At 47.5% G+C, this 226,771-nt stretch overlaps 3 protein-coding genes and 2 non-coding genes across 42 annotated transcripts; 2 read left to right on the top strand and 3 right to left on the bottom strand.

Annotated features, from left to right (window-relative positions):
- The first annotated feature begins 30,289 nt into the window (after positions 1-30,289).
- NDRG4 (NDRG family member 4) lies at positions 30,290-117,767 on the top strand. 12 transcript variants are annotated; one of them, XM_043526149.1, is made up of 18 exons: positions 30,290-30,585; positions 50,018-50,109; positions 55,625-55,669; positions 82,132-82,212; positions 87,888-87,993; positions 95,690-95,810; positions 96,453-96,515; positions 98,016-98,076; positions 99,193-99,279; positions 100,514-100,570; positions 101,473-101,576; positions 105,683-105,739; positions 105,831-105,882; positions 106,898-106,945; positions 108,335-108,370; positions 108,913-108,964; positions 110,816-110,854; positions 113,190-117,767. In XM_043526149.1, the coding sequence occupies exons 2-18, from the start codon at positions 50,041-50,043 to the stop codon at positions 113,342-113,344; spliced, it is 1,233 nt and encodes a 410-aa protein (XP_043382084.1). In that variant the 5' UTR covers positions 30,290-30,585; positions 50,018-50,040; the 3' UTR covers positions 113,345-117,767. The 12 variants fall into 12 exon arrangements, with proteins under 12 accessions (XP_043382084.1, XP_043382085.1, XP_037733783.2 ...); XM_043526147.1 differs by lacking the exon at positions 30,290-30,585 and adding an exon at positions 31,374-31,527; XM_043526150.1 differs by lacking the exons at positions 30,290-30,585; positions 82,132-82,212 and adding an exon at positions 31,154-31,527.
- A 1,944-nt stretch (positions 117,768-119,711) lies between these two features.
- SETD6 (SET domain containing 6, protein lysine methyltransferase) lies at positions 119,712-137,518 on the top strand. Of its 2 annotated transcripts, none has more exons than XM_037877838.2 (9): positions 119,712-119,896; positions 124,061-124,159; positions 124,676-124,820; positions 125,322-125,463; positions 125,925-126,119; positions 126,416-126,539; positions 127,993-128,173; positions 128,589-128,731; positions 130,194-130,720. In XM_037877838.2, the coding sequence occupies exons 1-9, from the start codon at positions 119,870-119,872 to the stop codon at positions 130,503-130,505; spliced, it is 1,368 nt and encodes a 455-aa protein (XP_037733766.1). In that variant the 5' UTR covers positions 119,712-119,869; the 3' UTR covers positions 130,506-130,720. The 2 variants fall into 2 exon arrangements, with proteins under 2 accessions (XP_037733766.1, XP_037733765.1); XM_037877837.2 differs by having other exon boundaries at positions 119,744-119,896; positions 124,058-124,159; positions 130,194-137,518.
- On the bottom strand, positions 133,397-225,839 carry CNOT1 (CCR4-NOT transcription complex subunit 1). 26 transcript variants are annotated; one of them, XM_037877832.2, is made up of 49 exons: positions 225,332-225,839; positions 214,183-214,453; positions 206,377-206,484; positions 205,472-205,570; positions 204,120-204,188; positions 203,957-204,011; positions 203,350-203,553; positions 201,563-201,731; positions 199,838-199,964; positions 199,350-199,460; positions 198,593-198,763; positions 197,851-197,978; positions 196,776-197,016; positions 195,013-195,132; positions 193,976-194,098; positions 193,589-193,740; positions 186,043-186,193; positions 184,466-184,667; positions 183,596-183,739; positions 182,269-182,393; positions 179,769-180,055; positions 178,055-178,133; positions 176,118-176,351; positions 175,442-175,582; positions 173,853-174,032; positions 169,925-170,041; positions 169,399-169,509; positions 168,313-168,390; positions 167,814-167,991; positions 166,600-166,730; positions 161,285-161,581; positions 152,518-152,658; positions 152,331-152,435; positions 151,177-151,296; positions 150,376-150,567; positions 149,133-149,275; positions 148,381-148,489; positions 148,118-148,287; positions 146,862-147,093; positions 143,014-143,262; positions 142,313-142,476; positions 141,930-142,047; positions 141,295-141,396; positions 140,693-140,866; positions 138,131-138,280; positions 136,864-137,044; positions 135,502-135,634; positions 135,134-135,268; positions 133,397-134,436 (listed from the first exon to the last, which is right to left on the bottom strand). In XM_037877832.2, the coding sequence occupies exons 2-49, from the start codon at positions 214,282-214,284 to the stop codon at positions 134,358-134,360; spliced, it is 7,131 nt and encodes a 2,376-aa protein (XP_037733760.1). In that variant the 5' UTR covers positions 214,285-214,453; positions 225,332-225,839; the 3' UTR covers positions 133,397-134,357. The 26 variants fall into 26 exon arrangements, with proteins under 26 accessions (XP_037733760.1, XP_037733759.1, XP_037733755.1 ...); XM_037877831.2 differs by having other exon boundaries at positions 183,596-183,742; positions 225,332-225,521; XM_037877827.2 differs by having other exon boundaries at positions 146,841-147,093; positions 183,596-183,742; positions 225,332-225,519.
- On the bottom strand, positions 171,330-171,468 carry LOC114021431. Its single transcript, XR_003565989.1, has one exon. It is a non-coding gene; the product is annotated as a small nucleolar RNA SNORA46 (small nucleolar RNA).
- Positions 185,568-185,703, bottom strand: LOC114021432. Its single transcript, XR_003565990.1, has one exon. It is a non-coding gene; the product is annotated as a small nucleolar RNA SNORA50 (small nucleolar RNA).
- Positions 225,840-226,771: the final 932 nt, after the last annotated feature.

The following is a 226,771-nucleotide window of genomic DNA, read 5'->3' as shown; positions in this document are numbered from 1 at the left end:
AACTTGGTGTTTACCCTCCGTGTTCTGCATCCCTTGGGAAGTGACTGAGAACCGGCTTCCAGCCCCACACACGAGTGATGTGTGGTCTGGACTGAAATACCAGTTTGTGACCATTAATCTTTCTCTGAAGAGTGACTCTGTGAAAATGACATTGTGAGGTTCCTTGTTCATTGGACCGATAATTTCCATCTCAAATGTTTGCCATTTACTAAGACAAAGATACGATTTTTCTAACGGCCAGGTCTGCAAGTTCACCTTGGGATCTGAGACTCAAGCTTGGTTCTTTCCTTCTTGAGCATCATCAGCTGCAATATTATTTGCCCTGAATAATCTTTGTCCTCATTTAGACCTTTATAACGCCAGTGGTTTTAAGCTATGCCCTGTGGGACCTCTCTGGAGTCACACTGCTTTCACTAGTTTTAGTGTAAACGTAACTTAGTAATCAGTTCTAGCGATAATACCCAGGAGCTATGGCATGGTCTAATTTGTAGGGTACTGGTTGGGAGTCAGATGACTTGAGTACTTGTCTTAGCTCTGTCCCTGAGCTGCTGTGTGACCTTAGACAAATCACCTCTCCTCTTCCCCTCCAACTTTTTGTCTACTTCGAGTCTCACCTGTGTGTGTCTAGCACCTAATACAACAGGGCTGCAAGGCGCTGTGGAGCAGCCACCACTGAAAGAACAGGGTCCTGCTCCCAGAGTTGTGTAGAAGTTACAAGCAGTTCCATTTTCTGAAGTCAGAGCAGATGCAACCCTGGATACAGGCGGAGGAGGAGGTCTCTTTGAGTCCCACGATGCCATTTTGCCATTGACCCTTTCCAGTGTTGGCCCACACTTCAGGGCAGACGCTTGGGTCCCTGAGAGAGGCCGGGCTGCAGAAATTCTGCTCAGGGAGCTTTGGTTAGACAGTATGCAGCAGAGATGTTCAATCATACCCCGTCTGCTCCCTTGCTTGAATGCATGCTGTGTATTGTCAGCAGCAGCAAGGACGACTCCTTCCACCATCCCCTTGCCTGCCACTTCTCTCCCTGGCCCAGGAGAGCCAGTAATTCCTTTTTTAAAACCGTGGGTGCAGATGCTGGAGAACTGTCTGTTTGTGGCGGGCGCTGGATGCAACGCAGTCACACGGCCAGGTACCGTGACATGAGCTGGATTGCTGTGGTGCTCGGGTACAGGGCAACAGCATCTCTCTCTTGGCTGAATGTGCGTGATCTATTTTCCTCCACTGCCTACAGCACTGCAGGGAGGCTCAGAACTTCCGCAGATACTCTCGTGCGGGGATCTCCAAGCACTTTGCAAACAGTCAGGCACTGAGTCTCGCATCACCCCTCTGAGTTGTTATCAGCATTTTACAAATGTGGAAGCTGCGGGCCACAGAGGTGAAGTGACTTACCCAGGGTCACGCAGTGAGTTAGTGCCGGAGCTGGGAATGAATCCCAGGGCTCCTGATTCTCACATGCCACATTTTGACTGCTTCGCTATACTGTGTGCTCTAGAAATTCGCCTAAGGCAGGCGCTGAGCACCACATGCTCAGAAAATGAGGAGGACAGCTCAAAGGGGAATGCAAGCCAGTCCATGCTGGTTCTGAAAGCCCTGGTAGGAGCCTGTGAATAAGGTCATGGAAGATAGATGAACGGTTTACAGAGCAGGGAGAGGCAAAATGCACAAATTGATGAGACTGTTCCTCAAACCCGCTCTTACAAAGGAGTACAGCCAGCCCCAGCGTGTCAGCTATTAATAATGCAGAGGCACTCACAGAGGAAGGTACTTGGCCTGTAGAATCCATGCGTCCTAGGTGGAGCCACACAGCACCATTCCAAGGAGAGAAGCGAGGCCTTGTCTGCACAGATTTGCCCTGATTTCCACAACCAGTGACAAGCAGCCAGTGCAAACCTCTGGAGTAAACAGGCAAAGGCACTATCAGCCCCAGGGAGCGGAGCGCCTCCTCACTTGAAATCACGGCTTATAGTGGCGTAGCCTGTCTGCACGAGGGATTTGCACGAGTGCAGCTACACTGGAGCAAAGCCCTAGTGCAAGGCCTGAGTTTCATTCTCCCACCGAAACCACCTCTGTCCCCACCAAAGATACTCGGTTCTCCTTTGTGGTTCTATGGCCCACTTAGTGGCAGATTCCAGGGGCCTGATTCTCCTCGGCCCTGTATTACTTGTATTGCGGAAGCCCCTTGGGGCCCCCGATCAGGGCCCCATTGTGCTAGGCGCTGTACAAACACCCACCCAGCAAAAAAACGGCCCCTGAACTGAAGAGCTTCCGATCCAAGTACAACAGCCGGGACAACAGGTGGGCACAACAGACGCACGGCGGGAGCACAACTCCTGTAGCCACCTGGGCAAAGGGAGTGCAAAGTGCGGCCAGATCCAAATTCTCCGCTCGCAGCAGTACCAGCGTTTTACATTCCCTGTGGCCAGGTGCAAATGACGACGCCAGGCTACAGAGAGCTGGGCCCAAGGTGCCCTGCACAGAGGGTGAAATGCGATCATCCAAGGCATTACGTTGCTGCACAGAAGAATGCTGCCTGGCACACACGCGTGCCTGCCCTGACGGCCCTGGGTTGATACGCGGCTGCATTTACAAGAAGCAAAGCTTGTTTGTCGGGCGACGGGATCGATCGCTGATGCTGCAAGTCTGGTACTGACCTTGTAGTAGACACAGGCAGCCTGATCCTCCCCTCACTTACACCAGTTTAAATTTTCCCTTGACTTTCACTGGGCTACTCCTGATTTACACCGGAGTGAGGAGAAACCAGATTCTGCAGCATTTCTGTTGCCAGAGTTTCTTCGCCAGGAGTACGGTGTCTTCAACGCAGCCCGAGAAAGTCACCAGCGCTGGTAACTTAGGGCCTGTCTATGCTGCAGCTGGGAACAAGCCTCCCAGCCCGGGTAGGCTTGCGCGAGTGGGGCTTGAGCTCCTGTGCTAAAAATAGCCGTGTGGACCCTGGCGGAGAGTCAAGCCACCCGAGCTCAACCCCAGTGGGTCAGGTCGGCTTGAGAGTCCAAGCTGCCACTCCAGCCGCAACGTCCACACTGCTATTCTTAGCCCGCTAGCTCAAGCCCCCCTAGCACAAGCTGTCTGGGAAGCCTGTTCCCAGCTGCACTGTAGCTATACCTTAGTCCAGGGAGAATCGACATCTAAAAGTTTGGTTCCTTATGAGACACACACTAGAATGGCAGGAACTCACCAGTCCGCCTCTGTGCTATTTGGTCAGGTAGCTCCCTTCGTGGGTTTGGATCAATTACAGACGTCAGGAAGGCAGGTTGCTTCCCTTAGAGTGATGCCAGGAGCACAGATCCTGCTCTGCGCACTCAGAGGTCCTCTCCTGTGTGATCACTAGAGTTTGCTTAACACCGTAGCAGGCATGCCAGCTCTCAGGGAATTTATCGTGAGAGATGCGATTCCGAAGTAAAATTACGCTTTACTCATGATCATAGAAGCATAGGACTGGAAGGGACCTCGAGAGGTCATCTAGTCCAGTCCCCTGCACTCAAGGCAGGACTAAGTATTATCTAGACCATCCCTGACAGGTGTTTGTCTAACCTGTTCTTAAAAACCTCCAATCATGGAGATTCCACAACCTCCCTAGGCAATTTATTCCAGTGTCTAACCACCCTGACAGTTAGGAAGTTTTTCCTAATGTCCAACCTAAACCGGCCTTGCTGCAATTTAAGCCCATTGCTTCTTGTCCTATCCTCAGAGGTTAAGAAGAACAAATTTTCTCCCTCCTCCTTATAACAACCATTTATGTACCTGAAACTGTTATCATGTCCCCTCTCAGTCTTCTCTTCTCCAGACTAAACAAACCCAGTTTTTTCAATCTTCCCTCATAGGTCACGTTTTCTAGACCTTTTTTCATTTTTGTTGTTCTTCTCTGGATTTTCTCCAATTTGTCCACATCTTTCCTGAAAGGTGGCGTCCAGAACTGGACACAATACTCCAGTTGAGGCCTAATCAGCACGGAGTAGAGCAGAAGAATTATTTCTCGCGTCTTGCTTACAACACTCCTGCTAATACATCCCAGAATGATGTCTGATTTTTTTTTGCAACAGCGTTACACTGTTGACTCATATTTAACTTGTGATCCGCTATGACCCCCAGATGCCTTTCCGCAATACTCCTTCCTAGGCAGTCATCTCCCACTTTGTATGTGTGCAACTGATTGTTCCTTCCTAAGTGGAGTACTTTGCATTTGTCCTTATTGAATTTCATCCTATTTACTTCAGATCATTTCTCCAGTTTGTCCAGATCATTTTGAATTACAATCCTACCCTCCAAAGCACTTGCAACCCCTCCTGGCTTGGTATCGGCCGCAAACTTTATAAGTGTACTCTCTATGCCATTATCTGAATCACTGATGAAGATATTGAACGGAGCCAGACACAGAACTGATCCCTGCGGGACTCCACTCGTTATGCCCTTCCAGCATGACTGTGAACCACTGATAACTACTCTCTGGGAACGGTTTTCCAACCAGTTATGCACCCACCTTGTAGTAGTTCCATCTAGGTTGCATTTCCCTTGATCTCGCCATAGAACTCTCAAATGTCAGGCTTTCTGAGGAGGATAGGGGCTGATGGGGTAGGGGGGCTGTATTGATGGTGGGCTCTGAGCAGTGGGGTGAATGCTGGGAGGGTGAACTGAGAGTGGTGGGGGTTGCTAGGGTAGGGGGGCTGGACTGATGGGATGCTGATGATGTGGGTTGTGGACTGAACTGAGGAAGAGCTGAACTGGATGGGGTCAGAACTGAGGGGGGACAGGATTAATTGTGGGGGTCAGAGCTCCTGCAGCAGGAGCAAAAATTACCTTATCCAGTACATGTGGGAGAGTGGGCAACACTAATTGTCACAGATACACATCCTGGGGATGGCCAGGAGAGTTTAAAAATCAAGAAACTGACCTAAAAAACCACAATATGAACTTTTTTTAAAAATTGTCATGATTTGTGGGGCAATCTCATAATTTTGGGGGATCCAACTCATGCTTTTTGATCTCCTGAAGTTGGGAATACTGTGTACCCAAACCAAACAGTCATGAAAACATGACCTAGGGCCAGAAAAACCCACATCAGTTCCCACTACCAATCCTGGTAGTGGGAACTGTCTTAGAAATAAGGAAACTGATAATATTCATAATAAAAACCAATAAGCCTGTGAATAGTAAAAACATTTTATACGTCTATAGCCTCTGTTCCCTGAGGATTGCAAAGCAATTTACAAACATTGAACGAACCCCATAACCCACTGTGAAACAGGAAAATAACACTGACCTTTTCTTAAAGATGGAGAAGAGGCCCTGGAGGTTTTTCGCCTTCCTCTGCAGCATGGGGCACGGGTCACTTGCTGGAGGATTCTCTGCTCCTTGAAGTCTTTAAACCACGATTTGAGGACTTCAATAGCTCAGACATAGGTGAGGTTTTTCGCAGGAGTGGGTGGGTGAGATTCTGTGCCCTGTGTTGTGCAGGAGGTCGGATTAGATGATCATAATGGTCCCTTCTGACCTTAGTATCTATGAATCTATGAAACTGACACAGAGGATAAGATCAGTGTTTTCAAAGGTGGGCACAGTAATTCATGTTTAAGCCTTATTTTCATGGATGATGAGCGCCCACAACTCCCACTATCCCCAGCGGGTGTTCTGGATGTCAGCATCTCGGGGGGGGGGAAAATAATCAGGACTCTTAATGAGGTCCCCAACTTTGAAAATGTTGGTTTGAGTGACTGGCCCGTCATCCCACAGCAAATCGGTGGCAGAGCTTAGAATAGGATCAAGGTCTCGCAGTTCCCAGGCCCTCACTCTGACCACTAGGCAATACTGCCTCCCTTTAAAACCCAACCAACCAACCAGCGACATAGCTAGTACCACCCCAGCAACAACGTTAACCGCATTAATGCAACTGCTCGCCTCTCTTTCATTGTGTCTGCACAAACTAAATCTGATGGCCCAGGTGCATTGTGCGTGAGAGGGGCAGAGGGGTCAAGACACCTCACAAAATGATCTCCTTCCCCAAGGGAGAAGAGCTGTTCTTTGGAGTTGCAGGAAGGATTCATTCATATTTTCAAGCTCTGACACTACTACACGGGTTTCCAAGTACAGCAAGTTACCTTTATTGATCTCATTTTCATCTGCGCTGCTGCAGGATGCAAGAATCCACCTGTCTAATTGCTTCACTTACAGGATTGAAACGGAGGAAAGGGAACAATGTGTTTTTTTTCCTTTTTGCGTTACCCTAGCACCTGGGAGCCCTTGTCCTGGATCAGGACCCACTGAAATATACAACTGTTGTCAGCAAACTGCATTAAGGTAGGTTGGTTATTTGGCTGTGTGATGTTACAGTCATTTAGTGGCTTTACAATCCCATCCGTTGTGCAGGAAGAGAATGGGTTGTTTACTTCAATTTTAAATGGCCTTTTGTTTACTGGCATGCAATATCATTTGGTGGAATTCACTGTGGGCAGGCATCATTGTATCAAAGACAGATCAAATCAAGGTGAGGCAGAGGATTGGAGAGGTGTGAACTCGGTGGCTCTCCCGTGAGAAGGAGCTCTGAAAGGTTCTCCCTGGGGAGTCCATGCAGCACCAGAGGGAGGTGACTGAGCGAAGGAGCTCTCAGAGAGGTGCTGAGACTCGGTTCTGAGTATTGTACTGCATGGCACACGCCCCCTGCTTGTTATCTCTATTGGTGGTGGTCTTGGGTCTAACCCACTAGAGTCAGGAGCGTGTGACTTGTAAACAACCCTCGAGCAGCTACAATGCCCTTTTAAAGTGTGGCTGAAAGTGACTTTGGCACCATGAGACTCTGTTTATTGTATCTCGGGTTTCCCAGAGAACAGCTGCTCAGCTTTCAAGGGAAAAGGTGGCTCTTTCCTGTCTGCACAGAGCTGGGAGGGATCATTTCCAGCTCAGGGAGACATACCGGTGCTAGCTAGTGTGCTAAAAATAGCAGCATAGCCATGGCAGTGCAAGCGGCAGGAGGGTTTAGCTGCCCCGAGAACAATCCTGTCCGAGACCCTAGGTGCGTACTTGGGGCGGCTAGCCCATCGCACTGCTTGTGCTGCCATGGCAACACTGCTTCACTCTAGCCTGAGTGCAGCTAGTGCCCATACGTCTCTGTAGCAAAGCGGGACTCACCCCCGCGGCGCCTCCTGCTGGTCATCTGGGAATTAGCTCTTTTCCAGCAGACGGCGCGCCCTCTGCAGGCCTACTGCTGGCACCATGTCCCTCCTGGACCCTGGTGCCCCTTTCCTCAGGGTTCTGCCCCAGCAGTACCCCCACCCTCTGAGTCTTCCCTCCCAGGGGAACCCCCAACCCTCTACACCCACCTTGCCTCAATGCCCCAGTCACCATCTAGCCCCCTTTCACTGGGGCAGTCTGCAATGGCCACTCATCATTGGCCAGGGGTTAGGACCAGCTGCCTCTGCCTATTCCCGGGCTGTATTTCTGCAGCCCCAGTACCTCTGTAGGCCTTCACCAAGGCCTGCAGCCTGGGGGTTTACCAGGCTGGAGCTCCCCAGCTCCCTTTGTCCTTCCCCAGCACTGCTCCGCTTCAGGTACCTCACTCCCAGGCAGCCAGGCCCTTCCCCCTCCAGCGCTAGAGTGAGACTCCTTCAGCTCCTGGCCCCCAGCCCTCTTATCAGGGCCAGCTGGTCAGCTCCTCACTCAGGTGCTTTCACTCCTTTTCCCAGCTGCAGCCCTCTCCCTGGCTGCTTTTAACACCCTGCCTGCAGCTGCCCCATGACAGTCTCCTTGACACCTCCCAGCTCGAATGTAGACATACCCTAACAGCCAGCCCCGCAAACTCCTCCCGGGTGCGAAGGTCACTCAGGGTTCTTCTGGGCTCCTACACCAATACCAGTAAAGATTTGGCAGCTGGAGCTTGGCTGACCTGATTCTGATGGTGCATGATCCAGAATAGCCAGCACCGTCATCCAAAGCCCTGGTGGCACTGCCGTACTAACAGGGGAGATCGTCTTATTTAGGTAGTGAAATAAGTGGATATGACTCTGAAGGGAACAGATCTATTGCGTCAGGACGTGGGAGCCAGGGAGGTTTTCAGGGAGGAATAGCATTTTAAGGGCCTGGGTTCTGCTCAGTTACATCAGTGCAAATCGTAGAACCATAGAATATCAGGGTTGGAAGGGACCTCAGGAGGTCATCTAGTCCAACCCCCTGCTCAAAGCAGGGCCAATCCCCAATTTTTGCCCCAGATCCCTAAATGGCCCCCTCAAGGATTGAACTCACAACCCTGGGTTTAGCAGGCCAATGCTCAAACCACTGAGCTATCCTTCCCCCAGGAGTGACTCCACTGAGTTACACTAGTGTAACATCAATGTGAGATCAGAGTTGGGCTTAAAGGAATGAAGTATTGTAGTTTGATGTCTCAGAGGGGCCAGATTCTTCATACCAAACCAAATGCACAAATACAGAGTGGGGGATAAGTGGCTTGGCAGCAGCGCTGCTGAGAAGGATCTGGGAGTTGCGGTGGATCACAACCTCAACACGAGTCAGCGAGGTGATGCTGCTGCAAAAAATAAAAGCAAATGCAAGTTTAGTTTGCATTAACAGAGGCATAGCATGCAAATCACGGGAGGTGATAGTACGGCTCTACTCAGCGCTGTTAGGCCTTAGCTGGAGTACTGTGTCCAATTTTGGAAAGGACCCAGAGGCGAGCGACAAAGATGACCAAAGGGATGGAATGCAAGTCATATGAGCAACGGCTGAAGGCACTGGGTATGTTTAGTTTGGAAAAGAGACGCTGAAGGTGGGGGACATGATAGCGGTCTTCGAATACTTGAAAGGCTGCCATAAAAAAGAAGGAGAAAAGTTGTTTGCTCTTGCCACAGAGAGCAGGACAAGAGGCAATGGGTTCAAACTACAGCACGGCAGATTTAGATTAAATCTCAGGAAAAGCTTCCTAACTGGAAGAACAGTAGGACACAAGAAATCCTGCATCTTGGCAGGGGGTCAGACTAGATGCCCCTTGCGGTCCCTTCTAACCCTGTGATTCTATGATTCCGGCTGAGCTAATCCCACTAAATAACAGAATTTCTTCATGAGAAATTCCACCGAACTGTACAATGAGCAAACTGCTCGTTCCTGGACGGGTGACTATCCTGGGGCACGGCTGCCCGTACTGCCAGCTGCCCGAGTGGCACAGCTAACACTCCCTGGCTCAGTTTCTTTCCCCAGGGTGGGTCTCCTCTGCTCGCCACATACCAGGCTGTGCTGGAGATGAGGCTTAGCACTCTGGCCAAGTCACAAACAACACTTAACCGCTTCCAGGGTAGCGAAAGTCCAAACTACAGAGTCCCAACAACCTCAAAAGTTCTTCTCCCTTTCAGGGGCATCTCTTCTAGGGTTGCCAGTTTTGGTTGGACACACTCCTGGAGGTTTCATCACGTGATCTAGTCTTTCATTAAAGATAATACTATAACAGGGTTCAAAAAAGAACTAGCTAAGTTCATGGAGGACAGGTCCATCAATGGCTGTTAGCCAGGATAGGCAGGGATGGTGTCCCTCACCTCTGTTTGCTAGAGGCGGAGAGTGGGTGGCAGGAGATGGATCACTTGGCGATTACCTGTTCTGTTCTTTCCCTCTGAGGCATCTGGTGTTGGCCGCTGTCGGAAGACAGGATACTGGGCTAGATGGACCTTTGGTCTGACCCAGTAGGGCCGTTCTTATTAATCTTTAATTCCTGGAGGATTGGCAACCCTAATTTCTTCAGCCCTGAGGGCCATGTTCCCAGAGTCTTTTGGACTCTGGTATAGAGCACTGGGCCCCCAGGCTGGTTCCCCTGGAGTACCTGGCCTCCTGCAGACCCTGGCTCAGGGCCTTCCATTAGAGCCTGCCTTCCTGCCTGCTCCCTATGGTTTCACTCTGAGGGCTCTCATCTAACATTTTTTACAAGACCCAGGTGTTGATTCAGCTATCGCCTGGCACCCTCAGGCTGCTGGGAAGCTAATTAATTATGGCACAGGTGTGGCTGGCCCCATCTCCCCTTAAAGGGGCCAGTCACCTTGTGACAGTGACACATCTATGCTGAAGCATCGAAGTGAGATCCAAGAAATACACTTACGGGTGGCAAGGAGCTGCAGGAGCTGACGGCACAGGTGTTAATGAAATGCAGTATTATTAGTTGACGTACAGTAGTGTCTTGAGGCTCTAACCTTGTGCCAGACACTGTACAAAGACCTAGTGAGAGACAGTCCCTACCCCCGACAGCTGTCAATCTAAACAGGCAGACAGGGTGGGGCAGAGACTTGCTCAAGCACAGACAGAGGGTTAGTGACTGTGTCAAAGTGGGAATTTTCTCAATGTTTTGTATGAATACAGTGTGTGCCTCAGTTTCCCCTATGTGTTGCACTAGTATCTAGGTGGTGGGACAAGGATGTGTGGTCATTGCGGAGACCCCTAGAGGGGCGGGTGTGACTGCCGTCTAGTTCTCTGGGCACACACAATGCCCGGACACTCTGATCCTGGTAACTGCTGGCCGGGGCCCACCCTCTGCAAGAAGCCAGCTGGAAGAGTTGGAGAACAAAGAGAGAGGTGGAGGCCAGGTGACTGGTTTGCCTGGAAAACAGCACAAAGGACGGAGAAAGGGCAGCTGGGCATTACTGAGGGTGAGCTGTGGGAAACTGGACAGTCTACTGGTTTGTGGCTCGGGGGGAGAACCCAGGGCCCTGGATTCCCCCCTCCCCACCCCCAAGATGGACTCTGATGAATCTTCCTGCTTTCTGTGCTAGCTAAGAACTGTTCTACGCTGTGTCCCAGTCAACCAGTAAACCCTTCTGTCTCACAACGCTGGCTGAGAATCACTGCTGACTATGAAGTTTGGGTGCAGGGCCTCTTCAGGGGGCATGTAAGGCTTCCCCAGGTGTCCTATTCAGGTGGACTCACTGCGGGGAGCTCACGACGTGAAACAGGGGTGCTGAACACCCCGAGGTCAGGCCCAGGAGCTGTTGAAGCCAGGGAGGCTTGCCCTAGTGAGCGTGTGCCCTGAGGGATGTCACACTGCAAGAGGGGCTTGTCTGAAGTTCATTCAGAGTGGCTCCAGAATACCGAGTCTGTGCACCCATGACCGACACAAAGCCAGGAGCAAAACCTGGGTCTCCTGACTCTGAGTGCAGTGCTCTATTCACTAGACCACACTGCCTCCCAAGTGCACATCCTGGTATGTGCATGATCTGAAACACTCCATAGAAGGGACAAACAGCGAGGGCCCTTTTCCAAGGGACCTCTCAAAGGCCAGTGAAGTAACTGCTCCTGGAGGGGAGCTAGCAGATGGGCCAGCTCCAGTGGATGCTGGGTAAACTGAGATCCTTCTGTGTTGCAGAGCAAGAGGAAAGTGCGTGCCCAGGCCCACTGGAAGAAGCTGGTGCTTAGTCCTGAGAACTGAATTCTGTGTGGCCCAGGCTGGTCACATTGAGCCAAAAGGTTTCCCTGGTGGGAGGACAGAGAAACAGACACTGTGCAGAGAGGTCGAGGGCCCGAGAGAAGGGCGCAGGCTTGGCTCAAGGGTATCCCAGCTGGGGTTCTGCAAGGAGATTTGCTATCTGCCTCTTCAAGGGAGATAGCAGCTGGAGGGCTCTGCTGCTCTGAAAAGGGGGCTGCGGGGGTTGGGAACCTAGTGAGAACACAGAAGAAAAAGAGATTCAGGCCAAAAATGTCAAGCTGGGGAATCTAACGTTAGGCACCTAAATCCATATCTGAGCACGACTGTAAATAAAAATGGCTTGGTGTGGAGAGGTGTGATTTCCCACTGAAATCAACAGGGCCTGGAGGTGCTCAGACTAGCAGGCTGCTTCTCTTTCCTGCAAGGGAGGCTCGAGCTTTTAGACCCGGAAGATCACTGGTTCAGTCCCCAAAGATGCCCAACCCCGGGTGTCATTCCACTCAGATATGGATTTAGGTGCCCAAGTGTAAACATATTGTCCTCGGATGTTAACTGTGGACTTAGTGCTGGAAAAGTTGGCATGCCCCAGAGCCAGGGCTGGCTCCACCTTGGAGCAAGGCAGATGTTTGTGTGGAAGCTTCGCAGCAAGAGACTGTCTGCTGGGCCCAGGTGCCGTGCGAGAGCAGGGCGTTTGCAGTGGTGGAGGGATTGTATGACGAGTGCCTGCTTCTGACGGGCAGAATCCAGGAAATGGACTGTGTCAAAGACAAAAGGGAGGAGGGCAGGACCCAGCGTAGATATTTCATTCCACCCGTTTATTATTTCAGCTTGTGCACGGTGCTGCTCTATCATCTAACTGCCCCCACGAGCAGTTCAGTGTCTCAGAACAGATCCCCAGCTAACGTTTTCCCCTGCCCATGTGACTGGAGACCCCTCCCCACTCAGCTCAGCCGCTCCAAACTGGCCTGGATAAATGAACCTTGGGCTTCGTCCTGACAGTGCGGTTTTGTTCCGAAAGGTGACTTGGGCCAAGATTTTCAAAAACAGGAGCCTGAAGTTGGGCTGCCAAATCCTGATGGAGGCTCCTAAATCAATGGGCTGATTTGCAAAAGTGCCAAGCACCCAGCAGCTCCCATGGAAGCCAAGGGGAGTGAAGAGCGGTATAGATTGAACCCGATGATAAATGACAGTGCCGAGCTAGATTGCTGTGGGCTGGGAGCTGGGGGAGGCTCTCGTTAGAGGGCTGGAGAAGTTCTGTAATGGCGGCACTGTTAAGGGTTAGCCCGTTGTCCTGTGTCGTTAGCCTGCATTGTGCTAGCCTGGTTGATCAGGCAGTCCCTGTGGTTCTCGAGGGCCTCTGTCCAGCCTCTTTCGGGACCTGTGAGACACAGTACTTGGAAATCTCCACCCCTGTTCCCAGCGGACAAATATCCACAGCCTAAAACCCGAGTGGCATGTTAGTGCATCAGCGAGAGCCAGGACGTAATCGTTACGAACAATGGATCCATCCCCAGAGAAAGAGGGATTGATTGGCTATGGGTCAGGGAGAAGGGCAGCAGCTGCAGGGCTGGAAGGGATGCAGGGCACCCTGTGCTGTTTCTGAACTGCCAATGAGCAGGCAGCCTTGCCTTTCAGTGCCAGCTTTTCTGACAGCTCTTAGTAAAAGCATGTAGGCTCAGTTCGATACCTGCTGTGTCCTCTACAGGGGCTGCCTGCCCTTGTGAGGACGTGGACTCGGTGGTCTGACAGCTGTTTCTCTCACTACTGTGATCCTAGGGACAGAGCCAAGCGATGGCCCACCACCCCAAGCTTCATTCTGAAGATCCTCCCTTTGCCTTTTCCATGCACCATCTTTCTGATGGGCACTCCGGTCAGCCTTCCCTAAAGTTGACACTGATACATCTCCAGGAATCAGCCAGGACGAGTCACTCACAAAGCAGCCAGAGGTCTATTTCCCTGTCTTCTGCCTCTGACCCCTTTCCTGAATCTGAGCATGCCCCTTCCCCAGCTCTGGCATCCCTGAGAATGAGACCCAGGTCTCAGAACTGCTGACAGGTTACCGGCAGATCCTTACGCACCACGCTGTGGGAGTCTAGTTTTTGTGATGGTACATTCTTGTTGCTAAAGGTGTGGATCCTAGCGACAGATGCTCTGGATCCATCATTGCCTAGTGGCTTAAACAGAACGGGCATGTTAGGGTCTTTCAACACTAGAAGATGTACAACCCAGGCAGATGGGAGCTTGAATAAGGAGATGATAAGCCTGTCAGATCCATGGAAAGAAACATGGGTAATTAGTGGCTTTATCAGAATGGGTGGTCATAGAATCATAGAATACCAGGGAAGGGACCTCATCTTGGCTGTTGGGAAACATACTATATCCTGGGCAGAGAGAGTTATTAGTGTCATGCAGGGGTGTATTGATGTTTATTGACCTAGTTATAGTCTAGAGAGAACTGATGGCAGAGCACAGTTTGCTGGATTCACTTGGTAATAGAAGGGAACTCCAATCAAGCCCCACAAGCTGGGGGCTTCAGCTGAAATCTCCCCTGATTGTCATAGATTCCAAGGCCAGAAGGGACCAGTCTGATCTCCTGTATGACACAAGCCATGGAGCTTCCCCAAAACAACTCCTAGAGCAGATCTAGAAAAACAGCCCATCTCGAGTTGTCACCCTGGGTGCTCCGCACCTCTGAGACGCAGGGTCTCAAGTGGATCTGAGCACCCCATTTCAGAGGCGAACACATCATTGTGCTCTGTGTTATCCCGCGGGTCTGCAGCAGGCACGTCACACTGGAACAGGTTGTTCGTGACATACTGTGGCCCGAGCTGTAATTGGGGCCAGAAATGAGCCCAGTACCTGGGGAAGGAGGCTGGCTCCTTCTCAGAGTGGGACCTTGGTGTGAAAGGCAATGGACCGCCCCACACCCACTCCTGTTCTGGTAGCAGAGCTTCTGACAAGCAGCTGGATTGACATGCTCTGTGGTTGAGAACCACGTTCCCCGGGACTGTAGGAGTTGGATTCCAAACCCTGCCCTTTGATTTCCCAAACCGGGCTCTGGTTGTCATGGATTTTTTGAACATGTGGAAACTTTTAGAAAAATGATTCTTTCCACGCCGACCCCCATAAAAGCCACAGCTCAGCGACTTGGAGCAGGTGCATTGTGCTGCTCCCTGGAGGTAAAGTAAGGAAGTGGGCGTCATCCTCCCTCTTGATAAGTGGCTGCTTTATTAAAAATGCTTATTAACACTCCCTCTGATAACATGCCGATTCCTTGGCGCTTAATAGAGGAGACCTTGTTATCCCTGGCCTCTCTGTGCCATATCAACTTGTTAAACACATTTGCACACAAACAATCGCCCCCTTAACAGCCCCTCTCCGTTCCTTTGACAGGTATTCGTTTAAAGTCCAGCTCTGCTCTAAAAAGTGCGTCTGTCAGTACTGTCACCACGGGGCTTCATGTCTGTCACCTCTCACTGACTCCAGGTCAGAGGTGCTCAGTTTGCAAGGAAAACTGGTTTGGGGGAACTGCTGGCCCGGCAAATTCGTGCTTGGATCCAGATGTCGAGTGGGGATCTTGCTTCTCACCATGTCACTAAGGGGCTGCTGCTGAGAGCTGTTGACACCGCTGCAAACCTGATGGGGTTACATGGATTTGGACCTTAGCACACTGTATTGTTGAGGTTCATGAGATGGAGGTGAAATCCTGGCCCTATTGAAGTCAATGGGAGTTTTGCTGTTGATTTCAATGGAGCCAGGATTTTCCCCTTTAGCTTGTTTTCTTGTACCTGTGTTGGCTCTTCCCTGGCTAATGAGTAAAAAGTAGTCAAAAGATAGGATTCTGAATACGCAATAAGGGGTCAGATCTGTTGAGTTAGAAGACATCATTTTTAGAGTCACTTACCAGAGTGGGAACACACTTGTTCCATTATATGATGCAATATGTTTGGTTAGGTCCATAGGAAAACGTGGTTATCTCATTAGGTATGAGGTTGGTCTCCAAGGCTGTTGTATCTCACAGAACTGTAAAGACAATTGTCTCTTGTGCGTCTCCTTTAGAGAAACTCTAAATTCCTGGTTTGGGGCTCGATCTGGCTTTCATCCAAAGGGGCCTCTTTACTGTGGCATACGTAGCTAGGGAAATGTAGGGACGATGATTCTGCTTTTCCCTGCACTGCACCTTCAATGTAAAGGCCTGCTTTCCCCACTGTCTGGCACCTTGGGGAACCAACTGGACCTGTACAGAGTGGATGTCAAATGCGATCAGAATGGTAGTGTCTTACATGCACTTTCCACAGACGTAAGGGCTTGGAGTCAATGGAAAGACTGTGACTGATGTCTGTGGGCTTTGGATCAGGCTCTATGGGACAGATTCAGTTAGTGCCTAGGGTCAGTGATAGGAGATGGTGACGGGGTGTCCCCACCCAAGCCAGGAAAGGGTTAACAGGCTGCTGGGGGTGCAGTGCGCCCTGCCTTGTGACACCAGAAACAGGTGTCAGGCACCAAAAGAGGAGCTAAAAAGGAAGAGCCCAGCTCAGAAGCTGCCTGGCTGCCGGGAGGTGGGCGGGGGGGTGCAGACTTTGAGCTCTCGGTGGCGGGGACAAGGCTGGAGCCAGGAGCTAAGGAAGGCTGCTCCTTAGGAAAAGGAAGGGTTTGTTTCTTTGTGATGATTGTGAACTCCGGGTGCCATGGGAAGGGTGGAACTGTCATGTGACATAGCCGGAGGGCTGAGCCACCTCCACCCGGAAGGTGTTAGGGGCTGGGCAGAGCCGCAGGGACAGGAAACTGGATGAAGAGCCGGGCAGAAGGGAGAATGATGTGGCCACAGGGCCATTCCCGTTGAAGTCAGTGGAAACTTTGCCATTGACTTGGAGAGCAGCGGGGTCGCCGACTGGTGCCGCTGAAGTGGGTTCACATATAACTAACTAATGCTCAGCCCCCCACCCCCTAAAAATCAGGGCTGACGATATATATATATACATATATAACTAACTAAATAACTCAAATCGCTGGGCAAATTATCCTCACCCTTAAAAAAAAGTCACCTTTGGGCTGAGACCAAAACTGGAACGTGTCATAACTGGCCAATTCTGAGCAGTTGAAATAAGGGGAGCTAGAATGGAAACTGGTGCACCTCAGAGGAATAAGTGCGCCCTGAGATCTCTATAGATCTGTAAGAACCTGTACATGTCAGCCCAGCTCTTTGAAGCCAACTGAAGTCACTGGAGCCAGCGGAGCTGTGTTTAATTACACCATTGAGGATCAGGCCTGAGAGTGACACTTGCTACAGTATTTTGTGTCTGGCTAGCAAAAGAATCCAGATAGAAATGCTGAGTGGCACAGGGAGACCAGATGCAGCCTCGTGGGTGCAACCCCATTGAACCCAGTGGAGTTACCAGACGCAGCTGTCCTATGGGAATTTCTATGGTCGGGTTCAAAAAAAATCCTTCATATTTGCACAAGATCAAGTGTGGGGAGGGGGGAGCTTGTGTTTACAAGGAGACCAGACGTCCCTTTGAATCATGACTTTAATTGACTTGAAACACGAATAACAAAATAAATGTGCACTACATGGACTGGGGGCTTCATGAAAAGAAAATCTGGAACTGGACCCAGCCCTATTCAAGATACTTAAAGAAGAATCTCTCCTGCAAGGACTCTGGTTTGGGAGGCACTGGCTGCCAGGGTGGAAAATTACTGGCAGCCCTGTGCTGACAGAGCGGAGGAAATGGCATGGGGAAGCTGGCGTCCTTCCAGCCATAGCACATGTTACACACTGAGGCTGAGGGAGAGGAGCAGCCGCGACTCTGTGCTACAAGGAAGCAGGCTGCGCTGGCCTTCAGAGACAAGGCTGTGGGCCTGATCCTGGGTGATGCTAAGCACCCCCTCCACCCATTGATCTCAATGAGGGTAGAGGATGTTGAACTCCTTGCAGGATCGGGCCTTATATATGCCCCGCATCATAGCGTGCTGGAAAGAGAAATTCCACCTTCCCCCCCGCCCATCCTGTTATACGCACCTGCTTCATTTGGAATCCTGGAGCTGATTTGCCTTCTCTGGGGGGTTTACAGCCAAAGCCAAGGGAAACAAAGTCCTCCAGGAGTGTCAGTCTGACAACCCCAGCGGGCCACGGGCTGAGGTTCTTGCTCAGCTTGGTCTTGACTCAGGGAAAACTCCTGTTGGGCCAGAGGACAAAATCTTCACTCCATTTTTATTTGCGAAGACAAAAGTGGCCCCATGCCCTTCCCCCAGTGTACCCCCCAACTGACTTCAATGCGGGATTTGCCTGAGCAAGCCATGGCTTCAGGACTTGGGCCTTAGTCTATTTCACAGACAGAGTACGTGCACATTTTAAGCCGATGTGGAAGTCTTTGTAGCCACCGGGACTTAAACCAAGTGCTTAACGTGCATTGCTGAATAGGGATGAACTGCTGAGTCAGGGCCCAGAGGAGATGGTTCTGGGGTCCAACTGAGTCAAAGTGTATGGGCAATAGACGATCTCGTGGAAACATGGGAACCATTACTAAGTTACAGCACGAGGAATGGTGCAAATTAAAGTGCAGGGTTTTAGCAGAGAAGGTAATTAACCATTGGAACAACTTACCCAGGGATATGGTGGATTCTCCATCGCTGGAAATCTTGAAATCAAAATTGGATGGTGGTTTTTATTTCTTTTTTCCTGACCGATATGCTCAACCACAGCTCTTGGGTTTGAAGCAGGAATTCATTCAGGGAAGTCTATGGGCTGTGTTATGAAGAGGTCAGGCTAGATGACCACAATGGGAATTTCTGGCCTTTAAGGGTACGTCTACGCTGCAAAACCAGACCCATGACAGCAACCCTCAGAGCCCGTGTCAACTAACTTGGACCTTGTGGGGCTGGAGCTGCAGGGCTAAAAACTGCAGTGTGGATGTTCAGGCTTGGGCTGCAGCCCGGGCTCTGAAACCCGGTGAGTGGCGAGGGTCTCCGAGCCTGGACTCCAGCCCAAGCCTGAACGTCTTCACTGCTATTTCATAGCCCCACAGCCACAGCCCAAGTCAGCTGAACTGGGGTTTGAGACATGCTGCTGTGGGTTTGGTTGGGGTTTTTTTTTTGCAGTGTAGACGTACCCAAAGTTGACACAAATGGTCTCTATCGAGGCAGCTGGGCAAGATTTTCAGAAGGGATAGAGATTTTGGGGTGCCTCCTCCTTTCGGGTGTCTGGCTTGAGATGCCTTAAAAGGCCCTGAGGCCTGCTGGACACACAGGTTTTGTCCTGGCATAATTATTTCAGTTAGGGGCTAGGGTTTTTTTTCCTGCTATACCAGTACAATCCATACTCTACCTGCAGTTCTACCGGTATAAAAGTGCCTCAGACCCATAGAGCTTATTCTCCATCCCCACAGGGACAGCTTCGCCAATACTGATCTCCTTTGCAAAGTGCTTTGAGATCTACTGAAGAAAAGAGCTGTATCAGGGCTGCCTATGTAATTGCAGCCACAGTAGTCCAGGTGTACCGCTTTAAATAGATCATTATAGAGAAAGGGATACAACTTTCTAGGGAGACCAGCCCTGATTTTTAGGGGGTGGGGGGCTGAGCATTTTTTGAAAATCCACCCCCTTTAAGGTGTCTTGGGTTGGGAACCCGAGACACAAGGCTTCCAAAATTGCTAATCCCTTCAATCGGAACCAAAACAGACCATCAGACGTTCAAGGCAGGGATGCAGAGGCCAGCTAGTCACTGAACCAAACTGATGATCAGATTTATGTCTTCTCCAATGTGCTTTATAGCAGGAAGGAACGTACCTCAGTGTGACATATGTTTCTGAAGCACTGCAACAGAGACAGATTAGCTTCACTGAAAACCAGCTGCACCTTATGTAGAATGACCTTCACACGGAATTGGTGGATTGTCATCAGGGTCGGCTCCGGGCACCAGCTCTCCAAGCAGGTGCTTGGGGCGGCATTCAGAATGGGGCAGCAATCCGTGTCCCGCGGCGGCAATTCGGCGGCTTTTGGGTGGCAGCTCCGCCGCTCTTCCGGGTCCGGCGGCAATTCGCGCGGCAACTGCTTGGGGCGGCAAAATTGGCAGAGCCGCCCCTGATTGTCATCCGTCTCTATGCACCCCTTTTCCTCTTTTACAGACACCCCCTGATTGCTCTGTATCTATGTTGATATCTATTTATATACCATAGACCAATATGTGGGAGTGATGTACTATTTGCAGGGCTCTCATAGGCTGATATATTGGAAACGCTTCTGTCTGTAGATACAAATGAATGCAAGAGAATGGATGTCAGATCTGTTCTCACATGGACGTTTTTCAGAACTGCAAGCTGTTCTGCATCTTCCCATGGCCAACAATAACCCTTGTAGCTGTATAGCCTGAATCCAGCTTCATGCTTCAGGACATAAACTGAGCAGAGCAGAGGGCAGGAAGGAATTCCCCTACCCCAGCATTTAATCTTCCACTCCTGGCAAAGATGACTGAGAAGAAGGTTGCGATGAGACGAGTCTGAGTACCTGACTGCTTTTAACCGCCTTGAGCTTGGCCAATCTGCGTACAGAGCCGGGCACTGGTTGCATTAGTAGATGATCGACTCCTAGAGTTGGATGGAGATCAGATATCCAGGCAGGTGTTAATTAAGCTGGGCAGGAAATGGGGTTCCCGTCCTGTGAACATTTTTTAAGATTTCAAAACTTTTCCCTCTTCTGAACTGGGACAATAACGGAGACCTGCCAACATTGTTTTTGTGGAAAATGAGAGCGAGGGGGCAATTGGCTCTTCTGGGGTCTCTTTCTCTCTTTCCAGCTGCTGTCTCCCTTCGATACTCATGACCATGAGGGGTTGCTGACTCACTTGCCAACGGAAGCAGGAGTAGACTGGGCTTCTCTGCAGTAGCTTCATTTTTCAAAATGGGAAAGATCCCTGTGAGCATGGTTTGGAGCAATTGCTTTTCAGGCCCTAGAGCTCTCTATACCCCTGTTCCCCTTTCACTGCGTACATGGGACTGTTAGGGAAGATTCCCACTGAGTCTAACAGGCACTGCGTCAATGCCTTAGTGAGGAGGCACGTGCTTCAGTGTTTTCAGTGTGCTGATAACATTCGACTCTGTCCTGCTGTCCCACCCAGCCCAGCAGATTGAAAGCATTGCTAGGTGATTGGTAATGACTGGAGCATGGAGGAAAACTAACTGGCAGAAATTCAATCCAGGTATGCTGAGCGGAGGGTGGGGAAGCAACTGGACGATGTCGTGAGAACTGTATCTGTCCCTTTAATTGTGAGTGCGTTGTGTGCGCACGAGCACCATTTGTTTTGAGAGTTTGCAGCCTGGAGTAGTTGTCTCTCTGCCTGCTGTTGTACAATCCTGTGGCAGCTGCCGGATGGTCTGTGTCTGGACTGGAGATTGCCATTACTGCAAGATGGGCGTCTTGCTGCGATAGTCCATGTCTATGTCACTGCAACAGACACGATGCTTTGGAAATGGAAAATTCAGGCTATTCTACTGAGATGTGACGGACACGTTGGAAACATGGAATGTTCAGACTATTGTACTGATGTTATACTGTTGTATGTACCATTGTGGACTGGCTAGCGATTGTATTCCTGGCTCAGTGATGAGCCAATGAATGCTTCCTGAGGGAACTAAAGTCCCCGGGGGATAATTATTTCAGGTCCCCAATCCTGGAGCCATGCACGTATCAAGTCTGTGGAAAGTATGCCTCCAGCCTAGACTGGTTTGACCTGGTTCAAGAGACCGGGAAGACAAAAGACTTGAAACTCTGTAAAGTATCAGCCCTGGCCAGAGGGGAGCGTCACTCACACTCGATCCAAGAACTGACATGAGACTGGGACCAAGAGAGACAGGCCCTGTGAGAGGGCATGAATTACTTTGTTCCTACCAGGGTCTCCACAGGGAAGATGGAGATGGCCCGGTAAGCTAGCCGTAGCAGCTCTTTGTTGTTCTTGAGACAGCTTTTCTCTGAAATGCTTTTGTTCTGAATAAATTGTCACCTGTCCTTTGCTTTAGGACTGCTGGCTGGTCATAGATTCTCCCTGTCATTGCCCCTGAGAGAAAAGAACTGCCGATGCTGAAAGGAATCAGACCTGCTGAGATAATCCCAGTGAATCGCAGGAGCCTGCAGCCTAAGGCCCAGGAGCAGACTGCGGGATCCTGTCCTGAGAAAGGTGATGGCTGGAGGCCCGAGATCAAAGTCCTTAAAGAAGTTATATAGGAGTTAGGCGCAGTTGCCTCAGGACTGTGACTGTCCCCTCAAGATCAAATCCCTGCAATGTACTACTCCACATGGGGCTACGCCTTGAAACAACTTGGAATCTGAAGCTCTCTGATTGAGCCTTGCACGTAGCTGTCAGCACGACACCAGTGCCCTGGGGTCTTCCCCGGCTGCCTATGTGGAACACAGGCATTGCCAGGCTGGGTCAGACCAATGGTTCTGTCTCTAGCGGTGACCAGACCCAGTGTCAGAGAAGAAGCTGCAAGAAACCTGGCAGTTATGGAATAACCTGCCCACAGGGAAAGTTAGTAACTCTGGCTATTCTTGTTCTTCATAGAAAAGGACGTGCCCCCTTTGGGAGGTCCCGTGCTAGTGCTGATGGCTGTTGGTAGGCCACCAGTGATCAAGTAGCTTCTTGAGCCCCCTCTCTCCCCTCCCTTCGTTGCTCATGCATGACTACAATCTAGCTCCAGCTTGATATGGAGTTTCCTGTTCACAGGCAGCTGAGAGCACTATTCATTAGCCTAGCTGTCTTTGCAAACACTCTCAAGATGGATGAACAGAGATGGATGCTGTTGATAATTGCCCACTACCGGGCAGCTTGGAATGTTTCATCTGCCTCACTGGATACCACCCACAGCAGATTTGAAAATGCCTGTTCAGGGCTTTGAGTTACTGCAGAGAATTCTGCCCCAGGTATCTGCCTGTGAGTCTTGCCCATGTCTGTGTCTTGCTCAGGGTCTAACTGATGGCTATATTTGGGGTCAGGAAGGAATTTTCCACTGGATCAGATTGGCAGAGACCCTGGGGTTATTTCGCCTTCCTCTGCAGCATGGAGCACGGGTCACTTACAGGTTTAAGTTAGTGTAAATGGTGGATTCTTTGTAACTTAATGTCGGTGAATCATGATGTGAGGACGTCAGTAACTCAGCGAGGGATTAGGGGTCTATTACAGGAGTGGGTGAGATTCTGTGACCTGCGACGTGCAGGAGGTCAGACTTGATCATCACGATGGTCCTTTCTGACCTTAAAGCCTATGAGAACTGCTCTGTGTCCCCTTCCGGGCTAGCAATCACTGTCCCAGAGTAACGCACTATGTCCTCTCCCTGGGTTTAAGGTAATTTTTTCCATCTCGCTGCGGGATGGTCCATTCCTTTTGAAAGAGCTCCCTGGTTTTCTACCTCAGAGGCAGACTCCGCTGGAAGAACTCTGCCCGGGGCACCGAGGGTACCGGTCAATCACCTTTGCACCTGTCTTGGTTTCTCTGGCAACCACCTTGCAACAGTCACAGAAGCAGAGGGCAGAGAGGAAGGAAAGTGAATGTCAGGAAGGAGGCCTCTCACCTTGAGAGAGAGTCTGACAGTTAAGAAACAGCATAGTAATGAAAATACTGAGGAGAAGACTGCGTGGAGTGTAAACTAGGCATAGAGGAGGTGGTGGGGGATAGCACTGGTTAGGGGAGAGAGCAGGCTGGATACCACTGTAGATTCTGGGGAGCAAGCCTCCAAACTGGGCCCCTAAATGCATTGGACTTGGGGGGTGGGTTGACCCTGGCATTGCAGAGGGGACAGTGGCCTAATGACAAAAGCCAATCAACACCTATTAGCTAGGGATTGATGGTCTTTGTTTTGCTTTTCTTACATTTTCTTTCCTTTCTTTTTCTCCAATAAAGGAGAAACTAAATGTAAACGTTGATGCCTGTCAGGGTCGAGGAATTAAGTACTCCGCAGTCAGGAGGTTCTAACTTCTCTGTCTGATTCTCTGTCCTGATCAGACCCCAACTCCCCGGTACCCCTGCCCTCGGAGCACAGATAGGCAACTTGTGCAACAGCGGCCACTTGGAGGGAAGCAGGATGGTCCTTTGGTTAAGGCTCCAAGACCTACAGCTCATTCCTCCTTCTAATCGGCAACCATGGACTCAGCCTCTCTGTGCCTCAGTTTACAAAATGGGGCTAATAAAACTTAGCTTGCAGGAATGTTGGGAAAATTAACTGAGCTTCATAAAGTGCTTTGAGATCCTTTGACATAAGTGCAAACTATTACAGCTGACAGTAATGTTAGTTCTAAGGATACATGTACACAGGATATAACATGCAGGCCTAGTGTAAATGATTGCAACTCCCTGGGCTTCAACTAAACCTCACCAGCTTACACCAGGTCTGGATTTGGTCCATGAACTCTCTGGTATGCAGCTAACTCACTCTTTGCACATCCCCGGACACAGTAGCGTCTGCCCAATACAGAGCTATTACAAAAGTAATTCATGGGACACACACAGACGGCTGCTGCTTTCACGTCAATGAAAGAACAATCCAGTACTCCCTGTTGTAGCTGTGTGTGGGTGTTGGCATTCGGAGTGCCCTGGAAAATGAAACGGGCATGTCTATGGAGGTGGTGAATGATACATGTTGAAGGCCTGGTGAATGATGTAACCCTGGTTTATATCATTGTAAAACAAACTACGGCAGTATTCTGCAACCAGGGGCCTAGTTCCCCATCACTATGGCTTAAGCTAGCATCTCTGCAGCTGCGTGGGCCATTGCTGTCGTGTTTGTTCGCAGGGGTGTGGTGGGGAGAATTAGTGATGTGCATTTGGGAATGAGGGGGTTAATGATGCTGCCTTTTATTTCTGTCATGTGGGTCCTTGTGTCTAATATATTCAACCTATTGCCTGGCAAAGGTTTAAAGATGGCTTTGGCAGATGACACTGCAATTACGGCAGAAGCCCAGACTTCCCTGAACTGCTGAGTCAATGGAGTGTGCTCGGTCTTATGACCGAGCCCTGACTCACCTGGCTGCCTTCCCTTCCTCCTCCAGCTCCGGCTTACAGTGCAAGGTGGGAGAACAACCAGACCGACCGGTGACGGACAATTTCCTGCTGACAATGGAACCAAACTGGATCTGATCTGTGTGTGACTTTGCAGGGTTCATCTGGAACCGGGCTGGCCCCGCTGCGAGGATCTCAGTGGAATGGGAGGCCGTAGGTTTTGCTCATCGACCGGGGAGGCGATGAGCATTGTTTTGGAGCATCTCTGCAGGTGTCACTTTCTTAGTGTGGCTGAGCTGACATCCCTCCATCTAAAGTGTGTGTGAATCAAGTGGGACCCCACTGATGTCTTGTTCCCTGCACCTGACTTCCGTGACGCCTCCAGACTGGTCAACCCCATTACGGTGTTTTGGAGAAGAATTAAGGAGCAGTTGGGAGATTAAGTATTGGAAAAGGCTGGAACGCAGCTTTTGGGCATCCTGCCAATGTTCTGGCAGGAGAAACATCTCTTGATTGATTGTTTCTGCAAAGAAACCTCTAGCACAGATAAAATTACAAGACCCACCAGTTGTCATGCTTCAAGACACAAAGCTGGTCGCCAGCTGGGATCAAGGAGAAATTTCACCCTGTTCTACTGTGCAAAAAGCAGGCACAACTATGTTCTTTTAGGGGTTTTTCCCTTCCTCCAAAGCATTTGCGTTCAACCCCATGGGCAAGAGGATATCAGACTGGCTGGCTCATTGGGGGGTTATGATATAGCCAAGCCAGTGGGTCTAATTCTGATCTCACCTACAGCAAAGACGGGCTGTCTACACAGCAACTGAGAGATGTGATTCCCAGCTCAGGTAGATCTACACATGCTAGCTCTGTTTGACCTAGTGCACCAAAACCATCAGTGTGGCCATGGTGACATGGGTGGCAGCTCGGGCTCTCTGCCCAAGTACAATCCCACCTGGCCCTGGGGGTACATACTCAGGGGGTGGGGTTGGGGTGGGAATCAGGCCCTGCAGGAAGTCCCTGAATGCCAAAGGCTGGATATTTTCTAGGCAACCCTCTTTTTGTTTTTGTTTCCCTGGGCCAAGCTCTGGTCCCATTAAAGTCGATCAAAATCCCCATTGACTTCAGTGGGAACAGGATTTAATCAATGTTTTGGCCTGTGGGTGTCTTTGCTCCAGATTCTGCTCTCAGCTCCACCAGGGTAAATCCAGATTTACCCTGCTGTAAATGAGATCAGAATAGGGCCCCTGGTGCCTATGCCCACTGAGGTCCAGGTCAAATCAGAGAAGGTTCCAAGGAGCCCAACAGGTTTAATTCTGACCCTAAGAGGCCACCATCTCCTCAGTGCCTTGCAGTCAAGCTCATCCTTTAGCCTGGAGCCCTGGTGAGTGCTGTCGTGGAACATGTGAATGTTGCTCCCAAGATTGGCTCAAGACACCCACCCCATTTTCACATCCACAACACCGCTCTACTTTGTTTCCACAGCCTCATTTAAGTCCTTGCTCTTAAGGTGCGCTCAGTCTGGTCTTAAAATTGCCATTTATTTCAGCTTCCTGGATACTAGAGTTGCTTAGTGTACAGTGGCTTAGCCCATGGCACAAAACGGTTACTGCTTCTAGGGATCAGTCACTAGACGCCAGCCCTTCAAAGTGTGTAGAACCCAAGCCCCTGTGGGTATAAATACTAGAACTTAAAACCTTTGCCAGGGACTCTGGGACTCAAGCTTTCTGGAACTCAAAACTTCTTGAGATGGGGTCAAACTTCTAAAACTCGAGCCATCAGTAGCAGGCATTAATTTCTGGTGGGTGGGCCTTCTGGGAGGTCCTAATCCTGTAATGAAAAGCTTCTGGGTGGTCTTAACTTCTAGAACCCAAACTTCCTAGGAGCTGACTTGGACAAATCAAGCCAAGGCTTTTTGATGGGAGCTGAAGCATTGTCTTTTGGAACTCAAACTTCTTGGGCATCTAGAAACCAATCCTGCAAGACTAGGAACAGGCTTCATCTGTCTCCTCGAGCCTAGGTCTTCTTGGCATCCACGTTTTAGAACCTTGGCCTTCCTGATCTTCCTTCTAGAGCCCAACCAATATTCAACCCTCTTAGCTTTGGTTGGCTGAACTAAAAGCACAACAAAAAGCAATGTGGAAAATGCTATGTTGACCTGAATTGAAAAGCAATGTGGAAAAATCCATACTGCAGAACCCCATCTTCTCTCTCTTCAAACACACAACTTCCATGCACAACACATTTGTCCTACCAACAGATGTATTCTTTTCACAAGCTCTGTTTCTAAGTATCTGTCAAACTGTGTTGTTCTGCGTTCTCTGGCTTACTGTACAGAAAGCCTGTGCTTTTGGAGGTCTAATTAATATCGCAATTTATTTCTGGCACACAGGCTGTTCTTCTTAATGGGTATCCATCTAAAATCCTTTATTCCATTATTCAATAAAGCTCGACTTGGTGCAGAGATGATGGCCAGATGCTGATCTTATTTACAGTGGTATAAGCCCCTGGAAGTCAGTTGAGTTAGTCCAGGTTTACGCTAGTGTAAATGAGACTGAAATCTGGTCCATTTTATTCCCATAGCAGAAATACACATAAACCTTTGAGTTCTGTATTTTCTCTCCTTGCTCATCTTTCCCCCGTGACTTAGGGAAGCACCATGAAATTCAGACCCATAATTTTTCCAGCCATGGTGAGATGACTGACCATAGAGTGCAGACTTTAAAGCCATGTGATTGCTGGTGACCTGTCTGGTAGTAAATTGTGGGGATTAAATGCACTCTGTGTTTTCATGTTCTCTCAGGAGTTCTCACTGGTAAGTGAAGATTAATGCTATACCTGATACTTAGCTATTAGATGTTCTGTTCATATGGCAGAAAGGCTGAATTAAAATTAAAAAGGCCTGCCAGGTGACACACAAAGTATGATAATAGATGAGTGATGATGCACCGACGATGAAATTAAATGTTTATATCAATAGTTTGTGTCTCATCAGCCACTTATTTCACTAGGGTGGTGAGAATAATGGGAGTTATCAGAAGTTATGAACCCTCCTTGAATGAATATACTCAGCAGCCTACAGGTTTCCCCATTGTAGGGATGTGTGTTTGTCATTTTAAGACATTGCACAATACATTGGTATTAGAGCGACCTTGTTGGTCAGCTAAAGAGAGAACAGGGTGAAGCTTGTGGCTTCCATCTCCATACATCTCTATCAACCTTTGTCCTGAAAGATCTTTGAGTCCTGGGATTTTTATGACAAGAAGCCAGATTCTAATGCCCAGGTAAATTCAGGGTAACTCTAGTGGAGTCAATGCAGTTCCTGCAGAGTTACACAAGTGTGAGTGAGATCAGAATCTGGGGCAAGGAAAGTGAACTAGTTCATTAGTAATTTTCTGAACCATCAGCTCACTACAACCAAATGACCTGAGGTCACGTGGCAACTCCTAAATATATGGAAATACATTTTAAGCAAAAACCTGTTAAGATTGAGACTTTAATGTCACAGTTGCAAGCAAGAATTTAGCAAGGGAATCCCCCGCATCGTTTGCAGTAAAGTCTGGATCTCTTTCTCTAAATTATGCTATAGCTCCAACAGAAGTTATTGGCTTCATGCAGAAATTACTGAGTGAGGTTCTCTGGCCTGTGTCGTGCAGGAGGTCAGACTAGATCAGCGTTTCCCAAGCTGTGCTCCGTGGAACACTGGTGTTCCACACGATGTGAACAGGTGTTCCGTGAAAGAATCTAGAATTTAATTTTGACTCTTGCACTTGATTTTTGCACTACTTTGTTCCGTAGCGCTTCCCAGTTAGAAATTGTTAGTTCACGTTATTTTAAATTTGTGTTTTTGCTTTGTTTTATACAATAAAATATATTTGAGCCTAAATAACGCAATTTTTTATTTGAAAACCAAACCACTGCAAAATAATATTATGAGTGTTCTGTAATAGGCTAAAAAGTGTTCCGTGGCCAAAAACGTTTGGGAAACGCTGGACTAGATGATCATAAAGGTCCCTTCTGGTCTTAATATTGATACATTCGTGATCATTCAAAAGTTAAGGGCTCCATAACACCTGTATCTTGGCGTCATTATGCCTTTGTTACTCTGCGAGTGGTTAAATGGATTCCTTCAGCGGTAATGTGAACCTTGAGCTCCCATTGGCTCCAGCGTGAGCAGGAGATATTGATACCACACAGAGAGCCTTCATAGAGCTTTGTGGTATGCTCGAGTTGCAGATCCCCTGCACAGCATCCCTAAATCCTGCCTCCATGTGCGGCGTAACTGTACCAATCTAGGTCACTCCACACTCAGAGGGCAGCATTTGCCCTTTACAATCTCAGCCTAAACACGGCACTTAACATACCGCTAGCTTTTGGCCTAGAACTTCTTTCTTGCTCAAAGGAAGTGAACGCAACTGACCTTAGGTCAAAACCGTGACTTACATAGGCTGGGAAATAAATGAGATGCTTAAAAATCATTTATAAATCAGTGTCAGTTGGTGGCTTTGGCAACTAGTGTGTAATGTGGAAAGCGGAAACGTTTTCATCCCTGCTGCAAATTCCTGTTGAAAATGTTCAGCTGGTTCCAGTGCGTGCTGGGTTTTGGAGTGGAATATGGGGTTTACTGGGCTGCTCATGGGCTACCGTCAGGACAGAACATAGATCCCCCTGCTCCAAAAGCACAAGGCCCTGCCACTGAGGCTAAGAAACAAAACTCGTTTGGCTGCATTCACTATAGGGCTACGATAGGGGCTGGTGCAGGAACGGGCAGCAAGGTGCACCTACTAGCCACTCTCCCCTAGTTAAAGTCAAGGCTCAGGCTTTGCAGTTCACATGCCCTGGCAAGCACCTCAGCAGGTTCAGCTCCAGCACATGTGGTCTGAGCAGAGGGGCTGCACCCTAGCCCTGGGCTCACCATCATCTTTAGGGGGGGTAACAGATGTGAGAATCATAGAATATCAGGGTTTGACGAGACCTCAGGAGGTCATCTAGTCCAACCCCCTGCTCAAAGCAGGACCAATCCCCAACTAAATCACCCCAGCCAGGGCTTTGTCAAGCCGGGCCTTAAAAACCTCTAAGGAAGGAGATTCCACCACCTCCCTAGGGAACCTATTCCAGTGCTTCACCACCCTCCTAGCGAAACTGTTTTTCTTAATATCCAACCTACACCTCCCCCACTGCAACTTGAGACCACTGCTCCTCGTTCTGTCATCTGCTATCACTGAGAACAGTCTAGATTCATCCTCCTTGGAACCCCCTTTCAGGTAGTTGAAAGCAGCTATCAAATCCGGCCTGATTCTTCTCTTCCGTAGACTAAACAATCCCAGTTCCCTCAGCCTCTCCTCATAAGCCACGTGCCCCAGCCCCCTAATCATTTTTGTTGCCCTCTGCTGGACTCTTTCCAATTTTTCCACATCCTTTCTGTAGCGTGGGGCCCAAAACTGGACGCAGTACTCCAGATGAGGCCTCCCCAGTGCAGAACAGAGGGGAATAATCACGTCCCTCCATCTGCTGCCAACGCTCCTACTACTACAGCCCAATATGCTGTTAGCCTTCTCGGCAACAAGGGCACACGGCTGAGCCGTATCCAGCTTCTCCTCCACTGTAACCCCCAGGTCCCTTTCTGCAGGCGCTGGTGCGGGTCTAGACGCCGCCAGGCTTCTCCCCTCCACGCCCCCGGCCCCCCCTGCCTCGCGGGGAGGGGGGCCCCCTGCAGTGCCAGCCCCAGCCGGGGGCCAGGCAGCCGGAGCCGGGGCGGGCGCCGGGCTGAGCGCTCCCACCCACGCAGCGCTGCGCGCGGGGCTGCCCGGTGCGCCCGCTCCCTGCGCCGCCGCTGCGCGCGACGCGCCTCCAGCCCTCCCCGACGCAGCGGTGCCGCTCCCCTTTAAAGCGGGGGAGCCCAGCCGCTCCCTCCCCCTGGCTGCAAACCCAGCGCCGCCGGCAGCCGCATCCTCCCGCCGCCGCAGCCAGACGAGCCCCCGCACGTGGGTGGATTTACACCCCGCGCCGGCCGGCTGCACCCCCGCGCGCCCCGGGACCGAGCCTGGGGGCGACGCGGTGCGGCGGCGGCTGCTCCTGGGGGGTGGGGCGGGGGGGCTCGCGACCCGCCCGCGCGTGGGGACTTTACCGCCGGGGGAGCGGGAGGCTGCAAAGATAGAGGCGCAGAGGGCAGCCGGAGACCCCCGCCCTGCATCGCACTGATCTGGTGAGTCTTGGGGGCACGGCCCCCCCCTTCCCCGTGTCTCTCCCCTCCCCTGAGCCCATTCCCCACCTCCTGGAAGTCACCCCCCCCCCACCCGTGGCGCCCACCCCCACGAGAATGCCCCCCTCCCCCAGTAAAGCCTTTCTGCCCAGATCGGACCCAGGGAGGTGGAAACGCAAGCGGGGGGGGGGGGGGGTCGGTTCTTGGCTCTTCTGCACCTGGTTGGTCCAGGCACGAGCTTCCCAGCGGCGGCCCTAAAAACGGGGCCCTGTTTGTATAGCGCTCAAAGGTAAAATCGGGCTGCATTTCACCACCCCGGTAGCCTGGCCTTTGAGGGTGGGTGTCCCTCTTTGGAGCTGGGAAGCAGCCCTGCTTTCCCGGGGCCCCTTGTTGCTGCATGCGTGCCGGCAGACCCCCCCCCCCCGGCTTTGCAGACATGACAACTGTTGTGTAGGGAGGGAAAGCTTTGCTCTTTTGTTCGAGAAGTGGGGGGGGGGGGGGGGGCCGGCTGGGGTTTTGTCTCCGAGCCCGCAGCCTGGGTTGGCGGTCCATCTGTGCCTGGAAAACCCCAGCCGTGCGGTGCCAGGCTATCGGCTTTTTTAGTGCCTGGCATTTTTGCAGCGTAAGTGAGGGGTGGGGTTTTTTTGTCTTTTTTTGTGAAATGGGTGAAGCTCCTACCTATCTGCATTGAACAGCCAGTCTCTCGCCTTCTCTCACACACACACACACACATATGCTCCATGTTGCACTTCCCACTCCATCCAGGCGCCCTGTCTCATTCCTGATCCAAGCTGCTTTGGGCTCAGAGGACTCTGATCATCCCTCGCTAGTGGATTTTCCTTACTGATTGTCTCCAAGAGCTCCCCCCCCCCTTGCCATTTTCACCTGTTGGGAGAATACGAATCACAATGAAGGTTCTGGGACATAAGATAGAATTATTAACAGGTAAATGCTGTTTTTTTTTTTTTTTTCCACACCATTCCAAAGGCACGGTTCCGTCTGCTGGGCTGATGGCCAAGTTACTTTCCAAGCTAAAGTCGAATGGGTTTTCCTACTTCTAGCCCAAGCAAAGATTCTTAAATTGATATAGCTACTTTCAGCGGCACTGCAGTGGCATAATGACTTGGGGCAAAATCCTGCGCGTCGGGGGAAATCCCCAGGCGCAGACCTCATCAGAGACTGGCTTGAGCCCTTGGTCAGGTGTCTGTCTAGAGGAGAGGGTGGGGATGTGGCTTTATGCAAGAAAATAGTGGTGGAGAGTTCTTATTTATTGACTCCTGAACAGGAGGCGGTGAGATGGGTTGGCTGGCTGCAGGAGTCCAGGTTGATTCAGAGCCTGGGTATCTTTCACTTTTGGGGGCAGTTTTTCTCCTTCCCTGATCCTTCTCTCTCCTTAGCTAGTTAATGTTTGTGCAGTGCTTGGAAACGTGAAGTGCCATGTAAGTCTAGTTTGCTTTTCCTCAGTGACCAGCAAATTCCCTGCAGCCAGCAGTTTTTTCTGGGGTATTGCCCTCCATCCTGCTCGGTAATCTGCCTGTTCCTGTGGGGGTGGGTTAAGGAATGGAGAAGGGGGCCATTTCTCCGTGCAAGAGGCCGCAGTTGTGCCCTATGTGACGCATGATGCTTTCTGCCTCCTCCTCCACAGGACCAGTGATTGATCCCAAACCCTGGTATGTGCGGGTGGGTCAGCACCCCCGTACTGCGTCAGGGTTCCTCAGACAGGATGGGCATTGGAGAGTCCTGACTTCCCCTGCTGCCTAATGGCACCACTGCCTGCCCACCCACGGTACCTGGGGATCTCGCTTGGCTTTTTCCCTGTGTTGCTTCTGGTTGCCAACAGCCCGTGCATCTGCCAGGATGCTGTGACTGGGCAATTCAGGGTGTACTATGGCAGCGGGTCCCTCTGATGGGGGCACTGTGTGTTTGGGGCCCCCAACCTATGATAGGGCTGTGAGGTGGCAAAGAAAAGGGCCTATACTTGGCCGCAAATATGTCTGGGGCTCTGAGTTAGCTGCAGCTCCTCACCATGTTTGAGGGGCAGGATTCACAACCCCAGGGAGTTCACAACCCCGAAGAACAACTCTAACTCTTGGTTTTACTGCAGTACTCTGCAGTAATGGCCCCCAACAGGAGAATATGGAGATATTCTGGTAGGATCTTTTTGCTGTAATAATAATCCCTAGCTCTTCTATAGCATTTTTAATCAGTAGATCACAAAGTAGGACAGTGTCATTTCTGCACTTTACAGATAGTGAAACTGAGGCACAAAGTGGGAACATGACTTGTCTAGGTCAATAGAATCCAGCACTCCTGCATCTCAGACCCGAAGAGATCCTTGATCTCCTCCAGAGGCTAATCCCCTGCACCCCAGCAAGGGCTGGAGCTGGGGGAGGAGGCAGCCCAGTCTGTAACGAGGGAAGCCATGACCAACTGGTGCGGGACCCAGACAGGATATCTGGAAGCTGACCTGGGGTGCATAATCTGCTGGTTTTTATGAGCACCCACCTTGTTGGAGTGTCACCAAGCGAGTAAGGAGATGTGGCTGAAGCCAGGGTCCCTCTTATCGCAGGCTGGAGGAGCTGCTGCAGGGAAAGTGCTGGAATAGGCATGGGTACTGTCTGTTTTCTTTCTTGCCTCAAACCCTCCTGCGCTGTCTGGCTGCTTTTTTTTTTTTTGGCTTTCCCGCTCTGAGCTCTGGGGATTGGGGGTGGAGAATAGGTTACAGTCAGCCATAGCTGCAGCCCATGTAGACAATCAGTAAATAAAGGGTCCCTCTTCACGGTCAAGGCTGCTGTGCTTGGGGATCTCATTAGCTCACAATAGCACCTAACCAGCTGCGTGATGTATGTATAAACCGGTTTAGTCTTTGGGGACCAGAGTGTTTTACAGTATCAGGAAAGATCAGGGCTGTAATAGAAATCTGTAACATGGTTCCATCTACACAGATGAGACTGAACCAGACCTCAGCCTTCCACATGTCAGAGTGGATGTGAAAGTGCGCACATACCCTCGTGTCTGGGCCCGTGCCCCGCATGGAACGTGCTGCTCTCTTGTTGACCAGTAGGGGGCGAGCTTCCCTTGGCATGGGACTCTCCCGCTGCTGGCGTCTAAGGCATTGTGAAAGCAGCGAGAATGTTGGCACGAGTTGGGTGGCCTTCCGGCCTGGGCTTCTTGGGGTAGGGACTGGAGGGATGCTGGAGAATGATGCTGATTCTCTTGCCCTGTGATCTGTCCAAACTGGGGTGCCGTGTGTGTGGGGCCACTGATCTTTCCTAAAGTGGGGAGGGGAGGGGAGGGGAGCATACCCTATTGGGGAAAAATGTGCTCTGCAAGGGGCCAAGATGAATTGTATGAGGATGCTTTCCCTTGGTATTGACATTGAACCAGTGGTGCCCTCCCCTCCCCTCCCCTCCCCTCCTCAGGGACTCCAGGTTAGACTGTGACGCTCTGATGTAAGCTTTCTCCCCCCATCCCCAACTGGCAATGGATGGAGGCGAAACTCCCTTGCCTCCTATTTCGCTGCGGCCTTGTTCTACACGCTCGTGATTCAGGGTCTCCTCCTGAATGCTTCCCTTGCCTCCCTCCTCCTCCGATTGCTCCAACTCTCCTTCGCTCCTTCATCTGGCACTGGGCCAGGCCTGGCTCCTCCGGGAGGTGGTTTCGTTACTCCCCGTTGATCAAGGATTGCTGTATTAGCCCAAAGGCTCCGTGATGGGACTCCTAAGGAGTGGGGGCCGGCACCAAGCAGGTGTGTTGATAGATTAGCCGCCGTGCCGGCTGGCAGTGCCTGCGTGTGTGGCAGGCGGAACCGCTGGAGAGCCAACAAGTCGTTCAGTTTGCTCAAAGATCCCCAGTGCAGCGTTGTAATTCATGAGCGTAACGGCGGGCACTGTGTGATCTGTATGCGCTGCCCTTACAGGGACACTGCTCTTTATAGCCTCCCCTGCTCTTTCCCTCTCCCGTTCTTAGAACCCTTCCCGAAGCTTCATAATAAACATTCTCTCCCTGACGTACAGTTTATTCCTTCTCCAGGAGGTTTGGCTGTGGTTCGCCAGTGCAGTGAAAGCCCAACGTGGTTGCCTTTTGTTTGCTTCTTTGCCTGTACTCTGGGATCTGCAGGAGAGGGTCTCTGGGAGCAAAGGCAGGATTTGCTCCTTTATTCTGATAGCTCCTTGGGGCCAGGGCTGGCCCTCACTTTGTACAGTGCCTGGCACAATGGGGCCTGATCATGGCTGCAGCCTCTAGGTGCTGTGATAATGCAAAGAGCAGCCCGTCCATTCATCAGCACTCCCTGCCTGACACATGTAGAGGGAGATTCGAGGAGGCTTTTCTTTCTGCGGTGTGGGATTAGGGGGAGAGCTAGCCCCTGGAAGCAGACTCTCCGGCTGTGTTACATGGAGTTAAATTGAGCCCTGGCACAAGTGGGTGTTTCTCCTCTATGCTTCAGTGCAGGTTCTCTTTGTTGTGGTAAGAGAGAGCCAGTCATTGCAGAATCTGAGGCCTGAAGTACAGCAAAATAAGAGGCATAAGCGACAAGCCCACATGGGTTCTGCTTGGGCTCCCCTGGGGTTCAGTCACTTGGCTTTTGCTTTAAGTCTCCTCCCCAGTTAGTGTGGTGAGGCTATTGCACTCTGGTGGGATATGCCCGTGGCTCTGAACGTGGCCAGGGGAGAGCACAGTGTGATACTCTCCATGGGAGTGTTCCACCACCTCCAACCTCGCACAGAAAATCCCCAGTCTCCCTCTCCCAAATAGTCCTACCGAAACTGTTCCTTGTTTGTGTCTTGGGCCAGTGATGCTGGATTGGAGGGTTGTGGATGGAAAGATGACAACACATGTGGGGCCCCCATATACAGAGGCAGGTCTGCTGTGCCAGGGGATCTCATTAGAACACAGGAGTGCCCTGACCAGGTTATAACACGGTTTGGTCCTAACGCACTACGATTAGCATGCAGGCCTTGAGTCGGAGCCCGGGTGTGATGTTCTTCCCATGACCAGGCCTGCTCAGGAGGTGGGCAGCTGAATGTTGGGCAAGGTGGAATTTGGGTGGCCTTGGCTGTTAGCCCTATGTAGAGGCTGTTACAGTCGGTAAGTCTGAGTGATGCATGGTGGGTTACAGTTGCCAGGCCTCGGAGGACAGGGAATGGTCTCCTGGCAAGTTGGAAAGACATTTTTCCTGGTCTGTCTCGACCTGGTTATCCAAGAGCAAGGATAAGTCTAATACTGCCATGCAGCTTTGCAGTAGGATGGCAATCAAGGAGTAGAGGGGAAGGTCGCTGGCTCCTCAAACCGTTTCCCTTTCCAGCGCCCCTCTGGGCAGAGCTCCAGGCAGCTGTTTTCATCCTGGTGTCCATCTGTGGCCGGCACTGACATTGTGCGAGAGCACAGAGCGGGGCAGTTTGCTGAGATAGACGTACAAGGCAGGGTGGCATCAGCACACCCGTGGCAGAGGAGCCTGCGGTGCCTGCTGATTTCCCATAGGAGTCTGTTGAACAGAAGAGGGGGCAGGCTTAGCTTCTGCAGGATTTCACTGAGGAGGAGGAGCATCACTGCGGAGATCTGCTGGGGAGATGCGATGACCTAGGCTAGCACCAGGCTGCCCATCCTGCCTGGTCACGAGGGCAGGTCAGTAGCGCTGTGTGATCTGGTGTGTTAGGAAGAGCACAGGAGTCTGATCACATATGCTGCTCAAACAGCTTCTGTGCTGGGACCAGGTCTGAATCCTGAGTTGAGGGGCTGAAGACAGAGATTGGCAGGGACTCTGTTCTTGGTGGAATGGTGTTGCCAAGGAATGGGGTAGAGAGATGCATCTCCTTATGTCCGTGCTGAGTGTCGTCCAAACCATTTCAACTACTCCATTTCTTCTGAGAATCCAAACTGCTGGCAGAATGTACTCCTCAGCCCCAGTACACTGAGCCACCCCAGAGTTTCTCCTCCGCTTAATCTCCTGGCAGGACTGAGTGTTCCCCCAGCTGCTGTGTGGCTGGCTGAGTGCCTGGAGTAATGCCAGAAACACAGGAAGCTGCTTTGCTTTAGGAGTTGGGAACGTTACCTGCCATTGCTGGGAACCCCAGAGCCCTGCACAGGGGGAATGGACCTTCCGATTGTTTGTTTGCAACTTCAGTATAAAGCTGTTTTATTTCTGGTCTGGGATCTTAAGCTAAAAGGGACAATGCTTTTCCATTCTCCTTCAAGTCCTTTTGCCTGCCTCAAACTTCCAAAAAGCCTGAAAATTGAGAGTCAAGATAAAATTGACTGTGTGGCTCTGTCCTTCACTCGCACTATGTCCTAGTGTATGTACTGCATGTTACACTCAGTCATCACAGTTCTCAGACCCTGCGATACCTCGGCTTGGCCGTGAGATTGCAGCACAAGGCTAGGCACTGAAGGGCAGTCCCCTCCGTGAATACAATGCGTCAGCACTGGGATGCCGGGTTGACTGCCCACTAGTCACTAGGGAAGGGGCCAGTCAGCAAGTTTTCAGGCAGGTAGATTGTTGGCTTGTGCATATTCTAGTGCCCCCAGCATGCTGTGTGTGGGGAATGTCACAGCTAATGCTGAGCCCATCTCCTCTTAAAGCCCTGCCTGCTCTATCAGAATACCTATCTAACTGCTGCTCTGAAACATGGTCGTGCATTAAAACAGGGCTTCTCATTGTCAAACGAAGGAACCATGTCCTGGATTCCGTCTCTGCTAGGGGAGCTCTGCCAGGCCGTCCTGTTGACACCGTGAGTGTCCTTTGACACTGTTTAAATCATGTTTTTATTCTGAGAACTAACTGCTTAAATTGTGCTACCGCCCTGCTCTGTCCAAGCCAGTAATGTGGGTTAAGCAGATGGGTCCCCAAAGGTGTCTGTCAATCCGAGATAAAACCATCTCAGGGGAGAACTGGATGATCCCCCAGCAAGAAGGCTGTCGCAGCAGAATCTTACTCCTAGTGTGGCTGTCAGCCGGGGGAGAACATGGGCCACTACTTTCTATTCACACAGGCAGGAAGGAACCATATCAGAACATGATTGGCCCACAGCCATGGTTCACAGCTGGGTTTAAACACTGGGGCAGGGCTGTATCCCACCAAAGATGGGATCTTTGAGGCCATTTCGGGGTTCAGTGGTAGGTGAAGCCTAAGTGGAGCCCGCGCCAGGGGCATCCCATTGAGTGTCGAATGTGTGGACTTTGCAGACCTGCGAAAAAGCTACCGGAGGTGCTACCCTCCATTCTTACCCTGGGGTCTGGGCCATTCACATGCTGCAGTGATGCTGTTTGATCTTCCATGTGCAGATCCCCCTTCAGCTCTGAACATCTTTGCATCTGTGGCTTGCAGTCTCACCTGTAACATCCCCTTGATCAGTGCGGTTTTCGGTGGCCTTATTATTTAGTATGGTAGAATCCTCTTGGCTGGCACGGATCCTGACGGAAGGGGGAAAAGCACCTGTTAAGCGATACCCCTGGCCCTCAGAGGTTCACAGGGACGAGTTGCACTGGCGAGATTTGTTTGAATGGCATAGCTTGCTGTGGGGAAAAAAAAAAAAAAGGCATGAAAAAGCTAGAGAAAACCATGTGAAGGCAAGAGGAGTTATTTAGCAGCCGTAACAGAGCAGGGAAGCAGCGTGATGAGAACTGAGGAAGGTGGAGTGGGAAACCCGTGCTAGCAAACCGTGATTTGCTCCTGTTAGCTATATAAACTGGCTGCATGCACCACCTTCCGTGCCAATTAAACAGGCAAGGAACACCAATAGTCCATTGTTCAGAGCCACTGAAAGATACTGTACTGAATCTCTGCCCCCAGCCGCTCTCCCAGTCGGGCAGGGAGAGAACTAGTTAAGTGGCTGCCATTTGAATGAAGCATGTTGCCTTGGTGTGTACGCCACAGTGATTGATGCAGGGCTCGGACTTCAGAAACACCTTGCAATGAGTCAGCTCTACCTCCAGTACACAGCCATACCAGTCACAGTTTTCTCTAGATCTCAGAGATTTACAAAGGAATAGTTACACTGGCCCTCCTGTTTTACAGATGGGGAAACTGAGGCATGGAATGGCCAAGTTATTTGCCCAAGGCAACATAGCTAATCCATGGCAGAGCCAGGAATAGAATCCAGGCCTTCTGATTCCCAGTCAGGTGCCCTATGCTGTAGGCAAGCTGCAAACCTTACAAGCCTTTTGGGCCAGCAGGTTTTTGTGACTGCACTGTCTGTGTGGGTTCAAGGAGTGGTTGGATGTGTATTGGTATGGGGAGAAACCTGAAGAACCCTATCTGGCCCGTGCTGTGTACAGAGAGCTGCGGGAGGGCGCCTGGAGAGCTATGGATGGGGAGCTGGTCTAGCGACCACATAAAAACAAGAATGGCCCTAGTGGGTCAGACTAGTCGTCCCTCTAGCCCAGTATCCTGTCTTCTGACAGTGACCAATGTGAGATGCTTCAAAGGGAATGAACGGGAGAGTTACCAAGTGATTCATCCCCTATTGCCCAGATGCCACATCTCGCAGCTTAGCAACACTCAGCATGGGGTTGCATCTCTGACCATCTTGGCCAATAGCCAAAGATGGACCTATCCTCCAGGAACTTATCTAATTCTTTTTTGAACCCGGTTGTACTTTTGGCCTTCACAACATCCCCTGACAATAAGTTCCACAGGCTGACTGTGCGTTGCGTGAAGTCCTTCCTTTTATTTGTTTTAAACCTGCTGCCTGTTAATTTCATTGAGTGACCCCTGGTTCTTGTGTTTATGTGAATGGTAAATAATGCTTGTTTCTCCACACCATTCATGATTTTTATAGAGCTCTATCATATCCACCCTTGCTTGTCTTTTTTCAAGACTAAACAGTCCCGGTATTTTTAATCTCTCCTCATAAGGAAGCTGTTCCATCCCTGTAATGATTTTAAAATATATCTTTTGAGATGGGGCACCAGAACTGCACATCATCATTGTCGTCAATCCATTGGCGTTTGAGGATGATTGCCATAAAATGAGAGCCAGTATGCAAGGTGTAGGCATACCATGGATTTATAAAGCTGCATTATGATATTTACTGTCTTATTATCTATTGCATTCCTAATGGTTCCCAACATACTGTTCGCTTTTTGGACTGCCGCTGCACATTGAACAAATGTTTTCAGAGAACTATCCACTATGACTCCAAGATCTTTCTGGAGTGGCAACAGGTCATTTAGACCCCATCATTTTATATGTACAGTTGAGATTGTTTTCCAATGTGCACTATTTTGAATTTATCAACATTGAGTTTCATCTGCCATTTTGTTGCCCAGTCCCCCAGTTTTGTGAGATCCCTTTGTAACTCTTCACAGTCTGCTTTGGACTTAACGATCTTGAGTAAATTTGTATCGTCTGTAAACTTTGCCACCTCCCTGTTTACGCCTTTTTCCAGGTTATTTATGAAGATGTTGAACAGCACTTGTCCCAGTACAGCTCCCTGGGGGAGACCACTATTTTCTTCTCTGTTCTGAAAACTGACCATTTAGTCCTATCTTTTTGTTTCCTGTCTTTTAACCAGTTTCTGATCCATGAGACGACCTTCCCTCTTATCCCATAATTGCTTACTTTGCTTAAGAGCCTTTGGTGAGGGACCTTGTCAAAGGCTTTCTGAAAGTCTGAGTACACTATATCCACTGGTTCGCCTTTGTCCACGTTTATTGGCCCCCATCAAAGAATTGTAATAGATTAGGGAGGCATGATTTTCCTTTACAAAACCCACGTTAACGCTTCTCCCAACAAATCATGTTCATCTAGGTGTCTGATAATTCTGTTCTTTTCTATAGTTTCACTCAATTTGCCTGGTACTGAAGTTAGGCTTACCAGCCTGTAACTGCCAGGATCGCGTCTGGAGCCTTTTAAAAAAAATTGGTGTTACACTAGCTATCCTCCAGTCATCTGATACAGAAGCTGATTTAAGTGATGGGTTACATACCACATTTAGTAGTTCTGCAATTTCATATTTGAGTTCCTTCAGAACTCTTAGGTGAATACCTTCTGGTCCTGGTGATTTATTACTGTTTAATTTATCCGTTTGTTCCAAAACCACTTCTGACACCTCATTCTCAGACAGTTCTTCAGATTAGCCACCTAAATAGAATGGCCAGGTGTGGGAATCTCCCTCACTTCCTCTGCAGTGAAGACTCATGCAAAGAATTCATTTAGCTTCTTCACAATGGCCTTGTCTTCCCTGAGTGCTCCTTTTAGCACCTTGATCCTCCAGTGGCCCCACTGATTGTTTGGCAGACTTCCTGCTTCTGATGTAGTTAAATTTTTTTTTTGCTATGCACTGCTAGAGAGGACCAGACCCAGCAAGCAGCTGACCCAGTCTGGAGCCTGGGCTGGGCTGTTCCACAGTGCATGTGCTCCGCTGTTTGCACGGAGACTTAGGTGAGCTCTCGCAAATAGGGAGGCTGCTGTGTTATGGAATGAGGCTGTATGTGTTGGGGCTCGTTCACTTGTTGTGGACTTGGGACCTTGGCAGGGCGAGAATATGGCTTTCACAAGCCTTAATGTACTGGAGCTGGGACTCCTGGGCTTGGTTCCTAGATCTGCCACTGACTTGCTGCATGAACCTGGGCAAGCCGTTTTGCTGGTGTGTGCCTCAGTTTCCCCAGCTGTGAAATGGGGATGATCATTCCTTACTTCCCGGGGGTGCTGGCTGGCTGTATTCACAATGTCCTGAGATGCTATGAGATCCTCCCCTGTGGAAGGGCAAACTATTATATAATAAAAATAACATTTAAGGGACAAATTCCTGCACCCAAGCTTGGGTAACTGCGGGAAAATCCCCAGTAAGATATAAATGGATGCAGCTGGGTAACACTAACAATAGTACCCCCCCCCATCTATCTATGTAGCCTGGCCCCATGGCCCTAGCTCACCCTCACCCCTGTGAGGCATTATCCCCATTGTACAGGTAGGGAAGTAAGGCCTAGAGAGGCTAAGGGACTTGCTGAAGATCACACAGGAAGTCTGTGGCAGAAAATTCCCATCTCCCAAGTCTCAGGCTGGGGCCTTAACCACTGGACCATCCTTCCTCTCCAAGTGCCTGGAGACTGGAGGTTTGCTCATTAACTGGGTGTTAACTGCTTGCCCAGCCAGCCTGACCTTTCCCTGCTGCTGTATGATCGATCAGCTGCCTCTGTGATGTCCTTAAGGTTGCCGACCTGAACTGGGGCTGGATGAAAATTCCCCCCGCTGTGTTAAAGGTGCCAGGTTTCTTCCATATTGAGCGGTCGGTGGGGGGGGGGGGACTTTTTTTTAACCCTTCCATGGATGTGGTGCTGTCATCGCTGCTCTTGTGAGCCGTGGTCTGCTCCCTGTGCTGAATGCTCAGGTGTGTCGGGGGTTAAAGCCATGCTTGTGCCCCGTGATGGTGATGGGGGATAGTGATCAGAGAGAGGTCTGCCCCACCACTCTTTGGGTTAACCCGCCATCTGCGTGTTGCGTGCCGCCTGAACGCTCCATCACCTGGGATAATTTCTTCGGCTAGAATAGAAACCCCCCTGGGTCTGTGCTGGGCGTGGGTGGGTCTTCAGGGGGGGCTCAGCCCAGAAATCTCCCTGACAGAGGGCTGCAAGTGCTGCCTGGGAAATGCAGCCCCCGATCTTGTCGGCAGGGCTGAGTTCACTGGGCCTGCGGCTCCATTTGTGGCGCAGTTTGCTCATCACGCTGTACAGCATTCACTCCTTCTTGCTTTACTGAGGCATTAACCACCTCGTTACTGGGGTCGCCCTTATGGAAAAGGTCTGCAGAACTGAACAGAGAAGTCTCTCTCCTGGACAGCCCATGGAATTCTGTAGCAGGAGGCTCATTCCCTGTCAAACTCCATAGGTTGATAGAGTATCTCCTAGAGAACCCTGTTAATGTCGTCTTCTCCATGAAATTCCCCAGGACGTTTCTGTAAAGGGTGACCATTGCAGTCCTGCCCAAAGCCTCCCATGAGCTGGGGACTTTCTGCTCTGACTTGCCAGTGCTGGAACTAGAGCTTATCTGAAACATTAGGATTTTTCTGTGGAAAATTTCAGCAATTTTTGTTGACCGTTTCCATGGAAAATTTAGAGTTTTCAATGCAAAATCCAAACTCCAAATATTCTGAAATGCCACCATGGTGCCTCAGGGGAGTTGTAGTTTGGGTGCTTCTGCCTTCAGCCTCTCCTATATGCCAGGCTCCCTGGTCAGACTACCCTCTTGGTGAGGGGAAGCGGTGCAGTTGCATGGCTGCAATGCATCATGGGAGAAGAAGTCCAGTTGGGAATCCCAGTCTCTCGAGAAGAATGGGAGAAACAAAGCACTTATACTGCAACTCCCATGAGGCACCACAACAACATTTCACCCTCAAAGTATTTTTGGGTTGGGCATTCACTTTAACAAAAAAAAAAGGAGAGAGCAGACATTTCCAGCCAAAAACGTTTTCTGGTTGAAAACCCAATTTTGCATTAATTCCCCCCCCCCCCCGCCCCCGGCAGTTCTGACAGAAAATGTTTGACCAGCCTTAGCCAGAAGCTCTATTTACAAGAGCATTTGGAGCAGATGAACACTCCCTTGCCACTCTCGTTTTCTCCCGCCTCAGCTCCTTCCTATTTCAGTCCATCCCTCCACATGCCGCTGTCTCCACTGCACCCTTTTTATAGCCTTCTCCTCTGGGGAGCTGAGTGGCAAGGGGTTGCGCCAAGATAGGAACAGAGGAACAGAGACGACCTGTGCATACCGATAGTGGGGGGGGCAGAGTGAGGGCAACTGGCTTCAGCAGTGTTACTGAGCATGCTCAGTCCGTGTGAGCATGCGCCGTACAAGCCAAGCCGCAAATCTGGGGGTGGGCACATGACCCCGCATGCCCCCCCCGCATCACTCAAGGAGCAGGGCAGGGAGAGTTACCAGGCAGCGCCCTCTGCTATGCGTGGTGCGCAATGGCTGTGTGTGAAGCCCCGCGTCAGAACAGCTGGGGAGAGATTTGGCATCTAAAAATACATCCCGTCTGCATTGGGTCATCCAGTTTCCATGGATACAGCTGAGCCACGGGCTGTGTGGTCAGGGGCTTGGATGGAACAGGAACGATCTGTCCCCGGTGCAGTCCAGGTGCACTAACGAAGCCAGGTGCTTTTCCCTATCAATGAACACCCAGGAAACCAGCTGGCACTGGCTAGCAATGTGTGACTCTCCAGTATCACCGCTAGCCTCCTGCACGGACCCAGGAGGGGATGGTGTGGGAATCAGTAGAGACCTACCAGACCTACCTTGGCTGGGAGCCCTGGGTTGTCAAAAGAAATCTAAATAGAAAAGATTTCCATTGGGAGGAGGAAATGAGGCCTAAGCCTGAGGTATCAGTCAACCACTTCATTGCTGCCTAGTGCACCAGATCCATGGGGCAAAATATGCTTCTGGGATGTGTGGGTCTTGAGGGCTCTGCACCTGACTCTCATCTCATGCCTGGGTGAATAATGAATCCATGGAGTTGCACCCATTTTGCAGCATTGAATCCCCATAGGTTACAATGGTGGTTACAGGTGATTGATGCTGGCATCAGTGAGATCAGAATTGACTCTAAGCCAGGGGGTGTCTAAGGTGTGTCTCACCTTGGGATGCAAGTACCATCCCCCTGCTTCCTCTGCAACCTTACTCTGGGCAACGGTCTTGGCAAGCACAATTTCCTGGGCCCTTCTTTCCCTGCGGGTGCATAACGTGGGCCTAAGTGTTGTTCTCCTTGAATCTCTGATTCCGTCAGGCACAAGCGAATACGCCTGTGACAAACACCTGTTGTGCCAGGCACCTGGACGAGTCCTGCGAAAGAGGCCCGCGCCACTTTGCTACTTCAGAGCCATTCTGATCATACCAAGCTTGTCAGGGTCCCTGGGCTCTGGCTCTCTTGACTGGTGCTTCCTTCCTCTCTCTCCGCTCAACGCATCCCCACAACTAACCTGGGGAAACTTCCCCAGTCACGCTTTTGGCAGGTTGGCCCTGTACTTCTCCACTGGCCGAGGCTTCTAGCCCTTCTGTCCTGTTGGATTCTAGGCTGGCTTCAGAATGGGGGAAATCCAGGACCCACTGAAGTCGGTGGTGGAACTGCCACTGTCTTCAGTGGGGCTAGTACTTCTCCCCTGAGATCAGCCTCTACTTGATAGGGGGATATTGAAATTCTGTTGTACTCCAGGTGAGCAAGTTTGGCCCTCGGTTGCTCCTCTGGAGCACCCATGACCTCAGTGAGGTTTCATGGATGTAGCAGGGCAAAATTTGGCCCTTGGTCTTACAGTTTGTCCCCCTTTGGTCCCTCAATTCAAAAGACTTGACTGTCCCCCTCACTTACACCAGTTCTGCACTGATGTGACTCCAGGGTCGCTACTCCTGACGTACAGCCGGGAATGGGAGAGGTGAATCAGGCTTCCTCTTACCCTCAGATGGCTGCCTCAGAACAGGAAGAAGGAACGTAGAGATTCTCCCTTCACTTAATTCTATTTCAGAGATGCCGAGAGTTGGGATTTCGTCTTTAGTTCTGCTCAGACTTGAGCCTCGGTCCTATCATTTTTAAGACAACCAGGATAATGAAATTACTCTACCATGAGAAGCCTGGTACGGGCTTAAAGACCGGCAAATAGCACAAGACACGTTTTCTTCAGAGGAAACACCAGGAGTTTGCTGTGGTGGTATTCACGGCCTGCGTGATTTTGCCCTCCCCCCCCCCCCCCGGCCCCCCAACGCTCCTGGTGCCTGATACTTTCATTTTTTGATTTTCATGTTGTGCAACTGAATGCTCCAGGTGAATGTGTTCCTCCCTTAGGTCTTGCCTGGTATGCCTAAAAGAAAAGGAGTGCTTGTGGCACCTTAGAGACTAACCAATTTATTTGAGCATAAGCTTTCGTGAGCTACAGCTCACTTCGTCGGATGCATAAAAGTGGAAAATGCAGTGAGGATGTTTTTATACACACAGATCATGAAAAAATGGGTGTTTATCACTTCAAAAGATTTTCTCTCCCCCCCCCCCCCACGCTCCTGCTGGTAATAGCTTATCTAAAGTGATCACTCTCCTTACAATGTGTATGATGATCAAGGTGGGCCATTTTGTAAGGAGAGTGATCACTTTAGATAAGCTATTACCAGCAGGAGCGTGGGGGGGGGCGGGGGAGAGAAAACCTTTTGAAGTGATAAACACCCATTTTTTCATGATCTGTGTGTATAAAAACATCCTCACTGCATTTTGGCCCATGGGCCATGACTCCTCTGCTGTCATATCCATGGGCCTCTCTTGAGCAGAAGTTCCCCAGTCCTGCCCAGTAGTGTGGCCTGTGGGTATGCACAGCTGTCTCTTAGGGGCAGGATAAGACTCGGTAGCCCTGCTGAAGTCTCCAAACCCTCTTAGGGCTTGTCTACATGGGAACGGCGTCCTCTTTGATGCTAAGAAGGTGGGACTACTGGTAGAACTCCCCATGTGGATGCTTATTCCAATCAAAAAGCAGCTTTGTTTTGGATTAGCTCAACCCCTTCCAACACAGAGTAAATTAAACTGCCTAATGCCACTGCTGTGCTGGAAAAAGAGTGTCCGTGTGGGTAGTCACACAAGCATAACTATAGTGGTTTAGTTATACCAGTGTAACTGGGAACACTTTCCTGGTAGACAAGCCCTTATTTAAGACCCCCTACCCTGCACTCCCAGGGCAGTGGCTCTCGTTGCTCCATTGCAGAGCCTGGACCCTGGGACAGGGCAAGACTTACCCGACTGCAAGCTGCTCGGAGCGGGAGTGCCCCCCCGTGCTGAGCTAAGGAGCCCAGTGCAGAAATGCAATGGGAGGGTAATGAGCAAATGCCTTGTAATGGGCAAACTAGGGCATCCTCACGCTGCTGCCCTGCCCTCTAACCCAGCATTGTCTGCACGGGAGTTAATTAATCTCAGCTGCCTGACACCTCTCTAGGGAAGTGAGAGGGAGGATGGTTTGGCTCAGGCTATATATAGAGGGCGGAGAGTACAAACGTGAGGGTGCGGAGGGGCTGTGATGTCTCCTAGGTAGGCGTGCGTGTGTTTCAAGCCTGAGGCTTAGCTCAGCAGATGGGGTAGAAGAAGTTCAGATCCATGGGTATTACTCCAGGCTCTAGCTGTTGTGTGGCTGGAGGGGCTCTGTTCTCTCTTGGGGGGGGCCCACACCAAGCACTGCTCTCCGTATTCTTTGCAGTATTCAGGTGTGGGCGCACCCCTTGAGGGCAGGCTTTTGTTCCAGTCCCCCGTCGTATCACTTTGTGTGTAGCCTCCTTGTGCTGCGGCAAGCCTGACGCATGTCCCAAGTCAAGCGGGGCTGGCCCTTAGCTGGGGGTGGTGCTGCTGGGACGGTGCCACGTTTCACTGTAGGTTGGCCACGTGTGGTCACAATCCTGTGGCTCTTTCTACAGAGGCAGGAGAGTTTGCCTGAAATTCCAGCGTGGACTCTCCATGCTGAATCCCCTGCTGCTCGGTCAGTTTGATGCAGCCTCCTTCAAGTCTGTTGTAAACTCTTGTGCAGTGGAATATAGCACCCCAGAGGTGGCTGGGGAGGGTGAAACGATTGGTGTATAAACTGCTTTGTGCAGCTGAGATTAAATTTATCGGCAGCATCTCCCTGCTGTGTCTCCCTCCCCTCCAGGGTTTACACGGGAGGCTTGTTTCCCCCCTCTTCCAAGATCTTTTGCACAGTTGAACTCTCTGTTTAAACCCGTCCAGCTTAGATTGGAAGCTCTCTGGGGGCAGGGATGTTATTTTGGGTCTGTGATTGTACAGCCCCTAGCATGCCGGGGGCCGGGGCTGTGTCTAGGACTCCTAAGTGCCGTGGCAATACAAATAATAAATGATAATTAGGGCCCTACCAAATTCACGGCCATGAAAAACACGTCACAGACCGTGAAATATGGTCTTCCCCCGTGAAATCTGGTCTTTTGTTTGTTTTTACCCTATACTATACAGATATCACGGGGGAGACCAGCATTTCTCAAATTGGGGGTCCTGACCCAAAAGGGATTAGCAGGGGGGTCACAAGGTTATTTTAGGGGGGTCGCGGTATTGCCACCCTTACTTCTGCGCTGCCTTCAGAGCTGGGCGACCGGAGAGTGGCGGCTGCTGACTGAGGGCCCAGCTTTGCAGTCAGCAGCACAGAAGTAAAGACCAAGCCATCCTTCCTTGTCCACTGCTGCTGACCGTGGGCTCTGCCTTCCGAGCTGGGCTCCCGGCTAGCAGCCACCGCTCTCCAGCTGCCCAGCCCTGAAGGCAGCACTGTCACCAGCAGCAGCGCAGAAGTAAGGGTACCCCCTACAATAACCTTGCGACCCCCCCCAACGCCTTTTTGGTTCGGGACCCCTACAATTACAACACTATGATTTCAGATTTAAATAGCTGAAATCATGACATTTACGATTTTTAAAATCCCATGCCCGTGAAATTGACCAGCATGGATGGTGAATTTGGCAGGGCCCTAACGATCATGCTCTTGCAGATTACTCAGCAATGGGTCTGAAGGTAACTGCTGCTTTCTGCCCACAGGATGGAGTTAAGCACAGACCTGTGCAAAGAAAGTGAAACTCTTGTCTTATTGCCAAGCAGGAGCTTGGGCCCGGTTTCCTAAGGTCCCAAACGGTTGGAGCCAGCTCAGCGCTGACTTGCATGGGTTCCATATGTAGCTGTTAAGAGTCAACAGTTCCCCATACCTCCGATTGCAAACCTGGCTGTTCCAGCTGAGCTTTTCCCTCGCCTCTGAACCTCAAACAAGCTGGGGCTTTGTACATGCACTTGGGTGCACTGATGGGTTAATCTGGTGCAAACTCCGGCATGGACACTTGGTTAAGAGCAGCTGCTTTCAGTTTAGTTTAGGTCTATTCCTAATCAGCAGGAGCTTAAACCGAATCAGCCAGGTTTCTGTGGATTTAAGCGCGTCCGCACCGCTTTTTGCATCAGTTCAACTGACTTCACTTTCAGTTGCACCTTTCGTTGAAACTGGTGCAGCTTTGCATGTGGACACAGGGCAGAAGGAAGGATTTTTGTGACAGCCCAGTCTGATATGCCTGAGGGTTATGCAGCTGTAACAGTCTACCCTGCAGTTCCATAGGTAATCTCGATTTATTCCAGGGGCTTGGACGTCTCAAACTCCTGGCTATTAAGGGGCGACAGCTCCAAAGCCTGCAGAACTGACGGCCCTGATTCTAGATCAAGCTGTCCGGGGTACTCACCTGACCCCTGCGCACCCCTCACAAGTGTTAAGGCATTTCTCCTCACAGCACCCCCGGTGGGCAGGGCAGACCTGTTATCCTCGGGGTGCAAAGCAGGAGCGGAGGCACAGAAAGACCGAGGCCGAAAATGTCTTTAGGCGCCGTTCTGCTCAGTGTTGCAAGGCCTAAGACCCAGCTCCACAAAGGTCGTTAGGCTCCTAACTTCAATGGAAATAGGAACCTAAATACCTTTGCAGAGCTTGGCCTGAGTGACAGAGGATCCTGGGCCCCTTTCAGTGAGATTTAGCTTTACAATGCTGAAGTGACGTAGGAGCCTGAGTGGTGCACTGCCTAAATACTTTTAAAAATCAGGGCCTAAGTGACTCAGCCAAGGTCACCCAGGATGTCAGTGGCAGAGCACAGATTTGAACCCAGCTCTCCCAAGTCCCAGGGTGCTCCCTGCCCTCGATGACCACTTGGAAGATCCAGCCAGATGCTGCCCACAAATTTGTCAGTGCTTGTGGGCTTCAGCCCAAAGGGTCCCCCCGGGCCAGCCAGCTCCGCGGGGTGCGCTAGGATGAGGGCACTGAGGTTAAACCCCAGGGCCCCTGGAGCGGTGAGGGACATGCCCCTCTTTCGGGTAACGGGCTCGTGGCTGAAGCAAGGAGCTGGGGTGCGATTCCTCCGGAGAGTCTTGTCACCCAGCGACACGCAGGAGCCTCCCTCCCCACGTGGGAGGGTCTCACAGGCTGCAACCCAGGGTGCCCTCTCCTGGCAGAGCAGTTGGGTGAAGGCATCATGCACATGTGCCTGCGCCCCTGAAGGTGAGGGGGCATCAAGCGGCACTAAGCCTGTGAAACCCTCCCTCTCACCTTGGTGGGGAAGTTCCCCTCCCGCTGCCCGAACGTGTATAGCGTGGGCAGCAGTCGTGCCAGCTTTACCCACCCCACCAATGCGCCCCCCTCTAGGCACGACTAGGGTCAGACTCCACGGCCCAGTCAATCCCTGGCCCCTCTGCTATGGCTGTCCATACAGGGGACCAGCTACTGCCTGCTGAGATAGCCACCATGTGCTGGGCACATCAGCCCCATCCTGATGCCACTCCAGATGGACCTTATTGGAGAGCTGATCCTTGGGGCTCGCACAGCAGAGATCTGGCTGCTCCCCTCTGCAGCTGGCCCTCGCCAGCTCCAGCCCAGAACTCAGGCTGAAGGTCTGTGGGCAGTGCTAGGAGGCTGACTGCCAGGCAGCTGACCTGTGTGCTGGGTTTTTTTCCCCTTGCAGGGCTGCTGCTGCAGGAAGTGACCATGGCAGGGCTGCACGAGCTGCGATTCACCGAGGAGAAGCCACTGCTGCGAGGCCAGGATACCGAGCTCGTGAGTTGCCTTCCTGCCCCACCGTCCCCCCGTACATCCCACCTGTCAGCCTCCTTCATTCCCAACACGGAGGTGCCTGTGCCGAGCGAGGAGGTGTTGATTGTATGGAAAGGCTTCCTGCCTTGCTTTGCCCTAGCCTCTGTTTGATCTGTTCACCCAGCAGCACAGGGTATCTGTAATGTACTGGCTTTGTGTGTGAGTGATGTTGCCCCCTAGTGGCTCAGCCGACAGGGTGGATAAGGGATCTACTACTGCCACCAGCTAGGGGAGCTCTCCTTTAGCTCAAACGCAAGGGATCTAGCCCTGGCTCTGTGTGTGTGTGTGTGTGTGTGTGTGTGTGTGTTATTGTTATCCTCCTCACACACCTTGTCCTATAACCATAAATTTACCAGTGCATTCTGGGATATGCATCTGTCCCAAAGATCCGTTTCTCGGAGCATGGGCTTTTGGATAACTTCCACATAGAGATGCAGCTAGGAGGACTAGCTGACCTGAAACGAGTTGCAGTGTTTGCCCACGCTGAAGGGAAGCCATTATAGGCTGGACTAGTTCAACTCGATTTGAGCTGAGGGCATAGCTGGCTTTGTGAGCCGTGAGGGTGACATCATGTGGCCCAACTGAAGAATGACAGTTTGCACCCTGCAAGGTTCTGAGCATCTGGTAGCCGCTGGGCCCCTGTGGAGAAGGTGGCCAAGAATCAAGTGCTTGTCTGTTCCTAGTGTCTCCACTGCTCCCCTCGGCACAGCCCGGAGTGCAGGCTGGCTGCAGTGATGGGCAGCGCCCAGCTGGGCAGTAGGTTCTGAAGCAGATGGGAGGGTGGACAATGCAAAGGCAGGAGATGAGGGTGATCGGGCTTCCCCCACCACTTCCTGTTCCTCAGAGGCTCCTTTCATGGCAGCCTGTGTTCCATCTGGAGTCTTGCTCCTAGCTCAGCTGCAGGGGGTTCTCTGACCGAATGATGCAAGATCACCCACCTGCCCCTGCCAGGCCTGGGAGGACGGGACGACTCACAGGGACTCCCCCCACCCCGCAATCAGACCTTAGTAGGTATCTGTCTCTGGCAAAGCTCCCATTCGATGCCTGTCGTGAGAGAGCAGAGTGGGAGGGAGGCGCTGTCTGGAAAACAAGTGGGAAGGAGTTGGTGAACGTCAACAAGCTGACTTCTTCCTACAGGCTAGAAAGTGTGGGAGACCCAGCCAGCCCAAAGAGCACGCCCCCAGCACAATCTCTGAGACCTGGAGGAAGGGGAGAACGCACGGTCATCTTCCTGAGGCCTGTTGGGTGGGTGGGGTGCAAGAGACAGGTCTGGTGGAGCTGAGTTGATGGGGGGAGGAAGGGGTTGGAACGACTCTCACTAGCTGGGTTTGGGTGGGCTTGTTCCTCCCCATCCCACTATCTCCTGTGGCCTTCTAATGTCCCTTCCCTAATCCCCTATGCGGATGAGAGCTCCAGCATGCCCTTCTCCCTGTCTTAATGCTGACCTTGAAGGGCCCAGCTTGGTCTGCCGCTTTCCTGGGTTCCCCCAAGCCATGCTCCTGGAGGACCGTGCTATCTGGATGCCGGGAGGTGTGGAGGGCTGGCTGGTAACCTGGGTGAGTTCAAGGAGCAGGCAGCTTGCCAGGCCCAGCCAAGAAATCTGCGTTCTGAGTTTAACAGGGAGGAGGGGAGTAGTGATGGGAGGGAAAAGACCTGGGCAGGAGGCAGCTGCAAGGAGCGAGCAGACTGCAGCTTACGCTGAGATGGTGCATCCATTGTTGCACCATCCTACCTTGCTGCCCCAGCTATGTCAATGCACCTCCAGCCTGGCCTGTGGCACTCCCTGCTACTGCAGACACATCAGACACTGTCCAGCCTGCTGAACTGTGGGTTGGCTCTCTCAGGTCGAAAGGCGATCCCCAGCAGTGAGGGCATTGGCCCCCTCTCGCTGAGCCAGTCTCCAGCATCCTACCTGATCTCAGGAGTTGAAGGCTGCTTTGCAAAGCCAGCGTGTGAGCACGGACCTGCCCAGCTGGGTGTGTCACCACCCGCGTGTCTGTGCTCATCTCGCTGGCCTCGTCAATCCGAGACCGGGAGCCAGAGGACTGGGTGTGTGGTGGGCAGGGCCGCCCATCCTCAAACCTGCAAACATTAATTCGCTCTGGAGCTGCATTGGGACATTCCTCTGGGCTCTGCAGTGGTGCCCAGGCATGGGGTGTGGCCGGGTCAGGGATAACAAAGGGCTCCTAGCGAAGCAGATGTGGCTTTGAACCAGAGACTGCATCTCTGGACGTGCCCGTGAAGCTGTGTCCTCCAGCATTGTTCCTTTGGGGACTGTCTTAGTGTCCCAGAATCCGGTCTGATGCCAGGACTCTAGAATCTGAAGAGGTTTGACTTGGCCCCTTCCACCTTTTGGAGGTGGATATTTGCTCGGTGGGGATGCTGCAGAGGAGGTCACATCCTGCTTCCTGTGGGTGGGCATTGGAAATCTCATAAGTGAAGGGGTTTTCCCACGTGTCCATGGTCAAAATCTTCCACTCCTAGTGCTGTTGTGGTGGTGGCTGCCCCCCACCCCAGAGCTGGCTGCATTTCAGGGCCTCAGTGTTTGGCTTGTAAAGTGCTCTGGGACCGTTTGCAACTCAGGACCATCCCTTCAGCCTGAGGTTTGGATCTGGAATCTGATCTGATCCCAAACTCCCGCAAAGTCTGGACATTTGAGCCGCATTCTCCTCTGCCTTTCCCCTTATGGAATTGTTTACACCTGTGCAATGCGGGGCTCGGCTGCTGCCATTCTGAGTGGTGCTAATTGCACTGGTAAAAACCAGTTGCACAAGGGGGAAGACAGTGTTCTGGTCCAGCCCGTTACAGACAGGCCTGAGTGACACAAGACAGATCTGACACAAGTGACACAAGTCAGAACTCCCGCCAGGGGTTGGGGGAGTTAGACCAGGCTCAGAACAGCAGATCCATCTCCAGCTGGATGGTGCTACAGCAGAGATGCATCCCACTACGTTTTCCAGTGTGGGTGCCTATAGTCAGGCACTAGAGCTGCTTGGAGAATGGGATTTCTGTCCTGCAGGAAATTCCGACATCTTGAAAGTTTGTTGCATTTCGAATCGGGACAGAGTTGAAATGTTCTCAGAACCAGAAATTCCAAAATATTTAAATTCAGAAACACTGAACCGACCTTGTCAAAATGTTTAATTTTGATAATATCAAAACATTCTTCTATAAAATGAAATAAAATTACAGTAAAAGTCTCAAGGGAACAAAGCCAGAAAGTCCAAACAAGTTGCCTGGAACGGTTTCTGTTGAAATCGACGCATTCCTGCAAAACGTTTCGATTTCAGCAAAATAGCATTTTTCTGCTACACTGTTGCCTCGTGTGCTTTTCACCCTGCTGTATTAAACCCCCAAATAATTATCCGGTGAGGGCCCCCTTCCCCGGATTTCTAAGCTAACAGGAGTTGTGTGCTCAGCACTTCTGAAAACTGGGCACCTAACTTTAGGCCAATACGTTCCAACCTTGGTGTCTGGGTGTCCGCTTCTATAGAGCCAAGGGTTGGGCGCTGGGGGTGGTAGCGTTCCTCTACCAAAAATGTGACTCTTCCTTGTCTTCCACCCCCACCAGTGCTCTCTCTGCCCCCCGCCCCCCGGATCCTGTCTCTGTCTGATCACTCGGAGGAACGGTAAAGCTCGGACTATGTCACTGATGCCAAGAGGCCGAAACTGCTAGGAGACTGAGCACGTTAAGAGCTTTATTGATCCACTTGAATGACTGGCTGGGGGCTGAGGGAGGCAGCAAGGGGTTGGGGGAAGGTGAGGCCTGGCTCAGTCAGCTGCAGATGCCAGGTTGCTGGAGCTCGGCAGGTGGCCAGTGAAGACAGAGGCACTCTTCCAACCCAGCCAGGGATGGCTCCATCACTTCATCCTGGCACGGAGGGGAGGGGAAGAACACGCATTCCTTGGTGGTGATAGGGGAGGGCGCAGTGGTCAGCAATTGCAGGCTGGAGCCCTGGAACTGTGCCGGGAAGATAATCTCTGCAGAGATCAGAGCAGGAAGCCTGTGCCCAGCTATCTGGTATGTCTGGGTCTCAGGTCACTCCAGCCTTTGGGTCTCTGCAAATGCAGCCTGAAGTCTGGATGCGGGGGAGCGGCACATTCATGCTGAGTTGTTCCATCCTGGGCTCCCTAATACTGAGATTTCAAGGCTCCAGGAGTCCAAATATTGCCTCCTCCCCCACCCCCCGATCCCTGGCTGTGGTGCTGGGGACGGGATGGACGGGAGCTACAAGCACTTGCATGGGTGTGGGGGACTCGTGCCGTGTCCAGGGACAGATGCTCTGAGGGCTAGTGACTTCTGCCAGGCTCAAGCCTCTAGCGGCTGCTGCCTCCCATCTCATCATGCCTCCTCCCAAGTTGGTGCCACCAGCTGATGGACAAAGCTGTGACCCGCCTCCCAGCTGCTGGAGGTACTGAGGGATCGGAGTCAACTGCTGACACCGAGCAGAGCTCTGCTTCGTTTTCCGTGGGGAGACTCTCCCTTCACCTAACCAAGCATGCAACAGGAGGCTTCCCCAGCAACTCAAAAAGCCAGGAACCACCTGAGACGCCGGTGGGAGGAATCTCGCTCCGGCCTGTCCTCCTCCTTGTGCTCCTGAGTGTTCCCTGACTGAGCCCTCTGATCCGTGCGTCAGTACCGAATGCCATCGCGTCGTGAGGACACGCGGTCCTATGCCCGAGACGCAGCCCAGGTGGCATCTCTAATGCCCATGTGCGGATGCTGATCCAGGGCACATGCCTGCACCCAGACAAGGGCTCGCCCAGGCGCTGATGTGGGATGCTGCTGTAACCCCGGCACGTCCCCCTCTGGGCCTGATCCACCGGCAATAGGAGTGTTACAACCCCAGCTCTCTAGTGCAGATTATGCTTTTAGCTCTGAAGGTCCCCAGTTCGGTCCCCAGTGTGTTGGCCAAGCTGGTGGCCGCTGGACACGTACCGAGGAGGGGGGCTCACAAACCCTGGCGGACACAGCTGCCAGGGCTTCAATTCCGTAATCCCCCTCTGACAGCATTCCTAGAGCTGGTTGTGGCAGAGATCGCACCCTGAGGCCTGCGTCAGCGGCAGGGGATGAGCCGCACAGCACGGGGATGAGCCGCACAGCACAGGGCTTTGCCGTCTTAACGCTTCTCGGGTCAGTTGTCCACTGGGACTGGCAGCTCCCTGCCTCCCTGATCTCGACGGCCTTCGGGCCGGCAGTCTCAACTGGCCTCTTTTTGCTGCGGTCCCCGAGATCCTTCCCAGCTCTGAGTGGCGTGAATTCCTCCCTGGGGTATTCGTGATCACCGGCTGTAGCCTTCTCCAGGGTCCAGAGGAGGAGGCTGTGCGGAGGCTCATCAGAGCTCTCAGCGGGTGACTGGAGGGCGGGTGGTGGCGGCGAGGGCATAGGGGTGAGGCGATAGCCAGGTGTCTGTGTTACTGCTCCGCAGTCGGGCCTATATGAGCTCTGATGGTTCTTTCTGGTCTGTTTCCCCTCCAGGAGCATTCGGATACGTTCCTTTCCGCGGTGGACACGGACTGGAAGGTAAGGCCCCTCCTCTGACTGTCCTTCCCCTCTGCCTATTCTCTGGGACCTGGGTGGGATGGCCATGTTCTCCCGATTGGCCCCGCGGTTCCAGTGCTGTCCAGCAACGGGCTCCCCTGCTCCCTGACCAGTGCTACCGGGCTCTGCTCAGCTGGGAATGCTGCAGAACAGCTGCCGTTCGGTCCTCCCTTCCTGGTGCGCTTGGGTTCTGTGGCTAGTCACCCACTCCACATGCCTGAACTTCAGGGGCGAGGGGGACAAAATGGCTTGTGGGCACATCCCTGAGTGTGGGTGGCTGATGTGGGGGATTCGGCCTGGTTCCCAGCCTGAGGCTCTGTGTCTCTCATACACTAATACGAATACTCTCAATGCTAACGGTCTCTGTGCACCTAAAATCAATGGGACCGAAGCCATGATCTTCGGAGTGGCAGATAGTTAGCACGTTACAGTATTCCGCCGCAAGTGTGTGTGTTCGCATCGCTGTCTTCTGATGGAGGGAATTGGAACTGCTACACTGTGTGACATTGGCCCTATATTGCTAACCTTTAATGGAGATCCTCCATTAGCTCAAGTGGTGGAGACTGAGCAGGTTTAACCCCACTGTCACAGTGACATTGCAAGTGGCGGTGGCATGTGGTATAGTGACAGCCATAACGTTGTGACTGGCTTTGGATTTGTTAAAATAGTTCAGCTTTGAAATCGCCCATCTTGATCTATTCTAGTCACGACACCCACCATGGAAGTGCAGCCACCTCTGTGGTGTATCCTGGTTAATGGCACCACTACAGCTGGGGGCTGGAAGTGTAAAGAGAATACGCTATAGGAGAACAGAATATCCAGACCTGCAATAAAATTCCCCGCCCCAATGCAATTAAGTGCATGGGGCCAAATTCAGCTGCGGTGTAAGAGCATAACTGCTGCTGTCAGCGTTGCCCCTGATGGTCACGCTGCTGTGGAGAGTGGCATCTGTGGGGTTTATGGGCCCTGTAGGGGACACGTTGGCAGATCTCCCCTGTCTCCTGTTCTCTTTCATGAGGCAGCATGGGAGGCTGGATCTTATTAAATATCATTTTCCATTTATACCAAAACAAATCAAGGAAATCTCTCCTCATGCCTACGCCTGCCCGGTGCCCTGGCTTCCCCTGGCACGTATGCTCCTCGGGGTGGCTGTGCTGCCGGGAGAGGTGGAATCAGCAGGCTGGCCTTCAGGGAAACCGACTCCTCCCAGGAGTAGGGATGGAATAGGAGCGCAGGCTGTGGCGCTCACAGCTACTCCAGTCTCTGCCTCCTCCAGCAGGAGGCGCTGTGGGGAATGGTGTGGTAGGGTGGGCTGCGGTGCTCACAGCTACTCCAGTCTCTGCCTTCTCCAGCAGGAGGCGCTGGGGGGAATGGTGTGGTAGGGTGGGCTGCGGTGCTCACAGCTACTCCAGTCTCTGCCTCCTCCAGCAGGAGGCGCTGTGGGGAATGGTGTGGTAGGGTGGGCTGCGGTGCTCACAGCTACTCCAGTCTCTGCCTTCTCCAGCAGGAGGCGCTGGGGGGAATGGTGTGGTAGGGTGGGCTGCGGTGCTCACAGCTACTCCAGTCTCTGCCTTCTCCAGCAGGAGGCGCTGTGGGGAATTACACAGCAGTGCTGGGTCTGGTGGGGGGTCATTACTGCAGTCCCTCGCTTCTACCAGAAGGGGGCAATATGGGGAATGGCATAGCTGCGAGCTCTAGGGTTGCCAACTTTTCTGCTGGCACAAAACCGAACACCCTAGCCCCACCTCTTCCACGAAGCCCCCCCTTCCTCCTCCCCCACCCCCAGCTCACTTCATTCCCCCTCCCTCGGTGGCTCACTGTCCCCCCACCCTCACCGTCACTGGGCTGGGGCAGAGGGTTGGGGTGCGGGAGAGGGTGAGGGCTCTAAATGACGGTGTGGGCTCCGGGGTGGGGCCAGAAATGAGGGGTTCAGAGTGAGGGAGGGGGCTCCGGGCTGGGGCAGGGGGTTGGGGTGTGGGAGGGATAAGGGCTCTGGGCTAGGGGTGCTGGCTCTGGGATGGGGCCAGGGATGAGGGGTTCAGAATGTGGGAGGGGACTCTGGGCTGGGGCAGGGGGTTGAGGTGCAGGGGGGTGAGGGCTCTGGATTTGGTGGGCTCAGGGCTGGGGGTTGGGGTGCAGGAGGGGGTACAGGCTCTGGACTGGGGGTGCAGGCTCTGAGATGCAGGAGAGGGCTCCGGGTTTGGGTGGGGCTCAGGGCTGGGGGTTGAGGTGCTGGGGGAGTGGGCTCTGGGGTGCAGGAGGGGGCTCTGGGTTTGGGGGTATCAGGGCTGGGGGAGGAGGTTGGGGCTTGGGGTTGGGGTGCAGGCCTACCTCAGGTGTCTCCCAGTCAGCGGCACAGCAGGGGAGCTACGGCAGGCTACTTGCCTGTCCTGGGGCACCGCACTGCACCCCGGAAGCGGCCAGCAGGTCTGGCTCCTAGGTGTGGGGGAGGCAGGGGGCTCCATGGCATGCGCTGCTCTCACCCATAGGCACCGCCCCCCCCCCCGCTCCCATTGGCCAGGAACCGTCCAATGGGAGTGCGGAGCCAGTGCTCAGGGCGAGGGCAGGGCACGGCGCGGAGGCTCCTGCCTTCCCCACCGCCTAGGAGCTGGATCTGCTGGCTGCTTCCTGGGCACAGCGCGGGGCCCAAGGACAGTTTGGGACTAGCCTGCCTTAGCTCCGCAGCACCGCCGACCGGACGTCTAAGGGCCCAGTCCGCTGTGCTGACCGGAGCCCCCGGGTGTTCCTGGTCACCCTCGTAAGCTCCCTTTTCCTAGTCTCTGGAGCACTGGCTGGTGCGGTGCCAGCCTTGGCCTGAAGCGTGAGCCACACACGCAAACGCTTGGGGGTCTCTGCCTTTCGGAGGCCACAGAGTCTCAACAGCTCACAGGTTGGCCCAGTCTCCCTTCCTCAGTGGAGCCGAGAGGGGCGCTACGAGCTGGCAGCCCTGAGGGGAGCTCCCAGTGTGTTCCAGCAGGAGGCGCTGCAGGGGATGGAGTAGTAGCCCTGGCCGTGGGGGGGGGTGGGGGGGGTTGCTGTTTGCTTCACGCACACACAGCCCCCCATCTCTCAGGACTTGCTGTGGGGCGCTCCTAGGGACTCTCACCAGGAGTCGCTGTGGGGCAGGTGTTGATCTGCTAAACAGGAGTGGGGGGAGGCTCTCAAAACTAGCAACTTCCTCCAATAAAAACCAAGCCGACTTTCAGAAATAGCTGCCGTTTCCACGGTGACAGTTGCCTGGGCAACTCCACCCTGGGTTTTGTGCCAAGCCTGCAAATCTCCCTCTTCCTCTGAGGGCTTTGGGCCCTAGAAACGTGCGGCTTTGCTTGCGCTCAGAGATCCAGGTACCCCCTGCTTGTGTGGCAGAGAGATTTCAGCGCATCTCTTACCGAGACCACGAGGAACAAGCCCATTTCCTCCAGCCCTGTCTCAGCAGGGTGCTGCGTGGAGAGCTGTTATCCAGTTGTGTTAGGCTGTCTGGGTCCTGCTGAGTCTGGCTTTCTGAAGAGCAGCTCTCCCAGCTAACAACATCCACGCAGCTGAACAGAACTGGAGCATGCAAAGGAATGACTGGAGAGTGGCGTATGTGTGAATCTCATTGTAATACATACGCTAACAACTCTGTGGCCTCTGTAGGACTTGTCACTCTGTTGCCCAAGTTGCTTCTATGCTCTGCTGTGCCTCGGTTTCCCCATATGTAAAATGGGGATAATGCTATTGACCTCTTTCTAAAAGTACTTTGAGATCTACTGATTAGACTGGCTGTGTAGAAGAGCAATATGTTATCAATAGAATTACTTGGAACTACACGCTGCCGGTGCTCAGGGAACTCGGATCTCTCGGAAGGAGAAAGAGACAGTATCAGGGCTATGACACGCACATCAGATTCTGGCAGCAGCGTGTCTCGCTCCTCCTCCTGTCCCAATCCCAGTTCATTACAATACTTTCTACCTCTGTCACCGGACAATGCCAAAGCATGGTGCAAATGTAGTAATGAATTACTTCTCACATTCCCCCGCCCCGCCCCGTGCTGCTTGATTAGCCCAAGGTCACACAGCACATGGGTGCCGGAGCTAGGGATAGAACCCAGGACTGCTGATCCCCACTCTAAACCATGTTTGTTTATAGCGGGGTCCAGGCCCATGGATTGTGACTGTCAATTTCCACCCTCCCAGCAAGACACTGAAGACACTACCATGATGATTGCAGTGTGCAGAGGCACCAAGTTAACAGGCATAGAGTGGGCTTGGGGAAGCATTTGGTGCTGATGGGCTGTGGGTCCTGGGTTCAAACCCTGCTGCAGGGGGCAACCATTTTAAAATGTGTTTTACTATATAAAGGGGAAGAACAGGCCTGTGGTTGATGCACAGAATTCTTGGCATCCATTCCCAGCTCTGTCACTGCCTCACTGGGTGACCTTGGCCAACTCGCCTCAGTTTCCCCACTTGTAAGATGGGAATGATTCTTGCGTACCCCACAGGGATGTTCTGAGGCTGGTAAAGAGATCAGAGCTTCTCAATACAAGGGCAAGGGGCTAACTGGGTTATTTGATGCTGCAGAGTTTAAAGTCCTGAGACATCATGTTTTTGGCATTCCACAAAGGCTAAATGTGAATGTAGCCTGGTGCTGGTAGAGTGAGTGTGTGTGTGTGTGTGTGTGTGTGTGTGCATGCGCACACACACACACTTATTGAGCATGCATATAACAGGATCTCTGCTCTGCACTGCACTATGTTGTTAGAACTTAAGGCCAAATTTTGCTCTCACTGGTCTTACACCTGTGAAATTGTGACTTCAGGGGTGACTGTCACCTGTGTCTGTCAGATCTGAATCTGACTCCTGGGGCCTAACCCTGCTTGCACTGAAGTCAGCAGGAGTGGGATTGGCCTTGCTAGGTGATGCTAGCTAAGCAGGATGTGATTTTAACTTGATTTCTAAACCAGCTTTGTTTCTACTCCTCAAAGGCTCCTGTCCTCTGTATGGACTCAGCCCAGGGCATGGTTTAAAATTAAGCCCCTCTGGTCCTCTAGAAGCAAAAAACCCTGCCACTGTTCTGACCTAGGGAACTGGGTGCTTCTTGGCCCCCCCCACGCCCTTCACGTGCACACAGTTAGGAAAAGTAGCTGCTGGAGTTGTCTTTCCAAATCCAGTTCCCATGAATCCATCACAGCAATGCCAGTCGCTGATCCTAGAGCAGAGCTTCTCAATGAGCTGTCCGTGGACCGGTGCCGGTCCCTGAGATCTGACACAGTTTAAGAAGGCAGCAAGCCAGTCCCTGGTATCAAGAAGGCTGAGGAAACACTGTCCTAGAGGACTGTAGTCAGGCCTGTTGTCCCAGCTCTCAGTGAAGCTAGTGACACAGCTTCTATTCGCTTTAACAGAGACTGGGCTGGCTCCAGTGTTTTCAGGCTTAAACCCTGTTAAACCTTGATTTCAACCCTGTGAGCCATTCTTTCCGTTTGGTCCAACCCGAAGCGTTTGTCCACATGGGGAGATTGACCCAAATAGCTCTTCTGAAATACCTCCCTGTATAGACACTCTTATAAACACTTCGGAAGTAGATTAAGCTGACCCACGCATTTCGGGAATAAGAGTGTCCGTATGTGGTGTGACCCTGAATGCCTACAGCACTTTCAGTTCAGAGCCTTGCTTATTCCAGACTAATGTAGCCTCGCCCCAAATTTAGCATCCTCTTGGAAAGCTGCTTTTCCCCCTTGTCTGGCCCAAGTTGCTGCACAGCTTTCTACCCTTATGCATAGACCTAGAACGGGCCGGGCCAGCCAGCCCACAGCATAAAGCAACAGGGTGCAGCAGGCATCCAACAGCAGCTAGCTTAGAGTCTCCCCACCTGTTTGTTCTTTTTAGCAGCAAATCTAAAGCTGAAACCCACTGGAAAACCGCAGAAGTGACTTTTCCTGTCGCCATCCCTGTCCCTCAAATTAGCGCTTGCGTTTTCGTCACCTGCTCTTTATAACCCTCTTCACATGCGCCAAACCCTCCCCGCACTCAGGTGACCGCCCCTTCTCCATAGCCTTGGGCAGCACACCCTGCTGCTTACAATACCCGACAGCTGGGTGGTGAACTGTCTCTGAGTAGGGCACTGGCTGCTGCAACATTGACGATGAGTTGGGAAGCATTGCGGGGGGGACTGATGTTGCTCTGCGTGCTCATTTGCTGTCCACGCTTGTAACACCCCTTTAGAATCGGGCTGCAGGTGTAACCCGCTGGTGGGTGCGTGTCAGGTCCCCCCTTGCGCCTGGTTCACAGGGGGCATGAGTCTGCTACAGCCCACCTAAGGAGAGCTGGCTCTGGAGTTCACACTGTGGCAGTTCATGCTTTAAGCTCTGGAGGTCCCCGGTTCAGTCCTTGGTATGGTGGCCAGTATGGTGGCCATCACACAAGTGCCTTGAGGCAGAGAATGGGTCTGTCTCTTTGTGCTGTATAGTGCTTTCCTCATCTTGGATGCTGTGAACAATTACTAATGGCATGTAACCAGCAGGGGGCACTCAGACACTCTGATCCTGGGGCTTGTGTGGGATGGAGTGGGGACACTGGGGGAGGAAAGTGGACTAGGGTGATGGGTTGAGTCCAGATGAGCATCCTCAGAGGCGTAATCAGCAAGACCATTACTCAGCAATGCTGTCCTCCCATCTTGGGCTCATTGTTAAGGTCCCTTCCATGCCGGCAAGCCTCTCTGGGCCTGATTAGCCTCTCACTTACACTGGTGTAAATCAGGAGCAAGTCTACTAAGTCACTAGTTTCACCAGGGTTAGAGGAGAATCTGCCCCCATCTCCCTTTGCCCTCGAGCAGGGAGCTGTAGTCCAGATTCCCTGAGTGCAAGCCTGGCTGTCCGGAGAATCGGGCTCTGCAGGGGATGAGATACGGTGCATTAATCAGCTGCATCACAGCATCCTCACAAGAGTGAATGAATAACAAGGCCATGACCTCAGAGGCTTTCAGGGACAGCCGCTCCCTGTGCCCCAGGAATGGAGGGAACAAGTTCTTCCCCAGTAGTGGCATGGCCCTACGTGCGGGAGTATCCCCTCCCACAGAGTGGGTGAGTCAGTCTGGCACCAGCTGCCATTGCACTGAAATCCGAGCTCCAGTGTGAGGTTCCTCGGCTGGTGAGCTGCTGCTCCTGGCAGGAGGGTTATTCGCTAACACAGCTGGGTGTTCTGCTCTCTCTGAGGATTAGCACAAATGGGAAGGAGTGGCTGTGTCACTCTGGATAGCTGTGAAATTGACAGTGATTGCCCTGCCTGTGATCGCTGGGTGCAATGCAGCAGCCGCCTGCTGCAATTAGCACTCTCCTGTCCTGTGATCTGGCTAATATATTGGACTCTAGATCAGTCCGTCAGCAGCTGTCCTTCTGTCCTCACGTGTACGGTGGTGGTTAAAGAGGAAGAGTTTCACATGCTCAGGAATCAGCCTGACATGACCAAATGAGTCCCAATTCTGAGCCCATTCTCCTGCCCTCCAGAAGTGGCCGGACCAGGTGTTGGCCATAACTTAGCACAAAGGCAGTGACCAGCTAGAATTCATGAGCAAGAGTTGTTGCAGCCTGAGACAGGGAACTGGTGGGACCTTCTTGTGACAAGGTATAGTAGTCTGAGCACCTCTTCAGCACCAGATTAAGCTCCAGGGATTTGACTTGTGCATGCTCACAGAGAAACTGGTTGTAGTACTTTCTATTCTGGCAGTAACTGGGGAGGATATTACACAGCAAATGCTAAAACTAAACTTTTTCACATCTGCGTGACTGGATAACTTGCGCCCAAGAGTTTTAAAAGATTTGACCGAGGAGCTTTCTGTGACATTGATATTTAGCAGTGTTTGGAGTGCAGGGGGTATCCCAGAGGACTGAAAAAAACAAACAAAAAAAAACCCCTAGGTTTGTTCCAATATATGAAAAAGGCAATTGGTATAACCTAGTTATCTATATGTTGGTTAGCTTGACTTCGATCCCTAGGAAAATCATGGGAACGCTGATATGGGATGCAATCAGTAAAGAATTAAAAGATGGCAGCATAATTAATATCAGTCAACATGGTCATATGGGAAATAGATCTTATCAAACAAACTTAGTATGTTTTGATGAGAATACAGGTTTGGTTGACAGATAACTGTGATATATGCTTCGACTTCTGTAAGGCATTTGACTTAGCACCACATGACATTCTGAATAAAAAATTAGCAGTATACAAAATCAGTGCAGCTCATGTTAAATGGATTAAAACCTGGCTACCTGATAGAACTGAGAGTAATGGTAAATGGAGAATCCTCATCCGATGGGGACATTGCTAATGGCATCCCACAGGGTTCTGTTCCTTGCCCAGTGCTGTTCAATATCTTGATCCATGATATATAGGCAAACATAAAATCATTGCTGGTAAAGTTTGCTGTTGTAACTGCTGGCAAGATGCTGTTCATAGCTCTTGGAGAAAAAGCAAAGCACAGGGCCTCTCCTTTAGACAGACTGGCAGTCTGGGAATATCAGCAGTGTTAAGGCTGCACAGCTCCCTGCCTTAAACCCCCAGTCAGGAGGGAAGGAGACCAGGGTCTCCACCCAGGAGAGGTGATGGCTGGGAGCCAGAAACCTTAAATGGGTGCCCTCAAGGGACTACAGAGGGGGAATACAGGTGCTGTTACCCTGAAACTGTGATATCCTCAGTCAGCTAGTCTGCCTAAAGGCCAGCCCGCCTAAAGGCCAGCCCCTGTGCTTTGCTTTCTCTCTCCACAGGCAGTGAACTGCCAGCAATTACAGTTACCACCCAGCTCCTTCTAAGCAAGCACATTTATTCTTAAGGTAAAAACATTACAGAGAAAACCTATAGGAACATATATTTATATAAGTATGCTTAAAGCTCACTGGGGGCCACTCTTATGGGACCCTCGTCAACCAAAGTCTTTCCAACCCTTCCGCCAGGGTTGGGGGGCCCCCTTTGGGCAGAAGGTCTGTCCATTTGCTGGATCAGCATTGCCGAGTCTCAGGCCCTGTCTCAGTACATGCTCATCCTTTTATGCCCAAAAGCCCTTTCTTTGTCTCCTCATCTCTGGAAAACCAGCTTGAACCAGTCTCTGCAAACCCCTTCAGGGAGCGGTACCTCTCTAGGGTTGTTCAGTCTCAATGATTCACCTTCATCACTGTTTTTAGTGCCAGGAGGAGCGGTCATAACCCCCTTTTCCCATGGAGTAGAACATAATCATACATAACCCATTCATAGAGCTAATGCAATATGGACCCCGAATAGATTGCTTGCAGTTGCAAAAGCTGTTGCAGGTCCCACTTATAAGAGGAGGGGCTGTATTTTGGAAAGTGGTGACTCCGAATAGGACTTGGGAGTCAGGGTTGATCACCAGCTGAACGTGGACCCACAGCATAATGCGGTGGCTAAAAGAGCAGATCCAATCTTTGGATATATAAGTAGGGGAATATCAAGTAGAAAGATAAAGGGGAATTGCCACTGTATTTGGCATTAGTGAGACGGTCACTGGAATAAAGTATCCAGGTCTGGGGGCCACACTTTGAAAGCGATACTGACCGATCGGGAAAGAGTTCAGAAGAGTTCCAATAACAATTTGGAAAACTAGCCTTACACTGAGAGACTTAAACTAAATTCACGGAGCTTCTTTTAACAAAGAGAAGGGTAGGAGGTGATTAGATCAGTCTGCAAGTACCTTCATGTGGAGAAGATTTCTGACAGCAGAGGGGTCTTTTAATCTAGCAGTAAAAGACGGAACAAGATCCAACGGTTGGGAGCTGAAGCTAGACAAATTCAGACCAGAAACAAGGTGCAAATTTTTACTAGTGAGAGTAATCTTCTTCTTAGTGTATGCACAACATGCCTCAGGTGGTACGTGACCAGGATTCCTCACCGAATTGAGTCCGCTGGTTGGATCATTAGCTTCCATGGCCCAGGCCGGGTACTGACTGGGAATGCAACGTGAATGCTGATCCATGCCCCCCAGTGAGGGTAATTAACCATTGGAACACTACCCAGGGATATGGTGGATTCTCAACCACTTGAATCCTTTAAATCAAGACCGGATCTCTTCCTAAAAGACCTGCTCTAGCTCAGACAGAAGATCCGGGTATAATGCAGGGATTTCTGGGGGAGACCTTCTGACTTTTGTGTCGTAGAATCCTAGAAACGTAAGCTGAAAGGGACCTCACTATCTAATCTGTCTGCCCATGCGCTAAGGCAGGCCAAGGAAATCTAGACCATCTCTGGCAAGCATTTGTCAAACTTGTTCTTAAAAGCCACCAATAACTGGGATTCCACAATCTCTCCAGGTAACCGGTTCATAGAATCGTAGAATATCAGGGTTGGAAGGGACCTCAGGAGGTCCTCTAGTCCAACCCCCTGCTCAAAGCAGGACCAACCAACTAAATCATCCCAGCCAGGGCTTTGTCAAGCCGGGCCTTAAAAACCTCTAAGGAAGGAGATTCCACCACCTCCCTAGGTAACGCATTCCAATATTTCACCACCCTCCTAGTGAAAAAGTTTTTCCTAATATCCAACCTAAATCTCCCCCACTGCAACTCGAGACCATTACTCCTTGTTCTGTCATCTGCTACCACTGAGAACAGTCTAGAGCCATCCTCTTTGGAACCCCCTTTAGGTAGTTGAAAGCAGCTATCAAATCCCCCCTCATTCTTCTCTTCTGAAGACTAAACATCCCCAGTTCCCTCAGCCTCTCCTCATAAGTCATGTGTTCCAGTCCCCTAATCATTTTTGTTGCCCTCTGCTGGACTCTTTCCAATTTTTCCACATCCTTCTTGTAGTGTGGGGCCCAAAACTGGACACCAGATGAGGCCTCACCAATGTTGAATAGAGGGGAACGATCACGTCCCTCGATCTGCTGGCAATGCCCCTACTTATACATCCCAAAATGCCATTGGCCTTCTTGGCAACAAGGGCACACTGTTGACTCATATCCAGCTTCTCGTCCACTGTAACCCCTAGGTCCTTTTCTGCAGAACTGCTGCCTAGCTATTTGGTCCCTAGTCTGTAGTGGTTCATGGGATTCTTCCGTCCTAAGTGCAGGACTCTGCACTTGTCCTTGTTGAACCTCATCAGATTTCTTTTGGCCCAATCCTCCAATTTGTCTAGGGCCCTCTGTATCCTATCCCTACCCTCCAGTGTATCTACCTCTCCTCCCAGTTTAGTGTCATCTGCAAACTTGGTGAGGGTGCAATCCACACCATCTTCCAGATCATTTATGAAGATATTGAACAAAACCGGCCCCAGGACCGACCCTTGGGGCACTCTACTTGATACCGGCTGCCAACTGGACATGGAACCATTGATCACTACCCGTTGAGCCCGACAATCTAGCCAGCTTTCTATCCACGTTATAGTCCATTCATCCAGCCCATACTTCTTTAACTTGCTGGCAAGAATAATGTGGGAGACAGTGTCAAAAGCTTTGCTAAAGTCAAGGAACAACACGTCCACTGCTTTCCCTTCGTCCACAGAACCAGTTATCTCACTATAGAAGGCAATTAGATTGCTTGCAGGATGGATCTAGTGGATGGACATGACTTGCCCTTGGTTAATCCATGCTGACTGTTCCTGATCACTTTCCTCTCCTCTAAGTGCTTCAGAATTGATTCCTTGAGGACCTGCTCCATGATTTTTCCAGGTTCCGGCACTTAACTGTCGTTACAGTTTAAAAAGTTTTTCCTGGTATTTAACCTGAATCTCCCTTGTTGCAGACTAAACCTCTTGTCTTTTCCTCAGTGCAGATGGAGAACAAGTTATCACTGTCCTCTTTATAACAGCCTTGTACATATTTGAAGACAGATATCAAGTCCCCTCTCGCTTCTCTTCTCTGGACTAAACGTGCCCAGTTCTTTCAATCTTTCCTTGTGGGTCATGTTTTCCAAACCTCTTATTTTTGTTGCTCTCCCCTGGACTCTCTCTAGTTTTTCACATCTTTCTTAAAGCGTGGTGCTGAAAACTGGACACACTACTCCAGCTGAGACCTCGCCAGTGCTGGGTAGAGTGGAACATATCTTCTGTGTCTTACGTACATCACTCCTGTTAATACACCCCAGACAGATATTAGCCTTTTACGCTGCTGCATCACATTGTTGACTTGTATTCAATTTGTGATCCATTATAACCTCTGGGTGCTTTTCATCAGTACTGCTGCCTAGCCAGTTACACCATTTTGTAGTTGAGCATTTGATTTTTCCTTCCCAAGTGTAGTACTTTGCAATTCTCTTTACTGAAATTCTTCTTGCCAATTCTCCCAATTTATCAAGATTGTTCTGAATTCTAATCCTGTCTTCCAAAGTGGTAGCAACCCCTCCCAGTTTGGTGTCATCTGCAAATTTTATAAGCATTATCTCCACTCTATTATCCAAGCCATTAATTAAAAATATTGACTAATACCGGTCCCAAGACAGATTCCTATGGGATCCTGTAGTGGGGTGGGCTGTCTGGTCAGCAGGCCTAGTGGTCAGGGCCTGCTGCTCTAGTCTTTCAGTTCAATGTGTCGGGCATCCCCTGGACAGGGTTCAGCTGGATCAGCTTTCTTGTCGGTAGCTCTCTAGTCCTGCCATCCCAGGGCTAGGCGTAGAGGAATCTGGGATGAGTAGGGGGACCTAGGTCTTTACTAGGTCAGGGCTCTGAAGATGTGACAGCACAGGCTGGCCTACGCTTGGCCCACCTCCTGTTCACCTTCCCCTGGGCCTCTTCCTGTCCCACCCGATGTCTCCGTTTCAGGCATGGCTGCTGTTTAATTGTAGTTCTTTGCTCCAAACCCCCAGGATCTCAGTGCTGATGCAGGGACCCTCTGGTGCCCTGCAAGTGGTTCTCCATGTCTCTGGGGCGGCCTCCAAGGAGGGGGAAAAGACTCAGTTAGGCCTCCTCAGGACAAGCTCCTGCTGCTCCTGAAAGTGGTTTCTCTCCTCCCCACTCCGGCCTGGGCTGCTGGAGCTCTCAGTAAGCTGGGCAGTGCCAGCGGGGCAGAGCTTTCCTGGCCCAGTGCTGCTCCAGCCTCAGCAAGGGGTCGTAAACCCCATCCCAGAGCCCACTAGATCCATCCTGCCAGTTTGACAGTGACTCTGGGAGTATGGTAAAGTTGTGCACCCACCTCCTAGTAATTTCATCTCCATCCCATTTCCCTCGCTTGTTTATGAGCCGCTCCTGCGAGGCTGTGCCAAAAGGCTTCTTCTGAACTCCCTCTGTATCACCTCTAGTGCTTCTCCCCCATCCATTGGGCTGGGTACCCCGTCAGAGAAGGAAACTAGGCTGGCTTGGAATGGTTTGTTCTTGACAAATCCATGCTGGCTGTTCCTTAGCACCTCATTGTTCTCCACGTTTGACCAAACTGATTGGTTAATACTTTGTTCCAGTCTCTTTCTGGGTATTGAAGTTGGGCTGCCTGCTCTATAATTCCTGGGGTCCCCCTCTCCCCACCTTTTGAAGATAGGTGCTGTTTGTCTTTCTGCAGCCCTCCTGGCCCTCCCCCATCCTCCAGGAGTTCTCAGAGATGATTGATGATGATTCAGAAGTTGCTTCAGCTAGTCTCTTAAGTACTCTAGTGTCAATTTCATCAGGCCCTGCCGACTTGAATAGATCAAACTTAGATAAGTATTCTTTAACCTGTTCTTTCCCTATTCTGGCCTGAGATCCTTCTCCCTGGTTAATATTCATTGTGTTAAAATGATCTTTTTAGTGGAGAGGGAAGGAAAGAAGGCCTTAAACACTTGTTATGCAGTAGGTAAGACTAGATGATCACAATGGTACTTTCTGGTCTGAACCTCTTTGAATTTGTAATTAAAGCCGAGTTGAGTTTTGCAGCCTCTGTGTTAGCGTGGATGCTACACTGGGTCCTCTCCAACCTTCCAGTGCTGGCTCTTTGAAGACAGAATCCATTTTCTGAGCATTTGCATGCAAATCTGTTGATTGTTTGAGTTCCCATTAATTTAAATGAGCCTTCTAAGAAATAAAATATGTAGTAAACCATGGGCAGTACCTAGGAGCCACAAGATGTGCAGGTTAGAGATTCTTTGGGGGTATCTGCTGTCCCCTGAACAGCTGCAGCCAATAAAAGAATGGTTAATTAAAAAAACCAAAACCCCTCACCCCTTTGGCCTTCCTAGTTGTCATTAGGTTACAGCCAACAGCCACTCGTGGCCTCTTCGAGCCGGCAGAGATAGAACTCAGGCTCTCCTGCTCTAAAAGCATAGGCCTTTACCGCTTCAGCTAAAGGTGAATCGCCAGTGAGTGTTAGTAGTACGGGGGCTCTGGCACAAGTACTGCCATTCCGATACCATCCAGGAGAGGGCAGCGGCACCGAAACACTTGCCTGTTTGCTACCAACTGCTTAATCCTGATTCTGTTCTGGCATGGGAGATCCATATATTTTTAGCCAAGGAGACTGGGCTGTTAGCTCATCTGTGTCTCCTGGGGTTGTGCTCGGAGGCCAGGAGTCAGATTTTGGGCACTAGCGCTTGGAGGTTGGTGGTGTGAATTCCAGCACTGGTGCTGTGGGGTGTGGATCCTTCTGCACTGAGAGGCCAGCTCCAGGAGTGCACCCACCTCAGGGTCCTACAGCCCGGGCTCCAGCCTGAGCCTGGAAGGTCACACAGCAATGAAACGGCCTGAGCCATTTGTTGCCCTCAGAGCGTGGAGTGTCACTACCTAGACAGATCTGAAGGTCTAGTCTGTTTTACAAGTTTTATTAAAGTTACAGTTTAAAGTTATGATGATAGAATTTGGATATGCATGGGTCAAGACCAGTGCACAAGTTACTCACATCCTCCTGGATCGCGTCAGGGTCTGATGGGTCTCTCATGGTTTGATCATCAGTAAAGGGATGGTTCCTGCTGGAGTTTCCCATAGGGAGCTCAATTTGTCCCACTCTGGGCACCCTCTTTTTATAATGCGATTCTGACTATACCTCATTCGCGTGTATGCACATATTGCACCCCGCGGTGATGGCAAGTGCTAGAAAAATATGATTACCGAGTATCTGGTAAGCAAAACATTGCTTTTACTGTTGATTTTTTGCAGTATCACCCACTGGGACCTCTTTTCCCATCATCTTGTGGCATAGGATCATTCTTTGGTCACTTACGTATGCCAAGCCTTCTCTTAAGCCTATGGCAGGGGCGGGCAAACTTTTTGGCCTGAGGGCCACATCGGGTTTCGGAAATTGTATGGAGGGCCAGTTGGGGAGGCGGTGCCCCCTTGCTTCTCGCCCCCTGACACCCCCCTCCCCCCCAGGACTCCTGCCCTATCCAACCCCCTCTGTTCCCTGATGGCCCCCTGCAGGACCCCTGCCCCATCCACCACCACCCCTGCTCCCTGTCCCCTCACCGCCCCCGGAATCCCTGCCCCTGACTGCCCCCCACCACCCAATCCAACCCCCCCTCCTTCCTGACTGCCCGCCCCAGATCCCTGCCTCCATTCAACCCCCCCTGTTCCCCACCCTCTGACTGCCCCAACCCCATCCACACCCCACCCCCTGACCACCACCCCAAACTCCCCTGCCCTCTATCCAACCCCCCCTGCTCCCTGCCCCCTTACTGCGCAGCACAGAGCACCGGTGGCTGGCGGTGCTACAGCCGCGCCGCCCAGAGCATTGCGCCTGTGTAGTGTAGTAAATTGCTCTCCCTAATGGCTACCAGTAGCACATTCCTACGCGGAGCAGCTTAATACACTACACCCGCAACATGGCATGCTGAGGCTGTGAGGGAGGGGGAACAGTGGGGGAGGGGCCGAGGGCGAGCCTTCCGGGCCAAGTGCTCAGGGGGCCGGGCAGGATGGTCCCGCGGGCCGTAATTTGCCCACCTCTGGCCTATGGCCTGGTATGGCTAACATAAAATCTTACAGGCCTTGCGTTCAGCCCTACTTACTTAGATACCTAATGCATACTTAATCCTTCTGACTGCTGATCAGTCTCATACTTCTATAATCCAACAATTTAACACTAATTAGCATACAGTGATTATATATGATGTGATGTTGCACTCCATATGCTTTATAAAACTGTTTATAAGTATGAGTATGATGTAACTGGAATATGCTTTATGCAAAAAGTCTCTTGTAAGGTATCATTACAAATCTTATAATCTATTGAGTGTGTTCATTCTATTTGTATGAATGTATCATTCTTGTATCTAAGACTAGGAATAGGAAGTATACCTCTGAGGTCCTATTGTAACTATGCAAATTGTGGGCCATTAGTGATGATAATGATAAAGATAGAATCTTGATGGCTCCCATTGACTAGGACAATTGGTTGTAAATGGGTTATTTACCTGCAAGCCTTCCTGTATACGTGCGGACCAGCCCTGGAAGAATGGAGGGGGGGTCTCACAGGACATGTAAACATGTCACCTGATACTGGAATCCGTCTTATACCTGGTGCTTTTCCATTTCGGAGGAGGGGTGGGAACCCAGAGAGACAAAAGATTCTTGCTTTGTGCCAAAAATATAAAGGAGGGATGGAACAGGACAAAGGGGGTCCCAGTCATGAGAAAGCCCCTGCTTTTCACCTACGATGCCTGCTGGAACTGACAAGGGCTGTATCGGGGAAAGGATTGGGCCCAGACTAGGAAGGAGTCTAGTCTGTGAAAGAAGTGTGTTGGAACATCTCTGAGGGTGAGATTTACCTGTAATCAGTTTCTTAATGTATTAGGCTTAGACTTGGGTGTTTTGTTTTATTTTGTTTGGGAACTTACTTTGTTCTGTCTGTTAATACTTTGAACCACTTAAATCCTACTTTTTATACTTAATAAAATCACTTTTGTTTATTAGTAAACCCAGAGTAAGTGATTAATACTTGGGGGAGCAAACAGCTGTGCATATCTCTCTATCAGTGTTATAGAGGGCGGACAATTCATGAGTTTACCCTGTATAAGTTTTAAAGAGAGTAAAATGGATTTATTTGGGGTTTGGATCCCATTGGGAACTGAGTGTCTGGGTGCTGCAGGAAGGTAGCCTGCTGAGCAATTTTTGGTCAAAGTCTGCAGCTTTGGGGGCGTGGATCAGACCTGGTCTGTGTTTGCAGGTGGCTAGCATGTCTGGCTCAACAAGGCGGGGTTCTGGAGTCCCAAGCTGGCAGGGAAAATGGGCTCAGAGGTAAATTCAGCAGGTCAGGTGACAGTCCCAAGGGGGTCTCTGTGACCGAACCCATCACATATGACCTGACATGTTGGTCATTTATGGTGTGATGTTATGATTAACTAATAACCTAAAATCATTGGCTACAGCTGTAACGAGGTGGTGTTGTGATGAGGGGTGATGGCAGTCAGCAGTGGAAGGTTGGGTCCTTGCTCCTGTTGGGTCCAGTAGCAGTCGCAGACAGGGATTTTTGCTCTGTCAGAAATGATTTGCATGTCCCTGGCACGGTGCGTCACTCAGCAAAAATAAGCCATTTGACCCGGGGCGGAGCGCCTCCATACATCCACCAGCTCCCCTTATCCTGTGGCAGTGCCCAGCGCCCCAGCCAGTTTAGATCGACAGTGGGGTTGTGGCCCGGGTTATACATCAGTAGCTGGCCAGCTGGACTGCACCTCTCTCCAGGCCCCACCGCGCACTAGGGCACTATTGGTGGACTCTGGGGACTTTGCACTGAGCCCCCGAGAGCGCTCTCCAGGGTTTGGAATGTCAGTACAGTGGCTGAACAGGGGGTTGGCATTCCAGAGCATGGCTTGTGGGCCCTGACATCTTGAGAGCTGGGTGTGTCAGCAGGCCTGTATTTGGGCTGATGGCTAGCCTAGCAGGGGCAGTTGCAGGTCAGGATGGAGGAGCATTGGCAGGGCTGTGGGAGCCTGGTCTGGAACAGCGTGTGGTGCTGCAGCTCAAGGCTGAGGTGTGTTAGCAGAGCTGTGCTTGCTTCTGTCCCTGAAAGACTGGTTGGTCTTCCCCTGAAAGCAGGTCAGTGTTTGTGGGGGCCCCTCTGCAGTGCACAGCAACGTGGGGATCATTTTCAGAGGACTGACACAGTTCCTCTTCCCCGAACTGGCACAACAGGGTCCTCTCTAACACATAGGCCCCAAAACATCAGCAAGGGAGATGCTGCTCCTCGTGTGTGTGTGTGTGTGTGTGTGTGTGACTGCAGGGCTGGGAGGGCCAGGCGTCTGCCTAGGGCAGCAAGAATCCTCACCCAGGCCCTGCAGCTCTGTCAGCGGGAGGAGAATGTGCGATGGATTTTTATATGTAGAAGTTAGTCCAATAAAAGAGGTTCCCTCACCCACCTGGTGTCTCCAATGGATTTTTAGGCAGGAAAGGCTAGGGATATTGATTTTCCTCCTGCCCCCCCATGACTTTCCCAAGGAAATCCAGACTCCTTAATTATGTAACCCACTCTGATGCATCCCCTAATTCCATAGCATCCTGAATATTATTTATCAGGGTTTTCTTCACTCCATCAGTCTCCTTCTTCCATACTTCAGCTAGGAAGTGAAGGGGGAAGGCCAGGAGCTGAGCTGGGATCAGCACCACGGAGATGCTCAAAGCTGCCAGCTTGCAGTTTTCTCCTGGCTGAGTTACCTGGCACTGACCTCGCTAAGGTCACCCGCTTGCCAGTGCGTTGCAGAGGAGAGGAGGAGGTGGAGGAAAGGAGGGGAGCTGCTAGCGCAGCTCACTAGCCTTGTGCCACTGGAGACCAGGGATAAAATCTCACTTGCGGCACATGTGCAAAGAGTTTGGAGATCTCGGGCTAATTCCCAGTGGGAGTCTCAGAGCCAGCACCCCCTTCAGGGAGCTCTCCAGACTGGAGTGCAGTGGGCTGTCGAAAATGAAAATGACAGATCCCAAGGAGTTCATTGACAACCCTTCCTCCCACTGTGACAGTCTGTAGCTTTACGTTCACCACTTATACAAAACTATGATCAATCTTGTACAAAGTATGTTTTGTGAGGTATCACTTGAAAACTTATAATTGGCTGATCATTATTGTCCTGGTACAATATGTGTGGCAAATTTGTATGCAAAGTTATAAAGTTCTATTGTATGATTTTACTGAGACATGCTCCAACTTTAGAAAAGCAGGCATTGACCAGTTCCTCAGAGAGAAAAGGCAAACTGGCACCTCAGCCAGGTGTCAATGCAATTGAATGGACTATCACCTGGTTAAGTGGCCATCCTTTGGCAGGAAGAAGGGGGTGGGAGTGAGAAATTTACGTTTTTGGTAATGGAACAGCTGGGGGTTCCCATGTAAACAGACTGGCTGTCGCCTCAACCCGAGCTAGAGATGATTCTCAAAGAGAAGGAAAAGATATACAAATGAGGAACAGAGGCCCCAATCACCTCTCTTCCCTCATCTCTATTCATGGCATCAACAATGGTTGAAAGACAAAAGAAGCATAATTGAACTGGGGAAGAGGTCCTGTCTAAAAGACGCGGCCAGACTCCTGTGAGCATGTGGTGAGGAAAAACTTTTTGCTTCACGTTCAGGTAGCTTGTTAAGTTAGGTAGTAGTTTGCATTGACCTTTTATTTCTTTGCAACCAATTCTGACTTTTATGCCAGCCTCATTACTTGTAATCACTTAAAATGTGTCTCTCTGTAGTTAATCAACTTGTGTTGTTTTATCTGAACCCAGTGTGTGTTTGGATTGAAGTGTGTGGGGAAAACGCCATTTGAGATACCAGGGTCTGTGCATATCACCTTCTGTTAACAAAATGGGGGACTTTCTGTGAGCTTGTATTGTCCAAAGGAAAGAGCTGGGCAATACAAGATGCACACTCCTGGGGACAAGTCTGGGACTGAGAATTTGCTGGTGTCTCTGTAATATAATTCAGGAGTGGCTGGCTAGAAGCACTCGTGTAATTCAGCTAGGAGTGATTTTGCACACTGGCAGCTGTGTGTGAACAGACCTGGAGTGGTTGTTCTCACCGCGAAGCAGTGTGAAAGGCTCCCCGGGTTGGAGAACCAACGGGACACAGCTGTTCAGCAGTACAGATTGTATGCCGGGTAACGCCGCATCCACCCACTGTGGTGTTGAGTCATGGGCTTGCCCTCTGACTCCCTGGCCAAAGCAGCCCCCTTGTTGGGCTAAGCAATCCTAGCCCTGCAGTCAAGAGGGGAAGCCCAGCAGAGAATGAACTGGGCAAGGAACAGGGTCTGATGCTGACAGAGATGCTGAGCTGAGCACTGAGGGATGAGGAGCGGAGGTGCCAGTGAGCCATCCAGGTATGCAAAGGCCCCTTCTTAAGGATCCTAGATTTTGTGGCCTCTTTTCCAGGTTGATCCTTTCACTGGTTCCTTCTTTTGGTGATCTACCCCCCCTGCCACCCCCACTCCTGCGAAGTACTTGAATCCACTGGATTTTAACAGCTCCGCCCTCCTGATGTTTCAGCAGGTTGAACCAGTCCCTCTAGAGCAGTGGTCCTTAAGCAGGGGTACGCAGAGGTCTTCCAGGGGGCACATTAACTCATCTAGACATTTGCCTAGTTTTACAACACTAGCAAAGTCAGTGCAAACTAAAATTTCTTATAATGAATTGTTTATACTGCTCTCTATACGCACACTGAAATGTAAGTACAATAGTTATATTCCAGTTGATTTATTTTGTAATTTATAGGGTAACAATGAGAGAGTCAGCCATCTTTCAGTATTAGTGGGCTGTGACCCTTTTGTATTTCTATGTCTGATTTTGTAAGCAAGTAGTTTTTAAGTGAGATGAAACTTGGGGGTACTCAAGACAAATCCGACTGCAGCAAGAGGTACAGTCTGGAAAGGTTGAGAGCCACTGCTCTCAGAACAGGTGGTACTCTGCACTATGACAGCAAACAGAGGGAGGCCTATTAAAAATGCACCGTGTGCTAGAGAAGCAGTGTACCTGTGTCCCTACCTGTGTGGGTTTGTGTGTGAGCACGTTTTTCATGTCTCTGTGGGCATGTGTCTGTTTGCATGTAGGCGTGCTCATGCCCTTGTGGATCTGCATCTCTCTGGGCGTTCTGATGCATGCATGCATGTTAATATACTTCCTGTTATGCGGGTCTGTGTGCGTGCATGCATGCTTGTGCATGTTTCCATCTCTGTGTTTGTGTGTGCATGCACGTCAGCACATGTCCTTTTGTGTGTGTGTGTGTGTGTGTGTCTCTCTCTCTCTCTCTCTCTGCAAGGAAGATGGAGGGCGTAGTGATGATCTGCAGTGGTTTGTTTTTTCTTAAACGGGTATTTTGAGCCAATTGGAGCATGCATAATTTTATCAGCAGCCAATTGCTAAGCTCCTGGGCTCCATTTCAACAACTGCCTGCAATAAAAAAGAAGGAACAATTCCTAAGCCAGAGCTGGTGGAGGGAGAATGGGGCAATGGGAGGGGCTAATAAAGGGGATGGAGCTGGTTTATAAATCAAAGCCGAGAGGTTGACTTCATACCCAGGCTGTCAGCTCTCCGCACTCAGGACAGGGAATCAGGAGGTGGGCCACTGGCACCAGTGCTACCTTCTCTCCCCTGAGGAATCTGCACCGGACGAGCTCCTCACGATGCCAGAGTGCTGGGACGGGGTAGGTACAGCCCCCACCTCTCCCCAGTGTCAGGTAGGGCTTTCCCAGGCAACAACACCCACGATCCACACAGGATCTTTGCACCAGCCAGGGCTGCCTTTCACAAGTCAGCGCAGGCACCACGGCAAAGAAATCTCACCCTGCTTTCTGTGTGCATTTCCCCATTTCCCCCCGCTCCCGAATCGCAAGCAGGGGTGCCCAGTCCCCAGCATTATCCTTGAGGCTTTGTCCCCACTAGGCTCGGGAGCTGCAGAGAACCACCTTGGTCCTTGCAGCCCTGAGGGAAGGAAAATGAATTCAGGAGCTTTCTCGGGCAAGAGAGATGAGGTGTAGGGAAGCATGCCTGGAGTCCCAGGGCGATCCCTGCATGTGTCCTTCCCAGCTGTGATGCCTGTGTCCTGAGAGGTCTGCGGGCTGGCTGGGGGGCAATGGGGGGGCATTGCATGGCTTGTTGCATGTATCAGCAGCCATCAAAGCCGAGCACATTCTGCAGTCTGCAGGGACTGCAGTAGCAAATGACAACAACAGGCACTGCTGGAGGGGGGTGAGCACTGCAGCGGGTGTAGTGGATAACCTTGTGCAGGCTGTAACATCGAGGCGAGATGCGCAGGGCTGGGCTTGACGAGCCCCGCCGCAGTGTGATGGATCGTCCCCGTGAGCAGCAAACGTACGTGGCGACCCATGATGACACCCAGGGTCCGTGCTGTTTGCCCAGCACACCTAGTGCCTGGATGGTGCTCCCTATATCGCCCACCCAGGCTCGGTCTCCTCCCTTTGCTGCGCCCCCCTCCCCAGTGCAACAGCATCTGAGCGCCTAAGTTGGGCTAATTTGTGATGAGCTAGGGTCTCACCCCCCCTGCCCCCCTTCCATGTAGGGAAACAGGGTGCAAAGGGGCCCTTCTGCTCAGCCCAGGGGGAAGCAGGGGGACCTAGGGCTTTGGGTTCAGGGATGCAGCGGTGTTGCTAGGCAGGGTGGAGCGTGTGGGAAGCTGCAGGAGGACGCTGGGGAAGGGGCAGGGAAGTTCTGGGCTATTGACCCTGCGCTGGAAGGAGCCGGGCCGGGGTAGAAAGGTGTGGTGCTGGGGCACCGCGTGGCTGGAGAGGAAGGTGCAGCAGCAGCTTTGGGTAGCTTCCTATTTGCGATCCATAAGGTGGGGGATAAGTGCTACTAGCACAGCATACGTGCTAGCTGTTAGTCACTAGCCAGGGATAGCAGGGCATGGGTGGGCTGGTAGGTAGGTCTCAGAGCTGGGTGTCAGGACACCTGGGTTCTAGTCCTTGCTCTGCCCTGTTCTGTGACCTTGGACAAGTCGCGTCTCTGTTTTGTGCCTCAGTTTCCCTGTCTGTAAAAGGGGGCTCATGATCCTCCTGTGAGAACGGTGGCTGAGAAGTGGAATATAATTGCCAAGCGGAAGTAGGGAGGGTCATGGGGATGATATGTACTTGCTTCCCCGAGGGGTCATGAGGCCTCGTTAGAGAGCTCGGGACAAATTACGCTTGGACAGAAACAAGCGGGTGGTCAGGATGGGGTGTGCAGGGGGGACTCATGACCTGGAGGCTCAGCACCATCCTCTGGCCCCATTGAGACCTTGAGCAGCTGGCTGGAACTCATCAGCCTCCTTTGGAGGATGGGCCAACCTTGGAGCAGGGAGGGTGATTCCTGAGCATCAGTCTCTGTGGCTGATGGCTGGGATTCCCCTTTTCCTCCCTTCCCGAGTCATGGTCTGTCTGTCTGTATCGGAGACACACATGGCTGTGCGTGTCATGCCGAATTCCCTTCTGCCTCTGCCCCTTTGGGAAGAGACACATTCTGCCTTGGCGCGGGGAGGGAAAGACCGCTGTGATCCTTGCCCCAGAGCCAGGAGGAGCAGGCAAAGCCCAAGGTGCCCGGCTGGGAAGGGGGATGTACTGGCTGAGACAGAGAGCACAGCAGTTTAGTTAAGGTGACAGCAGAGAGCTTTCCTAGCCAGACAGACACTGGGTCCAGGTCAACCGTGAGTTATCCTTGTGCAGCATCAGTGAGTTTGCATGGACGCCAGGGAGGACAGGATCGGGTCCCTTGCATTAAAGCAAAAGCCACACCTGGCCAGCCTCCCCAGGGGGTGTATTTCTATTAAAGCCAGCAAAGTGACACCAGCCAGGAGTCTAGATTAGGAGCCAAAGGGCCTTTAACTCACTGGGAGGGGACTCTTCAGAAATGCACAGCTCTAAAAAATGGACAAAAGCAAGACGCAGTCTCTAACCTGAGTCCGTCCTTGGGAACACTGGCAGGGGATGACATCACTGAGAGCCGGTCAGAGAGCTGAAACTGCATCCTGCATCCCAAAGCCACCTGTTTGCTTTTTTCCTTTGTTGCAACTGGAATTTTGTCAGGAATAGCTGAAGAGGCAGTGTTGGTTTGGGGTTAAAGCAGAGACCTGGGAGTCAGGACTTCTGGATTCTGTTTCCATTCCTGCCACTGAACTGTTGGGACACCTTGGACAAATCACTTAACTGCTGTGTACCTCAGTTTCCCTAGAGAGAATGATTCTTTCTTACCTAACAGGAGCGGGGGAAGCCGTGAAGTGTAGCTATTAGAGCATCTAAAGTCCTTGGAGATCCTTGCCAAAAGGCTCGGAAGAAAAGCACAGGGTCACTGTGAAGTGTGTTGGAGAAATGCAGACTCTCCAGCTAAAGCTATGCACAAAGCTGAGAGGTCAAGCAGAGAGCACACTAGCAATCCAGGCCAGGGGACATGTAAGCTGCATGTGCAAAACACCTGGCATGCTTGAGCAAGGAGGGGATTGGCTTGCAGATGTGTCTGCGTGCATGGCCCTGGCTTGCGCGTACAGATCAGGTGTTTTGCAGGTGGGAGTGCACTTTTGCACACGTGCTCTCAAAACAGTGTAAGGTACCGGGGCCAAGAAGGGGATGCGGGAGGGGTGTTCTCAATGTCCCAAACAAAGTTTGGTGGCACCTTGAGGTCCAAGTCTGACAGGGCCCCATTGTTCTGGGTGCCGTACATGTACTCCAGCTGCTCCTCTTCATCCTCCTCCTAGCTAAGTTCTGGGTCAGAGGAGCAGTTCTGGGTAAGGGGTCCATGCCGTCTCCCAATCCCCATTCACTAACACTGAGCAAAGCCCAGAAGCTCATCTCCAGAGAGGCATTCTGACCCGTAAGTCATGCACAGCGGCACTGGTGTGTGACGCTACACACCCACTGGGGTGCTGAGACTCCCATGTGGCAAGCCAAGGGTGATGCTTAGTCCTGATGCCAAAGCATCCTGCCCTCTCCTGTTCCCACTAAGCTCTGGTGACAAAATTTCGATTAACATTCCCGTCTCCTAGTTTTTATGTATTTAACTGATTGGAATTAAAGCAAACCCTTCCATAAGCTGCATGTGATTTGTCTATGGCTCTGCTCGTGAGGGGCTGGACAGGCACCCTGGGGACAGCATCAGGCCTGCAGGTTTCTGTTGGGGGGGATTTTTGCAAGCACGCTACTATAAGCATACTGCTGCTGCTTTAAACCAGTGGGCCTGGGTCTTGGGGCATCGTTTTCCATCCTTGCACATATGACCCACCCTGTTGCAGCTGCTGTTTTGGAAACCCTCATTTCTCATAAGCTTTTAAGACCCTGGGCCTGGTGGAGCTTTTCTTCCCTTTCACATAACCATGGGAACTTGGCCACTTTGGGCAGAGTGAATCCAAAATGGCAGCCATGAGGGGGAGGGAAGGTATGGAGGGGAGACATCCAGCAAGCCCTGACCCGTGTGCTTTTAAAGGAATGGCAATGATGTGATGTATATTAGATCACTGATTTGGGAGATACTTTTATCCCTTGTGAGGCAAAATATACATATTTGGGGGACATACCCAAGGGCAAAGAAATACCATGGGCCCAATTTTCATCTGGTCTGGTGCCTAGTTTTCGAAATACTGAGCACCCACCACTCCTGTCAAAGTCAACGGGTGCTGCAGTATTATGGCAGTGCCAGAAGTCTAAGTCAGGACTGAGGCCTCATGGTGCTAGGTGCTGTACAAACACACAGTCCCCCGCTCTGTTGACAAAGAAAAGGAGCAAAACCCCTTCACCACAGAGCTTCGTGACAGAGGGGCAGACAGACCTGTAGCACTGGGCATGGGGTGGAAGCAAGGATCAGAGAAAGAGAGGTTGTGGAATGATTAGTTGAACCTCCTCCCCTTGTACCCAATGCCCCTCACCCCGGCTGAGCGACTCGACCAATCCCAGGAAGCCAACAGAAGCTGACTCATGCCTGATTCTTGTAAACTGTTCCTCTCTGAGCCACAAAGGGCAGGTCCGAGCAGCATGGCCATGCTTGAGGTAGCAATGAAAGGCCAGCTCCATCAAGAAGGGTCCCCAGGTCCATCCCAGAGCCCAGGCCTGTGTTCCCTGGAATGTGGCCAATTATTAGCACATGGCCAGGTGCACTGTGCATGGTGATACACACATTGCTGGGATCACGGGCAGGTGCCCAGAGGTGGACTCCAGCTGGGGATGTAACACCCTGGGCTATGGCGTCCGATATGCCCTTCCCCCTCACTGCCGGCAGTGAGAATGTACGGGGGGCTAACTAAGAATGGAAGGGGGAGCCCTGAAGTCTGGGGACTTCTGGTCGATCTGTCTGTCTTAGGGGTTTATACTGCTGCCCATCGGCACGGTGCTGTAAAATCAACAGCAGCAGCGAAGTCCCGAGTGCACTTTAGATTGCAGATCAACCCACTGGAACTGGAAAGTCCAGATCCAGATTTGGGCTGAGATTTCGAACCCCCCGACCCTGGGTGTGGTGTGGGTGTTGGCTTGGGTCCCCTCTTTAATCCTATTATATGTGAGTGCTCGGTGCTATGGGGCGTTCCTGCCCCAAGGTGTTTACCAGTCTGATGCAGACACCGGAGCTGTGCAAGGGGATGGGTTCTTAGCAATGGGGTGAATGTTCTGACTTAACACCATTTTCCCCTACAAAAAGGAGAGACTTCATGGAGAAGATCCGGTTCCCCGGGAAGATGGGTCTGACGGTAGCAGAATAGCTCTGATACAGCGGATGGAGGTTTGGCCGGAGATGTCCTTGCTTTCTGCTGGGTGGACAAAGCTCCATGATGCACCCTCACTCACCGCTCGGCTTGTGGGCATCTATGATGCGCTTTATTGGGGACTAAACTAAAGAAGCAAACACCGTAGATCAAAATCCTGGGGCGGGTTGCCTCCCTCCTGTTTGTTCCAGCGCATTGCAGGGCTCTGAGCTCCCGCTCCCTTTTGGTGCATGCTGCAGTACTGCCAAGCCGCCATTAATCCCTGCCCCAAATCAATACTCCGCCAGGGGTGGGAGTCAAGAAAGCAAACCCATCAGAGCAGGCAGCTGGAACATGGCTCATAACAGGGCAAGTGGGAGCTGGCAAGCAGAGCCGATTGGGTCTGTGCCCTGGATCTGACTGAGCTGGGAACTGGAATGAATGCTGAGCAGGGAGGTCAGGCAGCTTAGGGGCTGGAGAAGGAGAACAGAGCGGCTTTCCCCTCGCTGCTGTGGTCCTGGGATGGACAAGGGCCAGCTTTGTTCGAAGGGGGCAGGATTCAGCCATTTCAGCAGCCGTACAGCGGAGCTGGGAGACAGAGCAGCAGATGGTGCAGGATGAAAAGCTCAGGGTGTCGTCTGGCTTGTAAACCATTCAAGTGACTCTTTGTCTGACAAGGGCTCCCCTTCCTCCCCCTCCACAGCAAGACAGATTAGGGTCAAGGGCTCTTTCTGAGGGAGAACCTGGAATTAGAGCGTCTCCAGCTCCTGCTGATTGCGATTGAGCGGGGCCAGGGCTCACTGCGTCTTTTAGCATCGTGCCTTATTGGGATTTAGCTTCCCGTTTTAACCCCACAGTCCTTGTTGTGCTATTCCAATCCCCTCATCCCACCCACCCACATCCATGCTGGGAATGATTCTTTCTTTCTAGCAGGCTTCATTGTCTCCAGTAAGAATGATTTTCTCTAACACTAAAGTTCTTGCTGATTCTGGCTGCAGATCCTGTTTGCTAATTGCCCTAGTTTTCGTTAAAAGGGAACACTGATGTCCTGAGCCCGGCACCCTGCTCTGGAATCTGGCAACTTTCCAGTCCTCCCCCCAGGCGCTCTGGGAAAACCCCTGTCATGGCCAGTTTGCAGCCCCGGCACATGCTGTCTTGAGGTTGTTTCCAGCCATGTGCCTGTGACCCCAAAACCCAGAGAGGCTTGGCACGGCTGCCCTGAATCTGTCCTCCTGCCAATGCTGCCGCCTCTCTGGTTATAGCACTGGGTACCGATGGGGGGATCGGGAGCTGGAGGAAGGTGCTGAAAGACCTGCCTGTTCCAGCCAATAACAACAGAGGCTGTCTGCGATTGGCTGCTTACATTATCCTCCTCCTCCAATAGGCAGGAATGGAGTGTTCTGATTGGCTGGCAAGGAGATCACGGTGCGGGTGTGATTGGCAATTTTCAAGGGCAAGGGAAGTGGCAGCCCTGACAAGCTTAATTCCAGCCCAGAGGGACCACCTCTAGGCAGGAGCATAAGCCAACCTGTACCAAATGGGGAGAAGTGTTCCCTGGGGGCAGGTGGGCCCGTAACTGCCTGCTGTGGGGATGCTTGTGCCTTCCTCAGGAGCAGCTGGCTGTGGCCACTGCTGGAGATGCGGGGGCTGGAGTGGGTGGAGCTGAGCAGGGCTGTGGCCCGGTCTGGCAATCTGCATGTGAAAGGGCATTTCAGACGCCATAGCCCATTCTGTTGAGGGAGGCAGCGTCCCAGGCGTCATGGGGGTCTGTGAGGTGGACACCTAACCTGAGATTCTCCAACTCATTCCACAGCAAACGCCTGCGTGATCGTGATGGCTGACTTAGGCCTGGTTTGAACCAGTGACCTAGGGATGAAGGGCCCCGTAATTGCCCTCTCTCTCTCTCTCTCTCTCTCCTAACCCTGTGCTCATCATCACTATAGTATCTGAGCAGCTCATCTCCTGGTGTTGGTTCCTCTCTTCGGAGGCCTCCATGTCTGCCATGACCCTAGGATCCTCCTCACCCTGCATCGTGACCTCCCACTGGAATTAGGGAACTCTCAACCTCTGGCGTGAGATGTGTGGGAGCAGGAAAGGGGGCTGGCCCAGCCCCTGGTCAGCACCGTGGGACTCCCTCGTGGTGGAAAATGAGAATGATCACGAACCATAGCATCTTCCTAGTGCAACGGCCCAGCCTTCCCTCGGGAACAGAAACATCCTATCCATGGGGCAGGAAAGGCGTGACTGTGACATTACCCAGGGTTGGGAGGCACCTCACCACCACCTGCCCTGAGCACAAGGAAATCGTGTCTGTGCCTGCTCTGGGTCAGCTCCCTGACACCTGGCAGCACAAGTGCTGCTTTGCAGGCCTCTCTGTCTCTGTGCAGGTGGCAAAAGGCGCACATCAACCCCTGCGTCATTTGCGTGTTCCCTGTATAGTCCAGCCCCTTATCCACTGGACACTCACAGACTTACCAGGCCTGCTCTTCCCAAAGGAACACATCTCAGGGCCAGCACTTCGTGGAACCCTACAGCACTGAGATGTAGCGAAAACAAGAATAAATTTATCGTCAAAGCACAGAGATTCAAGTGAGAGTGAGTAAGAACGTTGGGAACAAGTGGTTACGTACAGAACAAAATCATAACACATTTTCTAGAGCTTAAACTTAACTAACCTGTTCTCCCCCGTCTGTTTATCGACCCAATGTTCTCTTCAGCATTCTCAACCATGCCTGGTTGAGACTCCTCTTTCATGAAGTAAAACCCGCTGCCCGTTTACTTGCTAGGCGAAGGAGGACAGAGTGTCGTCTTTGTTCCCCAGATACACTAGAGCAAACCTTGGATCTTTACCTCAGGGAAAGCCCTCTCCCCCAGCCCCACTCCCTACTCCCTGCAGGGTTTACTTTTAATTTTCTCTCTTTGAAATTCTTACAATCCTTACGGGCAGTTCAGACAGGTGAGAGGAGACCCGTTGTGAAACATACAATACTTAATTTATATGTCAGGAGCCAGCTAGATAAATATTTCTTATCTGAAAGAGAGCCTACCTTTCACTTTTACTGGTGACCGGTCCCCAGATACACTCTAAGAACACAATTTTCAGTATACATACATAACTCCTCTCACAGCCTCTGTATGTACGTTTCACGACAATGTTGGTGACCAGTGTGACATCGGCTTTCATTTGAGATTTCACTTGACGCTCTTTGGTGAACTATAATGTACATACCCGACCCAAGAGATCCCAAACTGTGACCCAACCTCTCTGCACCCCCTTTGTGCTGCTTGCCAGTTGGCATTAAGAGGTTCCTGGGTCACATCAGACCCTTTGGGGTCTTTAACTTGTAAGGCACTTGGATATCATGCTAATGAGTCAGCTATAATTGCCTGGACAGTTATCCCATTATTGTCAGTAAAAACCACGCCGAGTTCAGTCCCTGTGATCTTCCCAGATCTCTTGTATCTGCTGTCAAGCTAGTGAACTGGTGCGAAATTTGCTTGTCTGCAATTTGGTGTGTGTCTCAGCATTGCTGTGATGAACCTCCCTTCGCCAGATTCTCCGCTGATGTAAATTGACATCGCTCCTTTGAAGTCAATGGATCTATGGTGATTTCCACTGTCTGAGGATTTGGGCCCTGTTTCTCTGCAACTGTTGAGCTGCTAATTCAAGAAGCTTAATGGGGCAGGACATTATTTCCCTGTGTACCCACTTCGGATCTTCCTATTTCATTAGGGCTTCTGGTAAATGCTAGAACTGCAGCATAGAGATCGACATTGGTGTCCCAAGGCTGCCTTGTCATGCCTTTAACTCTCTGATGGTTTAGGAAGGAGGGGGAAATTTGTTAGGTGATTAATTTTTATGAAGCTGCCGCTACTCTCTGGAGTGTCAAGAAATCTGTGCCAATAAGAGCCTAATGAAGTTGACATTTACAGGAAGGATTGTGCATTTTATTGGTGCCAGGAGCTGTCACTGACTCTCTGTATGACCGTGGGCAAGTCACTGTCTCTTGTTGAGCCTCAGTTTCCCCATCTATAAAGAGATCCTGATGATTGCCTCATTGAGGTGTTGTAAAGCTTAATTCACAAATGGGGGAAAGGCACCCTGTGCAGAGGGGGTTTAAGTAGGGATTTAGTGGGATTTAAATGGTTCAGGTGGTTTTGTGCCAGCCTTCACCATGGGGTGAACATCACCCTAATGTTTCTCAAGAGCTTTGACATCCTTGGATGGAATAGACCCTAGAAGGGCAAAAGATTATTTTTGGGTAGCCTCTTTCATACATATTATGGGCCTGCTGCTATTTAAGTCAATGACCGGTCCCTGTATCCTGATGGCTTCATATAGTTAAATAATAGAGGAGTGGGTGAAATGCAGTGATTTGTGTGGAATTGCCGTGTGCATGTGTGTGTGTAATTAAAGGTGGAAAATTCAAATCTGATGAAAGGAAATCCTTTTTCACGCAACACACAATCAGCATGTGGAACTCACTGCCACTGGATGTCATTGAGGCCGAGAATTTAGCAAGATTCCAAAAAGGGATTGAACAGTTGTTTAGATAACTAGAATAGCCAGAGTTATCAGAGTTAATGATGATACACATGTTGGAAGGGATTAAACCTTGTTCTTCAGAGCTTCATTCAATTATTAGAGACCAATGTGGGGGGCAGATAATCCCACATCTCTTGGTTCTTGCGCCTTCCTCTGAAGTATCGGGTTCTGTCCGCGGTCAGAGACAGAACACTAGGCTAGATACCTTCAGGTCTGCTCCAGTCTGGCAATTCATAGGCTCCTAATCTTTGGGGCATACTTCAAGACCTTCCTGGGGCCGGAAGACAGCAGGACAGCCCTGTCTAATCTGCTCTAGATCCACATCTGGCCCTTTAAAAATGCAAAATGGCAAGACAAATCTGGGTTGCTGTAATCCAGTCTCCTGCCAGTCCCTGCCAGTGGGGGATATCTGGCATGGTTTTGGATACTTTTGTCTGTCCCGTTGCTCACCCCGGTTGGGTATTTGTGCATGTAAATGACCATGTGTGTTTCTAGTTGGTGATTTGGGTGTGAGTCATGTATGCAGATGAGGTTGTGGATTTGGGATGCGGCTGTTAAAAACCCATCGCCCCTTTTCTATCTTTGGGAAGGATATGGGGGATATTTGTGTCGATCGGATCCAATGCCATGAAAATGGTTGCTGTGTTTATGGGCATTTATGGGAGTCAGTTTGGGGAACGTCTGTAGGAGGGAAGAGTCGACAGGAGCATGCATCTGCATGTGAGGGTACACCTGTTTTGAGCTGTAGCTTACCAAAGCTTATGCTTAAATAAATTGGTTAGTTTCTAAGGTGCCACAAGTCCTCCTGTTCTGTTTGGCAGAGTGGACACTAGAAGTGTGTAAAGGCATGGGTGTGTCAGTGCGTGAGAGTGAACGTGTGTGCTGCATGCGTGAACAGGCTTGTGTGCATGGCAGCGTACTCACGTGTGATGATGTCAGTGACAGGGGTGCATCTGTTGCAGGCAGAGTGTGTCTCTAGTGATTGCTGTCACTGGTTACTTTCATCCCAGCACGATGCATGGCCAGGCTTGCATGGCTCTGCGAGTGAGAGAGCTGGTGAGGGCAGAAGTTGCCTGGTAGAACTTTGTTATTGGTCTCCTTTTTCTTTAATAGGGTGACCCCAGGGAGGGGCGACATGTAACCCTGTCTTTTCTCTCTCTCTTCCAGGAGCATGATATCGAGACCCCATACGGGCTGCTGCATGTTGTCATTCGAGGGTCCCCAAAGGGAAATCGCCCGGCCATCCTGACCTACCATGATGTTGGACTCAACCGTAAGTGCAACCCTTCCATCCTGGCCACAAGCTGCTAACTGTGTAGGGGAGGAGGGGGCGTGATCCCATTGTCAGTCTGGTCAGTGTTATGCCCGAGGAGTCCAATGTTTCATGGCTGCAGTCATCAACTGGCTGCCTTTGGGGTTTGGCATCAGGAATAACTAGCAGAGGTTGCCAATGCAACCTGCTGAGAGTGAGCAAACTGCTGCAGCTCCGAGGGTACTGATGGCTGGTATGTAATGTTCTCACCTTTGGGTTTCAGATCCCATTTCTAGGCAGGCTCAGGATATCTGTGGAACTCACTGCTGCAGCATGTGATTGAAGCTGAATAAGATTTACCAGAGATTTAAGAAGCTGCAATGGGGCCTAGTAGCATGGGTTCTTAGATGCTGGGGTAAAATTACAAGAGGTATTACTCTTTGTGTGCATGGTGCAAACTGATCACCAGCAGGGGGCAGGAAGTTCTCCCTCTCCCCTCCATGGCTGTGTATGACGCACGGCTAGTTATGCTGCTTGAAGGTTTTTCACCTTCCTCTAAGGAACCCATGTTGGCCACTGAAGGAGGATGCGGGACAAGATGGAGCCTTGGTCTGCCCCAGTATTAGAATGTCTGTGCCTCTGTCTCCTGACACTGCAGAGGTGCCGGGGGTCACTGTGCTGCTGGAGACGGGCATGTCTACCTCGTGAATTACACCTTCTCCCAACCCTCCAGGATGATGCCAGGGAGCCCTGAGCTGCTGGGTGGTTGAACTGAGCCACCTCGGCTGTAAGGCGCCAAGTAGGGGCTGAACACCTGTGACCTCGTTAATGTCCTCTCTGATGCCTCAAACTGGCAGGGCCGTGACATCCTAGGCAGCTGCATTTGCGCTCCATCCTGAGCTAAGCGCACTCAGGGGTCTGAGTGCGGGCGTGGTGGAGAGAGCTGGTAGGAGGTCGGTTTTCTGAGCACACCCCCAGCGGAGAGCAGCGAGGTTCTTTGGAAGCGGAAAGTGAGGGGGATTAGAAGCAAGCCCGGAGGCAGGCTGCCACCCACAAAAGAAGGGCAGAAGAAAGTAATCCTAGTCCAGGAGACACTGGAGATTATAGCTGAGGGGCTCCTTGCCCGTTGCTGCCGGAGTTGGGGTTGATGGCTGTGTGGATCTGAGACAGCCACTGCTCCCTGATCTCAGAGCAAACCCAGATGAACTGGAGCCAGGGGCTTTATTAGCCAGCGATGATGGGTGATGGCTCAGAGCAGCAGTCACCACGGGTGGCCCAATTGGCTTCCAACTTAAGTCCTCCAGAAATTCTGCACCTGGGGTGAAATCCTAGCATCAGGGAAGTCAAGGGGAGTTTTGTCATTGACTTCACTGGGCCCAGGATTTCACCTCTGCAATCGAGGGGCAGTCTATACTCTTGGCTGCAGAGGCAGGGAGTGCTGTCTAGTGGTGACAGCAGGGGTCTGAGGATCAGGACAGATGGGTTCTGTGACTGACACTGGGACAGAACAGTGTGTTGTGGTTAGAGGATGGGGACTGGGAGTCAGGACTTCTGGGTCAGTTCTGCCACTGACTCTGTGCACGGGGAAAGGCCCATTTAACTCTCTGAGTTTTCCCACCTGAAGTTAAGATTATTGTTCCCATTTTTGTCTCACAAGGGTGTTGTTATTTTTACTTCAATGTTTGAGAGGAAATTATTTGCACTTTCATTCTAGATCATTTTAGGACCCCAAAATTTCTTTTATTTGAAATGGTCTCCCCCCGCCCCCTTCAAAATTGAAGTTTCTCACATTTCCAAATTTCACATATTTGGATGAGAAAAACTGATTTTAGAGGCAGTGACACTGTGACTTTTGAAAAACCTTTAACTATTTGCCTTAAAACGGAATCAACAATTTGAGAGTGAAAATTCTTTTTATTTATTTGTAGCAAAACCCCACCTTTCCCAGGTGCTTTGTGAAATTTGAGATAGTTTTGTAAAATCTGTTTTTTTTACACAAGTCTACTTTTGAGGATTTCAGATTTTGTTGCAAATATTTTGTACAGCCCTCAACCCTGGCCCTGCCTGCCGTGCAAGGGTGAATTCCATTGAATAACACTGAGTTCCTGTTCAAAAAACTGAACAGAGGAATTTTTAAGGGCCAAGACAGTAGCTGTGACTCCAAGTGAATGTTAGTAAAGCACATTGGATGAAAGGGAAAGCATGTATTTTAGTTATTTTCTATCTATCTAGGTGTTTATATGGCCCTCAGCCCTGTAATAGCTGAGCACCTCTCAATCCTGAATGGATTTTATCCTCACAAAACTCCTGTGAGGTAGGGAAGGGCTTTTATCCGCAATTTGCAGAGCAGGGACCGAGTCACAGTGATATTGCCTAGGGGCTAAAGCACTGGAATGGGAGTTGGGAGACCTGGGTTGTGTTCCCAATTCTGCCACTGGCCGGCTGGGTGACTTTAAGCAAGTCACTTTTCCCTGTGTGTGCCTCACTTTCCCCATCTGTGAAATGGACATAATGAGACTGACCTCCTTTGTAAAATGCTTTGAGATCTATAGATGAAAAGTGCCATATCAGAGCAAGCTATGATGATGAAGTGATTTGCTTAAGGTGATACAAAGGGTACGTTTACACTGCAAAAATAACCCACGGCAGTGAGTCTGAGCCCAGATCAACTGACTCGCACTCACGCTACAGGGCTAAAAATAGCAACATAGACATTCCCACTGGGGCTGGAGCCTGGGCTCTGAGACCCACCTCTTTCGTTCAGCACCCGAGCGGGAACGTCCACACTGCTATTTTTAGCTCCATAGTGTGAGTCTCAGGACCCGAGTTAGGTGATCTGGGTTGTGAGACTTGCTGCCACGGGGAGCTCTGCAGCGTAGACGTAGCCAAAGAGTTTGGCTGCGACATGATCTTTTGAGTCCCAATCCAGTCCCCTACCCACCAACCTGTCCTTCCTATCCCATGACCTTCGCCTGGTGAATTGATTACTTTTGATTACACCAAGATGGAATTGTCTCCAGTACACAGTTCTTGATGCAGAATTGTATTAACGCAATTCCCCATACTGGAGTGTGTGTGAAATCCAGGTTCCATTGACTACAATGGGGCCAGCATCATGACTGTAGGGCTACCAAGCTGTATCCACTGACACTGTGAATGGCTGTAGTGTGATTGGCAGCTGTGATTAACCAATCAGATTACACAGATTTGCATAAGCACCATCCAGTGTTTTCTCAAACTGTGAATATACAAATCTCTTTACTCTGATTGGCTAACATCATCCCAGCACGCAGGATGGCTCCTGTAACTACTTCCAAGCTGGCGACAGGGATTTTCTCCTCCCACACTGACGTCCATGGGAGCTTTGCCAGTGAGGTCAGAGGCTGCAGGATTAGCCCCTCATGCCTGTCCCTTAGCTTCGCTGCAGTCCCTACAGCCTTCCACAGCTCTTGTCCCTACAACAGCGGCTGTTTTTTACCTTCTGAGAGAATCCAAGCCCCTCCCATCCAATTCCATTGTGAAACAAAGTAGCAACAGCAAAGGGTTGCATCCATTCTGGGGAGGGTCAGCCTTGCTGAGTATAATAATGACTCAGCAATAATCCTAGCTGGGTAGGGAGCCCTGAGGATTTCAAAGTAGGGTTGGGTGATTAATAGATTTTCAGTTCTCTGGCACTTTCGAAAAACGAGAAGGGGGGGAGATTTTGTTGTGGGTTGAACCGAAAACAAACTTTTTTGAAATGCTTGCCGAATCAGAAAGTTGAAAGCCTTTTGTTCGGGAGCAGAGAGTTTCGATTTTGTCCAAACAAAATGTTTTGCTCATTTCAGTATTGACCCGTTTCAAACATTTTTGACTGCTTTATTTAATTAAAGGGAATCTTGGACTGAAAAATCAAAACGTTCTGTTTTTAAAAAAAGTTGAAACTAACCTTTTTGGTTTTTCCACACTTTGGTTTCAGTGAAAAAAAAACCCCCATTCAGCAAATCCAACATGAGTTTGTGAAACATTTCTGTGCCACCGAATCTGCATTTTTTTGCAGAAAAAAAGTTTTGGTTGAAAAATCTTGCCCAGTTCTACTTCAGAATTAACCCAGGATAGAATTATCACCTCCTAGACAGTGGAGACCCTCCAAAGTTGCTGTCAAAATAAAATAGTACATAGTGATTGCAACAGGCCGAGTACAGAGGAGCCCAAATCCCAAGATGGCAGATGATATTTTATGTAGGATTATAAAATCCAAAGTCTCTGAGCACATTCACATTGGATTATGTGAGACCCTTGTATATTTAAAAATCACCATCTGGCTTCTTCAAAATATATTCAACTAAGAATGGGGTAGAAATGGTCGTTTAAACCACAGTATGCAGCCGTTGAGTAATCACATGGCGTTTTCCTTACCTTATAATAAATCCATTGTTCATCCTAAATAAAAATTCCCCTGAGAAAGCCCTGCTTTGACAAAGGGAATTTCACACTGCAGTTATTTGGAAGCTAGTGAATATTGATATTAAACTCCTCCATGCCCCCTTCTATCTCTGGACTTGCTGGTGGCTGGAGTGTGGTGAATGTTGCCTTCCGTGACGGGATGTGCCAGCTAGGTTGAAATGGTTCTGATTCTGCTACCAGTTATATGGGTGTAAATCTGTAGTACTTTTCCAATACTAATACAGTCCCAAAGCTTGCAGAAAGCAATGCCTGCCTCCAGCCAGCAACAGGGAGGAGACCTTCTTCCAAGCAGGCTGCGGATTCCAAGCTAATGGAGGCTGCAGCCGTGGAAAAGCAAACAGGAGCAGTACGATGAGCCACTGATTTAGGGACTGTACTGAAGCCTCAGAAGGAGGGGTGGGGTGAGAGGAGCGGTGGGGGGAGTTCTGGTACACCTGGCTTATTTTTTTGCCCAGTATAACAGCGCAGAGCCAGCAAACATTGTTTGATGTGACCCTGAGACACGAGGAACAAGGCTGTGCCGAATCAGCCTGCTAGTGCTTAAAAACGTTTGCTTCTCCCCAGGCATAAGCAGTAGGGGATTCTAGGGCAGAGAATCGAGATCGAGATCAGCCCTGCTTCTGGGAAAGAACAGGGGCTGCTTTCATACCCAGGGAGGCTTTTGGTGAATGCCCCATCCAGAGGGGATGCCACCGGGAAGGTCCCAAAGCCCCCATCACTTAGGAACTCTTCCCCCTCACTCACAGTGCCCCGGAGAGCCCAGCCTTGGCTTGGCTTGGCTTGTGGGGCCCATGCGTGCATCACACTGTCTTTTCCTTCTCCTCTCCGCCCACTCCATTCTTGTGAGCAGCCTGGCACCGAAGCGTACAAGAACCCTCAGAAAGCGATCCCCTGCCCGGGGCGTCCGTACCAGCACAGCAGATGGGCAGGGCGAAAGGACAGTGGGGCGCAGGCAGCCAGCCAATGCTGCTGGGTTGCCTGCGGGGAGCTGGACGGTTGGTCAGCTCTGAATTCCAGTGCCGGCAACAGGCGCTGGGTTGGGGAGCAGAGTCCTCTCCTGATCCACAGCAAGGGATGCTTTCCCCCCTGCCCTGACCCTCTGGGGAGAATGAGGGAGCGTCTCCATGACGCATTTGGTTCTTGGCCAGGCTGCTGAGTCTGCTGCTGCAATGGCGATCCCAGTATGCACAGCTGTGCCCTTGGAGCTGGCCTTGGGTTCGCGGCAGCCTGGGTCACGTTCAAACCGCTGGCCTAGAGCTGAATGCCCTGGTGTTCGCTGCCCGTCCACTCTGCCCCAGCTGCTTGGAGGAGCCCGGAGGTTTGTTCTTTCCCCCTGGGATCCCGATGCGAATGTTTTCAGGGGCATTGGTGGGTTGTGTTCAGTTCTGTGGCCCAGCAAGGCCTCGCTGAGCAGTTGTGGGCATGGCAAGCTCTGGTTTGAATTGGACTTCCTTCTCAGACAGGCGACGGCTGGAAGCAAAGGGGGGGACCTTGTATCGCTCACCATGGAGCTGAGAGGGGAGCATTGATGGGATCCAAAGGGAGCCCTGCCCAGAGAAGGGCGTCCTCTCCTGTCCCCCATGCTCAGCTGTGACAAGGAGCCCAAGGCTCCTTGGGGGGGAGTTCCTAAGTGATGGGGGCTTTGGGACCTTCCCGGTGGCATCCCCTCTGGATGGGGCATTCACCGAAGGCCTGCCAGGGTATGAAAGCAGCCCCTGCTCTTTCCCAGAAGCTGGCTGTGGCTGTGCGAAGGGAGGACTGGATGGGAGCAGAATGGATGTCACCTGATTGCAGGCTGGAGGCAAGCTGCTGCTGCAGGAAGGTCACCTTGGAAGCGCTGCAGAGGGGGGAGGGGAAAAGCATGCAGGCTGGCCTGCCAGAGAGAGGGGGGATGGTAACCATCTTAACCAGCCCCCGTGAGCTGGGCATTCCCAGGCCAGGTAAGTGAGGCATACAACAGTTAGGGGATGAGAGTTTTGAAAGAGCCCAGGGGGATTAGGAGCACAAGTGCAGCCCAATAGCATTTTGGTGGGACATGTGTGCCTAAGTCACTTAGATGCTTTGGAAAATCCCACGCCACGGGCCCAGTTTCAAAATGTGCGTGCCTATAGTTAGACACCCAAACGACTAGACAGACCCCACGAAGAGTGGTTTGATTCTCAGTGCCATGCAGCTCTGCAGATGCTCTGAAAATCAGGCCATTGCTGTGGGTGCCTCCGTATGGATGTAGGTGCCTGAACATGTTGGCCTTTCTGACTTGCCCAAGTCCACACGAGAAGTCAGTGGCAGAGCCTTGAGTAGAAACCTGGAATCCTGACTCTCAGACCTGTGTGCTAACCACTAGACCACATTGTCTCCCCTAGCGATGGGTGAGTAAAGCAGGGAAAGCCCATCAGAAAGGATTGGTGTTTGTGACCAAGAAACACGAGATCTTGAGAAGAGGACAGGCCTGCTTCTGATCTCGTTTACCCCAGGGTGAATCAGGAGTAACGCTCTCGATGTCAGCAGCATGAGTGTGGGGCAGGTGTGAAAGGCGAGTCAGGCCTATCCAGGAGTCAGATACCTGGGGTACCACATCTGCTCTGCACCCCAGAGCCAGGCTAGATATTGAGAACAGCAGCTGATGGCCAGGATTTGTCTCTCAGCGTTTGTCTCTCCATGCATTTGTTTTCTTTAGCCTTCATCTTGATTAAATGTCAGCTTGGCAGAATTCCATTTGTATGTTTTTACCATTGCAATGGATCGTGTCGATGTTTATTCTTAACCATTTTAAAACATTTTTCATGATTTACATTGTCACCGTTGCAGGAAATTACGGAGGGATTGGACCATGGGGAGGGGAGGGGGGGGTCAGACATAGGGTGACCAGATGTCCCAATTTTAGAGGGACAGTCCCGATTTTTGGGTCTTTTCCTTATATAGACTCCTATTACCCCCCACCCCCGTCCCAATTTTTTCACATTTGCAGTCTGGTCACCCTAGTCAGACAATTAATTACCGTAACACGTCAAAATATACCAAGTGTAAATATCCTGTTCTCAGGCAGCGTTCTTCTTACTTGGCCAGTCTGTAAATTTCTGTCAGGATCGACGGAAATATTTTCATTGGTTTGAATATTTTCATTGGTTTGCGTGTGTGCGGTGAAATTGACGGTTTACCAGCATTTACTGCTAAAAATCTAATCATTCCATGCCTAATTAAATGGTTGCTGACCTTTTGCCTCTGGTCTTTTTTTCCCTTTGTCTCCCTTCCTTCCCCCGACCTTGTACAGACAAGCTGTGCTTCAACACATTCTTCAACTTCGAGGACATGCAGGAGATCACCAAGCACTTTGTGGTGTGTCACGTGGATGCACCAGGGCAGCAGGCCGGAGCGTCGCAGTTCCCACAGGGGTAGGTGCCCAAGCCTTCCCAGCCTGTCTGGGATGCTGTTCATAGAGGAGCCCAGCTCTTCATGTTCAGGGTCTCTGTCTGATTTCCTGGCTCCTTTCCCTGGTTCAGAAGGTGGGTTCTCCTGCCGGGAACACCCGGCCTGTACCAGCTGCTAGGAGGCGCTGCAGAGCAACTTGGGACTTGGCCTCCCTCATCCTGGGCCCCGCAGAGCATCCCATTTCTGAAGGGGAGTCAGGTTCCTCACCCCCTAGAAGGGTCAAGATCATGGGGACCTCCTCCTCCCGAGCACATCAGCACGGCTCCTAGCGTAGCAATAGGGAGGGCGGCTGGAAGGGGCACCAATGGGGTACCTGGGCATGGCCCACACCCTGTGAGGGGAAATAGGAAGGGGATGGTTGTGTCTGTCCCAGAGGGGGCAAGCAAAGGGCTGTGCCCTGCTCTGGAAGGAGAGGCCAGGCAGTGGGGAGTGGGAGGGGAAGAGCTGTCTCTCCCTGGAGGGAATGCGTGTACGTAGGTGCCCAGAGCCTCTCCCAGCCCTGGCCTGGGTTCTCCTGGCCCCAAGGCCTGGGCTCCCCCTGTATGAGCACTTTGGGGCCTTGCCCCAGCCCTCCTTTTCTCACTGTGTGTCCATCCTGCCCCCAGGTACCAGTTTCCATCCATGGACCAGTTGGCTGCCATGCTCCCTAGCGTGGTGCAGCATTTCGGGTAAGTGTTGGGGGCCTGTGACCTAGTGCCGTGGGGCCAGCAGGGAGGGGTGGGATGTCAAGAAAAATGCCAAGGGCAGGCAGGGGGCGTAGGGAGGCAGAAACCATGATGTGGCGTTTGGGATGCACAAGCGATGCAGGGTTGGGCCTGGCTGAAAAACAGGGATTGAAGCACCCATGCCTGCAATGCAGCACTGACAGTGCCGAGACTGACCTACGAACACCAGGTAACTCGGGCTTCCAGGCCTCACAGCTTGTTCCCTGCTCTCCTGCCTCATCCACTTGGCTGGCGCTGGAAACAGTCAGCTCTTCGGCCGTGGCCCGGCGACCCCCAGTGAGACAGGTCAGTCCCCTCCACGCCGTGGGAGAGCCGCGTGGTGCGCTACAGACTCCGCTTGCCACGGAGTCACTGCTCAAACCAGGGTCACAGGAGACTCTCGCCCTTTGTCCCCTGCTCGTGGTTTGTGCCGTCACCTTTGCGGCACGGAATAAGGGAAGCTGCTTTCTCCGTTTCAGGAGCCTAGAAATGCACCCCAGGGCCTGTCCCGTCTGGCCCAGGGGTCTGAATCCAGCCCAGGTCAGTAGTAAGCAGCTGATCGGTGCCCTGTGGTGAACAAGTTGGGAGGTCTCCAGTCCTCACGAAAGCCACCCTGACGTCTGGCTCTAGCTGGCTTCCTTCAGGGCCCCACTCATCAGGGAATACGCCAAGGGGACTGAACTCCCGTCTCACCGGCAGCTCAGGGGCACGTGTGTGAGGGGGTTAGCACGGCAGTTGGCCAGGTTCCGTGGGTAGCAGCCTTCTAGCGCCGAGGTGCGGTGCCAGCCCCCAGGCCGGATTTCGCGGCTCAGGACGACAGCCTGGTGACAGCCACAGGATGCTCATATTCCCTACCAGTCTGGCCTTGATTTATCAGATGCTGCCCCTAAAGTGGGAGAGGGAAGACGGGGGCAGGTTTACTCACAGAAGAGGAGGAATGTAGTGTACAGCTGTTTCTGGCGGCTTCTAAACCACAGAACATGGAGAGCGCTCTCAGAGGGCTCCCCGACCTATTTAAAGGGATGCTACCCAATTCCTATAGGCTACAAGGAACTCTGTTTGACCAGGGCTTAAGAGCCAGGAAAGGAGCCCAGGATGTCGGGGGAGGGAGAGCTCAGTGGTTTGAGCATTGGCCTGCTAAACCCAGGGTTGTGAGTTCAATCCTTGAGGGGGCCATTTAGGGATTTAGGGCAAACAGTGGGGATTGGTCCTGCTTTGAGCAGGGGGTTGGACTAGATGGCCTCCTGAGGTCCCTCCCAACCCTGAGATTCTATGATTTTATGTGGAGACCCAGCCAGGGCCCTGTGGGAAGATCTCCCAGGTACCGCCTCCTCTTGCCTTGGCCCCGTTTCCCTCTCTCTGTGCTGCTCCCTGTGCCCTGCCTAGAGGCTCCTTAAAAAGCCAGACTGGCCTAGCAAGGGCTATTGGGAGCTGCACAGGGACACTTCTGTCTCTGTTTCTCAGGTTCAAGTATGTGATCGGAATCGGCGTGGGAGCAGGAGCCTATGTCCTGGCCAAGTTTGCTGTAAGTGAGCCCTGGCTGGGAGCGTTCTGCAGAGTGACGCAGGATCCCATAGAGCAGGGCAGGTGTGACCCACTTCCAAGGGAGGTCATGGGGCAGAGGGAGAGCTGATCTCTCAGGCAGCAAGTCAGGCTGCTCCGTTTGCACCAGCGGGAGCTTTCTCAGGGCGTGGGGCTCATTCCTGGATGGAAGGAGTTGCAGTAATCAAGCCTGAAAGGAGGTCATCAATGTGTGGATCACTGTGGCCATGGCTGTTTCTGATAGGCTGGAATACAACTTCCTGGCCAATCAAAGCAGGTGTATTTTGCCACTGTGGCTATTTGGGTATCCAATAGCATTGAGGAGCCCCCAACAATGTCAGCCCATAGCCTTGGGGTACCAGATTATCTGAGAGAGGAGACAAGTGCTTCAAAGTGCGTCCCACATCTGACCAGCCAGAGCTTGGCTTAGCCAGCTGGCCTTCATCCTGCTGGTGGCTTTGGCTGAGCGTTGAGAGAGCTAGGAGATGGTGCTGTTCACGTTTGATGTTCGGGAGCCATAGTCCTGGGCGTATCCTGTAGGCTCTTGTGAGTCACATGGACGAGAGGCTTGGACCATCTGGGGCTGCGTCCTGGAGCTGCCTGTGACAGCCCTCTGGGTTCAGGCCGACAGAAAGGGCCTCTGCCGTTTCAGGGCAGTTCCTTCTATCCCTGCAGTTCCTTGGTGTAAAGAATGCAGGGAGGTGCAGCAGGGTGAACGTGGATGCCCTCCCCTTGTCTGGCGGTAGGGGACAGTTATCCACCAGAGCCATCTCTGGACCATGCCCTGCTCCCAAGCCTGGCTGGGAGGGATCCTGGCAGCCTTGTTGTAGGTTCTCCGTGGGCAGAGGTGCAGAGCAGTGGTGTGCAAAGCCTTTACCTCGTTGGCACTGGTTGGCCTGTTTCGTGTCGGAAGGTGGTGGGAGGGTCCATCCAAGGACATGGTCTCCTACCCATCCCTTGCCCCTGGAGAAGTGCGTCACTGTCAGTAAAGGATCTCCACCTATGGTGAATCCACACATCTGCTAACTGCCCCCCCAGCATAGGCCTCTCCTATCGCACCAGTGCCGTGAGCAATAGCCCTGTGTCTGCTTGCCTGCAGCTGATCTTCCCAGATCTGGTGGAAGGGCTCGTCCTGATGAACATCGACCCCAACGGCAAAGGCTGGATTGACTGGGCAGCCACCAAGGTGAGCAGCGTCCACCTCTCAGACTCCAGCTGGGATGAAATCACTTGGAGCGGGCGTAGGCACTGGCAGGGTCTCCTCGGGCACAGGAGAGCCGGGGCTCGGCTGTAATGAATATAAAGGGAATTCATTAATGAGGCCGCTGAACACAGACAGACCCTGTGGTTCTGTCTGACTCCCCAGCTTGAAGGCTAACCACAGCCCGTGTTGCCTGGTCTCACCACACCGTGTCTTCCTCAGGCATGGCCTTGACTGAGGCCTCTGTGCTCAGGAGAGGAGGGAGCAGGGAAGGAATAACGTGGATTGTTGAGTTTAAAATAGTCTCCTGTGGCCAAATCCTGCCTGAAAATCCACCCATGGAGCTGCCCCAGGAGTGTGCAGGGGCTGTGCCTGCTTCCCCTAGGCAGTGCCCCCCTGGGGGGAGAGTGCGGCGGAGCCCAGCCAGCCCCGACTAGGGGCAGGGAGGGAGCGCCACCCAGTCCCGCTCTGGCCCCAGCTCCACTCCGGCCCCGCCCCCAGCCCCAGCTGCAGGTCCGGCCTTGGCCTCAGACACCAGCTGGCCCAGGCCCACTCCCAGCCATAGCTCCCAGCCCCGCTTCTGGCTGCAGCCCCTGGCTCCCGGCCCCAGTCGCAGGCCTGCTCCCGGATGCGGCCGCTGGCTCCCAGCCCTGACTGCGGCCCTGCTCCTGGCCAATGCCCTAGCTGCAGCACTGACCCCACTCCCAACCATAGCCCCTAGCCCTGACTATGGCCCCGCTTCTGGCTGTGGCCCCCGACCATGGCTCCTGGGAGGGCATGGACCAGGTAAGGGGGGGGCATAGACCAAAAAGTTTGGGGATCACTGCCCTAGGGGTTAAAGAAGTCAGTATCCCCAAGAAGATCAGCCCTCGGGGTACATGGTCCTGGGTAGTCCAGGGTGCAGAAGCTCCAGGCATGGGTGATCACCTCACAGCAGATACCATCATCTGGCTCTTCCCTGACCCAGCTCTGGTCTACAGCAGGCTCCCCAGAGACAGGGGATGGTCTCCGACTCCTCTTCTTTTCTTTCTGCTCGGATTGGTCCGAGCCGGAGCAGCTGTTGCTCTTCCCTGCTGGCTCAACAGGTTCTGGGCTCTGGCTCCAGTGACGCCTGCCTGTCTCCAGTTAACATCGCGAGGAGGGATCCCATGGCGAAGGTGCAGGGGTGGGAGTGCCTGGCGCCAGTCAGCGTAACACTTCTGGTGTTCTCTGTCCACAGCTCTCTGGCCTGACCAGCTCTTTGCCTGACACCGTGTTATCTCACCTGTTCAGCCAGGTAAGGGGGAGAGCGCTGGACATGTTCACAGCTGCCCCGCTCAGATCAGACTCTGGTGGAGAAAGGGCCAGTGTACAATCCAGACAGAGAGTCAGCCAGCTACCGGCTGGACTGGATCAGCAACTGGGGCTGCTCTGCTGTCTCCTGGCCATGCTGCCGTATGGGGGAAGAACAGGCCAAGAGATGCCTCCCTCTCTGGTCCTGTCTGTAGCTGGGGTATGCCATGGGGAAGGAGAGCTGGCTTGAGATGCAGGCCCCCGAAGAGAGCGCAGTTGTGAGTGCTTTGCCCGCCTGTGCCCAGGATGTATAGGAGGGGCCCATCGACAACTGGATTTGTAGGGCACAACGTGGGGTGTCTCCCCCAGGATGCAGTGCTGGAGGGCCCCACAGCCCACAGTGATGCGTGCTCTGCTCCCCTGGCCAGCACCCCTCTCCCAGACTGCAGCCTCTTCAGCACAAACTAGTTAGCGGGATGGGTCAGAGCCAATCCCTGGGAGCCAGCCCCAACTCTTGGAAAACTGAAGCCAGATCTGACTCCCAGTGTCTCAAGTGGCGTCACCTTTAGAGCGGGCTGAACCCCTGCCCTGGACCCAGGCACTGTGCGATGTTCAGACTCCAGATCCCAGGTCTGCAGCTTCAGTCCCTCTCCTGGCGGCAGCCAGAGGCCAATCTCGGGAGTTCGTTACGAGCACACCCCTCCCTCAAATACAGCCCTGCAGGGTGTGAATGCTCTGCGGGCTGAGTGGCAGGGTGATCCTGGGGGAAACTGGGTCTTTTTCCTCCGTTGCACTCAGATCAGTCCCCATGCCCCGCTAGCCTGTCCCTCCATACAACACAAGCCGAGCCCTTCCTCCCTGCCGCGGGCCAGCTGATCTCTCGTTTCTCTCGCCCCTCCTGCACAGGAAGAGCTGGTGAGCAACACGGAGCTGGTGCAGAGCTATCGACAGCAGATTGGGAGTGTGGTGAACCAATACAACTTGCAGCTGTTCTGGAACATGTACAACAGGTAACTGCCCCCCTCACCTCTCCGCAGTGGCACACGTCTCCACCTGGGGCAGACTGTACCCCCCGGGAGGGGTTATCTCCGGGGTCATGGGCTGAAGAGCACAAGGGAGCCGGCACCTTTGGCCAGATGCAGATCCTCTGTGGTGCGGTGGAATCTCTTCCAGCTGGCTGGGGGGTCTGTGCAGCCGCCGTTGGCCTTTCGCATGCAGACCCAGCAGAGGGTGGGTGCCTTACGGGGTGACCCTCTTGTGCCTCGTAGCTAATGGCCGTTGTTAGCTGGGGCATGGGTGGGGCAGGGTGGCACGGCACCGGTGGGAATGGGAGGGAGATCTCTGCTCCATCTGCCCGGGTGGCAGCTTTTGGAGATGGCAGGCAGTGGAGCTGAGGATGCCCCTGGTGCCACCAAGAGCCCAAGACCATCAGATGCAGATCATTAGTTGAGGAGCAGGAGACCCCATGCGGGTAGCCATAGAGCCCTGCTGCTTCCGGGCCCCCTGGGGACGAGGTGCAGGAGGCCACGCTCTGAGAGCTGGGGTGGTACGTGTCGTGTTGCCCCCAGTCAGGCTCCAAATCAGGATTCGCACCCAGCACCCTCACAGACACAGGCCTTTGGTGAACGACAGCCAGGGGCATGGGAAATAGCCCCCAGCATGTCTGGCCTTTCTAGCTTGGCCACCACCCAGGGGACCGTGGCTGGAGTGGGGCTGCTTGCCTGTGAGAGGCAGGTCCTGAGCTGGGCACCCCCGTTGCTTAGGGGCTGTTGGGGTGGGAATCAAATTGCAGCTGGGTCAAGCACCACCGAAAATCCAGCTTTGACGGGAACAAATGGCGAACGTGGTGCCTGAGGCCCTGCGGGGAGGCTGTCACTGCACTTGTGTGCTTTGGGCAGTGGGGCACACAGACTGGCCGCGATCCCAGCAGGGGAGTAGTGGGGCATGTGATCCAGCCCTGCTCTGGGCAGGTGGGGTGGCAGGGGTATGGACTAGCCCCAGTCTGGGAAGGGGAGCAATGGGGCACATGGATAGGTCACACTCTGGCAGGGGAGTGGTGCCGTGTGCTGGCTGGCCCCACTCTGGGCAGTGGGACATAGGGGTAGGGTGCAAACAGGGGTGATGGGTTATGGCTGGAATCTACGATAGCCCATCTAACCAGGAAGAAGAGATGGGTGAGGCTTTTTTTAAACAACTAACAAAATCGTCCAAAGCCCAGGACTTGGTGGTGATGGGGGACTTCAACTCCCGAGACATCTGTTGGGAAAATAACCCAGCAGGGCACAGATTATCCAACATGTTCTAGGAATGCACCGGAGACCATTTTTTATTTCAGAAGGTGGAGACAGCCACCGGGGGAGAGGCTGATCTAGATTTGATTTTGACAAGTAGGGAGGAACCGGTTAAGAATGGGAAAGTGGAAAGCAACTTGGGTGAAAATGATGGTGAAATGGTAGAGTGCATGATTCTATGGAAAGGTAGGAGGGAAAACAGCCCAATAAAGACAATGGATTTCAAGAAGGCAGACTTCAGCAAACTCAGGGAGTAAGATGGTAAGAGCCATGGGAAGCAAGTCGAAAGGGAAAATCAGTTATTGGCAGTTTTTTAAAGAGACATTATTAAGGGCACAAGAGGAAACTATCCCCCTGCGTAGAAAAGACGGGAACTCTGGCCAGAGACCACCCTGGCCTAACCAGACCTTCAGTGAGCTGAAACTCAAAAAAGAGTCCTACAAAAAATGGAAACTATGTCAAATTACGAAGGATGAATACAAACAAACAACAACGAGCATGTAGAGACATAATTAGAAAGGCCAAGGCACAAAACAAGATTAAGCTAGCTGGAGACCTAAAAGGTAACAAGAAAACATTCTACAAATACGTTAGAAGCAAGAGGAAGACCAAGGACAGGGTAGGCCCATTACTCAATGAGGAGGGGAGAGGAACAATAACAGAAAATGTGGAAATAATGAAAGTGCTAAATGCCTTTTTTGTTTGTTTTCACCAAAAAGGGTAGTAGCGATTGGATGTCTAACATAGTTAGCGCCAGTGAAAGTGAAGTAGAATCTGAGGCTAAAATAGGCAAAGAACAAGCTAAAAGTTACTTAGACAAGTTAGATGTCTTCAAGTCACCAGGGCCTGATGAAATACATCCCAGAATACTCCAGAAGCTGACTGAGGCGATAACTGAGCCATCAGTGATGATCTCCAAAAACTCACGGAAGACGGGAGAGATTCCAGCAGACTGGAAAAGGGCAAATATAGTGCCCACCTATAAAAAGGGGGAATAAGGACAACGCGAGGAATTACAGACCAGTCAGCTTAACTTCTGCACCCGGAAAGATAATGGGAAAAATAATCAAGCAATCAATTTGCAAACACCTAGAGGGTGATAAGTTACAGTCAGCATGGATTTCTCAAGAACAAATCATGTCAAACCAACGTAAATGCTGTTTTTGACAGGGTAACAAGCCTTGTGGATGGGGGGGGGACGCGGTAAATGTGGTATATCTTGACTTTAATAAGGCGTTTGATACTGTCTTGCATGACCTTCTCATAAACAAACTAGGGAAATACAACCCAGATGCAGCTACTATAAGGTGAATGCAGAACTGGTTGGAAAACCCTTCCCAGAGCGTAGTTATCAGTGGTTCACAGTCAAGTTGGAAGGGCATAACAAGTGGGGTCCCACAGGGATCAGTTCTGGGTCTGGTTCTGTTCAATATCTTCATCAATGATTTAGATAATGGCATTGAGAGAACACTTAAAAAGTTTGCGGCCGATACCAAGATGGGAGGTTGCAAGTGCTTTGCAGGATAGGATTAAAATTCAGAACGATCTGGAGAAACTGGAGAAATGGTCTGAAGTAAACAGGATGAAATTCAATAAGGACAAATGCAAAGTCCTCCACTTAGGAAGGAACAATCAGTTGCACACATTCAAAATGGGAGATGACTGCCTAGGAAGGAGTATTGTGGAAAGGGATCTGGGGGTCATAGTGGATCACAAGCTAAATATGAATCAACAGTGTAACGCTGTTGCAAAAAAAGCGAACATCATTCTGGGATGTATTAGCAGGAGTGTTGTAAGCAAGACATGAGGAGTAATTCTTCCGCTCTACTCCACGCTGATTAGGCCTCAACTAGAGTATTGTGTCCAGTTCTGGGCGCCACATTTCAGGAAGGATGTGGACAAATTGGAGAAAGTCCAGAGAAGAGCAACAAAAATGATGAAAGGTCTAGAAAACATGACCTATGAGGGAAGGTTGAAAGAATTGGGTTTGTTTAGTCTGGAGAAGAGAAGACTGAGAGGGGACATAACAGTTTTCAAGTACATAAAAGGCTGTTACAAGGAGGAGGGGAAAAAAAATTCTTGTTAACCTCTGAGGATAGGACAGGAAGCAATGGGCTTAAATTGCAGCAAGGGAAGTTTAGGTTGGACATTAGGAAAAACTTCCTAACTGTCAGAGTGGTTAAGCACTGGAATAAATTGCCTAGGGAGGCTGTGGAATCTCCATCATTGGAGTTTTTAAGAACAGGTTAGACAAACACCTGTCAGGGATGGTCTAGTTATTATGTCGTCCTGCCTTGAGTGCAGGGGACTTGACTAGATGCCCTGCTGAGGTCCCTTCCAGGCCCACACTTCTGTGATTCTGTGCTCTGGGCTGGGGAATGGTGGGGTGTGCGATCCAGCCCTGCTTTGGGCAGGGGGGTGGGCCAAACCGGTCAGGCCCATTCTGGGCAGCGGGTGTCAGGCAAGTGGGTTGGCCCTCCTGCAGGCCTGGGGCCACGTGTGGTACGCATGGTTGCAAGGGTAAGAGGAAGACAGCCAAGTGCCTCGTTAACCCCTCTGACACTGGGTTCGGGGAACTCAGTGCTCGTGCCAAGACTTTGCCGTTGTGATATGTGCTGGGGTTCGGAGACCATCACTCCACATTTCCATGGGTTGGGCTGGGTCCTGCTGCCCTCTTGCACCTCCATCCATGACCCTCCCCTGTCTGGATGGAGAGGAGCTTTCAGGCCGGAGAAGCTGCCGGCGTGCTTTGTCTATGGGTATTCTGGGAGGTCTGCCATTTTGCTCTGGGGCACTAACCTCTGGCCCCGCTCTCTCCCCCTCAGCCGCAGAGACCTGGACATTAACCGGCCTGGGACTGTCCCCAATGCCAAAACGCTTCGGTAAGTCGCACACTGGTCCCAGTGGGGCTGAATTGCAACCGGGTGTTAAAGACCAAGCCCCTGACCACTCTCCTCCTCTTGGTGTTTCCAGCTGCCCAGTCATGCTGGTGGTGGGGGACAACGCTCCTGCTGAAGATGGGGTGGTGAGTAAAGGGTTAAACCCCATGCTGCCTGCTTCTCCCCCTAGCAGGAGCGGGCATTCCTAGGGCACTGTCGTGTCCTGCCCAGACCCTCGGCATCCTGTGCCACTTTCAGGCTGTTCCAATACACCAGCCTTCATGCTAGGGGGATTTAAACCGGCTCCCCAGACTAAGGCAGGAATCCAGATTCTCTCTCCCTGCTGCACCCCCACTCTTTTCTCCATTGAGCGGTTTCTCCTGTCGTCACTCCCTGAGAGTCGGTTTCTTCACGAGCGGGTTGAAAAACAAAATTTGTTGACATTTTGATTTTCTTTTTCCTTTGCTGTATGTCCCTTTCTTCTCCCTCTCTCTCAGCATGTCTCTCTTTCTCTTCTCCCCGCTCTCCCGGGTTTTTGCGGAACAAATTCCCGTTTTCCACTGGGTTTCTCTCCCAGCACCCCTGCATGCCCCCATCCCTGCCACTTTCCCTTCTCTGCCCCCTGCTCTCTCCCCATTCCGGGCAGACACAGTAAGTCAGTCCTTCCCTACGGACACTGGGGGGGCCACTGCCCCACCCTGCAGGGCACTTTTTCTCTCCAAGTCCCAGCCTCTGCCTGCATCCCAGATTCACCCCAAGCTGAGCCCCACCTGGCATGGCGCGGATAGTGCATGCTGCAGCCACGGGGCCAAATGAGGAATCCCTCAGCTACTTTCTGGTTCTCTGTGTCTTGCTTTCTTGACCCATAAAGGAGAATTAGCTCTGGGCGCATGGAGAGGGAGGCCTGTCTGGGACAGAGTCAGAGGGTGGGGCACCCTTCAATTCATAGATCCCAAGGCAGAGACCTTCCCCAACCTAATTCCCAGAGCAGAGCCTTTAGAAAACCAGCCAATCTTGATTTAAAGTTGCCAGTGCTGGAGACTCCACCACGACCCCTGGTAAATTGTTCCAGTGGTTAAAAACGCATGCCGTGGAGGTGTGGCAGGCGTCCCCGGCACGCTGCTCTCTGACCATCCTAAACCTCTCTCTTCTCCTTGACAGGTGGAGTGTAACTCCAAGCTGGATCCAGTCAGCACCACATTCTTGAAGGTAAGCTGGATCCGCCAGCCACCTCCCACTGCGTGGGGGGCTGGCCGCCAGTCAGGGCTGAGAGTGGTGCAGACGTCTCCCTCAGAGTTCTGCCAGTGCCTCTTGGCCCCCCTGCTATTCCTTTCCCGAATCCCCCCCCTGGCTCTGCCAATGCCCCTTAATCCTGCCCTGGAGTCCTCCCGCTACACCAGCCCTGGCGCCCTCCAGCTCTGCCAATGCCCCTTAATCCTGCCCTGGAGTCCTCCCGCTACACCAGCCCTGGCGCCCCCCAGCTCTGCCAATGCCCCTTAATCCTGCCCTGGAGTCCTCCCGCTACACCAGCCCTGGCGCCCTCCAGCTCTGCCAATGCCCCTTAATCCTGCCCTGGAGTCCTCCCGCTACACCAGCGCTGGCGCCCCCCAGCTCTGCCAATGCCCCTTAATCCTGCCCTGGAGTCCTCCCGCTACACCAGCCCTGGCGCCCCCCAGCTCTGCCAATGCCCCTTAATCCTGCCCTGCAGTCCCCCTGCTACACCAGCCCTGGCCCCCCCGGCTCTGCTAATGCCCCTTAATCCTGCCCTGGAGTCCTCCCGCTACACCAGCCCTGGTGCCCCCCAGCTCTGCCAATGCCCCTTAATCCTGCCCTGGGGTCCTCCCGCTACACCAGCCCTGGCGCCCCCCAGCTCTGCCAATGCCCCTTAATCCTGCCCTGGGGTCCTCCCGCTACACCAGCCCTGGCGCCCCCCAGCTCTGCCAATGCCCCTTAATCCTGCCCTGCAGTCCCCCTGCTACACCAGCCCTGGCCCCCCCGGCTCTGCTAATGCCCCTTAATCCTGCTCTGCAGTCCCCCTGCTACACCAGCCCTGGCCCCCCACCAGCTCTGTTCAAACCCCTGAGTCCTGCCCTGCAGTCCCCCTGCTACACCAGCCCTGGCCCCCCCCATCTCTGCCAACACCCCTGGATCCTGCATTGCAGCTCCGCGCTCCTCCCACCCCCCACCGTTATGCCAAACCTCTCCTGCACGCTCCTCCCCGAACAGCTCTGCTAGCTTAGACTCGGGTAGTAGGAATTGCTAGCTGTCCCTCCATGGGCAGGGCTGGCCTCTCCCAGGAGTGACCTGCAATAAATGGCCCCGCGGCCTGTCCCCCGCCCGCAGGTGACCAGGGCATTCTAGCAGGGAAAGGGCTCTTTGGGCACCCCCACCACTCCTGAGCGCCCATGTCCACCTTGCTGGCTTCCCCCTGCGCAGCCAGCTGGGCTGAGGTGCTGGCAGGTTGGAAGAGGGTCCCTGCAGACTGCCCCAGCAGCCACCGAAATGTCCATGCAGCAGGTGGGCTGGAATCTGAGCCAGGGCGCAGGTAGAGTTGTCCCCAGGGCCCTCCACTAACAGAGTTCTGTTTTTCCCCTCCAGATGGCCGACTCTGGGGGGCTCCCACAAGTCACACAGGTGAGTCCTCCAGCCCCCCACCCTGGCTCTTTCTCCTCCCTTCCCCCACCCCGGTCCTCAGCTCCACGCCACCCTGGCTCTGTGCGGCTCCTGCAGCAGCAGGCAGAGGTGTGTCTGCGTGTGGCTGGAGGGGGCGGTGGGATCCCTGCCCCAGGGGCTCAGTGAGCTGCCCCCGCCGCTCTGCCCAGGCCCTGCGGAGGCCCCCACTCTGCTCTGCGCCCATGGGGGCTTGGGGTGGCCCCTGGGCCTGTCTAATAGTGGGGGAGGGGCATGTGCAGAGTCCACCTGGCTGCTTTGCTACAGTCCGGCCAGCCCCGGGGGCGGGGGCATCACTGCTGCCCAGGAGAGGGGGAAATCCACCCCCCAGCCTCCTCATGGCCTGGGAAGGGGCTGCCGGGGATGGGGTCTCTTGGCCTCTTGGGTTTGGTGCGGGAGGGCTGCAGTCTGTGTCCCAGCAGCCCCTCCCGGCTGAGCGAGCCAGCAGCAGCCAGCATCTCCTCCCGCCCTTTCAGCCTTGTTTTTCTTCTCTTCCCCTCCAACAGCCTGGAAAACTGACCGAAGCCTTTAAGTACTTCCTGCAAGGGATGGGTTACAGTAAGTGCAGGTGCCAGGTGTGTGTGGGTGTGAGTGTGGATATGGCTGGGGGGACAGGTGTGCGTAGGGTGGTGGGAATGTGCCCTATACATGCGGGCGGGGGTGTAAATGTTTGTGCATGCAGGTGTGTAGGTAGGCGTGTATCCATGCCGGTGCGTGAAGTTGTCTTTCTCACTGCACTGTGTGTGTGTAAGGGCACAGGTTGGGTGGATGGGCACATGCCTACAGGGGCATGGTGGGGGGGGTACCCATTTCTGCGGCTGTGTGTGTGTCACTCATCCTGGCACGGTGCAGTGCCCGGAGCCCCCGGCGTGCCAGCACTCTGCCCCACGGCACAGTGTGTGTGTAAGGGCACAGGTTGGGTGGATGGGCACATGCCTACAGGGGCATGGTGGGGGGGTACCCATCTCTGCGACTCAGCCTGGCACGGTGCAGTGCCCGGAGCCCCCGGCGTACCAGCGCTCTGCCCCCATGGCACTGTGCCGACAGCACGGTTGTTCGATTAAGTTGCCCCCTGCCCTGCCTGTGTAGAGTCACTGCCCATGGTGTGAGCATGTGCCCTGGGCCAGAAGCCCCTGCCAGGCTCCTGGGCCCAGGGAACCCAGGAGGGGGAGAACTGGGTTGGTTTTCGGCACTCAGGAGGTGCGTGTGAAAACCACAGATCAGTGAGACAACCTGGCTGCCTCCCCACGGGCTCTCTGGGCTCCATGCTCAGTCCCTGCTCTTTGCAGATTAATTAGTGTGGCTCTGCTCTGCAGGGACAGAGGCGGCAGGTTGCCCCTTGGAGGGAGGCAGGCAGAGAGCCCTTAAAAAGCCAGTCCCAGCCCAAGGTGCCTGGTCTCCCTGGGTGCTGAGCACCCACTGACTGGTGGGAGCTGCGGGCACCTCAGCATCAGGCCCCACAGCAAAGGCCATCAGAACTTCCTTGCAAAGCAGTGCGCATAGTGTGGGAATGCGGTGAGGGGGCCTGCCCAGCCCCCCCCTCGCCATCACCACTGCTGCCACCTTCGAGCAGGACAAAGGGCCCTGTACGCAGGGGAAGGGCAGGACCCGGCCTGGCACTGGGAGGTGTCAGAGCCAGCTGTGATTCCACAGTGGGGGAATGGAGGGGGATGGGACTGAGCTGAGATTCCCCTGCCCCCTCTGCTCTCTCAGGCCTTGGCTGCTCTGGGGTCTCCAGGGGGTGGCCAGGAACCAGCATCGCTTCATTAGACCCGTGCGGTCCCTTTGATGGTTCTGTGAGACGGGCAGAGAGGTGGGGGCGAGCGTTGTCCGGTCAGATTGCGACTTGCCTTGCCTTGTACAGGTCACTGGGCTAGCCCCCAGGAGAGAGTCAGTGTGTGAGTATAGATAGGGGATGTAGTTGGGGGAGTGTATAGACGGGGGATAGGTGTGTTTGTGGGGAGGTATAGACAGGGTGTGTGTGTGTCTGTGTAGACTGTGGGGAGGGGTAGAGATGGGGTGTGGGGGGGGTGGAGACGGAGGTGTGGGTGTGTAGATGGGGTGTGTGGAGATTCTGTGTGTGTGTGTGAGGATAGAGACAGGGCGTGTGTGTGTGTGTAGACTCTGGGTGGGTGGGTGTGTAGAGACAGGGTCTGTGTGTGTAGACGGGGTGTGTGTGTAGATGGGGGGTGTGGGGGGAGGGCGTATAGATGGGGTGTGTGTGTGTGTGTGTGTGTGTGTAATCCTTCCTGCCATCTGTCTGTCTCCCTCCCACTCTCTCCGTTTTGTGGTTGCCATCCCAGTTGTTTGGTTTTTGGGGCAGATTGAATGCTGACGCTCTCTTTCTCTCCCAACGTCTCTTGTCTCCCCGCCCCCTCCCACCCCCCTTGCTCTCTGTCTCTCCCTTAGTTGCATACTTGAAGGATCGGAGGCTGAGTGGAGGAGCAGGTACCCCCGTCACTGCTGCTCACCCTCCTCCCCATCCGCTGCATGCGCCCCCGTCCCCCAACTCCATATGCATTGCTGCAGGGGGGGGGGCGGGCTGTGTTCCAGTGCCCACCCCCAGCCCCCAGGAGAGGAGCGGTGGCAGAAAGAGGCTTCCCAGAGTGAAAAAGTCTCCGGCAAGCTGTGAAAGAGGCCAAGTCAGGGATAGGGACGGGACTAGGCTTTGGGTGCAGGAGAGGCGGGGGAATAGCTGCTTGGGGCAGGCAGGGTGGGGAGCACCCTCCCTGCTTGGAATCCGACCCATTGGGATCTCTACCCGCAGCTGGGCATCGGCATCCTCCACTCCTGCTGCTGGCCGCCAGTGAGGGGCTGGCGCTGCGGTGGAACCTTGTGCCGCTGGGTGCTCTGTTCGCCAGGGCTAGCGGCCAGCTGTGGATTGTGCTTGTGCGTGTTGGTGGTGAGGATGGGAGCGTGGCTGGGACAGCTCAGGGCTGCTACACGTTTCCCCTGCTGGGTACCAGCTGCTCTGCTCTGCGGCCCCCACCTAGGTTGGAGAAGCAGCCTTGCTCTAGGGGTCCCAGGGCTGCTGCCCCTCACTTCCGAGAGCCCCTTGCTTGCCTACCCGACCCCCGCCCTGAGCTGCTTGGAAAGGCTGGAGAGGTGTTAGTGGGGAGGGGAGGGGATGATTCCTGTGGCCTGGGACCATTCCTGTGCCACTTCTCCATCCCCTCCCAGGGAGGCAGGAGAAGGCTGCTTAACCTGGGACCCCAAACCAGGGAGGAGACCCCTTGGCTGCTCTAAAGGCTGGGACTGGAGCAGCAAATCACCGAACCGTAACTAGTTCTCAGATGATCTCCTCCCCCGGCTCTGCTGCACTGAATTGGGTCTTTTGCCTCCTGGCTCCTCTGGGGCCCAGGATGCCAGCTCAGCTGCTGCAGGGGGTCCTGGAGAACATGCCTCCTATTTCAGGGAAGATTTAGGGATGTCCTGTCCTGGTAAAGTGCATTCAGAGCCCACCGGATGGTGCGCTGGGGACTGCGGAAACACCGCCATGAGAATAATTAGCTGCTCTTCTTGGCCGCACATGTAGGGTCTTTCCAAACCTGATGCAGATGGGAATCCCAGGGCAGCATCACGGCATAAGAGTGCCGGTCAGATGTTGGGGGAGCGGTGGGCTTACAGCTTCCCCCGTGGGGTTGTGACTGAAATCCAGCAGTGGGCTAGTGCAAGAGAGCCCAAGAGAGACCAGCCTGCTTTTGTGGCCCCCAGGTGTAGACAAACAGCACAAGTGGGCGAATGTGGCTTCCATCCCACTTTGGCTCTTACTGCCACATCCATTGGGAATAAGCCGCATTCACAAAATGTAGCTGGACTAGTTCATTGCTGCGGGGGGTGTCTCCTTCCTGACCTCTGCTCTGGGGGGAGTTCTAGTAGCAGTGGTGTGTCCCAGTCTCACAGGGTGGGGACGGGCAGGATCCCATTTCCCATGTCCATTTAGCACAGAACGGTCTCCCCTATTATACCCTCTCCGTAGGGAGCAGCTCCAAGGCAGTGTTCCCTTCCCCCAGTGCCAGGCAGAACCCCCAGGGTCCCCATTGTGGATAATACGCCCTATAGGGCAAAATTGCCCCGCACAGTGATTGAAAAGCTGTGTGGAACAGTGCAGGAGGCTGAGACCCCATTGCTTTAGCCCATGTATTTCAGGCACAAGACATGTCACCACCCCTTGTGCGTTGCACTAGGAGGGGTATGTTTCACAGATCATCGTGAGTGCACGGTGGCATGCCGGCATTCTTGTGCGTGGGGATTTTCACGGCCATATCGGATGCTCTGTGTGCACAGAGCAGCTAGCATACCAGTTGGGTGTTAAGGCCCAGATCCTCAAAGTCTTTAGAACACCTGAAGGGGCAAAATATCACACGTTAAAACCTCCGCCTGCAAACTCCCACCAGGACTTGTTGGAGGCTGGGGAGCAGCCCTTCCAATAGTCTGTTCCCACACAGCCAAGAGTGCACCGCTCCAAAGATATCTGGGCTTAGCAGCAGGAGTCTCCCCACCTCCCACTCCATCCCAGTGACAGATGGATTAATGGACCCCTGCTGCCCTCCATCGTAGGCCGGTAGCAGCTCATCTCTTGTAACACTGCATGCTTCAAGCTTGAGCAGTTGGAAGCTGGCATCTCAGTATGCAGAGGCTGAGAGAATGGCGCTTCACTCGACGGGCTGGAGAGCCCGTGACTTCACCAGTGTTGGCTTTGCTTGTGTGTCGTGTCTGCCTGAGTCCTCGTTGCAGGCCCCGGGTGCAATCCCTAACCCCATCTTTTTCTCCCTCCTCCCAGTGCCCTCAGCCAGCATGACCCGCCTGGCCCGCTCCCGCACTGCCTCCCTCACCAGCGCCAGCTCGGTGGACGGCAGCCGCCCTCGGGCCTGCACCCACTCGGAAAGCAGCGAGGCCATGGGGCAGATCAACCACACCATGGAGGTTTCGTGCTGAGGTTTCTGGTCCCTCCGCCGTCTCCTCCTCTTCCTCCTCCGCTGGAGACATTTAGCATCGTTCTGCATCGAGTCACCATCCAAACGGCCATCCTGTGCGGCTTCCAACCGTTACCGTGTTGGGGTTTCATTTTCTTTCTCGTTGGGGTTTTTTTTCCTTTTTAATATTACATAAAAAAGGGGAGCGGGGAAACACCATTGTAAGCCCGACGGTTCAATCCACCTCTAGCTATAGCTGCAACTTTGAATTAGTGACGTTATCCTGTTGTCAGTCGAGCCGTAACAAGTCTCTCCACTGGTCAGGTCCGCAGGTTTCTGCCGTGCAGTTGGTTCGGAGAGTCTCCTGAGACAAGCCCTTGGCAGAGGCAATGGGTGTTGGCTCCGCCCAGCCACTTCGGTAGCTTGTTAGCCAAAGGCTTGGTTTCCTCAGGTCACCCGTGGGAAGTGTCAGCGAATTGGCCAACGGCGGGAAAACTCAAGCAAGCACGTAATGTCCACAGTCACCGAAGGGTTCACCACAATTCTTTCACGTGAGGTGGGGTGTTCATAACAATCTGGGTTTGTTGGTTTAAATAAACTGCTAAGAGTTAAATGTTGCATGGCCCCCCCCTTCCAGTGATCGCCACTGTCCTTTTTTCTCCGATTGACCTGCCCCTGGGGGAACTGAACCTAGGACCCCAAGAGCTAAAAGCATGAGTCCCTACCACTTGAGCTAAAAAGACCACCCCAGTTAGCCACAGTACACTCCTACCCTGCTATAAATGGTTCGGCCACTAGAGGGGGACAAAGACCCACACAGCGTTTACACGGGTTAAACACTCCATGGTTTTGAGTGTCATTGGGTAGCAGCACCCAGGGTCGGGTCCATGCATCCTTGGGATAATGTGGGAGATGGGGAGGAAGAAACAAAAAAGGGCTTGAGAAATCCTGGTTTTCAAACGTTGCTGCCCACTGGGATTTAATCCCGGTCATGCTGAACTCTAAGCATTTGCCTAGCCAGGGACAGAGCAATCCGAAAGGTAGCTTCTCTGCAGAATGGCTCCCTGGGACCTTCCTTCCTAGCCCTCTGGCCTGTCCATCCAAAACAGGAAGTAGAATTGTTTTAAGGCAGGAAGTGACGTGTCATGAGGACTGGGCATTAGCCCCTCCCCTGCAAGACAACACCACCCAAATGCCACAGGGGTGAGAGCTGTAAAACCATATAATAAAAATAACCATGCCCCAAGAAATACCTACACTAAATGAGACCTAGTGATCTCTGCCCTTTCTGGCAGATAAAGCGCGCAAGTCACAGGATCTTAAATTTGCCCCAGACGCATTTAGAAACAATAGTCGCGCATGAGCCAGTGCTATAAACTAAGCTCCCAGGTGCTCCATGGCAGTACGGAGCCCTGGGGTTCCTGTGCGTGTGTTTGTGATTCGTGCACACACGCATCCGCTTGACAATTATTTTTTGCAAGAAGGACAATCAACGACAGTAACCAAAACCAGACTAAACTCCTCCGCGGTCTCTGCGCCTCCCCCTCCCTCCCACACCGATCCAAGATTCACAAGGGAAAAGCTCCGTCCTGGCTCATGGCAGTGCTGCCAGGGGCAGGATGTTGGGGCTAGAGGACGGAGGAAATTTATGCAGCGGCAGGTGGTGGCAATGTCCGTGACAGGGCTGCTGGCTGTGCAGGTGTCTTTCTCCCTCCCTTAATGTGAGGCCTGTTTCTGCTCTCCAGAAAGGCTGTTAGAAGCAAATGCTCCAGGAACCTATAAGGAGGGTCCAAAGGCCCACGGGGCAGCTGCTATTGTTCTGTTGCTGTTTTGTGCTCTGTTGGTGGACGACTGTAGTATTTACAGGCCACGTGCTGGGGATAGCCTGCCCAAGGGACAAAAGCAGTGCTTAATTTGTGCCAGAGCTCGCCAGGGCTGATCCCCAGCACCTCCAGGCTTGGCAGTTCAGAGCCCCGGCACTTCTGGGCTTGCCGCGTCCGAAATGAAAGTAAAAACATTGCTTGAGCACCGGTACCTCTTTCATCACAAATTAAGCACTGGACAAAAGCATCTTCCAGGTTGTTTGTACAGCACCTACCACAACTGGGCTAAGTTCTAGCGAATGGGTGATGCATCTTTGCGTGATTGGGACGTGACTTCATTGGGTATTGTGTGCGTACCACAAGCAGGCGGCATGGACTCCAGAAATGTCTCTCTCCCTCCGACTGTGTGTCCAGTACTAGCTGAATTAAGTCCATAATTTGTCCCAGTCCATTCTGTTTACTGTTAGTCTATGTGAATTGGGCTTTGAACTTTGCATCCTATGCCCACTGCTAGGCAGGTGTGAGGCCTTGTTTCTTGGCTCGTGCCAGTGTTGCTGTGGTTGGCACAGTGGAATCAGGGCAAGTGGGTACCACCTTTCACGGGGATATTTTAGTCTGTGCCAGTCAGAGTTTTGCTCCCCAGATTCTGGTGGGAATCCCATTGGAAACCCCCAGAGCCAACACCTCTCCCCCCACGCCCCATTCTCATTGTGTCAGACACATTTGTCACTTGGCGTGCCGTGCTGAGCGTCTGTCTAGGGCTTGGTTCTTCCTCAGTGTTGTGGCTCGATCCATTCTGAGTTGGTGAGGTTCCTACGTGTCTGTGATCCGTCCTGAGGATCTGGGGCTGAGTGTGGTTTGGGTCTGGTGTTTCGGGCACAGGATGAGAATTTGTATTGTAACAAATCCATGTCTCTGTGCTGCATGGCTGCTCAGAATGTCCTGGTGACAGCGGGGAACTGAACACAGATCCTCTTGTTCCAAAAGCCCAGCCCTACTCACTTGAGCTAAAGGAGAGTCTCTGTGAGCTGTTAGCAGTACAGGGCCCATGACATGCAGCTGAGCATTTCTGATTCCATCTGGTAAATGGTTTGTTAGCCAGTTTGTTCCAGGGTTTACTAGTTGGTGTGTTGGGAGTGGAAATTTCCCTAGTCTCACCTTGGTTGTCAGCGCCTTGTATGCAGAGAGTGAGGAGTGCTTGGGAGGGCGTCTGGGGTAAGGGGAGCTATGTTATCATGTACTTTGTATGTAAGGGCTTCCTAAACTTCATGTTAGCCCCGCAGGGTCACCTGGCTCTGGGGCTCTGCCCCCAAAACCCCATCACAGCATCAGCTGGAGACAGCCAGCATGCAATTCCTCTGCATGGTTATAGAAATGTTCCTTTTTCACCAATCCTGGGGGGCAGGGAGAGAAACAAGAGCTGACCTTACACGTTCCCGGGATTAGACACCATCTCCTTCCACCATGTCCCAGGCAAAAGTGAGTCGCCAAGGGAGGCCACAAACCAGTGGGCCCAGGCGTGAGCCACGCCCACATGGGAGTGCCATATTTTCTCTGTTAGGATGAGAACCCTCCCCTTCCTGTTGTATTGCCCTTGGGCCAGGGGAGGGGGGAAATGGACCATAAGATGAAGTCAAAGGGACTAGCGAAGTCCATGAGGAACACAACCAGTGGCATTCTGTGCCATTTCAGCCGGTGAATGCCAGCTCACTGCACTGGGGGGCTGCAGAGCCAGTTAATAAGGTACTGAGCATTCACCATCTCAGATGCTGGGTCTCCAGTCCCTTTGATCCACCCAACTTCCATTCTGGTCCTTTGTGACCACACAGCCCCTACAGGGCTCCTCAGCTGCCTGGCTTGCCACTCTAGGTGCTGGAGGGAACAGATCCAAAGTTGATCATACTAGCAACAAGAAGAAATTCTATTAGAGATATAAAGAGAGACAGCATTAAACATCCCGTGGTGTTCCAGACACACTATCTCTATGCTACCGAGGAGAGTGTGCGTCTCTGACCTCTGCTTGCCGTACAGATAAATACAGAACACACGCGCCACACACACGCATACTGCCTTTAAATGGTATGACATCACCACAAGCATTCTAGAAACTCTCTGTTGTGTATTAGTTTGTCCCAGACTCTGTTTTTCCGTGTGCTTCCTTCTGAACATTAAATGTGAATGTTTGAAAGCTAGTAGGAATTCTTTTTACTGTAGATACTGCTGCAATTTTTCTTGTTTTTTTTAGTGTGTCCTTTCAGATAATATATATATAAATACCTATACATAATATATATATTGGATTTTTTCCCCCTATTTCTTTCGTTCTTGTAGCAACTGGTAACAAATGTGTGGTTTTAACATTTAAGGTGTTCTGGCTGTAATTTTGTTCTGGGTTTGTTTTTGAGTTTTTTCTTTTTTCCTGGTTAAGGTGGAATTTAATGAATTTCAGACTTCCATATGAGGTGAATCCTCATATTTGTGTGCATTCAGATGGTCGATGCTCAGAAAGTTGCATCGATGCCATGGTATTTACAGACGACTACAAAAATGTAAAATGGAACAAAAAATGGTTGATGTAGAAAGGATTACTGTGTCGAAAATTAATAAAGACATTAAGAAGAACCTAGCAGACTCTCCTACTTTTGTATCTATCAATATTATGTATATCTTTGTGTGTGTGTGTGTGTGGGGGGGTACTAATCTTCCCCCAGGGACCAAAATGCGGTGGGGGAGAGGTGATTACTGGAGGGCAGGTAAACAACTCTGGTGAAGTATCTAGACTGGTCAGACTGGATTCAAGAGGCCCAAGAGACAAAGAAAGAAAGAGCTTGTGGCACTTCTCTAACATATGGCTTAATCCTGGTTCCATGGAAATCAATGGCACTGAATTCTCAGCAGCAGAATCCGGCCCTTCACAAGCATGTTGGGTTGGGAAGCGAAAGGGGGGAAAACGCATCCTGTTCCCTGTGTATCTCCCAAACCAAACTGGCAATGAGTTTGGCTAGGAGCCTTTCAGAGCAAACAGCAAACCTTGTTCTCTTCTGTCTGCCCTAGGGGGATCCCTTCAGAGCGCTTTGGGGAGTGGTCTAATCATCAACTTTCCTCTAAAAGGGCTTGATCAGAATAAGGCTTGTATTTTAGCAACTTGTATGCTATAAAAGCGGGGGGTGTGGGGCGCGTGTTGTAAGGGATTGAATGGGATTGGGAACCTTGATCTCAGTAGCCTTATTGTACTGTACCCTTTTGTGATGGGGTTTGTGGATCTTCCAGCTCCCGCGTCAGATTGAAAGGCCAGGGCAGAGACCGGTAGGACAGTTCTTAGGTATGTATATTCCTTATGGATGGCCCAGGAGCTACTTCCTCCTACTGTCACTAGAAGACTGAGTTCGTGTCTGACTTTCGGCCTTCTGTAGTAGGTCCTCCACCTGACACCTCCCAAGGAATGTCAGGCGGTAGAGGAAGGATGGGCCAGTGGTTAGGGTGCCACACTGGGATTTTGCAGTTCTCTCCGCCACAGGCTTCCTCAAAACCCCTGCTCAGCTCCCATCTAACCCTGCAGGTGCCTACATTTCTGCCAGTGGGCATGCGCAAAGCCACCTAACTCCTGCCTCTGCTGAATTGCTCTTGTAGGATTCACAAACTAGGCATTCCCCTGCCTATTTCACCTGCAGGCCCGACCCTGTAGGCATTCTCAGAGGCTCCCTTTAAAGCCATTAATGACACCAACATCCCAACCCGCTTCCTTTGGCTAAATGTTTGGCTAAATGTAGCTGAGCTACAAATCAGTGTGTCTGACAACGCTTCCTAAAAGGAAAAACCAAGGTTTACAGTGTCAGTGTTGAAGTGACTACAGTGTGGGGCCACCACCCCAGGAAGGCCGTGGGGTGCTCTCATAACCACCCCCTCTGAGAACTGATTTAGCTCACTTCACCAGTGGGAATGGCACCTTCTTACTGCAAAGAGCAGCAGCAAAGGGTTTGAATTTTAATTCAGCTGGAAACTTCTGAAACCAGAACACTGAGGCCAAGTGTTTCTAATGGGACCAGTGGCTGGACTGCCTTGATTTCTGGGTGTTCAACTTGCCACTCGAGTCAGGCCCTGCTGAGCCACCTGCCCTCTGGAAAACAGGCTCCTTTGGGGCATCTCTTGCCCCCCCTCCCCCCAATCACTGGTCCCTTTTGAAAATCCGACCTGGTATGTTTATAACCCCCCCCCCCCCCAGCTGCATTCCCCAAAGCACTGTGTGCCCTTTGTTTTAGGGGTGCCTCCCAGGGGAGCCCTACACGCCAAGGGCCCACGGGCTGCGCGCGGACCCCACAGGCCCCAGCACTGGAAGGGTTTGTCGCCCCAGAATGACCCCGCTCCCCAGGGCTGCACTTTATTGGGGGGGAAGTGGTGAGCCTGGCCCCATTCCCCCAGTCACCCCTCCTGGCCCCTGCCCCCAGCCCTCGCCAGACTGCAGCCAGCTCCCTGCTGGGTCACGGGGCAGCCCCGCCCCTAGTCCCCAGGGAGCCCCGCCCCCTAGCCCCCAGGGAGCCCCTGGGGCTGGGAGGGGGGGGGAAGAACCTGCCGCGGCAGGCCCCTCTCGGCCCCCGTAAGCGGAGGGGGCGTGGCCGGCCCCAGCCCGGAAGGCGGCCCCGGGTGCTGGGGAACCACGTGGAAGCGGCGGCCGCCGCCTGTTTTCTGCGCTGCGGACGCGGCTCTGTCCCACCCCGAGGCCGGGCATGGCGACGGCGGCGAAGAGGCCCAAGGTAGCGGGGGGGGGCGGACGCGCCTCTGGGGGCTCCGGCCCCTGCCCCCCACCCTGGGCGGCTCCAGCCTCGGGGGGGCCGGAGGGAGGGAGGGAGGGAGCGAGCTCCGTGGGGCGGGACCGGGCCCCCGAGATGCCGGGGGCTCTCGCTGAAGGAAAAGCTCCCTCCCGAGATGCTCCTCCCTGGCCGGCCCCAGAGCCGGGGCCACTTGCCTGAGCGAGGAGCGTTTGCACCGGGCCGGGGGGGGGGCGCGGAAGAAGCGGATCTCCCAGGCTCGGCTGGGCAGGGCCGAGGAGGGAGCGGCGGGCTCGGCTGCAGCCAGTAACTACTGGGGCGGGGTGGAGAAGCCTGTGGGCTGGTGTGATCCGGGCTGGGGAAATAAACCCCCCCGCCCCGGGTGGCCGAATCCAGCTCTGCCAGAAACATTGTTCTGCCTTCGTTAGGGGCCGTGTCTCCTAATCTTTATATTAAGAAAAGGAGGACTTGTGGCACCTTACAGCTGCAGCTCCCGAAAGCTTATGCTCAAATAAATTTTAGTCTCTAAGGTGCCACAAGTCCTCCTTTTCTTTCTGCGAATACAGACTAACACGGCTGCTACTCTGAAACCAATCTTTGCATTGACACTTCCGAGCCTAACAGCCCGTCACTGTTGACAAGTGAAAGCCGAGAGTCGGCCCCTTGGGCTGTATTGACTCCCTTGAAATCTACTTAAATTAAACATTTCTTAAAGCGGGTTAAAGTCTGAATGTAAGGTCTGAGATGGGTGATGGGCAGGGAGGTGGCAAAGTTTGCAGATGCTCCTACGTTACTCAAGATCGTACAGTGCAAAGCAGACCGGGAAGAGTTACAAAGGGATCTCCCAGACCTGGGTGACTGGGCAAGGAAGTGGCAGGTGGAATTCAGTGTTGATAAACGCAAAGTAGCGCACACTGGGAAGTATAATCCCAACTATGCATATAAAATGATAGGGCCTAAAATAAATGAGCTGTTACCGCTCAAGAAAAAGAGATTGGAGGAGTCATGGAGAATCCTCTAAAAACATCTCACTGTGCAACATTAGGGACCGCTAGGAAAGGGATAGATAAGAAGACAGAAAATATCATAATGCCATCATAGAAATCCATGGTACACACAGCTCTTGAATATTGTGCACAGTTCTGGTTGCCCCATCTCAAAAAAGATAGATTAGAATTGGAAAAGGTACAGAGAAGGGCAACAACTGATAAGTATGGAACAGTGTGAGGAGAGATTATAAAGACTGGGGCTGTTCAGTGTGGAAAAGAGAGAACTCGGGGGGGATATGATGGATGTCTATAAAATCATGACTGGTGTGGAGAAAGGGAATAGGGAAGTGTTATTTACCCCTTCACATAACACAAGCACTAGGGGTCACTCAATGAAATTAACAGGCAGCAGGTTTAAAACAATCAAAAGGAAATATTTCTTCACACAGCGCTCAGTCAGCCTGTGCAACTTGTTGGCAAGGGATGCTGTGGAGGCCAAAAGTATAACTGGGTTCAAAAAAGAATTAGATAAGTTCACGGAGGACAGGTCCAGCAATGGCTATTGGCCAAGATGATCAGGGACACAACCCCGTGTTCTGGGTGTATCTAAACCTCTGTTTGCCAGAAGCTGGGAATGAGCGATGGGATGGATCACTTGATCGTTACCTGTTTTGTTCATTCCCTCTGGGGCACCTGGCACTGGCCACTGTCAGAAGACGGGATACTGGGCTAACTGGACCATTGGACTGACCCCGTGTGGCCGGTCTTATGAAGATTAAAATCCTGAAAATGAAATCAGACCAACCTTCTCACCTTGCTCACGTTAGCAATAAATATGTAGGAATAATGAGTCAGAAAAACACCGAACAAAGCAACTTGACTCTAGAGGGAGTGAATACAGGTTTTAGGTGGAATCTTTTCATTGGAGCTAGTCAAATGGTTTTAAATAATTTTCAGTAGCAAAGTAGCTCCCTTTAATTAGCAGCTTAGTCACAAACCAGCCCTGATTTCTGCAAAGCTGTTTGCCGAATAGTCTGGTTATGGAATTTTTACCTATGGGTTGTTTCCAGACTGCCCGCTTTGACCCTTGGCTGTTTTGTGTTGTATGAATGGCCATGCAGTCTTGTTTCTGCTGCCTCATTGGGTAAGTGACACTTTGAGCTAGGGCTTGTCTACACTACTGCTTACGGTGATGTAACTTATGTTGCTCGGGAATGTGAAAAAACCCCATGCCAAGCAACGCAAGTTACATTGACTTAAGCCAGAGGTGGGCAAACTACGGGCCACATTCGGCCCGCAGGACCCTCCTGCCCGGCCCCTGAGCTTTTGGCCCGGGAGGCTTGCCCCCGGCCCCTCCCCCGCAGCCTCAGCTCACAGCGCTGCCAGCGCAATGCTCGGGGCGGGGGGCTGGGAGCTCCTGGGGCAGGACAGCTGCAGCGCCCGGCCTGACCCGGTGCTCTGTGCTGCACGGTGCGTGGCTGGCTCCAGCCGGGCAGTGCAGGCTGCCTGTCCTGGTGCCGGGAGCAAGGGGGGTTGGATAGAGGGCAGGGGAGTTCGGGGTGGTGGTCAGGAGGTGGGGGTGTGGGTAGGGGGCGGGGCGGTCAGAGGGCAGGGGACAGGGGGGTTGAATGGAGGCAGGGGTCCCAGGGGCAGTCAGGAAGGAGGGGAGTTTGGATGGGGCGGTGGGGAGCAGTCAGGGGCAGGGGTTCCGGGGGGTGGTCAGGGGGAAGGGATAGGGATCCTGGGGGGGGCAGTCAGGGAACAGGGGGGGTTGGATGGGGCAGGAGTCCCGGGGGGGGTCGTCGGGGTGAGAAGCAGGGAGGGTCGGATAGGGGGGCGGGGGCCGGGTCACGCCTGGCTGTTTGGGGAGGCACAGCCTCCCCTAACCGGGCCTCCATATGATTTCGGAAACTCGATGTGGCCCTCAGGCCAAAAAGTTTGCCTGCCCCGACTTAAGCAGTAGTGTAGGCAGGCCCTTTGTAACACTCTTCTAGAATGAACTTTTGGACCGGAATGATCACCCTGCAATTTGAAACGTTTGGGATTAGCGAAGGATTAGACACCTGCACGGGCTAGTCGAGTGATTGTGAGTGACAATAATGGCCCCACAAATCCTTGCAAATGGAGCTGTGTGTTCTGACCAAGGGGGGGAAGAAATCCCAGATCGTTGTGTTTTGCCTGCTACTTGTCTAACGTTTTCAGTAACAATCCAGTTTCAAACGCTAACTTTCAATGATATTTTGATTTTTGGCATTTCCCTCGAACGTAAGCTTGGTCTGACCAGGCAAACAGTTCAACCAACAGTAAATGGGAGGGAGATGGGTTTTATTCCCATTGGGGCACAGACTCACCAGTGGCGTGGGGAGCGGCCATGCTCGCACTGAAGGGGGTAACGGTACCTGTTACAGTCTGGAAGACTGCTGGGCCCTGTTGAATCGAAGAGCAATAGCAAATAATCTGTCTGTGCCACAGAACGGAAGCCCTACCCGAAGAAGTGACTTAATCTCTTGTAAATGTTTGAGATCTTTTAGCTTCCAGTTCAAATCTTCTGGTCACAGCCGAGAACAGTCGTCTTCTGTCATTCTTCCTTTCTTCCCTGCAGCCAGGGCCTGTGTTGGGAGAGACAAGCGTGACTAGCCTGTCTTCTGATGATGATCTCGCATATATAAATATCCCCCTTTCATCCCAAAGCACTTCACTCACTGCAGGAATGCAGCCATCTCTGCCCAGAAACACAACAGATGTGTAACAGTGCACAGCAGCCCTTAAAGACAGGAAGTGAAGGAACCAGGGTATCCAATTGAAGCTATAGGGATAGCTAGTAGTAATACTCTCTGTCCGTAGACTTCAAAGCAGTTTACAAAGATGGATAGGCACCCGTATCACCCTGTTTGAGATGGAGAAACTGAGGCCCAGGTGAAATGAAATGATTTGCTCAATGCCAGACTGATCCTGGCTTTGCTGGAAATAATACCCAGGTCTCCTAACGTCTGATCTGTTGTTCCGTTCGCTGGACCCTAGGGCTTCCCTCTGTGGTGTAATTTACCCAACCTGGAACTTAGTGAGGCCTCCAGGGTTACCCTCCGTCCTCTGCCATAAGATCTCTCTAGTGCCTGAGCTGTCCTTGTTCTCTAAGCTTGACCCCTATTTCTGTTAGCAGGTAGCTGCAGGGGGCAGCCTTACCAAGGATGGCAGTGCTGACGCCCTTTCTGGCTTCCTGGATTGGTGTGAGAAGGTCGGGTTGGAGCTCAGCCCAAAGGTAGGAGGATCCGGATGATGGAAGCTCGGTATCGAGTGACCCTCATCTGGGTGTGAGTCCCAGTGTTCAAAGGTCTCAGGCTGAGTGTGGCATATGGGTATCTGCAACCCATCGGGCTGATAGGGCAAGGCTGGCTTTCCAAGGGCAGGGTGATCCCAGAACTTCTGCAGATGAGTGGGGAGGGGTTGGAGTGGTGGGCCGGGAAGCAGTGAGGCTGAGTGTGAGGGCTTACGAGGTGGTGATTTCCAGTTACTTCTCACATGCACTAGTGCAAGGGTGCAGCCGTCCGGTCGGCTATCAGTTTGTTATTTAAAAACCAACCTCCTATTTACGTTGGCAGGAAATCCCTCGGCCACGTGGGGGATGAGACTAGCTGTCTGGGCGTCCATGGATGCTGCTTGGATTTATTCTCCTGACCTCTTGGCTTCATTTCTCTTGCAACCCTTCACGGCTGTCCCATCAGAGGCAGGTTTTCACCAGGGTCCCCACAGGCCCTGACAGGCACCTCTCTCCTAGGTCTACGTGAGCAAAGAGGGCACGGTGTCAGACTACGGCCTGTTGGCCAGAGAGGACCTCCAGATGGGAGAAGTCCTCTTCACCATTCCAAGAGCCGCGCTCCTGTCCCAGCACACCACCTCCATCCGGTCCCTCTTGGAAAAAGGTAGGAGAGCAGGGCACGTGGCGTAGAGCTGAGGAGTCCTGCAGCTGACTTCAACTGGCTGCCACGTTGGAATGAAGTTCTTGAAAGTTTGGTGCTTTTCTAACCTGGCTGTCTTTGATTGGACCTTAGTCAATGGCCAACGTGCTCTCGTCTGCTTCAGGCAGCCTGTAGCCTGAGGGAATCTCCTGGGGAGAGGGAGTTGTCTGAGCTATAGCTGGAGAGGGCAGTGGTTGGCAGGGCTTCTAACAAAGAAGTGGGGGAAGGGATAGTTGGTGGAAGAGCCACCCCCACCCTCGTGTCTCCCCGCCGTCCTGGGAGTAGCAAGTCTGGAGTCCCCAACTCAACCCCACCCCTTCTGCCAGGGAGCCTGGGGCAGTGCAGTGATTTTGGTCCGTAACAGCCTAGGGCACTGGTGCTCCGGTGAAGGAATAACAGGACCTGGGATCTCGGCATGTTCCTCCTCTCCTCTCCTTCCTGTCTCCTCTGTGTTTGGCTCCCTAGACCAAGCGTCCCTGGAGAGTCAGTCCGGCTGGGTGCCTCTCCTCCTGTCTTTGCTGCATGAATACACGGCCAGCAACTCCCACTGGCGTCCTTACTTCTCGCTCTGGCCTGACTTCAGCAGCATGGATCACCCCATGTTCTGGTAAGATTATACCACATGCTAGCGTCAGGCTGCAGAAATCCAGCAGCCTGCATGAGACTCGGTCCTGGGCATTGGGTCCCTCCTGCCACTGGGGCGCTGATTCTTGGGAGTCCGTGTGTTACGTGGGATAAAGCACTGGTCTGGCCTCGGTTCTGTTCCCGGCTATGTGCCTCTTGCCCTCTTTGGCTGTTTCCCCAGGGGTCAGCAGCACTGGGGCTAGGCATGTTTGTAGCTTGGTTCTGTTAGATACGTTAGCAGCCTAGGTGGCTGCCCATCCTAAATGCTAGCCAGGGTTTATGGTGGGTTGAACTTGGGGTCCAGGCTAATTGGATGCAGACAGCAGTGGAGTGGGAGGCCATAGAGGATCCTGGAGACTTGACTCAAGGGTAACTATATTATTTCAATCCCTTCCTGGGTGGGGATAATGGGATCATCTTTGCCCTGCCTGCCGCTTGATACAGGCCTGAAGAAGAGAGGGTGAGGCTCCTGCAAGGCACTGGCATCCTAGAAGCGGTAGACAAAGACCTGGCCAACATCCAGCTGGAGTACACCTCCATCATCCTGCCCTTCATGGAGTCCCACCTGGACCTCTTTGACCCCAAGCTGCACACGCCGGAGCTGTACCGGAGGCTGGTGGCGTTCGTCATGGCCTACAGGTGAGATGGGGAGGGCAGTTCCACAGCAGACATCTCTGGATCCAAAGGGGCTGAAATGAAGCCTCCCTGGGTGAGCCTGAGGAATCTCCTTGGGGAGTGACAGGAGGGCTAGATTGTAGCTCACCGGGCTTCTCCTGTCAGGAGGTGGCTCTGGCACTCACACTGCTTACTCTTCTCTGTGCCCTCCGAGGTAGCCAGCCGGCCCCTGGCAGTCACTGGCCCAGGGTGGGCTAAGGGCCATGGCTTCATTTCGCAGGGCTGGGAATCGGCTTGTCCTCTCCTCTCCTCCCAAATAGCTTCCAGGAGCCCCTGGACGAGGAAGACGAGGATGAGAAGGAGCCCAACCCGCCCATGATGGTGCCCATGGCTGACATTTTGAATCACGTGGCCAATCACAATGCCAACCTGGAATATTCCCTGGTGAGTAGGTGGGGAGCCGTGGGAGTGGAGAGTGTGTGTATCTCTAGGCATTGGCCAGGGCTCATTACTCGTCCAGCTGGTTCTGTCTGATCGCAACGAGCTGCAGTGTGGTTCCCCTCTGGTTTTCTCCCTCTTGATGGGGGTGCTGGAGGGGAAGCCCAGCCCTTGCTCTCCACTGAGACTCCTAAATTCCAAAGCCAGGTGGGGGACTGTTAAATCATCCAGTCTTCTGCCCTGCCTGCCATAGCCCCCCCTCTGTTACCCAGTACTGAGCGCCGTGACTTGCGACCCATATTGCTCCTGCTTGGCGGAGGCACTGCTCGGTTACAGTAGCCCTAGGGGATTCCACGCTCCTGGCCCCCAATGCAATGACCAGATCTTCCTGAGCCCAGTGGGGTTCTGCACGGGCAGCAGGGTGTGCCTTTGCCAGTCTGATTGCAAAGGGGGCGTTGATGCCTCCACGTTGGGAGCTGTCAGCCTGGTGGCAGATAGGGGGCTTGGCTCCAGGACATGCCGAGGGCCTGAGCACTGGGAGGCACGTTTTCCTGTAGGGCAGGGGTAGGCAACCTATGGCACGCGAGCTGATCTTCAGTGGCACTCACGCTGCCCGGGTCCTGGCCACCGGTCCGGGGGGCTCTGCATTTTAATTTAATTTTAAAGAAAGCTTCTTTAACATTTTAAAAACCTTATTTACTTTAGTATATAACTAAACTCATGAAAGCTCATGCTCAAATAAATTGGTCGGTCTCTAAGGTGCCACAAGTCCTCCTGTTCTTTTTGCGAATACAGACTAACACGGCTGCTACTCTGTAAACTATTGTTGTATGTATAGACTTATAGAAAGAGATCTTCTAAAAAGGTTAACGTATGACTGGCACGCGAAACCTTCAATTTGAGTGAATAAATGAAGACTCGCCACACCGCTTCTGAAAGGTTGCCGACCCCTGCAGTAGGGAATGATGCTGGCCTAGTTTGCCCTCTTTGAAGACTGATGTCCCTGTTTGCCATAGAATGAGCACGGGCAATGGCAGTGCAGACTCTCCCACCCCAGCGACTCGGGGCAGGGGAAAGGGCTTCGTGATCACATGGGCCACCAAGGTGCTTTTATGGGACAGGAGCAGGGCCGGAGACAGAGGTTGCAGCTGATGTTACACTCACCTCTGTGTTTGCCAGGGACTCTCTCTCTCTCCCCCAGGTCAGCCTATTGTGCCCGGTATTGGCTGGGCCACGGAGAAACCCTCCTGTGTTTGCCAGGCGATAGGATTTCTTGGTGTGTCCCAGAATCACTTTCTCTCATGCGCAAGGGCCATTGTGGGGAGCCAGCAAGGCATAGTTCCCTTGCAGACGTGGCGGGGGAATTCGGCCACACTTGCCCCATAAGGACAGGGTCTCTTACTCTGAGTATCGTGACACTGCCTTCACCTTCGTGTCTGTTCCATCCCTCTGCCTACAGGAGTGTTTGAAAATGGTCACCACGCAGCCCATCAGCAAAGGCCAAGAGATCTTCAATACCTACGGCCAGATGGCCAACTGGCAACTCATGCACATGTACGGCTTTGCTGAGCCGTACCCCGGCAACACGGACGACACCGCCGACATCCAGATGGTGACGGTGCGCAGAGCTGCCCTGCAGGGTGAGTGGCCTGTAGCATTTGGAGGTAGGGTAACTTAATTCTAAATGACTCTGGTAGAAGGAGGCTATGGGCCATATCTGCAGCCCTTGAAACGAGGCGTATGGTAGCCAGCCTTTCATAACCACTCACGGTGGGGCACCCTCAACGTTTTCCTTCCACCATCAGGGATGAGCTTCAAGGCAGCCACAGTCAACATCTGCCTCTGCTTTAGGAACGGTCCCTGAAAGTGCTTCTTGCCTCTGGGTTTTAAGGGGTGTGGCAGTTGGGCCTCTTTAAGGCATTGCACGCTGGGGTACAAATGCGCTCGTGGCTTTTGGAAGTCTCGGCCTGTGTCTCGCTCTGCAGAGTTTTGTCCGTCCCCCCTGCAATATGTAGTGGGCGTGGTTGATGTGTCTCCCCTGTCGGCCTCAAACAGGTGCCAGCACTGAAGCGGAGCGGCAGCTGGTTTCTGAGCAGTGGGATTTCCTTTGCCAGCTGGAGATGGTGGGGGAAGAAGGCGCCTTTGTGATTGGCTGGGAGGAAGTGTTGACAGAGGAAGAGCTGTCCATGACATTGAAGGTGCGTGGTGCTCTGGGGGGAGTGATTTCATCTCTAGGTGGCAGAGATGTCTGAGGTCTACACTGATCCTGCCCCATGGAGTCTCGTTCTCCAAAGGCTCCGATGACTTGTGCTGTTGTGCCTTCAATGGGGGGTTTCAGATAGACTCTCTGCTCTGGAATAGTTTATAACAGGGGTAGGCAATCTATAGCATGCGGGCCAAGGCGGCACGCGAGCTGATGTTCAGTGGCATTCACCCTGCCACCGGTCCGGGGGGCTCTGCATTTTAATTTAATATTAAATGAAGCTTCTTAAACATTTTAAAAACCTTATTTACTTTACATACAACAACAGTTTAGTTATATATTATAGACTTATAGAAAGAGACCTTCTAAAAACGTTAACATGTATTACTGGCACGTGAAACCTTAAATTAGAGTGAATTAATGAAGACTCGGCACACCACTTCTGAAAGGTTGCTTACCCCTGGTTTATAAATACAGTATGTTGACCTGTTACGGAGATTTTTACTGTAAGAATAAAGGGGATGGGGACATTTTTGCCTTCCTGTGATTATAGCTTTACTCAGAACTGGGAGGAAAGGGCCTAATTGCAAAGATGGAGTCTGGTGCTCTAGGGTTATATGGAGGTCAAGTTAGTCTAGTGTGTTGTGGAAGGAGATGCGTGAGCTTCCTAGGGTGCTCTGATCCTCTTCAAGAGGGAGAAGTGCTGTGACAGGTTGGGGGATGTGGCATTTAATTGTTTGGTGGCTGCGAGCTCCAATTTGTAGCAGGGACTTGATGTGTAGTGGAGAAACTGTGCAGGAAGCTGAGAGCAGTCATGGGCTATCCATATTGGAGGGTCTATGCTTGTGACAGCCCTCATGAAGCTAGCTGGGAAGGGGGAAGTAAACATTTAACACAAGGCCCCTTCACTCCCCAGCTGTGCACTAGCAGCACTGAAAACTTGGAATCAGACCCCTGAAAATCATGATCTTAAATGTTGAGCTGCTTTATTTGCTTGCTTTTTTTTAAAAAAAAAAAAAGCTTTCACAGTGCAGTTGACTAATATTTAATCTCTTCTCTGGAAATGAAAACAGATTCTCATCTGATAAGGTTCCAGGAGCAGGGAATTTTAAGAAACACACCAGCCTTCCCCCCTCAGGACTATGACAGTGTTGCAATAAAACTAAGTACTGCTGGGAAACTGAGGCCCCTGAAGATCACATGCTGTACTGAAGAAAGCATGCTCAGCATTCATGTCTTGGCCAAATGCCCCCACTAAACCAACTAGCTGCTTTGCTATCCTGCTGATAGGAATGGGTGCTAAGGAGGTAGTGAATAACCCCATGCAAATCCCTGGGAGTCCAGGAGGGTTGTGTTTTGCTAACTTCAGTAGCTGAAAATTGGGACCTTGATTCTATTCAGCTGTAGTCAAGCTTCGCTGCCTGAGATAATGACTAGGTATCTGTGGTTGGTTGTAGGTGCTGTGCATGGCTGCAGAGGAATTCAAAGAGTTTAAAGAGCACGAGGGCTGGGAAGAAGACACAGAGGATGAAGAGAGCTTTACTTTGTCTAACGAGACAATACCCAGACTCAAAGCCTCATGGAAGAAGCTGCTCCATGACAGTGCGCTGCTCACTCTGGAGTCTTACAGCTCAGACCTTAAAGCAGAGCAGGACTTGCTCAACGACAAGGTGGTTTATGGCAAACTGAGCCAGCGAGAGCAGCAAGCCTTGCAAGTGCGCTATGGGCAGAAGAGGATCTTGCACCAGTTGCTGGAGCTGGCCAGCTAACAGAGGATGAACTCAGCCGTTGGAAGCAGGGAATTGCAGGCTTTGTATAAAGCAAACCTTGTGCTCTCTCCCCCACTGTCAAGACGGATGGGGTGGCCATTTGTATGGAGGAAGAACAGAGGGTGAGAGTTGATTTGGACCCAGTTACTCCTGATATGTCTGTATTGGCTTGTCATCTACCTCTTGACTTTTCTATAAATTACATACCTGTCTTACTGGGGAGGAAAGTCTGTTCATTAGATTTTAGCCTGAAGTGTGACATGCAGGAGGGTTCCCCATGTTCAAGAACCAACACGGGTGAGAGCTGAGGAGGAAGCATACCCGGTCTAGCTCTGCTAACTTTGACCAAGGAGCGCTTTGCAGGGAAGGTAGTCAGAATGATGATTTTATACTTCGCAAGGATGACAGCTTGAAGTGGAGTCTCCTCATTCACTGTTACAAGCATCTCAGAAAATGCTCATGCTAGTCAAGAGGGAGTCAAGTCAAGCAGGAACAGCCTGCAGCACTGGTAGTGGTCTGTTCAAAGCCTGAGTAGGGCTGCAGATTTGTCCAATCTTCAGACTAAAGCCCGTAGAACATTTCAGAACCCTTGATCTGCTACAGTTGGCTCAGTGCCTCTCCCTTGGACTTCATTCCGCCTATGGTCAAGCAACAAACCATGAGACAGCTAGCATCATACTGTGTTTGGAGGTGCCACTGAGACTAACATAGGCTTTTAGTGCTGATTAGTGTTATGCACTTTTTTTGGCCTGTACATGACAGGATGTTTTTACCTGCTGCTTAGAGGTCAAGAATTCCTCTGTGATGAGGAGTGGCGGCTATTTTGCTTGCTTATCTGCCTTCCTCAGTCAGCAGAGAGCAGCTAAATGATCTGTCATGCATTAGGTAAGGGATCCGTGGCATCACAAGTTGTCTTTAGGATTGCACTACTTTCTAGAGGCCTGGATGGTCACTGCTAGAATCTTAAGATCCTGGAATTCCCTATTTTAAGGTAGGTACATCTCTAGGAATGCTATAACTAGGCCACCTCTTTTTCTCTGGATGATTAAAATAGGGCTGATGCCTTAGTGAAATGGGTTTTTTTTCCTTGCCTGTTAATACTAAAGGCTCTGTAGGTCCAATTATGCCCTTTGAGTACAAATTCCTTTGCTTTCATAGTTTGAGCTGGACTCTGCTGGTGCTGCATGCTGACAGGAGTAGTAGCTGTGTGCTTGCTAAAATGAAGGTATGACAGAATTCACACAGGGAAGAGGTCAGCTGCAGTAAGGTTTACTTACCAGAGCTTTTGCATCTGTCGTCTTTTAATCACTTGTACTTGTCCAGTTGACAGCTCGGTCCCTGATTTCCCCTTATTCACCACTGCAGTAGTTGAAGCCTTTAAGTAGGCAGGGGATGGAAGATGGGCTTGCATTTCTCCCACCAACTGAAAGTGGTGGGGCAGTGAGCTTTTCCTTCACCATGAGTGACCTGAAATACTACTGTGGGATTGGCCACAGGGTGTGTGTACACTGGCTTTTGACCTCAGCTGCTGGTCTTAAGCCATGGTTGAATTGCCCAGGGTCTAGCCACAGGCCTGCTTCCTTCACCCAGACAGAATTCACTGTATGGCAGGACCCTAATAGAGGTGCCTACTAAAGAGAAGGAAGCCCTTAGCCAGCACCCCCCAACTTCACTGCAGCCAGGCAATGATGCTCTCCCTCATTCTGCTTTGCCAGCTTCAGGCAATTTTGTAGGAACAGGCTCAGTCTTTTGAGACATTGCTTGATTAAAAACCAGACATGCTAGAACTTCAGCATAACAAATGCTGGCCAGGCATCTATCCACTCCCTTCAGTGACTATTTAGTTCAGTTCTTGATATGGGCTGCTACAGCTGAAAAGCAGTTAGTTGACTGGATAACAGCACCTATGCTGCTGGTATCCAAAGCACTGCTGCAGCCCAAGCTAGGAAGAAGGGGAACCTAGGGTTTTTGTTGGTATCTGCAACAAATGACCAAGTACCCTAGAAATTCATTTACCATAGGGAACACACAATGTGGCAGGGCTTCTGTGGTCAGGTTTCATTTTAATCATGGAAAACTTTGGATTTTTTCTCTTCATAAACTAGGATCCCTGCTAATAACTAGTAAGGCCTCTCACCACATTCAGCTGGAGTTCAGTGCAGGTGGTGGCCTGCCTGCCAGAACTGCTTAGGTTTTGTCCAACTGCCTCAAGTATTGTAGAGATGTGCTGTACAAAAACACTGTTCAGAGACAGTTTAGGGTGCCAGAGTTCACTGTTGTTGGATCCTTAGCTCTAGTTTGTATGTTGCCAAGGAAGACAACATTAAGATGAACATGTAACTTTGTAGGCTACTGTGTGGAGTTTAAGAAAAATAAGTAGGCATTTTTACATGAAGTTGTCAAACTGAACCTTGATGGATGAAAGCCACCCTATTAAGGGTCAGTAATTAAAAGACAGCTACACATAAGATCAGATTCCTTCAAGGGAATTTATGCAGGAATTATATTTACTTGGTCACCAAGAATTAAGACAACTGAGCTAGTTTACTGCTTTATCCACTTTCCCATAATGCTATATTAACACAGAGGCTAGTCTAGCCAGGAAAGTACCCAAAGCTCAAGTTTGGATGTTTTGACAAACTGCTAATGTCATCATTTGTGCATGTGAATTTGTGATTAACCTAATGAGCCTCCCTCATGTTACACTACCATCCTCTCCTTTGAGATTGGAGTTACAAACATGACATTTACTTGAATTTTCTCAGCATTAGCTCAAGTTCAAAACATGTCTAAGAGGCCTGACCCAGGTAGTATTGTACTATAGTGTCTTTCAAGTGAATGACTAGAACAGTGTTGTGTATAATGGTACTACCAAATAAGCAGAGCTGCACTTGCTGCATGTCATGACTTTAATGTGTAACTACAGTATGCATACATACAAGAAGTGGGAGAACTAAAGCCCAAGAACTAGAAAGGCTACAAAATACAACACATGGACCAATACATTTACAAAACATTCAAAATCCTTACAAAATGGGCTGTATTGGTCCTTTGTTCTTTTTACAAACTTATGCTGTGTGGCCACAGGGGACAGTTCTAGATTTAGGTCCCCCCTTCCAAAATTTACAAGTGTCAGGGGGAAAAAAATGCTATAGGCCTTGTCTCTCTACTAAAAACAGCCGACCCTCTCCCAAAGGGCCTGACGTTTATCTTCTCCAAACAGAAAGGAGGAGGGCTCTGAAGCCTACCTCCCCCCACTGTCAGCAGTTGATTGGGGGGCAGGAGGAAGAAGCAACACTAGACCTTGATCCCAACCCCTCCCTCCCACATTCCATAGTATTCTCATATCCCAACACATCCACTTCTTTTTTTTAAACAACTTAGTGATTTAAAGGTCCCCCATCCACAAAGAAAAAAAAATAAGTTACATAATATTTAAAACTGGCTTTTCAATATTCTTTGGGAGTCCGGGAATGTCAGGACAAGGAGGTCTGCCCTAGACAAGTGCTTGGCATCAGCAGCTGCCCCTTTATTACAAGCTGGACAGGCACCAGTTATCTACCTGCCTTTAACACAATTTGCACAAACCCAAGAAGTCCAGACAAACGTTTCGGTTCCATGTATTTACACTAGTTCAAAATGATATTCACAGCATCTTCTGAATTTTGGCCAAGAGTCAAAATTTTGCTTTAAACTTTGGAACATGCCACACAGACTTTCACCCAAAGGCTGCTTGTGTGTACTCAAATCGAGGGGCTGGGAAGGTCAGGAAGAGCTTTAAGGATTCTTCTGTCAGTTTGATGGGAAGGGGACCTCCAGGCTGGCACGCTTACAATACAAGCTGCAGTTCATCTAACTGGCACCAGTCCCTTCCATGACTTGCTGTGCCTGCTTCTGCCCCATGCAGCACTGTGCAACTGACTGAAACAACCTAAACATGGACAGAAGAGCAAAAAGTTGAGACCAAGCTAGAGTTCAGTCTAAAAATCTTCATTTTGAGACACCTTCAACATGGGGATTTCCTATAACCATAGGAATACAAGCGCTCACAACCCACGTAGCACCAAGCTGCATTTTGAGATGCTATTCTGCAGTAGCAGTCATGGAAGCTACAGCATAATGGATCGTTCTTTTTCCAGTTTGATTGATTTAGCTTTCAGACAGGAATACATTGATTTGAGACTTTCAAAAAGAAAGCCACCTTCCACTACTGAACACAACATTTAGAGATTTATGAAATATCTAATTACATGGGAACATGCTGTCATGGGGTTATGCAATCAAATATGCAAACAGAGGCACCACAGTGAGGTGGACAGTAAACCGTCCTGGGAGTAGGACAAGTTCTATTCTCACTTCTGCCAATGTATTCTAACATTGTGCCTCATTCCCCACAATCTGTAAAATGCAATTATTTCACCTGCTTTATGGATGCACTTAGATATCTATCCACGTAAAGCATTTTACAAGGCCAAAGTAGTAATATTTATTGTCACCTATTTTATCCAATGGGGCTGTGTCAGCTTAGTATGAAATGGAATATCACCACTGATATTTCCATTACGTGACTGAATAAACCAAGTGAGCATGAGTTTGTAATTAAACCATACAAAAAGTTATCTACTCACTTCTCAATTTCTGGAGCACAGTGAACAAACTCATGGTTCCAGAATTTAAACGCTGGATTTTTTATCAGCTCAATGAAGGTAATGAGGAGACCCCATGGGTGAGGCCTATTTACAATCAGTCGTTCCAACAGTACCCTGAAGTACACAAAGAAAAAAAAACAGGGAAGGCTCAACACAGATCTCCTAGACAGACAAGGATATTTACAGCTACAGCCCAGTGAAGAGAACACATAGGTTTGCTTTTTCTGTAGCACTAGACAGTAACATTATACAACTCAACACCTGCCTCCAACTCTAGAAGTCATTTTATGTCAAGCAAAGTGAAAAGTTGAACTATAAAGGTTGTGAATGTAACTGCCCCTCCTCACCTAGTGATCTGTTCCTGGATAGCCTCAGTATTGGCCTCTGCAAATAGGTAAAGCATGGTACAACTGAAATAGTGCGTATGGCTGTTTGGGTACCGCAGCTGATTGGCAATTGCATTCAAGAAGAGGTACCGACCTGGAAAGAGAGAGCAGGCGTTTAGTAGGAAGGAATTGGTTTCCCTTAGACAACACAATGTCGCAAGGAAGCACCCTAGCACCGCTTATGGATTCAGTTGTACAGCTCTGTACTACATAGTTTAAAGAAACTTCAGTTAAAAAAAGCTAAAAAAATTAGGGGTGCTTCACAACACCGATCCCAGCTGGAGTTCTTGTACCAAGAGTCTGGGCTTCCTCCTCATGAGAGGTGTTTCAGAGCAGTGCATCCCCTCAGGTCTGCAACTGGCCCAGGAAGGCTGAACAAGATTTCCTTTCATTGTACAGATTCAAAATTTGCTGCCAAAGCAACACTCCTACTCCAAATTCAGAATCTTCTATTACGTTAACTAATATTCATAAAGCACTTTAAAAGATGAAAGTTTCAAAACGAAGTGTTACATGCCGAGTATTATCCTGTTATAACACTTCTTATATTTCACAAGCCATGCAGGTGTAAATCTAACTTTTGCAATCTTACCCACTACTACTAATCTTGGATGGATGCTATTTATTAAATTCTCCCAGGACAGAAATACCAGTTTGAGTGCCGATTATTCCAGACTCTAGAGAACATGACCTTGGTGTCTATCTTGAAGCAAAGCTCACTACACTTAAAGGTTATACTGAGTAAAGGGGGTGGGAGGGTGACTAGCTGATCTCATCACATAAGTAAGTCTCCACTAGAGGAAAGAATCAATATTTCTCCAACAAGATTCAAAATCTAGCTCACTCCAAAATTAACTTTTTACTTAGCGAATTGTCAATGTGTTTCAGAAAAGTTTAGTTCCAATAAAATATTTTTAGCGTATTCAGAATTCTATCTTCTAATGCAGCGTTGCTTAATACAAAACCACTAGCAGTTAAGTGGTATTTCAGTTTTTTCCACAGTACCGAGAACTAATCTGCAAAAAGAAAAGGAGGACTTGTGGCACCTTAGAGACTAACCAATTTATTTGAGCATAAGCTTTCGTGTGCTACAGCTCACTTCATCGGATGCATCCGATGAAGTGAGCTGTAGCTCACGAAAGCTTATGCTCAAATAAATTGGTTAGTCTCTAAGGTGCCACAAGTCCTCCTTTTCTTTTTGCGAATACAGACTAACACGGCTGCTACTCTGAAACCAGAACTAATCTGCTCTCTTAACTAAGAAGGTTTCAAGAACCATTTCAGGCTAGAAGCAAACAACTGATCCAGAGAAGTTCCACTTACCTTCTGTGTCCAGGTCCACAGCCAAGTTCTGGAAGATGTCCATGTGAGCTGAATGGGTGATAGTGCTCATAGAGGGTGTGCTGCCTTTGTTGTGAATATGTGCAATAGCCTGAGTGCCTACATAGAGCACTAGTGCATTAATCAGCTGGATGTTGTAGCGATTGCCAGGTTCATTTGATACCTAGGTAGGCACAGCACAAGAAAAAGGTTAGCTTTTTACAATCATTCAGAGTTCTTAGGGACTGTGAACGAATGATTTGAAGAGATTTTCAGCATTCAAATATCTGCTTTATGCAGAAAGTAATGTCTAATTATAAATCTAAAGTCTCAAATTTGGGTTTCTTACTTTGTAGATAGTGCTTGCCAATACCTCTCTCTAAACTAAAAAGAGTATGACAGACCTGAGACAGACTCTAAATTAAAATTACAGCCTAAATTAGGTCCTAATAGCCAACCTTTAGTACCTAATTCTGTGGCAGGTCAAGCTCTGCAGTTACTGAATTCACATTTAACATACACTAAAGTGGTCTTTAGCTTCCATGGCCTGATTTTCAGAAGTTTGTGTATACATGAAACATCTGCAACTACATGAAACCATGTACCAAATCTGAATGTATAATTACACAAATAAAAAGGAATTTCCATTAACAAGTGACTCAAAAGGAACTTCTGACTTGAACTTGTTTAATCACTTTTAGAAACTGATTAGTTGAGGTGAATGCAATAAAGTCTGGTGAGAGTCTCAAAGATGTCCAGGTTATAAATGCTAAGCTGATTTGAGAACTGCTGAAAAGACAGCAGACTTGGACACCTCCTCAGCCCGCTGGTACCAGGGGCTCTCACTGCAGGATGAAACCATCAGAACACATTGGTTTGGAGAATTTTTGCCAATTCATGCACTGAAGCAGTTTCAGGAGTAGGAGTTTATGGTACCCTGAATGGCAAGTGAAGTCCTATTTTTTTTACAGGACTAAGATGGATTCTTCTCAAAGCTACATTGCTTGAGGATCACTGCAGTTAACACTACCTCTGTCAAAACACCACATTCCTCTTGGTGATACTAAATTAGCAAATTATATTTGTTGTGCACTGGGAAAAACACGGAGTATCTAGAAGGAAAGAGCATTTTGGGAGGCTCTTATCCCAGTCACATCTTCCAAAGAGTACATCACATAGTATTTTATACCCGCTGAGTCACATTATCTCACTTCCTACATGGTTTTCAGCCTTAGACTCTAAAAACATTTTCAAGGATGGATCCACTAACCTGTAGATTGCTGCGCAAGTCAGACAGGAAAGTGACAGGAGAGCGAGTTTTGAGATAGGAATCCAAATCTTTTTTGAACTGAGGGGGCATCACTCCGGTAAAGTTGGTGAGTATCCGTGGTGCAATATTAATCTCACTTAACATGTCCACCTGCCAAAGAAAAACTCAGTTAATAATCCTTTAACCAATTCCTGCTATTTTATCCAAAATTATTGTTGCAAGACTTTCTAAGGAAAGCAAGTTTAAGTTCGCCATACTAGCCACTCCTAACTATACATTTTTATACCAGAAGGTATAACGTGAAATTCAATTCTCCTGGCGCAGGGCTGGAGCTCTTTATCTTGGTTTTCAGACTTCAGAATAGCTGGTTTCTTAATCTGATGTCACTTACAAATCGCTGAAGACTGGGTAGGTCATAAGACTGATAATGGGATACACAGCGTGGCCACTCTAAATCAACTGTCTGAAATCAGCCCAGACTGGTAGCATTCAAAGACCATGACGGATATCTGTGTGAAGTGGATTTGGAAGTCTTGTTCTAGCTCCCACATCAAAAACTGCCATCCACATTCAGTTCTCTTTTCTGCAGTCTCAACAAGGAAGACTAAAACAAAATGGGCCATTAAAAAACGTAACTCCTACCACTTCTAGAGGTGGTTCATGCAGTAAGGGATCATAGAATATTAGTTAGATGACCTTCTGAAGTCTCTTCCAGTCCAACCCCCTGCTCAAAGCAGGACCAACACCAACTAAATCATCCCAGCGAAGGCTTTGTCAAGCCAGGCCTTAAAAACCTCTAAGGATGGAGATTTCACCACTTCCCTAGGTAACCCATTCCAGTGCTTCACCCTCCCAGTGAAACAGTGTTTCCTAATATCCAACCTAGACCTCCCCCACTGCAACTTGAGACCATTGCTCCTTGTTCTGTCATCTGCCACCACTGAGAACAGCCGAGCTCCATCCTCTTTGGAAACCCCACCCCCTTTGGGTAGTTGAAGGCTGCTATCAAATCCCCCCCTCACTCTTCTGCAGACTAAATAAGCCCAGTTCCCTCAGCCTCTCCTCGTAAGTCATGTGTCCCAGCCCCCTAATCATTTTCATTGCCCTCCGCTGGACTTTCTCCAATTTGTCCACATCCTTTCTGTAGTGGGCGACCAAAACTTGACACAATACTCCAGGTTTGGCCTCACCAGTGTCGAATAGAGGGGAACAATCACTTGCCTTGATCTGCTGCCAGCGCTCCTACTAATACAGTCCAATATGCCATTGGCCTTGGCAACGAGGGCACACTGGGACTTGTGGGGAAACTCTCACTGCTGCAGCTGTACCCATTATGTGGATTAGAAGACTATGGTCTTCAAGATTTAAATAGGCCAAAGCAGTAATTCTATTAAAGTTTATGACACTTCAGAATGGCTGATCTAAAAAAAATTACTGGAGACAGCAAGTAACTAATGTGTATTTTGAGAAGAGTCATAAGTACACCATGCAGAAAGCACTTCATTTTTTTGATCCAATAGAGAGGACAATTGCTCTTTTCACTGGTTGCTCAACTGGATTCCAGCCAAGCATACACCAGGGTGGATGAAATATACTGTATACCTCCAACTTCTAGAAACCAGACCAAGAAATGAAGTGTAAGTTGTCAGTTGAGCTCTGTTTAACTGACTTTCTTCCTTTAAGAAGAACATACTGAACCAATATGGAAGACTGCCACAGTAGTCAGTGGTTTCACAGATAAGTGAACAGGAGGTAAACTAGTGTAGTACATACCACTGGAATGCTAGAGAAGGGGGCATTAATCCCAGTATCATACCTCCACTGGTCTTAAGTGGTGGCCTCAATATCTTTGCTCCAGTGTTTAGTAGTCAAGCATGATCAAAAAAGCCTCTATTTGCTTCAGATTTTCATATCTAAAACCCTTATGGTATTTTACTGTGAGAAATCCAGCTTCCTGTTTAATGCTCCTCAGCTGAGCTAAGAAAGCCAAAGGACCCGATCCTGCAACTGGATCCATACAGGCAGACCCCTGCAGCCATGCAAAGATCCACTGGCATCAGTGAAGCACCACACATGTGCAGCTGTCTATCCATGTGGATCCGATTGCAGGGCCAGGGTCTTGTACTTATGTTCTACAGGATGAGGACTGAGTTTCTCTCTCTGGAAAGTCTCTAACACACTGAGTGCTACAGCAAGTCAATTAAAGACTATTATACCAAGTTATAATTATAACAGAAAGAAAAGGAGGACTTGTGGCACCTTAGAGACTAAAATTTGAGCATAAGCTTTCGTGAGCTACAGCTTCTTTTCTTCCTGCAAATACAGACTAACACGGCTGCTACTCTGAAGCCTGCAATTATAACAGGCTATTTTACTTAACTAATTCCAATGATTAATTGCATATCCAAAGTGTTACATACCTTAGGAACTTCTAGATTGTTTATCAAAATAGGACTGTTTCTGAAGTTTCACTCCCTTTCATATTAGATTTAAAAGAAGCCATGCAATAAAGTTTCCCATTGTTTCCTTATGTGTGATAGTTTGAGATGGAGTGCTACGTACTTTTAGGTTGGGAGTGAAAGGATCTGGAAGCCTCATGTTACGTGGGAAGGCACTCAGGATCAGATTCCTTAGTTGGATACAGTTCGGTGGGATCACATCACAGAACCCATAGTGGTAGTCACAAAGGAATTCTGGGAAATCATGCAATAAGACCAGCAACACACGCAGAGTGCCCTACAAAAGAAAAAGGAATGGGGCATGTAATTAGCAGGTTCTGAGCTTCCCCCAACAGCAACTGTACCACAGCCAGACAAGCAAAAAGGGGGAGGCCTTTTTCTTCCTGATGCATCATGTAATCAAAGTTTCTTCTTCCTGGTAATGAGTTTAATAAGCCAGTGTTTAGCAGACAAATCCATTCCCTGGTCTCCAGTGTCTTACAGTAAAGTTTCAGCTTACTATCAACCTCTGATCAGTTACCTGTGATTAACAGTCAAGCACTGATTTTTTGACCAGTGTAAATACTAAACTGTACTTAAATTAACCTCTAATTCACAAAAGATAGTCATTTATATTCAGCTAACAAAAATAAGTTGTCCTGTGCACTCTAACCCATCTTCAAAGTGCTTTCCTGGAAAATACCTGCATCAGCCAATACTGTTTACCTTGTAGAGAATTTGCATAGGTTTAGTGAGTTCCACATTTCTAAGGAAAGGAGCCAAGTACTTGAAGAGATCAATTAGCAGCTGGGCATACATAGGCCAACCCTGCCAAGAGAAAAACCACCACATAAGTAATGTATAAACAAAAGCAATTAAACCTAGATTGTTACAGTTTGGTAAAAAGCAGAGTCAGATAGAGATATATCATGTTTAGACGTATCCCCATCTAAGTTTGAAATGATCATCTGCACTACGACTAGTCAATGACTACAGTACAGCTCCAGTTTTCTGAGGGCCTCAGGGTTACCTGGAATATGTATTGAAGAAAAGTCTTCCTCTATGTTTTGTATAGCACCAAGCATGCTATGCTTACGTGACATGGAAAGCAATGACCAGTACAGCCTCTGACAGTGACAGAAAGCTTATGGTAAATTTGATGATTTGGTTTACGGTGGAAACCCTTATTTACAAAATGCCCTAGTCGGTCTCCCCTCCATGTAGTTGTTACTGTGAATACAGAAAACTACATGTGAAGACATGCAAATAATGCACTAAAAAAAGTGAAACAGCATCAAATCAGTTAAGCACCCTTCTCAGTAAGAGTTTTATAATTTATGGAAGATAAACTGCAGCCACACCTTCTGCTGTGGTGTATGTGCCAGCATTCTCGCAATAAATATCCGATGGGAGATCAGTTCCAGCCAGGCATAAACAAAACCTGGAGCTTTTGTAGGCCTCAGGATGTGAAATGTGTTACTGAAAGAAAAGTTAAAGGTGATTAAGAGCGCACAGCGGTAAGACTTGTTTTCACAAATGTTGAGAGAGAATGTACGTAGTGCATAAGACATTAGCATCTACGTTTTACTAATAACCTCCATTAATAGACAATACAGGATACTAATGGTTACAAAAATGATCAGAGCTGCCACTATGGAGCGGTCAAGTTACTTTTAAATCCAAGTCCTCACCCTAGTGGAATGCTTAAGTTCTCTGCAACAGCCATTCATTCAGAAGTACGTACCAGAAGGCTGTAAGGGTCTGGAAGTTGATGGTCTCCAGCACGTGTTCAGGAGCATTTAATTCTAACAGCAACATGATGAAAATGCGGTGGTAAGGAAGCTGCTGAAATTCACTCTGCCGAACATCATGGTCCTGGAGGAGAACTCCCACCACTATACCAAGAACCTAAAGAAATGAATCAACAAGCTTCACTGTTTTTAATGTGTCAATTGTAGAAACCATTTCACTACAGTCAAAGCCTGCATTCAGAGTACTAATGAAGAGCTGAAAGCCATTTTGGTAACCGGAGCGCACCACATTGATTATTGCCCATTAAGTGTGCAGCTCAGCCTCACAAAACAGATCCGAGTTCTCACCCAACCAAATGGTATTTATTGTGGGTTTCAGCCTTAAGCTATTTTTTGTATCTGGGGCACTTTATGTTCATTTTTAAAATTTGACAGCATTGGCCTTTTCAGCAACAAAAACGACATACCATGTTTGACATTGGTCAAAGGTTCCGTATCACGGAGAAAGCTACCTGGCTTCGCCTGCAGTCCTGCCTATACTCCATTTTAAGAGTCATCTGAAAGTTTAGTTCCCATCTCAGACAGTCTGCCCCGCCCCAAGTTAAGGCCTATGTTTTAGCTCATAAGCAGAAATACATCAGGTTATGTAATCTAAGCATGCCAAGTACTGCTTGGAAGAGGGAAGATTTCCAACCTTGTTCAGCAGGTTGATCTTTGTGACAGTGTTGGTTGCCTCCCCAGAGTGCTTCACTAGCAGTGCGATAAGCCGCACAAAGGCATCCAGGTTGTGGTAGCACTTGGCTCTGATCATGGTGGGATTGGCGGCAGGATTGTGCTGCTGCTCAGCCTGAGCACGATAGCTGATTTCAACACACATTTCAGTGCAAAGACGAAAGAACCGAGTTATCAGGTCATCCGTTTTCAGGATTCCTTGCTGGTGCATCTATTACAAGGACAAGAAAAACCCTCAGAACTGCAGAATACGGTAATTTAAAAAAAACTTCACTGTTACACTGAAGCAAACAAGTAACATTTTATGATAATTCATCTGCCATGCAACAGGGATGTAACTCAGCTACCTCTGTAAAAAGAAACAGGCAGCAGATTACCTCCTTCATTTACTCCCCAAAATGATGTTTCTAAAGCAAATGGGAACAGCTAGAGAGTTAAAGCTGTGCTCCTACATAAAAGTACTTTATCAATGGCACCTGCTTCTAAATATAGAGGAAAAAAAACACATGATCCTACTTTTCAACCATCAACAGAGCTGATGAAGTGTGGTTCACTGTCAGTGCAGCAGTATCCTTCCTCTGCTACTGGTGGCTTAAGCCTTGGAAGGAGAAGAGTGGAGGCAAGAGTTCAAGTTGCCCCCCCTTTAGGAGCCTACAGACTGCATCAGAGTTACTGGGGTTGGTAAAGTTTGCCTGATGCCTTGTTGGACTATAGTGCTACAAATCTACTTAACTCATAGTAGGATACTGTACTTCATCGGTTAAGGAAGATAAATTTTTTCATAGGAACATAACATGCCAAAAGGAATGCTAAACTCTACAGAGTTTCAGTGGCCAGTGCCCATATCTCTAGATAAAAATCTCTTTTGGGTTTGTTACCAAAGTACAAGGTTAAACAGGAGTAAGCTATTAGCATCACAGAATTATAGAATATCAGGGTTGGAAGGGACTTCAGGTCATCATCTAGTCTAACCCCCTGCTCAAAGCAGGACCAATCCCCAATTTTTGCCCAAGATCCCTAAATGGCCCCCTCAAGGACTGAACTCACAACCCTGGGTTTAGCAGGCCAATGCTCAAACCACTGAGCTATCACCCCTCAGATTCAGATTAGTAGTGGACACCAACTTTGCAGTTCTTGAACAAACCTTTTTGGAAGTTGCTACAGCCATGCTGTCAGCGTACTTAAAAGCAGCAGAAATTCTACTGCAGTGAAACTGGCATGAGTAGCCATGTCAAACTTTCTGGGGAAGCTTTTAGAACTTATGAAGTGGCTTTGGAAAAGTAAAGGCACATGCCTGCTTTGTTGTAAAACGTGCTCCTTCCCGATTTAAGGAGGCGTTGCGGAAGAGGTGATAGTATTTAATGAAAGCAGACAGACTGTTTTGAGCCCTATCCCCTTGTCCAATTGTTACCAGAGCTCCTTTTTTTAAAAAAAAAAGTCTCATGTAACTTAAGGAAAAAGTCAAGACTACAGCAAAGCATTTCAAAAAGCTTTCAGTTATTCCAAACCTTTCCAAATAAAGACTTATGAAATATCTAGCAGCCCTAATGAAATTTGTTCAGAGTGTAAAGTAGCCTAAAATTTCACCAAAGCCATTTTCTTACTGTTCATTAAGGGGGCAGAAGTGGGACTGAAATAGCTCATGGAGAGTGGAGACAAGAGGTAGAGAAACATGCTACAAAGAGTTATGTACAAGACCCATAAAGGGTGGTTATATGACAAGAAGCAGAAAGAGCATACACAACATAATTTACTCTCCCTAAAGACCGACTGTGATGGCAAGGCAACAAGTTAAACAAAAACAAAAATCAATATAGGTGCAAGTTGCAACATATATAGTATCCATCTTTATAAAGAGCACCATATAGCATTTACAGCCAGCCAGAAAGCGAGACATTACTATAAACTATGTAGCTGCTCTTTTATGGGCTAGAGTGTGTTTTTACAGAGGGTTATCTGCCTCACTCAAACAAATGTGTTTTGGTGCAGGGAAGGGGGATCGTCTAGGCTGCAGGGAGGGTAGTAAGGTCCCTTCCCTAGAGGGTGTATGGAGTAGCCCAGGTTGTGCACGATTTGTTTTTACCCATACTGCACCACCACCTCAAGGAAAGAGAAAAGATTACAAAATGCTTGTTGTGTTGACCAGCATGGAGAATAGAATCTTACAGTCAAGGGCCTGCCAGGAGTTTCAGCCTCCTAGTGCTCATACAGCCCTCAATCTCTTGTAGAAACCAGGGAAGCAAAGAGGCTCCACCACCTGGAGCCAATAAAAAGGAGATGTAGAGCTGACTTAAAGTGAAGATAGTGATGTGATTGAGCTGCATTTTCAATAGCCCCACATAAGCCAAGAAAAGTAGGTACCTTTCTATATGTCACACAAAAGCACGCAGGGGAAAAAGAGCAAGCACACTAGTTTCTTGGTCCCCTCATACAAAAAAGGAGCCACATAAGCGATCCTTTTATGCCTGTCAGAATTCACAGCTACATCAGCAATACTTCACAGGCATCAGTAATGAAAGTAGCTGATCAAATAGTGACTATGAATTTAGTTCCCATCCCTCACAAGGAAAACACTGACTATTTAATCTAGGGCCATCTGTGCCATGACCTGGCCTGAAGCCAGAATGAAGAGAGTACCGGAAGTTTGAGAGCTGCAACTGGCAATGCTTGTCAACCTCTCTCAAGTCAAAAAGGTTACAAGCTAGACTAGATTATTCACATCAAGAAAGGATGTGGGGGGCTTCTAGTTAGAGCTGACCCAAATAGATGGATAAAGAAAGCAATACCCCTTAGCTAGGCTCCATTCCACTTGCCCTGGCCTCTCAGAGAGACACCTGAACTCCAGTTTAGGTTTCATATAGCTGTTGCTTTGTGGCTCGTCAGTCTTCTATGGACTATCTAGGTTCTCACTGCTTATAGTTTTGAAGGGGGAAGTGATGTCAGCAGTCAATCTACAGAGTAAATTGGGAACTTCCTCTCCTTGCAGCCATGGCTAAGTTGACTTTGTAGCAAGTGCAGCTGTTAACTGCAAATTCCATTTTAGCATAAGTCTTGCTGCATCAGTTTACAACATATGTTGAACGGCTGCATTTTTGTCCACACCCAAAGAATGAAGGTCAGTAGAAACACTGGGCTACTTAATTCCCACTTCTCTTCACTGCAATCCCCATCCTACTCCCACCCAAGTGGATAGAGTTCCATCTCTTCAGGCAAACCCTGTAGTCATGCATGTTAAAGTAGAAGCAAGAGGAATGGCATCATTTATACTGTCTAAGTTTAGAAACCATTTTAACCCATCCAGTTTAATAGTTTCCTCCAAAAACAGTGGATAAAAATTGAAGGTGTTTCCTATTCAGGTAGGACAAGGCAATCAGATGCACTTCCACCCACCAGACATTGGTTTCTCTAGACTGACTTTGCCACACAGTTTCTGCTAAGTGTAGGGGAGAAGCAATGTTAAGCCAAATTTCGTTTGACGCAGCTATTACCAAGATTTGTCTCAATAGCAGCTCTCCTTCTGCTAGATTTACTCAGTAGAAGCACAACCTGCACTGACAATTTGTTGCTGTGGTAACTGAATTGGAACAATAATCACTGAAGGGAGGAGAGATTTTCCACTAAAGTGTCTATCATCAGTGATGAGCAAAACATGCCATAGCAGGTAAGATAGACAGAATTTTGATAGCAGTCATACTCATGAAAACTTCAAAAGGATGTTTAACACTGGTACATAACACTGTGCTTTAACATGGAGGGCATCACACCCTACTTATGTTGAATAAAAAGCACCTTTCTTTCCAAAAGCTCTACCTGTCCAACAAACGCAGAGAAAGCTTTGGTACTGTCACGGCCAGCTGCAGCTGAATGGTAGAGATTCACCCATTCCCTCAGTAGATACTCTGCCTTCTCCCTCAGACCTGGTGGATCATCATACTCAGAGGCTTGGGAGATCCCAGAATGCATCATGAAGTTAGGGCCTCCATGAGCACGATCAATCATTGCTTCATAGTTGGATCGGACCACTTCCATCAACTGGGGTAATCTAGTCAAACAGACCCAAATTAAGAATTAGTCCTATATATTTTATTTTTGGGAAAAGCATGTAAATGTGAAGCTATTGAGAATAAATTAAAAGCATATTGTAAACCATTTAGCAACTGCCCTTCTGATACCTTATATTAGTCTCATTGTGCTACATGTAATACAATTATCTGGAAGGAGCTTTACCCCGTAGCTTCCCTGTACAATCAAAAATCAACTCATTTTTAGGGAAAGTCAAATTTTGAAGCCCAGCCCTACTCCCCGAACTTGAGTGTTTTGGCAGAGCCATCCTTCCCATCACAGGATGAAAGCTCCACTTCCTATGGATTAGCGGGGCCCTTAGGAGGAGGGGGACCAGTGACAGATGCCATGGCCTAGTACCCAGATCGGTGACAGCAGAGTAGGCGGCACTGAAAGCGTTCCTTATGCAAGATCTCAGACCATCAGAGCAAGCCAGGAGTTACTTGGCTGCAGCAACAGAAAGGTTGTAGAGGATGAAAAAAGGTAGGTTGGGTTAGAGACCACATGTTCGCTAATACAGGTTTATTCTCTGCCAGTCTCTGCCTAATCTAACCTAGACAAACCTAAAATGGCTGAGTGAGATACTAACCAACTTAGACACTTTGAGAATCTTTTTGATATCCTTGTGTTGGAATCTAGTGAACAGAGCTTTTTCTCCCCCCCCCCCGAGAAAGCAAGTCTCATTGCAGTTGCTTTTCTGAAGTGCACACAGGTTTTTGTGCAGAAGTTTAAATGTGTTAGTCTAAGGTGCCACAAGGACTCCTTGTTATTTTTGCTGATACAGACTAACACGGCTACCAATCTAAATATAGAAGAGTTTCAGGTGCGGACAACTACATCAGTGATATCAAGACAGAAGTAGATTAATCTAGTGCAGAAATGTGTCTGAGAGGAAGTTTAAGTCAGAGAATATGCAAAAAGAGTACAGTTTTAAACAATTTTAAATCAGATCACTATTGAGCACCTTAGAGAAGTTCAGTATTTGACCAGTATTTCAATCTCACCCTTCTGGAGCATTCCCTCTGGAGTGAGCATTAATCCTCATCAGAGTCTCAATGGTGTGGAACAGATCTGCCTCTGTTACATGGGCTACACTCCTCTCATCCACCAACAAGATCCTCACCAACTGCATGGCAAATGCCACTGCCATGTAGTTCAAGCCATTCTCCATTGACTGCCAAGATGGAAAATGTAGTCAAGAATATGAAGTGTAAATCCTTTAATGAACTGATTATATGAAGTGTGTTCAAAAGGAAAAAACTCTTACCTGTGCCAAGTGAAGATCGTACTGCTGCATGGTAACAAGGTGATTGCGGATTAGCAGCTCCACAGCTTCTACATTGTACTTATACTCATCCCGGCATTCAATCAAGCATCTATAAATATTACACCTTTTTAATACACGCTTGTTTAGCCTAGCTGCACTTATTAGAAAAATGTGATACCTCAAGACAGCTATAGATTTGAGACATTGATTTATTGTTCAACTCTAACAGATCTCCTCTACAGGGTTCACCAAGTTAGTGTTTGAGCTTAAGAATAGTCAGCTGCATCACAGAGCAGTCTAAAGCTTCACCACACCTTAGCTCTGGTCATCAGTCCTTTTTAAAAGGCTTTTTACACTGAACCGATGAAGCTCTATTTCCAAAGCATAGAAACTTACATGTCTACCTACCAAGCACTCCTGGAATCAGTCTAATAGAAACACATCAACATGAACACTTATTCAAATTAGATTCTCTATATAAAAAAAGTGATAAACCTGTCACGCCTGAGGTATGTTTAAACCTTTTAATAAAAAGTAGCTTCCTATCAATCTCTAGGGCAAAGGAGCAATACTTAGACACCTAGTTTTAGTTCAAGACAAACTGGAAGTGACAAATTATGTAGGAGTTAGTCTTTTGTACAGTTATACCATTTTACACACAAGTGTTCTGGAATCACAAATGGTAACTCAACAAGACTAGAGGACAAGGTATGAGGTATTCAAACAAGTATTCTCTTCCTCCCATTACTGACCTGGTGATCTGCTTGTTACACCATGGAGACCCATAGGCACGGCCATCCTGCAGAGCTTTTAGTACAAGTAGGTGACACTCACGGTAGCGGAGCAGGAGGTCAGCATCCGCACCACTGGTGGCATCCAGTAAGCCCTCAACAGCCTAGAAGAGAAGCAGCCGGTCAGCACATATGGAAAACCCAGTCCTTCTCTACTGCCTCCTGAAAATCAATGAACTTTAAGTACTTTTCTCCAAAACCAGTTAACCTTAAAATGTGGCAGCTGCAATACTATCCAAAAACCAGTGATCTCTGCTCATAATGCTAGAATATCCAGAAAGGTCTTATAAGTTTACCACACGGAGGGCATTTAGTTAACTGCTCATTCTCCACAAAGATTTTAACAAAGTATTCTGCAGTGATTTTATATGAACACTAAACAGTAAAAAAAAATTGCAACTCTTTGGGCTGCAACATCATTGATGTTGATGTCCACACCATCTACTGAGGACGTAAAACTATCTTTCACACTGGTTTTCAGCTTTTAGCACTTTCGGCTCCATCACTGTTCCTGGATTGTAAAAGAGCAGTGGCACCGAGTGTCTTAATACTAGTTTCCACACAGAGCTTGCAAGATTCTTCTGCATTTGTCATCTCTAGACACTCATCACTATAAAGCCATATATACCATGCTCAGACCCTAGGTTAGGAGTATTGTAATATGCTCCACTTAGTAGTATCCTTGATGTTTCAATTATTGCAGAATGCAGCTGTCTCATCACAGCCAATTCCATGTAGGAGCATAGCCCCTGTGCTCAGCACTGATTCGTTTTGTTTACTTCCAGGTGCAATTCAAAGGTACTGATGAGCATATTTAAATGAATCCAAGTTCATCTGGAAGCACATTAAGAGACTGGTTGATCTTAACTAAGTTCCACAGACTTAATTCTCCCAGCTGCAGGGTCTCAGTGAGGAACTTCTATAGTGTTGAAACTTGTTCCTCATGGTGACTTGCCTAAGTCTGGCATCCTAGAGTGCACGATGTCAAGTGTCTGCATCTTGTGTAATCTGTTTTTGCTTCTTGCATTTCCTAACATCTGAAAAAGGCAGTAGTGGTCCTTCAATACAATTCATTGAGTAGTTCCCCACAGTATTTGTTCAATTCTAACTATGCATCTGCCAGCCAAGAAGCAATCTACAGGCAAAAGGAGTAGTAAAAGCAAACTGAACTGCATATTAGCTGACAGGAGAAATTTACACTAACCTTCTGGAGCAGTCCAAGCGCAGCTATCGCATCACGGGAGTTACGAGCTACTACTACAGCCTCCAACAGACTGCGTAAGGCTTGAGCTTGTGGGTTCATGGCCAGGGTATGTGGTATGGATTGCAGGTGTTGTTCCAGTTCTGTCATACATTTATCATAGATCTGTGCTACATCATCTGTAGCCCAAGCTTGCTGTTTTAAAAGAAAGTGGATGTGTTTAGTAAGACTTGGCAAGGATTACTTGGGGGGTTTGAGGGGGGGTTTAAAAAGTAAAACAAGTATGCAGAATTCATTAAATACCAATTAATCTTTTGACTGCAGCAGAACCTCTGGCACCAGAAAATGCATCGTAAAGAAGAATCCTAACTCAAATGCCAATTTAATTGCTTCATTAGTGATATTTTACTTGAATGTACAGTCAAATATTGGTAGCATACTAAGTTGTGTAACTGGCAGAGGCGATCCAAATATCCCAGTTTAGTTACAAGCTGGTCCATTAACAAGCTCCCAGAAATACCAGCATTGTTATCCATTACATTCTCAAAAGTTACATATCTAGTCCTCTCAGTTCCATGAGTAGCACTTCAGAACTCAACACAAAAAACACACACAATGATGTGAGGATGGTGTTACGTTTCCTTCAATTTGGCTGTAGAGGCCATCAACATCCCTCCAAAAAAAAAAAAGTTTTCTAAGTGCCATTAAAGCCAGAATACCAGTGGGTAATCAATGTGAAACTCTGCAAGGCTCATCAAAATGGCTTTGATATTTTTAAGCCAACATAGTTACAGAAATCTGTACCTTCATAGGCTGAGCCAAGAATCCTGTGGGCTGGGTTAAATCATTGGTAGGCAAGAAGCCGGGGACATTGCGTGCAAACTCTTCATAAACAGCCAGCTGTTTTGGGTCCACACCACCAACCTTTACAATGAAAAAAAAGAGGTGGCAAGTCCTTTATTTGGCTCTGACAGTGGGAGAAAAAGTGTAATTGCACAACTTGCCCTTTAGTTCTAATCAAGTGACTTATAGAAGTAGCTCTCAACCAAGAGTATGCGTACCCATGGGGGTACACAGAGTTCTTCCAGGAGGTACATCAACTCATCTAGGTATTTGCCTAGATTTACAACAGGATACATAAAAAGCACTAACGAAATCAGTACAAACTAAAATTTCATACAGACAGTGAATTGTTTATACTGCTCTATATACTGAAATAAGTACAATATTTATATTCCCATTGATTTATAATTATATGGCAAAAATGAGAAAGCAAGCAATTTTTCAGCAAGTGTGCTGTGACATTTTTGTATTTTTAGGTCTGATTTTGTAAGCAAGTAGTTTAAGTGAGGTGAAACCTGGGGATAGGCAAGACAAATCAGACTCCTGAAAGGACTACAGTAGTCTGGAAAGGTTGAGAGACACTGACCTATAGAGCATAAACTCAAAGCTGTACACATCTGGGGAAGAGTTCAGTGCAGGATTGGCGGGAATCCTATATTCCCCACACCCTACTTAACTGCAAAGCAGGAAAATCCCCCAGTCTATGCTGCGGCACTTAAGTATGCAGTCTATCCATTTCTTTCTGCCACTGTGAACACTGTCTGCAGCTTTAGTGAAGGAGATGTCATCTTAGAAGGTGATGAGAAGCAAAAACAGAAAGATGGAAGACACTCTAGTGACCTTCCTCCACCACCACTGAAGGAGTACTGTAGACAAGCTCTAGAAGGAACATACAATATCCTCAGAGTTGAGAGGAAGGGAAGGGGAGAATTGAATAGCTTATTTCACAATATGTTTCAGCTACTAAGCAGTTGGATTATTAACCATGAGACCAAGGCAAAGAAATAAAGACTCATCTGCTAAGTGTTGCCACCTCCTCCTGCAGTTTTAAGATTAGGAAGAGAGGGAGAAGAGCAACATCACCAAAAATTAAAATTCAGCAAGTCTGTTCTCACCTTCAATCTGATCTGCTCTGGCATCCGTTCAGCCTGGTAAGTTAATACAACAGGATCACAGTACCGACGACCTTCTTGTCTAGCATGCTTTCTGAGCTCAAATTCCTGCAAAAGCAATAATACAGAGAAGTTGCCAGTAGGTATCTTCTAGAGGTTTCACATAAACAATAGACACTTCTATACTTACAGTTGCCAGCCTCTTGTCCATTTCAGGGCCTGCCTTTTCCACAGCTGTCTTCTGAATGAAGCAGCATGCTAATTCACAGTTATCCTGAGCTAACTGTGCAGCTGCCTGCTCCATCATCTCCCTCTGCTGTGGGGATGCTGCCTATTTAAAAAAAAATGGTATATTAATGAAGGCTGTAAGTTTCCACTGTAAAATGCATCAGTTAATCTTGAAATTTGAGCCACTGACTATACATAATGCCAGTATCAAACAGGGATGTTCTCATGAACATGAGTCACTTTGCATGAAGTTAAATGCTTTATGTTTTATATTTTATATCAAAACTTTCAGTAAACCATGCAGGTAGGGGAGCTAACAAGCAACTTGATCAAGAAATAAAATCAAGAGGGATCTCCTGTACCTCCAGTGTGCGGAATTAAGGAAGAAAGCCCATCAGTACTAGGCTGACAGAGCAGTCGGTTCCTATGCAGGAGAAAACAAGCTTCATGTTAAATAGTCTATGGCCCACACAAACTAAGAAAAGTCATCTGCAGCTAGCAGAGTAAGTTGCTCTATTTATTCCGATGGCGTGTGAAACACTTGACTAAAAATGTAAATCTGTCAACGGCTTCCATCTCCAGAAAGACTAAGTGACCACTGCTCTACTTTAACGTGTCCTGATGGGAAATACAGGTCACAGACAGACCTATTTTCAGGGGTACAGAACTTCCATTGCAGTAATAGAATGTGGGTGCCCAGTACCTCAGAAAACCATGTCAATATGGTTCAGTCAAATTTTCATATACAATATAGCCTTAACTAGAATGACAGTATTTTTCCCTTCCCTTTGGAAATGCTACGTGTGCAACAGCACAATCTAGGCTACATTCAGACAGACAAGAAAAGGCATTATGAATCCAGACATTTTCGAACAGTGTTTTAGGAGCATACACAAGATGTCAAAACTACCAGAACCATTCGGCTTCCCTCCCTCTCCTCCTCCCCCACAAAATCAGAGTTACTCCTTTTTTACTATTATTTTCTGAAAACCAGACTGCCTCTAGATATTAAAATTGGCATTTACTAGCCTGTTCTAGGGACATAAACTGGATTTAACAACTGATTTACAGTTCACCACCTGCATATTATCTTTTTAAACAGCATAACTTTACAGTAAAGGTAGCTTGTAATCCAGGAAAATTCTATTTCAATACCCTGTAGCTTCAAGGGTAGAGAAATCCTTACTGCTTTTAGATTTCTACAAACAAGGATAGTACAAAGTGTCACACAAGCAGTAAGCCTCTGCAAAACTGAAATAATCCTTGGCTGTCCCTTAATTCAGAAAACCATGTAAATGCAGAGATTTACCTGCTTCTGACTCTTTGAGAAACTGCCACAAATTCTGAGATTAATCAATCCTTTTTTTCCAGCTCAGGTTATTTTGATAATCATAGCTTTAGCCATGATTGACAGAGTCAGTCTCCCAAAAAGAGAGTTGTCAGCATCTGCAGGCAAAAATCCAATGCATCTATTTTTAAGCATGAAACTCGAGGTGGATGCTTGCATCATATCCAATTTTCTATGACTCAAGTCTACAGAAATGGATGATCTCACCTCTAAGAAGGCTAGACTGTCAGAAAAGGAAGATCACTTACCTTATAGTAACTGGAGATCTTCAAGATGTGTGGTCCCCATGGGACTCACTGTACACGGGCATACATTCTATATGTCTAAGACTGGAAGAATATTCAATTGGTCCACACCTGTGCCCTACACCTCAAGCGCTGAACCGAGGGTATAAAGGGTGGTGCAGACTGCCTCTCCAGTTCCTACTCTGCCATGAATCAAGTGAGAATCTGAACAGAGGGAAAAGGAGAATGGGACATGAATACCCATAGGGACCACACATCTTGAAGAACTACATTACAATAAGAGCAGTAACCTTCCTTCCTTCACATGCTGGGCAGGCACTGCAGGTGAACTCTCAAATAGTGCTCACAGAGGAGGGTGCAAGGAAACTTTCCACACCACAATTGTGGGAATGCTGAAACAAAGGAAGCATCCTTGGCAGAAGCTTGCACTGGGTAAAAATGCTTACTAAAAGTGTGAATGGAGAGATGCAGGGCAGCACCTTGGAGCTGATAAGGGGCTCATGGGTTCAAGTTGAATGTTCATATGTGCCGACTGCACCAGGTTTTAATACTGGAGGGAATGTTCTAATAATGCCTTTTAGGAATTTCACAGTTGTGGGATGATGAAAACCAAGCAGTAGTCCATCGAAGCAGGAAAAGCATTAATAGCTGTTAAGTAGTGAACTAATGGATACAGCCGACGTGTTCAAGGAGAGAAGATACTCCAGGATAAGAGGCACTGCAGACTCCTCACAGAAGATAAGGGACATTGCTGATACCAAATGAAAAATCATTCCACATGGCGGTATAGCCCTTCCTTCTTGAGGATTTCCTGCTGTCACTAAGGATGGACTGTACTTCTTGCGAACATGCTCTCTAAAAATTTGTTGTCCGTACAAAATCCAGACTACCAGATGGACAGAGGCTGGGTTGGGATGGATGGTCCTGTTTCCTTTCTGAGGCACTAAGTGTACATATGGGCCAGAGGCCATCTGTAGGACAGTGAACTAGAACTGCCCTGGCCACCACCAAGGCCACCATCAAGATTACTGTTGCCTTTTCCTGCCTGATCTTCTTGAGTCTAGCCACTGTATCAGGAAGGTATGCCCTCTGGAATTGTGCCCCATGGCAGCTTGAGAGCAATAGGCTGCATACATGTTTCTTTGGATTGCAAAGAGGTCCCAGGATGGGAATCCCTACTGCTGAAAATTATACAACACTCCTGAAGAGTACAGCTCCCACTTGCGATGCACCAGTTCCAGAGCATGACTGCCTCCTGGCAGAGTGGGACAAACTTCACTCCCCTTTGTTTATTATATAAAACAAACAGTCATGTTGTCCCACCTGATCTGGACAAATGTGGACCATATGAAGGGTAGGAATATCTTGCACACTTCATGCACTGCCTGAAGCTTGAGAAGACAGAAAGAATCGGGACTACTGCAGAGTTTGGAGACCCTGAGCAGTATAGTCACGTGTGTGTGTTGCCGATCTTTGGTGGGTGATGAGAGAACAAAGTGAACCCCTACACAGACACTATCCTTCATTTCCTACCAGGTGAGTGATGGCCAGATGCTCTGCAGAGGCAAGACTCATTTGTCCAGGGAGACCTTGCTCAAAGTGTAGACTGTCATCAGGCATGGTTGCAGACACCATAAGTGAAGCCTTGCAAAGGGGGTCATGTAGGTATGAGGCCATATAGCCTACCAGGATCAGGCAGAATTGGACTGTCATCTGGGGGCTGAGCCAAAATTGGGCCTCTGTCCCAAGGTAATTCTATAACTTGTGCAAGGATTAAAGGAGACTTTTCTAGATTTACCTGAAAGCCCAAGGAAGGAAAGAGTTGGGTAAGGAGGCAACTGGCACCTGTGCCTTCTCATATGACTGTCCCTTGAGCAGCCAATCACTTAGGTAGGGAAATATTAGGCTGCCTTGTCAGCACATATCCACTGCTACCACGGACAGTACCTTCATAAAAACCTTTAGGGCTATCAAGAGGCTGAATGGGCACTCTGTTGAAAAGGGTCTAAGCCCACTGTAAAGCACAGGAAGCTCCTCTGTGTGGGGTGAAGGTCTACATGAAAATAAACATCCTTCAAATCAAGAGGCACATACTAAATGCCTTTGTTCAGGGAGGGGATTACAGTGGCCAGTGTAGTCATCTTAAATCTTGAACGAATGAAGACATTTAGCTGCAAGGTCCAGAATGGCTCTTCAGGCCCGCCCTCTCCTCCCCCCCGCTTTCTTTTTAGGGATGAGGAAATGTTTGGAATAAAAGTTCTTCCCCCTATGTGGGGGTGGTACAGGCTCTCCTGCCCCTAACTGGATTAGGGAGTCCACCTCTTGTCTGAGAATGCTCTCATGAGAGGGGGTCCTTGAAGAGATACGGAGAGAGGTTTGGAGAAGGGGGCAGCAAGGAATTCTAGGTAGCTAGTAGAGATAACACTTAACAGTAATCTGTCCGATGCGATACACTGCCACATTAGGAGAAACGTGTCAGGCAGCCATCTAAGGGGGTGGTGGTGCCTTCCTAGGAGGCAGGTGAGACTGAAGAGGGGAAGGCAGTGGTTGTGGTTTATCTATTCTGCTGTATCCTCTAGCGCTTCTTAGGGAGCTCAGGCTATAGGGCTAGGTGGTACTGATGAGAAGGCAGCCTGCAACATTTCCTATGAAGTGCCTGGGTATATATCCTCAAAGAGCAGAGGGTGGCGTAAGAGTCCTTGAAGGAGTGAGGCTCCTCATCTGTCTTCTCGCTCAATAGTTGTTACCCTTGAAGGGGAGATCCTCTACTGTTCCTTGGATTGCCTTGGGAATTCTGAGAACTGCAACCAAGAAGCCTGCCTCAACCACTGAAGTGACCACTGGGCAGAAAGCCAAGTCCACTGCATCGGGTAATGCCCAGAGAGATGATCTGGCAACTAGTTTCCCTTTGTCCAGGATGGCCTGGAATTTGGGCCTACATTTCTGTGAGAATTAGCTTGCTAATAAGCTAACAGTTTACTGTAATTAATATCCTATTTGGACATTAATGCCTGATCATTCACTCGGCAGAACAGTAAACTGTCTGATGAAAAGTTTTTGCCAAAGAGCTCTAGTCTCCTTGCATCTTTGTCCAAAGGAGTATACTTATGCTAGTGCATCCTGTTTTGTTCCCTGACTGCCTGAAGCTTGGATAGGGTAGGAAAAGAAATATTCTGCCCCCTGGGAAAGAACAAAATGGGGTTGAGGCACAGGTAGCTGGTGTACGCCAGCACGTCTTAGTGGGCTCTAATCAGGCCTCATTTGCAGGGAGTGCCAACTTGGACTGAGCTGCAGTCTGGAGACTATCCAGGAGTTTACAAGTAAGATTGTGAACCTTTTCTAGTGGGTTCTAGAGAGTTTCTGTGATCCTCCTCAATAGGTCCCAGTACCACCTAGGATCATCCAGTGGTGAGGAAGAGGCCAATGTTACCGCCTTGTCTGGAGAGGAAAAAAGTGCTGCTGACAGTTCCAGCTGTACTGGCTGTTCCTGCTCAACAAGCAATCTGGGAAGGACTGAGGCTCCTCTGGGCACCAGTGTCAAAGATCACCTCCCAGTGCCCTCAGTCTGGGACTCAAAAGTACAGACCTCAGGAGCTCAAACGGTGGAATCATAAGGATACGAATCAGTTCCCAAGGAGGGTACTACTAGTCACTAACCCAACACTGCAGATCACAAGGGGGTGAAGGCAACTAGGAGCCTCTGGAAACTGTCTGAGCTGATGTCTGGACTCAGACCACCCAGGGGAACCACTGGTATCTCTTTCTGCTCGTCTGAGGAATAGGAGTTATCCAACTATTGGCGAAGCGACCAAACTGTCACAGTAACCAGCAAATAGTACACTGACAGCATCCAAGTGCCGACAGCATGGCTGGTGCTTGGGACTGGCAAACCATGTGCCAATGATTTAGGGATGTCCCCCGATACCATCCGGTCCGAAAGGATCAGTGACTCGGGATCAGTGTAAAACTGCCAGGTCCTATGAGGAGCATATTCAGACCTAATACAGTGGTTCTCAAACAGGAGGTCCCGAGGTTATTACATGGGAGATTGCAAGCGGTCAGCCTCCACCTCAAGCCCGCTTCACCTCCAGCAATTATAGTGCTAATAAAAAAAAAGGTGTTTTTAATTTATATGGGGGATTGCACTCAGACTTGCTGTGTGAAAGGGGTCACCAATACAAACTTCTGAGAACCACTGGCTTAATAGAAGGAGCGCTGGAGAGAGTCTTGGTACAGGTGGATCCACTGGGTGAGAGTTTTGGCACAGGAATTTTCTTATGATGTGTTCTAGGGATGAACACTCTCTCTACCCATGTGTGGTGCAGGGGTCAGTCCTGGTCCCTTTCATAGACTCTTTTGGAGCAGTAGCACTTCCCAATAGCAGGGGTGCTGTCCCCACCATGAGCTCTTGGTGCACCCAGCCCTGGGCACAGCATCTCACTTGGTGCCAAGAGGGAGAGGAGAAACAGTCCTTTGGAGTCTGAGCTAGAGCACTCTGGTGCCAAACTGGCACTACCCAAAGGCTCAGGTTGACAAGATGGGGAGGAGGAGGAGGATCCAGGATCACACTGGGGCCTCATGGAGCATTCCTTTAATTGTGTACGAGCCTCAACTACTTCGAATGCCATTACTTTTCCCCTCATACTAGGCAGTCACACTTTGAAGGAATGTGCAAGGAGAATACAGAAAGACCAGGGGAGCCTCAAGAACTGGACAATTCCTAACGGTAGAAAACTGTGGCAGGCAGAACATGTAAATTGAGTAGGGGTCCTGCAAGAGGACCAAGACAATGGACCAAGAGCTGATGGGGTGAGGACAAGCGATAGCTTTTTGAGAGACACAGGGATCTCACCTGGGACTATCAAAGAGGCTAAGAGGAGGAGCGTGCCAAAACGGGATTCTTCAGTAGCTTGGCTGGGTACAACCCTGATGTTGGCCAGTCAGAATTGTCTCCACCTTTACTTTTCTATGCTATCTTGAGGACTTCCCAATGCTGTGTTCCAGTTGACTAATAAACCCTACTGTTTTGAAAAGGCTGCTTGATGTCACGGCAAATACTTGCTGAGGTGCACTAATCCCTGAAGAAGGCAAAAGTCTAGGAACAGAAGAAGTCTTGTTTGGACTTGCTAGACAGAGCTCATGATGTGAAACAGGAGTGCTGGAGCCCAAAGACTCAAGATGTTGAAGCCATCTGGCTTACCTTTAAGAATGGGACCCTTTTGGAGGAACGCTTTCAGCGTGCCAGACCCCCAAGGACTGTTTAAAAGCTGGGACATAGCACAGATCCTGTGGATCTGTGACACCCTCCCACCTACCTCCACAAAGCCACTTCAAGCCAATTTATGAAGCAGCAAAATGTTGTTCGAGATGAGCTGACAAAATTCCTTTGAACTACAAATGCCAGACCAAAAGGGGTATTCACTCTGTTTTAGTCAGAGAACTAAAGCAATGAATTTTTTAAAATGCTTTCCTGGTTTAGTTTTAACACCTCAGAAGAAGATTGCGCTGTCCTTCTTGGTCTGGCAACAGGGTTTCTACACATACTGCTGAAATGGAAGAAATCTGTCAAGTGATTTAAAGGATCAGAAATATCAGATCAACATTTGATCTACATTCAGACTGCATTCTGGTGACAGTGTGATCCTGAGATTATATAAGATGCCTTCACAGTTCATTTGAAGAAAACAAAAAAAACCATTATAGTACTATAAGTAAAGAAGAGACAAGAAGTCAAACAGTACTCTAGCTATAAATTTGCTATCTAGTCCTGGATGCATCATCAACAAGACAGTGCTATAATGAGACCTATTCACAGTTTCATGCGCTGCCAGGACTAGAAGTTTGCAATGGTAGATATGCACTACGTTTTTCTAGTTACACTGAGCATTTATCATCAGTGCCATCAGTGATCTCAACTGCTAAAGCTGTGTCAGGACTGAAATGGAAAAATACAAGGTGGTAGTCTAAGTTAGTATATTTTAACAGATTATTCTGATAGGCAGAAGCCTCCATCCATTCCTCTGCGTGCTTAAACCATACCAAGACAATTACATATAACTGACTAACGCCTCAGTCACCCGTTGCAATAATAGGTCTTGATCTACACTCTATGCCCCTCAACCCTCGCATATGAATTGGGGAGTTCCAGAGTCAAGAAGTTGTGCCAGCAGTTCCCCCAATTTAACCCAGGGGCTTTCATATTCCTTCCACAGATCCTCGAAATCCTGCCCTAAGCTCATTACCATGCAATGGAGCCATTCCATTACAACATGACCCCTCACAGCCACAGAAAAGGGGGAAGGGATTTGCCCATAACCAAGATGTAAACAGATTTCTGGAGTCCTAATTTTACCCCTCAAAACAGCTATACCTTGAACTTGCATGATGCTTCAACCCTCATGTCTACCCAAAATGGTTCGTATACTTGAGTGCTGGTGGTAAGTATGGTAAGTTTTCTGGCTAATGACCTACTAAATGGATTTGTTAGGGGCTGGCAGTTCATAAATTGTTTAAAACAAAATTGTATAATCTTACATTACTTTAGCCAATGGAGAAAAGCCACGGGGAAGCTTTAAAATAATGTGTTAGAAGACTTAGCCTCTAGAAAAGCCAATAAATCAAGCAGTTTAATTGTACAGAATAATCTCTCAATTTTATACTTGCTAATGGAACAATTAAGTGAATGGAATGGATGGTCTGAAGTATATACACATATTCAAAGACAAACTTGTATATTTTGTCAAGAAATTTAATTTTCAGTATCAAGGGCTAATCTCCCATTGCTTTTGGATTCTATTTTAAAGGTAACAGGCCCATACATGCCAAGTACAGGAAAGGTGAAGGCAATCAGGAAGTTTTGGTTCTATGAGGTATGATACAAAGACACCAGAAGATGCCTCTCAATGGTCTGTAAAGACTGAGGGCTAACTCCTACTATTTTAAGGCAAACTTAGCTCCGCTTCAGCTAACCATGTTGTCACACCAATCATACAAAGATTTCTTGGTCCCTGGGATCCTCTACCCCCACATTCATGATTCCAGGTAACTCCAATAGACAAGAACTCAATTTATGGCAATGCAATTAATTAGAAAGTCAGTGCTAATGGGTGGAATTCAATGAAGTTGCACCATCTTACCCGCAGCGCAGTAGCAAAACTGTTCTTCAAGTTGGTAGCAATGCTCATCATCAGAGGTTCCCTGCAGGTAATCATGGCCATACCAGCAGTCAGGTTCCGCATCATGTGGTGTGCTGCTACACGCATGCGTGACTCCTCTGAATCCAGTGCAAAGTCCTTCCTGACTATCTGTTCACAGGTAGTCATGGCAATCTTAATGGACCGATCTACCACTGGATGGACAAGCTCTTGCACAGCACGCTCTATAGCTTGACGCACGCACTGCTTTAGCTGTGGGTGGGCCTGGAACAGTGGAATCTACAAGGGAAAATGAAAACCACTTTAAGTGATTAGGCAACAGAAGGCTCAAAACAAAGTCAAAGAACAGGTACATATATAGTCATACTAGTGCTCCAAGACTCACTCTGCCCTAAATATCCACAATTTCAAAACATTAAATCTTTATATAGAGCCACGACTGATGTATGAGCTTAGCACGTAGATCACAGAAATTCAAATTGTCAGATTTAGTTTTGTTCATCTTATTTGTTCCAAACAATTTGTTCAAAATAAAGAGAGACTTAACTCGGGAAGGACATATCTGAACACATGAAGTGGTGATGTACCAATATAAAAGCTCAATGAATACATCTGCCAATAGAGCTAGGCAACTGATGAGATGGCCAAAACATGTGGAATGCTGCCTAGACTGCTCTTAGGTAAGCAACTACTCTGAATTGCCAAGATTCTGAATTAGATCATGGAATGATGAATTAATTTCCAGAGATCACCTGTTTGACCACTTGAAACAGCAAGTTTAACTGCTACATCTATTTTTAAAAAAATAGTAAAATCATAGTTCTGATCTTTTAAAAAAGATCGTATGTGGATTGCCAAGAAACATTAGCAATTTTAGCTGTGAACCACTGCTTTCCAGCTCACAAGACACTCCTCAGCCAGCCAACAGGTACTTGTTTGACAGCATTGGTAGCAGAGTGCTTTTGGCTACAAGAGAGCAGAAGTAACCCTTTCAAAAAGAACTAGAGAAAAGTCTGGAAATGAACAGAAAGGCAATTAAAAAGGGTAAGAAGCAAAGAGACAAAGAAACTGGGAGGTATATAGGAGACAGGGCAGCAAAACTACAAAAGCTGCAGTTTTACCTTGCAAAAGGGCATCCCTTGAAGGGATTTAAAATAAAGTTGGATTAAAAATGATAGTATCAGGTAGTACACCCCCTTCTGAGTCCCTGTGAACTGTTTTTTCCTTGTTGCTCTGAAAAACCCATACAAAAAGGGAAGATAGACAAAGTGCTATCCCAATGCACAAAAACAGAAAATGCTCTTTAAAAAAAGACACCTCCGAGTGTTACTCGCAAAACCTGAGACTAACTGAAAGAAACTAAGTCTCCTTAAAATATTTCTGTTGGTGCAGTTGTCCACCCATGTTCAAGTGTGCACAAGAGTGAAATGAGAGCTACAAGTTCAACAGGCTTTGTTCTGGACAGCTCTTTCAGTCAGATTGCCGGTGGAATCTGTCGTTGGTAGCTACCAGTGTGGTGCTCTGCTCTTGTTCAATACGTCGGCTGCATGTGTTCCCTCTGTGCTGCCTTCGCTCTGCGCAGATAGCTAACACAGAAGGCTCCGAGAGAACCCCCAAAAACCACAGACTCTAGTAAGGTATGAAGGAACCCGAGCCAGGTTTATTGTCAAACGAAGCACAGTAATAGTGCCCTGTAGAGTCTACAGGGCATACTACGAATTTGTGCTCCCTGGCAATGAACACAGCTCAGTCAGTGGCGGGACACTCCACTGCCCCCTAGGCTGGGCAAAGATGTGAGCTCCCGGACCTACTTTTATACAGTTGCAGGACCGGTTACTCATAGTTCAAACAAATCTATCCATCATGTTTTTCTTTTGACCCTGTCTTTAAGATGCACCTGCCTGTTCCTTGTTATGTCTGTGGAGTGTTCTGATGCCATCCTGGAGCAAGTTCCTCTCATTAGCACTTGTGTGTGCGCGCGCGCACGTGCTTCTAACAACCTTTTCTTGCCGACTTCTGTGAGTGGGACCTGCCTCTGGCTCACAGCCCGGCTTTGCTTAACACTGCCTGGAAGTACTTTGGTTCAGGCTTCAGGCTCAGACTGGGCCTCTGATACAAGAGTGTGTGTTTCAGGGCCTCCTCTTACTAGAGAATCAACTGGTATCTTAAAACAAAGATTACAAAAAAGCTCCTCTCAATTCCAATGAGGAAGTGAAGCAACCAAAATTTACAGTAGGCTAACTGAAAAAGGTTCAGGTGTCCACTCCTCATTCATGACATCACCACCAGTTTTAAAATATTAAACCAATCAAGCAGAGCTTCACATACAGATGAAAATTATATGAAATTAAGTATTCAGTACCAGCATTCTAAAAATTGTCTAGTGTACGCAGACAGATGCTTTCCCTGCACCTATTAAAGGCTTAGCACTGAGGTACTCCTACGTACAATTGTTTAGACAACTCCAGTTAGTTCACCTAATTTGTGGCATTTGGTGGACAACAGAAAAATATCACAACTCAACACAGAACATTTTAGTTTTGACCCATTCCACAGAGGTTTGGCTGAAGAGATTGATTTTGCACATCAGTGAAAGTAAGCGTTCTGATGGCCTGCCAGAGTAAATTCTACGCTCACTGACTCCAACATGTTCACTCTTGACTAGAAGCGGGGTGCAGTTCGAGTCAGCTAAGCAGCCTCAGCTGATCTCAGTTGTCATAACAGTAGTAAAGCGGTCTTTATGCAGTCAATCCTAAACTATACTGACTTTTACATTAAAGGAAATCAAACTGTACCTAAAAAAATTTAGCCACACCTGTGCTTTGTGCACTCCTGTAAGCTGTGGTTACTCTAATCGACTGTATTCTACTGAGGCAGAAGTTTTGAAAGGATCTTTAAGGGTGGGATAAATATAGCCTATTGCAATAGTCATACCTGGCGGTGGATAAAAGTATCACCTCTTCCACATTAGCAAGGTTAGACCATAACTACAGTATCAGACCTGTTTACGTACAGATGTTGGGAGTCAAGCAGTCGCAACCATGTGTTAACGGACCACGGGTTAAAAGGGCCATGCTGAAAAAAGTGTCTATGATTCACTCAGGAAAAAAACGCCATTATTTTCTGCTCTTTCTGGCTCGCAATTTTTCCCTCTTATGAAGTCTCACTTGCCACAGATGAATGATTTCAATATTTTCCGCATTTTGCTCCTCCATAAATCTTACAACAGTTTCTACAACACTAACGGCTTCTGTGGGTGAAATTTTGACCTTTTCAACGACATCCTCATCATTACTTTCGTGGTCCGACGTAGCCTTGCAGCCTGTTAATATTTCTTCCTTGGACAGAAATTCTGAAGTTGGACAATCTTCATCCATCTCCAGCCACTTGGTAATGATTTCCGGTGACATATCCAAACTAAAACCTTTTATCATTTGAAAGAGAAGAAGTTTATCTTTAACCTTTATCCTCTTGTCTGAGTATATGTTTGTAGGACGCCTTCTTCCGAAAATCCTTCAATGTCTGGCTCTGAATCAGTGCCACTGTTGGAGTTTTCTGAGTCTGAGCCATCTTTGACAGAAAAGGCATCACCAAGAGCCTTCATCCAGCAGTTTTCAATGGACTTTTGTTTTACTCCATCCCAAGCTTTAATTAACTAAATAAATTTCCTTCATGTTTAAGGTTTCAAAGTAGCAGCCGTGTTAGTCTGTATTCGCAAAAAGAAAAAGGAGTACTTGTGGCACTTTAGACTAACCAATTTATTTGAGCATAAGCTTTCGTGAGCTACAGCTCACTTCATTTTATGTTTAACTGTTTCAGGAATTTGGAAATGCCTGAAGACGTGCATGACACAATCACCGAAATCGGCTCCCCTCAATAATTGCTTTTAAAATTCTGAAGAATGCCCTGGTCTAAAGGTTGACTTTTTAATGTTGCATTGAGTGGTAGGTATAGCACTCAAATTTTTCCATCACTCGATACCAGTGATTCGGCTGGAGGATGGGCTGGACAATTGTGAAGTAGCAAAAGTGCTTTGGCTTCGAGTTTCTTCGACCACAGAGGCTTACGAACAGCTGGAACAAAGCTGTTGTGGAACCAATCATCGAAAATGTATCTCATCATCCAAGCATTTTTGCTGTTAGCATATATTACTGGCAGTTTGGCTCTATGAGGTGATTAAAGCAGCGAGGGTTATGAAAGCGGCCAACAAGAAGAAGGGCAAGCTTATGGCTGCCCATCTTATTACTACAAAAAAAAGTCACACGATCTTCTCTTTTTAAATCCAGCTGTTTTCTGTGTCTCGTAATTAAAGGCTGAAGTCTTATCAGGTAGCAGTTTTGCAAATAAAGCTGTTTCATCACAATTATAAAGTTGTTCTTCGTGGTAGTCTTCATTTTGTAAAATAGATTTTAACTCAGCAGGAAACGCGTTCGCGGCTGATTCATCGGTTTTCTCCAGAAATCAATACCTGTGCTATGCCATGACGCTTTTTAAAATTATTTATAAACCACTTGCTGGCTTGGAATGATTCATCCCATTAAATTTCCAAATTTTGTCACTTGGGCTTGAAGAATTGGCCACTTAGCGGCATTCCATTTACAATATCGGTAAAGACGTACAACACGTTTCCGCTCCACACTTCCTGTCGATTTCTAGGTCAGTGAGTTAGTGAGCAAAAATTTTAGAGCTACACAGCAAGTTCCTGTACTGCGTGTTAACAAGTCTCACGTGTTAAATAGGTAGCACTGGGAGGCATGGCGCTACCGTGCATTAAGCAGATTCACACGTAAACGGGTCTGTACTGTACTAGCTAGTAACAGAAAAGCATTCTTAGTTACTGCTGCTACCTGGAACTGAAGAGCAATCAGGCATTCAGAAGCAAAAAAAAGACTGAATCTCTTTACCACAGATTGGACTTACTCCAGTAGATGCAGAGATGCTAACTGCACTTACCTTACTACAAAATCAATTCAAATTTGGTTTAACTCAGAAGGTACAGATAGGTCTCATTCTGGTTCTAGTAGATCCTTGCCTAAAAAGTTTCAAGGCAATTTGACACCACTCCTAGGAGGAGCTTGGTGCAGAAACAGTTCTGGCAGGACATATGAGGACTGAAATACTTGTATGAAAGATGCAGACCACCCGTATACATTGTGCTTAACTTCAGTAAGTCAACATAACTAGTTCCTTCAATTTCAGAAGCAGAGTGCTTTTTGGCGAAAGCCCCTGCAGGCCAATCTTCTACTCTGGACTACAGAAGCTTTCTGTAACAAACCACAATGAGCTCTAGTACTTACAGTCGGATTTAGAGTAATGTGCGGAGCCAGCCCTCCCAGAGAGTAGACGTTGATGTCATGGTAACTGTACTGAGGTTGTGGAGGAACGGATGCTGTACAAGTGGTGTTAGTAGCTGGGGTTGTAGAAGCAGCTGTAGAACACAGAAGTTGAAGAATTCTTTAGAGATGCTTCCTTTCTAGAAACTAATTCATTAAGAAACTAAAGTTCTATGCTTGCCTCATACACTTGGCGAGTACATCATTTGAAAAATTAAGCTTTAACCATTTAATCGCAAAGCTTCTGAAAAAGCAGGGTGATAAGCCAGTAACAGCTTACGCCATCTCTCCACCTTAGCTTGTAGAAAGACAGCATTATTTACCGTGTCATGCACAATTATAGCAATCCTTGGCTACTTTCCTGCAAGCGCATCTTGCCACCCTCCCCAGCATACAGTATTTACAGGTCATTTACACCATCCTGATATACACCATCATTTCCACTCATTTCTTTTGAAAAAAAGAAGTAATTTAGTCTATAGTTTAGGCATCTCACTTCACTGATGTCCCAGTCTGTCTGTTCAAGCACTGAGACTTTGTAATTGTACACTTTTCATTCAAGCCCACTACATAAGATTCTTTTATGAGATAGTGTAAGTTACACAGGACTGCTTACTTATATTACACTTATGAAGAGTTTAAAAACAATCCTGCAGAATAATAAGTGATCCTCGCTATCCTGCTTTTTTGTTTAAGGCCATGGTGCGTACACACACCAAGCATGTGGACAGTTTTTGGTACATCCTTCACTGGGGCTGCAGCTTGACACCATGACATGTCAATGACCCAAGTGCTCTACCAGTGGGAGAGCACCAATTCAGAGAGGTCAAAGGATAGGGAACAGATGAAAAGCAGCCCACTGGTCTCCATATCGGGCGATAGGCTAAACAACGTACCCTTGTAAAAAACTGAGAGCGCCATTCTGGCAAACAGCATGACAAATATGGGAGCCTTATTTGTCCCCTAAGTGATATCTGGCAAAGGAGGAAGGGTTCAGTTTTTGGTACATGCAAACATGTCTAGAAGCTTTCTCCTCAATTCCTTCTCCAGATTCTGGGTTCTCGCCAAATATACACTATCACTAAACCCTGCTGCTATAAGTAATTTAGCAAGCCTCATTTTAAACTTCAAAAGCAGCAGACTATTTTTGCAATACAGCTGAAACTTCAATTACTTACTGGTTGTGGTGATCGGTGGTAGCTCCTCTGGCTGTTTTACATCCTTCTTTGGAGCAGATAGCTGTTCATCCAAATTTTTCAACCGATCCTTGTCTTTCAGGAGGTTTCCAGGTTTCAGCTCATTGATGTCTAGTGCAAGGTTCTTGCAGAGCACCTCAATCTCAAATTTCAGATTTAGCTGCACAACAATTTCAGTATGATCATTTTAGGTTACACTAATAAAGGAACCCCTCTATGTTTTCCATTTTACCCCTCATATCTTAAGACTCTAGGCATTAGACCAATATTCTGCAAGGGGACTGTCTAGAAGCACCAAAGTTAGCACCATGACTAAATAAGTTATCTAAATTCAGTCAAATTAAGCAATACTTTAAAGATGGAGTTGAGGACTGAAGTCTGGAAATCCAACAGTCTTCCTGCATTACATTTTGCTTAGCTGATCAGTCAAGAAAATCCATTAATGTTCAGTAAGTGTAGAAAAATGTTAAAAGCAACTTACTTTTAAGTCATGTTCTTGATGCAGCTCAGCTAAAACGTTCATGATTGCCATCGTCCAGGGGTTTGGAGGCCTGAAAACCTACCAGAGAATTGGAGAGAGGTGTGTCAGACAAAGCAATTCCTTTCCAAAAGGTGTAAATTAAAACTCAGCACAAGTGTACTTTAAAACCAAAAAACACATTAACAGCAATTTGTATGGCTGTGAAAGAACGAGGATATATTTTTCAATAATGGCGTTTATGTAGAGTATAGCAATATTCTGTCCCAGCAGTACGTTTGGGGGAAAACCTCAGTTTAGCATCAAAGAAAATTTAATAGGAAGTTAATTCCAAACTGGAACATTAAAAGGAGACAGTTCATTGTGGTTTTCATTTGCCAGATCAACACTGCCACTGCAGAAGTAGAATTGGGGAGGACAGAAAAGCTGATCCAGGAAGGAGAAAGGGACACAAAGCTAATGAGATTTAGAAGAAAACTGGGCTCTGGGACTTTCCCCATTTGTGGGCAAAGAGGAACAATGCACATATATTCCAACCAACCCTTTCTTCCAAAACAAAAAGAAAAGGAGTACTTGTGGCACCTTAGAGACTAACAAATTTATTTAAGCAGAAGCTTTTGTGAGCTACAGCTCACTTCACCGGATGCATTCAGTGGAAAATACAGTGGGGAGATTTATATACATAGAGAACATGAAACAATGGATGTTACCATACACACTGTAATGAGAGTGATCACGAAAGCTTATGCTCAAATAAATTTGTTAGTCTCTAAGGTGCCACAAGTCCTCCTTTTCTTTTTGCGAATACAGACTAACACAGCTGCTACTCTGAAACCTTCCAGAACAAACTGCAACATCTACAAGATCTCTTTTCCCTTTGTTCCCAGGTCACAATATCTCTAAACTCTGAACACCCTGTTTCCATCCATTTCCTTCCCAATCACCTGACATAAGATATTTAGTTTTGAATGAATCGTTTGTTAAAAAAAATCCACATTTAGTTTACATTTGTTATATGATATTTTGCTAGCTAGTTTGGAGAGCCACTTCAATAGTTATGTCTCATTTAGCAGGTTTGAGTTCACTTACCACACTCCTGACACTAGATTCTAAGACTTTGGCAACAAATGGCACTACGTAAAGCAACTCCTGTTGCCCCTTAACATAAGCCTCCAGAAGTAACGATTTCACATCCAAATCCTAAAACACAAAAATATGTCAATTAAACTTGGGGGTGGGATAAACACTCCTATTTCTTGTAGGGCTACAGCTTCATTATAGCATTGACATTTGCTGAATCAAGACCTTAGAATTTTATGGAGCTGCTACTTTTTGTGGGAAGTAATTACTTCGCACACAAGATAGTAAACATTTCAAAGTGTACCTAATGTGTATTTATGGGGACAAAGTTAAATATCCCAAAAGTATGGATTTAGGAACCTTTGATAAACAAGATATCAAAATGTTCATAAGACTTTTAAACTAGAGAATCAGATTTTTGTACTTCAGCAAACTTGTTGTACAAAAGGAAAGAACTAAGGGTTTAGCTGAATTTCTTGACTTCAAATCTGTCAAGCTTAACAGGTTTTTGGGGACAGATTAAATAGGAGCTCACCGTGTGCAAGATGGGTTTATTTTTAGCCAATGTGATCATTCCCAGCCAGTGGCCAAGGTTCTTCAGAAGGGAACGGTCAGAGAAGTTGGCTGCAGCTTTATCTGATGTCAGTAGCACCTAACAGATGATTAAAAAGGAGAACAACTTAGACATAAAACTATGAGATAAACACCCAAAGCCAATTTAAGCATTTAATACACACTGACTTTAGAAAGTCTTGAGTTCTAGACCACTGAAGTATTTAGCTGCACTTTAACCATGAAGGAGACAGTCCTTTGACTTGAATACACTGAAACTATGGTTTGTCAAGTTTCTAGGAACAGTCCCCCTACTAGCCTGTCCTATAACAAGAACTACAATAAGTTCTTCTCCTTCAAGGAGCCTAAAAAAGTAAACTGACAAGATCCAGAAAAGTACAACTCCATGCCAGGACTACCACACCTATGTATCTTGAAAAACAGCTAGAAATCCCTCCTATCTAGCGAGACAGGGTGTGGGTGAGGTGATATCTATTTTTATTAGGTCAACTTCTCTTGCAGAGAAGCTTCGAGCTTACAGAAAGCTCTTCAGGCCTGGAAAGAGTACTCGGGCCATGTCTACACTACAAAATTATGATGACCTAACTTATGTCAGCATAGAGACACTACAGTTAGACTGCTTGTATGCACACTTGGCTCGTGTCAGTGATGTGTTTCCTCACAAGGAGCACTTTATCAATTGTATTGTCAGTGTGGGGCATTGTGGTACAGCTCCTGGAGGCCAACAAGTCAACATAAGCAACACAGTATCTACACTGACACTGTTGATCAAATTACATCAACTGTGACTCTACACCACTCGGAGTGGTGTTACTAAATCAGCATAGAGGGGCACTTCTGTTGGAGGAGACAAGTTTACGTGAAGACACTTTGGCCTTTAGGTCGATGCGAGGCTCCTTAACTCAACCGAAGTGCACAGTGTAGACCAGGCCTTAGATATCACCACTAAATACAAGGTGGAAAGGACTGTTTAGCGTAAGTAGCTAATGCACCTTTCAAGGGACCACTCAAGGTGAAGTGGCCTGTTAACATCACCTTGAGTGGTCCCTTGAAAGGTGCCTTAGCTTCTTATGATTAACAATTTGTTTCACTTCGTATTTAGCTGTGACACTAAGCACATTTCCCAGATGTGAAGAAGCTGTGTAAGCCCTCGAAAGCTTGTCTCTCACCAACATAAGTCTATCCAATAAAAAGGGTATTACTTCACCCACCTTGCGTGTCTCATATCCTGGGACCAAACATGGCTACAAACACACTGCACACCTCCCATAAAACGGCATGTAAACCATCAGCAGTGAAGCATAAGTAGTTAGTTTCCCAAATAGTTTGAGTCAGTTCTGGTCTCTGAAAACCTTTTAAACATGTAGTTCTGTTCCTTGGCTTACAGTAGCATCAACCAAATGGTAGGTGGTCAGTTGTGCTCAGAAGAGTGCCAAGGAATTATTTTGCACTACAGCGTAACCTATAGTGGAGAGAAATCCCATCCACAGGTTTAAGAATAGTGCTAATTGACATATACTGCCAATTCACTCCTGTTTTGTAGAAATGGCAAGTGGAAAATGAAAAATTTCTTATGTTAAAACTGGGCTGGATTTCTTCTGAAGGGATAGTGTCCTTAGCCTCTGTTTGCCAGAAGCGGAGAATGGGAGACAGGGGATGGATCACTTGCTGATTACCTGTTCTGTTCATTCCCTCTGAAGCAACTGGCATTGGCCACTGTCAGAAGACAGGATACTGGGCTAGATGGATCTTTGGTCTGACCCACTATGGCCGTTCTTATGTTCTCCCTCATACTTCTGTTGACAAAGCAGTACACAAACTATGCTTCCCTCAAGCTGCTTAAGTGCTCCTTCAGTATTTTCCTACTGCCTTAACACCTTCCATACAATCTTTTCCATTTGAGAACTCGCTGAGAAAAATGGCCACTATCATTCATGCAAACCCTTAAAATTAAGGCACATGACTTGTGGATTAACAATGAAATACTTTGAAGACATTTTTAAAAACATGATTGCCTTGAGATTAAGTTTATCCAGCAGTAAGCCAGTATATTGTGTATCTGCATGGCTTTGCCCATTGAATTTGGGGGTTGTCTACACCAATTTACAAGGTTACAGTTAAACCACTGCAAACCACTGTGTGGGTACTTACTTCTGTTTAAGACTGTCTTGTTTAAATTTAGCTTCAACATATATCAACTTAAGCTAAATCAAAAATGAGCCCAATTTAAAACAAGTAAGAGCATCCACACAACCTTTTCACTAGTACAAGTGAGTTGATTTCTAATCACACCTTTAAACCAGCCAGAACTCTTGCCATTTAGACAAGTCCTTCAATGGTGTAAACTGTAGGATCAAGGACTGACACCCCTAGATTCATCATGTCACTGCATGTCTTATTTAAAAGGACTGGCACTAGTATTTTGCTTCACAAATCCTACGTAATGAACTAGTCATTTCCAACAGGACAATTTCATTTCTTCAATTTATTACAACGAATGACATCTATAAGACATCCATTAACTGGTCAACATTTTCCTGGATATGCATTCAAGAAGGCTCTATCTGCAACTCCGATTCTTGGTACAAATAATAGGTACAGTATTTCAGCTGGCCATTTACTACAGTCTGCAAGCACAAGTATTTAAAGTCTATCCCAACTGCAATAATGTTACCATAAGAAGTTGAAAATTAACAAGTCACTGATAGAGAAAAAAAGTGGCAACATACTGCTATCAAGCCAGTCAGTTTACACACTGAAGTCTCAGTTGTCAGATTCAAAACCTAGTTATCTAAACCGAAAGCGTTGTTATACTAAACAGGTTTTCTAATAGATAACTAGCAGCCAAAAAAAAAATGTTGATAGATATATCTTATTTCCTGACATAAGCTCAGTTACTCCAGGTCTGCTGAACCAGGCTTTCTGGAATTTAGTAGTCCTGTCCAAAAAAACCAAAAACCTTACTCTAGATGAAATAAAATTAAGCGATTGCTCCCCTTTCTATAAAGTTATGATTGTTAAACTAATGACCACCTGGACACTGTCTTCCCATGTTATATGAAATTCTGAATGGTTTAATATAAAGATTTAATACAAATGTTTCAGAAAAGCATTTTTCAATTTTGTTGGATTTATGTATGTTAACACCAAAACAGATAACTAGTCTATAGAAAAATAAGTAAACAGCAGTTGAACATACTACACCTGCCCTGGAGTCTCCCAAGCAGTTGGTTTTATAACCCCATTTTCCCTTTAAAGAAATAATCTTTTGTGTGTGTGGGAGGGGGGAGTGTTTTTTGTTTTTGTTTTTTTAATTTCAAACAGTAGCACAGAAGTTACCTATACAGAGTGCTGTCAAATGCAAACATTTTCCCCTCTAATCTTTCACGTATGTTTTTAGGTATATAATTCTCCAGATGCAAGTGCAGTTTTTAAGTTGATTGTGTCCCTATCAATGTCTCTTTACATTATTTTAATTGTTAGTAGCCAACAGGCAGAGTCAATAGAAAGAATAATACACCATTGAAAGGTCTCAGTCTTATGGAGGTATGCAGTCTGCTAAGGAAAACATCTTTCCCCCATCCTCCTATGACAAAAGAGCTTCATAATGAACTTTTGTCCCTGTCAACCAAGCCTTGCAGGAGAGTGCTCAGCCAAAATAGTAGCACAGGTAGATACCAAACCTACTCAAAGTTTAGAAAGGGCCATCTAAAAGGCCATTTGTAGTACTCAAGGCACTTTTCCTACCCACATTATGAAAAAAACCTGTTTGTCTACTTGGTAAGTTATGGATAATTTAGAAGTTCCATACCATATTTGGATAGCGGTGCAGTGTCTGTATTATTGAAAACTTCAAGTAAGTGTCAGAAGAAAAGTGATATACTACTCACCTTGATATTTCTGTAGGTTTCATTCAGAACCATCTTGTTAAACTCTGGATTCTTAAGAGTGTCAAGGAAATTTGAGTACAGGCTGTGAAAATTTGGCTCAATACTGACTCTCTTCATCACAAGATACTGTGAAACCCAAGGCATGAACTCTTCTTTCACAGTTTCCTTCAGCTCCTCAACCTGGCTCCACCACAAACCAAAAATCACAGAAATTATGATGAAAACAGATTGTGGGCAAATGACTTGATCAGTAGTGATCATAAATTTTACTAAATATTTTAGTGTTTGTTTTGACTAAGTGATTCCAGAACCATTTTGGTCATTCAGGATTACTTTAGCCAATGAATCAACTTAAATCTGTTTCAAGCACTAGAGTGCAGTATCCCCATCTTTTGTGACATTTTGGATGTTTACTACAGTACAGATCATTAAAGAAAGGTTAATTTAGTATAACTTACTGAAAGACAGCCCTGGACAAGGAAGGAGTCTGTACACAGAACAGAGAGCCTGGGTGGCTGCACCAGAGTAGGTTTCTACTGTTAGCATGTGCCTAAACTCTAACCTAGAGACTCTAGTGGAAGAGGAGAGCAGCTTAATCTCTGACTATACAACCCTTAGCTCTGATCATAAAACAGGTATTCGTTGTGGCTGCATTTTCTGCAATGTGAACACCTGTCTAGATCACACCAAAAACAGCCATCAAAGTATTGTCCAAAAAATTATATGACTGGTACAAAACATTATTATAGCAGCTACCTACTAGGAAGTGTTCCCCTGAAACCAGAGGGGAAGAGAATGTGACAATACACAGTTCTAGTTTAGACAAATGATATTGCTTTGTGACAAGAATGAAGCAGCACCATTGAACAAGAGCAGTTAACTATTCAAAGATTACTGGATACCACATATTTCTTTGATGTGAAATATAGAAACACTAACAGATTCATAGATACTAAGGTCAGAAGGGACCATTATGATCATCTAGTCTGACCTCCCGCACAACGCAGGCCACAGAATCTCACCCACCCACTGGTCATTACTATTTCATCTTGGTACTCTTGTCTTTGGGAGAATTGTTGAAAACAGGATGAAAAGAATATCTTTTAGAAGGACTTACTTGAAATCTAGTCCATTTTAAAAAGTTAGTAATAGTTTCAAGTACTAGAGCGGTCCCTGAATTTGCCATCAAATTTTTTTTTATTAAACAAAGCATGTTGCTGTGTGACACCTACCCCTGTACATCAGTTGCACCCGAAACTATTTAAAAAAAAAAAAAAAGACCAAAAAATGTAAGCAATGAGATTTCAAGTAGGTCTCCCTAAAAAGGGGGGAATGGGAGTTATTCAATGCAGTGCTGTAGGAATATACATCTTCTACTCCCACAGTAGAAGGGCTACTAACTCAAGACTCTGAGATGAGAGGAAATTAGTTAATGTTTTACAAAATACAGTTGTAGTTAGATTAAGATCTACAAGGTTTGTTTTTGCAAGAATTTCTGTTCACCTTCATCATCCATGACATTAGAACAGATTACTTCCTGCTAGAAACAGGTAATACAATGAAACAAGGTAACGTTCTGCCACACTTGCCTTCTGTGTCATATTTGATTGAGACAGATTATTGAAGATGAAAGCAATTTTTTCCTGAACATTTTCTGGGGGCTCCACAATTCTCTCAGTCTGATCCGTTGCCACTAGCAAGGTATCGATGTTGGTTGTATTAATGGAAGGCTGTAGAAAGAGAATGACAATTAAGAAAAAAACATATTGCAAAGAGGGACAGTATTAAGAGGCAAAAGGTCAAGGAGGCCTTTTGTTCAGTTTAATAGTAAAGTTAGTACTTTGATCTTCTATTGAGAAAGATGACCTAAAGAGTGGAAAAAATAGTGTTTATGAAGTGTGACTATTCAACCCAATCCCCATTCATTAGGTCTATAGTTCCACTATTTAAAAAAGGTACCCTGCTATAGAAAAACCATGTTACCCCTTAATATTTGCTAGCTGAAAAAGCAAAATTAGCCAAAGATTCAATGGCAAAAGGCTGCCCTGTGAAGAACAAAAAGTTACTTACAACCAATCAAAAAAACTTGTAAGAGACTAAATGCTTTAAGCTACAAATATGAATCCGAACAGGATCACAACTTGACAACCTAAAATATAAGACTTCTCATGACTGGTTAACCTCTAGGTACTCACTGAGAGCCAGCTGTTTCCATAATGCTGTTCTTCTCCCAATAAGAGCCCCATGAAGTGATGGGTAACTTACCGGCACATCCTTTTTGAAGCTGACTCCAGTTGGTCGCGTGATTGTAATGGTTTTTGCCACAGTGGTGGGGGTGGTGGAGGTGGTTACTATAGTGCTGACTTGGCCAGCAAGAGGAGCTTTTGCTGGAACCTGAGCCTGGGCCTGAGCCTGGGCAAGTGCAATACTTCCAGGGGTGGTGATTGAACCCTGCATCTTCACAGGAGGGTCTCGGGATTGCTGCCCATATTCAATGTACTAGAGTGAGGCAGACAAGAGAGACGCTGAAATCCACACATGTAGCAATGAAACTGCATCCTAAGACTAGAACCCTCCCAACTCTAGCTCACCGCATTGAACTCTACAGAAAGTTGCAGTCTGGCAATTTTGTAGGAGAGTTTCTGGGTAATTCCAGAACCAGAATTAAAATCTCTGTATGATGTAGAACATTCGTAAATTCACTTTAAAAAAAATCTAGTAAGCAAAACCTAGAAATGAATTCCCTGTTAAAAAAAGTTCTACCAAAGAAGCCTCTTTTCAGTCCCTGTTTATTTAATGGTAAAGGGCTGAATGGTATGGCCTTCAGGAGGCATGAATGCTATCCCCAAGCTAGACAGGCTGCTGCCGAGTGCCACAAGGCTTGACTCCATTCCAAGTCCACAGACAGCCACCCAGCATTCCCCACACTGCTGGCCTGCACAGTGAGAAAAATATAAAGGAGAATGTGTGATCAAAAGCCCTACTATGCAGAGTGGACAAGAAAAGTCTTCCCCAAAGACTTCAATGACAGTATAAAGATAGAGGAAGCCTGAACCATGCAGTGATCAAGGAAAAAGCCAGTTCCAATAGTCTGCCTTAAATTTCTGCACCCACAGAAGGAATCCTACAGTGGTAGACATTTTCTTTCCATAGTGGTGCACTTGCCTAGATCAGTGGTTCTCAAACTGGGGGTTGTGACCCCTCAGGGGTCACAAAGTTATTATGTGGGGGGTCGCAAGCTGTCAGCCTCCATCCCAAATCCCACTTTAAAACACTATTATAAATGCTGGAGGCGAATATTTTTTAAAGTGTTTTTAAATGTATAAGGGGGTTGCACTCACGGGCTTGCTGTGTGACAGGGGTCACCAATACAAGTGTTTGAGAACCACGGGCCTAGATATTTACAATGCACCAATCAAAAAGTACACAGATGCCAGATGTATCACTTGAGACAGCTATGAAACTGATTTGTCGAGTAAAGGTTTTGTCTAAAGGTTTGATGTCATGGCAGACCTTTATTTTTCCTGAGCTGCAACTAAACATTCAAGAGTGTGGCCTGAGGATAACCTTCTGTACATGCCTCCTCCCACCCCACCCCAACAGAAGGATCATTGAGACAAACCCATAATCAACATTGCTTTTACTGTTTGGACTACAGTGCATTCCCTTTATTTTGATCAGACCTCCAGGAACCTAGTTCTTCTGTCCCTTGTTTGGATTACTTTTTAGCGGGTCTGAACACAATTTGATCATTAACCACAGAAGAGAGGCATTTATTCCATAGGGAAGCCCAAAATTCTGAAGGAGACAGGAATATAAACCCAAAGAAGATTCATGGCAAGGATTAGATCTAAGACATTAATACATGACATCACTTTTTAAGTGGCAATATGCCCTGGATGGCCATATGGCTACACAGGTTAGGTACTTATTTCAAAACAAGCAAGCCAAATAAACTTACAGAAAAATGGAAGGCACTGGTTCCTACCCCTACTGCCATTCCCCCAAACCCAAGGAAAATGCATTCAAGTCTATAATTTGCTCACACAAAACATTAAAAATTGTTTGTATTTTGTGTTTATGGACTTGTACTGTCATACAAAACTTATGAAAGTTTAGGCCATTTTTAATGCAAACAGAAATCAACTCAGTAGATGGTTTCTCAAATTAATGAATTAGTTCTATCATTTTTGAACACTCACCTCCTGTAGGTGATGAGGGAACTGTATAAAGTGACTAATAGAAGCCAAGTGCTGACAATACTGGGGATAGTCCTTCAATCTGTCAACAGTAAAACTATCCATTAGTCAGAGAGAAAGCATGAGCCCTGATCAAGAACATACCACAGAGCAATACAAACTGGTTACTGGCTATGTTGCTCCCTTAACACATCAAAGTTGCTTCTAAACTTTCCAGCTCTGCTGCACAAGTGATTTTTGTAAGAGGATTTGTTGCAAAATAATTTGACCCTTGCATTGCACTGCTATTAAGTCCTATTAACCCATCTATTCCCAAATATTTAACATCTAGACAGTTTACTATTTAGCAAGGCAACAATCTTACTAGATGCTAAATTGTGTTTGCAACAATGGCAGTTTGATTATACTTCTAGTTTAATGTTTAGAACTACCCCCTATACCTGACAATGAAGCCTCTCCCTGTATGTACAGTGATTTTATTCTGTGTATTTGTGAATGCAAGATGGTTTCATCAATTTCATTAGTGCTTTAAGTTTTAAAATCCCATTTATAATGGTATGTGTATTTTACCAAGAAAAGTAACAAAGGCTGCTGAAGTATTGGTTATGTCAGTCTTGACAGTGCCATTTTATTCTGCTAGGCTACAGAATGTTAATAGCTGTAACAAGACATCCAGCTATACAAAACAAAAAGCTGTTGGAATATTTCAGGCTACATTTAAGATATACAAACAGCTGTTTGTATATCTTAAATGTAGCCTGAAATATTCCAAGACTGGATAAGGTGATAAAGAAGAAACTGCGGAATAAGGACAGAAGCATCTCAGGTAGAATCATGTTTTTAGAGCACACATTTAAAGGTGCTACACTGGCACCTTTGAATTAAGGAAAAGTCTTCTTAACTATAAGAAGGAAGTGTTTTCCCTTGTGTCTCCAGTGATACTTATAATAGAGCCAGACTTTCTGGACAGTTTCCCCATTTGCAAACAGCCTATATTCCTTGCCCCAAATACCTGGGAAAGTCTACAAGTGTCTGAGAAAGTGGTCTCACTGGCAATATTTCATAGGCACTTTGTGGAAAGAAGAAAAATTAAGCATCTGCTGGCTGAAACGTACGCAGATAGTGAAGTTTGGAGATTCTTTGTATTACTACAGGGGTATTTCTTGTAACCCTATAGATAGCCAGTTAAGTAAAACATTCTGCAACATGGCTCATTTGAGAGGATTTAACACTTCAGTGCAGGGACCAAAATTTGGGTTCTATAGCAGCACTTAAGTGTCTGACCAGTCTCACACTTAAGAAGCAACTTAAGTTACTCTTGAATGATAAGGGTGCACATGTACAGAATTCTTAACCAGGGGAATCAAGCTTTACCAGCTTAGTCTCTAAAGTATTGATATACCACCAGCCTTAACACTTGACTGAATTAGATTTCATAAAATATGGTCAGCTGAATTTTAGAGATAGAGATGTTTGAATGTAGTTTCAACCCATGTTGACTATATGTACTATATTTAACACAAACTGATTATCTTACTTGGGCTGTGAGAGAGCTTGGAATTGGTGCACTATGTTCAAGTTGTGAGATTTGCAAGTATTATGACATATACCATTAATCCTGTATTGCTACTACTAAGCACATGACTAGAGCAGACGTAAGTTTAATAAGATATCCCATGCATTTTTTTTTTTTTGAAAGATTACAAAAATCACTCACCTATTTTTAAATCTATCTAGTGCAGCAATACCAAAATAGTACATTTTGGATGCAAAAGGCTTTCGTAAGGCTTCAAGAACATAGCGCAGGGCCAGGCCCAATGCCATGTAAGTAACCAGTCCTTTCTCTATTATCCCACCAAAGAGGCAGGCTGTTATGTGCAGCTCTTTGTCTGGGTATTGGGGGAAAAAACGGTACTCCTCAAACAAGTTCCTCAGCATACAGTTAAACACTTCTCGTTCCCGCTTAATGTTGGAGTCCTTAAACCTCTGTAGCATTTCTAACACCTGCAAAGAAATAGAAACTGTTACCAAGAGACTTATTTCATCTCAGCCCTTTCACACCAGTGGGTTCAAGAGCACCTGCAACTAGTCACTAATGTAAACTGCACGGGGAAAACCCAATTCCCAGTGCAAAGCTGCCAAACCTGCGGGCAGGAATCTATACGTAAAACTCAGACTTATTTATTTATTATTTAAAGTCTTGTCAAGAAATGGTGGGACAACTGGCTTTTAGTGTAGCTGTTATGCAGATTCTGTGGATGCTAGAAACCTCATCTATTTGTATTGTAGCTTTCTTACAATTTTTCAGGTCAGTATCTTTTTTGCAAAAGCTTTCAAGTAGTTTGTCAATCTGACAGCACTGCTACATTTACAGGTCATGAGGCTTCATCTCAGCTGTACATATTCAAATTGGGCTAACTTTATGTACATACTATCAGCCCAAAAGTATTAATTTTTAAAGCACTGAAAAGTGCTATTATGGTCAGAAAAGGGACCATGTTAAAAAATACACTACCTCTCACTCAGATCTGCTCTCTACATATCCCAGCTGATGTCTGCTTTAGGCCTTATTTTATTTTAAGAAAGACCTCTTGTTAGCACAGTACAGCTAACAGAAATGAGAAAGAAAGCTAGATTTTATTTGGTTCAGAGTACATTCTGATTGCGGAATCATCGGGATAATACACAAGTCGCACACCCCTCATTTGAATTTCATTCTAAGGTTGAGTTTGTAGGACTGGCAGTTATACAGATCTTTAGTTGTAAATCTGATTGAGTTTGATCAAAACATGGAATCCCAAGAAGTCATTTCAATTGGTATAATAGTTTTAAATCTTCCCCAGGAATCTCAAAATAGTTATGAAAGTAACATTCAAGGCTTCACAACAGGAGTGTTTCAAGCACACAGTAAAGAATGAGTGTGCAAGTACTTTACATACTAATTGTGCACCTGACCAATAACTAATTATGCCCATCTGTGCAAATAAAATGTCAGACTGTACTAAGTAGTAGCCTCATATGCATGTAAATTGCTTTTAAAAAGGCGATTTTTCTTCAAACCTATGGCCTCAGCAAAAGGAATAAACGAGCAAAATCCTATTTTACTCAGGTCAAATGGACAGTTTATCAATTTTCTTCAAATCCTCAGACATTCTAGTTTGTCAGAACAATACTTCCAACATGCTTGCTTCTGAGTTAAAGACAATCCCTTGTATGTCATTTTAGCAGAGTAATTACTTTCAAATTTTTCCCCCTTCAATACACATGAAGTAACTGGAAATTCAGCATTAGATTTTTACAGTATTTGGACTGTGAAATAATTGCTGGGGGAGGTTCCCAAGAATATCTGTTGTAGATTAGACCTGCTACGGTATTGCTCATAATTTAATTTTTTCCTTTATCAGATAGAGACCTGTTTATATTTATACATTTGTCAGATTTATTTGCAATGGTCTTCAAAGGAGACTTTTCTAATATTGCTTTGTACTGCTCCTAAATTTGATTCTGAAATACAGGAAGTAGAGATCATTAAACAGTGCTTTTCAATAATCCGTAAGTGTGCAAATATATTTAGAGGGACATCGTTAACTTGAAATAGTCTATTTCAACAAGCAAATTGAACTTAGCCTCAGAATTATACTTGCCACTGAGTCTCCGATATTTTTCGTCTTTTTAAAAAAAGAAATTTAATAAAGTGTTTTCCTCTCCCTGTTGTGCGAGACACCCAAGAAAGGGGAAATTGACTAGTGACAGGAGGAGAAAGTAAACCACTACACAGTACTGTCAAGTGTATAAGCTAAAACTGAAGAGAGCATTTTTCACTTGTCATTTATAGTAATTTTAGATGTTAATTGCATATGTTCATTCTTTTCAGATAAAAATATGATTTAAGTTGACGGTGTCCCTTTAAGCTTTGGCACCAATGCTGAATACTTGTGCTTGGATTTCACATGACTAGGTCCATCCAATTTAACATTTTCAGTAGCTAGAACTTAAAACTGCACTTAATGCACAAGTGCAACTGGGTGTTTTTACCCAGTGTACCACAGACAGGTCCTTGAAAATTTGTGCACTCAATTTACTTCCTCAAACTGCAACCAAACAAAAAGCAATGTTGCTATTGCCTCAATATTTATTAAAGACCTTAAAGAGAATTACTTTCAACCATAAAACAAGTCTCTGGACAAGTGATGTGATCATTGCAGAAGGAAACTCACCTCATCTACAGACATGGTGGGGTGTGGTGGATGATTATAAATGCGCTGAAAGTAGCTGTTTGCCTCATCATCTATTTCTTTACTAAAGTGCTGATTTGCCTCTGGCCACACCTGAGATAAGTCAGCTGTTGGGAAAATGGACAGTAAAGAGTAACATCCGAGTTAATTCATTAGCAATGACTTTTCTTGTTCTTTTCAATTCATTTTCAGATATCTGTTCAAACATATGTAGAACCTACTTAATCCTCTTGACAGGGCTGAAATGCTTTTAAGTAGTTTTCGTTGATTTAATGAGCACATTTTATTTAAAACCACGGGTCTGTTAACTTAGTAAGATTTGTGTTTCGCCAACAGTGATCAATTTGAAACAAACTGAATCTTAAGCTAGTGCTCCTAGACTATATTTCACCTCTAAAATTAAATTGAAGCCTAACCCAATGTGCAAGTGAACATAAAAAGAGAGCATGCTACACAACACTAACATGCAGACAGTCTTTCACACAAGCACTTTCAGATCAACCAGTGCACTTCAAGCCAAGTCACTGAATGCTCAGCCCAAATAGCAGAAAGAGGGTCAAATCAACCTCCAGCTGTATGTTCACTGGGGACCTATTAGTTTAGCTTTTCACACATTCAGTTTTATGGACAAGCTGCCAGATAGTGGATTACTGACATAATAATGTCTGAAAGGTTTAATATCCGACTGCACATCTTAGAAAGTCACCAAAGCAAACGGTGTGAAATTTGACTGTATGCAGTCAAGAGATACAGCTGTGCCAGTTACAGCCAGACTCTTGGCTGGACTGGGGAGACCAAATATTCCATTCTCAGAAACAAACTAGCCTGAATTTGTTTTACTTGCCAGTTTTAACATCCTAATTTATCACTTCCTCCCTTTATTAAATCCTCTGATTGGTAATATCCCACTTAAAGCACCTCTGGTTTATTAGTTCTCTACATAATTTCATTTTTGTAACACTAATATCTCTCACACACACATATATAAAACCCCTTATAAAAAGATGGGGCATATTTTGTTCAATATACAGCAGAACAAAGAAGCAGAGCAACACTGTTCATGCAGATTTATAACATTTCATTGAGCTATTTACTTCACTATAAAACTGCTTCTTTCTACTCCCTCAGGGCTACTCTGCAAGCTTCTAATGCCAGCAGTTTTAAAGTAGCCGGTTTCATGCTGCAGAGTGAAAACCAGAGCCATATTTCTGGGATCTGCCATCTACTGGCCACAAGCCTGCCCTGGAGGAAATGCAGGTTAACTGCAGACCACAGTCACACTTCAGTCACAGACAACACTACCACTTACAAGGTTTCATCTTACTCTGCTGGAATGTAGGCTGGTTCAGTCCAGATGTACTCAGTTTCCTTTGCACGAATGGATCGTTGTTCACTGCAGGGAGGCCAAGGGCCCCAGTCCCTATACCAGTTAGGCTACCCGTAGTAAGACCACCTACTGGGGCCAAACAAGGTATCAGTCATCTCATTTGTACTCCACTACTTGCATGTAGTAAGAAAAAGTGATTATTCCCACAAACTTGACCAGCTAGGTCACGTAATAACTATCCCCATGTTATCCAATTTCACATGCAACTCTTTAGTCCATAATGATGGGTTTCAGAGTAGCAGCCGTGTTAGTCTGTATTCGCAAAAAGAAAAGGAGTACTTGTGGCACCTTAGAGACTAAAATTTATTTGAGCATAAGCTTTCGTGAGCTACAGCATCCGATGAAGTGAGCTGTAGCTCACGAAAGCTTATGCTCAAATAAATTTGTTAGTCTAAGGTGACACAAGTACTCCTTTTCTTTAGTCCATGTTCCACTACTTCAAGTGGTCTATTGAAGTTTGTCAAAAGGCTCAGATTGCTCCCAATCAAAATTTCATCCTTTTATTCAGATGCAGCACTAATATACTTCAGAGGGTCTTAAATGGGCAAAACATTCCAAGGAGGTCAGAACTGCATACCCACAATTTTTTTTAAAAATGGGACCCTCCCTTTATTGAAGTACATTACATTGATTTGCTTTGCTGCACTGAGCACTTTGGTGTGGAAGCGGGAGCAAATTTTAATTAAATCCTAGCAAATAAGCATCCTGCTGTTCTTGCCCAATACCTCTGACCAAGGCAACTGTAGCAGTACTTGAACAGTTCTGTTACCTCAAAATGCAAACAGGTAGTACCTGGAAGTTGTGAAGAGAGTCCTCCAATGCCACTGAAAGCAGTTGTCTGATTTTGGGTAGAAAGGGGAGGAAATGCTTTTGCTGGTGACTGAGGTGTACTGAAAGCAGAACCCAAATTTGGAGGGAAGCCTTGCATACTCTGGGTATGTGGAACAGCTGAACCACCTAAACTAAGAGATGCCATCCCAGCAAGCGGGTCAATCTGAATAAAGAAATGCAGATTATAAACAGCCATATACATTTATCAGCTCTTCTTGGCAATAACTTAGACACCACTCCAATACTCTCTTAGGGACTATTTTTGACACATAGCTGTAACTTTAGCCTATGACATCATACCGGTCACCCCAACAAGATCCTGTTTATCTACAAAATGTTAGGTTAAATCTAAAAATGTGATAAATGTCTAAGTCTGCTACAACCCTATAGATGTAAAATCCAAGTCTATTAAAAGCTTTGAGATTCAAGACCTTAATACTACACATTTGACTTTAACAAAAAACTGGGTTAAAAAGCAATACTTATATATCTGATATTACAGCAACTAATGACTTTCAGTTTTAGGTCATTAAAAAACGTTACTGGCTGCACTAAAATTTCATGAACACTATTTATAGATCGCATTGTACAAGGGATCCCACTGTGTCCCATTTTAAGAGAACTGGAACATGATCTTTTGCATAGGCCTTCAGAGGTCCCACAATATTAGCACCTATAATTAGAGATGCTGACTCTAGGAGGTGAGAGTTCTAGAAACTGCACCTTCTATACAGAAGATGGCCAGGCTACAGACTAGTTATCCAAAACATTCTGCTGCTCTAATTGCTCACAGTAGCAGTTTGTAGTGTTCCCAGGATATTTAATAGTTTTATCTAAGGAGTAGTTTTCCCACTTCTGAAAGCTGTTAAACTGCTTTACTTCTTTAGCCTGCAAAATATTGATGCCTTCGACATCTATAAGAATAATGAAGTGCCACTAATTTATAGGGGAAAAGTTCATTTCTTAACATTTCAATGTGCCATCGAATGTAGTTGCTAGAAGTAAAATCTGTTTGGAATGTGTTGCTCCCAGAGGAGGAAGGGGTGGTGAGTGGCAGGGAGTAAAATGTACCTTGTTTTTAAAAGAGCAGTTCAGTTGAGAGCTGAAGAGCCCCAGTTATAACAAGTCCTTATGCTCTAGCACTGTTGCTTGGCCCGTGAAGCTACAAACAAGACACATCAGGTTCAAAGGCAGTGCTTAATCCTCAAAAGTCTAAGTAAATTCTTTACCACTTTAAAGAAACCTTCACTAAGTTTTTAATTAAGCCAAGTTGTATTTCACTTTTTATTGCTCCCATTCTGCTAAGCTTCAGTTACTTGTTACAAACATTCCAGAAGTGAAAGTTAGCTCTGAACTAAACCCATTACACAAAATTTTGTAGTTAAAACACAAGCAAGTTATGTAGACATGCATGCATAAGTAGTTTAAGGGAGCCAACTGACATATATTATTTAGTTCCGTTACCAGAGTTCAGTTTATGCAGCAAACACAAATGCCAATTATCACTGTTCTGAAACTGTAGCATGTCATTTATCTACCTGTACAGGAGAGATGGCATCCAAGCTGCTAGCACTTGGTGGACGTCCCTTTGGCATGACTCCAGGTGGTGGCTGTCTAGCCTTGTTCATGACATTACTGCAATTGGCTACCATTGTGAGGATGGTCTCTGACAGCTCCTGTGAAACACTCCTAAGAAGAGAAGACTTGGGTAATAAGCCATATAGCATTCCTAAGACTGGCCAATCCAGCCTGTTCAGTTTCTCTTTAGCAAACGGGACCATGTATTTCAAGACAGGCAATAAGTGTGGCTTTGGAGAAGTAGATAAAAGTTAAGATTTTGCAATTACTTTACAATAATTATACTATCCCTACTGTTGCATCTTTGTTAGACTCACTAAGCAGTCAAGTAACTTGAGAAGCACTCTAGGGACTTCTAGAACCTACAAACCGCAGCATGTCTTTCTAAAAAGACTTACACTAGACCTTAAACCCAGTGACTGAGTGACCGTAGATACCATCTTTAGTGAAAAGTTACACACTTAAGTCAATATGTGTGGGTACATCCCCTCATGCTAAGACGATGCATGTTTTCAGGTCCACATTTGACCAGGCACTGGAACATAAGGAGTAATTAGCAGTGAACATGGAGTACCTTCTAGCTCCCAGAAAGCAACAAAACCCTGCCCCCTCAGGTGTACAGGCAGTCCTCAGACTTAAGACAACTGATTTCTGAAAATTGCATTGTAAGTTGAAACAAATAACCTGGAACCACAATCCACTCCATTGCAGGACCGAGCATCGTAAAGTCGAAACCGATTGTAAGTCGAATCAGGGTATCAATTCATAAGTGCTGACAGCTGTCAGTACATAAACATTTGCATAATTGTACTATGTATTGAATATTAGCTACATTTTATTTGATTTCCATTAGATACATAGGAAAGGACAGTCTTGATAGGGAAACAAGTTTCCCACACTTTATTTTCCCTATGTCAATACTCATGTCTTAGATAATCCTAAAATAAAAGTTATTCAGTAGCGTAAGACATACTGGGTCTCCTAAAAACAGAATATGCCTCTTTTAACAGAGTTTAAAAAAAGAACAGACTCCTAGGAAGCCCTAGTCTATTTCTTGGACAACATTTGAAACATGAGCTCTGTAGAAGAATAGAATGAGACAGTATAAGAGGGAGGGGGAAGGCTGAAGTCTCCTTTTGGATAAGACTACCCTGTTCTCCTATTTCATCATGTTGTACTTGGAGTATCAAGGTTATACACCATATAATTAGAGTTCTGTTACTGTAAGTCCAAGACCATCACTGCGTTGCTCTCATTCCATTGTCTAGCATTTTTATGCAGCAATGAGGGGCTATGGTTTCACCTAGCTGGCTAGTGTCACAGGAAAGCTTCTAAGAGGATGGGCATTTCCATGACTTAAGCAACAGTGAAAAATCTAAGACATTAAGAAGATCTCAGGAGGATTCAATATATTTAGATGAAAGAAAAGACCGGACAAGTCGCTAACAGCTTTCTCTATAGAGACCAAGAAAGCAAGATCCAATAAATAATTAAGGTCTTCAAGAGACGGGCATAATATGGGAACAGTCAAAGTGCTTTCTCTCTGCAAGAGAGCATACCCATTGCTAGTAAGCCTACTTTTCACGCTCAGCAGATTACAGTTTTTTGCTCCAATAGTATATTTGTTGAATTAGTTTGCAAGACAGTGGGGTAGATATTCTTGCACAAGAACTGCACAATTTAACTTTGATGTGGATCTACTTACTCTAGTAAACCCCAGAGATTATTTTGACTGACTACGTCCTAATTCAGGGACAACTAGCAATAGTCTGTTCAAAGGTGCTAAATCTTTGGGGGTGAGGGATGTTTAATTAAAGATGCATTTAAGGCTAATGTTTGGGTGATCAACTTACTTCCATGTGTTTAAGAGGAAACAAGTATTTCCAGGTAAAAAAACTGCTTAACTACAATGTTTTCATGCATCCGATGAAGTGAGCTGTAGCTCACGAAAGCTTATGCTCAAATAAATTGGTTAGTCTCTAAGGTGCCACAAGTACTCCTTTTCTTTTTAATGTTTTCAAAAAGCTTTCTATGTCTACTCAACCTCAGCTCTACCTTAACAAGTTCTTTGCCTGGAAGTTCAAGTTTTTAAGAAGTCTAAACATTGCTCAGCAGCAACCCTTTCAGATGATATTTCATACCACCACAGTTCTCCAACATGGTTTCTACTCCCACACTCTGCAAACTAGAGCAACATGTCCCACATCAACCTCAAAGAGTTCTTTACCTACCACTCCCCATGCTGTGGGCTACCATTATCTATAGTTCAGCCATGTGGACTTTAGAAGTCCAGCACTGTCATGGCAAGAGATGTGCAGTGTCTCTAAGTCAGCTCCCCTGTGCCTCAAGTTTCCCCAAGCTGCCCGTCGATCCAGCGGGTAATGTAGACAAGCCCTAGGTCTCCCCAGCTCTGACTCCCTTCTTGGTGGTATATCTCTAAGAAGGACAATGAACCTCTGCAGTCTGAGTGGAATTCCAGGTGCGTATGTATATATAATTTTCAGAAGCCAAGAAAAAGAGGTGAACATGCAACATCACATGCAATTACTTCACCAAGAAATTTATTTTTATCTGAAATAATTTGAAGCAGGGACTAGAGGCATTTCCCAGCCATTCTAAGATTTTTGATCTCAGGGGGACACTAGGAGGATAGAGACCATCCCAAAATATATCTTAAAAAAACCCCACATTCCTCTTGATTTAAAACCACTGATTAGGCTGGCCATGGGGATCTCTAACAAAAAAAGGGCTGTACTGCTTCAGAAAGCCTTAAGTAAATGTCAAATGTGCATGCTGCCCAAGACTAGGACATTTTTCAGTGGGACCTTAGACCTTATATAGTAGTAAGTAGTCAGAAGATAAAACTATTAATTTGTTATCCTCTGAAATATTACAACTGGCCTTTGCATACAGAAATAGATCCAAGGCTAGACTTGTCTTGAGAGGCAAATGACAAGTCTTTATAAAAATAATCCCTTGTTCTATATTCGCTATAGCGCCCACATTGTGGGAAGTGAGCAACTACCCAGTAAGCAGACCTCAGCATTTTGTATAAGTGCTATTTCTCCCCTTCCACAGACTGATCAGAATTAAAGTGGCCTTAATTCAGTTTAATTCACCAATTAAAACTAAACTAAATAATGGTCACTTCAATTCTGAACAGAAACATCCACACAGGGATTTATACAATGCAGTTCAACTAATCCACTTACAATTCACACCTTTAGTTAATTTGGATTAATTTTCCTGGATGCCCCCTGTGTAGGCACGCCCAAAGTATTGCCTATTCTCCATCTATAACCAGCCATAACTGTAAGAGGAGCACCTCACAACCCCTATGGTATTTATCCTCACAGCACCCAAGAGGTAGGGAAAGTGCTATTATTCCCATTTTACAGATGGTGAACTGAGGCACAGAGACAGTGATTTGTTCAAGTGCACAAAGTAAGATGGGTTCAAGTCCCTGCTCCATTAGGTCTCCAGAGTCGGAAGCTAACCCCCAACCACTAGGCCATCCTTCCTTATGCATTCTCATTTGTAGTTAATTCACATCAAGAGAGTCAGTTACATTAAATGCTTTCAGAGCAGCCCTTTTTATGAAAGCCATTGCTGTAGTTGCTGCATGGATACTATGTGGATGGGAGGATGAGATTGTTCATTATGGAGTTATTTAAATAAAGCTCACACTTATAAAAGTTTGAAGCCAGCTTGGATAAAAACTAAAGAATTTTATTGAAATTAAATACAGGTTCTTTTAAAAAAAATAAACCCATTTAAGATTAAATTTGAAGTTGACACCCTATGTTAAGGCCTAAAATGATTAAAATAAATACTAAAAATATTAAGCAGTACATCTGATGCCAAGTCTTAAAGAAAGTCAAATAACTGACTTGGTGAAAGTTACTAGTTAGCCACCTGGAACTAGAATCTGAAGTGCTAAAGCAGCTGTAGACAGGTGCAGAGAATATTTTCTTCATTTCAGTTTATTCAACTACTTCAGGTCAATGACTAATTCCTTCTAAGGTAAGCCAATTGGGAGTTGGGAAAAAAGGAGGAAAAAACTTAGACTGGAAAAGAAAAACCATGTATACACACTAGATGCGACGATGAGATCTACTAGTTACATAATCTTGAAGGATATAGTAAATTGAACTGATTTCTGAACACAAACTACAATGAATAGTTCCTTTGTTCATTAATCAGTTTTAAATGCAAAACAAGTTTAGTGAAACATGTATGTTTCCAGCACAACACAATTAAATTGTATTTCCATCTAAATAGACAAATCACAAGCAAAAAAATTATCTAGTAGAGAAATGCATTATCCACCATTTTCTAAAATACTAAGTTCAAATTAAGAATCTGAATAAGTGTAAATTAAACTGTTTAATTGCTTGAATAAATGTGTACAGTTAGGATATATCCTCCTGATTAGCATAACATTATGCTGATTTGTAACTAAATCTGTTTTAATGGTTACCCACCAATGAGGATCAACCTCTCTTTAGGAAAATAACTAAAAAAAGACAAGTGAAAAACAGGATTAAAATCAATTAATGATTCCTACTTGCTGATTTAAATTTAATTAATGGTGATTTGAAGTCACTACACCCTGTTTGAAAACTCAAATGTTAACTTAATATACCATGAATTCTACAAGAATCTCTCATACTAATGTCCTGACATCTAGGCAGCAGAAAGAACTGATACACCTCAAAATAGGTAAAATTGAAGACTCAGTTTTTTCCATCTTATAACATTAGTACTCCTGGGGGAATTCTGCACCACTGCACAACACAGAATTTTGCAGAAATTAATGTGCATGCAGAATTTCCTTTCCCCCCACAGAAACAGGCTGCAGTGCTGCTAGCCACCGCTGGTCCCAGCAGATTCCTGGCAGCTGCCAGCATGCCCTGAGGGAAGAAGAGGGCAGCGCACAGGAAACTCCATGTAAGCCTGGGACTGAGCATCAGGCTGTTTCTCTCTCTGGATCCCTTGGCTTGGGGTGGGGTATGGGGGGAGAAGAGGGCGTGGGTGTCTGGGGGCAAAGAAACAGGAACTGGGTTGTGATAGGGATTTCTGTAACTACTCCTGGGGAAGTGTAAATGTATGTATGTATTGTTACAGACACTTGCTGACCAGTATTTTGAAACAAAATTACCAAAATAATTGAAACTGGCATGATTATGTAGTGTTATTTTGACAAACATTTGCAGAATTTTAAAATAGTGTGCAGAATTTTTAATGTTTTGGTGCAGACTGCCCCCAGAAGTACATTATGTAAAATTCTAGGTTTAAAATTTAAGTATCTCTGCATAATGTTAACTTTGTAAAGGATCATTTAGAATTGGTATGAAACATGGATGCCCATTTGCTTTTAGTGTACCAGCTCTATTGAGAAATACAGGAAGATGCCCCACCTACTTACTCTGCAACCACAGGAAAAGAGGATCAGAAAATTTTGTTCATCAAATATAAAAAAAATTGGAGAGACTGCATTGCCAGTTAGGTCTGGCTCCATAAACATTCAATCCCACCCTTTAAATACCTAAATTAAAGAAAAAAGTGTTATTGTATCATTCCTTCCTGTAAGTGAAGCCTATTTACTCCCCCCCCACACTCATTTTTTCCTGTATTCTCCCTCTTGTCCTCTCTTTTCCCACGTTGTGTTTGCCCCTTTCCACATTATCACTTCTTTCCTGTGTTCACTATTCAGTCTCCCCACTCTCTCAACCTCCATTTCCTCCCCCCACCCCAAACTGTCTCCTATACTTCTTCCCAGGACATAAGTTCATCAGCCAGCCTCATACCTCTGAAGTCCACACACTACCATCCTCTCCTCAAAAACCAAGCACGTATACAGGCATTGAGAACCCTCCTTCTCCTCCCCAAAAAGAAACATTCACTCTCATGCAGCTTCCCAGGAGCCCAAATGGGCAGTCCATGTATCATGTGCCAAGCATGTCCCAACCCCCTCATGCCCACCCACACAAGCAGCCTCTCCTCCTCAGTTCTCTATCCATGTCTCACAATAGTTCCTTCCCCTACATTTGCACAAAGGCAGCCATTCGCTCTCCAAGCCCTTTGATTCCCACACTTGTACTGGTTCTTCCCACTTACTTTGCCCCTTCAACCTCAAGATGAGTCTAGCCCTGCTTAGAGAAGGGAAACTGTTGTAGAGCAGGAGGAGGAAGTGAGGCAGTATCTGTTCTTCCTCCTCCCCCGACTGGCTCTGCCAGATACAATGATCCAGGAGCCAGTCAGCACCAACAGGAACTGGGGGTAAGGGAGAGAGAAAATGATGTGATCTTGGGAGAAAGAGGAAAAGAAACCTTTTCATTTTAATCCCTCTACACAGAGCAGGCAAGGAATGTTTGGGAGGAGTGGGGGAAAGAGAACATGCGCATCGATTTCATCCCAGTGATTGCACCTAGGGGGACACTTGTATTTATAGGGGTTTCATGACCCTAAAAAGTTGCCACGAGTACTTTAAAAAATAAAATTAAAAATGGTGTTACCACTAATTTTTGACTCAGTACATACATATTCCTTGAGTAGAAGATTTGTTCCCCCCCCCCTTCAAGTAACTTAGTGGTCTGTGAGTTTATCAGACACTTAGCAGATGAACAGATTTCAGTGTCTACGCTCGTCTAACTTCACTGCAAACTGTTCCTCAGAGTAAACAACTATTTAAAACACTTATTGCTATAGAGCAAGATTGTGGTTTTTACTAGCATAAGGACAAAGTGGTTTGGTCAAAACAAACAAAAAAAAAGGGTTTCCAGGACATTTCTGGCATCACTAGAAGTTCCTGCACATCGTGTGTTGAAACTAGATTCACCAGCACTTTAGTTATAGGGATATCTTCCTAAATACATGTTGCACCATGGTGCAATTTCAAGGTAAAATGTTTGGGAGACAACTTCCCCCATAAATTACAATAAATGGGAATTAATTTCTAGCCAGAAAGTTTACTAAAATGCTTGTTTCTGATTAGGGCTGAAATCCAAGATTTCAGACCTGTGATTGGGATTAGGAAAGCCTGCATACAAGACTGTTTTCTTCTCAATCTGGTCTCCTTTAGTAATTTTTCTTAGTGTGCGCAAGTGGTTCACATTCTTAGATAAAAAGAGGAAGTAATAAAGCGTTGAGAAGATTTTTCTGGATCTACTAGTTCTCCAGCCCAGAGGACATTAGGATTCAGAGTACAGCCAAAGTTATTGCTTGTTCTTAAGTGACTACTATGCAGACTAAAGCTTTCTAAATCCAGAGATAAACAAAATTTTAATAGCTTATGCATAACACTTGAGAGTACTGTCAAGAGGAATTTAGCAGTAAGATTGAACACATTGGCTCTATCTGGGACTGGCTCTAAATGGTACAGCCCCATCTTTCACATGCACCAAGGGAATCCAAACCTCAAGTTTTAAGATACTTTTGCAACTATGACACTTGCAGTTGAGTCTTCAAGCATATGCAGTTACCATAAGCATGCAATTTTCTTACCCAGCACAAGCTTGTAGGCAGGCCAACATAGTTGCCAGTGTTTCTGGAGGAAGCTGAGCACTTTTGGGCTGGTCTTTCTCTGGGGCAAGGCCCCCCAAAATAGATGGGCATCGTCTCTTTAAGAAGGTCATACAGGCCTGGATGAAGGGCTCCTGGGGAAGAGAAATTCTTTTAATCTCTATTTAGACCACATACCAGCCATGATTTCAAATTTAGCAATTGCCAGGTGGAAAGAATTGCACTAAGCTATTATATAATTCAACATTTTCACTGAACTGTCAGACTAAAGAAGTTTTCCACAACTTCAATACTACTTAAAACTGTTATAGTGACTTAACTAAGTCACCAAAAATAAAATGCAGAAATGAAATAAAAATCCTGCTTTACCCCATGCTCCCGAATTTTATCTGTGAGCCATTTGTCAAGTTTGAGGTATTCCCGTCGAGAGGCAAGTGCAGCAAGGTCAATAACAAAGGCAAATGGAGTACCATTTAGCAGCATTGACAAGGCCTAAAGAAAAAAAAATAAGACTACTAGTGAAAATATCAGGTTACCCTACCCATTCTTTCACGCTCTCTGCTCCCCACCTGCTTTTTGGACAAGTTTTGCTACAACATGCTGCTACTGCTTTCTTGGTCAACAAAAAAAATTTGGTACTATTAGCTTCATAGTTAAGTCTTGCTTATAAGACTAAGCAAGTGGTTCTAGATCTGAAAGCATGACGCTACCTTCAACTAGACTTGACCTTGTGCTTGGGCTTTTACAGTCTTAATATGAAGCCTTACCAATAAGTGGCAGAGTAATAAAAAAAAAGTTACTCAGTTTCTATTGCAACACCACAGAAATCAAATCAAATTATCCTATCACTCCCTGAGCACAACATATGAGTATTTCACATCCATTCTGAATGTGCCTCATGGTCAACAGTAGTTGATGCACAGAAATTTTTTTTCAGAAGGCAGTCTGTCCAGCTATACCAAATGACACCCCAAATTTGTTACATCCACTTTAACAGGTGACAGATACCTCAAAAAGGTGATAAATACCTCAAAAATACATCAGCTGAAACTGTACAGCACATACAATTTCAGTGAACTAGTATGGAAAGTTACTGAACTAGTGTCACTTGTTTACCACACCTAAGTACAACTGTGCTCTTTAAACAAGTTTAATTTTCTAAAATAAGTTTCCTATGCTCCCACTTCTAGCATCTTCAAGAAAAGAAAGTGTTGAAACTATTCTTATAGTTCTACATAATTTTTGTAGTCTTGATACCCACTTATGCCAACATCTGAATCCAAACACATTCTAGCAATACAGTTCTTACTAACTTTCTATTACTTGCTAGTTTAATTCCCCTTATACAAAGGAACATGAAGTTCATAAACTCTAAATAATGACAAATGCCTCTCAAAACCACTCACCTTCAAGTCTTGGGCAACATCGAGAATACGGGACAATTTTGCCTGGTCATACTGCTCCCCTCTCATGTACCATTCAGCCATCGCATGCATGATAAGTTGGCGTATTGAAGGAGACTGGCCCTAGGAAAAGTTAAATTGTGATTTCACTTTATACAGAGCTGCTTAAAAAAAAACCCCCACACACTGTTACAGAAGTTTACATTTGGAATAGCTCACTCATACTTATGCAGGATGTTTCACCTATACGTGACAGTTTTAATGACGTTTACATGCAAGTTCTGTAGTTAATACCAGTTATAGTTCACTCAGTTAATCTACTGTAAGAGCCTAAAATCACCACCTAGACATGATTCTACATCTTTGAATTTCCTTTTGAATGGTGAAACAAGTTGAGTTCACATCCCATATTATTCCATCAGTAAACCAGTCTAATTCTTTTCCCATTCACACAGGAATGGAGACTGGAATAAACTATTGTAGCATCCCATCTGCACTTATGTAATGGAATACCACATCTCATGGCTTAATACATGTTCTTGGAGACAGAATGGGAGTGAGATCCCAAAAACAAACAGAATTCAGCTTTTCATTGGTATCAAGGGTCTTTAAAGTCTAGCTGTTCACATCTCGGGAACACTTAAATTTTACCAGCTGATGGAACTGCATCATGAAAGATAGACCAATGTTCTGCATTTATGCCACAACCTGGGCCAGTGGAAAATGCCAGATCTTGCAGTTAAGATCTTTACTCAACTCATGCTTTGTTGCAGCAAGTTTTCTCTGGTCAAGCAATAAAGACAACTCTACCCCTCAATTTAAGAGATTTTCCTAATGTAAACAAAAAAACCCACAACTGGGAGAGCTTGAGATGAACAACAATGCTGAATGACCATGACTTTGCAGTCAGTATCGACCTGGTCCTGGTCTGTTTTGTATCATTGAACTTCACTGTTCAGATGTACTTGAGCACAAGATTTTCTAATGCAGATAGCCAAAAGACAGGGGTCTCAGCTACAGCCATCTTTTCCTTACCTCCAAGCATTTGGGCAGCTCCATCAGTGGTAAAAGCTATAGCACGGAGAGGGCAACAGGTAACCCCAAAACAGCCTGCTTATGTACTCATTTAGTGCCTGACATTTGCATACACTAAAAGGATACACAGGCAGTCACTTAATGACAGCTCTCAGTTTAAAAAATAAAGGAATTGTAATATTGCATCAGACAAGTGTGACATCTGTAGCGTATACTGCCAGACAGTGATCAGTATGGATACGTCAGCCCAGGATGTATAATTATGGAATAGCCAATCTCTAGGGAAAACTAACAATTGGGCTTATGCCTGAACCTGACAGTTTATATCCCAAGATAATGCACTTCTTACAGGAGACAGAGAAACAGAAGATGAGTTTTAAAAAAAAAACCCAAAAACCTGTGTGCCAACCAGCAAAAGACTTGTTTAATTTTACAAGGTCTTAGATTGAGCCTATATTCAAGTTTGAGTTTCCTAAGCTGATCTTTTGCTAAAGAGTTCTTATTTAAACAATGCAAAAAAGAGACCAAGTCACAGCAGTTTGCCTTAAGATCCAAGTGGTAAGCTATCACCAGTGAGTTGCAATATTTTATAGAAAGTATTATTTTTACAATACCCTGGTCATAAATGAAGACATTTCAATGCTTTGCTGTTCCAGCTGCCAAATCAATCCAACACAAGCTTCTAAAATAAAAGTAATCAAAGCATTTGAATACTCAATTGAAACATTTACCTGTCCATGCCACGCATAGTGCAAAATGATGGCAGAGTTGGGGTGGTTGCCAAGGAAAATTGGCATAAGTGTAGAGATGAGTTCATGGCGCAAGGTATGCCAGGAAGTGTTGATCTGTAATAAGGCCAATACCAACATATCTGGGCAGTGCTTGATAGGGAAACTGAAGAGCTGCTTAACTTGCTCATACTGCCCCACTTCTGCCAACCGCAACAGAGACTCAATCAAATCCAGGCTCTTCCTAACAAAAACAAAGTTACATACTAGATGACTAACAGGATTCTGGTCTGCAGGCAATGCTAAGCATTATTAAAATGCCAATTTCAAATAAGGGAACTTCAAAAACTGTAACAGTTGTATGTTGAACACAATTGAGCCTGCAATGAGAATATTCCTATCTAATTTTCATTAAGTATTTAAAAACTCAGTGTTTAATAAACGGCTCAAAAGGTCAGAGTCAACTACTCTTGTGGTGAAGAGGATTTAAAAAACCCCACCTCCAACTGAGATATTTCAGGTTGAATATACAACTGAAAACTGTGGCTATATGTATATGCTTTAAATACTCATATTTTATTTCAGGTACATGAAGCAAGCTCCTCCAATGTCATGGAAAGAAAAAAAAAAAAAAAAGACAACCGGAAACGATATCTCCTCCATTCCCTGTAGTCAGCTCACAGCATTTGTGCTTAGTGTTTCCCAGATATTTCTACTTCTTTAGAACACACCCAACTGCATCAGAGAACCCTGTTCTTGAATAGAATACCTATATATTTTTTAGAAGTGAAAAAGCACTCCCAAAACACATCAGCTGTCTGGAAGAGTTCCTACTAAAGACACCAGTGGAAGGATCAACTGGCAGCATGCTTTTCAAGTGTTACTATGGCATATACGGGAAGTGCTCTGATAATGCAAGAACCAAGCACTAATTATACACAAGATACTTAATGGCTCATCTGCTGGAATACGCGTGCAGCTAAAAACTCAAGTCATTTGAAAAAGCCACAGTTAACTGTCAAATTAGTCTTATCCTCCACTTATGAGACTATAAATCCAACTATGTGACCAGGTTTACCATGTGGCAATTTCTCGATTGTCATCCTCTGGTGGTGCTTTCAGGATGTCTGTGGCAACAGTATGACAGGGGTAGTCAGCAAAACAGAAGATCTCCGGGTTTATAAGGGAATGCTGGATGAAGGAGAGCTAGAACAAGTGTTCAGAAAAAGCAGTTTAGAGCTTCAGCAAAATTACATACCCTCTTTCTTCCTCAGCCACCATGACAGAGATTTTCAGAAGGGACCCAAAAGTTACTGTGTGTGTTTTGCACCTAGACTTCTCAGGACACATCTACACACCTATGTCAGGGGACTTGGTTAAAAACTGTTCAGTTTGTACTGTATCCAGGACTTTAATCTTATTGTGTAACCCGGTTAAAGCCTTGGCACTATGCAGTTATTGAACATAGTTCCAGTTCCATCTACACTACAAATTGGAATAGTGTTAGTAACGGTTTTCCCTAACAAGGATGTGTCGTGCTCTTCAACTCAATGTGCTTTAATATGCCTTAAGCCTTCAGATAAACTAGTTATACACAGTTGACTAGATCATACTTCAGATATGTGCTCTTGGTCTGTAGTCCCTCCCAGACAGAATTGCAAATTCATTCTTAGTTCTTGGACTAGTCTATTTAAGTTGCTATTTCACTCCTGAATGATGTTCCTTACTACACAAAGATAATAACCCAGTACAATTGTAACTGTTAAGCATGTAAACTGCCCAATGGCATTAATTTGGCAACAGCTCCAGAACAAGCCTACCTGGCCCTCAGCATGTTTCCAAGGTCTGTATATGAGATCAACTGGGAAGACTTCCATGCCTAGCCCTCTTTGGATACCGTACACCACAATCTGCAGACCCTTGCTGTCACGAAGTTGAAACCCAGGGTGGTCCAGTTCATAGGTTACTTCCTTGAAGTTCAAACTAGGATTCTGCAACCAGTAAAACAGGTTACCCAGCATCAAGATAACATCCATAAACATTCCTCAATACTTTCTGCAAGTGCACCAGGCAATCAGTGATTACTGCATTCCAATGGAAAAATTTCAGCACAAATAGATAGTTTGGCAAAGTTATAATTTAACTGAAAACAGGCTCTTACAACAGTGTTAGACAAACTTAACTAGTGGCATCACAACCAGAAAAGACTGCAGCATCTGAATTCTGGCTAGGTGTTACTCTTCCATGCAAGGTGCATACTCCTTGAGGCAAAAGTGCTTAAAGGTTTTCTGTCTAGTCACTAAAAAAAAAGATTGTCTAAATAGTCACTCTAAATAGTGAGTCTAAATAGTCACTGTTTAAAAAAGTCACTCAAGTTAGCCATTCTTGCATCTTTAGTTTCCCCGTGGTATTATTTTGAGACTTTTTATTCAAGTGAAGCAATTAAGGCAGTTCAGTTCAGAAATGCTGGTACTCTACGCCTAAGAAGAGTATACCAGAATTGACTACTGGTTGCTCTGAATACTAATTACAAGCAGTCTATATTGATATATTACAAGCAAGAAGTCACAAACTCACCAGCTCTTTAAGAACATCAATCAAGACCTCCACATTCCAGGTATGGGCTTGCGTTCCATCACTTTTATCTTTCCCATCACTCCAGATCCCACTGCCAGGAGCCGAAATAGACTGCAAATTAAAGGCATCTGATCAGATACTAGTTAAACTTAAAAAAAGAAGCACCAGAACACAGAGCTTCACAACATCCTGCATTATAAGCAAAATCAAGCTGTTAAGTAAGCAGGAAGAAAGCCTTTCACCTAAGAATCAAAGCATTTTACAGACATGCCTCACTGTGATGCAATACCCCTCTGCAAAATAGGAATGAAACGTGAAGTGAAGCATACAAGTTAAATGACTTGCTTAAGGTAACAGTAGTGGCAGAGCCAGAAATGGAATACTGGAGCACCAACTCCCAGTGTCCCCTGCTTTAGCAACAAGTTCACTCCTCTCACTAAAACGTAAATGTACACTGTTTACTACCACTCTTCAGTAAGACTACTCACTTGTAATGGAATACCCTCTGTCAACCCCGAATGAGTTCGGGCCATCATTCCCAAAACCCTGGCAACCTGGGCAGCTGTGACCTCCCGAACGCCAAACTGCATGATTATGTTGCGACATTCTTCAACACTAAAAATATAACCAGAAGAAATAGACACTGAGCTCAGTACCAAAGCAGGTTTCACCATGACAGCCAGCATAACATGAGAGAGACTAGAGTGTGATATTCTGGTTAAAGATAACAAAAAACATTGAGACAGTTAGCTATTTCAACCTGATTGTGTATATAATAAGGACTATGAGACTGCTTGGCTTTGCAATGTTTTCAGTTAGAAGAGTTCTTGCTTTCCAATTCGCACTATTTATGTTAGGTCAAGATGACTATATATAAACTTTCATAGAAAGCCAGTGTTTGCAATAAAGATATTTTGGGAAACTGCCATATATTCAACTCAAAACCATATATCTCCACTAAGTAATAACCATGTGACCTGTATCTGACCACTGCATATAGTTCATACAAATTAAACTGTAGGATTTTGCCACTCTCTCAGCTCTCCATTAGACAGGAAAGGGGTCAAAAAGACTACGGGTAGATTACTCATGAACACCAACTTAGGTTCTGACATAGTTGGAGTACTCAAAGGTTACAAAAGCTTAAGTGCCACCCATCTGCAACAGGTATTTGAGACCATGACTACATGCTTTGTGGGAAATGAGCATGTATAAATTCACTCTACAGTTGTCAAATTTTCCTCAATTAGACCAAGGGTCATCTTAATATAACTACACAATGAAATTTCAACTCATGAAATATTTTAGCAGTTGACCTAACTGCAAGAGTCAAATACAAAAAGGTAAATTAAATTTCCTACAGCTCAGGTCTTTATATCCTTCAAAGTTCATTTTACTCTGTGTGAAAATTTACCCAGTCTATAGGAGAATTGGTAAAAAAAATTTGTGATGGATTAAAGGAAACTCAAATACCTTTGATTTTTGTCTGAACTGGGAAAATAATAATTTACATAAACTGCATAAATTATGAGTAAGAGTAAGGTTTTTTTAAACCAAAGTTATTTTCACTTTTGGACACTGAAACCAGAGATGGCAAACACTGCAGGAAGGCGTTTAAGGCTATTCAGAAGAAAGTTTTTGAAAGTGTGGAACTGTGTTTCCTCTAATTTTTCCCCACACATGTGCAGAATGAATTTTGTTATATGCACCACTATGGAGGTGGTGTGACAAATCACGTTCACATTGGTGCACACAACAAAATTTATGTGGTGGGGGTGGGGCCAAGGAGTTCAGAGTGTGGGAGGGGGCCGCAGAGTTGGGGCAGAGGGTTGGTGTGTCAGGGTGTGAGGGCTCTGGCTGGGGCTGCAGGCTCTGGGGTAGAGCCAGGGATGAAGGGCTCAGGACTGGGGAGGAGGGGTTTGGGGTGCAGGAGGATGCTCTGGGGCTATGGGCAGGGAGAGAGGACTCCCCCAGCTCTCCCCCTGCAGAAGGTAGTTTACATTTACAATCAGAAAAAAAACAAAACACTGGAAGTGAACATACCATAAACCAAGAACAAGCCATCTCATGTTACTACTTGGTGGATACAGGTTAGTGTAGTTTACTTTAAGTCTCCCTCTTTTCCTTTATCCCAAGAAAAAAAAGGGACTGTTCCCAGGCAAGGAGGCTTGATACGTGTGCGTGCTCTCTCTCCACACAGTTGTCCTACAAACCTTGTACAAAAGCCGTAGCCTACTTCTTGCATGAAGTCTGCCAGAGAGCTCTCCATCATTGTTTTGGCTATCCCTCCAGAATCAGGCAGGATCCTATCCATTAGGATGTCCCGTTTTTCAGGGTATAGAAGTGGTGCAAGCACCACAGGGCAACGCTCCTGGGGAAAATCTAAAAATGAGAGAAGAGCATGTATTAAGGAGCATTATAATGGCCTAACAAACAGGAAATTCTACAATACTACTTCCAGTCACAGATGACCATTGGGATTCTTTGTTTCTAAGTGCTTATGTTCAAATGACAATAGTATTTTTCAAGACAATTACACATTGCCCCTGGAAAATGAAGGCTTTAAGCCTCCCTCAGGAAAGCTTCCAATTCCTGAGGAATTGAAGCTTTTAAGTTTCTAGCCACTACAGTCGTAAAGAAAATCTACCAAATGTAAGCTGAGAAAAATCACTGCATCTAGCCTGCCAACATAGCTCTAGGTCCTCTATTGCTGTTTACAGCTTCCTCAAGCTGCAGGACCAGCATGAAATTGACAAGACTTCTACAGTTTCACTGCAGCTGCTTGGGAAAGCTACTAACTGCAGCAGAAACAGGTGCTAGAATTATTCCTGTGGGGGGACAACCACCCAAAAAGCACAGGTTGGAGAAGAATACAGTAGGACAGAGCAGCTGTCCCCTTCCACCAGAAAGTATTGGGAATAGGTTACTGGCGTGGGGTGCTCCTCTCCATTCCAGGAGACAGAGGTTTCAAAATACAGATGCACCATGGGACAAGAGAAGGACTTATGTTTTGGGCTATTATGCCAGCAACCCACCCACAATAGGACAGATTAGCCCCTAGGTTGTTTCCACTGGGCTAGCCTTCCCTCAAAACAAGTTAGTTAGTGCGACTGCTTGTGTGGCAAGTTATTGGCTTGATCAAGGGAAACTAATGGTGGTTAGCACAAATTCTCTAGAGCAAAAAAAGCAGCTGTCTTGCTCTATCTGTTTATACACACTGTATATCTACTTCTTTTTAGAACTAAGGAGGAGTGACGAAGGGCAGGAAGAAGAGAAGATTAAAAGAGTTTAAATCAGGAACAGAGGGCCCCTTTATTAAAGATATTTTGCCAGAAGCCACTTCACCCACTGAAAACCAGGGAAAATGTTATTTCATATATTTAAACTGCCATAGCATCACACAGACAGAGGTGGTCTCCGCAACACGCATGGCATCAATAAAGTTCATATGCAAAGTTATGTTCCCTGAAAGTTCCCCTAAACGCGTTCCTGGAACTTATGTATTCTAGGACTTGCAGCAGCAGACACCGATTTAATGTAAATATTATGAAGCCTTAACTATATCCCATCAATCCAGTTTCTCTTCATTTAGCATTCTGAAAAATTCCGTTTTAGAAAGATCAGAAGGAAAATATACAACAAATGAACTTTTGCCACAGGACAGAAGTTCTGAACTATCTAAAGCCCGTTCATTTGGATATCCCTAAAGAAAGGCTGCATTCCCCTCAAATTCTGCAGATTTTTTTTAGTATACTGTAATACTATGTTACCACATACCAATGGAAAGAAGATTCCAACTATTTCAAACCAGCATGATTAAGCAGTACACTGCAACAGAGTACTTGTTCTCAGTGAATTTAGCCTCATGAAAAATAACTTGGTCGAAACCTTATGCACTAAGTATCCTACACCATCACACTTCTGCCACTGGAATGACAGGCTGCTGGTGCATTATGACAGGCATTCAAACAGGCTTCCTGAATGGGGATGTTCTACTTACCTCTACGTAATGTTTTGAGGAAAGCGTCAATCTGTTCCTGTCCAACCCCAAAGGCTCCCTTCTGCCCAAAAAGGAGATGGGACAGGAGGAGGTGCAGGACCTCTATTGCAATATCTTGGAAGCCACCTTCTTGATTTCCACTGACGTCTGCGTCAATGTAAGAACGCAGAAGATCTGGAAGTTTCTGTTTAATAAACTGGGCAGCTTTAAGAAAAAGAGAGGCTACAGTTAAAGCCTGAAAGTTACTTTAAAAATGTAGCATAGTCAAAGACTTAATTTGGTTCTGTTGGTCATGCATTGCTCTGGGCAAATTTAACACTCCACACCACCTCGTAGTTGTCTACCATTGATAGACAATATCCTTTTCATGCTCCATACCCCTCAGTCCCACCTTTAGTAGGCAAGACAGACTTCGCAGTAGGTCTGGAACAGACATGGTTATAGTGAATCAGAACCGGGGAAAGGAGGGAGGAACAACTCCTGTTCCAGTGCCTATTGATTTCAACTGAAGCAGCAAACTCAGGTAACCCAGACCCTAAACCATTGTCAGGATTGTTCTTAAATTTGGTGAGTCTTTGCTGTAGTATTCTGCAAACGCCACACTTACCAAAACCTCGTAGATCTGAGCTGAAGGAGTTCAGTAAAGCAAGACCAAAAATCACCTGTGAACAAATTAGAGGAAAGTAAAAGCCCATCACGCATTTAATTTCAATCAAGCTTTGTATTGTAAAAACTTAACCAGCTAGTTTGGGAAACAAATGTTTACCTACCTCTTGAACTTTGCTTAATTTGATAACTTTACTCAGCTGGGCAAATAAATGGGGTGAAGGCTTTAGACTCTGAAACAGAATAAAGCATGAATTATTTTTATGGATGGTCTAGCTTGTAATGTGAGAGACAGCCTGGAGGTTTTATGTGCAGGAGAGGGAAATGTATTTGCAGGAAAGGAAGCCATTTTGCAGTAGACTAGCTCACAAAGCCTGAATAGGGCAGTCAAAAAAACAAGCAAAAGCTACCATTTTCAGAGTTAATATCAAGGTGATCCATGCTTGGTAGAAAGTTTAGATTCACACATACTTCCCACGAGTTACACTAGTTCAGTTACTAAGTCATTGTTTTCAGGACCTCTCCCATGTCAACATAAAAATATAGTAGCACTCAGGACCTATTTTGTATTTTCATTGTTTGAGATCTATAACAAAATGTTCAAAATCACAAAAGTTTAACACTATTAAACCAGCTTACTTCAAATCAAGAGAAAGACCCGTTCTAAAGTGGCTTGGACACTACTACAGTGCTTCTGTGAAAATGGTAAAGTGAGATGAGTAGCAGGAGAATAAAGTTAGATATAGCAGACTGTGCAATCCCAGACGTCCACACGGACAGCTAGCATTAGCTAATGTAAGGGAATACAATTTAGACCCAACATTCGGGTTTATAAAGAAAGGCTTAAACTCAAATATTTTTTCATGAAACAAACTGAGCTCTGACTCTTGCTTGGTTTTAAGTATTCCCATCAAGTGTTTGCAATCCAAATACTGCTTATGGAATGCATAAGAACCTGAAATTGACTAATTTATATTTACTGGGGAAACTTGAGTGAAGTACAGGGAGCGATAATAAGGAGAGTAAGACTATTCAGTTTTTAAAATTCATGGTACTAGAAAAGACAAGAGCTTAAGTTTTAAGAAATTAAATCCCAGTAAAAACAAATACAGAGGGTATAAACTACTATAAAAAAAAAGCAAGGCCAGTGAGTATTTCAGGCAACAATGGAAGCATGTCAAGTCTTACTCTAGATAAGGATCCTGTTCTCAATGCTGAAGACTGTCCTCAGTCCTCCTGCACTAGCACCCCTTTAATCCATCTAAATCTAGAAAATAGCAGTTCTTGAAGGGTAAAGGTTTCCTTCCTATGGGTTAATCCATTTCCCCTCCAACTCTAGCAAAACCTCTGTCACACTCCTCATGTTGGATTTTTAGTTTGCTAGTGCAGTTACACACTGCATGAATGCTTACTGCCTTGTTTGACAAGTTTTCCTGTTTAAAAAAATATTTTAAATGCAACTCATTGACTGCATTGTTTTTCCATGACGGACCCTTTTAAAACAGGGAATACAAACCTTCTGATAGTGCAATGGATTGTCAATGGCGTAGGACAGCGTCGAGATAAAGTTTGGCTTTGTAATCAGCGACGCACACTCCTGGATCAGAAACTGAGTCTGAAAAGAACAAGGTAACTGTAAAGCCGCTATTGCTTTGACATATTGAATCTGTATTTAGTTATCACTTCTACTTTCCACTCCACAGCCATAGTAGCAATAACCCAGTCAGATTACAGAGCACCTGAGATTTTGAATTCAGTATTTTGTACAAAGAAACATGGAAGGACACAGACTAGTGTCCATCAGAATTTGACTTTCCTTGTCATTAAAATTTAGGTTTTAATATTTGCCAGACTAGACAAGCTAACCAAACATGTTTCGCAGTCACCTTGCACGGTAAGCTCGATGTGCAAGTCTGGTACTTTATTTCACTTGTCTCAGGCTCCTACAGATGTTGGCATAGACACTGTCTGTATGCCAAACAGGAGCACAGTATGCTAAGTTAAGCAATGTTTCTCAAGAGATTTTAGGAAAGAATGGAGGTTAAGCCAGGAAACAGGTGTGCCCCAAAAGTCTAAATATCTTGGAAGTATGTAAGATAGTCCAAACTAGCAATACAATGAGCTGCTAAGCTTTAAAAAGGTAAGGGATGTTTTAAGAAGGTAGTGCATGGGGCAAGCAAAAGTGGGGCCAGCATACTTCAGTAGCAGGTTTTCTGAGTCAGTTCTTTAAAAGCCAGAGACAAGCTCTCAGTATTTCTACCTTCTCACTAGTTTAGAGCCAACAAAAGGGGTTGTAATTCAGAAGCTATGCAGGTTATTTCCCACCAATTAACTGAAGACTCTAACCTGTACCCTGCTTTTGTGCTTAAAATGGCCTGAGAGCTTTGCAATAAGCCAATTAAAAGTGTAATTAGAATTTACCTGATGGAAATCTTTGCCACTGCTTTTACCATCGCCACTGAAATCCACGTGCGAGAATAGACAGCGTAGTAAATGCCTGTCTGCCTCGGGACCGTGCCGATTCACAATCTGAAAGACAAAGAACAAACCATCTAGAAAACAAGACATCCAACAATTCTGATGGAAAGTTGTCAGACACACTGATGGGGCACCAGTACTTTGGTAACTGTAGTAATTTCACTACTTTGTACAATGGAATACTCCAGTTCAAATAGGAGGCACTGAGGATCCAAGATACCAATACCCCCTGTGAAGTAAGGGTTAACCCCATTTGGGGATGGAAAGACAGAATCAAAGCAGTAAAATGAGGACAGGAATAGAACCTCAATCTCCTAACTCGAAGTTGTAGTCTTTGATCATGCTTCTGCCCACATTAAGGCACACCAGCTTAATCACTCAACTTGTTTGTTTTTGAGGAAGGAACCAGTACATAAGAGAATTCCCTTAACATCCTAATGAGCCTCATGCCACTAACCTGCACTGTGCCAAGTGACGGCTCTGTGAGCCAAAGTGGTGTGAGCAGTGTTTCAGCTCCAACACATGGGAGAATCCCTAGTTATCTAGACAGTCTGCAGAACTGAAAAGTGTTTGGCATTTATTTTGTCAGATACCAACACATGAAACCAAAAAGATTAGTGTTTTACAAGTTACTTAACTGAACTTTTGAGTCAGTGACCCACCTAAATTGGAATGTTGTTTTATCTAGTAGCATGCTAGAGCCAGATTTGACCTGGTTCTACCGATGTCACAGGTTGGGGACCTCCTAGAGTTAATACACTAGTACCTCAATTCTTTTATTTGGAAGGAGGCAGCAATCAGGGGTAAAGGGAGTATACAAGTGGGCAAGGAAATATAGTGAGAGTCTCTAATTGCTAAAATGAATTTTTGACTCATTAAGATAGGATGCCAAGATTACAGGCCATTTGGAAAGTAAACAAGCATCAGATCTTTGACATGTCCTTCAGTCTAGTCCACTATTTTTCTTGTGTAGTTCTTGCAAGTGTGGAAATGCTCATTCAGCATGGCCTTTTGCACATCCTAGTTTAAACGAAGCTATTTAAAACAACTGGTAAATTATCTATATAACAGAATAAAGATATCTAAAAGCACAGGGTTAAGAAGAATCTTGGGGATTCAGCTCTCACTTACATCCCACTTTACCCCCACATCCCATAAAACTGCAGCTGTCTTGACACCTGTTCAAACTTCCAGCCTCTTCCCCTCAGCAGTCATACAGAAGGATAGTTCTGTAGTGTCAACTCTGACCTTGCACTAGTAGCCATATACTGAGCTCCATAAAGCCAGCATGCTCCACCACATCCTTCTGATCACAAGCCCCTCTGGATTCACTATCACTATCCACCCATACCCATGGTGTTGAACTACACACAGACTGGAACAAGTGTCAGTTATCAGTGCCCCCCATTGTTCTCCCTACTACCTTAATAAACCCCTAAATACTAGAGTTTTCTGTAATCTGAGTTAGACTCTCACTGATCAGCAAGCTTTTCAACATATATTTTACATCAGACAGCTGTGGTGGAGGCTCTGCACCAAACACTTTCCCCTCCAACATTAGTCCATTTATACCTAAACTGAAGAATTAAAACTAATTTGTCAAAAGGCACAGCATCAATAATTTATGAATTAGCTACTTTGCAACAGGCCTCCTCGCCATCACAGCGACTTAGTGAGCTTGTAGTATACTGTCTTTAAAGCCCGCCTTCCTCTTGTCTTATGTTTCTAAGTTCTTGGCTATTAAACAGCTCAAGTCCAGGCCCTTGCCGTTTTAACTACCGTGAGCTTTTTACACATAATTTGTTAACTATTGCTACTTCTAACCATTTCCTTCCCCAAGTTTAGAGAACTATGTAATTTTTTTTAAGTCACCTGCCCCATTACAAGCCCAGTCAGTAATAGTCTGAGCAGAATCCACCACCACCTCCTCCAAGCACTAAATTGTGAAACAGAAATAGTGTATGAATACATTTCAGTAGTCTAGCCTACTCAGTTTCCATGGTGTATTTCCTTACCCTCCCATTTTACTTATTTCCACATGCTTCTCTTTTAATAGGTTTCTTTGTTTATGGAATAGGACAGGGTAGTACTGCCATCTATTCAAGAGTAATTACCCCACTCCACAACACCGAGGGCCTCCCAGCAGGTCATGCTCACACAGGAGAATGAAAAGTCCAGATGTATTTACAGTACACCAAAAGTCTCAGATGAATTGTTGAGTGTGAATCTGCCAATCCAGGCTTCAGAATGCATCTAGAACTTTGGGCAATCCAAATCACTTAAGTATTGGTATTCAGACATAGTTACCACGCCTATGTCCCAGACTTTTGAAGGCAGTTACAAACCCCTGGCTCTTCAGTGTGCTATACCAAATAAATCTATGGACTCAACGGAGTCACTAAAGGTAGGAAAAGTGAATGAGTATCCATGTTAAAGCCACCATTACAATTGTACCACTGCACTAATTAGCATCCATGAACATAACATAACATGAGAATTAAGCTGTTACCTCATTTAGATGTTTTATTTCCTACTATGAGGTACATTTCTGAGCAGGGTGAAGGAAAACTTATCCCCCCACTGTTCTTGTCTCCACAGGCACAACTCTGACTTAAATGCTTTCTAGTACCTTTCAAACAGGACTACATCCACTTAAATTTTTCCTCAAGGAAATGTAGAATAATTGCCAGTTTGGGTCAATGATTCCTGCTACAGGAAAATTTACAGTAGAGGATGTTCCCATCCCGGTCAGTCCACTTGTTCATACAGTGAATTTATAAAAACAAAAAGCCACTGTACTACATCATGTATCTGCCTGGCTGACAGCCAGTGGCAAGTTCACTACTGCCTACTCAGCAACATAGGTTAGAGTAGAGTTTGTTTCTTAGCATCTTATGCAAATAATTCAGCAATAAAAATTTCTAAGTAGATGTATAAATCAGATTACAGATGGATTTTCAGGAAAAGAGGTAGGCATTATTTAAGTAACAGCAACATTTAAGTTGGGTGAATTTGAAGGAAGTTATATGAAACATTAAGATTTAGTTATTACAATCACTTTTTTGGCAAAATCCAAATATTTAACACTACAGGTATGTTCTAGGAGCCAGCTATCCCAGCCACAACGATCACAGAGACATTCAATAATTCAAGGGCTTTCAAAAAACAAATGCTTGTTTTGTGGCATGCAGCTTGAAAAATTAAAGTTATCTGCATTAGAAATATGATTGGTAGCACCACATTTTCATATCAATTAAACAGAACGTGGTATCTATGGTGGAACCTTAAAAACCACTTGATGAATAGTTGAGTACAGGACAGACAGGCCCCCTAGTCTAAAACTTATTTTTATCTATCAACTTAGCAAGCTTTTGTTTTTTCAAAGTCACCACTGTAGTTTACTGTGCAGTGCAGAAGTGTTTTGACAACTGACCCCATCTGAATATTGTCATACTCTCTTCTTCAGGAATATGATAGTGTTTGCTGATAAATATATGTGATAAATGTTGTGTGTCTTATGAGGAAACTGAGTGCATGTCAAGAGTAAATCTTCCTTTTCTAGATCAATATGACAATGCCTTGCTCCTCTAGCTCAGTGGATCTCAATTTCCCATATCAAGGTCTCCTTTCTAGCTAGGACCCCCTTCCCTTTAATATTATTGGCCTGGCAGCTAGGAACACCTTATACCCGACTGCAACCTCAGACAGAGCCTGTGCTCTAGATTTCAGCTTTTAGAGAGATGTCCAGGAGGCCTCAACATAAGTTCCCAGTTTTCAAGACGAAGTCTTAAGGAAGTTTCTTTTGTTATCAAATGGCATAAAGAGATGTTAAAGCTCAAAAGCAGAAAGGCTACCCATTGCTTAAGAACTGCTGAAGTTACATTGTGTGGCATAATGCAACAAAATGCATTCACAACAGCTGCAAGAGATAGAAAAACAGGTTAAATTAAAGCAAGTTTTAATCAGTATTACAGAACAATTTAGGTAACCACCTTTGAATACAAGACAACAGCTACAACAGTATCCTCTACACATTTAGATGTAGCTGCTAAGTGAGATAAGACAAGACTTAGGTAGTCAATACCAAGTTTGCCAAGCAGCATATTACAAAATTAAAAAGCTGCTAAACCATGTGGATGTAGCTTCCCTCTACTGTACTGAAGGAAACAGTGTTGAACACTCACATCTGTAAAGATACACAAATCAATTTAGTATTGGACATATAATATTGGATCACACAGGAGTTACGTTTCAGACTAGCAGCTGTGTTAAGTCTGTATTCGCAAAAAGAAAAGGAGTACTTGTGGCACCTTAGAGATTAACCAATTTGAGCATAAGCATTTGTGAGCTACAGCTCACTTCATCGGATGCAGGAGTTAGGATTCCACAACGAGATTTTCTAGGAGGTTCATAGCCACCAATAAACTGGAATCTATATAATCCAGACAGCTCCTGTAAAATGGTTCACTACCCCACCACAATCGAAATCTTAAGGACTTTCCAGTCAAACATTAGAAGCATTCAAAACAAAGTGAACTGTAGGTCAATACAGAGGCACATTATCCACATCATCTCCTAAACAGACAAAGCAGTGGAAGACCCGCCCCCCCACACACAAATGCTTTTCATGAGAGATTTGTAAGACATTAAGCATAAAGAACAGAGTAAACAGTCTGCTAATGGGTTTAGTCCCATAAAATAAATTTGTTGGCAAGTCAAGAAATTGACCTAAAGAGTTCCTGAAGAGTGATTAAAATGCGTCTAATTTTATTGAATCCAGCTAGACTAGAAATTATACGAGACCGCAGGGTCTGCTTCAGTTGATGTTCAAGGATTTAGTCTTTAGTGGGACAACATGAAAGCCATTTGACTGAAAATGTTTTATCCACTAGTTTCAAGATTATTGTAGCCCAAAGCTGCAAAATACTCAGTTTATCTTGTTCATGATAGTATTCTAAATTAAGTGTCACTGAACCCCCTACGTAGTAGTCACTCTTGAAGAAAACCCTGATCAGGGAGCAGAAATTTAGGATGCATTAAAAAAAAGTAGGACATAAAATATAGAGGGGGTATCAGAAACTGAAGTTAGTCAATTTCAAAATAGTTAAGTTGATATCATCCTTCATGTCAACAGAACTATTCCCCTGTATTGGTGTAAATCTGAACAATATGGTGCTACTCCATAAAAATCAGAAGTAGAGAGAGATTAAATAAAGTTGTCTCACAGAAATTTGGATGCATAAGTGGTGGATTAGAAGATTAGATTTAAAAGTGTTTAACAGTCCAAGATTTACGTTTAAATTTTCCACATCCTTCTTACAGTGTGGGGCCCAAAACTGGACATAGTACTCCAGATGAGGCCTCACCAATGTCGAAGAGAGGGGAACGATCACGTCCTTCGATCTGCTGGCAATGCCCCTACTTATACAGTCCAAAATGCCATTAGCCTTCTTGGCAACAAGGGCACACTGTTGACTCATATCCAGCTTCTCGCCCACTGTAACCCCTAGGTCTTTTCCTGCAGAACTGCTGCCTAGCCATTCGGTCCCTAGTCTGTAGGGATGCATGGGATTCTTCCATCCTAAGTGCAGGACTCCGCACTTGTCCTTGTTGAACCTCATCAGATTTCTTTTGGCCCAATCCTCTAATTTGTCTAGGTCCCTCTGTATCCTATCCCTACCCTCCAGTGTATCTACCACTCCTCCCAGTTTAGTGTCATGATTCTATTTATGTTTAAATGAATTTGACATCTTTAAGGCAGTAACCATTTCCTAGGCTAAATAAGTTAGAGGCAAGATACAGGTAGTACCCTCAGGTGGTTTGGTTTTGTTTCTGGGGTTTTTTTGGTTTTTTTTTAAAGGGAGTGATCTTTCTACATTTAAACCCTTATGCAAAACATCTAGCCGTTAGACAAACTGAGAAACAGCTCTCTAAGCAAGAGCAGTAGCAAGGAAGACGTGAGATTTGTACCCTAGGAGTTTCTGAAAACCAGTTCCAATCAAGTTACACAGCTTTCATTTGCTCAAATTTACTAAAGCCATTCCATTTCAGCCAATGGCCTAGATATAATCAGACAAACGAAAATGAAGTACTTCTCTAAAAAAAGCTTGCTTAAATATTTCCACTAAAAGTGTGAAAACATTTTAGTTTACTGCTCAAAAAAGGTACCATGACGACAGACCTAGAAAAGTGAAGTTTTCCACAAAAGCAGGACTTCACAGGAGGCAACAGTGCCCACTATGTTTGCTACTATGTCTCAATCCTGACTTAGAATGTCCCCTCTATAAGTGACAGGTTAGTTCTGTCTCCACACTCATTCAACCCTTTGATTTTCGGTTGACATTGCTCAACTGGATGACTAGTGCAGACTGATATGGTCATCTGCCTGCTGGGAACTGAACTAACTAAACTGGTTTCATTCAAGTCTGCAAGACCAGTTGCTTTAGGCGAACCAGTTCTAGAAACTGGTTCACTAACATGTGTTTCCTCCTCAGCAATCCACTGTGGACAAGGCTTTTCAGCCCCAAGGGTTCCCTTTACAGTAAAAGGCTATGAACTCAAGATGTAGCCTGAATCTTAACAAATATGTCAAAACATTTCAAACCTAAAAAAAAGTGTTAACAGTGGACATTTTAAGCTTCCATGTTTTATCTGCAACCCAGAAAGCAAACTTGACTTATTTTACATGTTATACAAGCATCCAACAGTTAGCCAATTAATTTAGCATTGTAAGATTCAAGGAACATTAGAAGTTTTTAAAATGGTATCCTTTTAAAGGAGTGTTCAGATTTTGCCAGGAAATTGAACAGTGACTCTAGAATTACAGTTACCATCTTTTATTGCATCCAAGGTTTCAGTGAGAACATTTTGAACAAGAAGTGTCAAGCAAATAGCCTTGTAAGTTAACAATGGTACAAACTTAAGGGTCCTGATATGAAGGAATTTAGGTAGAAATATTTGCACAGTAGATTCTCTCGGGAGGCTGACAGAACACTTAATCAGTAGCTAAAACAATGAAGTTAGTAACAGACTCTGCTGAGCTTTTGGGGGGGGGGGCGACAGACTAGCTGCTTGGTCCCTAGTCTGTAGCAGTGCGTGGGATTCTCCCGTCCTAAGTGCAGGACTCTACACTTGTCCTTGTTGAACCCGAGATTTCTTTTGGCCAATCCTCTAATTTGTCCAGGTCCCTCTGTATCCTATCCCTACCTTCCAGTGTATCTACCACTCCCCCCAATTTAGTGTCATCTGCAAACTTGCTGAGGGTGCAATCCACGCCATCCTCCAGATAGTTAATGAAGATATTGAACAAAACCAGCCCCAGGACTGACTCTTGGCCCACTCCACTTGATACCAGCTGCCAACTAGACAGGGAGCCATTGATCACTACCCATTGAGCCCGACGATCTAGCCAGCTTTCTATCCACCTTATAGTCCATTCATCCAGCCCATACTACTTTAACTTGCTGGCAAGCATATTGTGGTAGACCGTATCAAAAGCTTTGCTAAAGTCAAGGAATAAACACATCCATTGCTTTCCCCTCATCCACAGAGCCAGTTATCTTGTCATAGAAGGCAATTAGGTTAGTCAGGCTACAATTCTGGACCTTGGAGAAAAGAGGAGTTAGTAAATGTGTAGAAATATACTACAAATGCTGTGAGGTACAACTCAAAGGGAAAGACCACATTTGATGCTTCCATTCTTCCATTCAAAGTTTCCTTTGCAGCACTCTCTTCTGTTAGTTTACTTACATGCTGTATTTCCTGCTGGCTGGCTCGGTAGTTTTTCTTGGTTAAATTGTCCACCAGGTAGCTGATTTGAGACAAGGCCAGCGAGAGCGAGTCAAGATTCATTGCTGGTTGGGGCGGAAGCAGGCGGCCGAGCCCGGCGCAAAATCACCATTATTCCCCTTTAGTCACCTCAGAGACAGGTTAATTTTTGTTCAATTAGCCTATATCTGTTCTGTGCTATTTCTTCAGCTCTTCTTTCCAAGTGTTCTTATTCTGTTCTGAAACATGGCACCTGGAAGACAAAATAGCATTGCATTAGGTTGAATTTGTGTTAGTTTACAAATCTTCCAGAGATTTCTGAAATTCACTTAAGTCTTTCATTGAAACTAGTATAATATTTAACTAGCCTTGTAAGTTTCACATAGCATTTCTGAATCACTTCAAGGGTAGAGTTTTGAAAAGAACTTTTACAAAGCTTAACAGAAAAGTTTTCCTACATTTTTGTTTTTAGGTATTTCCATTAAAAACCAGAGTTGGGAAAATATATTTTCCACCAGTGGAAGTTCAGCATTATGACAGCATAAGAACCAGACGACAATTTAGGTTTTGTCCAAGAGGAGTGAAATGCAAAATAAATGGTGAAAAGGAGTCAGTTACCAGGTTTTACAGTCTGACGTACTGATAACAAGGAATTTTATGATTTGATAGCTTCCCTTTGATGTAAAGACCTACCATAATATATGGAACATTGTTTAGATCATTTCTCATGGTAGCCTATGTGCATGTGCCAATAAAGTGTAGTGTCCACAGAAGGAAGTTCTGTTACAGATTTTCCCCCAACCCAGCCTTGTTTATGCAGGTCTCCAGCAACCTTTGAAGAGCTAGAGGAAAAAAGAGCTCAAAACACACAAAGGGATCACTGCAGATATTTCAACAACTCTAATCCGTCAGCTGTACTAGAGACAAGGGGAATGAGATACATAACGCATGAGATATCAGAGAGAGCAAGAACCGACAGTCAATCATTCCAAGCTTCAGACACAGGTTTTAGGGACAATTCACTATTTGAAAGTTTTTGCAGTGTGCAGTCCTACTTTGCCATATAGATCACACCAAGCAAGAGTAAATACAAGGATCTGCAATAAACGGACCCTAAAATTATATATAAACCAGCTTTCCCAACCACAAAAGCAAAGCTTGACAGCTTAACAAGTTACTATGACAGTATGAAATCTTATTTAATGTGAAATCTGGCTTATCAAGTTAAGGACTCTGCCAGTGGGATAAAATTGCATGCCAAAACAAGAACGTACACTGAAGAGTCTTCTGGATCTTTAAGACTGATAGGAAACTGAAAGCTATATTGATAAAAGACATTGTAATCAATCAGCATCATTCTAACTCTTGAGAGTCACTGTATTGAAATGCCATTTATCTGAAGTACACAAAAACAGAAGTCAAGGTGGCAACTTGCCAGGAATCTGAAGACTTCACCTTATTCAGAGAAAACATTATATTGCCACAAGGTACTGAGGAATATACTCTGACCAAATGTGATCATATATGCTGGGACATGTTACCATGGGCTGCGTTTCAGCACTAAGAGGGCAGACATAGATTATTAACATTCACCCTGACTCTCATACTTGTGGCTTTCTAAATTGATTTGCTACTTCTTTAAAAGGTATGGCCTTATCCAGAAGGGTTTTTCTGCCACACAAGAATTTAAAGTTGGATTCAACAAAAATTATAACAGTAACAATATCAACAAATCTGAAAAAGCTGTGCTATTCAACCTCTGCCATCTCAAATTTAACCAAGAATTTCCCCACATTTATATAAAGGAATTTCCTAGTTGCAGGGTCCATCTCCTCCCCTTCAATTAGGATTGCAAGTTATGATGTTTATTTGACATTGGCTTTATGCTTGGAGTGGGAGGAGTACACATGGTTAGGCATTTTGTACTTTTCTGGTATCACAGATTGCTGTCACTCCAAAGGACTTGACCAGGTGATAGTTTTAGTCATATAAGCAACACATTTGCTCCTGGGGCACAATTAGCTAGCTAACAACTGTCCATCAAAATGTAAGTTAGTCTTCCATACCTAAGAAGTTGACATGCTTCTTCTCAATGATGCCCAAAATTAAAGGGGCTCATTACATTTCACAAAAGTGTTAGTTTTTGTATTCAACAGATCAGTTTTTGGTATTCTGGTAAAAGCATAATTGGACTAGCAAGCGAGAGGAAAAAGATTTATATACATTCTTTATCAATCTACAGACCACTGTTGGATTTTTAAAGCCACTCTTCTGCTATATTAGAAAAGCCCACATTTTTACAGCTGCCTTATGCTACAAAAATAAATATTACTGAAACCTGTGTGTATGACCCAATTGCCACCATTTATGAAAAAATTACAAGCTCAGAAGCTGGGAGGAAAGAAACTCCCTAGAATTAAAAGACTTCAACTTCCAGAATCCTAAGAGAGACTTTCAGCTTATAAAAGTGCCAGTTAACTGTACTGCAAAGGGAAAAGTTTCAGACATCTAACATGTCTAACTAAAAGATTAGAGAAGTCCCTTCAGTTTTACTGTGGGCATTGGACAGGAGTATAATCCATTCACCCTATTTGCGGGTCTTTCACTCAGCAGAGAAAAGAAACAAAAGGTGACTTAAGACCACAAAGACCTTCAGGAGTACTCTGAGCAGATATGTACTTAAAAAGTAGTTTAAAAAAAGATTACTAGATTCCCATTTAAAATAAATACAATAAATAAATCTTTCAATGACTAATTTTCCTGAACACGTCAAGTGTATATTCTTCAAAAGTTCTCACTGCACACACAGAGGCAGCTTACTGGCCCAACAACTGTACAGCTTGAGAAGTTTTTCATACTAACCTACTATACGTATAGCAGATAGGGAATGGCCACCAGCAAGGTCCAGCACAGTGCCTTGTTAAGAAGTTGAGCTCATCAGCAAGATGCTGATAAGAATTGATCACCCTCCCTTTACGAGAATACTTGGATTCCACAGTGATTGCTATGGTAAGGTCTAGGAACAGCACTCTACCTAGATTTTGCTCATGGGTTCTATTTTTGGGTAGCTAGTACCAAATCAAAATCTGAAAGCTCACCCATGTGGCTGCTGGAAAGTGAGAAGGAACTCTTCCTCAGCCCAAGGGCATCTGACTGATGAGAGAGTAGCGTAGTCACCACTGTACCACCCAAAACTCAGTTTGTATTTTTGGGCCCTCTTACCACATGGCTCCAGCAACTAGTTCTGCTGCTGCTATGAGGTTGACATGGTTCTTGCTTTCATCACCTACTATGCAGAAACTGACCACAGCTTTGTTAGCTTAGAATCATAGAAGATTAGGGTTGTCATCTAGTCCAACTCCCTGCTCAAAGCAGGACCAACATCAACTAAAGTTTCACTCTGCCCTGCTTAGAAAAGCTAGCAGCAACAACAGAAATAGCAAAACAAGGGCTTAATTTATGAGGAAGTTGGGAACTTACTCCCTTCTCCTGACATCTTACTCGCCATGACAAGCATTCCTCCTTGCAAGTCTTGAGCAGCAGCATCTCACAGTACAATATAGTAATCGAAATTAGGATCCCAAATTTGGATCTCATTTTAAAGTCAGCAGGATTTGAGAATGACTGAAGTGATACTGTGGCTCAAAGATGAAATACAGTAGTAACGGCCCATACAGTTCTAGGAAGGAGCCTCATCTCAATGCTCTAAACACATCAAGATATAAAGCATGTATAAGGAGGGGTGGATTATATTTTTGTTACAAGCTTTTGTGCTTATTCCCATTACAGAGAACTTTAAGGCAACTATGTCAACTGAGAAAATACCTTATAAACCCTTTATCATTATACCTTTTTAAAGGACAATGACTGTTGATAAGATAAGGAAAATTAATGCAGTACTTGGGAAAGAGCTTGCACAAGCAGATATGTCTTGCACCATTCACTGAATGATCAAACTTGAGTGAGTTTGAGTAGTAGAGAGTTCCAGGGGAAAATAAGTAGATATTTTTAGACAAGTACATTCTTGAGAGACAAGGTAGGTGAGGTAATAACTTTCACTGGACCAACTTCTAAAGCTTGTATCTTCCATCAACAGAGCTACACAGAACTCTTCTTTGGGGGAAGAAAGCAGCGTCTGAACTAAATACAAGTTGGGACAGATTGATAAGCAGAAGAGGTAAAGTGCACTGGAAAGCAATTGGGGGTCAGATTGTTATGCATAAAGGTTTTGAAGCGGGCAATTAAGGGTAGCAGATAGTGCATATGTGTTACAAGTTGTTGTAATGAACTATGCATAAGATTAGTGTCCTTGTTAAGTCCATAGTTTTTGGTGTCTAGCAGAGTTATGAATTGAAGTTCCCAGGCTTGCCTTCTGAAGGTGTTGTGCAGGTTTCCCTTGAGGAGGAATACTGAAAAAATCAGATATGGAGTTATCACATTGTGATATCACATTATTTGCCCACAGGTGATATGGTGTTTTTGTCTTATCATATTTCTGTGCAAGTTCCTTCGAGAGCATAATGGTGGTCTGATTTCACCCATATAGTTATGGGGCATTTGATACAACATGTGGTATACCTCATCCAGTGTGATAAGCATGTGATACTCCACCCACACCACACCTTTCAAGATTCATGGTTTCTACACATGCTGATCACAACATGTAGTATAGCTCATCCAGATCATCAAATGCCCCAACAAGAACTATGTGGATGACATGAGACAGTCACTACACTCTCCTCCGATCCACACAAAACCTGATCCACGATTAGTGGTGGTTTCAACCTGTGCTAGTTGGGCTGTCCAAGGGTACACATCAAAAACCCAAAAGGTTTTCACTTGGGCTGGTACCCAACCACTTTGCAATGAGGATCAGAGGATAAGCCACACAAATGCTGACAGCCCTCCAATGCCTTCCTACCATCCCTCCCAGCCCCCCATGTGCCCAGCAGGACAGACAAGTTCTTCCACAATTCACTAGTAAAGAATCAGAGTGACTCAGCTTACTACAGCAATAAGAGCAGTTATGGCATGCCCATAGAAGTCCCGACATGCTGATGAGCAGCGCAGCACCAGGACACAGTAACTCACGTACGGCTGCTCACACCTGGACAGGCTAGGCTAACCTCAATGATAATCACCTGTGTTAACTTGGCAGGGAAGATGTACCCTGAGAAATCCATCACTTTACTCAGCAAGAAAGAATGTTTTCACTATGTCAACCAGTTACTGTATGTATCTAGTCATTTTTCACACTTGAAAGACTTGCATCAGAGTTCAGGCAACGGATATTAAACTTGATCCCAGTCAACTATAGAAAAGTTCTCCAAAAGACATTTTAACTAATCAAGAGTGCCTTATCTTCTAAAGAAGGAAAAATTCAGTAAGAGTCCCTGGTCTTAAGTAATGCATGTGGAAAGCTGCCTTTCCTCACCACCACTCCAAAAAAGTAACAATAGTTTTCATCTTTCTGTAGCCCAGATATGACCTACTTGGCCTATTCTACAAATTAGACTAACCAGCTGAAGTGATCATATACCGAAGTGAAGAGTCATTCACAGGGCAGAAAAAAGTCTGATTTGTGGATCATAAATTTCATGTTAGACGGTGTATGACTTAATTTTTAAACTATGAAGCTGAAAGCATTATGGCAACTGAATGACAAGACATTAGAAGTCACCGTTGATGCAAATGATGTTTTGGAATTTCCTCATTAGCAGTCTTCATAAAAGTCTTAAATATGAAAGTTTCAGAACATTATGAAGAATGGACTTCTAGAATACTGCATTGGTTTAGCTAGCCATCAACAGGGACAAAATGGTTTTTATTCAGCTGTAATGTTTAAAACAAGACTGTCTAGAATGTAACAGGCAAGGAAAGCCATTCTCCTTGAATGTTTCATTGCAAAACTCAGTGAGTGACCCAATAGGACAATCAGACTGCACTCCTTCACCTAAAATAACTAAAAAAATCCTAGGTGCACTACACCTTGCTTGTGTCTACTTCAAGATAACAGACTCAGCCCAGGACATATTTTGTTACAAGCCAATTTTATCAGCATATTTGAAGTTAGAGCCCTGCAAATATGTGGACCATGTCTGCAGATCGGATGCAGATACAAGTTTTGTATCCGCACAGGGCTCTATTTAGATTATTTAAGATATAGGTTCCTGCGTTACAAGGGGCACTACCTTCATAACAGATTTGGCCCTTCAGTCACCCCTTAAATTATTACCGTCACCTGTATTAGCACTTATCTATACTCTCACACAAAGTATAAAATTTTATTTCAAGTGGTATAGCATACCCACTTCAGTCAACTTATAAATCTTGCACGGAATCATTATACTTCCGTATGATATACTTGTCATTCTCTTTAGGAACTCCTATAGCAGGTAAAGTTTCAGTTGCTAATCAGAGCCACTCCTGAAGTGGCTCTAATATTGTGGAATTCAGGTGGGCTATAACACAGGAATAAAATTCTAGGCAAGAATCCAATAGTTTAGCAGTGAGGACAAACTTCAATCTCCACGGAAAAGTTAGTATTCAGTACTGAAATGTTTTTGCTAATCTATAAATTCAGTAAATGGAAATGCACTGTCAGTTACTGTATGACACTTCAGTTGCATACAGTATTCCAATCTAAAGGCATGTGGCAGTTCAGTTGTGTATTTTACCACTGAGGAGGGTGAAGTGAAAATGCCTTTGAAGTGCTTTGAAATACTTCAAAACAAGAAAAGGAGTACTTGTGGCACCTTAGAGACTAACATTTATTTGAGCTTAAGCTTTAGTGAGCTACAGCTAACGTCATCAGATGCATGCATTTGATGAAGTGAGCTATGCTCAAATAAATCTGTTAGTCTAAAGTGCCACAAGCACTCCTTTTCTTTTTGCGGATACAGACTAACACAGCTGCTACTCTGAAACCTGTCATTATTCAAAACAAGAGACACTCTACAAAAGTAGTCTTAAAATGGCTCAGGAAAGGTAAGATTTCATTTAAATTTGTTAGGAATTTTTCAAGGTGCGAGACAAGCATTTCCATTGGGTTTCAAAGGCAGTAGTCAAACATCACCACACCTCCAATGTGGATGTTAGCATAAATTGGTTAGTCTCTAAGGTGCCACAAGTCCTCCTTTTCTTTTTGCGAATACAGACTAACACGGCTGTTACTCTAAAAAATGTGAGGCCATTACAGGAATGCAAGTTCTATAAGATTCTGCATAAGGAAACAGTGAGGAGCAAAATTACTGAACTAGTTTCTGGTGGAATATGTTCATCTTGTCCTCCCATCAAAGCCACATAACTAGAGTTTATGAAGTACTCTGCTAGTGCCTCAGAAAACTCAGTTAAGGAAGAAACTGGAGGTATGCTTCAAAGCTAATTTAGACTACAAGACAGTTACTGCTTAAACATTTATGGCAAGAGAAAAAACTCACTGCATAAGCCACATGGATGACAATTTAATTACATTACTGGGAAATTTTACTCATTCTTTCCAATATAGTAGAACAAGCTTAATATTTGGTCTAGTAACTCTCACCACAACCCCAAACAGCTACTCTCCAACAAGAGTTTAGGTTTACTTTAGAGAAAAATAATTTGTAGAAAGCAGTTTGTTAACTCAACTGGCATAGTAGTAACTCAATTAAATGTTTCTTTAATTAGCTATTGAACAAGCTTTGGCATCCTTCCCTTATTTTAAGATTATAAATTCCATTTAGTCAATATGATTTCAGTAGTCAACATGTAGCCCCACTCTTACATTTCAGCCACAAACTTGCCTAAATACATGGTCTTGCAATTTTGTGCTACAGAGCATTATAACTAGTTAAAAATATCAGTTTCCAGCCTCTTTTGCATTGAGTGTGTTGAATGTTGGTAAGTATCCTGGGGAACACAGCAAGTACCTTCTGCTAGTGTCTCAAATGAAGAATGTGAAAAACACTTAGGTAGTGTACATACTGTAGAGCAGTGATCTCTATCCTGTTTATGCACAAGATCACTTTTTGAATTTAAGTGCAACCCAGGATCTACCCTGCTCCTTCCCCAAGGCCCTGCCCCTTCCCCGAGGCCCTGTCCCACTCATGCCATCCTCCCTCCCTCTATCACTCGCTCTCCCCCACCTTCACTAGACTGAGGTAGGGGGTTGGGGTGAGGGCTCTGGGCTGGGGCAGAGGAGTTTGGAGCTTGAGAAGGTGCTCAGGGCTGACCCTGGGGCAGGAGATTGGGGTGCAAAACTCTAGGAGAGTGTTCGGGTGCAGGAGGGGGCTCTGGGCTGGGGCAGTGTTGGGGTGCAGGAGGGGGTACAGGGTGCAGGCTCCAGGAGGACAGCTCAGGGCTGGTGGCTGGGATGCAGGCTCCCGCCAGGCAGCACTTACCTCAGTCAGCAGTGCAGCGGGGTTAAGATGGGTTCCCTGCCTACCCTGGCCCCATGCCGCTCCCGGAAGCGGCCACCATGCCCCTGCGGCAGGAGAATGTGGCACTGCCCCCACAGCTCCCATTGAATGCAGTTCCCCGCTCCCAGCCAATGGAAGCTGCGGGGGCCATGCTTGCAGGCAGGAGCAGCATGGAGACCACTCCCCCTTCCCCCTCACAGGGGCTGCAGGGGCATGCTGACCACTTCCCGGAGCAGTGCATGGCCAGGATAGGCAGGGAGCCTGTCTTAGCCCTGCTGGACTTTTTGCAGCCAGAGATCACATTCGACTGTCAGAGGCTCCAGGATCGACCAGCTGATCGCAATCTAACAGTTGGTGACCACTGTTGTAGAGCAACCAGGATACACATTTATATCCTATTTGCACTCCAGTTTAACAATGCAGTTTGAAGTTCTCCCTAGTCAGTGTAGTTAAGTTTACAATAGATAGGACCTATCTTCAGTGACCAGTGAAGACGGATTAGAACTGATTTTTTTCTACCAAAAACACGTTTAAAACTGTTGATAAATGTTACATGCCAGCACCTTAAAGGAAAATTTCAGTGATTAATACTACATACTTCTCAGTGTTACTTATTAACTAAAAACACAAACTGAATCTCGCTAGAGCACAGGAATACTGTACTCAATGAACGACACTTCTCCCTGCACTTTGGTTTACTGATGGGCATTCACTAGAGTACAATGTTTTGATTAATTTTTCCTCCTCAGTAACAGTAGTTATAAAACTCTCTGCTCTACTTCCTTCAGTACAGTCCATCCACATAGCTAAACATGGCCAACTCAGTATCTCATTTCTATCCAACTCCAGCCATTAAATACAATTTTAAAGTAAACACTGATCAGAAGAACGGACAGGAATAAATCTCTCTAGGGAGAAGCACAGGGGAGACTCAAGACTGGGGTTGTGGGGCAATAGGATGAGGGTCAGAAATTTAGACAGCCATGTTTATAGGGATACGAAGTGAAGGACAATACCGAATCAAGATGCAGGAGTGGGATGGAAAGTACATTTCTGCACAGCCATCCAAGACTGCTTCCTGTTTACAAGGCAATTACCTCATCCGGGCTAATTTTGCCTTCATTTTATTCAATCCAAAGTATAGTTACCTTGGAAACAGGAAGCCTCCTGAAGTTACTTATATGTATCAAGAATGAATTGTCATACAAGTCCCTTTAGAAATACCTGTATTTCACTACCAGCTTAACAATCTGACAGCTGCTGTTTTCTTTTCATGCTTTCCATCATAGAGTCCTTGAAGTTGAGCTCAGAAAGCATCTGCATTATCCGATCACATGACAAAACTGGAGACTTCTAAACTTTAAGTTTTATGTTCCAGGCACTAAGTCTATATTTGGCTATCACAGTGTCAACTTTTATCCGTTCATTATATTTAAGGCCCTTGTACATCACGTCTCACTCCTTTTGCAGTTGTATACACTGAACAAAATCTCTTGCCATTTGTTAAAGTTAGCTGGCAGTCACCTTTCAGTTTCAAAACCTTGGAAGGGAAGGCTATTACACAAGCAAAGAATGCCCATTTCAAGGGAGCTATTTTTAAAGAACAGTTTACACTAAGTTACTACAATTACATTAAGTTTTCTAGTTTTGAACTAAGCAAATGTTAGGACTAAGCAGCTGCTCATCACTCAAGTTGATGATAGAATTTAGAAATATTTTTTCCTTTCAACTGAATAGCACAGCCACTTCTGGTATGCTGAAATAATTTGTAATTAAAGACCATGTCCTCACAGTACTTACTGTATGAATACGTAAGTATTTTTATATATTTATTTTTCATCAGCCAAAGTAACAGAATAACCCTGTCTTGTAAATGTTGGGCTTTTCAAGACCTCCTCTTACTCGGCTTTTCAAGAACCCATGTCAGGTAAGGCCTACCACGGTCTCTTTACGTTAACCAACAGCCTAGAGGTTGGAAACGATCCGTGAGGGCCAGGTATTCAAAGTCCTGATCCAACCCATTTCAAACCCAGTAACTCATGGGGATCCAAAAGGAGCCCAAGGGGATGTGGTAGCCTAAGTCCATCCTCCCTCACCCACCAGGGAAGAGGCAGGTTTTCCTAAACTCCCTCCTAGCAAGCTCCTTAACGCTGGTGTCTCAAAGAACCGTAGCCGCAGGAGAAAGGTAAGTTTCTGCCCTCCCCCCCCCCGCCCGTCCTGGAAGACTGGGGAGCTGGAGTCCAGCCACTCCCCGCCGAGAGCCCCAGCAGCCAGGGCGACTGGTCCAGCACGGACCGCCAAGCCCTACACACGGTCGAGCCCGGAAACGGCTGGGCCTCGGAGCCTCCACTCGGGCTCCCCCTACCGGGAGCTTCCGGCCGGGCTCACGGGCCCCACCGCCGCAAGCCCGCCCGCCGCTCCGGGCGGGTGCCGGGCTGTCCTGCCCCGCCCCCGACGTGCGGGGTGCCCCCTCTACGGGCCCGGGCTCCCGCCTCCCCCAGACTGCGGGTCACGTCCCAGCCTAGGCCCCGAGCGCCTCACAACCGCCCCAGCACCGCTCCGAGCCCCCCACAAGCCTCGGGCTACCCCACGCTCCCATCCTTCCGGTCGGTTCCTACTCGCCTGGGCCCGGGCCCCACATACCCTAAGCCCAGGGCTGCGCCCGGCCCCAGGCCTCCGTACCCGCGGCCTGCTCCCAGGCGTCCAGCCCAGGGCCCCGTCGCGGCTCTCACCTCAGACGGCAGGGCTGGGGGTCGTGGGGCCGCAGCAGGCGCCTCGCTCAGCCTCTGGCGCTTTTATCCTCTCTCAGCTTTTCGCCTCCGCTGGTTTCAATACAAAATGGCGGACGGGGTCGCGCGCTCACGTCGCGGCCTTTCCCCTCCCCAGTCCCCTCGCGGCACGCCAGGCGCAGGGCGGGGCCGCGGCCCTCCTCATCGCGTACGCGGATTCCAGCCAATCACAATCCAGGCAGGCAGCACGGGCGCCTGCGCTCGTGGGATCCGCCCAATCAGCGACTGGGGTTCATTGGGGGAAGAAATGGGAGCGCTGAGTTTCTGCCCCAAAGCAAGGGCCTGCCACTGATTGGTTAATGGGATGGAGGCCTTCCTCCCTCCCATCTGCAAATCAAAGGTCAGGGCGCCTGCGCGTAGGAGATGCGGCCAATCGGCGTTCGGTGAAGGCCGCTGAGCGCACAGGGTCCGGCCAATGGCAGGGGAGCGCGGCTCGGCAAGGAGGAAGGGGAAGTGAAGGAGGCCGCGAAGGGCGAGAGCGGAATCATTGGGGAAGAGGCGTGGCTGGGATGGGAGGGGCTGCCCAGCCCCAACTGGAGGGACAACACTTCCTGCGCGATACCCCCGTCAGGTGCTACCCAATGGTGCAGTCCGCGCCCCTCCTTGAGGCGCTGCTTCATGGTGTAAGCAGTGCGCCCAATGGTACAGTCCACCTACCTCTTGCACTCCAACGCGGGTAGAATTCTCCCCCCCATGAGCACCGACACAATGGTACAGGCCAGTCCACCCCCCCTCCCTTTTCCGCCCCCACACATGCGCGCTCTCCCCCACCACCCTGTTCCGTAGTGGTATGGCTCAGTTACATCTTTCCTCTTCACCGCCTCCCCGTGAGGTATTATGCGATGGTACAGTCCACCTGGCTCCAGCTCCCCCCCCCCAGCCGTGTCACATGACGGCCCAGCCCACGTGCTCTGCACATGGCAAAGGCATGGGGGACCTGGTGAGCCAGGGCAGGTGCCTGCTCTGCACCACCGCAGATCAGGAGTCACTCCTGAAGTCAATGGGAATGTGCCACCATCAAACCAGTGTGAGACCAGAACAGAACGGCACCTCCTTCCGCCTGGCCTGCCCCACGCATGGCTTGGGCTGGAAGCTGGCTCCTGGCGGAAACATGGCTACTCCCTAGCCATCTCTGGCTCCAGAACGAGGGCACAGGGCAGCCCCATGTCCCGGGGAGAGACCGGCGCCTGTGCACAGCCGTGTCACATTTCTCCGTTAGAGTTACGGAAATGCCAGCCAGGAAAACGAAAAATAGTCCAACACGAGAGGAATGGTTCAAAAATACAGGAGGTTGTGGTTATGGAAAAATTAATGCACCAATTACATACCAAGCAAAATAGAGGACAAATTTGTTGCTGTTTATTCACGGCTCACACAAAGTAT

This window comes from Chelonia mydas, chromosome 12 (genome assembly GCF_015237465.2).
Source record: "Chelonia mydas isolate rCheMyd1 chromosome 12, rCheMyd1.pri.v2, whole genome shotgun sequence".
NCBI classification, from domain to species: domain Eukaryota; kingdom Metazoa; phylum Chordata; order Testudines; family Cheloniidae; genus Chelonia; species Chelonia mydas.
This window is presented reverse-complemented; position numbering and strand designations above follow the sequence as displayed.

Excerpts from the sequence above, each read along its gene's own strand:
- NDRG4 (XM_043526147.1), top strand. The coding sequence starts at position 31,491 with ATGAAGGTTCTGGGACATAAGATAGAATTATTAACAG. Across the intron at positions 98,077-99,192 it reads ATGTCCTGGCCAAGTTTGCT|CTGATCTTCCCAGATCTGGT; the intron begins GTAAGTGAGCCC and ends GCTTGCCTGCAG. Across the intron at positions 110,855-113,189 it reads GAGGCTGAGTGGAGGAGCAG|TGCCCTCAGCCAGCATGACC; the intron begins GTACCCCCGTCA and ends CCCTCCTCCCAG.
- SETD6 (XM_037877837.2), top strand. The coding sequence starts at position 119,870 with ATGGCGACGGCGGCGAAGAGGCCCAAG. Across the intron at positions 126,540-127,992 it reads CCAACCTGGAATATTCCCTG|GAGTGTTTGAAAATGGTCAC; the intron begins GTGAGTAGGTGG and ends CTCTGCCTACAG. Across the intron at positions 128,174-128,588 it reads GCGCAGAGCTGCCCTGCAGG|GTGCCAGCACTGAAGCGGAG; the intron begins GTGAGTGGCCTG and ends GGCCTCAAACAG.
- CNOT1 (XM_037877827.2), bottom strand. The coding sequence starts at position 214,284 with ATGAATCTTGACTCGCTCTCGCTGGCCTTGTCTCAAATCAGCTACCTG. Across the intron at positions 175,583-176,117 it reads GCTTCAAAAAGGATGTGCCG|CCTTCCATTAATACAACCAA; the intron begins GTAAGTTACCCA and ends CTCTTTCTACAG. Across the intron at positions 168,391-169,398 it reads AATCTAGTGTCAGGAGTGTG|GTTTTCAGGCCTCCAAACCC; the intron begins GTAAGTGAACTC and ends ATTCTCTGGTAG.